The sequence below is a fragment of the Phasianus colchicus genome, chromosome 5 (genome assembly GCF_987193195.1).
Source record: "Phasianus colchicus chromosome 5, bPhaCol1.hap1.1, whole genome shotgun sequence".
Classification (NCBI taxonomy): Eukaryota; Metazoa; Chordata; class Aves; order Galliformes; family Phasianidae; genus Phasianus; species Phasianus colchicus.
This window is the reverse complement of record NC_143440.1, coordinates 47,559,818-47,825,636: the sequence shown is the minus strand read 5'-3', so window position 1 is coordinate 47,825,636 and position 265,819 is coordinate 47,559,818. Positions and strand designations below refer to the sequence as shown.

The following is a 265,819-nucleotide window of genomic DNA, read 5'->3' as shown; positions in this document are numbered from 1 at the left end:
GAAGGAGGAGGACAGCTCTTGCCTATCCTGACACAGTTACTTCCAAGCTCTGGAGGCAGAAGTCACTGGGCAGCCCCAGAACAAATCCCAGGAACAAAAATTCTTTCTCAGCTTTATGCTGGCTCACAAAGGTGTCCTGGTGGTGGTGAAATCTGGCTTTCTTGAGCAGGAGGAGATATCCAAGTTCAGACAATGTAATCTGAATGTTTTAAAAAGAAGCAATAGAACACTGAAAAGGGAGCAGCCGGAGAGCTCCGTTGATAAAAAGGAGTTTAGCAAAGTTAACACTAAACTGATTAAAACAAGAGAGTGATTGCAAGTGGAATTTAGCAGATGCTATTTAAATAAATTTTTAAAAGGTTGCAAACAGGCAGCAAAAACAGGTCTTGTAGGGATTAAGAGGAGCTGAATAGTTACGCATCTCCAGTTAATTTATTTGATTATTTTGCCTCTTTTGTTGTACACAGATTGTCAAACGACAAACTCCGAGTTCTGTTTTGATTGATATTTAAAGTGATATGATGATTAATTTGCACGTACACATTTTAGCTCTTGACTTGCTTGCAAACTAGCTATTGCAATTGCTGGTGTGATTATGTGAGAGCTGTGCTTCCCAAAGAACCCGAACCCGGGCCCTGCAGACAATGCCTGCCCAGGAGCCCATGTAGGCCATTTACTGCCAGGGCTGCCCCTCAGCTGGAGACATCAAACGGCCACTAAGACCTCCAGAAACAGCCACTCAACGAGCTGGGCACCTCGACTTGCTGGAGCTGAATTTCCATGTGTGTATCTCTGGAGACAGTACAATATATTCTTTTTTTTGTTGTTTTTGTTTTTTCCAAGGAAAATGCTTGGGAGAAAATGCTTGTAAAAAATGTATGGAGGAGGGCGAAAATGTGAATGATCACAGCAGCGTGGCTCTTCTTCAAACAAATGTTTGTGAATATTTTTGTGAGACAGTGCATTTTGTTTGCAGTATGCTGTGTGACATTAGAAAGAGAATATTTAAAAATACAGGCTCACATCTGCAGAAAGAGCAGCGTTAATTATAAGAAAACAGAGAAAATGGACGTAAAATGCAGTAATATATGCAGAGGGTTTTTTAAGTCCTCTAAAAGTAAAAGGAATGAAAACCTGGTAAAAGGGGAATAAAGCAAGCATTAAATATAAACATGCGTGACTATCTATCTAGAGTATCTTATTTAGATTTTTCAGCTATTTATTTTCTGTTAATTTCCTGTGTTTCTGTTTTTCTATTGAAGCATCAAACACCAAAGCACAAACCTTCCAGTGGCTCTGCATATTTAATACATACACACACATGCACACTTTCTATATACTTACGCAGCGAGCAGGATGCTAAGCGTACGTGCTTGTATGCCTTGGAATAACTACATTTTGCACAGAACTAGCAGAAATCAATCGTCCTTTTAATTCGTCTCATGTAAAAGACAAACTTTTCCTAACGTGATTCCTTCTCAGCCTTTTGTAATGAACTTCTGTAGAAAGCTGTAGGTAGCAAGTTTCATCTGTATATCTAAAGCTCAATATGATTTTTTGTATTAAAAATAAAGGGGAAAACCAGGGGAAATATTTTGAAAGTCAATTAAAATTTTGTGTACGTTTTCATTTTTTAATGATAAATTAAGTTACTAATTTTGTCCGTGCTCTTTGTAGACACTGCAGGTTTAATTGCTAATTGTTAACTGCGAATGAATACATTTGCATATTAATTAGCTCCCAATTTACATTTTTAATTTGCTTCCTTCAAAAGGTGCAAGATAAAAGGTCGTGTTATTTTAAATAATTTATGCTTTATTGCATGAAATACGCTAATATGAAATGTGCCTACTAATTTTAACCCCTTTTCTAAGAAGCAAAGTGAAGAACGTTAAAAAGAAAGATGAATCTGGGGGTGTTTTGAAAAACAACATTATGCCATGTTGTTCTTCAGCATTAGAACTTGCTTTTTTTCTGAAGCCTGATCTGGTTGAAAATTAATGCATTCTTTCCTTCACCATCAGTTTAAAAAGTGATAGTATATTTGAAGAACAAAACAGCTGCCAAAGGGGAATTGATTGTTTTTATTTCCTGCAGAGGATTAACAAAAAAGGTTCTGTCCCTCTCTCCCCCCCTATCCCTCACCCCAATATTTCTTCCAAGTAAAAGAAAACTGTATACAGTAAAAGGATAATTTGCCCAAAGCATCTTGCTTACAAGGAAAAGAAACACTGTTAAATGTCCATGTGTACTTACATAGCAGGCTTTTGATTTTAATAGTCAACAGGGATAACCAAAGAGGAAAAGGATGCCCCACCTTCCAGGATCACAACAAGATAAGCTTAAAGGAGGAAAGTCTGTCTGTTTGATTCATGTGACCGAGATCTTCTTGGAGGGGAGTTTCAACATGCTGTTCTATACATATCAGTACAAATATGGCTAGGCAAAAATGTTATTACAAGTGATCCTAATGTTCCATAAAAGTGTCAAATGCTAGCCTAAAAACACAGAGGCAAAGATCGGCTCATATATTAGCACTGATTGCATAAATATTTCCTTCTATTCTGATTCCCTTTTGTTTGTGACAGCAAATTCAGTCTGAAGAAGCTTGTGCTTATTAAGGCTTTTATTGTCATAATTGTTCTGCAAGTACAAAAGAATATTGCTACTTGTATGTCAGAGAAATATTACATGTGTACGTGGTATGAATCTAGCTAGAAGGAAACTGAGGTACGTATCCTGAGCACTGTAAGGTCTTCCTCACAAGGACCAATCCTGAAAAGAAGTTGCATGTGGTCCTTTCTGCTGTATCATTATTAAAAAAAGACTGATGACTGTAAGTTATGCACATATGAAAAAAAGTTGTAAAACGTAAGAATTTTTAGGAGCACGAAATTCACAGCAGAATAGAAAATGTTTCCCCCCTGTTACCTAGCCTGAATCCCTATTTGTTTCTAGCTTTAAAAGTGTTCTAACCACATTTACTAAAGTAGCTTTGATATGATTTCCAGTAGCATTAGAGAATTCTTAACAGAGACTGTAGTTTTTGTTGCTTGGATAAAAAAAGGATAAAAAAGCCTCCTTAGTTCTACAACACAAAAACACTGGAAGAAATAACAGCAATGAAGTATTATTCCCTCTAGATGTGTCAGCTGCATAATCAGATCTTCAACTGTATTAGTACAGTTCTTGAAATTGTGGATCTCAGTTTTTGTACATCTCCACTGGAATAAGAAAAGCACTGCCAATTTGTCCATTTAGAGTTATCAAGATAACGAGAAAGCAATCTCAATATTTCTTATTTCAAACTAGACTGACACTGCATGAAAACAACCAAGACCATTGAGAGCCGTCAGCTCCTAGCAATCACAATCTTCTGAAGAAGGAAAGAGGCTAATATCAAATTAAAGATGATTGGAAAGAAATTGCCTTTGACGAGCAGGGTGGGAAAGAAGGAAAAAAAAGGAAGAAAAAAAAGACAAAAGTTGGGTTAACACACATCAGTTACTTGGATACAGCTGATACTGACTTTCTGTAATGTATGTGAGGTATGCAGTGAAGTTATGAGCACTGATTTAAGAAAACTTCTGAGAACATTGTCCTTTTATATGTCTTATTCTAATCATATTGGCATGATTAATGCTTCACTGCATTGTACATAACACAATGCTTCTGAAAATCAAGAATTAACTGTACTTCTTTTGGATTTGTTGGGGTTTCTTTGTTTTTTTGTTTGTTTTTTGTTTGTTTTTGTTATATTTGAGCATAACTACAAAAAAAAAAATCCTAAAATGCACATAAAAATGCAAAGATACAACTGCAGAAAAATAGCAAAGTGCTCTTTACCACTATTTACTTGTTAAGTTTTCCTAAACAAGCACTGAAATTAGCCAGTCAATTTTTGTTAATAAAGCTACCCAAGAACAGCATAAATCACATAACTAAAGATTTGTGCAGGAAGGATAATCTGTGACATCTATCCTGCTTTTGCTTAGAATAATAGTCAAAACATTTTTGCTTCTTGCAGGTCATGTTTATCTGTAGCAAAATTTGAATTCTCAAGCTGTTATCCATACCCTGTTCCCAACAACTTTCCAAAAATAGAAGAGAATCCCTACTTTAATTAAAATAAGAAGTTATGGCACACATGTTGCTGAGTTCTGACATGCAATCAGGGTAAGTCTGGAGCTTGGGGGTCAGATCCTCAGCTGCATCAAACTCCTGCAGCTCAGTTACTCTTGATAGGGATATCCCAATGGAGGATATAGTTCTTTCATATTTCTAGCATACATCAAGTACTGCCAACTGTTTTCAAATATACCTGAAGTGCTGGAATGTCATTATTACTAATTGATGTCTACATAACACCTTTAATGCAGTATAACGTGTTTTACAGATTCTAGCGCCAGAGTCCACCTACAGGAGCACTAGGCTAAATCAGGAGGAATACTTCAGAAAAGAAAGAGAAAGAGAAAAAGAGAGAAGGAATAGCACATCTTGAACCAGAAAGTGCATCTGGCCCTTAGCTGAGTAATTGTTTGCACATTACTGGATTGCAAATGCAGCCAGTTTTGGTAGGACAAGGCAGCAGTTCTCCAGTACCAATGTACAATTAAACACGGTTTCAGGTAATAATTCCTTGATGTTAGTTATGACAAGCAGTAATTAGTTCATGGCTGTGTAAATATATTTGTATCTAGGTAACATTTTTCGTTGCTTGTATCACAGACAGGAGCTCCAAGAAACTTGCACAATTAAAGGAAAGTTTATAGATGATGATAAAGAGCTTCTGAGGTATACTGTGTAACAGATAACAAGATCGAGTTTCTCTCAGGTTCCAGCTATGCAACTGATCTGTGACAAAGGTACATTGCAACATGGATCTGGAACCTAAGCTGGTGCCAGCCGTGCCCTCAGAAGGAGTGGTGACATACAGCACTGCTACCTGCTTTGGCTGTACTGGGGAAGAGCTGACCACTCTGTTCTGCAGAGCCATCATCTATGGCGCTATTTGATTTAGTACAGTGATTCACAGAAATTCAATTGAGATGTGATGAATTTCAGTGGCTGTATCATCCATGATGGAAAAAGTGCATTTTGGGTATACCTGTACAGCACATGTGCTAGAATTAAAAAAAAAAACAAAACCTTGGGTATCAGCAGCAGCACAGTTCAGCACATGAGATACTAACCCCTCACAGTATTTAAGAAACTATTAAACATGGTACTGGGGAATACATGATAGAACTTGGTAAGTGAATTCAGTCATTGGATTTAATAATCTTGAACCTCTTTTCCAACCTAGATCATTCCATGAATCTATGTTTAAAAAAAAAAAGTCCAGGAACAGCTGCACCCTGTCATCCCCAAAGTCCATAGGAGTATGTGGCCTTCATGGTCCTGGCTCCCTCTGAGAGGGATTTGCTAACCCTCGCTCTCTCCCGCCTTAGCTTGCTGTGTAACCAGGTCAGCAGCACTTGGTGGCTGGCTTAACAGAAGATGCAGAGAATATTGTAGGGACTAAGATGTGACATTTGTACTATGTCTGGAATACAGATATAAAGATTGAGAAGTGGGAAACATGCAGCAGACAAGAAAAACTTGGTATGGGAACAGAGAGCAAGCTGCAAGAAACAGACTGAAAGTTATTTCAAAGATGATTATTTCTATTGCTATTTTATTTTTGTAAGATGCTCAACGAAATGGAGCCTGACATTTTAGAATATGTTCCTCATGCTGTGACACTAATGATTGGCAGGGTATTCAGCTGACTACTTTCAGTCTATTAGACCTTAGAAGCATCTGAGACTATTTTAAGAGGCTCGCTGTAGCATGTAAATGTGAAACCCTACATGTGATGATGAGCTTCACTTATGAAATGGTGAACTAGCCCGAAGAAATTATTTGATTACTGTGGCTTTTGCCAAATAATAATTGATCAGTGAAAGATTGTTCTCACTGATGAACTATCGCTTGCTCCAGCATGCTTCTGTAGCATATGTATTTCCTTATGAAATAGTTGTCTTTCAAATACTTCCAGGACTCGTAAATAGCACTGCTTCAAATAAAATACTCAGTGCTATCTAAAGTGGGAAACTTAATCCTCCTTATGCTGAGTTGAGCTTGAGGACCAAAGCAACAACACAAAACAATTTGCCTGGTTTGTAAACTGAGAACAGTTTCCATGTGACTTGCTTGAACAGGAAGCACATGTTGAGAGCCCCCAAGTCCCATTTCCGCAGAAGGATTCTGTTCACTGAAAAGAGACCTTTAAAAATATCCAAGATGTGAAAATATATTTGAGAAATTTTCATGAAGAATTTTTAGTACCCTCTGCTGTAATAAGCAGAAGGTGTTTAATAAACATGATATGCAGCAGTTGCTAAGCAGAATCTGATTTATGTACGGTAGCAGTTAGAAGCAACTACACATCAGGGTTGTACACTTTATCTGACTGTGAATTCTGATTTTCTGACGGAAGCAATTGTGCTGAACTTTATTTATAATCAGCTTACAACATGGGTTGCAGTATTATAGATGCTTCTCAAGTTACACAGCAAATCTTATTGTTTTCTTGGGGGAATAAGAAACCTACGTTGTGAGCTTTAATTGCAATATGGGTAATTGTTAAGGGTAATAAAGACTTTCCAAATCCATCTGAGCTCATACAGAATTTTTGAAAAGGGTACGCAGTAGCTCAGTATGCTTGAAATGGTATTGCATCCACCCAGTACATACATTCAAAAATAAATTGTTATTGAATTTTTTTTCCATTAGTTATTAAAACACAACAGATTCCTGTATGGATTATATCAGTGTTTGTGTAAGTGAAGAAAAGGAGACAGAATTTCTAGTGTTTGCTGTATCAGTGTGAAAAGAGCTTAATTCCATGGAAGTTAACAAACTCCTTAACTTCATTTCAGGATGAGATCAGAACCTGACCCAGAAGCAGGGCAAGGGAGAGAAGTATTATTACATTTAGTGGTGTTTAGGAATCAAACACACATTCTGTAAGTATACAGAACAGAAGTGAGGATGTAAACTGTGCTACTGGGCTTCACAGGGCATTAATCGATTACAGCGCTCTATCCTTATCTCATTATAAGTCAGTAAAATCAATGAAATGATGTTTACTCACATCAGATGAAGGTCTTGCCAAAGAGAAAGTACACCAAGAAGTATCCAAGTCTGCCTTCCCCTTTATCTTACTTTTTCCCTTCCCTGCATTAGTAATTAGAAATTTTAAAACAAAAGATTAGGAGATTTAATAGATTCCCCTTCTGCTCTCCCTCTCTATGGTTTTGTAGTGCTAGCAAGTGGTTAATGACATTCATATCACTCTAGTCAAGTAGACAAAGAGATGCTGCTTCAGAATGGCCTCTTGATCTGGTGAAAACACATTTCTGGGCAGGCATCTGTATGTCACATTGGGAAAAAAGCAGAAACACAACTGTGTCAAGGAATAAGCTTCATTTTTGTCTGAATTAAACTGATGTTGTCAAATAGGTATCATAGTATATTTATATACACATACTCTTTTTTTACCCATTGAGACAGACCTATACTTTAATTTGTTCCCCAGTATTTTTTACGAATCCCCAAAGTTTTCACAATAGATTGATTCTGTAAGCTATCTGACACACAGATCCTAACAAAGCAAACTCTCCCACTGACAGGCTTTTTAAAGACCAAGTTCTCATCAACAGAGCACAGGTACACTATTATTTCTTGTGGTTACTAAAGGATATGCACAGAAACGTTAATGTAGAGGCTTTGGCAGACAGAACAAGAGTGAGAGTAAAAGGACTGTTAATTTGAAGAAGGTAGGGCTGGCTTTTAGGTCCCTGACAAAGCATTCTGTCCTCCATCATCCCAAACTCATAGCTTCCCCTTGTTTGCATGGTGCTGTTCAGGAGCCAGGGAAATCTCTCATAACTCAGTGAAATACAATTGAACACACCCACAGCAATGGGAGAACAGGATGCTAGTCCATCCAGACCAGCATGGCGCATAAAAGTTGCCACAACAGCCCTCGTTGCCTCCAGGATACCTGAACTATATCCGTGCTGCTACACTCCACAGGAGTAAGAGTTTTGCAGTTTATTTTTACTGGGTCAGATTATTCCTACAGTAAATTTATCCCCCTATTAAAATCTGCAGGGTGACTGTGGATGGATGAAGATACCTCCTCCATACATGATGGACTGCTGTTCCACCTGCAGAAAATGTACTTCTCCTTGTTGTCATCCCACACGAAGGCAGACCCTGCAGTGGAGGACATAGTGATCACATATAATAACCTTCAAAGCCCACTTTGTTGACAACATTAATGTGTTATATCGAGCTAAGTTCTCACCCTTTTTCCAGCTGGCCTGGCCTGCAAGGTTTGTGTTTCCCTCTCTCAATCAATAACTGCTTAAGTGGCAAATACAGCTCCCATCCTCCAGCACTAATAGACCCTCATGTAGTCAGGAAGCATCAAGATGAACCCTCAGTTACCACTGTGCACCCTGTTTAATGTATGCAATTTTATGGTCTCTGATGTATATGGTTCCATTACTGTCTATGAATATGAAGTACTTGAGCTAGTTAATGTATTATTTATTTTATTACCCCTTTGTATAAGCTGGTATTTGTAATTTGGAATGTTATATACTTTGGTTCTGTAATGGTTTCATAATGTGTACACAGCTCAATAATTAAAAAAATACATCTTACCACTTCACCACCAGAGCCAAGCTTGTTTACACTGCTAACTGCACTCCCTGTTCTGGCTCATCCCATCCCCAGCCATCTACCAGCCCTAATACTGCCAACCCCAAAACATGGCTGTCTCCAGTGTCCAGAAATGGCCTTGAGAAACACAGTACAAAGAAGACCTGCTTCAAGAGGCTTCCAACAGACTTTGTTATGCTTTCACCTCTGATGCTCCCCTCTTCCTCAGCAAGGTCCTGAACTCACTCATAGTAAAGCAAGGACATTTACATCTAGCATGAGGTCAGCTGGGGTACCTTCTTTGATTCTGAGGATAGAGGGCCCCACACAGGGTTTCACATGTTTAGTAACAGATATTTTTCCTCTCAGAGACAAGTAAACTTCTGTCAAGAAGCACGTTTGATAGCATGGAGAGTAGAAAGGAAAAGACAGTTTCTGTTGGCACAAGACCTTGACAGGTGAGCAGTGTGTCCTATACTCAACTTGGTCAAGACCAGGCACCCTGCAGCACCACTAGGCCTCCTGCCAGATCCTCCCAGCTACTGGAAATGCACCAGCCGAAGTTCATAGCTGTATCCTTCCAGGTACATGCCCTCCAATTTGATTTAGTACTTTTTATCCAATTTCATCAGTCACACCAGAACTATGACCTTCAAGGAGTCCAAAAACACAAGAAAGTATAATATATTCTTCTCTTACTCCTCATGTATGTCAGTCTAACCACATGGCATCTCCACAGGAAGACCTTTGGTTTAATTCCCAAGTCTGCAAAATGTCACTGTGCCATGACATAGACTCTCTACCAGCTCTTCGGCTGAAGGAGACTCTACCATTAAACCAGATAGTCCACTGGCCAGGAAGATAGCATTGAAACAGTTATCTCACTTGTTTTACTGTGGTTCTCCACAAAGCACAAGCACTTGGTTTTGGCTGAAACAGCACTAGTAATTTAAGGTCCACAGAGGATTGTGTCTAACATGAAGGCATCAGCTACCAGACTTCCCAGCTCTGTGGCTGGAAGCAGAGCCAGGAGAGTGCACAGGTGAGGAGAAGGGTGCACAGGGATGAAGATACTGAAGAATACTCAGTTTATGTCAGTGAAGAGGGAAAAGTCAGCATAATGAGACAGAAGCTTGTTCTGCTTTTTTTCACCCAACACAATCCAAAACAATACGATGTAATGCTCAAGCACCAAACTTGCACAGAAAGTAATGATGAACAGACTCACTTGCAGCATCAGAACGTGGTAGTCTGAGAAGTTCCTTACAGACAGCCAAGTCAAGGCCACCTGGCCCCAGCAAAGGCATCTAACACAGGTTCTGCTTGCAGGCACGGTGACTTGAGAAGGGATGGGATGTGCACAGAGCACAGTGCAAGACAAAGGAAGAAACGTGGGCAAGTGATTTGAGCTGGGGAAGACTGAAATACAGAAGAAATATTTGTGTTCAGTACGCAAGAGCATAAAACGGATTATTCTCAAAAACTTGGCTAGTTTTGCCCAACTAACAAAATTGGTTCCCGAAAAAAACCACACTCAACTATGCAGATCTCTGGGACAATGTAGATGGAGTGAGGTTATGTGACACCGTATCATCAAATGATAAATGAATCCAGGCCTCCAAATGCACTAACAAGGACTGCTAACACAGAAGAGAAGCCCAGATATCCTAAAAGCTAGCACTCTGCCTTGACTGTCAGTATTGGTGTCATCAGAGCATCGCTGAGCTGAAAAGAGAACTGGAGGACTTTGTGGTGAAAGCAGATTCTGTTTCTGCCTTTCCTTACAATTTTCCCAAGCTGCCCTTGCCAAGTTAGTTTTCTGTCTCGCCATTCCACTTATTCAGATGTCAAGTACCACATAGCAGAGATGGTTCTGTTGTACGTGTTTGCAATATAAACTGGGAGAGCAGACTCCACCATCAGGTGGGGCCAGTAGGTACAAGAAATAAAGAACAACCACCAGTAATAAATAGTATTTAACCAGTTTCTACCTTACTACAACTGCATTGGTATAAATAATCAGTGCTGGTAACAGGTGATATGAAGCCACAGATTGTTTGAAAGAGAGAGCAGCTTTATCTGCTTAAATTAACCAAGTACACACAGACACACACACAGACACACGACAGTTTTTCAAAAATGAGGATGCAGATGAGAGATTCAAGGACAGTTCTAACTTGCCCTCTGTCAATTTACAAGAGAATTTATTCCAGACTATTCATACATGAATATTTAGCATGGCAACAATTACATCCAATGACACCCATGAGATACATAGTACTGAAGACCCTCTCTAAGGAACATGCACATTCCTTGATGTCAGTTTTTTAACTGGACTGAACACTTGAAATGTGAGCATTACATTTCCTTATATCTTGAAGTAATATTGCCTTTAATTGTTATATTAATTTCTTATATATTGCTGCCATGTTTTATAAATGAGAGGTGTGATTGATTCACATGAGCAGAAATGGATACGTGACAGGAAGTAAAGGGGAGAGACAGTGGCTGCTGAGGCATGTTAAAATAGCCTGTGGTCAATCTTATTCTTAATGCAAAGACCTTGTTTTTATTGTACAAAGGAAGAAAGAGGGGGAAGGGAAAGAGATTGTTAGAGGGAATCACTCAGGGCTTAAATAACACAGACTTAAGAACATATAAAAAGAAGGTTCCTTCAAGTTCTCAAATAAGATTTAACCCCAGAACCACAAAGTAGCATACATAAATTCTATATATAGCTATGTAGAATGCTTTTCTGTGTGGATGATTTATTTTCGATATGATAACAAAAAAAAAAATCACGTCCTATTTATAAGCTCTTGCTGCAGAGCGCATTAGACTGTTGTTTGTTTATCTTTAAAAAGGCAATTAATATTCGTACTAAACATTTCAGACACAAATCTGACAAGGCCAACAAAATGGGAACCAGGAAATACAGAGGTCACAGCCCATGCAGCTACAGTTATGATGACTCACCTTGTGCCTGCTTACTTCAGGATTTACATTGGGCTGGACATCATTCCAAAGAGTATGTCTACTCAGATCTGGGAAAATAAAAGGATGCCTTTTTTTTTTTTTTTTTTACCATGGGATGTCCTTTCTGGAGAGGGAGTAGGATATGTTCACATCGATGTTTGTGTTCGCTTCACTGCAGAATTGAATGCTGCAGATGAGAGTTCTCACATAATACATGGAATTATCTCTCAGTTCGAAGCAGTACATGCCTCACCTCCAAAAGCTTTCTAGTAACAACTAAAAGTGCCTCTCAGAGTTTCCATGACCACTTAATTTGTCTACATTATGTCAAGCCAAATTTTTTTTTTTTTTTGCCAGGATGGATTTTAGCAGCTATACTGAGACTGCTGACAGTGAAAGATAGAGCTTGGCAAGTTGGTCTTCTACTGGCACGTTATCAGTAAAAGACACTTATGATAGTTCACTGAATGCTTCCCACAAACACAGAAATCCTTATAATCCTTGTCTTAGGACAATTAAGTTTAATAAAACTTTCTAATTAGGTTTTACAGTCTTCTGAAAATGTTTTTGATGGAACATTGTTTTACCTAGAGAAGTTGCCCTGGAACTCTTTCACAGGGCACGGGAGCATATCTGCAACTGTGACCTAAGCAGTGCAATCCCTGAAGAAATCCACTGAAAACTCCACCTGCCAGTTGTATGGTTGTACTTGATAGTATAAGTCTCAGATACTGAAGGATTGTGTTCTAAGCAAAAAGTATTAAGTTGCAGCACATTATTCACTGGGTTAGAAAAGAACAAGCATTTAATAATTGCAAATTTGAAAGTAAAATTCTGTTGGATTGGAGTAAGGGATACATCATTAAGGGATTAGATACTACTGAACAGAGTAACGCAACGAGCTCAAGAAATGAAACTAAGACTTTGACTCATTACTAGCCCCTTAAAAAGCAATAGCACTACCTCTCTGAAATTGATTTAGTCCCTGTCCCTGCCACCTCTCAAACACTGTGGGAAATGTCAGATATTTGCATCTTTACAGTGGTTTCTAAAGCTGCCAATTTAGTAGAAACTCTTTCTCTCATTCAACTGATCACAAGATCAGGGCACCATTCACCCAATGTATTCAGTGAAAGATTCCTCATGCTTTGTTCTTGTTTTCCTGCTAAAATTGTAGATGTTGACTGCTCATTCCAAGAGCATTGTTTCTTAGCTCTCTGCAAGCAAAGGTTTCAACTGTGACAGGCATTTCAATTCGTGAATGTTTCCAGAAGAAACTTATCATTGATAGATTTTATCCTAGGTAACTTGTAAGCAAGCATGAATATCTCAGACTTCTATCCAAACTCTAGTATAGGACTTTTCTGAAGCCTTCCAGCACGTAAATCTTAAATCTATAAAGAAATATTGTATCAATAAAGTCATAACGTAAGACAAGTCATCGTACTATAAAGTCTGTATCATAAAGACATAAGTCATCGTATCTTAAAGTCATAACTTAAGACAAGGGAGTGGCTGATGTTGATATGGACCCATCATCACCACCACCTATCAGCACCATCCCAGTAAGGCTAATACTACTGTGATGATAGGGCCAGACATAGAAAAGGACTGTAGGGAATTCCAGCCTGACTAGAAATTTTACAGTTCTGATCACTATGTCTAAACTCTTGTTTAATTTGTCATTTCTTAACAGTAATTCAACATAGGTAAAACTATAAACTACAGTTGGAATGTGTAGATTTTCTTCCAGGTTGAACAAGATTCTCCCAGATAAGAGCCTATTAAGACTTGCAGCATTTTTCAAGGTGGTGTGGAGACCAACCATAAGTATTGCAACTCGTTATATGCTGAGGAAAAGTTTTCAGGGAGTAGGATAGGGTACTATGAGCCTGACTGAAGCCTTCTAACATTAACAGAGGAGCAGATGTTAAAGCTACTGTCCTTCAAGCTGCTACTCCTGGCTCTGAGCAATCAATGAAGGAGGAGAGACCATTCCAGAAGGTAATCAATCACTTGCTATTTGAACCACCCTCTAGAATTGTGTGTACGTCTCTACATGGCTGCTTCAGATGCCTTCAGTAATTAGGCTCTTAACATATGTAGCACAGAGAGGTGTAAATTTAAGGGCAAGCTCAAGACTTTGTGCCTTAGGGAGGGAATGCATGCAAATGAGATTTATTTGAACTTCCAGACCTTTTGTATTCTGTCACTGTATTGGCAGAATTTTCATCTGGGCAACCTTAAATTTAAGCGAACTAAAGTTGGACTGGGTGACTGAGTGACAATTTAAGGAATTTTACCAGCATGAAAAAAAACCATATATGTGTGTGTATATATGTGTATACTATTATTGCATACAGAAGCTGTCTGATTTTGTTGCACAACCCTGACCCCACGACACTATTTTCAGTTTTTATCTCTCCATTCAACATTTCCTTCCCTTGTGGAATGTTATCACTCTTGACTCATCACCCTCAGCAGCAGCTTACTCTGTTCAGTACAATTCCTGATCCTGTACTCTTTCCACTGCTTTTCTTTCTTACCAGAACTTCTTTTTTCCAGTCCTGAGTAAACTGACAGTAACCTGTGCTATTCTGGATAAATAATTAAGTCCATGGTCTTAAAAATCTTGTAAACGGTTCTTAATCTCTTCATGTATTACTGTAAATAAATGGAGATTATCTTACGTTAACTTTTGGAGATGGAGTCTGAAAAGAAAATGTGTTGTGCTGACAATCATCTTTCTCAATCATGCTTGAAATACTGATTTCCTTGACTAGAAGCTGTAAGGCACAGATTTCGATCCTGTTGAATTCAAGTAGAGTATAGAGATATAACTGAGGGAACCACTTGGTGCAGTGTCTTTAGATAAAAGTGACTCACCCCAGGTCACCTTCCAAGCAGCAACCCTGATCCTACAACCACTTAGGCAGGCTCCTTAATTTGCACAGAGGCTCACTGAAGACCTAATTTTGATTGAAGACTTATCCTGTGCAGTGCTTTTTGTAAGATTGGAATGACTGTGAAGCCCAGCATCTCCTATTCTCTCTCTGCTTCAAAATTTGTTGGATTTGTGTTATCAGATAGCTAACAACTTCTCAATTATAGATGTTGTATGTTGGAATTCCCACTTACACTATTCACATACTGATTTTAGATTAGGAAAATTCCTATTTTAAAATCTCCACTTTTATTCAGTACACTCAAAAAAATAATATTTTGGGGACTCAAGGAAAGACTCAGGAAGTTACACACAGTCTAGTTAAATTCTAAGGCTTACAAATGTCCCCAAGAATGAAAAAATTTACATCCAAATGTATTTTGTTTAAATCCAGTACAATTAAAAGAATAGTTACTTCAAGAAGTACATCTGCCTTTTTCTCCTTCTTTACATTCAAAAAAGGAGCATCACATAGAAGTCTTTCTTCCATGAACTAATCCAGACACATCCAAACAGCTGGAAAGAACAATCCCATTAAAAGAAGAGAATCAGAAAGGAAAGGAGGACTGTTCACCTTTGCCTCATCTCTGATTGAAGGTCCTTGCATTCACACAAAAGGCCCTTTTATCCCCCACCTCACTGGCAGATCTGCAGTCATTCCAGTCCAGCACTGGGCTGGCTTCATCCCTAGCATGAAAATCCCATCCAACTGCTAAAACTGGCCACAGTCTCCCTTATCACAGTATTTGAAAAGGTACACCCCACCCCCCAGTAAAACACACTGTGCCCTATGCTTTCAGGTGGACATGTAGAGGTTTGCTGATGAATTTTCCAGCGTTTTCCCACTGTGGAAAGAAATGCAACTGCAAGAGATCAGGAGGTATTGACCAGCTTATGCTGAAACCTGTGATTCATGCAGTTAACATTCTTCCAGAAGCCTGTGGGCTTCAAAAGCACATGTGCAGTGATTAAGTAGAGCCGTGCTGTGAGGGGCTGGCATTGTAAGTAGAGAATTTATGGCCTTTCTAGCTATGATTTTCTATCATGGCTTCAGCAATGATTTCTTTGCATCTTTAATTCCAGATTAATCTCTATAGCTGAAAAAGGCTGGTGAAAATTAAAAACTGGCACACTGCTAGACAGCCTCTTAGAAGCCCAGAAGCTGGAAAACAAGGTGTTAAGGCAGCTATGTGATAGGACCAGCTTGGGGTTGCAGGGATATGGATGAGTGTACTACTGCACACATTAGCTCTCTAAATAGGAGTCACTGCTATCAACAGAGCACTGCTGATTGTAAGGAAGCTTGGAGACCTCACCAGGCCAACTTTTTCTTTAAGTCTTTGCCTTTTTTCCTATCTCACTGTAAACAGTTCATGGCAGTTGTTAAGCTCCATGTTCTGCCACATCCCAGTCTCCTAGATCTCTGCCCAAGTCTGTTAAATTCTTTGCTCTCATTCTCAATGCTCAAAGTTTCCCTCGCTTCTTCTTTCTCCACCACCAGTTTTGCTCCCATCTCTTTGATCTGTGTAGGAAAGGGAAGGAGAGAAAGGAGGAGCTACCAAGTGCCATCACTGTAGAGAATTCAGCAGAAATTCTGTGCTTCTAGTCGCTTTTAGTCTTGGCCTTGAGATCTTCCATGGTCAAGCTCCTAGGAGGCAGGAATACTCTTTGTTCCCACCATGTCACTCTTCTGATGATCCCTCTCTGATCCTATACTTGAGTTTTCACTTCTGTAGTCAGACACCCAAATTACTCTATTTGGTTTTATACTCAGCCTTGAATAACAGGAGTCCCTGCGCATAGTGAGGCCTCAGGAAATACATTTTAGCTTCCGTGCCCATAGGCAATACCCTTACCACTGTCTTTTCATACCACCAGGGCTGCTAACAAAGTGAGCATTAGCAAACATTGCTTTCAAAACCCCACAAAGGTCTCAGCTCCTACTGGATTATCCTCAGTGGGTGTCCAGACACTGAAGATTGCAAAACACAGCTCGAATTGTTTGGAGCCTCTGCTTAGACTAGACAGATTACTGAGCTTCCAAAGATCCCAGTGATTAACACTGCAGAAATCATAGCAAAAACATGACATCAAAATGTGTACTGCACCTACTTTCGAGATATTGTCCAGCACTAGATCAATGTAAATACATTTTCTTCCTATTAAACTTACTGGGAAAAAAAAATCATCCTTTAAATGGAGCTATGATGATTTACACTAACTGATGTTCTGTCCCTTTATGTTGTTCTATTCTTATTTTCAGAACAGCAGGGAAAATTTCACTATTATAAAAAAACCACAGATGCTGTTATTAATTTCCTGTAACTTTTGGAAGCTAGCAGTTATGTTTGCTTCTCTTTCGCTCTCTCACTCTCCCCCAAGAACAATCAGAATAATAGAAAAATATACAATGTTGTTATGATTACATCTTTTTTCTTGCCTTGGTCTAATTTTTCATGCACTTTTGTTTATACCTTTCTGGAAGTAGGAATTCTTCTTTGAGCAAGAATTCTTACAAAGAGAAATTATAGTCATCTTACACCTAATGCATCACTGAAGAAGAAAGAGGATTTATTATCCTTCAAGTATCTTTTCACAAAGAATTTATCCCAGCAGGTGGACTCAATCTATGTGGGGTAGGTAAGCGTAAAATTTGATCCACAGATTTTAGAGCTACTGTAAAATAGCCATTTATGTTGGTACCTTTACTAATAAGTGTTTCGATTGGCAATGAAAGAGATTAAATTGAAGTTCCTCTACTACTTGATGAAGTATACTTCGGCAAATGAGGGTAAAAACTATTCTGTGGCTGGAAAGAAGGCTTATTTCCTTATAGAACATTGTAGTACATTTTTAAAAAATGTTCTTTTTTCTGTGTCATGCTCCATCCTTTCATCTTACTTTTCCTTCCTCTTAAATTCTGCACTCCCCTGATTTGCACACACACTCCATTAGCTTCACATTTTTTAGATTACTATGAGCAGAAACAGCTTAGATCTTTGCAATACTAGTCAAGGATAACATTCATACTCTTGACAAGAGACTCTCTCAGCTCTAATCTACTTCAATTCTAATTGCTGAATTATTAAAGCCAGAGACCCTCTTGTTCTCTGTCAGTACCTACCTTGCTGCTGAAGCATCAACACTGATGGTAGAATGGTTGCCAGCTGTGAGCTTGTGGTGTGCCTATATGGAACCACTGGAGAAGGATCAGCCTTTCCCCTTCATTCATGAGGAGATTCCTTTTAAATGTTAATTGTTTCTAGGGGAAAAAAATTGTCTTTCAAATGCTGCCTCCATTATGAATGTAGAACACTTGCAGAATATCCAGGCTGCTCTCAACTACCAACAACTCACGTGGAAAGCTAAGCTTTTCCCTCACCTGAGCTCTTAAATAGCCTCCTCACTGATCTGAGCATGCCTGACAATAAATGTGACCACCTGAGGATATCTTCAAACTTTCCCTCATCCAAGCAGTGATCAGGGTGGGGAGAGATATGCTGAATTAAAGCACAGCTGGAAAGGAAGGGAAAGGATAGAGGCGACACAACACAACACGAGTGTGTGCCACACTTGGCTATCTGGATAATGACTATTACAAGAGGTTAGGCTGTTGAGTGCTTCTTGGCTGTGTTGTCTTTAGTTTGCAACTGGCATAAACCAATAGAGATCAGGGAGCATAATTTGTTTGTGTGATGTCCAATATTCAGATCCTTCTGGACCCATTCATGGTAGTTACAACAGCAGTGAAAGTTTTGATAACTCATTAGCTGTGAGCATGGAAATGAACTTACACCATGGAGATGTGGCAGAAGTCACAAGAATATTCACTCCACTCTGCTGACTTTCTCAATGTCAACCAAAGTTACCATGATCTTAGCAAAGCCAATGTTGTGACTGCAAAGTCTGCTCTAAGCTGCTTGTTTATATACTTACTTGCTTTTGAAATAAAGAAAAAAAAAAAAAGAAAAGAAAATGTTTCAGCTGTCTTCAGCTCCAGAAAATACTTATTTTTTACAAAACCTATAATTTGAGTCTAATTTGACCTGACAGAGTCAACTGACCATGGAGTTACTTGGCACCTGCTGAATGCCTCCCCATTAAGCCAAGTCTACATTAATAAGCAGCAGTCATTACTGCTCACTGTCATAAAATTAAATCAGTTACCTGAGACGTTTCCCAGTAGAAATAAATCCTGATAAGATACATTCCAATTAAGAGCCAAATTCTTCTTTTGTATCCATTCTCACTGCTCCTGTCTTTAAGGTCCATCCATGTACCAGGCAGGTTATCCATGTGCCTGTTGCACTTTTGCACACTGCCTCTCATATTCTGGATCCTCAGGAGAAGGAAGCATCCGGCTGTTTGCTGCTAACACACACAAACAGCAAATTGCAGTGGCTGCTGGCCACCTCATCTGTGCTGCAGTGTTTACCTGGGAGCAGACCTCAGGCTTTATTTTTTCCATGCTCTCCATGTGTAGGAGTAATATGGAATCAGTTGCAAAGCTATCTGAAACATTCATTTTCTATTTAGTGTGTTTTTAATTTGTTCTCATTTGAAATGAGGTATTTTGATTATTTTTATGTTTCTAAAAATTATGATTAGAATATTGTAAGATTTCACTTTTAGATTGTTTTTGTATTACTTTCAGACATGCCAGTAGTAGAAACACATAGTGTGAATTATACACTTCAAAGCTATGTTATGCTGTATTCTGTCACGACACTGTTAAAATAGTAACATAATTTATTTTATGGTTTATAGGTTTTAGCTTATTGTAAAAATAATTAAGCTTAGCCATGACATAGTACGATTTGAAATATTGTATTTTCCAGATGAATATGTGCCTTTGTTGTGCAGTAATGAAATCTGCTTTTACTTTGTTTTGAATGTGTCTCCTGTTTGCTCTGAAACTAAACAAGTTGGCACTTTCAACAAGCAAATAAGCTAATGTCATACTTTTGTTTCAATACAAAGTAGAGACATTTTGATATAGAAAGCAAATATTTAAATATGTATTATGTAGTGTCTACCTCAATTAAAAAAATAAAAAAGAACAAACCATAACATAAAATAAAGTACTATAATATTACTGTTATCATTAAGTTAATATTATATGAGAAGCAGCAAGGAACTTAACATAGTGATGTTAGTTTGAATTTTTCACAAACATGAAGTTCTATGAGAGGAAATCATGGTTTTTCCAGGAAACCAAACAGTTCAAAATGATGTGTTAAGCCTCTTTCCCAGTGACCAAATTAGTGCACAGGACCAGGGTAATCCTACAAATAAATTGAGGCAGCACTTTTGCATACACAAGTTTTGATCCTTTCAAAATTAGCAATAATAATATCTGGCTCCCAGACAGACAGCACATTTCTTCACATCTCTGAATGCTTTACAATGGAGATCAGTATCCATCTCACAGCTTTATAGTAGGAGAAAAAGAGGCACCAGAAGGCAAGTGGACGTGCCCCAGTTCACCCTTGAGGCTGACAACAGAGGTGGGAAAAACAAATCAAGTCTCTTTGGTGCTAAATTTCCCACCTTCTCAAATAAACCTAATGACCTCATCATCATTTGTGATGAATAACCCATTTATTGTAAAAAATGCACGCAGCATCACAACAACACATATCTGTCATTTTCATCTGTAGTGGATTCCTCTTAGGCTGTCATCAAGTGTCCCTTGAAAATGTCCCTTTTTTACCCAAATGTGTACCCAGGGTTACAATTCTTTGTATGCAGATGCTTATTTTTAGATATCATCTCCATTGGTTGTTAGTGAATCCTTAACTTTCACAGAGGGTCAGAAAAGGTCATCACTATAGAAAAGCTTTGTATAAACTAACAACTCTGCTTGCGTCTCTCTTACTTAAGGGGAATAATATACTGCATGAAAAAAAATATTCTCAATGTGTTCTCCTGCAAAAAGAGATGACAAATGTATTCTTACTCAAGCCTGTAGCATGCCATACAGATTTTATTTTTTTGAATATTCTGAATGACATACACCCATAGACACATCAGATAATTTACACAGTGTGTACAGGGGGTGATAATGATCTTACATCGTCGGACAAAAAAAAAAAGAAGCTTTGTTAAAGCAAAGATAACCCATGAATAAATCACAATTAAATTTAAAAAAAAAAAAAAAAAAAAAAAAAGAAGGAAGAAAATAAAAAACAAACAACATTGGTGCGCATGGAAATTCTATGCTAATGTTGAATTCAAATTTTTAAATGATGGAGGTCAGGAAGTTCATCCTTCATATTCATATTCATATTCTGCAATCAACCACAATGGAGAGACTCTCTACCAGGGTCTGTAGTAATAGGAATAGGAGAACTGCTTTTAAACTAGATATAAATTAGGAAGAAATTCTTCACTCAGAGGGCAGAGAGGCAATGGCACAAGCCAGCCAGAGAAGCCATAGGTGTCCCATCCCTGGAGGCATTCAAGGAGAGGATGGATGGGATCCTGGGCAGCCTGATCTGGTGGGTGGTGTCTCCATGCACAGCAGGGTGGTTTGAACCAGATGGTCTTTAAAGGTCCGTTCCAACTTAAACCATTCTATTATTCCATACTTCTAAAAAAAAAAAAAGAGCATGAGAAATGTATCTGACTTAGACGAGAGCACATTTTTCAGCGTTCCCTTCAAAGGGGGAAAAACAAAGAAGAAAAGAAAAACAAACAAACCTTGTCAGTGTTGAGATTTTTAAAACACTTGGATTTAATTGGAAAAAAAAAGAAAAGGGGGGTTATTTTTAAATGTTGCCTTTTGTGAAATCTCTAGTTTTCGTTCAAGCTGCGTCAAGTGGCATAATAAAGTTGCTGCAGACATGAGAGGTTGTAGCAATTTCCCCCAGCTTTTCTTTTCCTTTGTATAGCAGCCCTGGGCGCTGTTAGTTGTGCTCATTTTGTAGCAAATCTTCTTGCAGTGGGAGGGAAATGGTGGGAGAGCACTTGTGGAACGAGAAAATTAAAATAACAATGGAGTCGTGTGGGGAGGTGCAACCTTCTGCCACTGACTCAGCACGCTTGCCTACATGTGGGTGATGGTCCATATGACTTGCATTGACCTCGTTGACTCAATCAAAGAACTTGAAATAAAACGTAAAGACCAACTTGGGGACTTCAAAGTATATTAAAAATCTCTACCAAGTTCTTGTGCACAATGAGTTGGAAAAGGAAGAAAATAAATATAGAAGTAGGATGTGAAAGAAGAGTTGGAGAGAGAATTGTGGAATAATTAAGCAATGCAATTTAGTATTTCTGATTTAATAAACAGACAGACTTGTCCCTGGCTAGAACTCATAGCTTTAGCATAGTGCAAATGTGTGAAAATTTTCACCAAGGAAGTTCCTCAATTGCCAAAGTTTAAGGCAACTGAAGAAGAAAGTATGGGGTAACATATACTTCTCCACAGCAGCTGTCAGCAGAAGGAAATCCGGAAGAGCATCAGGTATGTTTGGACAGTCAAGAAGGAACATGATATAAATAAAAGGCAATGAGAGAGCACACTAAGGAAAAAAATCCTGTGACAGTTTAAAAAATATGTTGCTGGAAAGCATCAGGAGACCAGGGCTTTTGGGGATAGCCTTTCTTATCCTGCCTCCCTTAGCATCCTGCTCTTTCCCTGGTTTTGTGCCTTTCAGTGAGTCTCACTCCTCTCTGTCTCTTCTCTTCCTCCATCAGAGAATTTAGCCAGGGTGGTGGTGGAGTCACCATCTCTGGAGGTATTCAAGACTGATGGAAATGTGGCACTGAGGGACATGGTTAGTGGGCATAGTTGGTGGTTGGATTAAATGAACTTAGAGGTCTTTTCCGCCCTTAATGATTCTATGAGTCTATAATTCAGTATGTTGGTCTGACCTTAGCACGAGGTGCAGAGAAAGGTCAGAAGGGATTTTGTTGGGCTCTATAACACCAGATATTTAGCTGCCTCCTGCAATCTAGGGAAACCTGCAGTTCAGTGCACTACAAGAAACCTGACCTGAGCTGTGAAAAAAAGATGTAAATAAAACTGCCCCAAGTGGAATGTTTGGCCAAGAACAGTGTGGGTTGATATGGCTGTGCCCAGTAGTACTGGCAGGGTGGTGCTCCCCAAGTTGTCCCTTGTGTGCATGTTTGGGGCAGGGGGGAAGAGGGGCAAAGAAAGGAGTGGGGCACAGCAATAGCCCTTATTTCAGCTCTCTTCCTAACACTTTGTAGCTTACCCGGAGAAAAATGTTTGTAGGAGCAAACACTGTAAATGCCTGCCTGACTCCTTGATCGGAGAGAAAGCGTAAAGGAGGATGTGGGATGTGTGGGAAAGGAAAGAAAAGGAAAGGAAAAGGAAAGACATCAGTATATCTATATTAGAATGAGTTTAAAGAAGCAGGTTTGTGTTAAATACAAAAGTGAGTTGGGGAGGGAAAAATGAACCTGTAATCAAATTTAGACTATTTAGCTGCACTTAGAGCTGAGGCATGGACACCTGAAAGCGCAAAGAGGTTTGTGCTGAGTTACATTCGGATGGTTTTTATTGCAGCTACCAGGATTAAATGTTACTTTTTTTTTCTTTCTTTTTCTTTTTAATAAAAAGGAAAAGAGAAACATTGTGGAAATTACTAGGCTTCTAAGGAAGTGCAGCTAGTGTAATACACTAAGTTATCAGCAGATTGCATGCTTTGATTTGGTCTGAATAAGTTAGGTGCATGAAAAAAAATCATTGCGATTTACAGATTTCTCCACAGTTTGGCTGTTTTATAAGATTGACTCATTCACAGAAGATTAGATTGGTTTGGAATAATCTCCCTCAAAAAAAAAAAAAAAAAAAAAAAAAAAAAAAGTTCCATCTTTAAATGGCTTATCTTTGAAAGCAACAGTGTATAATGCACAAGCTAGGACTAAACGAGCTGTTCATTCTGAGTATGCCTCAATTAAGTGTATCCTTCAGTTCTGTTGACAAAAGACTCAAAACAGAATATTTCTCTTCATACTACTTACTGTTAAGCTTCCCTTTTTTGCAAATGTGTTTCAGACTTGATTTTGCTTTACTGGGATGGCTGCCGTGATAGAGCTTTGATATCTAAAGCTCTAAATTGGCCTTTCAAGGGTTAGGCTATTGTTTTTGTTCTGTGAATGGAGAACACTACATTTAAATCTGACTCAATATTCTATAAAATTCATACCCTTTCTTCTTTTGCTTTCCCATAAAAATTGTTTATTACCCCATACATGTACTACAGATTTCTACAGATCCTGGTATCTGTCTACCCATTCCTTGGCTTCCATCACTTACTTTGCTCCTCACTAAGCTGGATTGCCAACCAATTGCATTTATTTCACAATTTTTCTACTGTTACAATGGCTGATTCCTGGACAAACACCCCAGAGTATCAACAGGGGGCCTGCAGGACTAAATGAACTGCTTAACATATGCCTGAGAGCTCAGATCTTGCCAATTGCCATCCCGTAAAGATCTCAAGAGGGTTTTCAAATCACCAACAAGTTCCATTCTCTCTCATCCTGCTTTTAATGTCATCCTTCTTGGAGACATCTTCATTGCCTACAAAAATACACATGTTCTATTTCTATAAAGAGGATCCTTCCACTAGGTCTCTTCTTGTCTGTATGGCACGACAGAAATGTAATGAGGCATTTGTGTTTCATTCTGAATTTGACAGAATTTTTGAAGGATGTTGTTGGGTTTTTTTTTTTTCTAATATGCTATCACAGAAATTACAATAGATTCCTTTTACTGCTGCTTACAAACAGGCTTCTGATGAAATCAAATTAAAACCCTCTAGCTGACTTAAGAAAATCAGGAGTTAGAGAAAAGTGGTTTGTATAGCAACAGTCTTGAGATAAAAAGATTCCTGCTCAGGACCTAGAACCTTTGGCAGTGTTACAATCTGGATCCAGAAACAGAACACTTGCAGTCTAAATCCTGGGACATCACAGAGCAATTGTGGCAAATTCAAATTCAAAGGACTTCTCAGAAGTCAAGGCAGGCTGACCTGGTCTGAGTAATAATTGCCTCTACCCCATAGGGACTTTTAATCTAAATATTCAAGTAGATGCATAATAATGCCAGCTTAAAAGCACCATGTCCTGATTATCTTTCAAATGAAAAAAACTTGTGAGACATTTTTCTGAGATGAGACTCACCCTTTGTGCTGGAAGGTGAGAGCTGACCTCTGGAAGCTAGAATCTTCGCTCACATAACATGCATATTGTATTTGCCCGCGAACAGTTTTTCCCTATTTGAAAAAAAAATCTTTTGTATCTCAGTATTTTCTGCATTTATAAAGTTCTTTTGTTAATGATAAAGCTGCACCAAGGGTTCACATACTCTCAGAGTAAACACTCTGTGCAAGTCAGGACCAGAGGTGTACGCTTCTATGAAGCTGCCCTCTTCAGTTTTCACTTTATCAAATAAATTAAAGGTGCTTCATCTATACTTATAAGTACATCATTACTTCTAAGTGCCATATTATTATTATCGAAGTGTTCTTACACCGTCACAGAAAGACCTTGACATGCTGTAAATAACTGCCTCTCGCTTTGATACTGCATAGACTCCCGCAATTGTGCCTATTGTCTGCAGGCATTATGGATGCCTAATATGAAAGAACTGGAGAGCTCACACTCAAAATGAATGGATATACATTCTCTTTCTATTCAGCCTAAGTCTGTACCTCAGGGAATGTCTGATACATCATCTTGGGCTTTGGGACTGAAAAGGCTGAAAGGGAAAAGAAAAAAATATACACTGACTCTTTCAGAGCTTATTTTTCTTCATCACCCTTCAGGAAATGAAGGGAAGGTGGAGTATTATGGAACCAGCAGGGGCTGAACTTCAACAGCTTCATAGGTACAGGGCAGGTGCTTAATTATTTGCTTACATGAAACTTTCTGATCGCTACCCTTGTACTAAATACTTATAAGAATCCTGACAGCTGCTATCCTGTGCTGGCCAAGGCACAGAAAAGCCTTTAAATATCACAGTAATTTAGTATTTTAATGTCCAGTACCAGGGAAATGAGCAAACAAAAATCGTAAATATAGATAAGGAAAAAATCCACTAAAATGGATGAGTCAGCAGTGGGTCAAATTGCCAAGACATATTAAAGACCAAATTTGAACCTGTGGATCGAGAACCTATAACCCTGGCAAGACAAAATCTGTGACAGTCGAAGAGAGAGTGTTCAAGTTGCAAGTATCTGGCTGGAGAACAAAATAAATAACAAACATCCATAACCTTACCACCTTATCACCTTTCAGAAAGGCTGAAAATCTTCCTTGCCCACGGAGCTTCTTCCTAGCATTGAAACATCCATTTGCTCACAAGCCTGCCGCCAGAGGCATGATAAAGCCTGCGAGGGCCTTTATTGAATTGCAAGTTGTTTGCAAATCGCTTGGAAATGGGAGAGAACAGTGACAGTGTAAAGTCCCTAGAAAGAGTTTGTGTTATTTCCAGCAACATGAAATGAGTTCAGCTGTAAATTACAGTGGAATTATTTTCCAGATATTAAAAAAATCGGACATATCTACAAAGTAATAAAAAATTCTTACAACTGTTTTGTTCACCAATATCTCTATCTACCTCTTCCTAGAAATGGATGCTTTTCTGTAACCATCCCTGTGATTGTAGCCTCCATACAAACCAACCATTAACAGAGAAAAAGGCTAAATATGTCAGCAATGATGGACATGTATAAAACAGCCCAGCTAGCTCTATATACAAAGCCAACCCTTCATAACATCAAGAAAAGTTTAGATGTACAACAGGCAACAACCGAAAGATAAATGCATGTATAGAGAATATGAAAGAAATTGAATTGTTTGGAGTGAGTTCTAGCCACCAGCTTTGGAAGAATTTTCCAGTACAAAGAATTACTGGCAAAGCTTCCTGGCAATTAGTTTCGTAATGAATCCTGATACATAGAAGAAGGGAATCATACAACTTCACTGTTTGTGAGCAGGGCCTGCTGATGACATGCAGGGAACCTTCCAGTGTTGCATCCTGATTTGCAACTAGATTTGTTTCTGCTTGGACAGCAGAGCCAACCCAAGGCTGAAAATATGGGCTGATTCAGGTCTTCTTTCTTTATCAAACAGTGATTGCAGAGTCTTTGCTGTTGCTGAGATATTAGCCAGAAAAAAAATCCCATTAAGAAGAAGAAAAACCTCACTGTGTTCACTTATCTTTTACTTTCTTTTTCTGTGGATCAAATCTACCTCCCCCATCTAAATATTTTTATTAGATCTTATAGTAGACTGAAATGAAATTAACATAAATAACATGAATTTAATTCCTGTGTACAGAGCTTTAAATGCTGTGTCCATGTATTTAGTGGTGGCTAAATACTTTGCTGAGTTACAAGCTAGAAATCACCATCAAAAACTCTGACTTTCAACCATTGCACCAAAAGAGACTGGCAGCTTGTTACGAAGACTGCCTGACTGAGGTCATTAAAATTTTGTAGTTCTCCTAGTGGTTAACATAGAAAAAAACTTTATTTTTATTTAAAGAGAAGATACATAATATAAATAGAATAGCCGGATATGGTTACACCATACAGAAAATTATCCTCCTCAAAATTATATTGATGACATTAAATAAAAATATTTAAAACATTTCCTTCTTCAGATATTAAGGTTTAATTCCATACATTAATGAGCTACAAATCCATGTTTTAATAACTTCCTGTGCAGTGCCTACTAGGGCATTTTGTTTGATTTGGTTTTGTTTTCCAGGTGAGCTACACAGCAACCCTCTGCATGGCCTACATAGGTCTTTGGAAAATAATTTAAAATTTCAATGGCAATGCACAGTATATGATCACCACCACCTAGGCAATGACATTAGTTGCCATAGTAACCTCAGGTTGCATCATTAAGAATTTTTAACTTTGACAGTTGGAAATCATATCTTAAAACACTGGAAGAAGAACTTGAGAGAGGTGTACAATGCAATGAGGAGGCTGTGCTCTCTGTTGTATCAGGTCTGGCTGGGGAAACAATAGAGGGAACTGATGGCATGAATGTAGCAAAAGGCTTCACTTCTTTCCTCCTGGATGGTTGAACCTAAAGGGAAGACTGTTCTCCTGTTTTCTTATTTCTTTCTTCCTCTGGTCCTGCATGTATTTAGTGCAATGCACCTAAGTAAGCATGATTACCAGTGATCTCCTTTTTGCTTTTTTAAACAAGTTAGAAATGCACATGGCTGGAGAATGACAACTGGTTTTTCTGAAAATGATAATGTTTTCAGGAGCTTGGTTATTCTGGGTCCTAGTTTGCTTGCACTGCAGTGCTGAGGTTGCTGTGCTGATTCTGATTACTAATATATTATGCTCACAGTTAACCAGGGCATTTACACCATGGCCTTTGTTATTCTGTAAGGTAGCCTTGTAAGTGCCAAGAATATCCCATGACTTCTGTTTATGTTATGTCAAAACCTTCTCTCTGTTAAATCCCTTTGGAGTCATTAAATTGAATAAAATACTCACGTGGGCTTTCAAAAGTACTTTCTGTCTAATTTAAAAGTGATCAAACCCAAAATTTTCCCAAGTATGAGTGATTTCTGTTTTGTAAGACATATTCCCATTTGGTCCCTCTTTCTGTAACCCTGCCTTTCTCAGTGGATTCGTGATGAAAACAGAATGATGAGATCAGAGCCAGAGGAATCTGAATGAGGAGTTTGTGTAGCAGTGTTCAGACCATGGTACCACCCAGTTCCTCTGGCTTTTTTGCCTCAAAACTCAGTAGTTGATGCTAAGACTGGATTTGGAACAGAGTGTTGGAACACGAGCATTTGCCCCAACAACTTTTCAGTAAACTCCCAAAGTCAAATGCAACAGTTCCATGTTTTCATTCTTCAGTAATTTTACAAGTGCAAATGCAATTGTATTTGAATGCTATACACATGAAGCAGAATTCAAGTTCCAAACACAATTTCTGGATGAAGTGTGAACAATCCTATAGTTCCACAAGAGATAGCATGCAGAACCTACTTTGTTTCTTCCTTTTTTTTTCTTTTTTTTTTTTTTTTATTTGTTATTATTTCCATTTTTTTTACCTTTCTTTCTATCTCTTTTCCAAATCATAGAATCTTAGAGTTGGGAGGGTCCTTTGAAGGCCAACTAGTCCAACCTCCCTGCAATGAAAAGGGACATCCACAGCTAGATCAGTTTGCTCAAAGCCTGATACAGCCTCTCTTTGACAGCTTCCAGGGACAGGGCATCAACCACATTACTGGACAACCTGTTCCAGTGCTTCACCATCCTCACTGAAAAAGACTTTTTCCTTATATCCAACCTAAATTTACCCTCTTTAAACTTGAAGCCATTTCCCCCTGTTGTATAACCACAGACCCTGCTAAAGAGTCTGTCTCCTTCTTTCCTGTAGCTCCCCTTTAGATATTGAAAGGCCACTATCAGATCTTTCAGCCTGTCTTTATAGAAAAGATGTCCCATTCCCTTGGATCATTTTTGTGTCCCTCCTCTGGATGCACTCCAACAGATCTATGTCTCCTCTACTGAAGATTCTATATCTGGATGCAGTACTCCAGGTGAGGCCTCATCAGTGCAGAGTAGAGGGGCAGGATCACCTCCCATGACTTGCTGACCACACTGCTTTTGATGCAGCTCAGGGTACGGTTGGTTTTCTGGGTTGCAAGGACACATTGCTGGCTCTTGTCCTGCTTCCCATTCACCAGTACTCCAGGTCTTTTCAGGCAGGGCTGTACTGAAGCTTTTCATCCTCCAGCTTGTATTGGTGGATAGGGTTGCCTTGATACAGTTGCAAGGTCTTGCATTTGGATTTTTTGAACTTCGTGATGTTCACCTGGGCCCATTGCTCAAGCCTTGGCTTCAATCGAACCATGTTCATGTACTTTTACCAACTCCCATAAATCCTGGACACTTTTGCTAAAGGTTTATGACAAAAGACACTGTCCTGAAGTTCCTACATATTTCCTCCAACCATTACCAGTAATGTCTGGTGCAACAAAGCTGAAGTCACACTTTATTTTGATGCTTTAGGAATATAAAATACAAGTTTTCACCCATGATTTATCACTAATTTGGGGTATAAGAATCTAAATGGGACATTAGACAAGCATATTAGTGCAAAGCCTACATGTTATGAAATGGCTATTAGAGATTACCTTTAAAAATATATTTTACAGCAGATATGCTCATCTTGTTGAATAATCATTGGCTGTACCTCTGTGTTAAATTTATTAGCATATCTACAAGATGCAAGTACATTTTCATTAAAGAAAAAAGTACTGGATGGCTATTTTCAAATTAAGAATAATCACATGGTGAGATATATTAAGCAAAATGGAATTGATAGTAGCACTGATGTGTCACATACACTGCTATTGGATTTTGCATTAGAAAGTGTATTTCTTTGCTGTTATTATTTTAAACACACTAAATTGGCTCACAAGCATACGCATTTCTATGAATCCTAACACAAGAAAAAATTTTCTGCAGTCAGAATTCTTGACGTTGGGATAGTTGCAAATAAACTATACACAGTTGAATCAGAAAATCAAGAATTTCATGCTATTCCTGCCAGACAAATATTTATTGTGACACAAGTCACAAATGTGCAAGTTCACTACAATACTTGAGGACTTGGATTAAATTGTTCAGATTAAGGGCTAAAGAATGAAACAATTCCATCAATGAACAAACTACTCTGTCGTTAGTCCTGCTAAAAGTTTGCAATGGAAGTGCAATAGATGGAATGAGGATGTGTTTCTTCTCAGGTTCTTCTTCAAAACTCTACCAGTCTGTGGAATAAAGATCATGAAGAATGGCCATGTCATTGTCTCCTGTTGCAGTCCAGCAATCCCCTAGGCACCTATGTACAGTGCCTTTCCAAGTCCCTCAGGCCTAATAAGGGGATGGCGTGACACATACAGCGCTGCCCAGCACATGGATCACAACATCATATCCAAGGACCAGTGTGAAAGTGATCCTTGAATATGGAATTCTCTACATCACCTCATGTGTAGACATCACCTCTGGATTCATGCCTTCAACAGCCTGGTCATGGGGTTTCTCTGTGTTAAAATCATCTTAGAAGCCAAGGCAAGAACATGGCCTGTCTGGTCTGTTTGAGCAACTAGCCTAGGAACATAGCATAAAAGAACTAATAGCTGCATCTTCATACAGGAGACAGGAGGTTTCCAGATGGGTTTAGTAAGCACATTCTTTTTTTATATGCCAGAATCATACCTACGATGAGGAGATGCAAGCAGCAGTGTCTGCTTTCCATCATTGCATCAGTGCTTTCTCTTCATTTTCAGCTTTCTTATAAGGCAGAAAGTCTTTGAAAAAGAGTGAGCTACACCTCAGAGTTAGCCTCCTGACAGTAACCTCTCTCTCTTGCTTTTGCCTTTGACAACAAAATACCAGCAGCAAGATAGGGGGTTGGTTTTGATGAGAGGGAGGTAGATATTATATAATGCAGATATGAGGGGTAATTCAGAAGAGTGCTAAGAACTGTCCATCAGTATTACTGCATCCCTTCCAGCACACTCTACATGTTTTCTCTTAATTCATATGAAAGAGATATTTATTTGTTGTTCGCAAAGCACTTAGCATTATGGGAGCTCACCTCATGGAATATGAACCTAGGCCTATGAACACGTAACTCAAGGAGGAATCAATCCACTGGTGCAGGCACAGCAATATCACCTGCAGCATTTCCATTACAGAAACCATGTCCAGACAGGCTGAAGGCACTTCAGCTGGAAGGACTCTACCTGTCTGCTATATAATGGCTATCATGACATTTCCTACACTGGTGTCAAGCTGATCTTCTAGATATCAGGAAAAGTCCTTGAACTGACTGAGAGTTTTCAAAGGACACCTTGAGGGAGCTGACAATGCATCTAACTTCTCATGGGCTCTGTTGCTACTGAGATAACCCTGCATACAGGAATAGCAGCTGGAAGCAAGCAATACTGGCAGTTGGCATGTGCAGCTCATCTGACACCAGAGATGTCAATGTCACTAAGAAAAAGAAGGGTATACAAGTACGCATGAGATATTGCAAAAGACAGAAGTATCACACACATCTGCCATGGTGGACGTGAATGCCAACATCATGCAGAGTGACCTTTAGAGCGAGGAGTATGAATTGTAAGGTGACCCTTGCAATTAGGCTGAGAACCACCAAGCTCTTGTAGGGGAACATCGCATGTAGCTGTGTCATCAGTGCTGTGGCACAAAGGGTATAACTGAGCATGATGTTCTGAAATTCTGAGATGATATTTGGGGTGATGTGAATGACAGAGGAGAACAATGGCTTCTCAGACCATTTTTTTCCCACTGCCAAAGTAGCAGCATGGACATTTTCCTCTTGCCAGAGGAAATCATTGGGAGTGATCTAACAAAAGAAGATCAAGTTACCAATGGCAGCTGAGTCCTCTAAATGGACATGAGGTTGAGCTTGACTTTAGAACTGGAGAAATCATTTAACGCTCTTCTGCAGAACAACAGAATAAAAAATATGGTGGTGAGAGAACAGATGACACCTGAGGTGTATGACTGACCCTACTAGATGCAGGCATTCCTGAAGCCATTTCAGGCTGTTCTGAGCAGGAGAGCTCTTGTACTTGGCTCTGCCTTGGAAAGACAGTTCAGTTCTCACACTATTTTTTTAGTCCGCTAATGAAAGTGCTTTCCTAGGGTGCAAAAAGTACAAGGCAACAGGACATAATAACATGTATTAGCAGTCTCTGATATTAATAGTACGGATTGTCACATGATATGACAGTGATTAAAGTGGGAATGGATGAAGGTCTCCCTTTCTTCTGGGAGGCACTGTTCCCCTTTGCAAACAGAAAATAAACACAGCCCTTCCAGAGCATAAATGCCAATAACTGTGAAATTTTGATTAAATAATAGATATGTGTTCAGAAGCACTTTTTATAGTATGTGATTAAGAAAGATAACTAGACATCCTTACAGCTATAATGATAATAATTACCACAACACATAAAGTGTAGAATATGACACTGGAAAGGCCACTATTAACCTTTCCAAGGGTTATTTTTTGGTGCGTTTTTGACACTATGGACAGCAGTGTTCAGAGAACTAAATAAAACCATAGATGTGACAGCTCTTTCCAGGCGTTCTCTGGTATGTAAAGAGGAGGCGCATAGAGGAATGAAATACCTTCTATTCAAAACAGATGTTTGTTTAACATCAAACATCTGGGTTGTCCTAGAAAAACTGTTCTGCTAAGATTCCTGCAAGCATTGGCAATTCAGAAAACTGACAACAGAGCTTCCCTGTTTAAAATTAGGCTATAAATATCAGCTCCATGCCCCAGACTGAAGGCTTTTTCTTACTGCTAGCAAGCAAATTTCATATCTCTAAAGTGTGATACCACATTGTCCAGCAGATCACATACATTATCAGATAACACTAATCTGTGAATTCCACATTATGACATTTCTGTGCCTTGAAGCTCTGGTGGAGAATTACAGACCATACACGATTTATCATAAAAACTCAACGGCTATTTTATCTCCTACCAGAATTACTTAATGTGGAAGGGCTGGGTAGGTAGGTAGGGAAAGGCAGAAAAGACTGGCTGTGGTGGCATGAGGTTCTTCAGTAACAAAAGAAAGAATGAGTAAATTCAAGGAGTATAAACATGATTCAAAGCAGAACACATAAATGCATGGAATAGCCAATATTGGTGCAGACTACTTTGAAGAGTACTGTGACTGGGAAAGAGAGCATCAGCTCCAAAGCTTTGTAATCCACCTGTATTATCCTGGCTTTGACCTCTGTAAATCAGTCAAGCTTGCAAACATGCCACCAATGTTCAGTTCTGCTTTTTATGTGATAAAAAACTCCCTATTAGTCAAAGTCTTCACAGCTGCAAAAATCATTTTGTATGAGGCAAGAGGACGCCATTATTTTAAATAATGGCATTGTGATGTGATAGATTGTGTGAAAGAAGGTTGTAAATTCTGGGTCAGTCCTCTCTGCTGTGTCCTGCATATAACATAAGCAATCCTATAGTCCAGGCTGATCAGGATAGTGTTTTTAAAACACATCAATTAAATCAAATTGAAGCAAATTCAGCCAAGCCAAGATTTTTTCAACAATTTATTATAGAAAACACAATTAGCTGGAGGCATTTGGAGGAGTTTTGCAAAATCAAAGGCTGCACTGTAACTGAGAGTAAGTTTTCAAGCCGTCAACTCATTAATAGCAGAAAATAGATGTGCTGCTGCAAGGCACCAAATCAGAAGTGAAAATATGGAACTTGTTACTGTGACATCAAGAACTGAGTCTAAATGATAGAATATTTTTGTGCTGGCGTCACCTGTGCTCTAACTTCATCCTTAGAGTTGAAACTCAGACCTCCTGTATCCAAAATTGTCAGCCTTTGGGGCAGATTAAGCAGCTAATGGGTAGAGTTCTGCAGTTCAAGTGTCTTTTGGCAACAGTGTTATCCTAATTTTTCAGGATCATTTTCCCAACTCTCATTCCTCACTCACTTTCGCTACCCTCTCTTAAAACACTCACTGTCTGCATTGTGCTGGAGGTATCAAAAATAGCTGTTACTAGAATAAGTGCATGTTAGCCAAAGTCAGGCTAGAAGAAAGAAACCTACTGCTCTTACCCATACCACCCTGAGAACCATGTACTCTGGCATCACGACTCCTCTGTGAAAAGAGTTGAGAGTTCAGCCTACAATAGCTGCTGAAAGGAGTAAATAGTAGAGGCAGCAAAATGTTCTTTAACCAGCAGAGCAGGGCCTGACATTCTCTGCAGGAGAGAATAGCTGTAAGGGCACAAAGGAAAAGCAACTTTGCATTACACTTCTGTGGTTAGCAGGGACTGAAACCACCATTTCCATAAGAGTGTAAGAGTGCCCCAAATATCCACAGTCCCTAAACTTCTGTCCTAACAAGAAGAAAACTGAACCACAATAGAGCCATTAGTATGCACACAGAAACATAGTAGAAATCCATCCCTGCCCACTGCAGAATTCATATTAATGGATGTCATGAGTTTCTTTGACATGTTGAAATCCACTTGAAGTGAATGCTGTCACAAATTCAAAATAGGCTTCAGCTGGATATTCAAAACACTCTTCATGGTAAAGAATCATCTTTCAACTTGTGCATATACAAGAGTCCCTGCTGATGTATGTTGTTTGTAGACTCAAGGTGAAAACACCCCTTGTGTTCCATATGCAGAACAGTTTTCTGTTACAAGTTGATTCACATGTCTGAGTCCCTAGCTCACTTCCTCAACAGTCGCAGCTCAGCCCCACATATACCCCAGTAGGACAAAATGGGGTATTTCTCCTACCAAGGGACTTGGTAGGATACTTGGTAAGGGATACCTACTTCTGCCATGTGTGCAAGGCAGAAGTATCACCAGTTTGGGCTTCTCCAGGATTCTGTCTCTAATGCAGTCTAGTTTCATGTTGCCTTATCTGATCCCATTAAAGCAGCTTCCTGTTATCACCCAGGGCATTAGATTTATACATGGAATGAGTATGAAGCAGGTAAAGATAGAAAGATCTGAAAATACACAGATGACTATAGATAGGAACAGTTATTTTGATGAGTGGATCAGTAAATCATTAAATTAATCCTATCACAATGCGGGGGAGAGAACTATATTAACCTTTAAAGGTCCCGCTGAAACAAGGGATGGTATACAATGCATGAGGGGTGAGGAAAATGATGAATTAAGTAACTTACCAAACAAACAGACCAATAATTTATTTTTTCAAATATACAGTGATAGTGATGATTGTATTTTGTACTTATGAAATGCCCCTCACCAAATCATCTGCACCTCTTTAAAGAAGTACATCACAGACAACTTTCAGAAAACACAAATTACATTCAGAAGCCATATGAAGTAAGCTTTTGATGAAGATTAATCATGGAGCTCATCTGAATTTCACTGCTCTTACACTCATGAGGTCTCTGATAAAGCATATTTTCATATTGACAAACATGCCATTTTTCACTAATACAGTGAGCACGTAGAAGCTGCTCCAATCTCCAGGAGTGAAACATTCAATACACAGTTAAGAAGCTTCTTAGAGCACATACACAAACTTTAGGGATCCCCATAGACAGCAAAGTTGGAGCAATAAAGAGTAAAAATTAGCCTGGAATTATTTCTGTGTTCTCACTGGTCTCAATTCTGGACTCCTGGAAGCTGCTAGAAATATCATCACTGCTGGTACAGAAACATGAGAAGACCTCAAGCTGCTCTTGAAATATTACCACTCATTTCCTGATGTGAACTCCCTGACTTCATGGACATGAATGGAATTCAGCTGTGTGTGCTTAAGTAGCTTTTTGAAATCTGAGATATGCTTGAAAAGCATATACATGTAGATGTATATATTAGCATGTACCTCAATTAGTATGGAAAAAACTTGCACTTTTTGGCAAAACTTCTACCTGGTGAGGTTTTTCTGACTCTTTCCTCAAATATTAAAATGGTCACATAAAATAGATCTGTATATCCAAGATACGGCGCTTTTGAGAAATTGTGTGAGTGTTCTCCCTGGGTGTAAAATAGAATGGAACAGTAACATTCCCCTCAGGTCACATTTCATCTCCTGAAAGTATGTCAGACCGACAACGTCACTGTTGGACAGACAGCTGTAACACAGGCAAACAACCAAAAAAAGAAAAAAGTCCAGAAATCCAAACAACCAGGTGGACACTGTTATGTCTGAAGTACATACCTGACATGCAGAGAATTCAGGAACTATTCTCTTGCTAGAAGAGCAAGCTGAATTTTCAAAACTCCTTCCAGCAAAACTTAACTGATGTAAAAGTATAATTGTTCATGACCAGTGAACTTTCCAACTTGAAGGCCAGAAGTAATTGATAAGACACCCAACTTATTTTTGCCCAACAAAGTCAGAATGCAACTCTTCCATTAGCCCATAGCTTGTTTTTGCACCTAGCACCCTCTGACCAGGACACCTCAACCACTCATTGAACAGCCAGATGTTGAGGTATTTGACAGGCTGCTCACCAATTCAGATATTGCTAAACAGAGTACAAGCACACTCCTTTATGCTAATGATCTGCATTTATAATTGCAGACTCTATAAGAAGAGCCTTCATTGACTGAGGTAGCTTTCTTAACAAGTGAGTGCTGAAAGCCTTCTGACCTGAATCACAGTTTTGGAGAACCCCAGAGGTTATCCTGGATTCAGACAAGCCCCCAAGGGAACTGGGCATTTGCTAAGAGCACTCCTGGATACTCGAATGTGTGAGCTTCCAAAAATACCACATGGCATCAAACTGATTTAAAATTTCTATTGGGACCTACTGCTCCCTTGTCTGAGATATTTGTAACAAAACAACAACAACAACAAAACCCTAGCTGAAAAAGTCCTGCAGGGATGACTAAGTTGCATCGGTTCTCCCAGAGGTATAATGTATACAAATCAAATCAAAATATAAATCATTCCACCCTGTTGTGGGGTTTATGCACAGTTTCTTTTAATAAAATATGCAAATATTTTGCAGTAAATTGATTTCCCAGTTTCAGTTCTCTTATCTCCATATTTATTATTCATGATTCTTCTACTCCCCCACTTGAGTAGATGAAAAAAAAAAAAAAGTGGGAAAAAGCTGTATGGAGTTCACTTGCTTTTAGGAACTAGCTTTATTATTGTTATTATTAGCACAATTTTATACTCCTAGGAGTGAAAGATAAATGTAGATATTACTTCTAATCTCAGCCAAAGCTAAGAGGTAATACAATGACACCCTCTTTAATGCAAATCACTGCAATAAATGACTACATAGCCCAAGTGCTCTACTGCATTACAAATTGTAATGAAAGTTTGAATTGCTGAGCAAAATGACTGTTGTTTAACCTGTGACCAAGCTGGATGGTATCTGTTCTGTTGTTAAAGGTGTACACACCACCACAAAATTCACAAATATTTCAGCTATCTAAAATTGTTGCTAACTAGTGTTTTGGCTTTAAAAAAAAAAAATAATAATAATTTTTTTTAAAAAAGGATCCTTTTTACCTACAAGAAAAGCAAGCAACTACAGCTGCCAGTCTGCCAGTCAGTTTCACGTAGCATTAACCAGCGTATGCAATTACTATTTCCCATCACAACATGGTTTAGCAAGTTCTGCAGAGAATCAAGATTAATCCAAGCAGTGTACTGTTCTGGTGCTGCTGGAACAGAAGAAAGATGAGGCCACTGCTGGATTCCAGGTGCAGCTCCTCACATGCCAGCAGGACCAAGACAAATGATGGAGAAGAGATTTGAAAGGAAGCAAACTAAAGATTTCATTTTTATATGGGGAAGACCCTACTACCTCGCAGGTAGCTTAAATATGATATATGACAAGCATATGCTTCAAGTAAGCTCTGTTTTTGCCAGCTTTACACGAACTGAGCTACTTTCAATTTAATTAGGCATAATAATTTCTTCCCATTAAGAACCTCAGTGGATTATAGTCTCACTTTTAAAAATGTCTCTGTGATTTAGCAGCCCAAATCTGCCTTGTGAAGGATTTTAAAGTTTTATTTTTTCACCAACAAAAAGCTAGGCCTGCAAATATTCCAACAGGAGCTACAGCTGAGTAGCAGCCTCAAGAGGCAGAGGAAAAGGAGTATTTTTTACAGATATTTTAGGTCTGTTGGAGTGGTTCAAGGAATAAGCCACATTTTCTTCTGATATTGCAGTGTCTTATAGGACTTCAAGTGACTGTAACTATGAATTTTGATCTCTGCAGAAACAACATTTTCATCTAAAAATTCCTCAGAAGCAAAATTCCAACAAGACCCTAAGGTGGGCTGTTTGTGGAGAGGGCTCTGCAAGGTTTGGCCCAAAGCGCTGAAGATCAAATTCTCTCTCAAGTCAAAGAAATCGTGTCAGCACAGAATCTGGCCTTAGGTATCAGCGGTGAAAAGAGACTGCATTGAAACAGCATTGGCATTGCAAATCAGATAGGGAAAGAAGGAAAACTTCACAAGAAGGCCTCAGATTTCTTTCTAATCATTCCACTTCTTTTCTGTCAAGAAACTGATGGTGTTTGTTTCTTCACTCCAGCATCAGCCTTCAGCTGGCGTTTGTCTCCCACTCTAAATGGAATGGCATCACTAACCTAATGTGATCACGTGGATAGTCACACCCCTACCTCCAGACTCACAGGTTTATTCAACAGTAGAGCTTGACAACAAGTTATTTACCCTAGGCAAGACTTCAGGTGTTTACTTTTGTTTAATAGGCAAGTAAGATGTTTTTTCATCAGTTAATTCAGTGCATTACCATAAAAGAATCATATAATCATTAAGGTTGGAAAGACCAATAAGATCATCTAGTCCAACCATCGACTTATGCCTGACTGCTCTAGATCATGTCCCTCAGTGCCACATCTACCCTTTTCTTGAACACTTCCAGGCATAGTAACTCCACCACCACCCCGAGCAGCCTGTGCCAATACCTCACCACTCCTTATAAGAAGTCATTTTTCTTAATACCCAATCTAAGCCTCCCTCAGACAACTTGAGGCCATTCCCTCATCCTGTTGCTGTTACCTGAGAAAAAGAGGCCAATTCCAAACGATGAGTGTCCATCCTCTTTCTCTCCAAAACCTTACTGAAAGGGCTCCTCAGGTTTTTCTCCCTCTTCTGGTCCTGCAGCAAAGGATGGGCAGTGGGGCAGGGATATCTCAGCTCACTGCATTCAGCCAGCTACGGTCAGTTATTGCTCACTGCATCTTGACGACAGCCAACACAGAACTTTTTATTATTATTATTTTATTAAGATGTAAATTAAATTTAAAAAACTCTACCAAAGAAAAGTCTGCTTAAAAAAAGTTTGTTCGCGTTGCCGAGTATTATCTGTAAGTCCTCCAGCTAGGCTAAAAGCCTATCCCACTGCTCCTTGGGATTTCTAGTGAATTAATAATGTCACTGATGAATATTCAAAAGTAGGCAGCTATTGTGCCTCCAAGCACATAATTAATTATTCATTACACATTTTTATTCACTGAATTAAAAAACACAGGGTGCTCTGGGAAATGAAGTGTACTTCACTGCAGGGGCATGAAATTCTACACTGCCCCTTTAAGGATTATTACTCTGTATTTATAGTTGCCAGGGCAACATAAATGCCGGGCAATTAGATCATGGGTTGTCCCTGAAGACTGATGGGATAATAAGCAGTAGTCAAGTATTAAGTTGACCCAGTAAATGTCCCACATGAATAAACCTGGGCTAGGACCACAGCTGGCATCTTTCAAATAAAACTTTTACATTAATATAGTTTAAAAGGTGCATTTATCCGGGAATTGTGCATGCATCCACAGTGGGAAGGCTGCGGGAAGGGCTAATGCCACTTCCCGGTGGTGGTGGTGGGCTTTGTTCCTGGGGCTGGGCTTTGTGCAAAGTTCGGAGCGTGTTGGGCCTCTGAAAGGCTGAGGAAAGTAGGGGGAGCCCCATGTTACCTTCTGAGAGCGTTCCGTGTCAGGGAAGGGAATTTTCCCTGTAATTATGCTGCAAAGCCCCATAGCAGGGAAGAAAAGCAGTTTTGTTCTGGGCTTAAAAAAATAATAATAACAACAACAAAACAGATTACAAAATTTGCAAAAAAGGATAACTATTTAACTGGTCATGCTTTCGCCTTAAAATCAGTCTCGCAGAAAACAGTGCCAAGAGAACCCCTGTAAATTATTACCTGCAAAGGAGTCCTGCTACCAAGTATATTTTTTTGCAGACAGAAAATAGCAATCCAAAAATAGTCAATGAAAAGGACCAGGGAGATTCCCCTAAACTACCTTTTTTTTTTTTTTTTTTTTTTTTTTTTTTTTTTTTTTTTTTGCCAATTTTGCTGCAAATATCAACTTCAAATTGTGTTTAGCTATTGGACATTCCTTTAATCACTGCATTAATTTCCTTTTCATGGGATTTAAGGCATTTCTCTTTCTCTCAAAACTATTTTCAAGTTAAAAGAATGTGCAGACAATCTTCCCCTGACATCATTTAATGTTTTTCCCCATTAATAACAGTTATTTTATCATTTCTTAACTAAATGCTTCCCACTGTCCCCACTGGTGACACAAGGTGATGGTTTCATTGTGCTTTTAGATCACTAATTTTTAGGAGGAAAATGGGAAATCTCAGCTTATCTCTGCCTGCAGATACATGGCTATCGTAGAGCATGAAATAGTCCTCAGTGAGAGATACATTGATGCTTTCTATACTTTTGTAATACAAGCAAAAAAATACAATTCTTAGGAAGTATTATACATTCCCCAGTGTAAGAGAAAAGACCCATCTTATCAGTGCATGTGTTTGCACATAGATTTATCCAAACACAGAGATATACATCACATTGCCCTAGATGGCTGAATGCATTTCCTCATTCATTAAAATTATGTTTACATCTAATGAAATGACTGGCTTTGTAGTGGAAACATTTGGAGGAAGAAAGCGAGTGCTCAGACACATTTTTTCTGTCATGGCATTATTTGCCAGGATGTCCCTGGCTTTCAACAGACTGCACTTTTAATTATGTGGGGCATAATTCTGAGAGTCAAACAGCTTATCAGAATGAACCCTGTGGCCTGTTTCTGGGTATTGCCTGCATCACATAGGATAGGACAGCATCTGTGTGTGCACAGAGTAGGACTGTCCTATAGTCCTATAGGCTAACACCTGAGCTGAGCTGCTGAAGGACATGCACCCTGTCAGGGCTCTCCTCCACCATGTAACGATCCATGAGGGTAGCAGACCCCAGGATATCACCTCTGCTGCTTTTATTTCTTCCTGCCGAGTCCTGGGTGTATTTCCCAATGACAAGTCAAGAGGTACGTGGGGATATTTCTAGGTACAAAATATATTCATTTTCATACTTATAAATATGGATGTGGCTATGTCTTATATATATGTATACAGACAATAAAATTGAAAATGTCTAGAGCAAATTAATTCGGTTGCATTTGTGGATTTGAAATATCAGCAAAAAATCATTTCTAGCAATTATTTTTAGCTACAGGTAAATGACAGAGGACTGGCTGCTTCAGCAGCTTATATCTGTTTATGAATTACAGGAATGCAAAGAATTGACAAAAACAATTCAAAAAAACTTCCGTGGCATAGTGAATCCCAGGACAATCTCCTGCAGAACTGGCCATTATTTCTCCACTCAGACTCCATTCACTCCAATAGACACATGACAAAAATCAGCCACAATAGATAGAGGAATCTGCAGGATTCCAGTCTGCTCGGTTCTTGCAGGAAGACACAAAATAAGAAGCTGACAGGGAATTCTCTACCCTGCCTAATGGTTATACAAATTAGGAAATGCCCCAATCTACCACACCAAGCAAGAAAAATAGCCTGATCAAATAGCGATGTTGGTTTTGCTAGAAGGAACTCACTATCTAAAGCTCAAAGTAGGTCATGTGCAGATAACCAATCACTGTGCAAATAGTAACATTGAAGAGATGGAATGTACAAGACCATCACTTCAGCCCGAGAAGTTGTATCCAGTGATTTTCCAATGGATGCATCCCAGCCTCATGATACAGCAACTTTCATTCCAAAGTCCAGGTTCCAAAAAGTTCAGCCAGAAGCAATACTTTACCAGTATTTCTAGCTCTCCTTGAAGAAAGGACAAGTTTGGTGATTATGCTATACTTCTGCAGTGCAAAGATGGGCACTAAATTCTCTTGGTAACTTTCAGCTCAAGGCAAATAAGTCTACCTGAGAAGACTTCAGGTAAATTGAGAGTATCAGAATATGGATATGCAGAGGTGCAAATACAAAATGGTCACCCAGCAAGGTCCATCATGCAATTTCCCAGAAAGTTTTTTCTAGGTTTTAAACTGGGAAGAAGGCTTACACATCCTTGACATGACTTTTATTGCAGTACAATTTTTGGTGGTCTTCTCTTTTGCGTTTTTTTTTTTCCCTTGCTTTAACCTTTAATGAATACTGAAAGTAAATATTTGTAGGAACAGGAAGATCTCCAGACTTACAGAGAAGCTGAAGTGGCTGCCTTTAGCAGGTAATTCCTGAAGCCCATACAGAAGTTTTGTCTTTGCTAGGAAAGCTACTGAAAGAAAACATGAGAGTTTTTGCTTTCATTAGAAATGTGGGACTGGTCCCCACAATAGGAAGCTCTGCTATCAGGCTCAGGAACACAGTGACAAAGCTACTTGGACAAGCACATGTTATTAAAAACTGCTTTAAAATTCATCTTACAATTGGACTGCATTCATCCCTCTGCAGAAGAGGTAAAAGTGGAAGTTGGTGGGAGGGCAAAATGTACAGACTCATCAGAAGGAAATTTTCTGCTGCGCGATTGGAGGTCATGATGTCAAATATCCATGGTTCACCTCTCTTTGACATGTAATGGCAATACTACCCACGCTATCTCCTGCATGTAGGGTCTGGCCAAGAAGTTACTTAAATATATATCAAAGAAATTATTAATATGATAAACACATTAAGAAAGCAAGGATTGTCCTGTGTTTCAAGTCCCTTGCATGCCTGGTGTCTTGTCATTAAGTGTCAAGCCATCTGTACGACACAAAATCTCCTATGAAGTGCTGGGCACTCTTGAAGAGATCCCTGTCAGAGCTAAAAGGACAGGAACATCACCATCAAATAAACACATCATTCAAATTTCTACACTCACATATTTTCCTAGCAGAGGGAAATTACACACACACACACACACACACACACATATATACACTACTGTATACATGTGTACTGAAAGTCCAAAGCCCACATGCAAAGTGGAAGTGTCTGTGTAGCAAGGCATCAGGTCTTTAATCAACAGCATTGACTGTCTTTTTAGCCACCAAACCATAAAGAATTTCCTTCAAGGAGCTCTAGAACTTAAGCACAGAGGTTAACATGGGCTGATGTGTGTTCAGATTTGTTCACTGAAGGCATTCTTGATTTACAAAGGAGGAGCTATTATTGGGAAGATCACACCCCACAGTCATTGTTATTTGAGTTGAAGTCTCAGGGAGGAGGGAAGAGGTTTTTAGGAGAGACACAATAGCCTTTTATAGCAGAAACAGTGCAGCAGCAAGGCTGAGAAGGAGGAAAGAACAAGAGGAAAAGGGTGAAATTAGAATAAAACTGTGCTCTTTTTAAATAGCATTACAAAAACTATGAGAAAGAAATGTCTATATCACAGGCAAATCAGGTCACTCGGCTTAATTCTTACTGTTGATCAGGAGCACATGATAATTTAATTTATTGAAGGAGTCTGTATTTAATCTTTCGACTACATAAATAGGGTATTTATTATGAGGTACATACGAATATGTTCATGTATCTCTATACATATATTGGGAGAACAACAGAAGACACTTTAATTGTCTGTTTCTAGCAAAGGGAGAGAGGGAAAGAATGGGAAAAGGAACTTGCCTCACGTGCAACTTTCAATCCTTAATTGTAGTACACAGATTAATAGGGAGACAGACAGACAGGTGGGCAGGAGGACACAGATAAAAGGGCATGAATGTTCAAAGGAAACATAATTACCTTCTATTCCCTTGCTCTATGGAAAATAGTTCAGAGTTTCAATACTGACAGAAGCTAAAAATTGAACCATAGAAAAATGTTCTTCACTAGAGGCTGCAAAAGAGCCTCAGCAACAGACAGAGAAAAGTTGTTCTGAATTCCTTCAGGCAGGTTGGAAGGCAGCTCTGACTTGAATAACACAAGGCCTTTGAGGCATACAGATGCCCTCCTTTCTGAAAAGTTTTTTCTTGGAAAGCAAACTTCCTCCTCCTAACTCAAGCTTGGCAGAGAGGATTGAAGTCCAGGCTTGCTGTGCAAATTATTTCATTCCAGTACTGGTGGACACAGCTCAATAAAAGTTAATAGCCTCTTTCCTGCTTATAGCTTTTTATATCTAACACAGACAATTATCCAATCTGTCCCTTTCCATAGAGTCTTCCTCATTCTCTCTTTCAATTCATCTTAGTCTCTCCCACCCATCCTAGCTGTTTTTCCCTCTCTCTTCAAACTCCACTTGGAAAAGTAGCATTTATTTCTTTCCCAATTCTGCGTCCTTATGATAGAAAAAGTTCAAGCTAACCAGGAAGTGAACAGATTACAGACTTCCATCTCTACAGAGTAACATGGGTATGATAATAATAGCCCCTGTGGAGCAGGAAATAGCTCTTTCTCCATGTTTAAACAATACCCAGCAAGATGAAATCTTGGCTAAACTATTGGACATATGTATACTTAGAAGTAAAACTAAGATAATTTTGAAAACATCCTTGATTGGGTTGGAGGATCCAAGGCTGGAAGGATGCACACTGCTGGCAGAGCCCTACTGGCCTTGTATATGTTCACTCTGCTCCTCCTTTGCTCAGCTCTGAGTTTATCCTGCTGGTTTTCTATGAACAGTGACAACTTCTTTAAGCCAGTGTTAGCTGGTCTTCTCTATCATCCTCTTCAGCCGTGTCCATATTTTCTTTAGAGCAATAATTAAAACAACATATTCACCAGCTGGGTTATTTTTTTTTCCCCTAGATTTAATCTGTTCAGGCTCTAATTTACATATTAAAAGCACTAATTAGCCCCTCAGAGTGTCTGAGCACGGATAGTGCAATAACTGGTCATGTAGTCACTAGAGACCACTCCCTAGTGCTTTTGGTAAGATCTCATCTATGCAGCCTCAGTCTCTGGACGGCAGGAATGGCCATGTGTAGAGGGTTGTCTGCTTTGTTTCTTAGCATTGAGGGACTGTAGTGCCGGATTGCTTCATTCTTGCATTTTTTCTTCTCTTTGAAGTGTCGTGTTTGATCTGTCTCCTTGTCTGTCAGGTTTTCCCCCTCCCCCATTCCCCACAGGGTCACGTGGGGGAGCCTGCAAGAGGATGGGCCGCCTTTGGCCAATGCTGCCACAGAAAATTCCAATCCAATCAAAGGTACCATGGCCTTTTCTCATAGCTTTGATGCAGCATTCAAATAAACAAGAACTGTGCACTCAAAATAAATAAATAAATAAAATCCAATAACCCTCTGAGCCATTCTTCTGGCTAAGGATATTCGAAGGAATTGCTTAATTTTCTTTGCATGTTTAGAAGTCACCTACAAAATGGCTTGTCAGTTCAGAAACAATGCTGAGTAACCCCAGGTAAGAAGCCTAAGTCTGAATCTTGATTGAGCTTCTTTCCAGAACGGCCAGGAGCTACAAATCTCCCAGACTAAAAAGAAAGGCTCTCTCTAAACCCAGCTAACTTCATGGAAACATGGAGAGCAAGACACATACTCCTTCCCAGCAGTCACTAGGAGATGAAATTCTCTCCATTTCTCCATTCATGCATCTTAAATAATCTTGCAAGAATATTCTAACTACATCATGGGATAGGCGGAGGGTTTTCTGTGTGGGAACTCATTTTGGATGTCAGTTTGAATAATCAACAATACTAGGAAAAAGATTAGTGAGGAATGTTCTAATTACTGTGTTTGCTATCTGCCCAAGAAAAACTAGATTTAATGTTGTGATTAGCCCCTAAAACAGTTAGGTCCATGACTGTACTCGTGAGCACAGTCGTAATGTAAGTGTTCAACAACAGCACTATTAGAAGCCATGGAAACATAGCACGTAGTTCATAAAACAAGTCTGAGCAGAAGAGAGCAGGAAAAATGAGAATTTTGTGAAGTTATTGTCCTGAGTGAAACTTAGTGTTGTGATTCAAATAATAATTTTTGGTGCAATTATTTTTTATTGCCTGGAGGAGCCCTAAAGCCTATGAGAAGTTGCAATACCATAGAGGAAAAAGGCAGATGGCATATACTTAAGCACTAGAGGGTTTGGCCAAAAACCAAGGGGAAATTGTCTTGGCTCTGACACCATCTTTGCTAGCTATTTTCTTCATAACAACATTATACTTTTCCAAGAGTCCCATATCAGAATAGTTTTTTTTTAAAGCTTGAACTCTAGAGTAACTAGGAGACAAAGATAGAAGACAGCTCAGGAGCCTCTAAAATTGTAGCTTCTAAAATGGTTGATTTGTATTCAAATTAAAGAGAGGTAATCATGTGGGATGTAAGATTTTGATACAACTCTCTGCATATGACCCTCTGTTCCCAACACAAGCCACTATCACTGACATGTTTAAAAACTTTATGCAAAGAGAATAAGTCTACAAAATCCATTTGATTTAAACTAAAGGCTTCCTAAGGCTATCAGAACGGGCCCTCTGCCTACCAAGGGAGCTGTTTGACTAATGCCAGTTCTTGTGAGATGCCTCTCCAACCTTTAAATGGGTTGGAAATGCTCAGCAGACATACTCTTCTGATTAGCAGCTTTATGATTACAGCAGAGGCTTGACTATGCAACTGTCCTCATCCAGAGTACATCTTACTGATTTCAGAAAGTCATATCCCACAAAGAGGAAGAGAATGACTGCATTTAAGAACCCTTCCTTCAAGATGGGAACAAATTTTGTCTTGAATATGTGAGAGCTGATAAAGAATTTCCAAGGAAAAAAAAAATCTTTGTAGAGCAAAATCTGCGAGACCTCCTCACCTAATTAAGCACTTCTCACTGAAGTTTCCTTTTAGAATATGTATCTCAGTACATGTTTTTCAACTCCTGTGACAATCTAACAGGTAATTTTCCCCAAACCTTTATAATAAATCAAGTGATATGTTTTGCTTGATACAAGTTCAACAGAACTAAAAGATTTGGCATATTGTAACGAGTATTTACCACTAACCAGAGAATAGCAAAAAGGTGGAGTTTTTAGTATGTACATTCAAATCAGTCTGCTAGAGAAGAGGTTGGAGGGCACCATATAGCCAATGTTATAAACTGGCATAAAAACTCCAGAAAATGAAATTTTTCTTCCCTGCCATATCAGCCTTAGAAGCAAACTGTCTCATGCTTCCTCCTTTTCCTCTTCCTCATGTCCTTTTCAGTTGTCATTTTCAGTTTCAGTTGTCAAATAAGATACCTCCTCCATTCCTACCCCTCTCAAATTACTTCTCCACTTCAGTACTGCTCTTTAAATTTCTATGCTGTCACTACCAAAGTCTTCTATTCTTCCATCTGACTTCCCAAATAGATCATATCTGAACTTTCTCTTGTCTGTGTATTTAAAGTCTCTGAAATCTCAGTGCCATTTCCAGTGTCCAGTTACCTTAGACAGATTCTTAAAATTTAGTGAGTATTAATGCCCATTGTTTTTTTCACGATCTTCATAAAAAACAGTATTTGGGAGATGATGAACAACAGAGAAATATATTCTTTTGCTCATTGCAAACATGTAGAGGCAAGTTCTCCTTGCATGCTGGGGCAGCAAGTCTTGATATTTGGCACAGTGTTATCTGTAAGCATGTTAGGAGGGGAGTGGATGAGGACTCAATAAAAACTTCTGTGGTGACTAATACAGAAGTAGCATTCTTCAAGTTTCACTTTATGGCCAGTTCATCACTTTCCCAAAAGTGGCAAAGCAAAACTCAGTTGCCACAGGTAAAGCCACGCAAATTCATGAAGGCTTGAAATTCTTGAGTCAGGTCCAAGAGGAACCTTTCTCTTTCAACATGATAACACAAGATCCCATATGAACTTGAAGATCTTGGAGCACAATACCAATCCTGGCTGGACCGTCCTACCATACCCATGATATAGTCTGGATTAGCACTTTGTGACTTCCTTCTATTTGGGCTGATGAAAGATGGACTGTATGGGCAACATTTTCCTAGCAATGATACCATCATAGCGGCTGTGAAACTGTGGGTCACCCCCACTGGTGCAGATTTTTCACATGTGCAACATGCAGGCTCTTGTTCATCACTAGAGAAAATGCAGAGCTAATGATGGTGACTATGCTGAAAAACAGTTTTGTAGCTGGGAATCTGCTCTATCAAACAATGTTATTGTGCTCTTTGTATCTGTTGTAGTTTCCAAGGAAATAATTAGGAGGCGTTACTTTTGGAGCCACCCGTGTAATTAGTTTTAAATAAAACTCAGGCTCAGCCACTGCCACTGCTAATTGCTAGTTAAGACAAAGCCTCTTGCAAATGATCAGTGCATGTATCCTTTCCCTCTGTGCTCTGCAGTCTCATTTGAAGGCCCTCAGTCTGGACTGTGCCCATCAGTGAGTAGCACTTACCAAGCAGGCCAAAGTCCACAGTGCCACATTTTGGTAGCAGAAAGATGTTGCTGAAAATAATTGGGTCTGGCAGCACTCGATTGGTTTCCAAAACCAGTCCATAAGTTCCAATGCTCACATAGCGTTTGGTTGCTGTGCAAAGCAGCCACATGCCTAGATACTGTGCCCAATTAATCTGGAATGAGTTTTGATTTAACAATGTATATTCGCAAAAATCTGCTTCTGTTAGAGGAAAAAGAAAAAGAAGAAAAAATTACCTTAAGGTCTTTTGTTTCATCCCAGTTACACCTTTTTACCTTTCTCTCATTGGCTGTGTGTCTGCCAGTGCCCACAGGTATTCCTGAGGGATGTGGCAGGAGACAACAGTACAACTGGCTTCCTGACAAGGGAGAGGTGGCCTGCCAACTGCTACCCATTGACTGGAGCGTGTGTTTGGCTCTGGGAGGCAAACACTGCTGCAATATGCTCTCCCTAGAGAAATCCATCCTCAGAAATCATGACTAGTGCTGAAACGTTCCCAGATCTCACTGCATTTTTGAAGTACGAAAGTTGAGTATCAGGGGAACCAGTTAAAGAATCTGCATTTAAACTGCTGGAAACGGTAACACTGTGCTTCCTCCTAGCACCATTTCTGCGGGTTTCTTTTTTCAGTTGTTTTTCTCTCATCACTCCCATCACCAGCAAAAGCATACATGAGGCAAATCCAGGCTCCAGATTCCTTCTGTCTTTTGCCCAGATTTAAGACATTCTCTCCTCAGAGGAATGAAGATTCTCCATTCATACAAGTCTGCAGACATGCAGCAATTCAACAGTTTGTTGTCATGTTGCTGGTGTCTTCTTTCCCTTAGTTTCATAGTCATCTGTAAACTAGTTCTGTTAACATTACACATTCACACAGATTCACAATGTGCAAAAAGGCACATCCTTTCTACTAGGAAAACAGAATGTACACTGTGAGAGGTGTCTGATGTAACACCAGCCTAACACCACTGAAAGCAGAGAAATCAAGCTACTCACTAATTTCAAGCATCTCTCTGAGAGCAGAGTATGGTTACAGGGATCCCTAATAGCTTCCAACATTGGAAGAGACAGAATGGACATAAATGGGGTTGGGGACCACCTGCACGCCGATTTTGAAAGCATTCTGCATCTCAAATATACAATCTTTTAGCATCAGAGATGCAAAGGTTTCTCCAAAGCTGTGACTTCAAGAATAAAATGAAAGAAACTCATCCTAAGTTCAGTTCACTTTTTCCCCAGTCTAATTCACCTTGCACAGTTACATACAAGTATTGGTCAGAAAATGCAGAAATATCACATTACTTATGTCTAAACAAATTAAATGACTTAATGTGTTATGCCTCATGGGATACCAGCAACTTTAAACCCCCCATGCAAAATATTTAGTTTGGGAGGAAGGAAACTGGATTTAAATACAGTTGCCTAAGTTCAATCAGCCTCAGCTTTTGAGCAGTGACTAACTCTTCCCATTTTACCCCAGAAGACTTTTAGATTGTCTACTTCCAAATCCTACAAACATGAACAGCCCCACAGTTTCCTTCCAGCAGATGAAGTCTGGAGCAGGAAGTTTGCTTTCATCTTTTGGCTTACACCACAGCCAAAACAGACAGTATGGAGCGCACACCACCTCCAGGCACCAGTCTCTGAAATGTGAGACTGGAGCAGAAAAGGATTGGCTTCTGCATGATTTCCAGACTGAATTTTCCTTATGAGGAAGGAGGACAACAGTGCTGGCAAAGAGTTATCCTCTTGGAGCATTTTACCCTTTCTCAAAGCCCTCCCCAAACTGTGCACGAACCAGCCCTCCAGGACAGCTCACATTTCTGACCAGATTGTGCACAAGGTTCCAGCAGCCGCCTGGAAAGTCACTCCAGCAATTAAGTGTTGGTAGATTTTTTTTTTTTAATACGAAGGATATGGCCCACTGTGCGGGGTATTGCAGCCACCCTCCCTGTCAGGCCGTTTCACAGTAGTATTGTGGCGCCATGGAGAGGAGCTAATTGGATTTGTTGTCACCTCCCGAAGCTGCCAGGAGCTCACGTCTGCTCTGGTTACAGATGAAGACATCACGGTGACAGGCTTAGAGATGGCTCAGCTGGCATCCTAGGGCCACTAATAGAGCCATGTTGATTTAATGTCCGAGTGGAGAGGTGCAGACAAGCTGTTCAAGTTTTCTATTCCAAACAAAGCAGAGATCTGTTATCAGTTGTCTGTGGATCAGTAAATAAACTTCCATGTGGCTCTCACAGCACCTAACCATTGCTACAGAAGAATGACAAAGTATTTTAACATTGAGATGGTACTTTTAAATGAGAGCACTGTCTCTATGGTTTATATTGCCCTCAGGGAAATCAGTTAATTCCTTCATACATAAATTTTACTTAACTATGTAATTATGGATGAATCCTATTAGTCTTTAAATTGCTCACTAGTTAAAAGGTGTGTGTGTGTGTTTCCTACATCTTTTTTTTTTTTTTTTTTTGGTGAAAAGTACAGATCATCTGCACTTATGAAGATTAAAAGACTATTTGGGGATTTTTGTTTGTTTCTTTTCTGTTTTTCTTTTAACTTTAAAGCACAGAAATTACTCTAAGACTAGAGCAGGATTCTGTGCCTCTTTTGCATCGTACTCTGTACTCAGAGCACAAAACTGGGCTTAGGTGGGCTTTTCTTCATTCCCAGTGCATCCTCATCAGCACTCACGTCCTACCCCCTGCCTTGCATTCATGTGGTATCACCCACCTCTGCCTCTGCCTCATACTCCACATTAAGTGATCACTCATGCCAGCATGATGAGAGTAAGAAAGATAGCTCAGACAGGACAGAGTTCTTTGATACATGTTTTCACAGCTCTGAGTCACTTTTTTAAGGTCTCAGCATTCAAAGCCACATTAGACTTACTTTCAGCAGCACTTAGGTCCCACTAGCACACTTCAGGCTTGAGTTCTTCAGAGCACCAGAAGTCCTGCTGTTACCAAAGATACATTTGCAGCCAGAGTTTCAAAGCATCTTAGCACCATCTTAGTGCAAAACTGATGATTCAATAGAAATGGAGCACTCTGCATAGACTGAATAAGCCTAGATCTACAGACATTCATGAAACGGGCATAAGGTTGTTGACATCTCTGGTACTTCTACTGGTCCTATTCTTTAGGAAATCCCAAATTTGGTCACATCCTCAATCTCTGATAGGCAAGAGCTAGTCAGGAGTGCTACCAAGCAAGCTCACTGAGGCCCTGCCACCTATTACCATCAGCACCTCCTGCCAAAGAAAGGCCACATCATTGACTCACCAGTTCTTCTGCTACCTTTGGATCAGAGGATAATTCAGGCTGTCAGAGACCTCAGGATTGCTCTAGCCCAAGCAAGGTCAGCAATGAGTCCAAACCAGCTCAGGGCTTTCTTCAGCTGGATCTTGGATAAAGCACAGCTTGCAAAGCCAGCCTGTTGCACTGCTTCACCATCTTCATGATCAAAAAGCTTTTCCTTCTGAAGGTCATCTTCGTGCCTTTCTGCTCATCATCCATTTTACCTGCACTCTATCTTGTCTCCTGCAGCCTGTATTCAAGTCTCTAGAATACATTTCTGGCAAGTTCTTGGCTCTGTCAGTTTCATGAGATGGCTGTGTTCTGTTTGTCCATCTCTAGCTCTGAGGCCAGCCTGGTGGGAGCACAGCATTGCCCCTGAATGGCTCAGGTAGGGGAATTGATTGTACATGGTTTGGGTGCAGTAGTTGGGGGAGGGGGCTACCTCCTTACTTCTTCTGTCCCACCCTGCATACCCTGCATACTTGGTGGCCTGGGCAGCTCCATGGAGAAAGGGAAAAGGGAGGAAGGACAGCATCAAAGGAAGAAAGATGCTCAGACAACAAAATGGCTTTCCTGCAGTTATCCTGCAGTTAGTCAGTTATGCCCACAGCTAACCAAGGTCGCATGGGGCCTGGACAAATTGAGGGTAGAAACGTAGAGTTGAGGGTAGACTTGTCTCAGTCCTTCATCAGCCCAGCAGTAAAGTCAGAAATTCAAGTATTGATGTGCCAAACTTCTGTCCAAATCACTGAAATCCATGTCTCAGAGCTAATTAGGTATTTATTGTCCTCATCTGAGGGGTGATCAAGCCTCTGTACTCTACACAGTTCTATTTAAGAAAAAAAAAAAAAGAAAGAAAAAAAAAGCCTCAAATAAAATAATAATAATTAAAAAAAACAGAAAAATGAGACGCAGTGAATATGCCCTCTTCTCTCCCTCTGGGGGCTCTGCTGGGCCTCTCTGCTATGTCCATGGAGGCAGGGCTCATCGAGAATCAGAAGTCTCAGGGCTTCATCACTGATGGCTCTCAGCGGCAGTGATGTCCAGACACACATTGCCATCCAGAGGAAAGCCAAAGTGTTTATCAGTTAATGAGGTTCCGTGTTAATCTTGACCGATTTGGCTCCACTGCACAGCAGCACCGCATGTAGTTAGTTACTACACCACCAAGTGTACCCCCCCTTCCCTGTCCCAGCGCTGGTAGCCCCGAGATCTTGGGCCTCCTCACTCTTGTAAAGTGAGGGTGGGAGCTCAGACAGCTGGGCAATTACTTCTCTGATAGACACAAGGAGATCATGGAGGAAGAAGCCGACCTGGTTCTAAAATTTTACAGCTTGCCCTAAAAACACGGTGGTGCCCTGCCCATAGTACTCCAAGATGCAGGTAGAGTCTCTGTGCTCCACACCGCACTGCGTAAACAAAATCTTTGATGAGCTGCCTGAGACATCAAGATGGGAGCCATTTTGAGAATGCCCAGGGGCATGAGCAGCCATGGATTTTGATGGTTTCCAGCACTTTTCTCAGGAATGTAAATCAGGATTTTCTGTGGTACGAACCAGGTGGACACTAGAAGTTGGAAGGTGAGGTGAGACAAGCTCAGACCGAATTCTTCAGACCCAGCAGTGGAACTGCTGCCTGAAAAACTATGAGGAATCATCCTCTCCTACAAACTGAGCACCACTAGTCTGCCTTTTTCAGATGCATTATAGGCATCTTTTTCTTGCTAGGCAATAGTTTTTCATCCTTTTTTTTTCTGGTGGAGCAGAAACTGTACTTGGAGAAAGGGTCAAAAAAAAAAAAAAAAAAAATTCCCAGTGCATTTTTTTCTAACGGGAAACCTCCACTCTGGTTACCATGGTCTATAATCTCCTCTGAAGGTTACAGTCTGGACAACCTGGACAGATTTTCCTTTTCTCTATGCTCCATTTCTAGCTCTTTTTGTAATCTTCCCAAAGCTGTTAGGGCAAACGATTCCAAATGATTCCAGATTTATCTACATTCCCTCATATTAAATGAGCTAATTTGTGTGTTGTGGAGTCACTGAGTGGATTAAATAAAGCCACCCAGCTGGAAATACAGTGCAGTTCTCCAGATTTTTCAGGCTGTTTCTTCTGAAAAAGAATTCAGAAGGATTTGGACTGAGATTTGGATTAACAGAATTAAGATAATTCTGGCTCCCAAGGACTGGCTAGGATGTGCTACCTTCTCTTCAAGTATAAATTAATAGATTGTTAGGAGGAAAACAAGAATACTATGAATCTAAATGTAGTATGAAGGGGGAAGGGACAGCAGATAAGACTGGTTAAATGGTTGTTTTATCTTCTAACTCCTGGTCTCTACATCTCTAGACTGAACTGAGAAAACATTTAGCAGTATAAACTCTAAGATTGTTTTTGACTCCACAATAGTCAATAAGCAGCAGACTTACCATGTCCGTCCAATCCACAGTCCCTCACTACAGAGCACACTTTTCTCTCCCCTTGCATGGGCAGGGATACATCCTACTAGATCAGACTGCAGTGAGTTGAGGTCTGATCCCAGCAATAGGCAGGTATATTTTATATCTTTCCTCCTGAATGTTTACTCTACAGCCAGAAGCAATAATGAAACTGCTTCTCATAAATAAAAATGAGTTTCACTTTCTCCACCCCCAAACGCTTTTTCCTCAGATTTAGCAATTAATCCAACGTTCCCTTGGATAAGTTCCCAGTCGGTCCAGTAGACACTGGCTTATCCCTATCAGCCGCCTCTCCAGACAAGGTGCAGCTATGTGCTGACGTAAATGTAATAACCTAAAGTTTGCTAGAGTGATCAGTGATCACTGTGTGCACAAAGCAGGCTAGTGCAGCTGATTAAAATGCATTGCTCAGCATAAGTGATCATTTCCTAAAGTCTTGAATTACAACAACTTGTAATATGAGAAACGTGGAAAGGAATCCAAGCAAGGTCTAAAAAAGCAGTGGCAGAACACGGTATTATCTGCTCCAATGCATTGCCCAGCTATTGGTGGATGAGTTTTTTTTCTGTTTTTCTATTGGTGATTTTTTTTTCCCCAAACTGTGTTCAGATAACTGACTTTTAATTTTAAATACATATAATTCTCTGTCTGAGAAATGAAGTCACTAATGCCAATGAAGACCTGCAACACTCAGACAAGGAAGATTAGCATGATATGGCAACACAGTGTAGATGGAACACCATATGCAATGAGGAGAAAGTTACTGGTATGATGAACTTAATTAGCTAGCCTGTCGGTTAGTAGGAGAACACAGCAAAAAACCCTGTTCTTATAAGTACTCCCATCAGATGTCTGTGCTAAAGACAACATCTGGGCATCACACAGAAGCCAGCCACAGAATTCTTCTTGTGATGGGTGAGAATTAGCAGCTCCTGGATGGGAAGGATGCCCTTGCTAAACACCAAGCACTGTACATTTCTCCAGCATTCTCCTCCTGCCTGCTGCAGAGATGTGACTGGGTCACAGCCTGAGGGAGTGTCATGGCACCAGCCAATTTGAGCTCAGATTCTCTGTTGACAGTAGTAATCTTTAGATCATCAAGAAACTAGGCTCACATTCTTCATCTTTGACAGCATTAAATCTGAGAGAAGCTATCGGCTCTTCAGAACCAGCAACCCTGAAGAGTCACCTATGCTATTCTTATTACAGACCACTTTCCAGCAAAGTTCATTCACAACATTTCATGGTCAAGATCTTTATGCCAGCAGTTGTGTTCTCAGCTCCCAACCAAAGGGTCCTAGGTACAATCTCTTCAGACATCACCCTCACACCCAATTCGATGCAGCAGTGTTAGAGAAGCATTGTACTCACCTGCACAAGGACAGCCTAAAGCACATTAAACCTCTCAAAGTAAGAAATATTAGCCATTTCACTCCAGAAAATGATAGCTATCTCCAACATCTGCTGCTCTGCAGGCACTTCACCAGTTGGGTAGAAGGACACAGTGAGGGTCTCCGTAGATAGGAGACACTCATCTACAAGCAGCTCCAGCTGATTTAAATTTCCTTCATTTCTCACTGCTAACTTAATGGATGAAGAGGAAGCTGAAAAAAGGCAGGGTTAAGCCTCGCTTTCTCTCCCTACTGACCAAGAGCTCACAGCAGGAACAGTGCTTGAAGCCTAAGGTTGATATCAAGGTTTGTTAAGGAAGCCCAAAGGAACTGCTTAAATCAGTGCTGAAATCCCCAGCCAGTCTGTGAGGCTGACCTTGATGTGCAGGGTTTAAGCTAAAACCTTTTTACTCAGTACACAGCCTTCATCTCCACTTCAACGCAACTATGACAGTGTGTTATCAGTCATATGTACTATGATTCTCTTCATAGTTGTTCTGATTATATGGTTATATGTGTACGGATATGCATGTATACATGTAATAGCTCCATCTTATCCCAGTGTATTTCTGAAATGCAAAATGCCATGGCTATGTGAAGCACAAAAAGATCAGAATTCACACACACACAAAGAATTAATATGCTAACATTTGTATCTGTAACTACAGCCATTTAGTAGTAGAAACCCACACAGATGTCCCCAGCATCACACAATTTTATAAGATCTAACACCAGCCACATCAGTAAAGACCCCCAGTAACCTCATTTATATCAACTTTTCTTTTAGTATCTCTCTCAAACCTCCCTTGCATCCTCAAATTACCTTGCATCATGCTATTTGGATGCTTTTGGTTGCCCTCTGTAATGCTGTAATGTCTAGAGCAATCTCTAAAAGCCTTTGTTTGCACAACAACTTAAAAAGTCTTTTGCATAAGGCGTTCTCATGTCTTTCCTGTTCAGTGGGCTTCCCTCAGCTCAAGGAAGTAGGCTTGCTTTCAGTAGTACGTACATTCCTGGCAAAGCTCTGTTTTCTGTGCTTTGCTGAACTCCTGAACACAGATGTCCCATTTGTGTTTCATTAGTACATCAGGCTCTCTGAGGCTTTCGACCTCTGCACTAAGCAATAATTACCTGGCGCAGCCCCATTCCCTCGCCAGCTGGCCTGGGAGCTGCTCTGCTCAGACCAGGGCTCTCTCTGCTGTCAGCCCTTTCCAGTCAACTGGACAGCTCAATCAGCAGAAAATATCAAATATGGTTGGTGCCTGAGCTCAGCCAGCATTATTTCTGCTTGATCTGCCAACACCTCTCTAAAGAAAGATTATGCTTCCCAGAGTCCAGACAGAAGAGTTAAGATGTCTTGTAGGGTTAGTTGAATTTTGCAGGCTGTTTGGACTGATCGCGTCCCTCCTTGACTCCAAGCAATGTTGTAGACACTTTGCTCTCTCAGACCCAGTGACTACTTAATTATTTGTACAAAGTGGAACAGCTCCAATGAGAATGAGAGCGAGTGGCTGAGGCTGACAGCAGTCCTGGGCTGAAAGTGAATGCCTGGGATGTAAGCAGGCAGTTTGCCCCTGATTGTTCCATATTTATCTCTCCTCCCACATGTGCATACAGGGTAGTGGGAACGAATTTGCTTTTACAGATTTCAAGAAAGGTGCAGATTTGTCTCAATGCAGAAATTAAACCCATGGAGCAGCTCCCAGGCAAGCATTGCTTGCTGCACCAGAAACCACACATTGCAGCGCAGGGAAGCCTTATACCCAAGCCAGAGCACCTCCAGCCTCTCTGGCACGGTTACAACACCACGGTGGCACTTGCTTTAGGAATTCTGCCACCTATAGTAATAGAAAATACTGTTAACAATCATTTTTTAAACAACAGTCATCATGTTTCTCAAACAAGATGATGCAGATTAGCTAGAGACAGAGCAGATGAAATGATGGAGTGATATCCCGGGCAAATCTACATTCATTCCCAAGATATCTTTTCAGCATGTGTTAGAATCATAGTATCATTAAGGTTGGAAAAGACATCTAAGATCATATAGTCCAACTCCAACCCATCCCCACTATGACCTCTAAACCATATCCCGTGGTGCCACATCTACATTCTCTCTGAACACCTCCAGGGATGGTGACTCCACCACCTCCCTGGGCAGTCTTTGCCAATACCTCACCACTCTTATGGAGAATATGTATTTTCTAATATCCAACCTGAACCTCCCCTGATTTGGAGAATATGAGACTGAGCAGCATCCAAAGACAGAAGAGAAAACATGGGTGAAACAGAAAAAGGTAAGCAAACCCAAAATGTAGTAATGCTGACTGACAATTGATCTGCAGAGAGGACAATCAAGAACATCTCCCATTCACCTAAAGGAATAATGGTGCATCCTAACATCCACAACAGCAGCACTGCAAAAAAGATTTCTGGGAAGCTGAAGAGTAAAGGGGAATTCCTGTGTGTTTCACTCAGCAGATCCACTGCACTCTGTAGGAGCAAAGGGAGATTCCATTGGCTTAAAGATAAGCCTGTTAGTTGCTAAAAGAAGGCAAAAGCCATAGCACAGGATGATAATCCAACAAGAGAGACATAACGGAGACAAGTTGGTTTCTTGAACTCCTACAGCCCTTCTGCAGAGTTTTGAAGAAGTAATGCAACAGACTTCGAAGGAGATTTTACTTCAGATAAAGAAATAGAAACTTTCATTTTGCTCAGAGTCCCCTAGGGTATTAAAAAAAGAGTTCTCCAGTATTAAAAAAAGATGGGGACATTCTGAAACAAAAGATATATCCTTTCTTTTCAGGAATACATGATCGCTACATGTCTATTCTCAAAAGAGGAAAGAGAAATAAACCAGAGGAACAAGAAGGTAGTGTGAGTAATGGATAATTTAATCTAGTGGGCATAATTGCAAAATGTTAGGGTGAGATTTATAATTGAAATACTGATATTGATGAGTTCAATCTGTACAGAATAAGAACAACAATAATATTTAGCAATGATGCAGCACTTTTTGTCTTTAGAGCTCATTAACTAATTAATCTTCACAACACCCCTGAGAGGCAGGTAAGTATTATTATTATTAGCCCTTCAGAAAGATAATCCAGGATAGAAGCATGGAAAGGTGGAATTCAGAGCCAGAAGTGACTTTGTAATAGGGAGGAAGGGGGAAAAATAACTCCGTTGTTCAGGCACAGCAAGGGGTAATTCTATTACCAGAGGAAGACAGCCTAGCACAAAAAAATGTTCATATAGGAGACCTGTCCTTTCTTTCATACCAGAGTAAAAGGCAGAAAAAGAGAGACAGAAACTCAAACAGTGGAGTAAAAATTTTAAAGAAAAATAAAGCTAATCAAAAAGCAGCAGAATGAGTTAATGCAAGCCAAGAATGGCAAAAGGCAACAAGATGGAACCCAGGGCCAAAGCAATGCTCTTTCATACTAGTAAAGTGAACTACTGGGCTGGCTTTGAATAGAAAAAATAATAAAAATCACTGTGTTTGTAGACGGTGAAGAATTAGCAAAGGTCTTGTTGATAAAGCTAGTGATAAAACACAGGAACTTGGCTGTGCTCAATGGAAGTCTAGCAGCAGGCTCAGATCACAGAAATCCCACATACTGAAATGAGATAATTCTTGACATTTAATTCTCTTCTCTCCTCTTAAGTGTGAGAGAAAACAGAAATATTGAAGGGAGAAAATAGGAAGCAGGCATAACAGTCATCTTCCAAAGCTAATGTGGGCAAGGCTGGGAAGAAGAGCCATGGATCAAACTATTTAAGAGTTGCCTTGTTTTCTTATGTCTTGCACTTTTGCCTTAGATTTTGGAAGTTAAGAAAAATAGTCATGTTAGTCTGAAGAGGTTAACCAGGTTCTCTGCACATCCCTGTAGGTAAGCTGGGACTAGTTCCAGGCTCAATATGAAATGTAACTTATGCAAAATACTTTAAGTGCAACTACAGTGCTTCTGTATGCCCATAAATTCCATTATTGTTTTTTAAACACAAAGATTCTCAGACATACAAATCAATATTTAAGACCAGCATCACCGTTAAGAATAACAAACTGGCAGGGAGCGAGACTGAGAGATGACCATAAGGATAAGAGGAAATCTGAAGAGATAACAACTTATTTCTACAAAGCTTACCAGTGTTTAGACTGGAAATCACAACAAACTGTGTTATTGCTAATGTTTTTCTACCAAAAGAGGAAACAAGGCTGGCCACGCAGAGGGAGGCAGTGGGACAGTGATCCGCAGAGGTGGTTAAGGGAAGAGAGACCTGGGAGGATGCAGGTCCTCCTCTACATAGACATCAGAACTAGATTTTTCCGCATTTTTATTTTGATACACATTTCCAATTGTAACTCAGCTAAATCCTTACCATTTCTTTTGGAGAAAGTTATTTAGAAACAACAGCAACAACGTGCTTTGCTTTTTTTTTTTCTCTGCATATTTAACCAACTTACAAATATTCTTTCTCACTACTATTCCTCCTATTTGCAGGACTGGCCTAAATAATTTGGGAGAAAGCCAGGATTTCTCTGGGACACATCCCAGAGAAAGAGGCCCGTTTTGGAGCAAAGGCACACACAGTCTCTAGAAGCCTGCTGACAAAGGGAAGCCCAGTAATTTTTTTCCTTTAGATCTTAGAATTTAGCTCTTGCACTCTTTTAGCTTTCACAGATTTTTTCAAGAAAAAAGGAAGAAAGAGAGTGTTTCATTATTAAATGTCAGATGAGGAGTTTTCCTTCCTGCATCCCTGTAGATGAGAACCAAAACTAGGGCTATAATTAGAGGTTCAAATAAAAGCTGAAGCTTTTTTACATCCTAAATGCAAAGCACCAAAACATACAGAGTGTTTTCTTTTTTCCTGTCCCTCACGGTCATATCAGAGACACTACAAACTTCTGTATGTGTCTTGTGCAGCAATACCACAGCTTCCCCTGGATTGGGTCATAGTTCTGATCTTGTTTCTCTAGAGAAAAAGAAATGTTTAAAAAACTTTTTGTACTGTTCCTTGAGATGGAGAAGCAGAGCTCAGAAAATCCATCACGAGGATCCTCGCTGATAGGGCTGATCTCAGGAGTGTGCATCTCTTTGGTTGGGTGCTGTACTTTGGGTTACTTGCTGGCACCCAAATGGCATCTTGAAAAGGTTAATGAGAGCCATGCTATAGTTGCACACGCAGAATGGGTAATTTCCACAAAGCACACTACTAAAGGGGAGAAAAAAGGCAAAATACACTATCCTGTGTCCATCAGGTATAACCCTCAGTCGGACGTGGTTTGTTTATTCCTGCACTAAAAAGAGGAAAGAAATTATTCAGCCTTTTTACAGAACATACATGCTTCTTATTATGAGAAAGACTTTTGATTTAATAAGCTGTTTCCCTTCTGCAAAAGAAATCACTTTTTCTCCTGAAGGGGGTAGGAGGGGGCTAGGCATTTTCTGTGCTTTTTATTGAGTAAGCCACATTCAGATCTTCCTACATGATCTTTGGGAAAGAAAAAAAAAAAAAGAAAAGAAAAAAACAGGACATGAATTTCAGAGCATGTGCTTTTGTGTTATTCAATATGACTGATAGGAAAGGATAAGGTTGAAGTTCAAGGTAAGTATGGAAGTGTAATTTCTCTCTACACAGTCACAAATAAAATGAGTCTCAGCTCTACAGGATTAAATTAATTAAAGATGGATCTTGTGCTTGATGTTTGATAGAACCAGAGTTTGTAGTGGTTGTATCATGAACATAAGTGGATATCTCTAGTGGCTAGCTAGTATTTTCTTTATACTCATGAGTGTTTACTGTGGCACACAAATGCTAACCGGTTTTATCACACAGTCATTATCATATCTTCTTCCCTTTCTCTCTACTACTCAGGTGTTGCTGCTGCAAAATGATTTCATATCAATTAGGAATTCCATTTCCTTCAAGGGTCCACTGAAGGAACAGCCACCTGTAATGCTTGCTGTTAAACTTCAGCTGCTCTATATCTTCACAAGATGATCTTTTTTTTTTTTTTTAATTCCAAGTCCAAAATTGCAATCTTTTCTGATTAAAATAAAATAAAAAAAAAATCTAGAAATGTACACTGGATATGGATATGTTTTTGGAAAATTCAGCTTCTGTGACACTCAATAAAAGTTGCAAGAAAAATCTTCTCGAGATGACTTTAAAGATGAAAAGAGAAGTTGAAAATATATCAGATTTTTCATCCAGTGTAAAAATCAAACAATAGCAAACAAGTATTACAAAGTTTCTGTGTTGCTGTGAAAGCAAAGGCATTTCATTAAGCATGCTCTAAAGGTGACAGCTTCTTATCTAAGGGATGGAGATAAGAAACTCAACCAAAACAAGCAACTTTTATCCTTACAGGGGGAAAAGCTGTAGATTCTACATAATTCTATGGAAAGAAATTTTTTTTTTTTTTTTTGCTCATGTATATAAAATAATCCGTTTGTGAACAATAGTTCCAACTGTACCTTCACATCACTTCCTAAGTAACATTAAGGGGATCTGGCATTTGGAAGGTTAATTTTCTTATCAAAACTATACAAAATCCTAATTTTGCAGAGTAGCAATTTGGAAAAAAATCAGCAATGGGAAAATGTTGGTTATGCAGCACTAGACATTCAGTACTCAGGGGATCAATTATAAAAACACTCATTCAGCTATTTCTATTCAAATGAACACCTGAAGAGGAGGTCTCAATGGTTTTAAAAGTGTGTGGATATTACTGGATAAATGTTAGTCCAATAAAAGAGATCATCATCTGCTATTTGTGTGCATTTAAGTTGACACTAAAAAGATCTTTGTGGAATATTGCTGCTTCTTTTTCTTTTTGTGTGTGTGCATCTTTTATCTCATATTCCCTTAACACTTTGTGAACTGAAGAAAATAGACCAAATGAGCTGTTCTTTAAGATTAAAGGGGCAGCATTTAGTTGAACACACCTGAATGTGGAAGGAGTCTATTTTCCTCACACTTATGAATATGTAATGATGTGCTTGGAGGCATAGTCACGAACCCCTAATAAGAATTCACGAGTCTGTGTTTGAAAACAGACATTTGCATTTGCCCTCCGGTCACAGTACATGGGTCATTCTTATTCAAAAATTTATTTGCTTTATTTTTCTATTCCCCCTCCCGTTCCTTCCCACCTCAAAATATTTTCTCATTTCTAGGTTTTGTTTTGAGGAAAAAATTAAAAAGGGATGGATAAATCCCTCCAGAACATTCAGAAATCAATTAGGGTGAGCATATTCAGAGACGTATACAATTATTTGTGCGAGTGAAAAACTCCATTGTCTGATTTGAAGGAAGATAATTTTTCAGTCTCACAAACATATATTGTTTGCATTTCACAGGATTTCAAAAGAAACAACAACAAACCCTATGTAGGTGCAAACTGTAACATTTTAAAAAGTGAAAATTAGGACCAGTGTAATAGAAAAAAAAAAAAAAGAAGAAGAAGAAGAAAGCAACCTAGATTACGGATATTTTTCATAAAATTGTAGAAATACTTAAGAAACTTCCAACAAGAGAAAACCCACAAAGCATCATAAATGTTAATACAGTGAGCTAATCAGTGTCACATACAGAACTGCCAGCTTTGAAGGCACAGTATCCAGGTGGGGAGGAACAGGCTGTGTGGACGGGTACTTAATGAGAATATTGCCTTTCTCTTAAAATTTCTTCTGTATAAAGCCGTTGAGGAGCTTCTCCAAAACACGCTTAGAATCATTTTTTTCATTTGCTAAACAGTGTGTTATAGTTTCAAATTAAGCACAAGGAAAATTTTTTTCTGAGATGTTTTAAATCCCATTTTCAGTTCTTTCTCATGCCCACTACCTTTCTTTCAAATCTCTTTCAAAGAAAGTAAGAAAAAGATAAAAAGAAGGAAAAAAATAAAGCAAAGAGAGAGAGAGGAAACCTTCAGCACTCCACTCATCTGAATAACTACAGTGGAAAAATCAAAGCTGTTCGCCTGCGTGAAAATCAAGAGACTATTTAAAAACAAACAACCAAAAAAACCCAGCAAAACAAAACAAAAAAACAAGCAAAGTCATTTACAGAGAGGGGAATGGAATTACTGCACTAATGCAAATCGTTGGAAACAATCTCAGATACTCGCTATCAAATCCTCCTGTTAATGCCTGTGCTTTCTACAGCTGTATTAAAGATTGCATCACGACTTTGCTAAGGGTCAGTGGAAGTTAAATACCCATCCCATAGCAAGGGAGGATTCCAAAACGTTTAGAGTAAAAGTTGTAAGCCTAATCTGTGGAGGTGTTCGAGTTTGTTGCGAAGCTGCTAGGTTGGTTCTTGGTGGGGGAGATGCATGCACAGGTACACACATACATGCGCCTTCAGCACACACAGATGCACACGCATAGCTGGAGCTGATTATGGCTTACTATACATTTTCTAAATTTCACATTACTTTCACAAGTGTGGCGTTCCTAGAAAATAGGAGCCTATTGTGATAGCAGTAGTTGAAAAGCAAACTGCTATTTTAGATGTAACAGTGACACCTGCAGTCGGGTCCTACACACTAACATGCAAACATCTCATTTAGAAAAATTCATCCCTATTTTTGAATCGTGTTGTTACAGCCATACATATCTCCTGCTTAATTATCCTCGTGTACCCAGAATTTGCCTCTCCCCTTGGCAGCACAATCAGCTTCCACACCAGCATGAATCAGCTTTTTCTCGTATAAAGCAAACAGCCTGCCATAAAATACATAAATAGCCCTGAAAATCTTCCCTGAGCTGCTCGGCAGGAGTTTCGCTGCCCATGCATTCACATACACACAGATCTCTCCTCCACAAGCAGGCATTGCAGAAGAACCACCTGCCTGTCTGAAAAGCTCATCTCCACGTTTCAAAGATTTAATCACTTTTCCGTTAATCTCGATGACTCCCCTTTACTTTCACCACTCCCTCCTTGGTTTGGCTACCAGCTGGTGAGGGTCAGTAACGTGAGCACTGCTCCTCTTCTCGCCCAGGCAGCCCAGAAATTATTCTTTTTTACTCATTATTTAAGCCCATAGTTTTTCAGTTTGTTTTTTTTTTTAGGGAAAAAAAAAAAAAAAAGAAATGGTATTCTGTTCGGATTAGCAACCTGAGGGCTACTTTTAGAAGCCTGACTCTCCAGTTAAAATAATGTATGAAAATCTGTACTTTAGGTTTTCGTGTTTCTCACAACATGCTCTTTATTCAGCTTCTTTCCATATGCTAGAAGACAAGCTCCTTTCCTTTTCTCTTTCAAAAGTGGAAAACACAACTTAGAGGTAAATCTGTTACTTTCCTGTAAAATACTTTTTTTCTTTTATCATCACTTCTTTCAACCCACTTCCAAAACAGATTCTAACTGAAACCCGTATTCATATTTCACCGAAGCATAGCATGAATCTGGATCTTCTTTATGGCTCTCAGGCTACTTCATCGGTCAGGTAAGCACCTAGAACCTTGCATATAGACATGTGTTCAAGTGAACAAAAAGATTTCTTTATAACTTTTGTCAATATTCTGCTGATTGCTAGTTGAGTAGCAGATGTGCTATGCTTAATGGTGCATAGACAAGAAGCATTCCCTAATCCCTAAATGAACTTCTTATCTCTAAATATACACAGGATAAGCTATCTAAACTCAATTTAGCAACTATGCTATTAAATCTACCAGAACCAAACAGCAAAGGAATATTGCTAAAGCCAAGCACCTGTTAGCAAAAGAAAACAAGAGGCAAACAAAGAATCCCGGCAAAATAAAACATTGTTCACTCTAGATCAAACTAAATCAGATACAGTTCTACTTGGGTTAAAATCTATTGTCACTGCAACCTTAATCCCCACACCTTCCTTCCACAGGTGCATGTGGTTTTTAAATCCTCTGTTGCATCAGTGCCACAGGCTGTCACTTACAATTTGCTGCAGAAAAGTGAGTCGTCACTAGATCAGACTTTTTAACTGCGTGCAGATGCAGATGGATCCATTATGGGACTTCAGAGAAGCACAAAAAAGAAGGTAGTGTCATCTACTGGTTAGATTACAAAATTGAGAAGGATAGCAGAGGTTCCTTCTGCAATTCTCTTTGTGACCCTGATGCATATGTAGTCTCACACTGCTGAATATCTTCACATGGGAGCTGAGAGTGTTTGTTCTCATTCAGAGGCAGGCTCTGAGGGCTGGTCTGGCCCATCATCTCAGCTCTTCAGCAACAACCCCGTACACCTGTGTTCTGTGTAGAGGAGAAAGCAGGGTACAGGCAGGGAGAGACGGATGATTTCATCTCTTGGCTGATCTTAGCTCAGGTCCCTGAGAGAAACCTTCAAGTCACAGCCTCCCCCCAGTATCCTTAGAGCCACCTGTAGCTCACTGTAACCCCTACCCCCAGAGGGGGCTGGGCAGCAGACACCCAGCCTCTACACAAAAGACCTCTTCCAGTTCCCTGGGCCAAACAAACAAACAAAGGAAAACTCTTTAATATTTCCACAAAAGTATCTTCTTCAAGTGGTTTACTACCTGCATAGAGGGATCAAGGAGGAGCAAGCTAGGCCCAGGCACAAAGAAGATCCCCAATGTTACGGGCTTGGTGGCTGCTATTGCAGAAGTAGGGAACCCTGCCATTGACCTGAAGATTCTTTTCTGCTGCACCAATACCCACATTCTATCTTTTTTCTCAAATCCACCTTAATTTAGACCTGTGCTATTGAAAAAGAGAACTGAAAAACATTTAGCTTTGGTCTAAGGTGTACCAAAATTCCAAATAAAATTACTGACAACCTTCTCCATCAGAGAAGAAGAGAGATGTTTGTTAGATGTTAGGAAGACATTTTTCACTCAGCGGGTGGTGAGGTATAGCAGAGAAGCTGTGGGTGCCCCATCCTTGGAGACACTCAAGGCCAGGTTAGATGGGGCTCTGAGCAGCCTGATCTGGTGAGGGGCAGCTTAGAGGTCCCCTCCAACCCAAGTCATTCAATGATCCGTCTGCACATAGAAAAGAATCTCAGCTCAAAGCAAGAGCAAGTGTCCAGGCTGGGACCAGAAAAGAAGATTAAAACCTGCTGCAGAGGTACATTTTTAAGATGTGTTTTGCAGCATCTGCCTGTGTTTTCCTCAGCTTGTGCTTGTGGTATTGTCTTATTACCTTAGGAAAAGTGTCATAAAATCAACACATTAAAAAAAAAAAAAAGGTAAAATATAATTTTAAAAGAAAAGGCTATGCATATGCAAAGTTGATTCAAATGCTTTCAGATTGCGCCATAGAAAAGCTGTGGCCTAGTTTTTGAAATACATATTTCACTTTATTTTGCACACAGCTGGGTTTATATTGGCACTCACACTAATATGCAAAATGCAGTATCTTGTATTCATGAATGACTCTTTATAAAATGCCAGGAGGGCACCTGCTTTCCTTTCTTTAAGTCTATACCATGACAAAGAAGAAGCCTGTATTAATGGCCAGCTTCCAGCTCTGACCACAGCCTTGAGGGATTTATGCCAGCTGTACACAGGTTTGGAAGTAAACAACATGCCCCGGTCAAAAGGAGTTCCTTACACTCCACAGAAAGAGACTGCTAATGAGATGCAACATGCTGAAGGAGGGAGTATGCATCCCGTCCATGCTAGCTGTGAATGGAGCTCTTACAAAGAAGGACACATATACTCAAACGCATCAAACACATCTTGGTCCTATCCCCAGAATTAGACCCAATCCAGTGTATTACATACATCATCCAGTCCACATAGCTCTGTTGCAGATCTAACTAGCAGAAATTCTACCCATTCCCAGTGTTTCAATTTTGGGCTTGGTGCAGCTGTCAGAATGCTAGGCCTAGTAATTAACAGTACCCTGGCAAGTTTTAAGTGGTGGAATTTCGTTAGAAGGTGCACCCTCTCTCTGTGGTCTAGGTAGGAGGCTGGCTGTTTAAGCCATTTTTTTTTATCTTAAGAAGTTGCTTTATCTACCATCCAAGACTGATGGAACTTCAGAACATGATGCAAAACTCATCTCTTTTATGGGATGACATATAGTGCTGACTAAACGCATACTTGTAATATTAAAAATTCTAAATGAGGTATACATTTCACAAACATTTGTGCGGTTACTTACAACATCAAACAGGAATTTTTAAAATTAGATTGACATGTAGACTTATTTTTACATGGTTTAAAAAAATGAAGAATTAGAAATTCAGCAATTAACGGAAGTTGATGAAAAATGTGTTACGGTCTTCCTGCATTCAACTTAACTGTGTTCTGAAAGACTGTTCTGGTACATGCTTTCTGGTTCTGATTCAGATTAACTATTTTTCACAACTGAACTGGGGCACCACAACCTCAGTATGCACTTCTGAGGAAAGCAAGGTATAGTAAGGTCAAGTCAGACTGCATTTAATCAGGATTCTCCTACTTTCTAGGTATTTCTAGCTACAAACTAGGATTTCTACCTACAGTTGTGATGGTTTCCTATCATTACTGTTCTGAGTTTCACATTCCATCTAATCATCAGGCTGCTTTCAAAGTTCTATTGGCAAGATTATTATAGTTGGAAATCCCTTCTCCAGAGCAGTTGTATACAGTATAGAAAAATTTCCAGTGGCAGTCAGCAGCATATACATCAGGTTTGTGTTAACATTCTTCAATCAATGGGCACTAGGAAGCATCTTCTGTTGTCTGTTCTACAAGAAAGAGCTCAAATTTACTGTCTGCCAAGCACATAACCATTGCCTAAATAAATAAGCTTTCTACTCCATCGCTATCCTAATGCTATAGCATTGAGGTCACAGCTCTTCACTAAAGAATCAGGAATAACTCTAGAATCTACAGTAAAGTATTCCCTGGTTGATGGGATACCTATCTCATTTTCTTCCCAATCTGGTGATGAGCAGCCTTGGCTTACAGAAGCAACCTAAAGATACCACAGCACAACTTTGCTTTTCAAGTGCTGTCCTACCTGAGACAGGACCCAATCAGCTGAAGATGGGTTTGCTCGGTACCATATAATATCCACTCCCACCCCTGCCAAAAGCCTACCACACCTTTTGCATTCACTATTTTTAATTACAACCGGCCTCTCAGAAACTAGTTTTAAGCATGCTGATGTGGGAAGGGAAAATGCTGAATGTGCTGATCCTGTCCAACAGAAATACAGCTAAACCAGAAGAGATGAGGCAAAGACTTAGGTACTTTGAGAAGCCTTTGAGAGGCCTGGATAAGAGATGTAGATAACACATTGTGGATAATCACAGCATTACTGGCAAGCATTCAGCATCGCAGACATTACCATAACATTGTCCCACTTAGGTTTTACCTTTGCTTCCTCAGTTCAGTACACCACGTGAGAAGAAAGTAGGTAGAACTATCTTAAAATAACAGGATTATTTAGGAAGCTGTTGAGAAGACTTGATGGGAATGGGAAGATGTTAGGACACATTCTATTCCCTAGTACAAGTATAGACACTTCTGCATTAAGTAAATCAATCTAGTAGTGGTTTTCATGATTAGTTACCAAGGTCTGTACTTCCTCCAGGTTTTATTCCACTGTGTTGCACAGGCTAGCCTTTAAAAGGAGGTGAATTTGAGATTCTGCTGTGCTTAGATTATCTTCTATAAATCAAGGTAGCACTTCAGTGCAATGCTATATGCATGGAAGGAACAGTGCACTGCCTTCTGCTACTCTGTACGACTAACATGCTTCTCTTTCATCTAAAGTTGTCAGATATACCACACAAAAAGGATTATTAATTTTTTTTACATCAACAGGAAACAAGAAGAAGGTTCTTTTTCTCATTTAATATGCAAACTGAGCTTTAAAAGTATTTTTTCATTAAAAATTAAAATCCTTCAACCTTACTGTTGTGAAGAACCCGAACACAAGTCATGCAACAGCCTCACTCATGCAAACAGTGTCTTCCCCAGTTTTCTGGGGTGCTTCTGACAGTGTTCCATATGAAAACAATTGGAGCTTGGACAACTAGAAAAAGCTGGAAGTTGTAAAGAACAAGGAAACCTATCTTCCAAAAACATCACTGCATTCCCTCTTTTTCTTTACAGGCTGGACATACTTGCTGGACATATTTGCATTGTTCGTTTGCAGTGCCAGAAGCTGAGAAGTAGTACACTCTAAATTTATTTTCAAATATGCTATACCTGAAATGCCACACACACACACACAATAAAATAAAATAAAATAAAATAAAATAAAATAAAATAAAATAAAATAAAATAAAATAAAATAAAATAAAATAAAATAAAAGGTTTACAGCTTTTAGGATCTAAACTTCTGTATTTCTCCTTGGGGATAACCACCATGTACATAAATTTTGAAAAGACAAAATTGTATGTAGAATGCCTTTAATAGAAACAGTACCAAATTGCCCATAGTTATTGTTTTCCTCTATTGGAAGACTGTTCTAACAGCACATATAGGTAACTACTTCTTTCATATGATCCTTATAATTAACTTACAACAGGATATAAAGATAATGCAAAGATAATACATCTGATACAAAACCAAGATGGGAAAGCTAGCATATGAGTTTCAAGAGATGCGTGATTCATGCTTAACGTAAAATCCAGTGGAATTATTTTAATGCATCAGAATTCCAAAACATTCTCAAAGTCTCAAATGTTAACAACCCGTATTCATGAAACATCTGATAATCACTAATCTCATTTTGTACGTACGGTTGAAACAAAGAGTCAATACAGCCCAGACAAGGTTGCGTAGCTACATACAATTCAAGATTAGAATTCAGACATGACTTTGCTGTGAGCCAGTCTTTCCAACAAACTGCTCCATATCATAGCACCAACCAGTGGAGTTGGGTGCGGTTTTTTTTTGTGTTACACATTTTTTTTCTTATATGTTCACATTATAGCAACTTTGAAACGACTGTCTCTTTAATTCTGAGCACTAAATGACTATGACTATTTTATAAAAACAGGAAGCATCCTATAACACCAAAATAAGCTGTTACAGCTGAAGGCTGATGTCTTGACTCTCAAAAATGTTTGAAATTTTTTTGTCTTCATTAAGACTAGTGACGCTGGATTCAGTTTTACACTGAAGCTGCAAGTAAAAAATGACACATGTAAGGTAATCTAAAAATTTATTAGAACATCAAATAGTAACAAAAGGTAAGTTATCCCTATTATAAATAAAATATATAAATAAATGCCTATAATGGACTTTCATATTAGCTCTGAAAAATTAATGGCCAGAAAGGAAAAACAACTATTTTTGGTGATTGTAACAAATGCCAAGTAAATCAAATGTAAAAGTATCCTTAATGTTTAAAAAAAAAAAAAAAAAAAAAAAAAAATCCTAATAGTACAAGCTTGCTGGTTTGACTTTATCTGCAAAGACAGAACATCTGGTGCGCTTCTGGCTAGACAGGTCTTATTCAGAACAATACTACAGAGACTAAAAACCAATTCCTACACCTTTAGAACAAACAAATGCAAGTCTGGTTATATCACTGCGTTAAAAAAAAATTGACAGAGTGGAGACTCCCCAGAATTAAACCACATTTTCATACAACAAACTCAAAATTTGTGATTTAAAAAGAGAGAGAGAGAGAGAGAGAGAGAGAGAAATAAAAGCCTGTCAAGATGCAAAACTTGAAGAAATTCACTGTGTTTATATCAACAACTGAAAATACATTAACTACATCAATTCAACATTTGGTTATTCACCAAATTACTCCGAAGTTCTACCATGTGCAATTCAAAAGCTCGCAGAAAAGGAAACCTTTGTTGTTGTATTTTTTTTTTTTTTAATTAAGAATGACAAAGAATCTATATAAAGCATTAACTTGTGGATTCATTGGTGAACTACTACATATTTAAAAACAAATTAATTAACAGATTGTCCTAAGAGAATAGCCCTGGTAAAATTCAATGATAGCATTTGTACAATTTGTCCATAGAAAATGATCTACCAGCACTTAAAATGTGGTCAGATGGAAAAAATTAATCTTCCTCCTGTACATACATTCAAAAGCACAACATGAAAGCAGGCTACTGAAACTGCTTCTAAGTAACTGCTTTTGTTTAGGGTTGTAAGAATATCTTTTTCACTACTTACAGAGAGAAAAAAGTACCCCTAGATGAGATACTGCCTTTAGTGGTCAGAGGGATCATTAGCATATAGAAAATCCACAACACACTGTTCTGGATGAAGATAAGAAACAGTAGGAATAATCACTAATAACTCTAATATCCTGCATGAGCAGATGGCCCAAAGTATCAAATGTTTTATCGGTCTTTCTGTTTCTTACGTGGTGACGGATAAAAATTATACATGATAAACTGTCGCTGAGACAATGAATGCTTCCATCCATCATACCGATCTTCTCTTATTCCAATCATGTGATTGAGTTGAATCAAGTTTATGACATCTTGGCAGGGACATTCCTACAGAAGCTAATATCTAGACTGAATACATGAATAATGCATTTATTCCCATTTAAAAAAAATGGTTGATTTTAAGAACAAAACATCTCCATTTCACTTTATTAACCCAGTCCACTGTGAAATATTTCAAAAGCACTACCAAATCATTCAGAAAAATTTCAAAACGTATTTGCATTATCTTTTATATCACTGTTTAAAACAGTATTTGTTCTCAAGACAAAAAATATATATATATTTTTAAGTGTGATTATTCTAAATAAAGAAAGTCTTACTTTAAGAGTGCACGCTAAAAATCTAATAGAAATTCTTCATAGAAGCTGCAGACTCCTCTCTCCCCATGCACTGAACAGTCTTGGCACAGCGTCCAGGCATGGCCAGCTCTCTGCTGGGGGCAACGTTCTTGGCTGTGAAGGCAGAGCATGCCCTCTGTCACTCATGGCGAGTAGTCCTGTCCAACTGTCTCTTTTCGACAACTTTATCATCAATCTCTTTATTAACAGCTCCACTGCAGACTGAGAACACAAACAAGGACAATGCGCATGCCAGATTTCTGGAAGGCACACAGCACCAGACACTATGCAGGGCAAGGTTTCAGTAAATCCAAACCAGAAGCTGCAACTCAAAATTCTCACATGCTGTTTTGAGAAGCATCATGTATTTAATTCAGAAAAGGAGAACTGAACAAATCCAAGTTTCTCTGTTGGGAAAGGTAGGGAGGATGGAAAAGACAAAAAGTTGTTTTTCAAACATCAACACCCCCCAAACCAGTGTTAACACCGTATGAAACGTACTATCAATTAAATGTACACAACCAAACATTCTGTTCAACTTTAATAATTGTATCTGCCTTAGGTTAGTGTATTATCTTTAAGTGAAGCAAACATCATAGAAATAATCTCAGATTAATAGAAAACTTTGAAGTGCTGACTTTTAAGCATGCAAAACATTTACTTAAGTAGCCTTAATGAAGAAATTTACTTTTCAAAAGATGAATGTAAAATGCATTCATAAAATAGATGTGCTAGATTGCAAGCAAGACAGAAAAAAAGACATTTGCACTTGCAAGCTGTCCGATATCTGTGTGGGCCATAGTTATTGGGCAGTTTAAATGCATTGGCTATTTTCTCAAGTTAAATAAATAAATGCAGCTTTACTTAGCCAGCAGGTTGAAGTTTTTATAACCATACATCAAAAGTAAATCTCCTCTTTATCCTCTCCTATTACTTATCTGGATTCAAGTTCTTATTTAAAGATGGAAATTTATTGCAAAACCAAACATGATAATATGTGTATATAACAGGTATGGGTTTTTTGTTTGTTTTTGAACTATTAGGAAGCTATTACATTTAACTTTTGTAATTCAATACCTTGCAAGCTTATAAGGTAAAGATTTCATAATGCATGTCATATTCTTACTGTATTCAAACATTCCACTAGAAAACAAGAGTCAGAGAATTAAAGTCATTAAAAAAAAAAAAAAAAAAATTTAAAAGATATGCCAAAAAATTAACCAGATCACAGTTACTGTGTAGAAGGAGGGGGGGAAAGGAAGAGGAATCAACCACCAAAACAGAAAAAAACACTGTTTTTTTTCTCAAAGCTAAAGATAGCACCCCTGAATTTAGTCAGAGCACTACAAATTAGCTATGCCTAAACTTTAATAGAAAACCAAGAAAGCTTAAAGGTCCAAAAACAAAACAACAACTACAACAACAAAAAACCAGGTGGGACATTCAGCAGCGGTTTATTGTATTATTTTTTTCATAATAAAATGTGCCCTCTGCAGTTTGATATCAAAGTTCACATTCCTTTGGTGATGACAGCAGCAGATGTTTGATGTTTGTAGATATTTCAAATTATTAGTTTGAACTTTGTAGGCGTATCAAACTGCATCTGCTTCTATCAACAAACCCAAGATGTTTTATTTCTATTAAACAGATCCTTAACTCTACTAACTTGATTAAAGTAAATTAAAACATGGTTTTTACTGATGTACTTGCAATATGAGCATTTGTATCTTTAAAAAGTGAACCTATCAAGTACAAAGCTAATGTATTGTGTACAAATAAATATGAGTGTACTATCAAGATGTACTTCTACAAGTGATAAAAATTTGGTATTTTTCAGCAACATTGTCAGAAAGAGATTAATCTACTTGTCTAGTGTATTTATAAATTCACGTAAGACATGCCAGAATCACTTTAACATGTGAAATGCCTTTTGTAACAACATAAGCAATAAGAACATTCTGTATACTGTCAATGGTTTCTCTAGCATTTTTTCCAGCACTTAAGAGTAGTTTCTGGCTTCAATAATATCTAGCATACTCTTGCTATACAGTCTTTTTTTCATTATTCTAGGAGTTGAAGTACTCACTTTTTACTGTTTGTTAAAATTCATTCTCTTATTATGATACACATACTATCATTTGATATTCTCTACTGCTCAGTTACTACACACGTGACTACCAGTGTCTGTCAACATACTGTAGCTAAAAAAACACCAAAACATGGTTTGCATACTACAGTAAAGAAGCACAATTTTAGCTAAAACCTATCAATTCAGAAGTCTGATTCAAATCAGCATGTCTAAAGTGATCTGTTAGAAACACAGCTTATGAATGTTTATTATTCTGGCTATTTTTAATGTCATCTTTGCAGATCCTCATGAATTCATGAACTTACGGAACTCAGAACAAACCTATTGAAGCCCACTGTCGGTAGGATGAGAAACACTGAACAGAAATCTGTACATCTACTTGCAGATTTTTATTGGTTGGGAAGAATAGAAAGGAATTAAAGCCATAAATAACATCAGTTGTGATGAAGGGGAAAAGGCACGGGCAAGATATAAAGATGATGAATCTGTTCTAAACAAGACAAGCAATTGCATGCTGTGAAAAATATATACAACACAAAGGTCCATTGTTTTAGGCACGGTAATTATAATATGAAGACCATAATCATCAGTGGTTTTAGCAGTTAAAGAAATTTTAGTCAAAGGGGGGCTACTTAAAGTTACTCACATCAAGCATTTGGAGGATTGGGCTCATGCTGATACAAAGATCAATCAAGCTGCAGTTATCTGTAATTTTTACTTTTATTTCAGGGCAAGCTTATACTGTTTGACAAGAAACAGTGCCATCTGCTGACAAAAGAAATAATAGCAGGAAAAGCAAGTATAAGACAGCAAGACTGTTAATGATTTTCTTAATAAAATTAGTTTGAACTTCTAAAGAAAGTAGTGAATCCCCAGATTATTTACACACATTTCTTCTAGTATTGTCTAATAATTTAAAGTTGAGATGGAATCCTAATCAGATTTCTTTAAGTGTTTTGGTAAGCCCCATCTCCATCCTCAAGCCCACTGCACAATCCACAGCAGTGGACTTCCCTTTCACAGCCTAAAACTCAATATTCTGTTAAGTGTTACTTTCTACATACAACATGCCTACTTACAGAATGTTGATTTATGCTGCTTTTCTTTTCAACTTTGTTGAAATTTGTATTAGCAGAAAGATCAGGAGAAAAGTATGAATTCAGAGTAAAAACACTTTCATACATTCAGAAAAATGAGGCAACTATGGGATTGTGCTGTTTTTTATTGTGTTTTCAATGGAGAAATACATCATCTGTTTACAAAATAGCTCTTGAAAAATACAAGGAGTACAGATACTATAAAACAAAGCAAACTCCAGTCATGAGACACTACGTACATCATGCGAAAGCAACAGTCTGATCTTCAGGTTATGAAAACTAGAATTAAAAAGTCACTATACAGAAAAGTTCCAAGTTCCCAGCTTGGTAAAACTTGGGTGCAGTTACATGAAACGTTTAATAAAATGAAAAAGATTTTTTGATGTGTAAACAAAATGACAAGACTAAAATTGTGCCTGGCAATTTCGATCTAAACTCCATAGCTACACAAAATACACAGACACCTTGTACACTTCAACTGTTAATATAACCTTCTTTGGGAGGTGGACAACAGCAGGCTGCACAGGGCAAGGAAAAGTGAAGATTTGTATACTAGACTTCTTAGACAAATGGCAAAAAAAAAAAAAAAAAAACCTTTCAGTTACTGCACAGCCTAAGTAAAAGATAAGCTACACTCTGACTTTGGAGAATTAATTTAAAAGGATAAGGGGAAGAGTGTAAGTAATTTAATTTTAACATGAAAGATGCACGTGTAAAGAGGATGGAGCACAATGGGGGAAGAGAGTTCATAAAACATGCTAATCAAAGTATGGGAATATGATTTGATATCCCACATATCAAATAAGTAACAGTAACATGAAGTTTGTTATCTACATTTGTTATTACTGCTGATATCCCTCATATTTCTCAATACTGCTCTTCTTTGCCATGAGAGATTCAGTTCTTTCAAAAGAAATAGTTGTTACTTATCTTTTTTTTATAGGACTACAGAACAAAAAATAGAAGTAAGAGAGTTTAGTAGATGTCAAGTGCTTACTAGAAATAATATTTTTAAAAAATTCAATGTTGTTCAGTATGTAAAACTATTTTTGATGAGCCATCTAAAAACAAAAAGTTTAAAATTCTTGGGGAAAAATCTTTTTTCCTTTATTTAAAATTTCAACCTTTCAAATGCATACAGAACTTTTATGGAGTGTACAAAAATCATCTCATATTTAGTGATTCAAAGGCCATCAAGACAGGTGTTATATTTCACAGGCACACAGATTTACTTAAACACTTCAATGATGGGACAAACTTTAGAATTTGTGCCTACAGGCCACAAGGTATTATGATTATGTAAGGGGAAACAAAAAACAAAAAACAATATTATGGTCTGGCTTGTTTTTATTTTGTATAACTATTGTCCTATATGGTGCATACAAGCTGCAATAAAAACCCCAACACTAAATGCAAAAGCTTTTCCCAAGAAATACAATAAAGAGCTCAAAAAGGAAATAAGTTTGATTAGTTCAAAGGAAAGTTTATTCGCTGTTCGACTGCTGATCTGTATGCACCTTAAAACAATCCTATAAATAAAAGTAGACAACATCTTAATCAAGTCCCACCAATACCAAAAACTTCCCAATTACTTCCTCAACATATGTCTCATTACCCCAGGATTGGACATTCCACTTGAAAGGCTTACTGCTGCTTGATGGCAGTTGAACTAGATATACCATACACTTTGTCTTCAATGTATAGCATATCATAGATCATCATCCCATTTGCAGATTACTACTGAAGAGATTCATCAATAAAATGAAAATGCATCAGCTGAAGATCTAAGATTACTCATACTCCAATAAAAAAAAGTACATAAAAGTGCATTTAAGGGATTTTTATGCCAGTTTTATCTCAATTTTGAAACAATGCATCAAACAAATTCAATCAGTATGTCAAATATGGATACAAATAGTGTTCATGTTTTTAAAGGCAGTAATCCTTTGAAATACTTAATGCAACTGTTGCTAACACATTAATAGTACTCCTGGCTTCACATACTAACCTGGACTTCCAATCAAGTGGTGATTTTAGCCCAGAAAGGGAAGTGCACAAAATATACCTAAATCCATTTCCGATCATGTTCTAGTCTTGCACTCTCTGTTCTCCTTTTTTTTTTTTCTAGCATTAGAAGACAACAGGTTGAGTTGGCAGATATTGTTTATGGACCCCTGAGGTTGTTTTTACCGGTTCAATCTCAATTTTATTGAATTCTTGATAACAGGAATAGGATTTGCAGGGAGAGCAGGGATATCGGAAAGATCTGTACTGGGTGTTTTCTGAAAAGAAAAGAAGAAGTTTGGTTGTATTTTAACTGTAAATTACAGGAATATTGTAGAAATTGGCACCAGTGTTCAACAACAAATCAAATCTTGAAGAGTAGTTCAAAATATACCAAGATAAAGACAATTACAAACTATAAAGACAGAAGAAGATATTCTTTTTGCCTACATAGTCATTTTTAACAACAGAAAAGTGCAGCTATTTCTTTCAAAGTGTGCATTTCCTTTTTCCACAACTGCAAGAAATCAGGAAGTGCTGCAGAGAAAGCTGAGCCTACTAAGAGTCTGTACCATAATAAAGATATAATATCCACCTAATAAGGTTGACATCTACTATCAGATGAAGATGTTTAATATTTCAAGATTGCTATGAATAACTCAGTAACACTCTTACGGATTGAAGATGAGATGGCTGACCCTATGCAATTTGTGTCTTTTACATTTATACTTCAGACTGTTTAAGAATACATATTGATCAAATTTCCAGAACGAATTAAAATAGATTAACATGGAAATAGTATGACAAAATACTGCTATATGACTGGGAAAAGAGTTCCGCATTGAAAATATTCTGAACACTTCTGTCTCCCTTAAAATAATTAAATCTTGTTTGCCTAAGTTATTTCAAAAACCAAGAAAACACTCAATATTCAATACAATAAATTAATTTCTCACATGCTTAAGAAGCCTCTATTTCTAAGCTGCTACCCCTTCATTTGCCTTCCACTTCTGCATATTATTTGACATCACAATCATCCAGTTATTATTTATTACTTCACACAATTTAACAGAAAATGTTTTCTTATGTTATAAACACTCAAAATTAGTATAAAGTACATTTCACATGTAGGAAAAACTGCATTAAAATGACTACTCTGAACAGTTGCTTCATTAAAACGAATCAGCAGAGTACACTGACTGACATGATAGCAAAACACAATGCAACGAAGATTCACAGCAAAACAGCTTTGATATCCCTCCTTCCCCACCAACCTGCACCCAGTAGCCCACTGCCTGGTTCATGCTGACCTGCATTGTTTTCATGTCCTGCAACATAAGCAATGTTCTAGAAGCCAATGAAAATATTGAAAAAGTGACAGAAGAAGCCCAACATAATTTTATAGTTTCCAGATTACCTTTGCTACAGTAACAACTACTGAATTTGTAAAAACTAGAACACTTTATATAATAATCTCATAATAGATGAAATAAATTTGGTATACTATGTGATCTTTAAAGAAACTAATTTCCTTGAAGTAGTTTGAAGTGCCCACATAACATCTACAATTTCTGCTAATTTTGGTACCTTTATTAAATATTGCTCATGTGGTCTGCTCATGTAGTTCAAAAAGCCTGTTAACAAATACTATTGCAATACATCCCCATTTTCAATCAATACATTTACTACACATCTAAAGCGTAGAGTGAGCATAAAAAAATTTGCAATTGTGAGCTTTTAATCAGTAGAGCAACAGTTAAGGCTTAAAAATGCCAGTAAAGATGTTCTCCAGAAGTGATTATAATATTAGGAATGAAAGCTTCAGAGACTATCACAAAATGCTACTGACAATCCTTCACCAGCAGTGAAGTGGGATAGTTGGCTAATAAACTATCAGATCAGAACTCTCTCCCCCCTCACCAAATACCAGAATCTGGAGCCAAATTTCTCAAATTTTCAAACTCTACCAGGACATCTTTGAGCAGCAGCTACTTAAAGCATTTTTTTCCTTGTTAGAAAGGATTATTCTGTGATGTGCAAAGCACAAAGGAATAAACTGAGCCCCTTACTTTGAAGGCACAATTCAGAAGAGCGAATCCAGCTTCGGTCAGTTTGTATGGCAAGCCATACATGTTTAGCTACAATGCATATTCAATAAGATCAATGACCATCTAAAACACAAAAATTGTGACAGTAACAACAAGCAACTTTATTTTCATTTCAATATTTTCAGCACAGACCAACATATAGAAACAGAAATCCACTGTTTTCAAAGCCAGTACCTGAGGAGCTTGCAAAGTTGTCTGAAGATGTTCCATTTGGGAATTAACACTCACTTCCGTCTCCAATAGCTCCTAAAAATAAACAGATAAGGAACCACATTAAGGCCTTACTGAAGTCCAGATAGACAATATCAGTGCCTCTTCCCTTGTCCACTAACAGAGTTACACCATCACATAAATCAACAAGGTTGGTTCCAGCAGGGCCTTGGCCTTCTTGACCTCAGCTATCTGGCACCATCCCTATATACTCCTCCCAGATTACTTGTCCATGCTTCCACTGCCTGTGAATTTTCTTCTTGCTCTCCATTTTGACCAGCACACTAAAGAATGTTTTGCCCACTAGGAATTTGACAGCAACACAAGCCACCTCACTTCTCATTTGTTGATTGGTACACCACCCATACCTTTTAAGCAGAACCCTACAGGAAAAAGTTGCATGTCATTCAGTTTATTAAAGAAAAAGGGTAGTATTAAGGAAGATTACATGACAGATTAACACACTTCTTGCAAATTTGACTGCTTTACCACTATTATGAATTGGGTAAATTCCTTTAATGCTATAGGACTAAGCTGAAGTCACTGAACTCAGTTCGTAAACAGCTGAAGATCAGGACTAAACTCCTACATTATCACAATACAGAAACTGTTTCAAGAACTGAACATTAATTTCATTGCTCAATATTTTATTTTTTTTTTTAGCAGCCCCCCTACACTTATCACTACAGACCAAGTTATCCTCAATCTCTACACATAACCTCATCTTCCTGCCCCAGTAGTTTTCAAAACTAGAAGAACTTAAAATACTTTAAGCGTTGTTTGTGGAAAAGGAAGACAGAAGAAAGGTTAATTACTTAAGCCCACTTTTACAAAGATTGCAAATAAATACTGTTTTTAAGTTCACATTTACATAAATTTGTTACTGAGCAAACTGATAATAAGGTTAAATTCATTCTGCCAGAATAGTATTCCTGGTACTTTAGTAAATTAAATCAGTTTTTTCTATGACCGGATGAACATCAGTGGGGCATTCAGTGGGACTGAATGACTAAAACAGGACAGTGGGTCATTCTCCCTTTTAATGAAAGCCTGTTATTTAAAACTGTACCAAGCAATAAGCCACACCCTATTAAGAGGTATGCATTTCAAAGCAGAAAAAAAACAAGTCCATGTTAGTTAAGAAGTGTATTTCCTCATGTCCTACCATACAAATTATGGACATAAGATTTAGAGAAGACTACAATAGAGCCTAACAAGATTACCTACAACTTTTATAATTATCTGTATCCAAAGGATCTAACTTCGACATTAGGATTAAATGCTTACAACCATTTCAACCTTCACCTGTCTTAAGTTCAAAGCAATTTCAAGGTGACTAAACAAGATTTTTCATTGAAGGGTGTGGAAGTTAAACGCAAGTATTAAAGCATACTAGTTATTTTATTTATTTATTATTTATTTACTAGTTATTTTAATTAATATTTTCCACTGTATTCCAAGAGTACCAAGACATGCCCTATAAAAACAGTGTAATTGGGTATCATAAAGCTAAGGACAGACCATCACCCTTTCCACTAACAATAAGCAAAAATATTGCCTGGCAATTTACAAGATACTGTAGGAGCATGCCTGGAGCTCTGCAAGTCCCCAGAGGCTTTGCTACAACTGCATAAAATATCCATCAGAAAAGACTTTATATAGTACCATTCATTTCCCCACAATCTAAAACTTGGTAAGTTAGCACAAGCTTTTTTTTTGTGCTATGCATAACACAGTGGGAATGACCAGCAAAAAAAATCACTATGTGTCAATGGACGTGGGGAGAAGGTAGCCTAGTATCAGCTAACATACTGCAATTTGTTAACATATCCTTTGAAGAAGAACATATGAATGTGATGTCTTTAATGGAGAGTCTATACTATATCTACAAGTACTACCAGTCATTTCTAGGGTAAAAAAAAAACCACAGTGATTTTCCAAAGTAATAGCTGCAATGAATGCAGACAAAATTATATAGACCAGTGATAGATACCTTCGTTTCCATTCTTTCATGCTCGTTCACATCTATACAGCTAGTAGCTTCACTTATTTCATCCTGCTGAAATGCACACAAAACAAGAAAACTATTACCAATAATGAAACCATTAGTTAAAAAACACAAGAAAATACATGGAGAAAGAATTAACTGCAATGCATAACATATTATACTCAAAAATTGCTTTTAAGAATTTAGAATCAAAGTATTTGTGCTGATGCATTTATATGTGTCACATGATGAGTATCAGCATAATATAGAACAGTAACACCTTAGTAAGCTGAACATATAAAGAAGATGCAATCACAGTAAGAAATACACAAAACTAACAAAGTATTTGAAATCTGGAACATGAGAATCAGTACTCAGAAGGAGAAATTAATATTCAAAGTTTTGGATTGTAGCATTGGAGAATGCTACAATCTCAAAATCTCAAATACCTCTTCAATTTTCATTTTCTTGGGAGAATCTTCTTTATGGGGAGAAGATGTCCTTTTCACTGCTGTGACAGGGCTAGGCGTTTTTGTTACGACATTTCCTGAAATTCTGGGTGATGGATTTAATAGATGTGTTGAGGAAGCAATTCTAGAGATGGTAGGCTTTGGTGGTGGAGAAATGGCTGGTTGTGTGGCAGTTTGAGGAATGCTTTCATTTGAAGAACCTACAGGTAAATAATTTTAAAAGCTTCAGCAAGATTAGTTCAGACAAACATTTCAGTTTCCAGTTACTAGTCAAGGCCATCACTAATCAAATAGCCTTCAAGAAAGTGGAAAAGTCAGTGGTAAAAGCATTCCATCTGGAACAGCAAATGTTTAGTTTCAAGCTCTTTCTGAAGGGAGAACTCACATACCAGACACAAGGTAGTGACAGCAGTGATACTCTGTTAGGCCTAATTAGCCCTGCTAAACAGCAGATTATACTAGCCAGGTGAAGCTCTGTGCTCATATACCTACTGTGTTCTTGGTACTCAAAGAAATTTTACTGCTTCTGTACTCAGCCATATATACATTGCCTAAGAGTGCCTTAAATCAAATCCAAGGCAAATCTGATACTCCCTTTTCCTTAGAAGCCCTGAGTTTATCATTGCTAAGGCTCAGAGTACATGAAGTGAGAGCATGACATAAACATCAGACATTCTCTACATCCTTTTGAAAAATGTTCCACTTAAAGCTCTACCTCAACAGTTGCCTATCTCAAACCAATAAGCATATGTAGGATGTTTTTCCTCTGTCCTACATACCTACTCATATTAATGCCGTTGTGACATGATAAAAGAAATTAGAATCGTAAGACTCCACCATGCTAAACTTCTGAGACTGATGAGCTTTCATCTTGAAAGGATAACCAGTTGCAATCCCTTTTGCATCTGCCTTGGCTCGTGTATACAGCTGAAGTACCAGCAAGCCAACTACTCCTTTCTTAAGTGAACATTTTCACCAGATTCCTTTGTTACTTCACTAAAACATCAATTCTTTTCAGAAGTATGTTTACATTTTTTTGTAGAAAATATAGAAGATAAAGCAGCGCACACAGTTGGATATGCTTAAAAAGACATCACTAGAGAGCATATGTTTGCTGAGGCTTTTTCATTCCTAGAATCCATTTCATGAAGCAGGAGAAGGAACATGGAAGCAGTTTACAGGCAGTAAAGAACCATCCCTTGGATTGAAATGGATTAAAAAGAAATAAAAAAAAATTATCTTCCAGATTTGGACATTTTTCCTCTTTAAACCAGTCAATCTGCAAACATCATCTACACTGGAAAACTTTATTAGTGTGAGTGGCAAACAAAAGAATAAATAAACACTGCTGCAGAAAATACGCTGCCGTGATTTCCGAAGTCTAAAAATATTAGTTTATCTGCTTATCAAGCAGAATATGTTACAGCACATATTTAATGAAGACCTCAATAGAAGAAATACTGCTTTACAAAAATCAATAGAAGCAATGTACTACGTAATTTTCCTTACCCCCTGAGCTTTCACTGGAATTTGTTTGTGGCACAGTGACTTCAGAAGCCTGTATGTTGGTCACAGATGCTGCTGTTACAGCTGGCGCAGGACTGCTTCTGCTAGAAGAAAAAAATGGAAAAATGCTTAATATGAGTAAAGCATGCCTATCCACTTTTCATCACCACATTGTATATGTGGCCACTACAGCTGAAACAACCTATATTACAGAGCACATCACACAGTTTTATGCCATAGTGTGAAGACAGAATTTAGCATAGTCATCTATGAAACTTGACAGAACAAGGATGATATACAAGGACCAGAACTGGAAGCCTGTTTTCAATCTACATGCACCACTACAACTCTAAGTTCTGTCTGGATCTTTACAGCAAAACCTGGAATTTCACATGACAAAATTTTCTTCCCTCTCTTTTCCACGATCTACAGAAACAGCGTATGTTTAAAAATAAGACAGGTTAAGTTATACTTCAATTGTGACATGCTAGATACCATACTTGCCAAAAAACTCCATATTCTCACACTTCAACTCCCTGTTTACAGCCTCTCACAGCCCTTTTACTATTATGACTAAGTTTTTATTTCACCTTTCTACGCTCTCGTATCCAATCTCATAACTCCTCATCTTAAGTCCAATGTTGTGCTGCTCTCCATCCCACAAACATAGCTCTGCTCTAGTGTTCAAACTGGAACCATAGAAGTCTTCAAGTTCCAGTCTGAAATATTTACACCCTGACATAACAGTACTATCTTGTGAATGCAGTACTTGCCATACTTCAACACAATTCAGGAACAGAAAGTAGCCTCAAGACTGAAAGTCTTCATTACCCCTGAGAACTTCCAGAACTGTTCAATGGACTCGTCTTCATAGCACTAGTAGGCGAAGGCACAGACGTGCTGTTATCACTGTCCATAGACAAGTCTAGGCTGCTGTCATTCAGAGCTGTCAGTCTGACTCCTTCTGTTGAATGCTACCACCCACAATACAAAAGAGAGTTATTAGTCTTAGTAAAGGGCTTACACAAACAAACAAAAAAACTGAGATTCAAAAGACACGGAATTTTAGTTATGCAAACTATCAGCCATTACATGTGTGAAAAAAAGAAATGAGGAGTAATTTAATAGTGATAAGCTTTCACTGAGCTAAGCACATACATGTGCCTTAAATATAGTTATTTTAAGAAAAAAATCTGAAAAGAGAATTGATGTAAAATAAAAAATACAAATGGACAATTTTCCAATCTTTATATATGTAAATAAACCACTATCATGTCACTATAAGTATTTATGTTTCCCATACTTAAAAATCAAGCATAGATTCAATGATGTCTAAAAACAGAAGATGAACTGTTACTGTAATTAGTGACTGTCATTTTGGTTTTATTTAAAGTTTCTTTATTCTTCAGAGCTTATAGATACTGCTTTTACATTAGCTTCAAAATTAAGTGACATACACCGAAATTTACATTTTTAGGATACAAAAATGAATACAAAAACTTAAGAGACCAACTGGAAAGATCTCTGCTGACTATCAGTGGAGGACAAAAACCCTACTATGACATACAACTACTTAAAAAAATGCATTACTTAATATCTGCATTGTTCCTGAAATGAACTGAAATCAAGCATAAGTCTGTTTGTAATAAAAAATGTTCTATAGTTTTAAAAAGTTCTTAATATAAAGCACCTACAGTAAAAACAGTTTACCTTTTTCTTTTTCTGAAGTACATGATTAGGTAGCAGTTGGTGAAGTTGCTTACGTTTCACATGCCTTGCAGCAATCTTCATATCCATCTCAAACATCTTGCTGTTTATTGCTTGCCTATAAACTACACAATCAGAATAACATAAGTATGTATCAAAGTATATTGCAAAGTCCACTTATTTGCCCACGAAGAAATGATTTGTATTACAGAATATCTGTCACCCTCAAGAGAAAAAAGTGAACTGTCTACTCCGCCAACACTGACAGCACAAATATCACAAAATTCACTAATTTTACTGTTGAAACTATACAAAAATTCAGATTAATCTGAATTTATAGCCAGTAGAAGTTACCCTAAGTGAAGGGACATAAAAACCTCACACTAAGAAACTTCTAAAGAGGACTGCATAGACTCTTAACTGGCTATTTCCATCAATTGCTAGAAAGCACCAGGAAGTATATGAGTTTACTTTAAGAAAATGCCTTGGAAAGTGCATTCTACATTGTGTGAATCTTAGAATCCAGATAACATGTCACAAACAAAGCAAATGCTCAACTACCAGTTTCCTGTTTTAGAAAGAGCTGGATGCACGTATCAACAATTAAGCATTAACAGAAATAACAAGAAGCTGATTTAAGTATTTGTAAGGCACAGACAAGGAATCTTTCCTTTAGTTCAACAGAAGGAAAGACAAACAAAATAAAACAAAGTATTCATAAGTTATAAAGTTAACTTTAGATTCGAAAACAAACCTTTGAAAATATAACCTAGATAAACAACTAGTCAGTCAGTGCACACAGAAGTAAAAAGATCCACAAAAGCACGTTTCTAAGTTCTGTAGCTGGAAAGCATCTGTTTTCTCATGTTCGTGAATAGCATTTAAATTTCTGCTCTTCCAAAGGCAAAAAGAACGAAAGAAAAAGAAAGCAGGCACGGTTTCTAGCATCCACCAATTTTTTTTTTCTCTGAGATCCATTCACACTTTGTTGAAGCCTGAAGACGTAAGGACTTTAACAGTGAGTACAGCTCACTAACAGCTCATGGCTTTTGGATACTGTTTTGATAAACAGACCAGCTATTACACCATTCCTGAATCCTCAGAAAGTCTCGAGTTTCATCTTTACCCACTTACAATCTAAAGGGTGATTCCAACTCATTTAAGAAAATAATAATCCCCTTGACTGACAAAGGCTCATCTAAATATAACCACATATACATACACACAGACAACAGAAGATACACATAATAAATAAAGAACTTTCAATCCTAAACATAATCACACTCTTCCCATGTTATCAAATCATTCCTTATGAATTTCTTACATTCTAGAAGTTTTTCACGAATGAGGGAATAAGCACTAGGAAAAAAGTTTCTCGCATTTATGGATGGACATGAAACCAAAATTAAATAGATAGCATGAATTGCCATGCATTAAGAGGCTTTGCTCAAGAGTCTATTAGATACCAGTTATAACCCACTGATAAAATCTCTTTCACAAAGTATGAAAGAATAAGCTATACACATTGTAAAAAGGTTTAGTTAGGTGAGCCTGATTACATATTATAATCATGTCTGCTTAACAAACATCCAAATATAATTTAGTATTTTAATGAGATCCAAAAGATTTGTATTCACCATTTTAATCAATAATAATCAATGCAGCTATTAATAAGGAGCTTCTAGAAGCATTACAAATCACTATAACTGTTTTTCACAAAATAACACTAACTCCTTACCTGAATCCTTCTATTTCTAGGTACAGTTCCACTACAGAACAAATAGATTATGAAAAAAATAGACAAGTAGCATGATGTAACAAGTTTCATATCTGAATATCTATAATACAAAACTCACCTGTATCTGTAAAAGACTGGATGTCGTAAGTAAGATCCACACTTAAATTTTCAGAATTTTCAGTTTTCTTGAACACCAACCCAATCACCCACATTGTACGGTATTCTTCCCTGCAAAATTTTATATAGTCGTTTTTTTTTTCTTACAATACCCACCAACAGGGATAACAAGTTACTTGCTGACATTGCATTGCATTCATTTCCAATGCGAAGAAGTCACAAAACAGACCATCTCCAGCAAATTTAAACTGAGATTATCAGTAAATAACATCATCTAACTAACTGTGCTTCTGCAAAGATTCTCCGATTTATGTAAGAGTTAACACTAGCCATTGCAACCATATAGGAAACAGGAGACAGCAGCTTTTCAGCACGTGACTTCAAAGTCAAAATATTAACATATTCCCTAACTAAACAATTTCAATTTTGCCATCTATATTTGTTTTCAACTTTCAAATTTCTTAGCTCTAACTGACAGCAAAGTGCAGTTTTCAGGTAAGAAACTCTTCACGTTGACAGTTTACTCTCAGTTATTGTACATTGAAAATGAACTATCACATCCTATTATAGAATATATCAGAACACCTCAAGGCACCTGAGGTTTTAATTCCACATATTTTCCTTGTAAGACTGTTTCAGAACAATTCCACCTTCCAATCAATTACTGAACAAATTTAGAAAGGCAGGTGAAGAATCACACTTCACTGACATTAGAAAAAGAGTTTTTACTAACAGCTTAGCCATATTAAGTCTTTTGAAATAAGAGCTAATCAGTGCATGATCATCTATGCTGTTCTACCTGTATTTACCTGAAGTTTTAGTGCCTTGTTTTATTCATTTTTCACTTGGAACAAATTAATTTCTGTATTTAACTTTTTAAGGTTAACAGCATACTGTCATTTCAAGCAGCTGATGTCTGGGAAAAGACTGCATGAAAAGTGTTTTTCACATATTCCCTACTTCTCCATTCTCCTAGTTCACATAAAATTATAATTCTTTCTAAAGATAATTACAACACTATCTAGACAGAAGCTAAAGTCTTTAAAAGAGAATTTTTAACCCTCAGCTCCAATCACTGTTCTGAGAGGTAGAGAACGGGAGTGACAGAGGGTGAAAGAAGTTAAAAAAACCCCACACAGTACTAAACAGCATTAAGTGCTTGATATTTCCTTCAATGTTTTCAAATCTTCAAGAATTCTAGCACCAGCTTTTATCAAGCTTAAATGATATGCTTCTCAACTGCTAAATCTTATCTCGTCTACTTAAGTTATTTAAAATTAACTTCTATCATGTTTTATTTTCTACTCAATTCTCAGTACTGCCTTGTAATTAAAACTGTCATGCCAACTAATACCAGGATAGTCAATCAACAGCAGCAAAATAACAGTAGATAATATGGAGTTACTATTATTTGCAATCATGCAATTACTACAATTATTAGCGAAACACATATTCCTTCCTTAAGATTGTTTTCTGCCTTAGACACATTCTTACACAGAACAAAGAGCATCTGATTTTAAAAACTTCTGAACGGCTGAAAATTAGGGCCTTTAGGGACCATCATGAAAAACTAACCTAAGATTCAAAAAAAATCTTAGTTTATTATCATATTTTTGCTTACTTGTCAGGATTCTCCTTGGGTGCTGGGAATGACTGTGGATTCACGTGAGCCAGTGTAATGAACTCGTTTTTCTCCAGGTTTCCAACTAGAATACGGATTTTTGATTCCACCAAACCCACCCTGCATAAATGTCATTCATTAGTAAGTTCTCATTAATATGAAATAGAAGTATCAAACATTACATATCAGGCAGAAGCCGTTAACATTTTGCTTACACAATTTTTTGAGACTACTAATGAACTAATGCACTATATATGACAAATTCAAATCAATAAGCCGAGTAAGCGTGTTACAAAAACTTACACAAAGCAAGCTCTGAAATGAAGAATGCCCTGAAGCTTTATGATCTGCTTTTATAAGTGGATTTAAATAGCAAACAATTAAACATAAGTAATAAGCAAGCACAAAAAAACTCCCAAGTATTTCTGCCATTTTCTTTTAATATCCAATGTAGAATTTTAAAAGATGTGGAAATTTCCAAAACTTGACAGTCTTAGATCTTTAATAGAAAAAGAATATAGAAGTGGGGGAGAGGCATTTTTAGTTTGATAAAAATATTTCTAGAGATTGAACACAGACCTACTAACAACTGCTTCTTAAAGCGCATAAAGCTTAAGAAAATAAGATTTGTGAACTGAACCTGGTAATGTTGAAAAGAAACATAATTAAGCCAATAGTCCTCCTGTCCTAATCCTTCAATTTTATTGTTTTTCAGAAACATATCATCAACTTTGTTAAATTTTGGAACAAAAAAATTACATTTTGAAAGTTTCACATTGCTTCATTAAAAATACACTGTTCAATCTCCTTGAATTCAAGGTTGACAGGTTTTAATCTGCCTTTTTTTTTTTTTTTGTAATAATAGTAAGCATTGTACTTACCATTCTAGTCGTTGTTTTTCTGTCGGTGCACTTGCTAGAAGCACAATATAATGCCTTTGGAGATAAAGACAATATGCTATTCTATTTATGCTTCTAAAACTAGACATTCAAAGTTTAATATTAACATTAGTAAGGTCTACATTGCAAACTACAGATTATTAGCTTAGTTTTATTACAGGGTATTTTAAATGGACAGAGGGCTATGTTCCCCAAGCACGTGAATAAGAGATTTCTCAAAGCATTTCAAGTTTTAGGAATACTTGCAACAACATTTGAATGCCAATAACCTTAATAAAAAGCTAGAACATAGCACCAATTGAAAAACAGCACAGAAGCTTCCAAACATAATGAGTGGGAATTCAGCTACTAGCAAGTCCTTGCAAGTAAAAACAATTGTTCAACCATCTCTACATACACTAGTTGCCCTTTAACATTAGATCTGAGTATTTAGATGAACGGTTACCATACACTCATTCTAAGTTAGAAGTAACGCTGAATTATGGCTTACAAAAGTTTCATGTCTGTATTTTAGAACTACCTAAAGATGCTTATCTGAAATTTTACAAGCAAATAAATGTTTCCTCTGGTGACAAATTCTTAAGTTCCCAATTATATTCCAGGATAACCAATGTTCACCTGCTGTAAGCAAGTTTCAAAGATACAAAATACAAAATAAAAATGGTAGTTTAATCAAAGCAACCTAGGATGGTAAAAAGGAATATGATTATCATGATCTTCAATAGTAACAATACAAAAAACCCTTTCTTTTAACCTGAGTTGATAATTGTGGGGTGGCTGACAACCTCACACGTCTACAGTCAGGCTTTTCTGAAGCTTACGACGTTGAAGCAGACTCTCCTAGCTAAATTAAACTGTCTTTATTTACTATACTGATATGGTCTACTTAGGTATTCTCCGAGCAGTATTTAAACATCACTACTAACATGAGGGTTTATACACTTGTACCTTTACATCACAGAAAGAAAAGCAAAGTCAATGCTGTTGGAAAAACTACGGTGCAAAGAGTACTCTGATACTACAGACCTTCAAACTGTAACAGTAGATCAAAATCAACAGACCAAACTGGTAACTATACAATTTTGTATTTATCCATATAGGTGAGACACAACAGAGAGGGGAACGGAGTCCCTGGTGAATGCTATAGTCCTTTTAAATTCAGTCAGCAAACGTCACTGAACTACATGGATTCAAAATGAGACTCAAAAAACCTGCCTCTCTTTTTAAGTAGCATGTTTTATAAACTTATTTTTACATTTTGGTGGTATTGAGCTCCTTATACAGAAAGCATTAAGGAGTTTTGCATACTGTTTTACTGAAAACATCCTCCTTTCATTTCCTTCTTAGAATATCAGAGCTCTTATCACTTTTATTCCTAAAATCTCAATTACTGCTTTCCACAAAAAAAAAAAAAAAAAAAAAAAAAAAAAGACGTTTTTCCAAAATGTTAAATCTAAGTACACACACTGCCACCTGAACTGGATGTTGAGTCATGGTGAAGGAACCCCAAAAAAACAAGCATTTAAAAAAATGTTCAAACCCCACAGAAGAGAATAAGGGTCCATTTCTCAAATTCCATATAAATCACTCATTTCTAATACAGATTTCTTCTAAGGAGCACTAGACATACTACTATCATACATAAGATTCATACATTGTTACCTATCACATACACTAATGGATTTTATTTAATGGAAAAGACAACTTAATCTTTTTGACATTTCCCATCATGTACGACTGAATCAGAGACGAAGCTGCAAGTATTTGAGAAAACTCATTTTTCCAGGTAATTAGTACAAAAACAGACTTACTAAAAAACTTCAGGAAAAAAAAAAAAACAAAAATGGATTTCACACTTGTGAACCTCAACTAAGCTGATAAACACGGGGAAAAACAAAAGCTTTCTTTATGAGAATAAGATTGATAATTAGACATTTTTGCTAGGTATGACATTTAATTGAAAAATAAGAAAACATGAAAATTCTCCCCTCTACTTCAGAAAATACATGCGTTATTTGTGCTGAGATTTAATTAATGACTGTAAAACCTCTGTAGCCATTTTCACTAAGACTTAGCTTTAAAACAGCTTTTACTACTGAAAATATACTTTGCTTTAGGGTTCAAGGTCTCACTGCTATATTTTAGAAAATCACTAATAGTTATTAGTTCTTCATTTCTCATTTCATAAAAAAAAAAGAATGTCAAACTCAGGAGTATCCATTACTTCACAATAAGAGATTAAAAAAAAAAAAAAAAGTTAATACCTCCTGATGGTGTTCACCTAAAATGCACATAATATTAGTCAGAAGTACTTCTGAAAATAAATTTGTGCTTATTCTTTCCCACTGTCTAAGTTTTCCTATGAGCAACTGTATGCAGACATTATGAAACTGACTTGAATACATACATAAAAGTAAAGTATTTTTAAGAGACAAAAGACTTCCTGAAAAACTCAAGAGCACATGATCTTGTTCGTTCATCTTTATCTCTACTAAGCTTTCCAGGATTTACACTTACAATATGCCCACTGCTTTAAAGTGCTATCAAGGCTACAAACCTTTTTAAAATTATGCTCATGTTTATCTATTTAGCAGGATATATCTTGGTAATAAAGGAAAAACATAAGAGCTCTTCAAATGTATTTCTCTCATCACCACACTAGCCCCTTGGTTTTCAGTTGTAATTATTTCATTCTCGTGAAACAGTTCAAAGTGATGTTATGTCCACCTGAAATCATCCCTGTCATTTCCCTGCAAATTATTATAGCCAGCAAGTATAATTCATTACTGTTTTCCCACCATCTCAGAATTTAGAATCTCACAGAGGAGAAAGTTCCCTCACTCCAAGTAATTGTTGATGTAAAAAAAAAAAAAAAAATCAAAATAACACAGATTTCCATATTTTCCCAATCTCTAATCTACTCTTGGCCATGCAGGTATGCAGTAGCCTCCAGATTTCTTTAGTCACACATCCTTAAAGTTTTAAACAAAGCTAATAAAGCAAAAGTGATTATGATCAAAATTAATGTTTAGCGATTAATTTCTACTGGAGAGTGACAGACTACTAAAGCTATCCTTTAAGGGAAGAAGTGCTTCTAAAAGCATTTAAAAACCTGTCTTACAGAAAGAATCAGATTTACCCTTATCCAGAAGAACACTAAACATAGCTTTGAGCTTCAGCAGGAACAAGTGAATAACAGACACAATTTAAACAGGAAAAGAGGATGAAGGGGGGCAGAAAAATATACACCTAGCTTTCAGGTGGAGATTTGACCAACGAAAGCATATTTATTACACACTTATGACTGCATATAATTATTTTCTAACATTTACTAACCAAAGTTTTAAATAAACTTATTATGATGTAACAGAAGGTATCTTGGGCAATTTAAATATGCTCTGTAATACCATACATGGTTAAAAAGAGGAAAAAAAGCAAAGATTTTGTGCAAAACATACAAAATCTGGATCTTCAGTGCTGGCAAAAGCAATTTTTGTGGCACTGATAAAATTCTACAGCTGATACTCACAAGGAAAAAAACCTGATGAAATTGGGATTATTTCAAGTACAATTTAATGTTTCTTTCAAAAATAGGAAAAATATTACAATAAAGATATTAGAAGGAGCACAACCTAATTTATCTGCCACCCATTTTTAACTTCAAAAAAATAACAACTTTGCAGTGCCCCTTTGAGCGTTTTCAAATTTTACCTCTAAGTTACAACATAAAAGCCATCCAATGTTTTAAAGCTTTTATCATGCAAAAGGTATAGAAACAAAACACAGACACATTATGAAGGTCATCAGTCTCTTTTAATGGGGGAACTGTATATTTCAATCTTGTTTAGATTAGTACATAACCAACCAACCACCCAGCACAGAAACAGCTGTAAAATATATATATGATTTCGATTCAAGAAAAATGGGTCTCCAATTTCAATTGAGGGCAAAGAAGATGTAGTCCATATTTAATAATTCATATTTATTATAAAAATACAACTTTCATCAATATACATTTAACAAGCTTCTGCCCCACAAGTATATTACTAGAAACCCTAAAAACGTTATGTCAACTTCAATTTTCCTCTTATTGTAGAAACATTACAAAATTAGCAAAGCTAGATGTGAAAATGTATTAATAAAGAGCCAAAAGCCTTAAGCTTTAATGAAAAAAGTCCAGTAGTAGCTAGTACATCTGGTAGTTAGTCAACACAAATGCAAAAATGCTTTATTATCAGAGTGAACTGTTGTCTGCAATGACAAAAGAAAACACACAGTATCAAGTATGTATTCATCTTGAACATTGACCTCCATAATTAGTTATTTTAACATCTTGATTCTCCTGAGAGACAAGACCCATATCTAGAATGCTTACTGAAACCAACAGATAACTTTTACACCAGTCAAACCAGCTGATTTATCTTCAATTTTATTGGCAACATACCAATTCTATATTTAAATAGTGAAATTCTAAACACTGGGTCACAAACTAACAGGCTTCTGAATTACACCCTAAAGACACAAAGGGTATCTGATTATATGGCTCATTTTCTAAGAGAAAGGGTAATAGTGCATTTTCTCCTATATAGAAATATCCTAACAAAACACTTATTAGATGTCAAATATATTTAAGATCCTGCACTAGAGCATCATTAAGTATTTTAACTGATAAAACTTAAATATTCTGCCATGCCATAAAATACATACTTGTACTTTTGAAAGAAGTTTGGAGCTTCAAAAAGTTTGGACCACTCTGCCTTACTCAGCAAAATTTCATCTGTGATAGCAAGACCTAAATTATAGAAAAACATTTAAGCTTTTTTTTTTTTTTTTTTTAAATACAATCTTATATCCACAGAAAAACAGCTTATTTATTAACTTAGCAGATGTTATTGTAGGTAATTTTCCCCCTTCAAATTCAAAAGGAATCTACCAATGAGCTTTACATTCAATTCAGACCTTAAGTAATTATTTACACAGATAATTTTTCAAAAAACAAACTCAAAATTAATTCTGACTGATGATTACATCTTTGTTTTCTTTGTAGTGTACACAGCAAAATTTAAATTTTCATGTTCACCAGAGTTCACTCCATGTTCACTCCAAAGACAGATGTCTTTCACTGCTTCAATCATCTATACAAGCTTTGTTTCAGTCATCTGTGCAACGGTTTTTTTTGTTTGTTTTTTATGATGACAGGGGCAAAGAAACAATAAGAAAATGAGCTACTGCCCAATGAGAACTACCAGTGGATGCCCCTCTGTACCAAGCCTACTTCTTGCTTTGATTACATTATCTTTTAGCTACTGTAGTTATTGAAGTAGATAACTAGAATAAACTAGTAAATTCAGAGAAAGCCTTATATACATTGCCTTATATTAAGGTCAGCAATCCCACCTGATGGCAGTTACTAATCTATGTGGCAGGACACAAGCCATAAACAAACCTAAAAATCGAAGATGCGATTTTCAGAGCACTAGGCACTAATTAATCACCCTCGGTTTCTAAAAGTTAAGAAGAATTCTTGACTGAACCACAGAATTCCTTGCTGAATTTAGAACTTCAAGCCACCCAGGTGTAACAGACTAGCTTCATCTCTCTCAAAATAGATTCTCACATTACAAAGTTACTTAATATCCCCCCACCCCAAAGTATACCCAAAATTGAACTATTTAAAATCTTTTTGAATACATTTATATAGAGAGCATAAGATAAATACTTACCTTGTTTAAATTCCTCAACCATGACCATCCGTGTGGAAACGGACACATTGTAGGTAGAGTTCTGCTGTGGGTATGCTGGTGTAATTATAGGCATAAGATGGTACCTATCACTGGGGTTTACCTATACATAACAACAGCCAATCAGTTTATCTTCAAGCATACAGATAAGTTAACAAATTTGGATTTCTCCCTTTGCTAAAATTGAATCAAGTTCTAAGAGACCTCAGTCTGTCGACCAAGTAAATTTACAAATAGTTCAGAAAAATTTTAGAATACAAGGATAATGCTTTGACAAAGGACACTATTCTGAACCAGTGATGTGGGAGGACCATAACCAGTCAGCACATAAGATGCAGAAATCCAGAAATACCAACTGAAAAGAACCATTTCATTCCCTTTAATAGAAACTAGCTTGGTATTACATCAAAACAAGGATACTTCATCACCACATGAGCATCTTCACAGGAATGACTGTTTTCAGACATTGTGAAAAATATTTATACTTTATTTCTTGGATTATGGAAAATAAAGAGCCAGCCTAAAAATTGAGGCTCTAGGTATCCTGAGTGAAGCAACGCTTGCGTTAATATATCTTTTATTGAACAGTACACAGGGAAACAAAAAAGGAGGGACAACACACACACACGCACACACAAAATACATTTAAAATGGCATTAGGGTAGCAATCTTGTAGGTAGTAAAGATAAAGCCCTATCATAACTTGTCCCACTATGTCTAGCTGCACAGACAATTCTGTAGTATCACATACTGATCTCAAATCCACTGTCCCAGTAATAACAGTTGATAACAGTAAATATTCTTTGTCTCACACTGCTTACATGTGGACATCTGTCAATCAAAAAAACATTTTTTATTTAAAATACTAATGGTCTCAAAACTCAATCTCTGGTGCTTACACTATTGCCCCGAAATGATAAGTTGAACATTAAGTAATTTAAAACTGGTAAAACAACACTAAATACATCCACACTATCCTATACTGAAATCTTTGAATATGACTATGTGTCTGTGGCAAGCTGTTTCTTTGACTATCTGAAGGATATTCATGTCCAAAGCCTTTGATATGGGTGCTACAAAGATTGTAAACAGCATAACCAAAAACTTAAGACATCGAGATATGATCTTCTTTGGTTCAAGATGAAGAGACGTTTACATATACAGTTACGTATAACAGAACCCACCCAACTGTGATGGTTGTATTGAAGTGAATTCACTATAATTGCAAAAATTAACAGACCTTAAGTCTGACAGAAAAGTTTTAAGATAAGTAATTTTTCAAAAATGCACTGTTGCAAGGCATATCTAGTTATAATGGATACTTAAGAACACCTGTTACAAAAGCTGTAGTAAAAAATACATTGTTCAGCAAGTGTCCTTCAAGCAGTAAGTTTACAAAATTAAGCTTTGCTGCATATTCAGGAAAATCACAGACTACTATGAAGAAGACATACCCAGATATTAATTTTATTAAATCTACAATGAAGTTCACCTACTATTCTTTAAGCAACTGAATTTATTGTACAGTGTGACTTATAGGGGAAAAAATAATACACTAACCCTTGGGTCCCATACAGGCAAATTAAGATTGCATTCTTCTGGTTGTTTCAATAGCACTGGATTTGGCCATTCCCTGTTCAAAAAGATTGTAGCACTGAATAAGACTATTGGATACAACCATGTATGTTCAACAAACAATACTTCTGAATGTGACTCTTCTTAACTCTTCTCAAGCATCATTTTCTCAAGACAAAGCTGGACTAAATGTAGTTCTTCCCATAACTTCTAGTGTTGAACTACATCATAGCTTTAATTGGCTTCTCCAGAACATCAGAACAATTAATTTCTAACGTTTTGGAACTTTTAAACAAGTACTTTAGGTAACTGAAGTAAACTACTATAAATTCTCCTCAGTGAAAACTGATACTGAATCCATCTTCATGCTAGCCCTTCCATAGACAAAATACAAAAGCAGCTAGCATGATAATTGCTCTGTAGCAACATTAAAAAAAATACATTCTTAAAAGGAAAGAATTTTCCAATCCAAATTGCAAAAAGAAACCATACTGAAAGAAACACTAAAACACAGAAACACCACTTATGCTCTAGATGTCTCTACCATCACAAACACAGCTAATCTTCCTTATAAAGAGCAGAGAGCAGGTAATTGGTATTCATAAATTAATGCTCCTATGGAATGCATAGATAAAATGTACAGCAGTGTAAGGCACAAATAGAGCCTAAAACCAATTTTTCTGTATCAGACTCAATATGCTCTATCCTCAGAGGTTATAAAACCTATGAATTCAGAACAGCAAAACTACAGAACTAAGAAAAAGCTCCTATGCTTGAAATAAAGGTACATTTTGCTGCAATGATTCTAAACATATGTCCATGTCTCATGAACAATACGGTCTCCAGAGATGTTCCTTCAGGAGAAGCAGTGTTCATAACCTGCAAAGTATACTTCTATCCAGTTCATTTTAAATTTAATTGGAACTTCCCCATTGTTCCCCTCAGTTATACAAACCAGCTTTCTAAGGTAACTATCTCAGTAATACGAAACCAAACACCTTCATTCCACATTCACAAAATTTAAAAAATAAAAAATCAACAACAAAAAAACTTGCCACTGGTTCTCTTGAACTGTATTTAAGTTATATGCCTATACCAGTTACTGATATACCTTCTTTCACCATCATCTCAGTATCTGAATGTCAAAAGACTTCAGATTTCTGATGCCTGTTCTTATTTAGCCTTATATAAGGATGAAGGGTAATTCTGATTTATAACAAATACTTAAAAAAAAAATCATTAAAAAACTAAATATTTTTGTTTCAGTTACTTTAAGAAAAAGACTTGTTGGATGACTTTTATTGAAAAACCCAAGCTAACTACTTTCTGGCAGCAAGAATAATGCTCATCTCTATTAACTTAATCTGGTAGTAGCTGAAAAAGATACCATAAAAACAGGACTAAAATTTAGTGTCTACAAAACAATTTTATTTTAGCGTAAACTAAATTTTAAAAAAACATACCATTTAGAAAACACCAAGAAAAATTTATGTACAAGAGTTGATGCTATTGCATTTGGATAAAGCTGGCAAGTTCTTGCTACTAGCATAGCCCAGGAAACACCGCCAAGGAAACCTAGTATATTGGAATAGATGTTGTGGCCTGTAAATTGAGAAGGAAAGAGACAAAAAAGAGAGAGTTATCAGCAACCTTAAGAGTTAATGAAAACTTCACAAGTTTTGGAATAAAACTGCTTACGTTTTGCCCACAGTTTGATAGCTCTCAGTGTTAACCTGAAGTTGTCAATGTTTGGTACTAGATGCAGAATTTCATCGGTTACCCGGCAACCTGCCAATACAAGAAAACCTATTACATTTGCTGCCTCAAGTTTTTTTGCTCTCTTCTTCTCTCACACCTTAAAATTTAAAATTTTTAGATCAGCATGCTAGAAGCTTATTTGGTACTTCAAAGCTGTTGTTTTGAATCTGAAAACTTGATTATTTTGTCACTTGTTTTCATCTTGTTTTTAAAGCAGCACAGAAAGCCTGGAAGCCTCATGACAAAGCTTGCAGGAATTTACCACAAGAACAAGCTAAAGAGAACAGGGTTTCAACATATACAATGTATCATTACTAGATATCTTCAGGCTTAAAGAATAACATTGTATGCAATTATATTACTTGCCTTATTTAAAAGAATAATAATAATAGTTAATACAAGCTGAAGAGAGCTGGTTGAAAAAAAAAAAAAAAAAAAAAGTTTTATATATTCTCCTAAAGAATTGGAGGAAAATGTTAAAAGGCAAACATGAATTCTAGAAACCGCACAAGGACGAATTTTACAAAACAATGGGAATTGGGATAAGCCTAGCACCCCATTGCCAAAAATGTACAATTTTCACTTGATATTATCAAATGTTCAGACTGTACAGAAACCAGTGATACATGTGCTCCTCTCCCTCGTGTGCCAAGTTGCATATTGGCTGTAGGGTCGATCCTCCCCTCCATAAATAGGTATTTTTTAAGCTGTAGTATTACAGAAATGTAAGAGTTATTCAAGCTGGTAAACTACTACAAGCTGGGAGTATTTTGAGATCCCCAACAGATATCCTTTAAGTAATTCTGTATAAGTTTATGCATACTAAAGCATACAGAACTTTTAAAATATGCAGACGTCTTTATTTATATAGAAATAGGTAGTGCTATACATTAAAAGTCTTGCAGTCTTACTAGTTTCTACAAGGCATCATTTATACAACTGAAAGGAAAAGCTTCATAAAAATCTGGCCAACAAAAAAACAACTCTGATATGGAGTTCCTGCATTTTTAGCTAAGTCTGTAACTCATCAAACAATCTACGATACTTATCAAAAGATTTGACAAAGTCTGTATAAAATTTGCATATACATACCATTAAGACTTCTTATGCATCTAATGTCTAAATTTTTAAGTAGGCTATCATCTCGGAGGTCTAAGTCCTCAGGAATAGTTTGCAGTGCTAATCTTGCAAACAAAATATCAATCTTTAAACAAAGAAAAAAATAGAAAAACATTAGATAGCTCTTTTTCTCTTCTGTAATCCATTTTCATAAAGTTGACTAGCACTAAGTACAGCACTCTTTCTAGTATAACTAATCTATTTAAACAACACACAGTAACACCCCCCACAATCATTAAATGAACCATTTTTAGGTGTTCTGTCCATTTTATGACCCCTTTTCCAAGAGGGTAAAATATATATTAAGACCAGTGCATAAAAATTATACCCACTGTTAATATAAAAATCCTCTAGAGATAAATACCACTTCTAGGTCCAGAATACTGGCACAGTAGAATTTTGTGAATTATGAAAATGTAAGCCAGAATGAACTGAAATAGTTGACACTGTCACCAAATTACAGAAAAAGCAGAAGTTTCTTTTTGAGCTAGAAATACTATGTCAGTTGCTCCAAAAGTAATGCCTTCTATTTAGTTCCAGAGAACTACAACAGATACGAAGAGCAGAATAATATTATTTGACAGAAAAGACTCTCAGTTAAAAAACACTTTTCAACACAGTCACTACACAACTACACATTTTCATCAATGATGAACAAGAGTCTGCATGCCACACTCGTAAAAATCTGCATGGTTATCCAGAATGCAGCTTCACATTTTTTCCCCACATGGAAGAATTCAATCTCACACCTTTGCTTCTAAAGCACTAACACATCAGAAGCCATTTTGTCAGACTGTTCCTCTATTGCCATCTGTCACATGGCAACAAAATATAACTGAATATTCTCCAGAGAGTTCCACCTCTACTGCCAGACCACCAACATATGTGCCTGATGTCCATGAGCCAAGATAATAAAATAGAAGGCATTAATTTCTGAGCAACTATCACTCTACACTTCTCACTGAAGTAAATTCAAAATGAACTGCTATGACCATTAGAAAGCCTAGCAGCTCAAAAGTTCTTCAATAATAAAGATATTCCAAATCAGGAAACAAACTACCTACTCTGTAACATTTTGTGGCCAGAACAAAACAAATTATTTATCTACAGGAAGAAGCAAAAATCAAGAATATTCCTTCTTATTTTAAGCAATATATACTACCAATATAAAACACAACTAACAGAAAATTTTGAAATCTAACTGACAAGATCACTACATAACTGAGGCCCACTAACTGATAACTGAGGCCTTTTCCTCAGATCTAAATGTTTTCTTCACAGAAGAGAAAGTAACTCCTGGCATCTTCTGCCTTTATTATTAAAGAAAAACTAAAGAAAAATCTTCCAATCCTAGTGTACTTGACACAAACAAAACCATCAGAAACAACACCTGCACATAAGACAACTTCTTACCATGAGTTTGTTCAAGACAAGAGATCTATTTACTATACCGTCAGAAATATGGGTTAAGTCTCCATTCATAAATCTAAGCCACCATATTCCATCATTTACAGATAAGTGAAGCAGAGCTAAATAATATTACACTTTATAGTAGATAGTCCTTTTAGTTCCCGTTTTCACTTTTCAATATTACAGAGAGAGTAAATATTGGTTAGAACGTGAGTGAAAAAAAGAATACAAACAACCAACAATACCTATGACAAGTTTCAATATTTAGTATATCTGAGCTAAGTAAACAGAAAATGTTATCCAGAAGAATGTTCCTAGTGTCCAACTGTACAGACAATAATAAATTGTCTGAAATAAATGAAAAATCATATTCTAGCTTACCATATAGTATCACATACCTCTGCATACCATCTCTCTAATTTGGAATAAGTACTTCTCTCCAGCTAAGCATCAACTTACATAAATGTCAAAAAATACAAAAAAGTAAAGCTGGAATTGTGAGATGATTCATCATCTTCTTGAGACTCGGAAACTGCCAGTACCCTGAGGACGGTTATAATTGCAAGGAAGAGATCCAAATGACACTGGGAGAGAATGAGCTCTCACGTCTTACACACAGTGCTACACCCAACTACGACTACTCTTCAAACTGTGTAACATGTCAGATAATTAGCAGAGGTATTTTTTCCTCACTGTGAACTATCCTTCTTACACCCACCAGTTAGAGTTTTATTCAGGTAGAACTCTGAGAAATTGTATATGAACATGTATATTTTTATCATATATTTTTGTCTTGTCATCAGGAAAGTGACAGGTTGTCTGTAAGATAGTCTGAAAAAAGATTTATAGTATTTTCTTCTAAGAAAACAGAAACGTTTTCTTCAGCATGTCCCAAAATAGTAAAAATCAGGTTAAGCAAGTTTATCACTCCACAAGAACTGTTCTGTGAGGCTACAGACAAAATGGACAGAAACAATAATTCTGGTCACCTTAGCAAAAGCATGAAGAGATAGGGGTGAAGGGGCTAGCTAACTCCCTTCAGCAACACGTTTTTAAGTTTTTCCTTTAAGTATAAGCTATTAAAGCACATCTGAATTTGAGATTTGAGCAGTTAATAACTAAGAGTAAAAAACCTACTGAAGAAATTTATAAACTAAATTATTTTCAACGTTAATTCTTTAATAATGCTAATACTGGTACCCTATAGGTCAGTAAATAATCAATATAAGTGAGTAAGAGTAAAACAAACAAATAAAAGAACAAGGAGATCTTCACACAACTTCTTTAACAGGTTAAGAAAGGCCAGTTTTAAAGGTGCGCTTTGAAGTTTCACAACCAAGGACTGTTGTCAATTACGTGAATATGAATTTAGTACAGTCACTTTAATAGAATTTGTATTCATCAATATTATTTAAGGAAATGCTGAAATCTTTGTTTTAACCATGTTCTACCAAAATAAAATGTAAAATCTTTACCTCTATTCCATCAAAACATAGTTTAATAACTGGGACAAAAGCTTCTTCAACAGCCTAGGGGAAAAAAAAAAGTTGTATTTTACTTTCACTATAAAGAAAAACAAGCAATGCCAGTAGATCTGAACAATCATAAGGAAATACCACATATATACATGCTTTCCTCTGCTTCCAGTTTTATTGCTTAGCTACATGTTTTTCCACCAATGAGGAATTAAACACTGATCTGTTATGTACTACAGATGCCTTGATTTAACTTACAACCCAAATTCACACCAGCCAGCTCAGATGATGTTACCTCTAGGTCCAACATTTTTTTCCCCTCACTACACTGTACGTCACAGTCAAGCTTCTTTTTCTCTCATTTTCCTCTAAATATTCTAAGACAACCTATGGAGATTTTTATTTTAACAAAAGTATCTTATTTTCTATTGTTTCTGCAATCAATATTATATGAGAAATGACAAAAAGACAATTTCATTCACATAAAAAAAAAAATAAATTATCTTTTCTAAATGGGTCATTAATGAGATATCAAACAAATAGCATCTTTGACAAAAGTAAGAAATATCATATCTACTCTGCAATCTGCTAGAATACCACCTTCCTGAACTGAACTTCAGACTACATGCAAATATGCAGAGAACTGTTTTTTAAAAGCTTGAATCACAGCTAAAGAAATTTATAGTAAACTTTGAAATTAAAAACAGCTCAGACAACAAAGCATTAAAACAGTAGTTTCAGTGCACGCAGCATTACCACCAGATGTTTGCACTACACTGATGCAGTTACTAACTATGAGATGCACGGAGCAAGAGAACACTGCAGAGACAGACAAGTTTATTTTAGGACAGAGTTGAACTAAACCAAAGAACATTTAACATTTGCCAGCAATTATCTTCAGCTAAGGAGAAAGAACTGAAGCTGAGAAATTCCACTCTAACCTCACACTATGAAAAATGAAAACTCTCAGTAGCTGACCTAGGACAGTTTGTCATTCAGGTATAATAGAGAACAAAATTTTTTTTTTGCTACTGTCTTTTTCTTTCCTAGGAGGGAAATCTTCATCTTTACGCAATGGCAATCTTGCACAAGCATCTAAAAATGCATCCTCGATTTTCAGAGTCACAGCTGACAGACAACATAAAATATCTAGTAAATATCAATCACTGCAATGGCTTACATATGCACAACATTAAAAAGTATACTGTTGTGCTACTGTTTTTAAAACTTTCATCAAAAACAAATTACCCTGAAAGAGATCAGGACAGAATACTTTTACATTTGCCTCTGCCACAGAAATCAAGCAAAAATTTTACAACACAAGGCCAGGAGTTTCTTCTGTCATCCAGACTTTGAAACTATTGTATCCAGCAAATGAAGCAAACAAACAAACAAAAAAATTGCAAGAATCTCTAAATATTTCACATATGTTGATACATTTTGCAACAATTCAACTAAAAATCCACTGCAAACCTTGACAGTAAATTTGCAATTACTTATTTAAGGAACCATCTTGCACTTTTCAACATTATCACTTCAGCCAGCTCTATTAAGTAGATCACATACCCTCAAATCTTTTACTTCTTCTTGCTGTTTCAGTTTTTCATAAAATGATGTGAAAAAATCACTTCTTTCAACATGTCTTGGTGCAACACATAGGGCATCAATATCAGCACCTGTAAATGTTCATTGATGCAAGTAGGTTACTCACACTTTACACACATGAAATGCCAACAGTAGTCAGATTTTTCTTCTAGAATAAAACAAAATTTAGTTTTTCTTTCTATAGCTGCTCCCAGAGTTGACTGGGAATGACTTTAAAATGTTCATGCCACAACACACACAATACATATATCCTTTTATTTTACCATATTTGCAATAATTTTCAAAATGAAGAAGCCATGAGAAGCCAAGTATGCAACCTTCTTGGGTTTTTTTGGTTTTTTTAAGCCATTTCCAATGTTCCCCCCCTCCCTGATTTTTCCAACCCACAGGAACATGGATAGATCCATGTTTTAACTTACAACAAAGACTAAAATTGGCTGACAAAAATCTCACGACATTTAGAGATTTGTCATATCTCAAACACAAAACAGTTTTTATAATAAATGCAAATTTTACCTTTCGTATGGACCCCTAATCTATAGGATCCAAATGTAAAAATTTTTCCTCCAACATTTTCTATTACAGACTGTGGAAGATTCTAAACAGAGCAAATAAAATTGGTTATTTTTACTTTAGCAAATTATAATGACACATGTATTATAAAAGGAAAAATATCCATAAAATTCATGTTATTACAAATTAACATCTTTCTGAATAGCAGTTCATTCCTTATATAGATGCCATTTTGAATTTTAAAAAAAAGTATGTTTTGCATTTGTGAAACTTATTTGTAACATCACAACTACACTAAACATTACTGCTTCAGTCTTGGTAATCATTTCAGCAGTTCTATACCTCAGGAGCTTCAAAATATTACAGATGCTCAACTCACCTTTCTTAATGTTCAAGCACTTTAAGCTGACTTCAAAATTATGACATCTTAATTTAAAGCAACAGAAAAATATCATTTACAATATCAATGTTTATTAAATTACTTTCATTTAGAGACATCAAGATTACATTCTTTAAGGTAAGTTTGTGAGAAAAGTTATTTTGCAATAAAATTGTTTAGTTACATTTACTATCATAAAGATACTACAGTTCCTAGGTTTGTATGTTTAAAGAACTTTTAAAGCCACAGCTTCACACTGGCCAGATAGTTATCATTTCAGAACAGGATGCATTATGTTTAAAATTCACGGGTAGTCACACAGCAAAAGACATGAAGAAATTGAAAACAAACTATAAAATAATATATGTTGGATGAACTTCAAGTAGTTTCTGATCTTACACCAGTCAAGATCCAGTCTTTATTTTGTTTCCAAGGAGCAACTTGTACATAATGTGCTTTGTTCTTTCATAATGTCTTCTCTTCTTATTCTTTTCTTTTTTTTTAAATAACCTTGTACTTGTCTAAATGCTCATTTCAGAAGAGAAGCACAAAGAATGAATACAACTCTAAACATGCTCAAAAAAAAAAAAAAAACAGCTAAAAAAAAAACAACTAGAGTTTTCTTCTATGATGCATCATTTTAAAATTGGTAATATATATTGAAAATATATATACAGCAGTCTTAGACCGAATTATTTCAAGTAAAAGATATCCATACCTTGCTTTCACTGATTTCTCGTATCCATTCCTTTACCAGGTTGTTTAGTTTTCCCAAAATTAAAATCCTATTGATAAAACAGCAGAATCACAGACCACGAACATAAGAGTACAGTAATACTTTTAAGACCTTGATTATCATCATATGATGAATCGACTAGAGTAACATTGTAGATCTAATTATAGATCTTATCTCTAAAATACAGTGAAACAAAATCACTCTTAAAATAGTCACACCACTTTTTCTTCCTTAAAAGATATTTCAGAAATTTAAGTTTTGAAGCAATGCAAGCGTGCAAGGTCTACGCACATTTTAGATAAATGGATTCTACTCACTTTCAAAAAATAAAAACTGATTAAACCACATGAATCTTAAAGAACAGTGAAAAAAAAAAAAATTCTAACAAGCTTATTAACACAGAAAAAAAAAAAAAAAGATGAGCAACCAGAACAAAACAGTTACGGGAAAAAAATGCAAGCCAATCTTCTATATTTAAAGGCTATTTTAATCTCTACGTTCTAACACACTCCTCTTGAGGGTACAAAATAAATTCAGTATTTCAGGAAGCTTTTAAAAAAGCATCTGAAAGAATGCAAACATGCTTGGGGTTCAGTTGTTAACCATGTGAATGTTGAGATAAGAGAAAACTGGTGCAATTGTGTTTACTCACCTGCGTTGCAGTTCTTCTTCCTCTTCAAATACACCGTAGGGTTTAAGGGTTTCAATCAATTTCTGGGTAAGCATGCAGTCAATCTCCTTGGGGGCAGCTAAACTGATAGGTGAGGTAATGCCATAATGCTTCTGCAGTTGCTGTGTTTGTGATCCCTGGGTTGTAACAGGACTAATAAAGACAATTGGATAACGTTACTGACAGAAACAACATATATATTTCATTCTTATCCGAGTAGCAAACACAATACACGCCAAAATTAAGCCTACTTGTAGTCACATCCCAGACCAACTTGTATTAATTCTGAGTTATTACAGATAGTGGTACAATTACTTTTCTCTTGCACTGTTGCAAATATCTATGAGGCATCATCTTCTGTATCAGCTGACTTTACACAAAACACTCTCCTAAGTAAGAAAGCTTTACCACATTCTGAGCTCAACAGCATCACATAATTACCTTTAAGATGACTTCTCTTCTGGCTAGCAATACAGGATGGTTTAGAGGAACGACAGCTCAATTTTTGTTCGCAAAAGTACCACAATTGTGTGAATCAAGGCTATATGTATGTTTTAGGTTGAAAGGAACCTTTCAGGATCATCTTTTCAAACTAAACAGTTATCACTCAAACTATAAACACAAGGACAGTACTCAAGTCAATTCCCCATATTTCAAGGTTTTGAAAGGACAGACAAGCAAGCAAGCGAGTTTCATGAGAAACACAGAGGTGAAGGTATCATAATATTATGAAATCAGTAACTGCCTTCTTAGATTAGCATCTGGAGTACATGAACAGCCAGGCAGTTTTTGATGATCAGTATGTATTTCTGACACTCATGTTCAAGCATAGCCTTATTTTCAGAGCAGTAATTCTGAGTATTTCAAAACTAAATGCTCTCCTATGAAACATAGAAGTGTTTAGACTCCATGACTGCTGCATGCTATACTCATATAGGTAAAGCTTATTTGAACTAACAAAAACAGATAAAAACCCTTAAACTTGCTCCAGATCACAGAAATGACATATTCCTAACACATACAATAACCAAATTTTAACTGTTAAGAACTTAGTTTCCTTGCTGCTTATATACTTCAGAGATGTAAAAATTACCCTATTTTAATCTGTATTAAAGTAGCTCTGAATGTTACTTGCAGCATTAAAAAGCATTTATATGGACATATTGACAAGTTTCCTCTAAGTTATGTATATTATTGTTTTTATATCTGAAAGTGACAAATCACAAAGTATACCAAAAAGAATGTTTCCAGTAAAATATGAAACAAACCTGTTAATCAGCTCTTACAATACCAGCATTATAATCCCTCATCAAAACACATCTCAAGGAAAGTTGTCATTAAATAAATAGCTACTTCAAAAAGCTTTTCCAACATCTAAAGCATTATCTGAACATGAAAGCAATATTTGTATAAAGATGTTTAATATTCAGTGTTACACTCCTGCTACACAACCTTACTCCTTCAATACTATAATGCAATGTTTGCATTTAACACCAGATGTACATAACATATTCCTAGTTTTGGCTCAGATTAGACATTAATACTTCTTTTTCATGAATTCAGCTATTCATTCTACAAGGGAAAAGGCTCTATTATCAATTTGGTCTCCTTCAGCTTTCATAACATCTAAAAAGCAATTTGTCTCTGTAAGATATTCAGACTGACCACGTCTATGAAAGTCTCACTCTTGGCAAATGTAACACTCCCCTGTGTATCACTGTATTGTCACTCCTCTATGTTTACACGCATCACTGCATTGCCAAAAATAAAATAAAATTAAACAAAATGTAATAACATTTTCACCTAACTACTGCACTACTAAGACAAGCTACTGCACAACTTTATTTTCACTTCCATAATCTGGTCATCATCTGCTCAGGACTTAATTCCTCATTTTTATGAAGACTGAATATTAATAAAAGCATATCAACTTAAACTGACCAAAACCAACAAAAACAAGTATAACTTTCCACAAGTTAAAGTGATTGAATTCAAGTGATTTTGAGCCCTATAATTTGTTCTATTGCATGCTAAGCTTTTCCACTTAGCAAGTCCTCGCATAATTGTCCTGGTACAACTGCCTATTAGAAAAAGGAAAAAAGGAAGCAAAGCAGGAAGAAAAAAATACCAAAAATAGTATATAAAAATCAACCCTAAGTAATCTCTGAGATCATTATTTAACACATCTGCCTCCAACTAAGGTTTTAATTGCCAAGCGAATAATTTGGTAGCATCTGAAACATTCATATACACCTTAGGACTTTTTGTGAATGAAACCACTGATGTTCAGATGAATTATAGAAAGCAGTAATTCAAGTTAAGGATAAAGTAAGTTACTAAACAATTTCTTGTTTTAAAGAGAATCTTCTTAGAGATGTCAACAGAAACAGTACTTTCAGCCACTTGAAAGAATCATACAGTGACCCAAGTTGGAAACGACTCATAAGGCTAATCAAGTCCAACTCCTGGCTCCACACAGGACCACCCAAAAATTAGACCATATGTCTGAGAGCATTGTCCAGACTCTTCATGAACTCCAGCAAGCTCGGTGCCATGGCCACTGCCCTGGAGAGGCTGTTCCAGTGCCTGACCACTTGGTCACAAAATATAAGCTCTCAATACATAAACACCCCTTGCATGTTATGCATATTTTTAGTTATATCACAAAGCAGATAGGTAAATTTGAACTGCAATTTCTCTTTTCCTTTGCCAACTTTTTTTTTTTTTTCTAATTAACATTCTTTTGAAATGTTACAGTTTATTTTTACAAGTTTTTAAACTATTAAGTTAAAACAATGATTTAGTTTTACTTGCATATTTTTCCCCCATAAACTTGCTAAGCTTTGCTCATCCATAACTACAATTCAACAGCTACTACACTTCACAGACAAGTCTGACCAAACCCAGATTGGCAGAAACCATTTCTGTATTAAAAAAGACTTTACTCTGACACAGAAACAATAAAGGAGACTCCTGAAGTCAAGTCAGTAATGGTGACCGAGTTCTCTATTGACATGTACTGAAGTTAAGGCCATTCCACAAACTCCTTCACATACATGTAATAATTGTTTAAGATATTGCAGAGGTGTAAGAGCAGAGTGTAACAGGTGTGCCATTAAATGGAAGTTGGAGAGAAATGGAGTGTCTGTGGCCAAGTTCTGTGATCTCCAATAATTCCCTAGGCAACCTTAGGGATCAACAACAAAGGAGATCCTGATGTACAGACTCTAAGAACAACACTGGGATGGGGACTTGGTGGCGTCAAACTGCTTACCTGCCATCTGGCCAAAAGTCTGTCATCTTTTTGACAAAATGCCATCCTTTGGTGAACTCTGCTCATTATAATACCAAAACAAACCTCCATCCCAAAAGCTACCATCTCAAAGGCACAACCACTGAGCATGCACTCTGAACTTTTTTATCCCATACCTTTAAAAGCAAGGCATGAGAATTTTACACCAATCAGAATAAACATAATGACTAGTGTGACTCAAGCTTCCTCCTCTATGCTGACACCTACTGGAAAAGGCTCATGCAGCCCACTATGCTGATAGAGAAACTCAGTAATCTCTGCAGAGCTTGTTTTATAACCTAGCACACTTGGGACTAGGCTGTATTACTTAGTTCTTTGCATGCACTTTGCATTATTCTTGGTTAACCTCACATACTCTGCAGATAGTGAATTATCAGCAGCAATCTAAAAGAATCCGTAATCTGTTGCTAATTAATTGCATCATTCACTGTCAGTCATGTGACTTCTGCATGGGCATGGCCAAAATTCTTTCAGAAATCGAGCCATGTGAGTTTTGATTGAATACCGCTAGACTAATAAGGGAGATGTGAGTTAGCTCACCAAATATTGCTACACAAATCAGGCAGCACACTATTAGTGAATCGGTAATCATGATAGTTCCATTTATCAAGCTGGACTTATGGTGCCAAATCAAGCATTACACAGAAGACTGCCCTCAGTACAACAGCATATCAAAAGGTATCAGCAAAGTACAGAAGAAATGGTATTCAGCATGGAAAGTTTGTGTAAAACTCATTTTGGGATGCAAAAAAATCAATCAAGTTCTACATAACTCACGTTCATCTATTTAAGTGACAGCAAATCTTCGAAATCATAATATAACAATTAGAAGTATGTGTTTCTTCCTCTACCTCTGATGAAAAAACAAATTTCAAATAAAGCATTTGCTCACAGCTTTATAAATGGAAAATAAATTATAACTGAAAAATAGAATTTAACCTTGTGCTTATTTTTAATGTTATATTCACCTTACATTTTAGCCAGAAAATAATTAACAATCCTAGACCTGCAGCAAATTTACACAGAAGGAAAGGCCAGGCAAGTATCAACACTAACCTTCTAGTTGAGAGGATTAGGGAAGGCAAGTCCCTAGGATTGGGAGTGGGAAAGGTAGTCAAGTCAGCTTGTCACTGAAGTTAAGCATTAACAAAAAACAAGGAGTATTAAACTAAAACAGAAAATCCCAACCCAACTATTCAATCTTAACAAAAGGGGTAAATTTGGTAGGCCCTATCAGAGTCCAGCAGACAACTCAAACCACACTTATTTACTTATTCATTTTAATGAGACTAAACTTTTAAGATCATGAAGATTATGATACTGTTTGAGGCTGATGTTGTTTATTTCCTGTCAACCATATACACACACACAGATCTGGCTCTTGCACTACTGTGAATACAAAATACTTGCCAATAACATAATACAGAAAGTTGCAGAAAAATAAATGTAGACTTAAATTTAAAGACACTGTGGCTCTCGCTTTATTTTGTTCTGAACATTTAAGGAGCATAGGCTCTTCAAGCAGTTTACACCATCAGCAAACTCGACCATAGCTATGGTGGTTTAATTTCAAAGCATGCAATAACTCATATTCAAACAATGATCTCAAACTCTCAGAAAAAAACAGCTGTAATGTAGTTTTCTCCCTATCAGCCCCCTCACACACACAAAGTTCCAGTCTATACTAAGCTTACAGAAACGTAGCTAAGATACCTTTTTTTCTCCTTCAGAAACCAGTACAGGTCATATCTTACAGTTATCAATAAATACTGAATCAAGAAGAATAAATCCAGGTAATACAGCCACAACTGAAACCATTTTACAACAGTGCAGAAAAAAATAAGTTATCACGTCATTATTGTGTCCAGATACATACAGCCAACACTGATGAAACGAGAAAATCATGGGCTGTCCTGAAATAGTACCAGCAACCCACAGAAAGTTAACTTTAAATGTTTAACTTCAGTCAGGAATTCTGGCTCAGTCTTGCCTCCAGATATGAATATCCATCTTAAGCACTCTCAGTAACTATCCTCTCTATTTGCCCCTGCTGACTACATCAGTAAAATTCAGTCTGTCTTAAATATTGATGAGCCACCTAAGTTAGATTCCTGAAACAATGCTGGTCATTACAACATCTGATCAATCAATTGGGACTAAATTAACAAAGCTCAAGTTCCAGCATGTTAGATTTCAAAGAATGTCTTAGCAATTTTTGTTTATTTTGAAGACTTCTCCATTAAGGATTGACCACATCAATTTCAGATTAAAGTTTTTGTTTAATGCTAATGTATTAACCACTACACACAACATCTCAATGAAGTCTGCACAAACCCATCACTGGGAAACATGCATTTCACCTTAAGACAATCCAGCTACCCTTTCTGAGCAAAAGGTTTTAAAATTCAACAAAAAATGAAGTGTGTAAATTGCCAGTATGGTACATTCAAGGCACCTAAACCATTGCAATAACAAACAACAAAAGTATGGAAGAAGAGATTCAGCTATGGCAATCGTCCCCTCTGGCTCATCTGTCTGGGACAGTCTTTGTACAGAACAGCAAAAACAGCACGTCCAGACACACACCCATCCATGACATTCTTAGTAACAACAGTTTTCTGATGTTCTTCTGGTTTAAACTGCTGAAACTTTTACTGGATGGCGCAGGCAGCAACTGAAGGGAAAAAAGAAAAAAAGAAAAAAAAAGCCACCCAAGATTTATTGCTATTCTTAAGACAAAACACTCAAGGTAGTAGTTTCTCAGTATAGAAATTCTGTAAGGCTGAATATCGGGAAGCAACAAAGGCAGGAATCAGATGAAATGTTTCAATATTAAGAGATTAACTTGCCTCCAAGGTGAAATTCACCCAGCCTAAAACAACTGCATTCCCAAGTACTGTGTTGTATCTCTATCTTCACAGGTATCAAACTTTTTTTTTTTTCTTTTTTTCCTGGAGTCACAGTAGAAGACTGAAAACTACCACAAAAGCACCCTTTTGCCTTATGGTTCCTACTGTACAACATCCAACAAATTCATCTTCGGCTGAATTTTTTAGATGAGTTTCCCTTGACTATCAAAGCTTTAAGGCAGATTTCTTCTGGAGTGTGTCTGGTGCTTTCTGGAATTAGTAAGCATTTAATTCCTTCCAAAATTCAGTCTATAAAAGCCTGAGCTCTGTTCAGAAACACAACAGTTACCTAGTCCCACTCATGAAGTAACACTTGTTATAAACTTGACTTTCTACTCTAAAAAAAAAAAACAAACCACTACCCATGCCCCAAAACTCGAAGACCAGTTAACGGAACCAACAACTTTCACAGCACTTCTGACACTTAAGTGTTCAGAATGCTGATTCTGTGCTTTTTCCACTTATGGTTAAAAAAAAGTTTTTTTACAAACATTTTTACAAAGACTTCAGCAGATGCGTAAGTTCAGCAGAGAAGCTTTAGATGCGATATCAGTAGTTTAACAAGAGACAGATTTCATACCGCTATTTCTGTTTGGAGACTGAAAGGCCCAGGTTACATGAAGAGGCTGCATCATCAGTTTACAGAAACACAGCAACCACTTCATTGATTCCAAAACTTTTCTCCATAAAACGTCACCCTTTCTGTAATATATGAAGCTCAGTGAGCTTCATTTCTCCCTGCCATTCTATGCTGTAGACAATGCTCACCAACAACTACTGTTTATCTAAGTTTGCTAGAACGTATCTTTATAACATGAGAAATATTCACTTTTTACTTTTGTTTCCATTAAGGCCCTTAAAAAACAAACAAAAAACCCCTACAAAATTAGCTGCTTAAAGGAAATCTCTTCTTTTACATAAGGAATTAATGAGAATCATGGTAAACACACATAAGTCCCCAGGATAAATTTAACGCTTTTATTAACCACGAAAAAGCTTTTTCAAAAATATAAGCTATTGGCATCAATAGAAACCGAGTCTGCTCTCCTACAACTGAAGTACCTTGTATGTTGCACACTTGCTGAGAACTTCAAACTAACGCTTTAGACATAAAGACTTATGAAAGCTGCTGGTTATGTGAGAGATCAGCTCTGACTTGGCATGTCAATAGTAGACAGCATCCTCAAATGTGAAGTTTAAAGGGGGGTCTTGAAAGATCAGGAAGTGATCTGCAGCTCAAACTATAGAATGTTACTTAAGAATGTGTAGTTAAGGTATCAAACTTCGACTTCAAGAAAAATGAGCAAGGAATTCTACACCTTTCAAAGTAGAAATCATTAGCGTTACAGTTCATTCATTAGAAGTAGCACAAAACTTTAAATGTTGTTATGAAACACAGCCACAGCAAAATAAACTACAAACAAAAGCAAAGAAAGTATCTGACTTTCCTGTTTTCCTTAAGAAACAAAGGAAAAAAAAAACAACCAATGAATTTTAAAAAAAGCCAAAATGGCACACTTCAAACTTCCTGGCAATTTTTCATTCCCATAATGAACATGTGCACTTATCTATGAACACACTGCATTCTCATTACACATCGCTCAGAAATTCCTTGCGATGACCATTTTCCCTTCTACCTTCACCCACCGTGGCGATCCTGCCACAAATTTTTGTTTCAAATTATGTGCACCGTGATGAATACAGCAGTATTTTAGATTCAATAAAACCAGTACAATAAGCAAACTGGGCTATTCTGTACGTGAACTCTACACACAAACAACAACAGTAATTGCAGTAATTCCAAATTACTCGGAATTCAACATCCCACCCTCTCTCAGGTGTACACATACCTTATTCCTACAAGTCACCTGACTCCCAACCCATCACTGACTTATTCAGGATAAACAATCTATTAACATTCGCACTATGGAACAAAAGAGTTTTCTTATCTCAACCATGTGCCGTCAAAACGGCAGTAAATGAAAAAAAAAAAGAAAAAAAAAGGAAAAAAAAAAGAGGAAGGGGCGGAATAAACGGAAGCGGAGAGGAAACAAGGCCAGAGCCGCGTCTCCCTCCGGCCCCGCAGGCCCTCGGCGGGGTGCCGGCGCGGCGGGCCCCAGGCACGAGGCTGCGTGCAGGAGAGCCCCGGCCCCGCGTGGCGGCTGGAGGGGCGGCAGGGGGCGCTGTGACCCGCAGCGCCGCGCCGGAGTCACCGCGGGCCGGGGGAGTTCCGCAAGGACAGGGGCCGGGTTGGGACCGCGTGAGAACCGCCGCCCGGGTCTCCTCCGCTCGCGCGATGAGGGAAAATCGCTCGCTCGGGGGCCGCGGGTGAGACTTCACCGGCACTCCTGAAGGAAAGGGAAGCTCCGCGTTTGGCGGCGGGACGTAAACACGCGCAGCGCTGCCGCTTGATGCCGCCTGAGCCGGCGTTCTGCGAGAGCGTCCCATCACCCTCCGGCCGCTAAAAGACCACCGATAAAGTAAAGGCCGCGCCGGCGTCTCCCCCGGTGCGGGGAGAAGGCAGGAGCGGGCCGGGCCGGGCCCGCTGCCCCTCACACTGCGGCACCGGAAGGGCACGCGGCCGGCGGGGACCGGGAGCGAGGAAGGGCGAGAGGCAGAGAGCGCCGAGCGCGGGCCCGTAAGTTGCTCTGCGAGGGTTCCAACTTACAACGGCATCGTCTCTCCGGCTCCTCCTCCTCCTCCTCCGCCGCCGCCACCACCACCGTCGCCGCCGCGTCTTCCCCTTCTCCCTCCTCCTCTTGTTCTTCGTCCTCCCCCACCGCTGCCGCCTCCGGACCGGTCACTCGCCCCGCCGGGAAGCGGGAGCCGTGACCATGGTAGGGGCCGGGGCGGGGGTGAGGGCTCGGAGGGAGGAGAAAGCCCTTCGTCGGGCCCGGCCGCCGCCGCTTCACTTTCCTCTTCCCCTCCGGCCTTCTAACATGGCGCCCGGGCGCTACCACAGCAACGTTCTAGAACGGGGGGGGCCCTACGCAGCGGCGCGGCCACCCCCGCACGGCGCGCACGCTAGCCGGTCCGCGCACGCTCAGTTGGCCGCGCGGCCGGGAGGCATCCTGGGAGCTGTAGTTCTGGCGGGAGGTGCGCCGGGGTTTGAAAACAAAGCTCTAACGGCCGGGAGGCGGCGCGTGCGCACGGCGCGGCGGGGCAGCCTGTGAGATCGGCGCCGCCAGGCTGACGGCGGGTGACCCCGCTGAAGGGGCGAAGCTCTGGCGGAAGGTTGGCGCCGGCCGGCCTGGCAGCCTCTAACTGCCATGGAAACTAATGCGGCGTGGCTGCGGGCAGTTCGGCTCCCGCACCCATGCCCGGCGCCAGGGCCCTCGGGGCTTGAGAAGGGGCCGCCGCCCGCGGAAGGTCCCTCCACCTCGTTTCGTTGAATAACAGAGGGAATTCTGATCAGGTGTGGGCTTGGCTTTCGTACCTACTCACCTACATCAGACCTATTTTCTTTTTTAAATCCCACACAGAGCAGAGAGACTGTTTTCTAATAATAAGTTAGGAAAGCCCTCTTTGTAGTAGACTACATTTATCTCAAACACTAAGCATCATAGACTAACCCGTGGTGGAAGTGATCCACAAGGATCAAGTCCTGAACTTCTAACAGAAAAAAAGTTATGCTTTGCACAAGCTGCTCAAAAATTTATTCTTAGGAAAGTATGTGTACATATAGCAATTCCACACAGAAAGCATTTTTGAGTGTGTCAATGTCTTATTTTTACCCTTGCTTTAAAAGAAAATACAGTCTCAAACTACATATTTTTGTAAAATAACCAATTATTTCATCTTTAGTTGCTTCAGGTAGTAATTTGGACTGGCAATGTCTAGCAACTTAAACATACAAACAAAAAAGTCTAAAGAAGAGAACACTTTCCTCAGGCACCCTGCTTGCTTCTTTTATGGATCATAGCAGGAATACACTGTTTAAATACAATATGTAACTGAAAAAATCCAGGAGAAAAGAACAGATTCTTAAGGTTCACAGTTGGAAGATGATGCATGAAGTACAGACACTTTGTGTATTAATCAATGTGTAGTACCTAAGTAGAAGGACTACTAAAAATCTCAATGCTACATACTAGAACAGTGTAAAAGAAGTGGACATTTTAAAAATAGTGTTTGAACAAAACTAAGCCTAAGCATTTTTACTGTAAATAACGTTGGGAGCATTCTCCCTTTCTGTTTAGCAGTTTCTACAGCTGTTAGGATTTAATGCTATTTCATTTGACATCAGGATTGTTCTTGAAGAGATATTCTGCCTGCAAACAGAAGATTTTCAAAGTCATTTTCAAGTCTTCAGTTTAAAATGTACAAGATAATAACAATATAGTGGGAAAAAAAATGCAGAAAGTATCAAATACATCTAAAATGTCATCTCTGTTGGATACCTATAAGAAGCTTCTCACAAATATACCCACCTCATTTTGCCGCATTTTTGGTAGCATTGACCCCATCTGTATGACAGAATTTATTACTCCACAAAAAATTCTAGGAAGTACCTTAGGGCCTGATTTCTAAACTCAAAAGATTGTAAGAACTGTATTATTTATAATACAAAGTTATGCAGTAAGTACGAATGATCTCTTACTCTTACAGCCAATATTCAATCTAAGCTTTTCATGAGTTGATAGTTTCTCTTCATTAAAAATAATGATTGCTTGTCAATAACTTCCTAGGGAATAGGGCAAGGACAGCCATACAGTGACAGATTTACAGCATCTGAATCCTTTTGGGAATACAGCGCTGACCCTACTTTCAGCAGAAAGCTGAACTAAGTAACTTCTTGAGGTCCCTTGCAACTGGAATTGTTTTGTGACAGTCTTACTAGATTCACTCATTCATTCGTGTATTGTAAAGAGATTATTGAAGACTATTGTTCAAATAGTATTGCTGTATCTAGAAAGGTGTAAGCAGAGTAGGAAGAGAGGCATCCCTCTCTACATGTCTTAGCCTTACAGCAGAATTGGCAGGGTACCGTAAGAAAAGCAGAAGAGCCCAAGCACCATAGCAAAACTGAGTAACTTCTCCAGTTACTCTGTAACAAAATGGGATTGATACAGTGTCAAATGATCCCATAGAGTTATGGGGTACATTAATTTTCACGATAATCACTGCTCATCTGTATTGCAGATAATTAATGATTTTCATTATAACAAGTTGAAAATAGTTAAGTGCTTATATTAACAGTCTTTGATCTATTAATATTTTCACTGGGTTTTTTCTAACATACAATAATAAAGTAATCACCTTACCAGAAAATCAACTGGATCATCTGGTCTGATCTTACAGCATTCATTTAACCCTTGCATAAGCGTTGGCATGACATGCCTCATTAAATAGTTTCGTAGTGGAGTGGACTGGGCTTCCAATAATTCTTGTTCTTGTTTTTTAACTTCCTCAAGATGTTTATTCTACAAATAATTTGTAAAGCAACAAAAAATAACATTAATACTAAGTTACTAAATAGTTATTGACTAAATAATGATGGCCACCTACACAAAAAAAAAAAAAGTAGTGTTAAAGCCATGGGTAGAACTTTAAAATTCAGTTACCAGAAAAAATATAGACTGCTAAATTTAGAGAATGTGGCACACTGAGGACAGCAAAGAGAGCATGACAAAAACCTCCCCAGCAAAATCATTTTATTTCTGTCATCTTAATGCCTAAAAGGACATCTATTCTAAAGTTTTCGGGTTCTCCTATTTCAATAAGATATTCGGGAAATAGGCTAGAAAATACTGCAGTAGTTTTAGCTAAAAGATTACTCAAAAACATGTTTATTTTCCACTCTTCTCATTTTATTCATTAGTAGCCTTAGTCATATATAGATACAGCAAGCAGAAGAGACTTTGAAGACTGCTTTTGCATACCCAAGGCATAGCACAAAAGCAACCATTCATATAAAACTGATAAATTATTTGAAAAATAAGTTTTCCTGTTTAAGTGAGTCCAGAAATGCTACAGAATAAACTCTGCAAGTCACTTTCCTCAAATTGCAGCTGAAGTACAATCTTAAGGACAAATGAGTAATAGCACAAACTTCTTGAGCACCTGCCTATTTAAAAAGGATGAAGTATAGATATTATTTTAATACCTACTTTGGCTCTGCATAATGCAGTTCACTTTCTTGAAAGTTAGAATGTTTAAGATGTGTTTACTACCTTTACTAATCTCTTAGGCAAGTTTATGGAGAATACAGAACAGTATTTATTCTTGAATGAAACTGTACAGAAGAAAACTCTTACAAGCCAACATCAGAGCAATATTAAATGCACCTATAAAGGTGAGCAATTTCAGGCTATAGTTCTTCCACAAATATGTACAGGCATCCTAATGTAAGAAAATTATTCTTCTATAGAATGTCAGTTTCCTCCTAAATAGCTATAACTGGAGACTGTCGTAGAACAGCATTCTGGCAGAAATGGAATGGAAAAAGAACAAACCAACATGGATTCAGCTGTGATTCAGGTGTCAATAAGAAATTTCTTATAATATGCATTTCACATTATTTGCCTAAAACATCTTTTAGGAGTGGCAAAGTAAAAAAAAAAAAAAAAAAAAAAAAAAGGATGTGCACATCCTGTGAAGCTGAAGCATTCTTCAGCCTACCTCAGGCAGTCCTTTTCAACAATGCCTGGAATACTGAACTGGTCAATCCTAGCCAGATCTAGAGTATGATATAAGGAATTAGAGAATTTATGTCACCCTTTCCATGTATTCTTACACAACACTGCTGGGAGCCCTATTGCTTCTACTTTCTAAAACACAAATAATGTCTTCCCAAAAAATATTTATTGACTTACCCACTCTTCCCAATTTGCTATCCTTTCAGCCCTTTCCTCAGCTTCTCTATGCTCCCTTTCAGCTGCTTCTTTAGCTTCTCTGGCAAGACATTCCTCAGCTGCTTTACGTTCCAAACTCTCCTTTTCTTCATCTGTCAAGCCATAATTTCGTGGTTCCCCAATTTCTTTGATGATCTCTTTTACTATAAATCTGTTCTCAGAATCTTCATATTTGGCCACATCTTAAAACAATACAAAAGAAACCCTTTCAATGGTATTCTCAATTATCAAGCCAGTAATAACTGCAGTACCTAAGTATATACAGTGTTAATGTTGTTTGAATTTTCAATTATTATATGTTGCTTTGTGTTGCTTATTAATGGATGATTTATTTTTTTTTTTCCCAAAGCAAAATGAAATTTTCTACATATGATTTTCTTTATTAATTTAGACTAAAATAGTGTGTCTTTCTCAGATGATTATATTAGGGAGAAATGTATTAGAATTATTTTTACAACTATTCTGTTTAACACTTGCAGGCTTTTTAAGTTTTGAAATTTGCAAATAAAGTTATTCTAGTATCAGATATGTTCCTTTGGCCACTCTTAAATATCACCTTATCTACAGGTACAAAACCATCAGCTTCCGAACCTGTTTCTCCACGTGGATTACATAATCTGTTACTAGCATTTGGCAACAAACTCCAGTATTTTCACTCTTGCTTCTCATTTCTTTCACTGGTTCAGACAGAAGATACTAAATCATTGCTAATACAATTATTCTAAGCATAAAGTCTGTACTCTGGTGATTAATCAAGGTAAAAATCTAACATGATTCTACATAATGAAATTTCTTTTAGACTTCTTCATTCTCAGTATATTGAGAATTACATTCCTGAAGTATTCCAAGCTGAAATATTTTTTTATGCCATCAGTACATAAATTCCACAATTTTAGCTGCAGCTGGATATAAAAATTACAGTGCTTGACAACTTTTTAGTCATTTAAAATATTGCTAAGAACATTCTTGGCATTGAATTTGAGGACTTAAAGAATAACAGCCTTTTCTCAGATGACCAAGCAAGACTGCAATACAAATATTTCAGCTATCATAATTAAATACATACCTACTAAAAAGATATTTTAAATTAAAAAAAAAATAAAAACAGTTATCTGTTTAAATCTGATGACATTAATTCAGCACTTCTGATAAACCAACTGCAACATCAGCCACAATGGAAAGGTACTCACAGAGTTGAAGATTTCTCAAAGAAGTTATCTTTGTGGTCAGTATATAAAGCTATATGCTAATATACTTCAGTGGACAGCAATATACTAATATGCCAGTCCAGAAAGATGGCAAGAGCAGAGGTCCATAAATTATGTCATATAACTAGTTTGTCAACTGGACTGCAAAACTGAATGATTAAAACAAAACCTTATCTACAAAGCCTTATCTACAAAAATCTATTACCTATAGATTCTAATGGGATCAATTCTGAATCCCTATGAACATACAGATATTTTTGCAGGTATTTAATTAAATACTTGTTGTATTATGATATGTTAATGAAAATTTTATATATCTAATATACTTTTTCAAATTTAAATGTTGTGACAATAAGAATTTTTATTCATACTTCAGCTAGGAATTTTATTATTTCATACCAATAAACTGAGGATGTATTTCAAGTTCATCAAAATAGTTGAGAACAGTTTCATCTTCTGCATTTATCTCCCTGAAGTTATTCAAAGATTGCAGAAACCGGTCCTGAGTATAATGAGTTCCAGCAACAACACTTTCTGGCAGATTTATTATTCTGTTTTTAAGAAATTCATCCGATGCAGTCAAAGATATAACAAATTCTGTGAAGAAGAACACATTATCCTTGACTTTTTCTCTTTTACACTTATCTTTTTTCAATGATAAATATAAAGTCACAAATGAACACACAGACATAATGTAAATATAAACCAACAGTTGATGGCATTTTCACAAAAATAAAGGAATAAGAAAAACACACAAAGCAACTCAAAACCCTCATCTTGATTAATTGCTCACTTTCAAATATTACGACAGCCATGTGTCATGAATTAGACATTTTGTTTATCTAAAATGTAACATGAAAAGTTGGAGTGACATTTTGGACTCCTTGTTGGTGGCAGCAATATTTGAAAGTTTTTTGTTTATTTGTTTGTTTTTAAGTCAAACTTACCAGGTATGATTATTTCATCATATTTAGGTATTTTGCTTGTAATTTCTTCTTCTTCCACTAAAACAAAAGCAATATGTAATTGAGATTATCATTTGAAGTAACAATACTTTTGTATTTATAAATAACTTCTCCTACACAAATACTTCTTAAAAAAAATAATTCCCAACAATAATGATAACTTGAAGTTAGACAGTACAGTACAGTAGTCTAGAGAGAGTTGTTGTTAAGGAATCCATGCTTTCAGCCACCACACATTTATCATGGGACACTAATAGCTGTTTAGCTACTCAGCAAAGCATTCTTTTGCATACAAAATGTGTCCATACTACTTTTCTGTCCCTGGCTTCTCCTGCTGCTTTATATTTTCCTCCGCCAAAGAGACACAGCTTGGAACAGCATGTAGAAATGGCTTGGAACAGTGTGGTTAAAACTGTTTATGATGTTGTCTGCTCTTCTCCACCAGTTGACTCAACTGCTTGATGAGTATCAGCTAAGCAAGGTGGTTTATAACCAAACACATTAAGATGAACAAGACTAGGTTTTGTTTTTCTTGAAATCCTATCCTTTAATTTATGGAGTTGATTCTTGCTTTTCATACATAGACAGTGCTGGCTAACAATTTGAAATGTATATTGTGGAATTCCACTTAAGTTGCATCTATTGAAGCTCATCTAATACACCCACTCTAACTCACAGAACATGAATTGGCTGAACCCCCTCACTAAGTAGCTCTTGTATATTATGAAGAAAATCTGCCTTAGAGTTTTCTTGTGTAGATTAGTTCAACATCGAAAGTATCATTCTTATTTGTATATTTGTTTAGTATGTTGCCAGCCAAGATCATTTCAGAAACTTCTTGCTTAATATGTTTAACAATCCATTACAATCCTTCTTAAAATTTTAAAGCATCAAATGAAAGCAACTGTGTTCTGCTCTGCAGTCAAAGCAGTGTTGATACACTTAAACTAATAAGATACTGAGAAAAATAGAAGTTATGACAGTATTAGCAGGAATAAAAACAAAAGCAGCAGTACTTACAGTTAAAAAGATCTCTTGCCTGGTCATAGGTCTTTGGAAACCCATCCAAAACATACCCTTGATTTCTACAAGGCATAGATTTGAGCTTATCTTTAATGAGTTTAATAACATATTGATCATCTAGACGACCTAAAACAAAAAGAAGGTTATTAAGTACCTAGTTTATAAAAAAAAGAATATCTGAAATTATGCTATAACAGTTCTAGTCATTTATAGGAAACAATTTTTAGAGTACAAAAAAAATATGTATTTTAAATCTCCATGTGCTGTTAAAAGTTTATAGAATATAAAGCTATATATGGATAGCTTTTGTATTTAGAGAATATAAAGCTATATACGTACCTATAAAATAAAATTACAATTGTAAGTGTTACAATCATACAAACATTGGAGCTTTAAGGATACAAAACAGATATTTTAGAATAATTCAGTCAGATTTTTGTATAAAAAGTAAAGAAACAGAAAAGAGCATGTGACAAACCAGACGTTCTATTTTTACAATTAACAATAAGAATTAAATCAAGACGAAATAATATCTAATAGGTTTCGTAAGTTCTATTTACAGATAAATAGACTGAGAGATAAAGTAACTTATCAACTTAAACTACATTATTGAGAAAATATACCATAGTAAAAGTTTGGTTTTACCTAATTTTTATCCTCTTGCAACCATTGCCTCCAGTTTCCTATGTTGTTTTGCTTCAGCTATTAGCAGTCATAAATATTATCAACTAATGTTATCTTTAAAATATGTTACATCTTAAAAGGCATTATCATTTTTAACAACAAAATAGGGCATGCAGACTAAATACTGCCAATACTCTTCTTACTGGAATACTTTACTTCAAAAATTTGACATTGACATACTTCAGCTTTCACTTTGTATTATTTAAATTATGCACTCTGTCCTGAGAAAAAAAACACATGATGAAAAAAAAAAATCTGGTTAAGGATCTAAAGATACTGAATGTCGAGTGGTTACATGTATATACATATATATAAATACTATTGAGTGAAAAATAATTATATAAAAATATATAAAGTAGTAGAAAGATAATCCCCCACTTTAGAACTTATTACTTCCTACCTGCATTCTGCTCCATGCTTTCTTTAATTCCAGCTAACAACTCATATGCTTCTTCTATATTTTCACCCTCTTCTTCATCCTCTTCTCCCTCTTGTCTCACACTGCCAGAGTCCACTTCTTCAGGAGCCACAATTTTCTCCTGAAGGTGAGATGAGAAACATGAATTGGCTCAAATTCCATGGCCAAATTTTCTTACATCCATGAATGTAATAAATAAAACAAACAAAAAACCCACGTATACTCCTGGACAGTGAGATACTGAGTAATCTGCAGTCTTTTAAAAGGATTTTTAAGTCTAACAGTTCCCTGCATCCCCAAAGATCATAAGCATGTCAAAAATATTTCTATTCTAAAGTCTGAAATTGTTTTGTTAATGTATTTTTCAGGTCAGAAAAGGAGACAAGAAAGTGAATAATGCCAACAGTCATCAGTATATTGTCATTTCTCAAAACATTTTGTTGGAATATGATTATTGCCTTTGGTCATTCTTAAATAGTTAAATTATGGAGTTTATGTTCATTTTAAATGATGCCAAGCATCTTAAAGTCACACACCAGTTTTGCTATTGATTCGGAAATCACATCTTTAATCTTAATATGATGTAGCTTGTAGTATTTGCAGATCTCTTCAGCAATGGTAGATTTGCCAACCCCTGGAGGACCATGAATGTAAATTTTGAGAGGCTGAGAAAAAAAAAGATGAAGTTGTAACATCATTCAAATAATATAGATTTTTCCCTATAGCTAATAGGAAATTAATAATTAAAACTAAAAATATGTTTTAGATTAATTTACAGTATGTATCTTCTTCATGAGTATCATCTATATCATCCACTGTCTTTGAGTAACAGTTAATTTAATAGTACAATGCCAGCAACTGCAAAAAAGGCACAGTTCTATTTAATAGACTCATAGACCAACTTATAGTGGCACTACTAGAAGTTAAACAGTCAAAAGAGACAAAACACAACCCCTTGGACAGAATGCAATGAATTCTAGAATTAGGTGGCAGATATTCTATTATATAAACACAACTATTTCTGATCTCTGATAGACTTGTTGTCTCCACTGTAGTTATTTTGACCTCAAATATTTCAGATCCAACAACAATTTGTTGTTGTAGCCTGTCTTACCCATGGTTGAATAATTACAGTTAAGAGTTCAGAATAACAATAAATATAATTCAAAATCATACATCCTTAATTTTGCATCCTAATTCAGAAGATCTGGTGGTTTACAGTATTTAAACCTTTGAATAACTACTTCCTGATACTTGAATGCAGAAGCTCAAAGTATTTAGCTAACATAGGAAACAGAAAAATTGTTCATTATATTATACAATGGAGCAGGGTAAAAGGAAAGCTACATGGCAGTTAATATCCTGGCTCACTAAATATAATGAAGGACACAAAATGGTCATCTAATTATTGACTCTAAAATTAAAAAAAACACAGTTAGTGCTTTCTTGAAGCCGATATATCTAAAACAATGTATATTGCAAACTACTTTCAAAGAAGTAGTTTTCTATCAGAAAGTTTATTTTCATCTACAAGCTTTAAACTTTAGATGTAATAGGAAATATTAGATGATCATTTTAATCAGCATTCAATTCAATTTTCAATTATGCTCACTTATTTTATGTCACTGTTAGTCTTTTATGTATTCTTACTAAAAGAAATGAAAGCTTCTGTCTGTATAACCATTTCTATTTGAAAAAAAAAAAGAAAACGAGCACTTGAGAATAGCATATACCAAACCATTACCAGAAGTCCTCGACTTTGCTTGTATTCTTCAACAATCTGTTCAATATTTTCCACCAGTCCTGTTTGAGCAACCCACTTTATGTTGAAAGTCTCTTTCAAAAACATAGCTTCCATTCGCAGGTTCACAAGCAACATATCCACATTTGGTTGCTGAAGGAGCAAAACAACATTTAACACACATTAGCACTGCGTGTTAAAACAACACTGCTGGCTTCCACTAGAAACTAGAATGGAGGGTAGAGAACAGAAAGAATTCAAGCACAGGGAAAGCAGGTTTGTGTGCAAACATTAAGGTTTTTTTTTTTTTAGTATACATATTTTCCATATATATTTAAGTAATGTCAAAACACATACCACTGAGCAATTGTTCAATATTACTCAGAGGTCTCATACTATCCACAGGAAAAACATTATTTCAGAAATTCATTAAGGACCATCTTAAAAACGGCAGGGTTCTAATGTATTTATTTCACATATGAACAGTTTATTCCAAATAAGCAGATGAAGACATCTTAATTTACATATACTGTGTTCCTCATGTTCATAATAATTCATTTTATTTACTATTTTATTATTATTTTCTCTAGGTTTCATCAGCATGCTCTAGTATGCTTAGTACACCATCAACATCATTGCTTCACTGCTTTTCTAGATCAACCTATAATCTCTCAAAAAACATGTATGTTTGAAAATTAGATTTTAATTTGCCTATTTTCTATGCTTATTTCTTGCCATATTTTAGAGTTATATTTTTTGACTGAAATAATATATATATTTCACAATATGATACACCCAAGTTTACATTCTTCCATTATGTAGAAAAAGGTAAAAAAAAACCAAAACAAAACAAAAAAACCCACTAACTGTTAACTCTTTACTCAAGAATGCATTTTCTTGTGGAATCTTCTCAATTTTTCCAGGTCCAACATTTTTACTGATACACTGTAAAGAAAATAAAATAGTAATACATAAATTCAGTCAGATTCTTAGGGGAAAAAACAACAAACAAACAGAATTTCTAGAGATAAAAAGTATCCTTCCTATTTTATGTCACACTATATCTGAAAAATTAGTATACTGATACAATTTATTGAGAAAAGAACATCCTACTGACTTTAAGTTTTGTGTTAGCATTACACGTTTCACAATATATTGTCTCTTCTTCAGCGCTCACAACAAACAAATCCAAAACCAGACAAGTGTTCCAAAGCTCTTAAATCTATGTAACTTCTTATTGCTTAAGATCAATTAGGAGGCCTATTTTATTTCTCAGCATTTTCACTTCAGATTCTTTAAGTAAGTGTTTAATTCTGTTAACAGTTGTGAAATGTTTTCAGATCAATAGAACACCACCATTAACTCTCCATGCTACTATCTCCAGTTTATCATTAAATAGATATTAGTTGCTCCTATAGTCTAAAACAGGTGTAAAAATAGGTTTCAAATAAACACTAGATACCATAAAATCACACTATCAAGTTTACACGTTCTAGTATTCTGCCTCAAAGAGTTTTAATTAATAGACGCCTAAATGAAAGTAAGAAAAACATATGCGATATCTTTTTTAAGTGTCTCTTAACCTTCAGCTATTTTCAGTTCAAAGACTCCCTAAATTAGAAATACCTATCATACGTTTAAGTAACTCTCAAAGTACTTCTCACTTAAGTACCTTTCCAGCCTTCCTCTGAGCTGATACAGTTCCCTCACAAAATAGCTCTTTGCAGTACTAGCAACTTCTTACCATCACAAAAACTGTAAATCTACAACTGTTCAGTTTGCTATTCTGTAAACAACCACAATAGCCATGAAAGGACCCTCCTGACTTTCATGGGGAAACCTATATCAATTCATTCCTATAGCTACTTCAGCTTTATAAAGATCCCCTGACAAGTCATACACAGATGTCTTGAAGCATTAAGATGCTTCACAGCTTAAACAGGTGATTGAGCACAAGGTGAAAGGGTGTGTCTTCCTAGGGAGCACAGGCAAATTGTTTGCACCTGTGTTCCTCCATGTGACCAGAAGGGGTGGACCCAGAGTGGAGCCCCACTGGGCTCATATAAGGGTCAGCCACTGAAGATAGAATGCCTTCTGGATTTAGGCTGCTTCCTCAGAAGAAGTACTGCAGGGTCAGAGAGTTCCTTTGCTAGTTGAGTGAGTTCAGTGCTTTTTTTCTGTGTGTGATTATTGATCTACCTGCAAATGCTGTGCCTAGTGTCAGAAGTAATTTTGCTTCTTTGTGAGCAGAACAACTATCAAAGTTAATTCTGTAGTATTCACCCCAAGCAATATGTTTTGTTTAAAGAACAGAACCCTTAGAAGACTTCAAAATTATTTTTTTTATTACACAAGATAATTTAGGGAAGCTTAGAGACTTCAACTTAAGTAAAAATATCTAGTTTTAGTAATCTTGTAGGTACCTGAAAAACAAAAATTCCTTACCTTTATTAATTCCTGAAAAGTGTGCATAGACTCATCTACTGCAAGTATGTAGTAAAACCTTGGCCTGTGGTCTGCTATGTTTTGTAGCACCCTGGAATGTAGGAAGTACAGTTAAGGCTAGTATTTCGAGAAGCATATTGGCCTTTCCTTGTGAGATGTGTTTCAGAAGCAGTCCTAATGCAAAGTTGTTTTCATGTATATTTTCCTCAATAAAGAAACACAGGTATTTTTTTGTAAGGAAGATCAAAGGATAAAAAAGCAACACCTGTACAAAATAGTAATTTAAGCTGTAGAGTCCATGATCCATTTTCAGTTCTGTTCCAGTTAACTGATACTATGCTTTATGTGCAGTACAGCAGGTAATTTCTTAACTGCGTAGCATCTGTGCAACAGATATGTTAGGTTTCCAGAAGGCATATCTAGGATTGAAGAAACTGAACTCTCTGTGTGCTTCAAAAAGAGGAGACAAATAGCATTCTTAAGTCTACTCTATACTAATTTAAAAGTTGTGGTACTCTTCTAATAGGTTTGAAATTGTTACCTAGTTTGTTATCAATGACTGTGCAAGTGAAATGTTATTTACTTACCCCGCTAAATCACGAATGTGAATGGTTGGAATATAATTGTTTCCATTTCCAAAAACGGGTATTGCATTAGACTCACTAAGCCAACCTATCTGAAAATAAAAGTGGATAATGAAATTAGAAGGAAAAGGTGTATTTGTGTACTGGCAAACTTACGTATTCAAGATTTTAAAATTCAATTTATTGAACCATTACTGGAACCACAGTAAACAATTATGAGAAATAGTAGCAGCCTACAAAAAAAATAATTTTTTTTAAAGAAAACTCTTTGGTCCTGCCATGTGTTATTTTTAATACTTTGTAATGAAAATAAGAACAATGTAATGTTGAAAAGACTTTATTTCTCATTGCATTGATGAGATGGGTATGTTCTGATTGCAGAGTGCAAATGGAGATACTGTTAAAAAGATGGAGAAGCTAAAAAACATACACAACCAAAAGAGTGGAAATCACTTCAATTATAGCTAAAACTCATATCAAAGGGATCAACTAATAAATTCAGTTCACAAGAATATTAAGCCTATTATATCAAAACTATTACGCATATATTTAATTCCAATGCGATTTGTCCTTAAATATTAGACAAACCTTCAAACATACTTGGATATCTACCTTAAAAAAGTAGTGTAAGACTCCTTCCCCAGCTCCATACTGAATTCCTGAAGCAACAACATAAGTTGAAAATGCTTGTTTGTTCTGTGAAGTAAAATTAACAAGAGTTTTTATAACAATATGGTATTGCTAATGGAATATTAGCTCGTACTGAAACTTAAGAACATGTATTACAAATGTAAGAAGTATTTAAATTATCTCTCTTAAAATTTGGAACTAGATCAATCATTGCATAACTACTAGTTTTGTTAGTCTTATTGGCAATATTTCCTTAAAAAAGAAACAAACAAAAAAGCTCAGTATTGGTATATCTGCATTTGAGCTGAAATTCTAAAAAATTCTTAAAAGTTAAGAAATTGGAAGCTAGGTATATCAGTGAAGCGATCAGAGTAAAATACGCTTCAATTTTCTTTTTCCAAGAGAAACTAACTAATATTTGTGGAAGCTTTCTTTCCCAATTGTATTGTTTGTATTTGATTGCCTACAGAACTGGAAAATGAGACTCCAGTACTTTTATAATTGTTTTGCTTTAATTGTGATATAAAATCTTAAAATCAGTAGATATAAAGTGTTTTCCTAACCGTACATCATGGTCAACCCTTGCATTTTTTTTTTGCTGACCATTATACCAACCCGGTCATAAATTTGCCTGTTCTGGTTGACTGTTTATGTAAAATGATACTGCTTTGATCACTAGTGAGAATGGTTACATACACAAAAGAAACAATATTTAAATCACCTTAAGGAGAGAAATTTCTATCAAGTCTTTTAATGGAGAACGACTTAGATATTTTTAAGTTGAAACAAGATTGTTAAATAATTCTCAAACTTGCACTTACTAACAGAGAAAATAAACATCTAGATTTTTGCTTAAAAAAAAAAAACAAAAAACATATTTTGCTACACTCTTCATACTATTTCAGAAATATAAAACAATGAAGTCTGTTAGCCAGTATTTGATTGTATAATCAAAGCATCATCTACAGTGATGCCAAGTATATATCACTATATTGTGTTTGTGTAATGCAATTGTATCTTTCTGCTACAAAATAAATCTTTGTAATAGAAACTATTTCAACTTAATTGAATATAGGAACTTTTTATTAATCACATGTAATATTACAATCAGAAGATATTATAGATATCACAAGTTCTCCTCCACTAACTTTTCTTGAGTAGATAGAAACTATGTATGACCTAAGAACAGCAGCTCCCAGGTTTGTTCTGGACAGATTGCACATGTGCTCCAGGAGAAGGTATACTAATTTCTGTCTCCCAGCAGGAAAAATCTGACACTTGTGAAAGCACAGGAAGGGCCATTTCTCATCTACCCTAAAGAGCAGGTAGGTAGTAGGACATTTTATCATTTACTTCACAGTAGGTTCTGTGCCACTTATAGAACGCAAACCACAGTTCATCACCCAGAGAAACACCAGTAAAATAGATCCATTTCCTTACAAAAAAAAATAAAAGTAAAAAATCTGTAGTGTCACGAGTCACACATGTGAATTTACTACTTGAGACAAGTTGGATATATGTCATGAGTAAAATGAGACAATGATTTGGTAAGCTCCAGTTACAGCATATTTAGTCACCGTTAAGGATGTTCGAGTTACCATGTAATTTTCATTAAAACCACTAGATGTCACATTTCAGCTATTATAATCAGTCTTGGGCTTGGCTGTTCTGTTTGATGGTTAGTTTCATTCTAATAAAAAGTTTTAAGTAGGAATAGTTTTAAATCGATGGATTCAGGATCTGGGCTGCCATTGAGAATAGAGCTGGGAGATGAGCTATCAGTGGTAGCAGGTGTTTTTTTGGGATTCTGAACTCATCAGTACCTCTGAGTCAGCAGCTTCTCTCAGAAAAGCTGCATGCCCTTATTTTTTGCTACAAAGATAAAGGTAAAAATCTTTTTTACCCTTGAGATTTCCCCACGCAAGCTCCAGTTTTAATTCTCTTTTGTACAACCAACATAATAACGTTGTTGTTTCTTTTTTTTTTAAATGAGATAAGCATGATTTACTCAGTAGACATTGAAAAATAAAATTGGGATCTGTATTATGAATTATGTAATTTAAATATAACTGTTATATATTAATTCTAAAACATGGCCTTCTTTATGCTTAGCATTTTATTAATAAGGGATAATGTTCACATTTATCAGAGATATAATGCATTATAAATTTAATCAAATAGTTGGTAACTTTCGTTATTAAGATAATACATTAGGATGACCTAAGTATGTTTTTGTTTTTCAGTTTTTGTAAAAAAAGCTTATTAAAAAAAAAAAAAAGAAAAGGTCTTAACATACATTTTTTCCAAGTTTGAGAACAAGTTTTTCAGCATTTATGTGATCCATAAAGTTAGGATGAGGTTTTCTTCTACGATAATCTTCCTCAGTAAAAGGAATCTCAGAATCCTCCTAGGAAGAAAAAAAGTGCAACTGTTATACATGTTGTACAACTGAATATTTTTTAAAGGCCTATATGTTTAAAAAAAAAGTTGTTAAAATATTTTTTTTAATCTCTTTTTCTTTCATTTGAAATTCTTCGAACTTCTAAAGCTGATACTTGAGAGAGTATGTCCAAGCAATCCTAATGTCTGCCCATCATAGTATCTCATTGCCTACACTTGTCTGTTTGGTGGAATAGATTTAACAAGTAGAGCCCCCACTTACCAGTGGGGGTTGAAGTAAAAGGGCCACAAAGAAAAAATATACTTCATATAGCAGCAGATGAAGTTAGTGTTATTGAAGTACACACTGCAATACTTTAAATAAAATTAACAAATAAATCAAATGGAAATATTTATTTATTTATTTTCCATTAAGTGGAAATGGTAAGAGAGGAGTGTTCTCTCATATTACTTACTGGGTCGGGGGGGTTGCTTTTTGCCCAGCTCATTACTGTTGAAATCAGGATGAACGTTTTTGGTGTAGCAAAATGCTCTATTTCCATATGTAGGGCTGTTAAATGAAAGCAAAGGATTTAATCTATTTAAACTATATTACACAAATTTTATATTTTCTTTTGGCCCTGTGTATATACATTTATGCTATAATGCTGTGTGTTCAGTGTTTTGAAGTAAATACCCTTTATTTTTCTTGGTGTAAAATAGAAATGAATCAATGATAAAAAGAAAACAAATAAAAAATAATGTGTAACCACACGGTCAGTAATTAACACAATCTATACAGAGCTGCATATCACAGAAAAAAAAAAAAACAACAAAGAAACAATGTATACTAGAAAATGCTTCGTCTTTATTGACTGCTGAGATACTGACATAAGTACGCTTGTTGCAACTGAAACAGCTTGTCTACAAAATTGAAGGAAGTTTCTTTAATTTAGAGCAAAATTATCAAGCAGTAAACAGGAAAGAATAGTTTAGTTTAACTGAACTTAATATGAAGAACAATATTGCACTGTCACCATAAAATGATTCCCGACACCATTAGAATTTGGTTATGACCATCAGGAAAAAGCTGTAGGAAAACTGTTAATGATATTTAAAATAACAGATTTAAGTAAAAATATACTTAAGATCACAGAATCATAGAATGATTTAGGTTGGAAGAGATCCCAAGGATCATCCAGTTCCAACCCCCCTGCCACGGGCCTCCAGATCTGGTACTAGGCCAGGTTGCTCAGGGCCCCATCCAACCTGATCTTGAACACCTCCAGGGACAGAGCATCTACAGTCTCTCTGGGCAGCATGTTCCAGCACCTCACCACTCTCTCTGTGAAAAACTTCCCCCTGATATCCAATCTAAACCTTCACTCATTGACTTGGAAACCATTTCCCCTTGTTCTATCCCTATCTACCCAAGTAAAAAGTTGATTCCCCTCCTATTTTATAATCCCCATTTAAATACTGGAAGGCTGCAATAAAGTGTCCTTGCAGTCTTCTGTTCTCCAGGCTGAACAAGCCTAGCTCCCTGAGCCTGTCTTTGTAGGTGAGGTGCTCCAGACCTCTGATGATCTTCGTGGCCCTCCTCTGGACCCTCTTCAACAATTAAGATAATTATATAAAACATAGAAACATTGAAGGTGGGTAAAAATTTGCTCCTGTGAGCAAATACAAATAGATAAGATGGCAGTGGATATTTTTTAATGGAAATAGCTGTCTATGCAGCTATGTTACTTCTAGTGTTGGACCATCCTATGATCAAGGAGCAATGGGCTGTGGAATGCATTCAAATTAATTGAACAATTCATGCAGCATTTCCCCATCAAGGAACCCAGTTTTATATTACAGTGAACGATAAATCCCAGGTTAATTTGTTAGACATCTATAGTAAACTTCAGTAACTGTATAGCAAACAGCTTTCTGTTCAGTTGGTAGCTGTACTAACCAGAAGCAGCCCATGTTGCTTCCTCAATTTGGTTTGCATCCTCAGTGATATTATATAAAATAATGTCACATTCAAGCAAATAGCTTAAGAGCTCTTTCTGAGAAGAGACCTAGGGGAAAAGAATAATTAAAAATTGTTGATTAAAAAAAAAAAAAAAAAAGGAAAAAAAGAAGAAGAAAACCCAATATCCAACATTCCTTTTCAAATTTAACTTACTGGTAGAATGTAGTTTTCTTGCACACATATTTTGGAAAAGGATAATTAAATAACTTACAAGACTCATGTCAAACTATTTGTCAGTGAAAAGTAAAGCAATGGAATGCAAATTAATTGCTGAAACTTCTGATTTACAATGCACATTTATATAGTTCAAAAGGACATACAATTTTAAGTGATTTTGGAATTTCTATTTTTTTTAGAATTTGTAATTTATTTTTTATTAAAAGGCTCATCTGTATAGAATTTCAGATCAAAACATTCACATTTTTGAAGAGATTCTGGATAATCAAGTTGATGGTTACAAACAATTTTGGTTTCAGAAAATTAATAACCAAGCCTCCTTCAGTAAACTGAACTTTGGATGTACATGTAAAAAGTGTGTATTTGGAACAGTTAGCTGCTAGTGACAGCTGTTATGTCAGTGAAGTGTTAAGGAGGGAAGATGCTTTGTTCACAGTACTACTACGCTAAGAAGATATGAGAGATACAACAGTGTGTTTTGAGGGAAAAAGAAAACAGATCTGTGGGTGATCAGGATAGACAACATGTCCAGAACTACTGTTTTATTTAAAACAGAATCTTTTTTAAGACTGGATTCCTTTGTTTTAACATTTGTTATATCTGAACGAGGGAGGAGATGACAGGGTGCAGAGAAATAAATGTGTGTGAAACTTCCTGCAACAACAGAACACTTGATTAATGAGGATCATTTACGTGCCTTGCAATATGTGTAATGCTGTCTAGCAATGACCTGAAATGAGGTTATGACTTACTGCATATGCTTCCTCTGCAAAGCATGGTTTAGTACTTTCTGGCTTAGAGAGAGTCCCCACTATTTGGTACAGTCCCTCCTTTGGCTTCCTGGAAACTTCAGCCTCCGACTGATTCTCACTTTCCTCCTCCTCTCCTTCCACGCTTTCTAGCGACGCTCCGACAACACAGCTGGATAAATACTGCAACATACAAGACGCACGTTTGTCTCCCCCTCCCCCGGCCCGGGTCCCCGCCGCACTGCCCGCCGCGGGCCGGTTCCCGAACCTCCCCGATGCTGCGGCCGCAGTAGGAATCGAGGTGGTTGAGGAAGATCCGTCGGCTCCGCGCAGCGCCCGCCGCCATGGCCGCAACCGCGACGCGGCCCGTTGCTAAGGGCGGGGAGCGCTGGGCGGGGGCTGCGCGGCCGCGGCCGTGCCATCAGCTCCTGCTGCGGGGCCCTTTGCGGGGGGACGTTATTCCCCACTTCCTGACAGCGGGCAGGGCAAGATTTAGTACTGCTGAGAGAAAAAAAAACGTTGTAAGGCTCTGTTATGTGACATCTGTTCCAACAGCAAGGAGGCTTTGAGGTGGTCTGGCACCGGCAACTTGTACTAAGCAATACTACGTTTTGATCACAGAATCACAAAATTGTAGTGGTTAGAAGGGACCTCTAGAGATTGAGTCCAACCCCCTCCCCCGTGGTGATGATTCTTCTAGTAATACATTGTCATGGTTTTGTGATTTTTGGTTTTCGGTATTCCACATCATAACATCATGTGGGGCAGTGGGAGTTTAACTGTTGGTGCTCAAGCTCTGGGTACCTGCCTGGAAGAGAAGAACTACATTCCCCAGGGGACTTTGCGGTCACAGAGAGTCTCGAGATACAACTCCTGGCAAGGTCACCTGATGCGCTCTTCTTAGCCTGCTCTTTGTCGGCTCTCCTCCCTTTTTTCTCCCTGCTGCTCAACTGGACTGCGCATCTCACCTCAGCTCTCCGCGTTGTGGTGAGGCCTATCCACCTTTCGGACATTCTCTCTCTCATTATATTTGATTTATTAGCTTCAAATTTAATTATATTGTATTATAGTGTGTTATCTTGCATTCCGATACTATATTTAGTAAATTAGTTTGTTTCTCCTCAGATCGTTGCCGCTGTTTTTAATTATTTTGGGGTCCCGTTCCCTTTTTCCGGAGGCACGGATCTGCGGATCCCTCCGCCCCGCTAGTCACGGAACTGGGCAGAACCAGCCCGTAAACCGTTGACATACATCATGTTAAATCTTCCAGAAAAGTGCAGTTCACAGTTTTACAGCTGCATGAGGCCAAGCAGCGTTCATTTGGCTTCAGAAAATACAAATTGGTCTAAGGAGAGCGACTGAAATAATGTACCATCAGCGCTTCAAAGCGGCTCCATGTCGGTGCCAGTTCCGAATGTAAAGAATGGAGAGCATTTCCTCCATAAGCCCACAACCAAACACGGTGGAATGACGTCACTAATTTTTAATACTCCACTACCTTCTAAGAAACAGCAGAGAGTTCTTCCAGAAACATCTACAAACTGGATGTTATATAAGTTCTCAGCTTAGCTTTATAATAAGCACTTGTAATGACAAAGCATTTTAAAGTTGTCTAAGGAAAAAAAAAAACCTGGCAGCGCAACATTAATTTTGGCATTTTTTCCACTTGTCATTCTCATGCTTCCTTTCCAAGATCCTCTTTACAGTTGTCTGCTCTGTCCTTCCAGAACAGTTTCAGTGGATATGAGTTTACAGCCAAAGGCAGTTTTGAAATACTTGTTAATCATCTGGTATTTAAGATGTGTTTATGGAAATAATCATTTTGGTTGTTCACTCCCCTCTCTTCCCTCCCTGTAAAAATCACTAACACGCTGGTGCATTTATTTAATGCTTTAGTCATTTAAATTGAACAAGGAAATTAACTGCAAGGGAAAATATTCAAATATAAATTTGGTAAAGTACATTCTCCTCACAGAGGACTAACTACATGCCACAGACCTGTGTGCAAAACAGAGCCTATGAACAAATTTTAGAGCATAGGTCCTCACCCAGGATCAAAAGATTAACATTGGGAGTATCAACCTAACAAAATAATGAAACAAACATCAAATTAAGCTGTAGAAAATGGAAAAAATGACTGTGGTTATCTCACCCGTCACAGTTATAACACCATTACCCCAAAACTATTCTAAAAAATCCAATGTTTGCCTTCTCCAATTAATATTGCTACTCCTCAACAGGTTTAAGTCAATACAGCTCTACTGAAGTCAATAGAATTTGTGAGTTCACAAGGACTGATATGTTCCTAAGCATGGCTCCAATAAAGATACAGATATACTTAGCACAACAGCATGACAGCATAAATAAAGATGCACAAATATTGAATAATACAAGAATACAAAAAGTATCATGGTCATAGAATGCTAGTTCAGAAGTTCCAGTATTTCTAAGTAACAGTATTTTTTTAAAAAAAGTCTACCACTCAATACATACTTGAAAAGTTAAAGCAATATGTTATAAAGAGATTTGTACCAGTTTTTAAGTAGAAAATACAAGTTATGTCTTCCAGCTTGTGTTAGTCCAAATAAATTTCCTACCTTTGGTTTCAAACCAATACAATGCAATCAGTATTACAATGCATACTTGTATTCATTAGGAGAGGATACTGTAAAATTGAGGAAGAAAAGCTGAAAAACAGGAGTACCAAATTACCGTGTTGTAGAAAGTAAAGGCTGAAGCAGAAATAGTCTGGGTAGATATATCCTGCACATTATGTAAACACATTCAGAATAGTAAACAAGCTAAAATGTCTTCCAAACCTCCCAAAAAGTTACAGTATAGCATACATATATCATCCTTAAGGAATGTAGCCTGTTACATCCTAACTTACTTCTGTGCTTAGTTCATTTGCAATTCAGACAATACATTCATATAGTAACGGTAGATCATTTACTCTTTGGAGTTTGTTGCTCATTGTAGACAAGGACGGATCAAGTAATAATTAAGTTTCCTTTCAGCTCAGGTACTGTCATTATATAAGCAACACTCAGCTGCTCAAGAGCTTTCTTGTTATCAAAACTCAGAACTTTCAGATTTATGCACAGCAAATTGGTGTGAAAGTATTTCTCAGTTTGAAGTAGAAGTTAACTGCTTGTTTTGTTCTATTAATTTCAATTAACAGACAGTAATTAGATGGTTAACTTCCATGTTAAAAATCAGATATGGCAATAACCAGTAAGCCAAAAAATGATTATTATTTGCCTATATAACATTCATTCTCTACATTTTTTCAAGAGCTTTCAATAGTAACACTTTGAAAAGAGACCAAATAGTTTTGAACATTTTTGAAAGAATTTATAAGCTCACCTACAACAAAAAGAAAACATTGATTAGTTTTACAGTCTATCCAAGTGGATAGCACTGTGATATGCATAAATCTTCTGCAGCAATATGTTATAGAACAATTCTAGTATGTATTAGATATCAATGCAAGAAATGAATCTTAGATGTTTGCAGCTGCATTTGTAACAAAGATCTCAGTGCCTCATACAAAGAATTCCTTCTAGTCTTAAATCTTCCTTCCTTCAGGGAACATCATGATTGACTATCTCTCTTCAAAGCTTCCAGTCTTTGTAGTAATGCATTTCCAAACACCTCCCGATATGCAGGGCTGAGTGTGTCCAATAAGGAGTAGACAGTTTCATGGTATGGGTTTTGCAAACTGTCATCAGTCTGATCAAAATCATAAGCTACTACCTGCAACAAAGAAATCACTGGTTATTTTTTTGTGATTAGGATCATGTTGCAATGAGAAACAGGTATCACAAAGTTTAGCTTTGCCAGTTGTACAGTAGTATATAAAAAAAAAAAAAACGATTTAAATTTCAGTCTATGCTTTCTACTGGGGGTCTTACTGGTAACACAGTATTTAGACTGTTTCAAATGCTTTTTTCCCAAACTTATAATAGTAGTAAAATCTATCACTGTCACCTCTGAAAGAAGTCTTACTTCTACACATTTGCACAAATAATATGAATGGTGCAGAATGGATTTCTATACACAGTGTTACTACTTTTTCTAGGCACCTGAGAAGACTGATGTGCTTATAATAAATTTGTCCATTAACTGCTTCAGCCCTCGTTATTTTGCAGGTGTCTCTATTTTCCAACCAACTTCCCTTCTTCCTTTGTTTTGGATTAATAAAAGTGCCACTTTGTAGGGGAACACACAGAACTGGGTTTCATAAAAGTACAAAAGGATATGTATGCAGTTTTGGTATCACTGAAGTTGCTTTCTAGGTACCTTCTGAACGGGAACATCATTCAAAATGAAGACAGTTAAGAAATTATAAACAAGGTAGTTTACCCTCAGTCCCGAGTCAGTGAGCTCCACACAGTATCTGCCCCTTTCCCTGGTTTCCACGTTGATATATGCCACATCCTCGGCACATGGAAGGGTTTTTGAAACAAACATGTTGCTGACAGCAAACAGAACATCATTCACTACAGCTTCGGCTTCTAGTCTCATATCTTTTACATCTGCTTCTTCGAAGTCTCTATAATCAGAATCCTCTTCAGACTCTGCGTTATTGGTCAACTCCATAGGACTGCAGTCAGTTTCCATTCTGCATGTGGAAGCATTTGTTTTAGATCCATCATCCCGCTACAGTCAATATTGAACATTTACACCACAATGCTAGAGCTACAACTTAAGTAAATGTATTTACCATTGGAAAATAAAATAAAATAAAATATGAAAGTGAACGAATCCTGCAGCAATCCAGAAAAGTCAAAACAAAGCTCCTGGAAAACTTCAGGTTACAGCAGCACACGGAAGCGCTACTGAAGGAGTTGCTGCCTCCTATGCAAGCAGCTCACACTGCGTTGTATAAGTCTCCAATATGATTCAGCAGTAACTAATTCAGCACTTTGCTGATCCCGAATACACCGAGAAAACCAAATCAGGTATGAAAAAGCCATAAGCAATGGCTGTTGAAAATAATAACCCATCACCCGTGAATTTAAGAAAGACTTACGAGGGCCTGTGAACTAAACGGGTTACCAGCGATTACGAGGGCAGAACAAGAACAGCAGCTCTCTGTTCAGCCTCGCTAAAGAACGACTCCCTCGCTCGGTTTATCACGCACAACTACCGGCACAGCCCAGGAACGCCAGACGAGGGCAGGCTTCGCGGCCAACCCCCAGCAGCGGGAGAGCCGGTCGTAGAGCCGCTCCTCGGAGAACTGCTGCGATTTAACGGCGCTCACAACGCGCACAGATCACGGCAGCGCAGCGGGACCGGAAGCCTCCCTCCCACCTCACCCCGAGGCAGCCCACCTACCAGCCCCGGCGCCCAGCCCCAAACCGCTGCGGCGCCAGCCGTCCCGCCGAAGCGCGGCCGCCCCGCTCGCCCCGGACCGCTTCCTCCCAGCTGCTGCCGCCGCCACCGCCCCCCTCCGCGCCTCCCGCGGCCGCTTCCGCCCCCGCCTCCTCCGCTCGGAGACGCCACTTCCGCCCTGCGTCACGGTGCCGGTGACGGCGCTCGGCGCGGTGGGGGAGGCGCGCGGAGGAAGGCAAGGCGGCGAGCGGTTCGCGTCGCTCCGACCCGGCCGTGCCAGCGGCGGGAGCTGGCGCGGCGAACGCCCCCGGCCGCTTCCCAGTCCCTTCCCGCCGCCACAGCCCTCGTGCCGTGCGGCGCCGCCGTGCCCTCCGCGCTCGCGGGGCGCCGGGAAGATGGCGGCGGCGGCGGCCGAGTGAGGATGGAGCTACCTGCGGGCGCCTGAGGGCAGGCGGTGCCGCCCCATCGGCCGTGCGAGGGGCGCCGGGGGAGCCCGGCTGCGGGTAATCCGCGCTGAGGGGCGGGCCTGGGCCCGGCCGCTTCCGCGCACCCCATCTCCGAGCGGCCGCCCCGGCCCCATCCCCGTTCCGATCCCGGCTCCCAGCGCGCAGCCACCATGCCGTGGCCGTTCTCGGAGTCCATCAAGAAGAGGGCCTGCAGGTATCTGCTGCAGAGGTACCTGGGCCACTTCCTGCAGGAGAAGCTCAGCCTGGAACAGCTCAGCCTGGATCTCTACCAGGGCACCGGCTCTCTGACGCAGGTCCCTCTGGACAAGTGGGTAAGAGACGCCTCTGTGCCCGAGGGACCCGCCGCTCGCTGCCCTCGTCTGCACCGCCCGGTGCTCTGTCCCCGTGACGCGGTTTTGTTGTTATCGTTGGTGATAGGAAAGGGGGAAAAGCGTTGGCAGTGTAACTAAAGGAAGGCGAGAGTTGGTGGCAGGGAGGAGGAGGAGCTAATATTAGCCAGGCTACCAGCAATTGCTCCTGTGACTGCCGAGGATCTGGCGTACTGGCTACTAGCAGAGATGACATAAACACAGCGATCCCTGCTCTGATTGCCGTCTGTCTTCAGCTTGGAGGCAGCTTAGCTCTTACAGTGTTGTGCTGAACTCGGGCCTGTTTTTAGACCTCTGCATAGCCTGGTCTTGAAATGCTGGAGGTCTGTGTTGACAGGAAATGTGTAGCTGCTTTCAGCTGCGCGTGCTCAGCAGGTGGGCTGCCATGCTTAGAGTCAGCAGAAGCTTTATTCAGTCCTGGTGTGTATATTTATAAACGTATATGTGTATGTATACACCTGTACATACACACACGTGTACTTCCAGCCTGCTGTAGTAATACAAAGTTCTGTGTCCCTCTTTGTAGTATTTCGTCAAGTTTCTGGGGTTAATTACCAATGTTACTTGGTTGTACCTGTGAGTCCAGTGGCTGTTGTGAAGAGCCTTAAGCACTTGTGTGCGTCACTCATTGACTTTCAAGGCAGCGTATATGATTAAGTGCACAGGCTTACTGCTTTACACACTGCTTTCAAAACTTGTTTTTAGTATACTGCATTATTTTAAAATGCTTGTAAATGCCTGAGGTTTTCACATAGTTCTTTTTCAGTTTTTATATGAAGTATGTTTGAAAGTGGCAGATTTTTTGCTGAAATGCTCAGCATGACCAGCACTTTAGTGTAGGTTTTGTTGTTGGTGGTGTTTTTTTCCGTTTGTTTGCTTTCCTGTTTTGTGTGAGGCTTTAATTGAAATGTTATGCCCTCTAGTGGGTGTCACAGCAGTCTTCATTATTTAAAATATAAATATTTTGAAACTGTAGCAGTTACAGACAGTACTAATGAATAGTTAATTATGCATTTAGAGTGATTAAATGTATATATGCTGATGTTCAGATTATCTTTCCCATTTGTAGATTAGTATTTGTCTTTCTGACTTGTAAACAATGAATGACACGTTTAAGGTTCTCTGCACGTGACTCTCATGTATGACAGGTTGCAAAACAGATGTTGTGGAAGCTCTGTTTACCTCTAGTCATCATAAACTGGTTCTTGATGAATCACCAGAATTAAGTGTGGCTTGCTCGTTGTCTTATCCATTTTTGTGGATACTTTTACTCATCTTAATATCGGTCTTTTAGCCAATATTCTACACGTTTATAGCTTATAGAGATAGTAGGAATGTGTGGGGCTGTTGCTGTAATTTCTTTGTTTCCTAGGCTGTTTAGAAAAGTTGGAATAAAACCCATGTTATTTGTGGTTGAATTTTAACATACACTGAATAATCCTTTAGTTGGTGGTATGTCTGCAATTCCAGCTCTGTGTGTTCAGTCCCATATGGGAGCAAGTCCTGATGACTGTGCTTCACTTCTAAAATTTCTCTTAGAATGATCTAATTCCTTCTTTATGGGAACAATTGATATAAAAATGCTTTATATTTATAGTTATATATATATATATATATATATATATATATATATATATATATATTTTCCCCTTTACAATAGTAAATTTCTGTTTAATAAAGAACATACTTCAATATTTTTGTTGCAATGTAGCAAAAAGATTTCAGAGATCAGATTTATTCAAAATTGGTTTCAATAGTTCACTTCCTTCTATAGCAAATTTATCTATAAAGATCTGAGTAATTTAAATTATTTGGTGGTTATTTCAAATAAGGTTTTCATGCTAAATAATTTTTTTTTTATCTTCAGTTATTATTTATAATCAATACATTTAATTCAAAATAAGATCTTAATGTCACTGAATCTTTACTAGTAGTTTGATTTTTAACTTCCTAACAGAACTGTTTCAAGCCCTGTTTTTTAGATGTGGATGTCTTTTTCTACTTCTTGAGTAGACTTTGGAACAGAAACTGGAAAAGTAAACAAATTCTAAAAGCAAAGTTACTAAGAATGTAAATAGAGCAGCAAATTAATGTGACAAATAGAACTGAAGACTCAATAGTGAAAGATCTTGTTTTCTAAAGTTTTTCAGTTTATTTTTAAATGATCCTATTAAGCATTTTAAAAGTGGAAAACATCTTTTAAATCCTTCTCTGTGTGTTAATCATAAATTCACACTTCTTGAGATAAAAATCAGTGTTTTTTTTTTCAAGACAGGAAGGTCAAAACCACATGGCTTTTTCTGTTGAATACTATGTCTAAATGATACTGCAACCACATCTTTTGTAGGATCTTGTGTAGGAAGTTACACTTACCAATTTGGTATGTGACTTAGATTTTGTTTATATTATTAGCCTTGATGGTGCTTATTTAATTAAAATGGAAACTGTTAAACTTCTGAATCAGAGCACAAACAAGGTGGTTCCTTTTATGTATGTGTATATTGATAGGAATATACTGGGTTTTATAGTTGGCTCTTTGGACTCCATGGTTGCAGTGAAAGATCTATCATGCAAAAAAATATTCTTTTCTGAGGATTTGGGACAGCATCAAAGTCCTGAATTACATCTTCAGAGCTGCTTCCTTTTTTGTAATCAGTTTCATTCATCGGTGATACTCTTGGTGTTACTTAGGACAATGTGATTTTAGGTTTGTTTATAATATCACTATAACAGATCTGATTAATGGTAATGGAGCAGTTTCTGTAGAATATTAGTCTGTCAACCGAGTTTTGATTGTCAAAATTTTAAACTAGTGCTGAACATAACTTTGAATGAGTTAAAATGTGATTTAGAAATGGCAAGAGTAGTATGCAGCAAGGAATGATTATTTGGGTACAGTGTCCAGTTATCACAGAGAAAACTAAAACAAGCAACACATTGGAATTAAGGTCTTATGAAATAGTCTTGTCACAGAAGCCAGATACTTGTGGTAATTTTACTCTTAGCCTGTTTTTCACTGTCTGAAAGTATTGCCAGAAAATGAATAGATTGTACCAAAGTTATAACAGAATTTATTGATGTATTGTAAAAGCACAGATTATACAGCTACTCAGAGGTAAAACTCTATTATGCTGAAAGCTGAGAACTAAGTGGAAAACAAATTGCAATGGAATCAAAATGATTGAAAATAACCAGTTTATTGTCTCTCTGAGTAGAATTCCTTTTCTTATAGCTTGATTTGTTTTATTTGTTAATATATTTAGTGTATGTTTTGTATGCACATGTGTATAATACGTATGCATTATATTTTGTTGTTAATATGCTGATATCTTCTTTTGATTTTTTTTTTTTAATTTATTATTATTTTTTTTTCCTTCTAGTGTCTGAATGAGATCCTGGAGTCTGCAGATGCACCTTTGGAAGTCACAGATGGTTTTATCCAGTCAATTTCTTTATCTGTTCCATGGGGGTCATTGCTACAGGACAACTGTGCATTAGAATTAAAAGGATTAGAGATGGTCTTCAGGCCAAGACCAAGGCTTGGTAGGCTTATTATTTATTTATTCATTCCCTTATTTTGCAAGGTATTTCAAGTAACTTATTCATGCTCCACATCTCATTCTTGTTTGTTTAACTGGAACTGAATTTTGTGCAGTCTTATGTTCTGATGTGAAATTACTGCTTTGAAAGAATGGTAATATTAGAAGAAAGCTTTATTTATTCACTTGCATTTGTTTAGTTATAATTGATGCAGAGTACATTATAACAGTAGAAAAAATATGTCATGCAAATTTTACCCTCAATTCTAAGCTGGAATGTTTTGTCTATTTACTGTGATTACATTTGTGCTCAGCACTAGCTGATAGGAGTTTCAATTAATTTGATTTGATTGCTAAAAAATTTTGTTCAGCTTAGTACACGCTTTGCTTTTGGATTGCTGTTTTATTATTTTGTGGTTATTAGTTCAGGTCTGTGTTGGATGTTTAAAGCATTTATTAGTTAATATGTTACGATAACATTTTAAACTTTACTTATTCCTTCCTCAACTAGAGTATGTTTTAAATATAATAGGAAACTGTAAAATAATTTGTGAAGAGAATAATTTCTTTTTATTTCATTTTGCTGATTATGCTTGCGAAGTCATACCAATACAGTAATATTCAAGTGAAGTATTCACTTAAACCAGTGTTGAATATTGGTTACTCTTAACTCTGGTTTTATCTCATTTACATTGGATTTTCAACTACCAGAATCATACCAGTACAATCTAAATGGATTTTGAAGTAGTATATCGCATAAAGACAGATCATAATGTCTTAATAAGCTGATGAAACTTTTGTTGTTGTTGTGCCAAATTTATTTTGTTGTTTTCATTGTTTCAAAATTTTTACAGCCAAATTTATTAATATTTCTCTTACTCTGCAGCATCTGGCTCTGAACCTATGTATTGGTCAAGTTTTATGACCAGTAGTATGCAACTTGCAAAAGAGTGTCTTAGCCAAAAATTGACAGATGAACAAGGAGAAGGGTCCCAGCCTTTTGAAGGACTTGAAAAATTTGCTGAAACTATTGAAACAGGTATGAATTCATTATTGAGGTCTGAATGAATGTCACAGACTATCAATTTATATTATGACTTGATTTTACAAAATGACATTTCGTTCTCTATGACTTGTCTTGTATGTCTTCACTTGTTTACTGTAAAGTTTAAGTAGGAAAGCAGGAGGGGAAAAAGAAACCAACAGATATATTTACAGAAATGTGTGCATCCCTTCAGTGTACAGAGTGAGCCCTTCTTCAGGGCCAAATTGGCTTTTGTTTATACCAGAGCACATCCACGTAAATCTCTGCTTCAGCGAATGATTGATGAGGTCCCTTGTTGTTAGTGGTGATGCTTTTAAAGAAAAAACAATAGTTTTTCAACCATTTTTTACAGAAAACTGACCTGTTACGATATACTTCTCAATCTCTAATCATGCTATGCTGCTAGATGTTCTTTAGAAACTGCATGTTTTTAAATGGAAGAAAATAAGGACTGATGGCCACATAATGCAGTGGAGAGCCTAGTGCTAGAATGTCTGAGCTAAGGGAAATCTTTAAAATTGGTTCTAGAAATAGAAGTAGCAAAGTAAAACAACACGTGGCAGTGTTTAAGTGTTTAGACAAGGTGGATAATGGAGCAGGTGATTTAAGGATCATCCGTGCTGAGGTGTAGAACAACTTGGTTTGAATTGTCACTTGCCTAGGTATTCATGCATTGGAGGTTGGTTGCATGATGTAAATGTGTGTATTAGACATTTAATGGTAGTTTACATTGCCACTTGAATTTTGCAATTTATTTTCATTGAGAACTTCCCTAATTTCAAGTGTTCATTTGGTTTATAGAAGTCATTATTGAGTAAAGTGACTTTGCTGTTTTAACTTTCTCATTTAAGTACTACGAAGAGTGAAAGTTACCTTCTTAGATACTGTTCTGCGAATCGAACACGTGCCGGAGAATTCTAAAAGTGGAACTGCACTTGAAATTCGAATTGAAAGGTAAAAATTTTAATCTGTTGGTTTTTCTTGTTTGCTTGTTTGTTTAAAGGACACTTTGTTGCCACTTTCTGTACGCATGTGCACAGTTTTTATATACATTTAGACAGTAGTTCTTCACCAACCATGTTAAGAGTACCTCTTTTATGAAGTCAGTAAAGAGTTTCTCCACTGAACTTCTGTTTAACATGTTTTAGCTAAAATATTTAATCATCAAATCAGAAGAGATCTAGATTTCTTTTCTAAAGACAAGATAATGACCACTTCTGCAGTTTATGAACACCATTTCTCAGAAGTTCAAATGTCAGTGAATAGTACTAGCAAATGAGGCAACCTCTCACTAGAAAAAAATAAGTAGCATGCTGTTTCGATGTTTGATACATTTTATTTATGGAATAGCAGATGTGTTTTTCCACTGCAAGTGCTGTTTTGTGGAGACTTTTCAAGAGTTTGCTGTTTATGCTACATCTCAGTATTATAATGTAAGAAATGTAATTGCACAGACAATTTACGGAATTGGAATACATTTTCTCTATTTCTAACTTCCAGATTATTTCTTTCAGGCAGTGTTTATAGACAACACAAACGCGTTATATGGTAGATTTTCCAAAAGTTAGGGTTCTGAAACAAGCATTATGTACGTCCCAATGGAAACATTTGTATGTTTTTGCACAGACTCTTTATCATCAAATTAGACAAAGTACTAGGGCAATACACTAGGATATATTACACTGAAAGCATGCTGCATTTGTCATGTAGAAAATTCAAGATTTCCACCCATTCCCAGAGAGTGGTGGTTTCTCCTTTCAGGACAGTCAACGGCATTGTAAATAGTCTGAAGAGAGAGAGAGTATATACAAACTTAGAGGCTATATGGCACAATAAAGGTAAAAATTTGCATGCTCCTACCATCTTTATTTCCTTGCTTTTGTCTCCCAGAACTATGTACTGTGATGAAACTGCTGATGAGTGCTCTGGAATTAATGTACATCAGCCCACAGCTTTTGCTCACAAGTTACTTCAGCTCTCAGGTGTCTCTTTCTTCTGGGATGAGTTTCCCGCATCAACAAAGTCCTCCCCAGTCTGTTCAGCTACACAGCTGGTAAAATTAAATGCAATATGTAAAATGTCACGTGATGAAGGATAAAATGTAATGTTATGCTTATATATTAGATTCATTCTAGAGGATATAGAAATTAAACTACTTGAATCTGTGCTTAGTGACTTTCATAATCTCTTCTGTTAGTTTTGGCAAGGGGGAAGAAAATAGAGACTTTAGGACTGAGTAAAATTTAAAATGGTGTACTGGAATCTGGATGCTAGTTCTAATATGTGGAAATACTCTCTAAGTTAATATTCTGTGGAAACTTGCTCCAGTTTTTGTCAAGGCCTGATATTTCAGATTTTACTTGTTTCTTAACAGTTATTAATAAGTATGTTTTAATAGCACAGTCAAATTTATATTTGTTTATAACTATTACTTGTGTGATAAGCTTATGCATGTTTACGTCTTTTTTGATAAGAAATGACATACATTCTAATTCCTCTCTGTGTAACATTTCAAGGCAACTGAACCAAAGCTTTCACCCAGCTGGAACCCAAAAATCAATTATGAGCCTCATCCACAATTAACAAGAAACTTGCCAGAAATTACTCCCTCTGACCCTGTACAGATCAGTAAGCTGATTGGTAGAATTGAATTGAGCCTAACATTAAAGCAAAATGAAGTACTTCCTGGAGCTAAGGTTAGTCATGCTTTCCTGATGCTTAAATTAATAGTCACATAAGACTTTTTTGTTATGCAGTAGGAGAAAAAAAAAAGGCAAAGTAACAATACTTTTTGTTTTAGGTTCTTTCATTGAGAATCAGTACATATCTCTAATAAGACAGCTTTACAGTGGCCAGCTGGTATGCTCTCAGGATTTGTAATAAAAGGCAGGAAAAATATACAAATGTTTTCTGTTAACAAGTACATAACTGTTAGAGGATTTTTCTACTTATATGAATAAGTACATAAGTTCAGTTTGGGTTTGTGAGTCTATTTTTTATTTATCAAGTGGAGAGGTGCAATATCTACTTCGGTATTCTCCTGCTACTTCAATTCAGAGTGAATTCAAATATTTCAAGGTACAAGAAATGCACTGTCATCTCTTAAAGGAGAATTCCTATGTTGTGGAGACAAACTGAATTTACATACTGCAGTGACTCTTGAGAAAATAGTTTTGTTTTCATGATACTCCCACTGCTCTGTTGATCCATTTTCTTTTTCCTTGTAGCACTATGACTGACTTAGCTTATGTACCTGTGGAATGTTTAAATGACTGATTAAAAACACTTAAGTTTTAAAAGGATATAATTACAACATTGCTTATTGAGGCTACAGCACTGCAGCATTATAAAGCTCTTGTTAACATTTCCACTTCTGAATTTTTACATTACTATTTATAGGAATCAAATAGTAATGCCAAATTTAAGTGCCACTATTTATAATAATGTTTTATTTGACTTAGAAAGATAGAAGAAACAAAGCAGTTGAAAATAGGAGTGTGTTTAAAAAAAAAAAAAAGTGTGAGTATATAAGTAAACTTGTATGCCCATTGTCTCTGATATTAACATAATGTCTTAACAATTGTAGTATTGCAAGGAGAAACTGCTTTACCATGTTATCTTCCATGAGCTGCAGGGGGCACCCCTGCTTCAGTGTTTGGAGCGCCTTCTCCACTCCTTCTTTGACCTTGGGTTTTGCACAATTTTTTCTCACAAATTTCTTTTCTTTCTCAGACTGTGTAGCATTTTGCCTTTTCTTAAGTGTGTTTTCACAAAAGTGAAAATCTTTGTTGATGGGCTCAGCTGTGTCCCGAGGGGAGTCTGATACAGGAGCCAGCCCTGTGCGGCACCCGGCCTCTTCTCACAGAGGACACCCCTGCAGCATACCCTGCTACCAGCTCTTTGTCACTGACACACAATAAAATGAGTAATAATCATGAGTGGACCAATGTCTAGGAGTGTAGGAATCTAGAACTGACAAATCTGTACAAGTTGTTAAGATAAACTTACCTTACCTACAGTGTCAAAACAGTGAGACATTTAAAAACACCCCCACTCTGTCGCAAGGAAGTATTTAAATCTATTAATCTCTACAATGAAGAGTAATTCTGAGGAGAACTTTCACAGCTTTTAAAATCTAACTTCAGAAGATGTTGATTTCAGTATTTTGTAGTATGTGCATAATACTACCTTTACACTGTTGGTTGCTTTTAGAAATGTTGAGCAAGTGCAACTACTGGCATTCTTGAATTTCCCTATTACGTGATCTGTATTTAAGCAAATAAATTGTGGGTGGCAAATCTGTGTTCATCTTGCCAAGCTACAGATTGGTAGCAATACATAATTAAAAGTTCTGGGTGTTTAGAAGATAAAAAATTTACTGAAATGGCTGTATTCTGTACAGCATGAAAATCTAGTATCAAAATCATTGAGACTTTAGAAGGAAAACTGTGTTCATGATTTTGTGTTTTTCCTTTCTTTAGTTGGATGTGGATGGACAGATAGACTCTATACATCTATTTTTGTCACCCAGGCAAGTGCATCTTCTATTGGACATGGTAGCAGCTATTGCTGGACCAGGCAAGTGAACGTCCTGTGCATATTAAATGTGGGTTTATGTGGACAAAAATGAAGATTTACAAGATAAACAAGTTTCTTTACTTGAAAAAAGTGTTTGTGGTGATTGTTCTTTTCTGTTTGGTTTTAGCAAAAAGCTCTATTCTGTGCTGTTCTGTGTAGTACTGTGATACAGTTTGTATTCAGTTGCAGATTGTTGGTTATGAAAATGTAGACAATAAAATAAATTGGAAGAGTAGAATAGAACAGTTGGGGAAATGACAGTTGGAAATGGTCAGGAAGCCAGAACAGTTTTAGTTCTTATAGCTTCTATCTGACCAGATGAGCTTAGCAATCCAGTTTTTACTGTGCTTTGGAAACAGGCACTGAAAACATTTAGTATATGATGCTTGAGGAAAAATTTGTCTGTATTTGCTAAGTAATCAACAGGCAGCATTTAGATCATTGCAATAACAAGATAAGAATGTTTTTTGTTGTTGTTGCTTTTTGTTTTCCCTGTGCGTTCCTGATGTAACAATACTTACTATTTGGATGGGCAGTTAGTTGTCTTGAGATTTGTCATGTCTTTGGTGCATGCTTAATAGTCTTTTGATGATGCTAATATTTTTCTTTTACTGGAGTTGTTAATTGGTTTTGGCTAACTGAAAAAGCATTCTCATTTGTATCATCTTAAAACCTGATATTTTTGTAATTCCTTAGTAGTAAAATCTGCATATATGACCATAAAATATTCCAGAGTTGCAAGTAATGCACGCATACCCCAGCACCAACAGCTAGTTAATTTTCAGATTTGGTTCTGATTTTTTTTTATAGATATTGTTAAGAAAATAACAGTGCATTTTGAATTTTTTAATTTTCTTCTTAAATTCAGAAAGCCTAAGCAGGATAGAGTTGTCTAATAAAGATAGGAAGAACCGGCCAATGCAACAGGAAGATGAGTATCGAATTCAGATGGAATTGAAACGTTATTTAAGAAAAGAGTCTTTATCTGCAGGAGCCTCATCTGAACAAAGCTTCTATGAGACAGAAACTGCCAGAACGCCTTCTAGTCGCGGCAAGTATAAATGTGATACAGCATAGCAGAAAGCCCATCGTTAGATTATATAGAGAGATTATATAAAGGATTATATAGAACAGCTGTTGAGCTTTTATTATTGGTAGATTAAGGATCAAAGTAACTTTGACGTAGAATTATTCTAAGCCATTAGTTACACTGTTGAATAAAAATGAATATCAGGCTCCGTGAGGTTAGGCTAGGCTTCATCTAAAAGAGTTCAGTAATCTGTGTGCGCATTTAATATGTGCAACATGGTAAATGCATGTGTACTGTAACATCTTTTCAACACATTGAGGAAATGAAATATAGAATGAAAAACGGTTCAATTTTTCTTGTATTTACATTTTTATTTGCATTATTATTTTTACTGGTTTTTATTTGAGATTTAATATATTCATTTGTCAAAAGAGTGTATGAGCTTAAAGAAATAATGTCAACTTGAATATGAAATCCAAATGTTCCGTTTTCTAATATTTTTAAGGTTATTAACTTGGAACTCCTAGAAATAATATATTTGTTGACTGTTCTTTCCAGCTGTCGGATTTCTGAACTTAGAAATGCATTTCTTTTAAAAATAATCATTTTTCATTAGAAAATAATTCTTTAATATGTGTGATTCTCATTAGAGGAAGAAGTTTTCTTCTCAATGGCTGAAATGGACATGTCTCACAGCCTTTCTTCCCTTCCACCTCTTGGAGACCCTCCAACTATGGATCTAGACTTGTCTTTAACTAGTACATATACAAACACACCAGCAGGATCTCCACTGAGCACAACAGTGGTATGTATAATATTAGCTATATTTAAAATCCTCTTGAAATCAGCCTTTTTTTCCTCTTTTATTTCTTTGTATTGTATAAATATTCTTTACGATATGAAGAGCTGTAGCAAAACTAGGATAATTGAACGTGTTAACTAGTATGAGGATAGGTCAGACAAGAACTTCACCGAGGCAGTGAAGGTGTTTAGATCTGATAGTTTTTCCTCGAAGGCTATAGAAACTGCATTGGAAAGATTCTCATCTGTTTGGCTACTGAGACAGGAAATGGAATGTATTTGTTTTCGATTCCTTTGAAACTTATGTAGAAAACTTATGAGAGATTCTTTTGTTTTTGTAACTGAATATTGGGTTTTCTTTTATTATGGACTACATAGGTGATGGCAATAAAAAGCAGAAAATCACTGTATTAATTCCTAATATGAGAAAAATATATACTGTTGATATCTCTATCTTTTCAAAATTTATTAGGTGCCTAATGTTTAGTTAAAAGAATGGAAAACATGCTTTTTAGGGAGAAACAGGAGAATATACATTGAGTGAGAGAGCAAGTATATCCAGGTTTACAAACGTGATAAAGACTATCATAAAATTTAAAAGTATAACCTAAAGTAAAGCATATGTACATAATTCATTTGAGTTTTGACAGGCCATGAAATGGTATGCTATTGATTGTTTATGTACAGATGTCTGTGTTACTTTGCCTGTTATTTGCTAGATCTAATACACATATGCACACATACATGTGGATTGCTCTGAAAGTAATGCCTCCTATTTATTACCATGAAAACTACAACATACACAAAAAGCACAATAACACTCTGGAGACTGTTCTCCTCTAACAAACACTGTCTTTCCATGTAATCACCATCATTGGCTGTGCCTTTTCACCAGCCATGAATAAAAACCTGCATGCTGCATTTGTAAGAATGGGCACCAGTGGAGGTGACCTACTCTTTCACAGCTGCTGTGGCAGTGTCATTGCTAGGAAAATGTTGTCCCTGCAGTGCATCTTTCATCAGTCTACACAGATGGAAGTCAGAAGGTGCCTAATGGATGTTGTAGGACAGTTCAGCCATGACTGGCAGTGTGCTCCACAGTCTTCAAACTGATATGAGGCATGGTGTTATTGTGTTGCAAGAGAAAGGTTGTCTTTTTCTCTGGCCTGACTCTGGAAGTTGATCCTTCAGTTTAGTCAGCATTGTGATGTAGCAGTCAGAGTTGATTTCGTTTTCTTTTTTTTTTGTCTGGGTTCCAGGAAATCCAGAATGATCACCCCTTTCCTGCCCCGAAAGACCATGCACATCACTTTACCCGCTGTGTCTTGCACTTTTTCTTTGATGGGGACTTCATGTCACCACTGCATGGACTGCCGTTTTGACTCTCTTGTAGAGTTGACACTGCATCTCGTACCAGTAATCCTGTGATCCAGGAAACCTTCAACCTCATGTTGGCTCAGTGAGTCCTGACAAACTTGCATACGGTGTTTTCTCTGTTCCAGAATAAGCATTTGTGGGACCCAAATATTAGTAACTTCACGATATTCCAGCGTTGCCACCATCATTTCCAATGGACTGAAGCTGATGTTAAGCTCTGTACACATTCCCTGTTCATAATCTGCTGATTTGTGTGGATGAGCTGGTCGAGATGCTCTTCATAGTGTGACTGTGCATGGCTATATGAAACATGGCTTGTCATTAATGTTGCTGTCAACTACTGCAGAAACACAGCACCCACCTTCTTGCTGTGCTCACATCCACTCTTTGGTCTCCATAAGCGTTCAGCAAGCATTGATGAACGTCAGTGGGTGCAATTTTTTCTTCATGGAGGAATTCAGTTTCACACCTTTGCTTCTTGTCAGATGCCTTTTTCTTAGATTACCCCTCTCCTGCCATCTGTTGCTCAATAACAATGGAATATTGATGGAAAGGTTCAGCCTCTGTTGCTTTACTTCCAAAATTCACCTCTGACATTGCAGGCTAATGTAATAACATAGGAGGCGTTACTTTTGGAACAGCCACCTTTTCATGCATATATATACATACACATCTATTTAGCAAACTTAAGATCATACATATTTTTGTTTTAGCTTCAACCAACCTGGGGTGATTTTCTTGATCGTAACAAACAAGAACTACAGCCTCCAAGAAGTTCTTCACTTGCAGCCAATGTGGTTCACCAGGCTTCCTTAAGGAAAGCGTGTAAGTAAAAATGCTGTTTTGCATTCTGCTTCCTAGATGATACTGGAAATAAACTTTGAGCAACTTAGTAAAATAAATAAATAAATAAATAAAAAGTAAGATGATGTTATGAATTTGTTGTTTACACAAACTTAATTTTATATTTCAGCTATTCCATCCAGATCTGTTTCTGTGGATGAATCCAGACCGGAGCTTCTTTTTAGACTCACAGTGGGAACTTTCTCAGTGTCTGTACTTCATATTGACCCTTTACCTCCACCTGAAAGTTCACTGAACCATAACCCTTTGACACCAATGGCTCGAGATTTCTTTGCCCGAATAGAAAAGATTGAGCCAGTTAAGTTTGCAACTGAAGATTTTCTGTCCTTCCGAGAAGTATTTTCAGAAGCTTGTTCTCATGATCACCTTAGGTATAACTTCGCTTATTTATAAACCAATTAAGTATGTGTATATATATATATATATATATATATATATATATGTATATCTGTTAAGTAAGCTTGAATAAACAATGAAGTTTATATCCACTGGGCTTACTACTTAACTGAATGTTAGACTGTTCATTTCAAAATAGCCTTATGTTTTGACATCTTTTGTCTAAGACTACTGCTATTTTTATTTAAAAAAAAAAACCAAACAATAAGAGAAGTGCATTAACAATGAAGTGAGCCAAGCTCCCTTCTATTACAGATTGATTAAACTAGGTATAATTTCTTGTCCAGAAAGCCATGGAATTGGGATCATTACGTAAATGATTTCTTTAGAATATATTTCTTTAAAATATATTTTTAGGACCATCTTTATTGCAAAAGAAGAATTCTGTTTTGAGAAACTTAGGTTTTTAGTTATTGCAAAATACAAATTCAGTACAGTTAAGAAGATCCTACTTCAGAAACAATTGTTTTTTGTCCAGAAGTTTTAATTTTCCCAGCGCAGTCTAAGATGCAGAAATTTAGGAGAGAAAATATATTTTTTTACTTTATGGCTCTAATCTAAACTTTATTAGGCATCAGACTTTGTCTAAATAAGGATGTTAGATGTCCAGCTTTTCCTGAATTACATGTGAAGTTAGATGTCTGAAGTGGTTGTCATGAATTTCTGTACATTAATCTTTGTTGAACATGTGATGTGAAATCCTTTCATTATGTTGCTGAAGTAATAACTAGAAAAATCATATTAAGTTACAAATTTCAACAGTTTTAATGATGCTTAAAAGGTTTGAAGTGATACTTTTTTCCCATGCTGAAAGCTTGACTTTTCTTAATTTTATTGTTTCATGCTAATTTCGGTAATTCATAATTTTTATTATTCAGATTTATAGGTACTGGCATCAGAGTGTCCTATGAACAAAGACAAAGGTCTGCTTCTCGAAGTTTTAGTACGGATTTATCCATTGGGAATATGGAGTTTCTAGAATGTCTCTTTTCTACTGACTCTCATTCCATTCAGCCTCACTATACAGAGGTAAAAAAAAAAAAAAAAAATTGGGCATCTCCCCAGAAAATATAAATTGTGTAATTGAAAATACTAGATTTTAAAATAGTTACAGTATTTATGTAAGAAGTTGATACATGCTGTGGTTTTAAGGTATATCTTATTTTAAGATCAAATGTTGAACTGGACTGCTGTCATACCTGTCAAAAGAGCTATTAGTTAGTCAAACTTCACTAGTTTGCTTCTCTTTCAAATATGCTTAACTCAGTTTGGGAATTAGAGTAAGCATTTTCCTTAACTCACGGAGTTAAGGAGTGGGGAAGTTCCTTTAGGTGATGATTATTGTTCCAGCTCTTTTAATGAAGAGAAGCATCTAATAAACTGAGCAAAGGGACTAAGTAAGTGGTTGGGCCAAGGCTCTATTCATTGACTTGAATCCAGGATTACATGCTATCTTTTCTAGTAAAAATATCATAAATGTCTTCACCCGTGGCAACTCTTACTCTTTTTCATTAATTGTTTTAACTATTATTTTAAAGCTGCTGACATTTCGTTCTGAAGAAGAAAATGATTCTCATGCTCTGCCATGCCTTCAGCTTCACTATAAGCATTCAGACAATAGAGGACCTCAGGTAAGGAAGGATATTAAAAACACCACCTTTCTACATAATAACCTTTGTCTAGTTCTGTTCATTTTTACAAGAAGGTATCTTGTACAACTGAGAGTATTTAACATATAATTATTTGCTTCATTGTATTGTTTTTAAAGATTTTAGTACTTTTTCTCTTTCTTTTCAGGGTAGTCAAGGCAGACTTAGTTCTATTCCACAGAAAGCAGAGTTACAAATAAAGTTAAGTCCAGTGTTTTGTGAGCTGGATATTAGTATTGTGGACAGATTAAATTCCTTGCTTCAACCACAGAAACTAACTACAGTGGAAATGATGGCATCTCACATGTATACTTCATACAACAAACACCTAAATCTGGTAAGTTAAAAATGGAATTTATTAAGAAACATGCAAGAAACATTTATTAAGAATCTTTGCAACAGGAATTAGGGTCAGTTTTCTAACCTTTGGGATTTTTTTTGTTGGTTTATAAGTCTGATAAAGAACAGAAGCTGTCTGATTTGGATACTCATTTTAGATTCAGTGATTGCATGTATTAAGAGACCTAAAGACTATGGTCGCTTCTTCATAAACTGTAAGTGCACAGCTTCTTGAGACAGAGCCGGAGAAAAGGGGGAAATCTTGAATGATTTCTAATTTCGAATCTGTCCTGTTGTGCCCTTAGTAGCAGTAAATGTTGCTTACAGTTTTACATATTTATTGAAATTTTATGTTGTCAGTCAGTCAGCCCAATTTTCTGTACTGCGCCATATCCACTTTTGATGCAGGTAATAGACGGGATGGGCAACAGATGCATTGCATTGTAGTGATTGAGGGCAAACAGAAGCTGCAGCTTGTTAATCTTGGTTCAAGGTGTCAGTAGAATTAATATTAGTATACTTAGCATGAGAATATTTAACTTGAAGGCTCTTTTTCAAATTACATAATAGAGGATTAATGCAACTGATTTTTCATGTGAAAAAATACTGTCAAAGAATTTTATTGCTCCACTGATTGCAGAACAATTAGTTTTCAGAACTTAATTAAGAGAGTCCAGGTATCAGTGAATGAAATCTTGCTAATTGTATAGAAAATGTATAAGATATTAACAATTTTTATTGATAAGTCATGTTCTGAAAATTTGAGTCTTTTCATTGATGGTCAACAGGAAGCCATCCACAGGAAGGTCTTGACTGACACATGTCAGTGACAGGAGCTGGAACCCAGTGCGTACTGAAAGGCACAACCTTTCAGGGTAGTTCTTGGCTTCTCAACAGTAGCATTTTGTTTATTAAATCTCTGAATAATGGTTTTGTCAAGGTCACTTGGTTTGTTCAGCCTAAAGAAGAGAAGACTGAGGGACAGGTGCTGATCTCTAGTGACAGCAGCAGGACTCAAGAAAATGGCATGGAGCTGTGTCAGGGGAGGGTCAGATTGAGATTCTTCACCAGAGGGTAGTGAGCATGGAACAGGCTCCTCAGGACAGCGGTCGCAGCACTGAACTGCTGTGAGTTGAATAAATGTTTGGATAGCACTCTCAGTACATAGGATTTGAATTTTGGGTTTTTGTATGGAGACAGGAGTTGGACTCAGTGGTCCTTGTGGCTCTCTTCCAACTTGGGATGTTCTGTGCTTTTGTAGTATCTCCTAACTGCTGCTGAGTATAGTTTGGTACTCTTACTCTAATTTGAAGGGGAAAACTAGCCATTTATCAAAGATTGCTACTGAAGCCTTCCGCTTCATCCAGGTGTTCGCAATCGTTAGGGACTCAACGGTCTGTCCATCTACCCCAGGTGCACACCAATGTGGTGGGTGGTAAAATGGCGTTTATTAACTCGTGGCAGTAGCTTATACAGCCTTGTACAACTTCGTCTACGCCCCTCTTATCTTGCGTAAGCACTTGCGTCACTACTTCCTTATCTGGTTACTACTAGCAACTACTCGAAGGTTCTATGCTCGCTGTCTACATCTCCCCCTCCCTATGCACAAGCGTAATTACCCCATTCTGAGAGGACCCTAACCGCGTACAACCGAAGCCCCGCTTTGCGCCTATACATGCCATTGTCCTCTCAGTTAAGCCTTGCCCCGTTACATCCCGAATCGCAAAGTAATCCCGCGCTACCCTTATACCGCCGCGTTTCCTGACTGCCTACAAGCCTTTTGCATTTTACTATATTCTACGCGATAGTTAACTGTGCGGTCAATCATCCTTTGAATACAACCTAGCATAATTTGTAGAAAGCACGGTACACATACTACCAAAAGTAGGATAACTACAAGCCCTAAAAGCAGTCCCTTCAATAAGTGCACACCCCATTCTCCTATGCCTCCGAACACACTTCTCAGCCAGTCCCCGATGGGGTCTGTTTCCACGCCGATCTTGTTGACATGTTCCTTCAGATACTGGAGCTTCTTGTGCATGGATTCACTGTGATCGCTAAGATTGAAGCAACACATCCCTTCTAGGTCTTCACATCCACGCCCCTGTTAGAAACGCGTTTTCTCGTTGGCAGCAACGGTTGAGTTTCCTCCACGCTTCTCCCGGCCTTCTTTCGGGGTTCCTGGGCTGTCTCCTTCTTCGGCGTTCACAGGAGCCATACCTGTTGATTACGATAATCTCAACCATCTGGGCGGACCTCCGGGTGGGCGTTGTTCCTCCCACTCCCGCTATCATCTGTGCCGCCCCTGTAGGCCATGTAGAGGGCCAATCGGATTCCGCAATAACCCGATGTGATAGAGAAAGCGCCCGTGTTTGTAGGGCTAACTATAAACGCGGCTGGATTCGCTAGGCCCTTTTCTTTCGCTTTCTCTTTAACTTTAGCCCAGTCAGTAACCAGGCCCCCCCCCCCGGCGCGGGCTCCCCCGCGGCCGCGGGCTCCCCCGCCCCGCTCCGCCCCCCACCCTATCGCGTTCTTCAAGGGGCGGTTCTGGCTGAGACGTTTTGTCCAAAGAAGGGCATAAAGACGGAGCAGGGTAAGGCGGGGGCGGAGCTGTCGGCTCACATGACTGACTCGGCGACTCCTTCTTCTCCGTCTCTCCGCCTCCGCTCTCTGCCGTCGCCGCCATCTTGGCCTCGCCGGATCTATGAGAAAGTAAAGACCCGCTCCCGGCAACCCCGTCACGCTCCGCTCCTCCCCGAACCCTCCTTCCACCTTTGCCGCTTTGAGAACCCCAAGAATCAAGCCCCACGTTTTAAGCTCTGAGGCTTTTTGGTCGGACATGGCGCGCTGGCACAGCGCCGAAGTAAGTGAATCCCACCGATTTGAATCGAGCACCTGTTGAGGGGAGTCCAGCTCACCCTCCTTTTCTAACCGCGATAACACGGCCGCGATCTCCTTCTTAGAAGGAAAGGTTTTCCCCATAGGGGTTTTCCCGCAGTATGTCTTACACGCGGACGAAATCACCTTTATGACGGCTTCCATGTTCACTCCGCCGGGCGCGATCTCCCCGCGGATCAAGCAACCACCGGGCTCCTCTTCCGATGGTTTCCTGGGTCCTCGGCAGGCCTTATAGGCTATCGGCCGTACCTCCGACGCTACCCAGCTTCCACTCTCCTAAGCCGCAGCCCCCTCTTCTAGGGTCATCGCCTCCTTCCCCAAGGGAGACGGATGAGAGCAGGATCGCCACGCCGCCTGTGGCCGACCACTATTCCCTAACGATCACGTCGGGGTCACCATATGAAGCCTTCCGCTTCATCCAGGTGTTCGCAATCGTTAGGGACTCAACGGTCTGTCCATCTACCCCAGGTGCACACCAATGTGGTGGGTGGTAAAATGGCGTTTATTAACTCGTGGCAGTAGCTTATACAGCCTTGTACAACTTCGTCTACGCCCCTCTTATCTTGCGTAAGCACTTGTGTCACTACTTCCTTATCTGGTTACTACTAGCAACTACTCGAAGGTTCTATGCTCGCTGTCTACAGCTACCTCTGTTGTAAGTACTTGACTTAAAATTAAGAAGTTTTTAACAGTATCAGTAATAGAAGAATAACCTAAAAAGTAATAATGATTGGTCCTTTATCTATTTTGTGTGATGTATGAAACTCGTATGAAATATATGAGTACTTTTTTAAGGGTATTACAGGAAAAGCTTTCTCTGTAGTTATTTTTAGCATTATTTTCTCTAATACAAATTTTTTTTATTTTTAACTTTTTCTGTTTATTTGTTTTAGCACAAAGCATTCACTGAAGTTTTTCTGGATGATTCGCATACTCCTGCAAACTGTAGAGTTTCAGTTCAGGTCACTGCCCCTGCATTGAATTTGTCTGTTCGCTTCCCAATACCTGACCTGCGGTCAGATCAGGAAAGAGGACCATGGTTTAAGAAGTCACTTCAGAAAGAGATTCTTCATCTTGAATTTACAGATATAGAATTTAAAACAGAGTTTGTAGGAGGCTCAACTCCAGAACAAGTTAAATTAGAACTGACTTTTAAAGAGCTTACTGGTAAGTGTGTTCACATTATGTTTGAATATTCTTTTTTTATTATAATTTTACCAGAAATTATGCAGTTGACACAAAGGTCTTCCATTAAGGATTAGTAATTACTTCTCTCCTCTTGATGGAATACCTTTCCATCTCCATTTTGGAGCAGATATCTCTCCTGCAGTGTAATGTTCTGTGCTAGATACTAGCATAGGTCAATTAATACAAATAGGAGATGAGGATACATGGGTGCAGTGCTTGAGAACTGAGCTAATATTTCTGTTATTTTATGTCATGTTGTCTTATGTCTATTTTCAGTTTAGCGTTTTCCTGGGATCTCTCATTGTTTTAGGCTAAATTTTGTAGATACTGTGGGAGCAAAATGAGAAATCTCAGTTCTAGTTTAAAAATATAGTGAATTATATGTCCTAAATAATTGCCATTGATAAAATGGTAATACTCTTATAACTGAAGTATCGTAAAAAGTAAGAAGATAGAAACCAAACTGCTTTCAAATTGTAAAAGTTTACATTTATTTTTTTGTGGAAAAGAAGAGAAAATGCACAAAGGTGTCTTGTGCAGCTTGGATAGGTTTGCCTATTAGACTCCAAGCTGAGAAGCAGGTGACCTGAAGTTAGCAGCTGTCATTATTTTCATGAATTTTTTTGTTGTCTTTCTCGGTTCAGATTATTACCTGCATCCTATAGTTAGCAGATGTAATTCCTGAGTCAACTTTTTTTCTACTATATTTTTCTGTTTAGGTTCATTTGAAGAAGATAAAGCACAAGCGCCAGTAAAATTTTTTCAAGTGTCTGGCGGTGTTGATGGAGATATAACATCATCAGACAACTTTGATTGGCCTCGGTAAAATAATGTTTTATTCTTCAGTGTAGATAGTTAGTATTTTTGAAGTACTGCTGTTGTTGAAATTTTAACGCTGACTACTTGTGTGGCGAGTGCTTTAAAATGAATTGCGAAGAACGTGAAAAGAACCCAAGAACTTAGGAAAATTCTGTGTTTATCATCAACATGGTTCTAATGGATAATGTTTTCTGGATAGGTTTGAGTAAATTTCACTTCAAGGTGAGCTTGAAGGAGACTTGAAACTTTGTCCAATCCAATTTGTCACTTTACATTTTCTCTTTTACATTAAAAACTGAATACAGAACAACAACAACAAAAAAAACCCATGGATTTTTGTCTCAAAATACTAATAAACTGGTACAAAGCTGTAACAACAGTAAGAATATTTATTTTTTGAGTATTATTATAACTTGTAAGGCAACACAATGCCTCAGTTACCAAACAGAATCACCTAATGCTGTTTGAAAATGTGATTTTAGAATTTGCTACGTATACTTTTTGCCACAATTTTCAATGGCTTTTTGACAGTATTTCTGCATGGAAATTTTTTTCAGGTTTTTTTTTTGTATGATGATAGAAATATGAACAGTTTGTACTCATAATGTACAGAGAATATGCAGAACGTTAGTTAGTTAGTTTGTTTCTAATAGCTGCTGGTGTCAAGATGATAAAAAACGTTATTTTGAGAAAGCATTTTCTTTGATCACCTAATGGTTGCTTGATAGTATTGAAAATAACAGATACTAAACTTTTGGCCTGGTGATTCTTTTTGTATTCTTTTGTGCCTTTAAGTTTGGTGTTTTTTCTCAGCGTGTCATTCCCTCTAAAATGTTTCTGCTGATAAAAGAGTCCTGATTGTTGACTTGCTAAGTCCGCTTGCGCTTACTGGTTTAATAGTAGTAGTGGTTAAATGTGTCTGTGCAGTAAAATAAAAATTCTTGGCGTCTCTAATGGCTTGTTCTGCACAACATCTCCAACATCAGGATTGTATTGAAAATAAACCCTCTGGCTGTGCACTCCATTCTGGAAAGGATAGCAGCTGAGGAGGAGGAAGGAGATGGTAACTTTCAGGAAGAAGAAGAAGGAGGGCCTCATTCTTTGAAAGATGTCTGTGATATTAGAAGACCAGAGCCTTCTCCTTTTTCTTCTCGTAGAGTCATGTTTGAAAATGAAGAGGTACTTTGAAATTTTATTATTGTTTTGTGCAAACAGTAGATAAAATTAATGTATTCTCACACTTGGGTCTTCTCACTTACATGCATCTTCTGACTCTCAGTTGTTTGTTTTTATTTTCACCTTGGGGTTTGTTTTGTTTTTCTTTCAGATGGTGATGCCAGGAGATGTAGTTGAAATGACTGAGTTTCAGGATAAAACAATTAACAATTCTCATTATGTACTGGAGCTCATGTTGCCAAACATCCACTTGACATTACCAAACAAAGGCTTTTATGAAAAACTTTACAACAGGCAAGTATGATAATTGTTTTACTTAGTTATCGTTGCCTATACTTCTAGTTCTATATTAATTGTTGATGAAAGCATTTAAATTAGTAATTATAGCTGGAATCCATTTGAATGGTTTACTGAGAATATTAAGTACTTTGTAAAATACGTTTCACTTGTGAGTTAGCTTCAGGGACACTATCATATGTCTGAATGTTACTGTAGGACTCAGTTGCTGAAAAAGTATGTGGCAGATTTTGTGAATGAGAGATACACTTTTGCTTTCAGTGAAAAACTTATTCAGATCTTTGTTCGCAGTGCTTAGTTCTGCCCTAGTATTTTGGATTCTCCTTTATAAATAATCATTATACTTCAAAAACATTGAATACATTTTTCTGTTTTAATTCAGTGACTTTTCTCTTAAAAATTAAAAGTTCATAAGACAGGGGTAAAACTCTTTTTATTTTTGTTATTTTAAATCTTACCAAGGCTAATGAGGGGAACTTGAACTTGACTTAAATCCTGATTCCTGTCACTGTTTCTGCTAATTGTTCCTAATCTGCGGGGGGAGGGGAGGGTAAAAAGCAACTCAACTAGATTATATCAATTGAAAAATAACTCTTATGCTACATGTCACCTACATGAAGAAAGATAATTATTTATGCTATCCTGTATTGGCCATTATTTCTCTTCCAAGGTTGCAGTACTTAGACTTTCATTGAATGGTGAGGTTATTGAATGTACAAGTTGTGTCCCACTGATAGACACAGACTCATGTAAAATCAGAGTAAATAATGTTTCTTGCAACTTCATTTTGAAATTGATGTGATCAAAATAGTATTTTTCCTCCCCAACATATTTATCCAACGTACAATTAGTAGAGATTTTTGTGTCGCTATTAATGCTATAATATGCCATATGCATACTATAATTATGGAGGAAAAAACATTCTCATTATTTATGGCTTTTATTTCTGGAAATATTATTCTTTCTTGTTCTCCTGAACTTTCTCCTCTTTGTTTATGAAATCCGATATATTAAATCTGTGAAGGAGGTAGTGCTTTATTCATCTTATACTTATTGGGAATTTAGTTTTTTAGATAATAATGTATTTCTTTCTAGAATCAGCAATGATTTGCTGCTGTGGGAACCAACCGCTCCATCTCCCGTAGAAACATTTGAAAACCTTTCTTATGGTGTTGGACTATCTGTGGCCAGTCAACTCATCAATACTTTCAGTAAAGACAGCTTCAGTCAATTCAAATCTGCAGTTAATTATGGTAATGCACTTAATAGATCCTCTTGAACTACTGTGGTACAAAGGCTGAAGTGGTTGAAGTGATTATGATGATACCGGAAAGAACTTGCAAATTTGTAAGAAAAAATTTTTAAACTGAGTGGAAAAATTGTAGATTGTTTTTCAGTCAAGTAAAAATAAGTGAAATTAAATTGCACCACCTAGATAAAATGAGTTACTGGCGTAATGTGTTAACTAGAAAGTTAGTCTTTTGCTATTTTATCTCTTAGATGATGAGAGTGGATCTGAAGAGGAAACACTACAATATTATTCCACTGTTGATCCAAATTATCGCTCACGCAGAAGGAAAAAGCTTGATTCTCAGAATAAACATTCACAAAGCTTTCTGTCTGTTCTGCTAAATGTCACACATGGATTAGTGTCGATATTCACAGATGTAAAGGTAAGATGCTGAGGCTGGACAATTACACAAAATCAAACATAGAAAGTTTTTTGGTCTTGGCTATTGGACCCTTTCATGCAAAATGTCCCATCTTCTTGAAGGAACAAGTGTATATAACAGTAACTCTGTAATCTTCTTACATTCTACGTACTATAATGTAACTAGATTGTAAAGTGACATAATGTTTTAGCAATTCTTTTAAACTTATTTCAACATAAGAATAACAAAATGCAAGCAAAAAGATGATGCTATTGGCAAGTGTTGGGTTAGTCTGAGCTATCTAACTCAGCATATTGTTTCTGCTCTTCCTTCAGCAGGATGATGGAAAAACACTAGAAGGAAAATATGGAGAATTCTGGTTGGAATTCAACAATGGTTCACTTTTCAGTGTGACTAGATATGAAGGTTTTGAAGATAGACACTACGTTTGTCTCCATTCTAGCAGCCTCAATTTGTATCATCAAGGTAGGGTTGGGATGGAGGTGGCTGTGGGAGCTAAATTTTAAGGAGATATTCTTTCATTTCTTCAGGAGAAGGAAATGCTGCTATTCCCACCCTTCCTCCTGCCTTTTCCCCTCCAGTAGTGTATCACTTGATTGTAAACCATGGGTAATGCTCCTAAGATACTGCAGTGATGCAGCAGTTTAATTCAGGCTTTTCCTGTCAACTGCTAGCCTCCAAAGATTTTGTGGTCCTCTTATAGGTGTTAGCTGTACAATTTGTTCTTTGTTATGAATGTAGGCACTTGTACACGGTACTAGATATTTAGTTTAAAAAGATTCTAGACACAAAAGAAACAACAAAAAAGAAACAAAAAAAAATCTCACAAACTCTACTTAGATTAAAGATTTTAGCTCTAACCATGTTTTTAAATATTGCATCACCTGTAACCTTCCTTTTGTAATTTGTGGTTCTAAGTGTGTATGCCTGACTTTATTTGGTGGTAATGGAAGGACTTAAAAGATATTAAGAATAAAAAGGATTTTCCTTAACGCTTCATTAGTAGTAGCTTTGAATCACAGTATAACTCATTACACAATTTCTGCAGGTATGGTGGATGGGGCCATCCCTTCATCTGAAATACGACTGCCCAGCACAATACGTCCCCATTGGTTAGAACCTACTATTTGTTTTTCGGAAGAAGATGGTCTTAGTAGGACATCTTCAGATGGTGTGGGAGAGAACTGCCCAAATATGCTGACTGTTGCGGTCAAAATCCAATCAGATAAAATAGAGAGCAATACAAAGGTTTGTGTTTTTAAGTTTGTGCTTTTATTTATCTCAGTGTATATGAAAGCATTTAGATTACAGGTTTACAGATGTAGATACCAGGACTTATGAGCCACTTTTCCTTTAATTTTATTAAAATCAGATTTTCTTGGGTGAATTGTGAATTTTATTTATCAGCACAATGTAGTAATTCTTCCAGTGCTTTACTGTGCTGACCACATATACTTACTGTCCAGCTGATCTTTTTGTGTTTTAGCTTTGTTGAGTTAATCTGGTACCAAATCAGGCAAAGCAAATATGAAGAGTTAAAAGTTACTCTGATTAACTTACTGACAGTGTTGTCTATGGCATAGCCTTTGCTTGCCTGTTTGATGCAGCTCTCTGGTAAATGAGTTGGCTTCAGCAATAGCGTTCATTAGCATGGCTAAAAGATGATCTGTTTGCCAGCATAATGGTGACAAACAGGTTGGTAGAGTTATCTAGGGAGGGAAGGAATCTGCATAGTAGCAGAATCTCATTATGGCTCAGTTGACTCAGGTTTAAACTGTGGTAGTACTCCTTCTAATTCCTGGTGAAGCTCAGAATAAATGAATGAATAGCCTTCCTACTGCCACTAGAAAATTGATAATAATTTTCAGACTATTCCATTGCAACAAATACTAGATTATATTAAACAAGGTTTCTGTTTTAGGAAACATTTTTTTTGTTTTGTTTAATCCTGATCTAGTCCTTCCTTCCATTTTTAGAGAATTCTGCTTAGACAATTTATAGTCAATTTTGGGAGAACAAGGGTAAACACTTTATTATCTAGATCTCAATCATTTGCATGTATTTCATGTAAACTAATTTGTACAGCTTTCTTGTACAGGAATTTCTAGTTGCTGTTGGGCTAAGAGGAGCCACCCTTCAACACAGAGTGTTGCCTTCAGGTCTAAGCTGGCATGAACAGGTCAGATTTCTAGAGTTTTCTCAACTGCATTTTCAACTTCAGTCTCATTATTTTATGACAATTGCTTTAAATTTGAAACTAAACCTAAGAGTTTTTTATATTAGCTTTTGTCCTACTTTTTTTTTTTACCCTATTGAAAGATGATTTTCAGATTAAAAATCATTATAACCCATCCATGTAATCCATTAATTTCTTGCCCTTTTCATTACAGAAGTACATTAATAATCCTTGACTTAAATAAACAATGGGGGAAAAAAAAAATCCCCCCAAACAAATCCAACAAAAACCACACTAAACCATGACAGACAGATAGCTGCTTTGAATTCTCTGCATCAGCCTCTTCCACACCTTTAAGTCTACATGTTAGTTTGTTGCTTTTTTTTTTTGCCCAGTTTACATTCAGTGCTCTTCTGTGTTCACATACTGGGTAAGCACTTTCAAATATTTGAGCTTAATTCGCTACCTGTTCCTTTGAGTAATAAAATAATAAATAAAATGTTTTATTATCATACTTGTTACAGATCTTCTATTTTCTAATGCATTATTGCTTGTTAAATTAGCAAATGGTGAAAAATTATAATGATATATTTATGATTTTTAGATTTTATATTTTTTGAATATTTGTGATGAGCCTGTTTTGGGATATAATCCTCCAGCTACAGTTACAACTTTTCATGTGCATCTATGGAGTTGTGCTCTCGATTACAGGTAAATGAAATGCAAGTCTGTCATTTGGTGGCGCTGCAGCAATATATTTTTTCATTTTAAACATTCTAGTTTGCATATTGTTAATAACATTTGTTTATGCTTGTTTGGAAAAAGTTCTAAATAGAAATATGGCAAACTCTAAGCAATCTAAAGTAAAATAAGCCCTTCTCTAAGACAGGGAAGATTTAGCTGCTTCTAAATGTATAAATTTATAAAGTAGAAGTTTATCAGTGAAAAATAAAAATTGTTATTACATAATACACATTTTATATAATAAGCAACAATTTTTAATTGAAAGAAAATATTTTTCCATTTGTTGCTAGGCCCGTGTATTTGCCAGTCAGATCTCTACTTACTGTTGAAACTTTCAGCATTTCCAGCAGTGTTGCAGTCGATAAATCCTATTCTACTCTCAGGTATAATTTAAGTGCTTGTGAAACGTGGGATCTTCTGTGAAACTTGTAGTGCCTGTTTACTATTTGATCTATGAAGCATTTACATTGTGTAAATGATCACACTGGTAAACTATGTCTTTGAAATATACTCTGTTCATATGTAATCGTTCTTTTTTGTTAGGCTAAACACATTACTCTTTTTGTTGGATTGCTTTCATTAACAACCAGCAATTCTACAATTTTTAATAAGTTGGAAAGCTGGAAAAACAAAGTTGTATTTTCTTAATTACCAGCACTTCATGTTACATCAAGATTTATTATGTGTAGACAACATTGTATTAACTAACAAAATATTTAGGGATTATTGACCATATTTAGTATGTTGATAACAGTGAAATTTTTCTATGCTAAATATTGTTTCTTTTCCATGCCTGCTGAAGTTTGTAGCATTTCTTTGTTGTGTTTATTTCATCTAGTATTTTTGTTTGTTTTGGTTTACTGATGTTCTAGGGTAATTTTAGATGAAGCTGCTTTGCATCTGTCTGACAAGTGCAACACTGTTATGGTAAACCTCCATAGAGGTAAGCATTTAATCAGTTCTTGAATTTCTCATCATAGAATCACAAAGTTGGAAAGAACCTACAAGATCGTCTAGTCCAACTGTCCTCCTATCACCACTTCTACCATGAAGCTGCTAAACCATATCTCGTAGCACATGGTTAGAGCCTTATAGGAATATTCAGCATATATTAAGATTGTTGAAGCTCTAAGAAGATGAGTAGTGGCTAGTTAGATATGAAATGAGTAGTTCAGTACTGAAATATGATATTTTTAGTTTAGATTTGTAGTTGCAGAAGCATGTCAGAGAAGCTCTTTTCATGAGTTACGCATTCTCAGTAGTTGAACTTAAAAGTGGTTGTATGGCTTGGAATTCTAGGTAGTCTTATCAGAAAAATATCAGCTATTCTACTCTGTTTTATACAGTAACAACTGTTAGAATTGAGAAACTGAAGGAATATTAAAAAAAATTTACCTGAGAAATCTCTAGTGAAGGACAGCATAAAGGCATGCGTATGGTGTTTAAACAAAGAAGTGGGGAAGTAAGCTATTCTTGGTGCTGAAAGATGGGTACGGTATTAAAATGTCCTCTCTACTACTTCAACACTAAGCACCTAGAATTCCTAGGACTAGGAAACTGGCCTAGTCAGCCAGTTTCTGTGTGCCTTTGCCTCTAACTTATGTGGACAAGATAAGGTTAAAATTCTAATAGATTGCACTGCACGCAAATAGTGTTTCTAGAGGTTATGTACTGGAAAAAGTATTGGCAAAACAATCCGTTTTAATGCTTTAACAACCAAAAATTAAAAAAAGGAAGATACTTCTTCTTTTCATTTTTTTCTTTTTAAATTTTTTATGCATTGTCTTTCAGATTACGTTCGTGTTATGGATATGGGCCTGCTGGAACTAACTATTACAACAGTAAAATCTGATTCAGATGGGGAAAGAGTAAGTATTTAGCCACAAATAAAATCTAAAATAATCAGGACTGATTTGTGATTTATAAATTGCTTGATTATATTTAGAATCGAACAGGCTTCTTTTTAAGTTTGTATGTACTTCTTTTAGTTCTGTTTGACTAGTTAACTAATTTTAAACTGTGTATAGAAACTATTTTTATGGAACTTTAGATTGATTTTAAAAGTACTCTTAAGTGTGTCTTCTTGTTATCCAGACTAAACCACGTTTTGAGCTGCACTGTTCCAGTGATGTAATCCATATTCGCACCTGCTCTGATTCATGTGCTGCACTGATGAATCTTATACAATATATTGCAAGTTATGGTGATTTACATCCTCCAAGTAAAACAGAGATTAAATGCGGAGTTAACAAGCCAAAAATGAAGGTATAAAATCACAAAATAACATTGATGTAACTAGCTGTACACTTTCTGGTAATCTGTTTTAGTTTCAATGTCTACGTTCCTTCTCCAAAGAACATGAGAAATGTTGCAAAAAATTAGCTTGTATCTGTCTCAAAAATATTTGAGAGTAAAATGTTACCTTTACTTTAATTTTTGTTCTGTCTTGTTCACTACTAGATAGTTATAAATATTTTTTGCTGTTTACTTAATGTACCAAATTCATATATAGCAAAGAAAAAGAAATTCTAGGACATATCTGAGGTGTTCAAGTGCTGTAATGATGCAAGTATCCCAAATCATAGTCTTTTGTTCTGTTTTATGAATCATGTAGATCTTAGCGGCATTTCAATTGATAATTTATGAAATTGTCTGACTTTATCAAAAGTTTAACTGCTGTGTTTCAGGACATGCTAGCAAAATCTTATTTAACATGACATTGCCATTATTTTTAAATATGACTATATATGGTTTGTTGCCTATAGGTGGAGACCTTTAGTCAGCCCTCTTCACACGGGCCACTGCTCGCTGAATCAGAGCAACAGATTTTACGGGATTTGATGAGTGATGCTATGGAGGAAATTGAGACTCATCAGACTTCTGCTGTGAAGATAGAGCCTAATGGTAAGAATCTGTTGGGGCCATAAATAAACATGAAGTGCAACCTTTCTCTAAAGAAAGTCGGATCAAAAGTTTTGTGTATATTGAAACACTGCAGAAATAATTACAGCACGCTGCAGTCTGAAGTCTTCTAATGATCAGATATTAAATTCTCACTGTTAATAACAGTAATGTAAAAGTAATTCAAAATCATAATCAGATACCCATTGCTTAAATACTGGCAGCAGCAAGGAAGGCATCAGACTTTGTGTGTTTCTATCAAAGACCCCTGATTGTCAAAGTAAGTTAGCATGGGTAAGCTACGTGCATTCTGTGGTGTGGAGGAAACAAAAACCACTATTCTGTATACAGAGGTAGATCAGGAGGATGGTACACTTCCAAGTCACAAACAAAATTTGGAGTCATGAGGAAATCTTTTAATTAGCAGACATAACAAGGTAATTGATTTAAATACAGAATTATGGCTTCTGCACCTTGAGTGCAGCTAAATCCAGGTTTAATTTGGCTAAGGATTTTGTACTACAAATAGTATAATATTTATTTCCACAGTTGAAGGTAAGCTATTGGTGTGATACCGAAAGTTATTGATATTGTCATCTTGTTACTAGAATGAGATGATGTTTTGTATCTGTATGATATTTTTATGAACACTTTATCTTTAAAATCATCTCTACTAGTAATTAGTTATGAATATATTGTAATTGTTTTAATTGTATAGTGGACTAATTTTTTGAAAATGTCTTCAACTTCTATCAGCTTCTCTTGATACTGCAATTAAAGTAAGAAGTTTCACTTAAATAAGGCATTATTTTGTTGGTACTTTGTAAAGACTTTTCCAATGAAGCATGTTTTTTCTCTCCTCCCAGGAGTTTTGGATGACAGATCTCAAACTCAGGAACCATCTTGCTCAGATCTCTTCCTGTTTCCAGATGAAAGTGGAAATGTCTCTCAAGATTCGAGTCCCACTTATGCTTCATTCACTCATCATCTGATAAATGAAACCGTGGGAGATGTTCCTGCAGAAAGTGATGATTTCTGCATTCTTTTTGCACCAAAAGCTGCTGTTTCTGTAAGAAATTCTGTGAGAATTACTAAAAAAAAAAAAAAAAAAAAAAGATAAATCCATATGAGCCGTATGTAAACAGCATTAGAAGGTTTTGTGAGTGCACAAAAATTATTATTGTGAAAGACGTTCATATGTTGTTATCATTGAAAATATATGCAGCTATCTTTAGGTAGTTTTATCTCAGGAAAATGTTGTTCTGTGAGCTGAATATTATGTCAGAAGCTTATATATGTTTTATTCATGATTAATTATTGCCATTGGACTTACAATAAAAGTTTACAAAGAAGTTGTAAGAAAAATACAATACTTAAAAGATGTGCAAAGTAACTATCTACTAACATTTTATTCATTTTTCTCATGGACCAAGCTTTCAGTAGTCTTGTGAGCATAAGATCCTTACCAGACACAGAAAAGCTTGTGTGCCATGTCACTCCGCTCTCTGTCCTCCATTAAAAGATTTGGGACACAATACTCAAACTGTCTGAAAACAGTTTGTGTTCACATTCTTCGTATAATCTCTGGTTGTATTCTGCTTAATAAACAGAGCTAGTTTCGGATTCCTGATCAGTAGTATTTGCCCAGTTATCTTTGAGGTTGTCTGTTTCCAGTAGTGCCTTATATAGTAGACCTGTGTTCGTCATATACACATGGAGTATGTGGTATTCTTACCCTCAGAATGTTTTGTTTTATTTTCTCATTTATTCTTATGTGCTTTTTGGTTTTTGTTACTTTCTACATATCATTCCTAAACCAAACCTGTTGTATAACCTTCATAAAACAGTATAGAACAGTCTCTTTTCATATGAAGAAAATAAACGTCTTAGTAAGGAATATGTATTTTATCTTCTTTATGTTTTTTTATTTTAATGTACGTTTTTAGGAGAAAGAAGAAGAACCAGTAATAAAAAAACTGGTTGATGATGCAATTTTGATAAAGGAAAATCATTTCAGTCAGCCTGTGAAAAAAACAGATGCAAGCAAAGCTCCCCTTCATTTTCCTGTTCCTCTGGTACGCTACATTGTGAAGGAAATCTCTCTTATTTGGCATCTTTATGGTGGAAGAGATTTTGGGTCTGCACCACCAACATCTCCAGCTAAAAGTTTTGTGTAAGTATTTGACATAGTTCTGAACATTAGTACATTTTAAACTACTTTATTTCCCTTTGATTTGAGATTGCACAGTAAGATTAACCTTAAATTGGCCTCTCTTACTCCTTTGCTCCTTCCATGCAAGAAATGTGCTTACTCAGTCTATCTCAGTATATGTTTACAGTGTCTTAAGCTGAACACTTTGGATTTTTGTTGTGGCATTTGATTATTAATTTCTTTAGAGAGTGGAGTAATGGTTTTGCTTTTAAGTGTTACATGAAAAATAAAATTTCTTAAGCAGGTGGACCCTAAGGGGTGTAAGAGACTATTGCTGTAGTAGGTGGGATCTAATTTGAAGGAAATCTTGTAAGCGAAAGATGAATTAATGTTATCATGGACAAAATTTAGGAAAATTAATTTGCTGGGAAACATACAACTAAGCATTCCATGTCAGTGTGTTTTACTTAGTAATAGAATGGAATTTTTTGGTTAACTTCCAGTCTCTGTTCACAGTGAGATGGCTTTAAGTTAGTTGAGAAAAGTTTTTTGTTTTTCTGTTTTCCCCCACAGAAGTCCCCATAGTTCTCCTTCTCATACACCAACAAGACATGGAAGGAGTACGGCTTGTGGGGGAAGAGGAAGAAACCCAGATTTCCTCATGGAAATACAATTAAGCAAGGTGAATGACAAAAATCTTCTGCCATGGCTGTGAAAATACATTACGTGCTATACTGGTTTAATAGGAGCTTTCCGTTTGAATTGAGTAGGCTTTCTTCCAGTAGCATCTCTCTACATCTAAGCAATTACATTGGAAGTGGTAGATTTAGAATTGGTTAACAAGAAATGTATTGTTCTGACGGAGTATTGCTTATTTGGTGACTGAACGTGTTTCTAAAGATGGAAGATACTTAATATAATACACTTAAAATTTGTTTTCTCTGTGTTGTACAGCTGCTCTATTTTTCTGTCCTTGGTTTTCCTTTGAATTGGTATACCTATTATGAAATTAAATACTTAGTGAAATAATTGAGATGTAGATCCATTGGGACATCTACTGATAACTGGGCATTAAATAACATCCAGTTATATCATAATATTATTACTGTGTTTTCCATAGCATTATTTATCACCCTTCAGGAATAATTATATTGCTGTAGTTTTTAAGCTTGTAGTTAGAAACTAGATGCGTGATTCAGATGCTGTGAAGAGCACTGACAAAGAGTTAACCAAATCTCATGTTAAATGAATCAATAGCAGAAACTTTAATTAAGCTTTTCTCAAGCACTTCTATGAAGGTGAAAGGTTCTACATAAATCTGAATGCCATTTAAAATCAGTGGGTGCTTCTATGACTTAAAATTCATTATGTGGCCATTTGCCAGAAATACTTGATTCTGAATTTATCTTGTTTTTGACAGACCATTGCATTGCAATAGAAAAGAGGAAAACAGGAAGTTTAATATTCCACGTGTAGAAGTGTGTCCCTTAGTTTGCAGGTGTTTAAAGAGTAAATATTCGATATTAGTACTCAGATGTAGGGTCCTGTTTTGTTTTGTTTTATTGTTTGTACTTTTTAACTTTGTATGAGGCTGCGTAAGAACTCATAGAATCATAGAATGGCCTGGGTTAAAAAGGACCACAATGATCATCTAGTTTCAACCCCCCTGCTATGTGCAGGGTCGTCAACCACTAGACCTTCCAGTGTGGCCTTGAATGCCTCCATTCAATGGGGTATCCACAACCTAAAATGTAGAAACTACTATCAAAACCAGAAAGTTTCTTAGTAGTATTTATGACCAACTTATGTTTTCCATTTCATCTCAAGATTTATTACGTGTTTCTTGAGTACGGGGCACTTTATTCAGTATTTCTTAAAATCTCAGTACGTGGCCAGTAGAACACTGTTCAACTTGCTACGTGTGGCTTACCCCACTGCAGAAAAGGAGGGGACTTAAGACGAGTCATGATTTGTAGGTAACCACAGGTCTTTGATTGAGAATCACATCAAGAGGTGAAGAAAAAGAAATTCAGAACTGCATAGAATTTAGGAAGGGTAAGTCATTATAACTTGTCAGGACTAATGTGGACAGTGGGTGATTAAAAAGGGAACTGAGACTGGAAGAAGCTACTTGAGAAGTCTGTTTGAAAGGGAAGAAATGAAGTGTAGAATTGCTAGTTTGCACGATATGCACTTCTATACACTGAAAGAAAAGGAAGTAAAGCAACAGGGTGGAGTCCATACTGAAATGAAAAGCAAAACTTGTTCTTCATTTTATACTGCTTACTATTTGACCTGGCTTGAATCTGCATCCTAAAATACAAATATTTTACACAAATATGAATGGCAAGATTTATATTAGGTGTACAAAAATTTAAAATAGTGAACTCAGTTTTTAGGATTTCTAAAGGATGAGTTTGTATGTGGCTTTTTTTCTCTGTTCATTTGTTTTTAGTGATATTCTTTTTAAAATTTGTTTATCACTGAAATGGATTGTGCTGTATTCTTTCATGTTTTAAAAGGTGAAATTCCAGCATGAAGTATACCCACAAAGTGGTGCAGAAGGCGAATCCGGTCTGTTGGAACAACCAGTGTCACGGCAGATCTTTATTGTTCAAGACTTGGAGATCAGAGATCGCTTAGCTACATCACAAATGAATAAATTTCTCTATCTATACTGTAGTAAGGAGATGCCCAGAAAAGCACATTCAAACATGGTACTGTTATGGCATGTTTTAATTTATTTATAATTATAGAAGCTGAACTGTCTTTGTGAAAGTTATATGCAGTTATTGATCTTTGAAAAAGAGGAACGTGAGTGAGGCCATGGAGCCATGGAAGTCATTTAAATGATTATTGTTATTGACTCCTCGTGAATACTAAAACTCCCTAAAAAGTCATTGTAAATATTAGTATGTCAGATTTATTTTCCTTTTTTTTTTTTTTTTTAGAAGGTACCTGTGCAGGACTACATTAGCAGCTTTCAGATTTTTATTCTGAACAAGCATCTACTTCTTAGCGTATTCTTAGACTTCACTACACATACAGAGTTGTAGTTTTGATATATTCTAGTCTTATTGGTTTTATAATTTATAAATATTTTTCAAATTTTCTTACTATTAACATTGTTAAAAAATGAAATTGAAGTAATTGCTCAACACTAGATTTATAAGTGGCACATTAAATCAAGTTAGTATAGAGGTTAAAAGGTAAACATTTGTCCTACTTAATGTTCTGAGATTTAATAATTGTGAAGGTTACTACTTTTTATTTACCTTGTTTATTCCTCAGTTAACAGTTAAAGCGTTACATGTCCGACCAGAGTCTGGCAGATCCCCACAGGAATGTTGTTTACGTGTTTCATTAATGCCACTTCGCCTCAATATTGACCAGGTTGGTTGTGCTCGTGCAAAAATATTGATTTTTTTTTTATTTTTTTTAACTAGTGACACTTACACGTGATTTTATAGGGTTGCTACCTCACATTTGGTAACTTTTAATTATAGCTGTTCACGTCTGGGTCTCAGTTTCTGTTTATGTCCATGTTGGAAGTTGTCTAGTGCTATAGCTAGTACAGTGACTAGCCTTTTTCTTTTTTTTTTTTTTTTTTAATTTAGAAACTAACTATGTAGCTGGCTTCTCAAGACTACCAGTTTATCTTCTGCAGTTTCTGATGATTTTTACATGTTTTGAAGCGGGGATATCTAAAAAGCATAGTGCTTATGCAGTCTTGCTTTGTTTGCTAGTGAAATAGTTTTGGTGGTTTTACTGGGAGAATGTTAATCATTAAACCAGAAGCTATTCACAGCATTTTAGTCAAGAGCACTTGACACTTGAGAACTGCTGATATACTGTGAATCCTTTAGTCTCATTATCAACAGCAGTGGTGTGAGGAACAGAATGAGGAGAAATTGTTCTATATTTATTGGCAAGCCTTCGTACAGAGTATTTTTCATATGCTACAGAAACAGTAGGGGAAGATCTGTGTCTCTGTGCATACAAATTTCAAGTGTAGGCATTACTTTTTGTAGAGGAATTTCTTGCTTAATTGAATATCTATGAAGAGATGTTTTTCGAAGGGCACAGTTAGGAATTCCCCACCTACCTTTGCTCAAGTTTAAGCGAGAGCAGATTTTTCTTTTATTCGTAGAAAAAATTCTAGTCTGTGTCATAGAATCATTAAGGTTGGAGAAACCTGTAACTGTATAGTTTGTAATAATTTTGTATAGATAAATGGGGTTTTTGCCATCCAGTGATGAAATATGTTTTATCTTAAATAGCTTTAATGCTTATCTTTGACAACATAACCAGATTTACCTTTATGACTTCTGTAAAATAAAAGACAACTTTCCTGGAAGTAGAGAGTTGCATGCAATCAAAACAAAACAAAACCCAAACAAAAAAAAACAAAAGAAAAGAAGGCCCAGATGTCTTGTTCATCCTGTAATAAGCTACAAGTGTGATGCATCTTTCAAAAAAGCAAGCAATGTAATAATATGAGAACATTAACAAGACATAAAGCAACAGTAGAGTTATAAATGCCTTTTACTGAAACGTTGGTGAGAGATGATCAAGAATGATGGGTCTGTCATTAGTAGAAATGAATATAAAGTAAATTTGAATGCACTTTTAATGGAAATCAGAGTAAAGTGTATAGCCATTAAAACACTTGGATTCTGGAATAGGCTTCAAAATGAAGGAGGTTTGTTTCATGTTTATAGAGAGAAAAAAGACCTGTGATTGTAGGATTGTGGTGGTGGTTGTTGTTTAAGAGAATTTAAAGGTTTTTCTTTGGTTTTAAATCCGTTTTTATTTTTTTGTTGACACCAGGATGCCTTGTTTTTCCTGAAGGACTTTTTCACTAGCCTCTCTGCAGAAGTGGAACTCTTAGTTACTCCAGATCCTGAAGGTAGACTTCAAAATATCTAACATAAATGTGTTCTTTCTGTTTTAATGTGTGTACGTATCTATAAATAGACACACGAGTCTCATGTATAAAATAAGTTACGATATTGACCAAAAATCAATATCAATGCTTAACTTTTAAGAAAAAAATAAACTTCTGTATTTTTGGTTTTGTGTTTTGTAAACACCAACGAGGATTTTCAGCATTTGTGAACTCTGCTGTGTAAAATGTTTCACCAAAATTAGAGCATGTTTAATAAGAACTTCTGAAAAAATTGAGTAACGTATATATAACAATTGAGAGTTACTGTTAGATAAAACAAAAACATTATTTCATACTATTTGTGTAAATTAATATGTCTGTCTAACAGTTTGGAGTTGTAGAACTCCTGGGGAAGAAACAGGTCAGTTTTATAACTAAGCAGGACAAAATATATATGTACACTTCAACTAAACATCTGATGCAAAAAAAAAAAAGCCTTACATGTTGAAATGCACATTTTCTCCATTAACTATATCTGTGAGTTTGTTCACAGCTATGATTTACTTATTTCAGTTAAGACATCGTATTGAAATGCCTTATAATGAAGTACCATCCTATGTGCTTATTCAGATGGATTATTTTTGCTGATGCATAAACCTCAACTTAAGCTTCTTATAATGATTCCTAATGATAAAGTTATTATCCAAGAGAATCTGTTATCTTGCTAGTAATGTTTGTAAGTACTGGTGCAATGTAATTAGTAGTAATTACTAATTAATGTAATTATGTTATATTAGTATTTACAAAGGTTAAGGTATAAATGAGTTAAGGTATAAAGTGACTGTATAAAATGGAAAAATATGAGTCTATTTACTATGCATAATCTTTTTATCATTTTAGTTAAAAAGTCTCCTGGTGCTGAAGTTACTTGTAGTTTGCCAAGGTATGCCAGTAGCCTTAAGGACCCAAGTCCAGTCATTTCTTTCTCATCACACAAGCAAACAAGTGAAAATGGTAGCATTGATTCTATGGATGTCATTAATGGGGATGATCATCGTTTCTCACAAGAAGTGACATCATACAGTGATCAGCCAGTATTTTTCAGGTAAATTTTAGTTAAAAATTTCAAGAGACCCACAACTATTTCACTGATTGTTTTAAGGAAGTATGGTGATAAACTTATGTATCTTAAGCGCAGTTGTGGTGGTGGTTTATTCACTAATAAGAGAAATGAAATGTATTTATTTCCATAATTGGAAAGTAAATAATATTTTTTTAATGAACTTTAGCAAACTACTGTGCACAGGACAAGAAAATAAATCAAAGCTGTGCCATGTACAAAACCAGTAATATATTTTGCAGATATATAAAAAGAGCAGTCTTTGTACTCTGACAATGTAAATTAGATCTAACATAAATAGAGATGAGAGTACTTGAAACAAAGTACATAAAATAAAATAAATCACAAAAGAAGGATGAGATTGAAATACCACAAGAGAAACTGTGAATGTGTTCCTGAGTGAGAATTGATTACAGAATTTGCAGCTTGTTATGCAGAAGCTTTTTCTTCATTATGTATTCAGATTGTAAGTGAAGATGTTTGTTTTGGTAAGTAGGGCAGAGCCAAATTATGAGAGAATGGCTGTGGTTCTGTTTTTATCACATATATCACCAAAATAATTTTTAATTAACTTTCATCATTTGCAGTATATTTTCCCTCTCTGCAAAATTCATGCTGTGAAAATTGAGGGAAGTTTTTCATGTTTAGACTTAGTTGCACTTCTGCAGTATTGTTAAAATTACTGTAAATATTAACTTTGTCAAGATGGTAATAAATCAAGAAAAGCTGAATTTGCAGTTTGTACACTTATTCCACAATACTTCAGCACTAGTATGATGTCTAGAGGATTTGAGGTTTACAGTGAGAGGTGTGGCATCCTATTCTGGGAGAATGGGAAACCATGGGGTTTTTTTTGTTTTTTTTTTTGAAAGGATTATCTTATTTCTTATTGCTGTTCCTAACTCTAAAATTTCCTCTGTATATCTTAGAGAGTTTCGTTTTACATCAGAAGTTCCGATACGGCTTGATTACCATGGCAAACATGTATCAATGGATCAGGTTTGTGTATAATGCTTATTCTGTAGAACAAGAAGTTCTGTTTTTCTCTCATAAGATTTGGCTATATATATTTATTTTTGTTCCCCACTCATTATTGATGCAATCCTGAGAATCATAGAGCTCTTTTTCTCTTGCAGTTTCAATAAAGCTTAAACTTGATTTTATTTCACTCTTAATCTGAATACTGAGAAGTAGCTCTTCCAGGTATGATTAATGCAGTGAGACTTGAAAGTCATATTATAAGCTCAGTGGGCTAGAAGTCTTTTACAGAATTGTGGTGGCCCTCAAAAAATACCAGAATTGCACAATGCGTTGTTTTTCTCCTTAATGCCAGAATATTTTTCTTTTGGTTCCTATCCTTTGCAATGTGTGGGTTTCATTTGTAATGTCAGAATGTGGTACAGATTTAAAATTGCTCATATTTCTTTCTAAAATATTTATTAGTTATCAGATTGTTTTTATTAATTATCATATTGGATTTTATCAAGCAGACCTCAGAAAATCCTGTTTGCAAAGCTGGATTTTTGTTCTGTGATGGCAAATCAGTAAGAGAACAAACAAACAAAAGCAGCAATATTTTGAACAAGTAGTACTTCCAAAAATACTATAACTTGAAATAGCAGCTTTATGATACCTGAAACATGGTAATGCCACAGCTGTGTTTCCATTATTTGTTCTACCTTAGTATTTATGAAGGTGCCCTCTTCATGTTTTCCTTAGAGTAGCTGATTACACCAGATTTTAACTTTTTGCAAGTTTTCATATAACTTGAAGATCAACTGGACGTGGTATTCATAGTGCTGTGACTAGTGGCATTTGGGTTTTGGTGGGACAATCAATTTAGGCAGAAATGCCTTCAGAAAGAGTTAAGATATTGAAATTATCTCTCACAGGTAGTGCTGATGGGTGAATTTTTATGTTAACAAAATGTTTCACTTACAGGGGACACTAGCTGGGATTCTTATTGGGCTTGCACAGTTAAACTGCTCAGAATTAAAGCTGAAGAGACTTTGTTATAGGCACGGGTAAGTTAATTAAATTTTAGCTAACATCAGAATTCCAAATTGGATATGTTTACAGTGAATAACTGAGTATAGCAAGCAAAAAGTAAATTCTCTGATAACATGAATTTCTCAAATTCAGTATTTATAGTGAGTATTTAATTTTGAGTAGGCCTAAAATAATTTCTGGTCAATTGCTTTTTGAATTATACAGAAACTATAATTGAGAAATATTTATAAATTGACAGTTAAAAGAAGAACATCTATTTTCAGGAAACTACTTAATATATGTGCTACACTGTATAATTTTATTTGTGTTTGTTTCCTGTTGAACTGGATGTAGTATACAGTTTTGATCTTTGCTATTGTGAGGCACATGAAACATTTTTGTTAGCCAAAGGCTAACACAGGATGACGCTTGAAATTGGCTTCCCTCTTGTTTGAATGACATCTTTGCTATTTCAATGAATAATACATTTATTTTATCAGGAATTCTTTGTGTTTTTTTTTTTTAAATAATAATTATTTTTATTTATTTCAGTTTATTAGGTGTTGATAAATTGTTTTCCTATGCCATCAGTGAATGGCTTAATGATATAAAGAAAAACCAGCTGCCAGGAATTTTGGGAGGAGTAGGACCTATGCACTCACTAGTGCAGTTAGGTAAGCTAATTTTAATTTCTGTTCAGGCACATAGTGACTTTGTTTGTTTGTTTTATTCTTCTTTTCATTATTTTGTTTTGTTTTCCTAAAACAACAACAACAACAAAACACTGGTAACTTTTGTTTCTACTTTCTCTCAGGGCATACTGAGTACTTACTGACTCTGATGTTCTTTCTTCATTTCAGTTCAAGGTCTGAAAGACTTGGTGTGGTTACCAATCGAGCAGTACCGAAAGGACGGCCGTATTGTAAGAGGCTTTCAAAGAGGAGCAGCATCTTTTGGTACTTCAACTGCAATGGCAGCCCTGGAGCTAACAAACAGAATGGTTCAGACAATACAGGTATAGTGTATTGCATGTAAAGTTTAGGCATAAGTGAGAAGTGTTGCTAGTAAGTGCTTTATGTTAAGCTAATATCTTAATGCTATGCTTAAGCTTGGGAGAACATGTACGAATAAATAAGTGCTGTACAAATAGGAAAACAGATGAGATTAGGCGAGGGTTGTGGCAGTTTGAATGGTTTCATCAAATGCAACATCTGTTTTGTAGATTGTATTTTCCAGCACCCAGACTATTACCTGTTTCTTAGAATACCTTGTATATATTACATTGGAGAGACTAACCAGCAAAATACTTAGCAGCACTAAAAACATTTCTGATATTAAGAAAGGTCTTGCACATGTTTTCTCCAGTAATAGATCCTGAAAACTTTTTGAAAACATTTTCTGTACTTATTCATTGAAGAGGAAGAAAAAGTAATAGACAGTAACTCTACTCATGGTTTAAAGTGGTAAAAAATTTTGTTCCTTAATGTTAAATACCTAATGATAATATATTTTTACCCACTAATTTTGCAAAGACTGTATATGTGCCCATGTGTGAACTTTCCTAGCCAAAAACTGATATTTTTCATGAACGGAAATGTGTCTGATTTTGTGCATGCAAGAAAACATATCTTTGTTCAAATGTTTCAGATTTGTTTCATTTTGAATGTTTTCTACAGGTTAGAAGATGCTTTTGAAGCAACAACAGTTGGGGGGAGTAAGGAGGGAACTAAAAAACATTCAGTATTTGTTGCTTCATTTTTGAACTTAATATATAGTTAAAACCGCACCCATTTTAGAAGTTATTGTAGTACAGAACTTCAATCTGATATAAATGACTATTATTTATAGTACTAGAATAATTTTGTTTCAATTATGTTTCCCTAGAAGTAGTTTAAATGTGGGATGAGATGCTGAAATAAGACTTTCTTATTTTACTTCTGTTCCTGATCATCAGGTGGCTGCAGAAACAGCGTATGACATGGTATCACCAGGGCCAACTTTTATTGAAACAAAAAAGATTAAACGATTCCCTCGCCATCGTTTGGCACATCAGCCAGTAGATCTACGAGAAGGTGTTGCCAAAGCATACAGTGTTGTAAAAGAGGTGAGTGCAAATGTAACTGTCCTTAGCAAAATTTAAGAAATATCAGAAAATACCAAGCAAATAAAATGTGAGATGCTAGTTTAAGCCAACCAACTGACAACGTTTTGAACAAGACTATCTTCATCAGTAGTTTCAAACCAATAGAAACCTTGCATGGAATAAATGAAAACTAATTAAGATGTTAGAGAAGCATGAGTAGGTTTTCAGTTCTGAGATTTTACCATTGTTTAGAAGCATATAAGGCTTATTTTTTTTTAAATGCCATTAATTTTGAAGTTGTTAGTGTAATGCTATGTGCAGACAAGTAAAAGTTCTGAAGTTCTGTCTCCTTACCTTGACAATGTATTAAAAGTTAAAATGCTGATGTTTTGTTGTTTTTGTTTGTTTTGTCTTTTTTGTTGAGCTTCTTGTATTTTAGTTCTAGTTGTGCCTGATATCGTGCCTAGCAAATTAAGTCTCAGCTGGGGAATTTTCAGTTAATGCTGTCATTTTGAATAGCAAAGAGTAGCCCAGAAATTCTTTCTTTATTTACAAGAATGCCACCAGAAGTTGCAAAGTCATTTTCATCTGTAAGATTGTGATAGTGTTATTTTAAGCCTCATTAGAAGAGTTAAATCAGATTTGTCTAAATGTAGTTGTATCACAATTACAATACAAAAAAAAAAACAAAAAACCTCAGCAGTTTAAGTTGCCCTTTAAATTAGGAGAATTTGCTTTGTTGTCTTTGGCGTAACTAATTTCTGTTAATTTTTCAAAGGGAATTACGGACACAGCCCAAACCATCTATGAGACTGCTGCTCGTGAGCATGAAAACAGAGGGGTAACTGGAGCAGTAGGAGGAGTCCTCCGCCAAATTCCACCAACTGTGGTGAAACCTTTCATTGTTGCAACAGAGGCAACCTCAAATGTTCTAGGTGGAATGAGAAACCAGATCAGGCCAGATGTGCGTCAAGAAGAGTCTCAGAAATGGCGCCTTGGGGAAGACTGAATTTATAAATGAGGCTCAGCAGCCAGCTAGCAAGGCTAGAAATGCAGAAGATGTTCCCATTGGCAGCCTTAGATGAAGCTGAATTTGTTTTGCTCATCTCAGGAACAAGCAAGGTTTTTGCCTATTGTTAGCAAAACATCCAACCAAAAATATTTACAAAGTGGAAAGCAAATTGGTACTTGCTTATGCTGTGTGTTACCAGTACATTTGGTAGATAGTGCCAAACATAGCATGCGCTGCCAACTCAAGAGACATGCTCGCTCTATTCTGTTTACCATATTTTTCTTGGTAGATAAAACATCTAAAGCAGCAGCCTATATGATGAAACTAAGTATACTTCAGAAATGGTTTTTGAACAAAGTCAAGAAACTGTCTTCAATAAAGGGCTCTGAAGATGCTCTTCACTGACTAAAAGATAACAGCTTTCATTTTGGATTTGAGATACGGAGGCATGTAATATGGAAGCAGATATGATAATATCATTTAGTGATCGTAAGCATTGCTTTTAGTGTGGCACTTAAGGAGCAATCTTGATAACCATTCAGAATTTAAATTCAGTGTTGATACACCTGTGAACAGGATTTGTTTCTCAATATTAAATACCTACTTCTGTGGGTCTTTGAAGAAACTGAATGTTGCAGAAATGTTCTCTTGTGTTGCACTTTAAAGAATATGGCCTGTATATTGTGCTTTTTTATAGTGTGAATAAAATGTAATGTGCATTATCCTTTATGTGGTTAAAAGCTTAAATAAGTAATTGATAAAAAGCATCATTTGATGATGATTCTACAGAAAGTGTCTTAAATTTATTTAAACTGCTTGTTATATGTAAAAACACTCTTCTGTTACACTAATTACAAAGCTAAAAATAACTGTTCTTCAAAAAAACAGCAGTTAAATATTCTAACGAAAAGTTCTTTGTAAGAATGAGAAATTCTAAGTAAACCCAAATTATTTTATAACATCATGGTTAAAATTCTCTACAAAATTAATTATCTTCTTTTATTTAAGGTTACAAAGTTGCTGCTCTTAACAAGACTTTTTTTTGTAATTTAAATCATGCATCATCAGTTATTTGGCAGTGAGCATTTGGAGCCATTTAATTTGAACTGGGAATAGTTGAGGATTTGAAAAACAAAAACCTTCAAAAATCAAAGTTGATTCTGACACTCTTTACTGTTTAATAGGGAAACAGGGTCTCTGCAGAGCTTTAGTAAGCCACTGATAGTGCACCGTTTCTGGGAAATTAAAAAGCTAGACACTAGCTGTGCAGGAATAAACCTTTATTCCTTGTACTTGCAAAGACTGGAGGATAACAAGTAAAAACTTCTTTGAATAGAAAACTACTTATTTTGAATTTCAGCAATTAATAGTTTGGGTGACCAATTGGAACATTAGTTTTTGTCAGTCCTGTTGTTGTCCTGCAGATACGCCATGGACAAATCTCGGCTGAAAGGTGCTTTTTGTTTGACTTGAATCTCTAAGGATGATCAGAAGGTAGTCTCCTTCTTTCTCTTTTTCTTTTTTTTTTTTTTTTTAAATAATCTGCCATTAGCAGAAACTTTGCTGATATACTGTATTGCAGAACAAAAGTAGCATATGAAGGAAAACAATATAATATTAAGATGAATAGGCATTAACTAGTTGCTCCTGGACACCAAAGAGTTTGTGTGGAGGGTAAATGATTTGTAAGAGAGATCCCCTCTGCTGGAATGACTATTGCAGACTGCTTTTATTATTTTTAATAAAAGACATTTATTTGCAAGCAAGTTCTTACGTGGGTGGAAGGTGCTATTACAAAGTTGGCTTTCATTCACTGGACTCTTCATAGTTGTATGTTTTGAAGACCTGATAATTTCATTTAAGCAACATGATGTAAGCAGAAGGAAATCCTTCTGAGAGGACAAATACCTAAGTATGTGCAATAACTCCATATATGAAATACTTTATGATGTAAAAATACTTGTTGCAGTTCATACTTTTCTTCAGTAATGTTATTAAATGCTTCAGTAAGAGCTAAAAGCTGAGCATTTTGCACAGGAATGAGTTCCATGCTTGCTATTCCACACCTCCTGAATGCCTTCTGAAGAAGTGGTAATGAATCAGTGCAAGTAAGTAGCAATTAATCATTTTCAATTACAGTTTCTATACTACATCCTTTCTTCTGGTCTAGTTCATCTAGTTAATGGAAGTACACTGTAACAGTGTAAATCTGCATGTTTTCTTCCTTTTTGACATTGCTTAAAAGAAGCATTGGCATTTCAATGTTCATTTTCCATTCTGTCATCATCTGATTGTACAGGAGTGCAGTTTGAACATATTTTTATACGAGGGCATGCTCTCAAGGTAAAACATTTTATAGAGTGTCTGTTGACAATACAGATTGTACAAATTATTAAACTTTAAACGTTTCACTATTTAAACCCTTGCGTTTATTTCTTGTACTATATTGAGCCTTTTCTGGGAAACTTAAGATTTTTTTTCCTTAACTTTATTTTTGTGACCAGTTTCTTAATTTTTGAATGTATATTCTGTATTGTGTTTTGTTTCAGTAACATCATGTAGCACTGGATATTTTAAAAAACAAAAACTTAAACATTCCTCAGACTGTGTGTTGTGTTTTGGAGCGGCTTGTTTTAAATCAAGATATATGTTGCCTATCAGAGTTTCTGCTCAACGCTTAAGACTTTTGGAGCTTTTAATTCACCAAATAACAGTTAGACTGAATGGATTTCCTGGAAATTAAGGCTATAAGAAAAGAGGGCTGCTCCGAAAGTAGTGTCTCCTATTCTGTTGGCCCATGACATTGAGGCAGATGGTGATGGTATGGCAGTAGAGGTTGAACCTTCCTGCCAGTATCCCACTTGCTACGTGACAGATGGCAGCAGAGGGGCAGTCAGATACAAAATGGTCTCTGACATCGAAGGAAAAGTGTGTCATTGAATGTGGAAAAAATTGCATCTATTGACATTCACTGACACTTGCTAAACATTTATGGAGACCAACAGTTAGCACAGTGAGGAGGCAGGTGGTGCATTTCAGCAGTGGCAAAAGAAATTTGAAAGACAAACCATGATTTTGACTGCCACGTACAGAATAGTGTACAAGCACAAGCTGTTGGATTATATCCGGGGAGAAATGTGTGGATCTGAACATCTGCTTTAGTGTGTTGGTGGCAATGTTGGATTATCTCAAAGTTTATGTCAGATGAGTCCCATTCAGGAACAGAAAGAATACCGGACGCGAGTTTGTCAGGACTCACTGAACCAGTATGAGGCTGCGGCTGACAGTTTCCTGGATGGTGTCACCAGTGGTGATGAGATGTGGTATCACTACTATGAGGCAAAGTCAAAATGGCAGTCGAGGGAGAGGTGACATGAAATCTCCATCAAAGAAAAAGTGCAAGATGCAGCCCACAATGGGTGAAGTGATAGAAGGGACAGGAAAGGGGTGATACTTCTGGATTCCTTGGAACACAGACAAACCATCAACTCTGACCGCTTCATCACAATGCTTCCTAAGCTGAAGGCTCAAACTTCCAGAGTCAGGACAGAGAAAAAGACAACCTTTCTCTTGCAACACAATAATGCCATACCAGTTTGGAGCATATTGCCAGTCCTGGCTGGACTGTACTACCACATCCACTGTATGGTCCTGATTTTATGCTTTCTGACTTCTATCCAGCAATGAAAGGTGGACTCATGGGCAGTGATGCCATCAGAGCAGCTGGGAAACAGTGGGTCACTGCTGCTGGTGCAGATTTTTATGAGTGCAGCACACAGGCTTCTGTTCATCACTGGCAAAAATACATAGCCAATGTTGGTGACTACACTGAAAATTAGTGTTTTATCGCTGAGAGCTCCATCAAATAATGTTATTGTGCTCTTTTATTATCTGTTGTCATTTCTGTGGAAACAAATAGAAGACATTACTTCTGGAGTAACCTGTGCACGCTGCCATAGTTTTGTTAGCATGGTTCTACAAAAATGTACTTGTGTTTTCTGCTGAAATCAATTTGTATAGATACTAACGAACATTTCTCATTGTTTCAGTGTGTGAACAGGCATAGACCGTTTTCTCTAACACAAATTCTGTAACACTGAACTAATACTGCTACTCCTGTTACTTAGCCAGATGCTCAGGCTCAGAAGTGTCTACTGGGATTTTCTTAGACATCCAATCTAGGAACCTGTGGGTGCCTAGGAACTACTTGAAAGACAGCTATCCTTTGAAACAACAACAAAAAAACACCTTTGCTCCATAAGAATCTTAACAGTGACTGTGAGCAACAAATACTTCCATGCAAAGGCAGCTTCTGTTTACTTCCAGGTATCAATTGACAGTTCCTAAATACCAGCTTTTTAGCAATGCAATATACTCTGCTTGTGTAGCGATAAGCATTTGGTCACTCGCTAGTGAATTTATGTGTGCTTAATGAGTGCACCTGTTTTTATGTTTTCATTAAGTTGTTAATCGTGGTCATACCTTACTCAGTTCCATTTACAGTTATCCGAGTTGTCAAGAAAGGTTTTTTTAATAAACCAAAAAGCTCTTAAGTGATTATGAAAGAGACACTTTTTCTGAACATTTTCCATACCTTTGCAAATGTGGTACTGATTTTACTTTAAATTTTGGAACATAAGCATTTCTAAAGCAGTGAAATCCAAGAATTTGTTTAGAATGGTTAAATATTTCCAAATACCCTGCATTTCACTGTAGTACAAGCATTCTCAGACAAGATGTGGCTTTTGAAGTCATGTTTGGATCCATACTGTGCATAGCTCTCTCAGTCTCTGGACCTTATGTTTTAAGTTTCTGACAACTGCTCTAAGTTGCAGTATGTGCTGAATCTTGTTTACAATTAATAAAATTAAATACTGTATTAAGTACATGAATACATATCATGCCTTTATACTGAATTAATAGTAAATTAACTCAGAAACACAGGTGCTTGTGTAAATGTTTGTGTATATTTTTTACATCTTTGCATTTATAGTGGTTTTGTGGTATTGTATATAGTTTGCAAGAGTAAAGGGTGTAATCTAGTGAGCTAGAAACCACTGTTGAAGGAATTTACACTTTCAACTTGAATTATTTTGCTTAAGGTTCTTGTCCTCTCAATCTGTGTGATAAATATTTTTAGACTATGATTTATCTGGCACTAAATATGTATATTTTCACTTATTAAAATATTGAAAGGCCTGAATGCAAATAGGTGGTCCTGGTAAATATGCTTAGTGGAAAAAAAAAAACAAAAAAGAAAAGAAAACAAAAGAAAAAAACCAACCCCACACAGATTTGTAACAGTACCTAAATAAATACATTAAGTTGTTCCTTGAGTTGGTTTTCTCTACCTATGAATGAAAATAATACAGCAAAAATTATCCCCAGATATCAAAGGTTAATGCCAAAGCTTTTTAACTTACCTGGCTACACAGCTGTGTAATTAATAATTCCTTCAGGCTCTTGGTATGATGCCCTCTTCAAATGCTTAGTTACAGCTACTGGAAAAGACTCTTGAAAGGCTGAGTACTCAAATCCTGGTGGCAGTGCAGTGTTCCTACTGTATTTTGTAATGTTTTTATAGCTTAAAAACTAAAACAATAAAAATTTAAGAAGCCTGGATGGCTATTTGGTCGAAGAGTAACTTACATTTAAGTAGAAAATTGACTCCTACTCAATGCAGACCTCCTTTTGTCCATTTCTCATCTCCCTTTTAAGCAAGACTTCATGTGAATTCCAATTCTATTATATTGACATAAAACTCTCAATTTTTTTCTTTATGGAATTTGTAGAAGAGAAGAGAGGAATTTTGTTGTTTGCAAGCGAGGTGGACAAGAATCACAGAATGAATCACAGAATGGCCAGGGTTGGAAGGAACCTCAAGAATCTCCAACCCCCCTGCCACATGTATTACTCTACTTTTCTAAACGTTGCTCATGAAAGTGATCAAGGCTATTTTAACAAATGCTTTGCTGAGGAGGAATAGGGAAAAATTTGAGATGAGTCATTACTCATCATGAGAAGGTATGAAAACTGAGAGGAGTTTCTCTTTTCACTTGTGCCCAGTGCTTCCTTTCATACATCAAAAGAGATGAAGTTATGAAAACTCCTCATTCACAGCCAGTGCTCTCCAAGATCTTGGGGTCTCATCTGATACTTGTAAGAAAACAATTATGTAAAATCATCTACTAATGAATTTAAGGCTGCTGTAGTTTAAGTTTGTACCTGTAAAGCTTGTATCCACCTTGTCAGAACATAAGGCTTCATTTTGCTTGAATGAGCTCTGGGGAGATCACCCAGAATGGCACAAGATGGAAATGCAACTCAAGGAGAATATCAAAGAAGATCTATTTCTCTTCATGATAGCAATGTAGTCTCCTAATGTCTCAGAGTTTGTCCCAGGAGCAGAAACTAAGGCTCCACAGCCTATGGCACGTCAGCTAGCTGAGAATTTATGGGAAGCCAACCGTGTGCCACCAACCAGGAGCAGTGTGAGCTGGAGTCCTTGAATTGCATTGCTAATTTGCTGATTGATTATGAGCCAGACTGAAGTGTTAGTTATTTACTTTCCTCATAGTGTTTTTTTTGTTTTGTTTTGTTTTTAAACTTTCAAATGTGCTATTAAATGATGTTTTTTTCCTAGTGTAGCAGAAATGCTGAGTCACAGCCTGAACCACTGATTGAGCACCTGGTGGGAAGGCAGGGCCAATCCACGGGAGCACAGGTGCATGCAGTGCAGCTGAGTGACCGGAAGAGGTGAAGCCAGGATTGACCCCAGACCTCATTTAAGGGATGATAGTGGAGGCCAAGGATATCTTGCTGGAGATCCTTGTGTACCTGAGGCCTTCTGGTAAGCAGCAGCTTTCCTTTGTTTCTGTGCCCTTGGCTGTTGCATTTGAGCAAATTCTCACTTGTTGCAGCCTAGGACTTTGCTACCCCCCTATTATTGCTGTGCTTTCCATCACGTTATGGGCTTCACATTGTTAATTCGTATCTCTAGCAAAAAGAGTTTAAAACCATCTGGTATTATAATAGACTATTATAAACTGCATAAAGCTGCTTTTTTTTGTGGTAGTTCTCATTTCAGAACTATTTTCTTCTAGAGCAGAGTGATTAGATGAACACAGAATTTACTGAGGGTCAGCAGTGAAATATTTATTGTCTAACAGGCAAGAAAACAGTTCAAGTTTAAGTTTCTTAGATGCTTGTAGTTAGAATTTCTGAGATAGTTAAATGCAGTGTAATTCTGTTCCTTAACTCAGTTACGTATCTAATTTGCCTTGCTGTTGATTTTATTCTTTACTAGATGTTTGAGTGCTGAATTTGACTTTTTTACAGGCCAGGTATAGAAGGCTTCAGGAAAGAAGAAAATGACTTTGGTTTTAGGGATGTGGACTTCCCTGGGTCCTTCATGACAGCACTCAATAGAATGAGGGCTTGGTTCAGTATCATACACGTGCACAAAGGTAAAACGTGCACCAGTAGTCAGCAGGTCTCAGCTGTATCAATAAGAAAGCTTTAATTTCAACGCTTGGCAGTTCTTTGATATTAAAAACTTGCAGCTGGTTCTATCAACTCCATTGATCTCACAACACTTTTTTCCTCTTCTGTTTACTCATTTGGAAATGCTTCTTACTGTTCATACAACAAAGTCTGAGATTTGTGGTTGTTTGTAAGCAAAAGGAGTTGTAAGCATGAGGCATTTTGTCAGTACCATGCTATTTATTCTAACAATTGCACTCTGTGTGCAAATGGCAGGTCAAGGGAATTGAAAGGTATGGGAATGGTGGGCTGCAGTGGATGCTGGACAATGAAAGGAAAAATTGGTGACAGCAGGGTGCGCCATAGGAGTGTTTGCAAGATGATGGCCTGCGTATTGCTAAGTTTATCTTTTGATACGAACAGTAATTCACAGATCTGGATCCATCACTGCTGATGGAAAGCCAAACAGCACGTGGACCTGGCAATGGCAGATAAGTGTGAATATGTGACAGATATTTGTACAAACGCTTGGTGCTGTGGGCAGAAGGCTAATAGAAAATTGAAACAGCAGTACGGGAGGATGGAAAAAGTAGTGCTCAGTTGTATAAACAGGTTACTTACACAGATCCCACTTATTAGGAAATACAGTTCCTGGTACCATTTATCTCTTTAGCAATGTTTAACAGATCTGAAATGTTTCCTGGAATTACTCAATAAAATGAAATGCTTTACAGTTTTTATGGCATGTCTCTGTGTACTTGGTGCCAGAAGGATCTTCAAGAGCACTAAAGGTATTTATTTTAAGTATTAAGACCTTCAGTGACGCTCCTGAATTCCATTTTCTCATTGCTTATTAGAGCTATTTAGTAATTTCTTGTAGTGACAAATACTATTTTTGTTCTTTTCCATGTCACTTCTGCTTCTGAGTGCTTCCTTTCCTGGAACAGTCAGCATGCCAAATTCAGCAGATATAAGTGAGGGAGGAGTAATTATACCAAGTTCACTGAAGCGACTCCTCCCACTTCATGGCAAGTTTCATTCAAACCAGTCAAAAATACCATTTCAGGACACTGCTTTGTATTTTTACTGTTTTCTAAGAGCAACAATTTAGTACCACGTAGCAACTTTTTTCTTTTTTTCTTCATAGACCAGTGTTGATGCCCCCTGCCTAAATTCTTGACTAACACAATGTAGTTTGACAATTCATGGAAAAAAAAATGACCTCCAAGTTTGAGAAGATCTGTTGATGTGGAATTATAAACTGGGTTCTGTCTCTTTGAAATATCCCAGGGACAGTGCAGAAATAACAGGAGGCAATTACGAAGGAGCGCGTCCCACTACATTAACCATTAATGCCTCTACGTTTTTGCCTGGAGCCTCTCGTATCATTTAATGCGAAGATCCACACTGACACTGAGAGAGAAGGTTTTCAAATGTGATTTTCATCATAACCATCTTTCTTTGTTGTCCTCGGCCTGATTTTTTTTTCTGATGCTGCTTCCTATTAAATGTGAAGCCCTAAGAACAGGTTTAAACAGAGGTTTGGGATGATACAGGAAAGGCCAGTAAGGACGATGAATAAAGCTGAGCAGTATTTTTATTTCTGCCTCCCTGAGATTTGCTGATAAGTGCTCTTTTGTCTGAATTTCTTGATCAATAGAGCAGCTAACCACAGGGCATTTGCTTGATTTTAAACTTGCCATGCAAATGAAAGAAAGGAAAAGCAGATTTCTGAGATTAATTTTGGAGACTTGGAAAATGGTTTATTTATTTTCCTATGCAATTTAGGAGCAGATATTCAAAAAGCCCTGCTGGTGTTGCTGAATATCAGTCCTTCATACCTGTTGCTTGCACAAAACTCATTTATGCAGCAAAATCATATTGGATAGGTAAAGGATAATAAACCCAGTTTATCTGTCCAAACAAAGCTCCTGAGCTGAGGAGGAAAGCTGTGGATGTATGCGTCCTTCCCTCCTGGGATATCAGGCCAGGGCCTCCAGTGAGAGGGATTCCAGAGGAATGCAATTCTGTCACTGTGTCGCAGTGGATCTGTAGCTGCAGCCAGCCTGGTGATGGCCCTGCTGGGCAGTGTGTGCTGAGGTTTGGCCTAAGAGCAGAAGTTGTGACTTTAGAACCACACATCTGTACAGTGCTTGTAGGGAGGTGGCAGGACAGCCAGCAGACGCCCCTTCCTGCTTGTATCTTCTGTGTTCTCGGCAAGAATGAAAAAAGAAAAAAAAAAACTGTTCACTATTTATAACAAGGGTAAAGTAAGAGTTTGAGGAGAACTGCAAGAGAAGACTCCTTCAAATTCTTTAGTGCTGGAAAGTTGAAGAGCCTACTTAGTGTAAAACAATGAACTGGGAGCGTTTGACAGACTGTGACCAGTCCGCAGGGGAACTTCCACATGGCTGAACCTGTTTGTTTTGCTGAAAGCTGTTTCATTCTTCAGATTGCTTTTCTATTTAAGATCAAGTGCTAGACTTCAAGCAGCAATAAATCACGTTCAAGACGAGGTTCCAAATCTTGAATTTCATTGCAGTGTTTTTAGAAATGTCAGCTACCACTGTAATGCAAAAAAAGAAAAAAAAAAAATTGAAATGTGTTCTCAGAACAGATCATTTACATCAAAATGAGCAGTGCTGTTGTCTTCTATGGATAAAACTTCAACCCAGGCAACAACTTTGTATAGGAAATGCATGCACAGAGGATAGTGCAAAAGCTCTACAGCTCTACCAGCCCGGAAGAGAAGGTGCTGGACAGTGGCTGTCAAGACCTGTACCTGATTCTGAATGCAATCTTGGGTGCTGTCACGTGCACCTACTGCAAGGCAAGTTTAAGTCACTTCAAGTAACAGTCACAGCAAGTTACGTTGTATATGAAAGACTGACAGGTGCTGTGCTTTCTGCAGTGATTATAGAAAACACTTCCTGAAGGTTAGCAATAATTTCCCCAAGTTTTCTCATCTTCAAAAGGGAAGATTTTCAGCTCTTCATAATGAAATGCTGGAGTTGAGTCTTCAGAACAAATTGGCCGTACTGGTAGGAAATACTGCAAATGAAGAAGTGCTGTTGGGAGAGAATAACCTGTTATGGTATTACCTGCAGTCATTCACAGAGCCCATGGAATGTCACAGAGAATTAAGCAGTGCTGTTTTCCAAGTCACCTACAGCTGAAGTGATGCATTTTTATATGACAAACACTACATTAACTACCAACAATACATTAGGTCCTTTTTCAATAGAGAAAGCAATTAAAGGCTCATTTAGAAAGGGTATGCACATCTTTGTGGACTCTCAAAGAATAATGATGATTGATTTGTGTTGCAATGTTAAAAATACTTACGTGCATTGTTTATGGTAAAGCAGATCTATAAGAAAAAAACTGAAGATATTTAGTCCAATACCTTGAATGGTGACAATGCAGTGTCACCTTAACTTTAGGGGACCTGTCTGTTAGGGGGATGTATTGGTGTGATATGTTACAGTTGCATGACTACCTCTCAAATGGTGTGATGATGCTAAAAAGCATTTGTGCCCTTTGGAGAGGACAGGATGTGGTTTCCAGTAAACTCAGTTCCTTGAAGTGGACACTCAGAGAGGATGGTGGTAATAGATTGAGGAAAGATGACTCTAATTTAGCAGCTTTCAATTGAGCCAGACAGAGACTCTTAAATACGTAAATGCAAAACTCTAGACCCTGCAAGATGAGTTACGTTAGCATCTTTTTACATTCTCTAGGAGGAATTTCAGAGAATTCACATTCCTATAAGCACTGTTTATGAGCACTTGTAACTGTTATCTGTCTTGCTTATCAACTTGCTGCTCAGCCTCTGGAAGCAATGCTTTCTATTTTGTTTGCATTTCCACTTATGCTGAGATAACTGAAACTGTGCTGTGTTGGTGAGATGATGTGGGGTAGCGCTGATATCACTTGTAACAGTAGTTTCAGTGGTCCAATTGACAGATTTTACCAGCAATAGAAAGGACAGGCAAGCAAAGCTTTGATAACACTAAAAGATGTACAGAGTTTTGTTTCACCTGCAGTAGATTTTACTTAGTGCATTTTATCTGCTGTAGCCATTCTACAGAGTTACAAAATAAAGCTTTTAGGTGTCTGCAAGGCTTGACAGTGAGTAATCCCCCATCACAATTAGATCTAGCAGAACAGTGAGACAAAGCTGAGCTGAAGTTAGTCATACATGTATTTCAGCTATTTCTATAATAATGGGGAAAATGTGTAAGTGCTTGCTTGAAAAGACATTTCAAATCTTATACAAATAGCAGATTCACAGCAATGTGTGAAGTATAACATATGGACAGCTTAAAGAAACAGTGATTCATGCTCTCAGATACAAGATTTTGTAAAAAGAAACTGTTAGATTATAACTGTCATTCATCTTAATGTTTGACTGTATTTATAAACCCACTGTGTTTTTCCCTGGCAGCAAAGTGAGGGAGATGAAAAACACTGTTGCAGTGAGTTCAGCAGGAACCAAACCCCAAATCTTTCTTCTGGAAAAGCAGTAATTCAGTTCTACCAGGAGAGGCTGCTCAGCAGCTGCTGAGGAAAGGAAAACCTCACTGGGCTGTGGCTTGCATGTTCGCTTGTGCCCTCTGATTTTAGACAGCTTGACTGAAAGGTTCCTGCCCCTTTGTGTCTGTGTGTGTCTGTGTGTGTGCTCTCCCCGTGCCCCAGGTGAGGCTCTGGAGCATCACCAGCCATAAGGCAGTGTTTCAGTGGTGGCAATGGGCCACCCCTCTTAAAATATCATATCTGTCTGTTTGTTTCTATTTTTTTCCCACTTCTTTATTTGTGACCTAGTGCACGGATAGAAGTTGCTTCGCTTGGCCTAAGAATTTAAACAATATGTCTCTCTTTTCAGCACTGGTGCAGCATGGTGGAGTGCTGTGTCCAGTTCTAGGCTCCCCAGTACAGGAAATGATGGATTTAAAAGAATGAGTCCAGCACAGGTGTGCTAAAATGATTAATAGAATGGAGCATTTCTCATATGAGGGAAAAGTGATGAAGGTGAAGCTGTCTAGCATGGAGTAGAGACAGCCTGGAGGGATGCAATCATTGTGTACAAATATCAGATGGGAAGGAACGAAGATGAGCCAGGTTCCTCTCAGTAGTGCCCAATGGCAGAACAGGAGGAAATGGATAAAAATTATAATCCTTGAAATTCCGTCTGAATGTAAGAAAACACTTTTTTATTTAGATTTTTATTTTTATATTTATGTATTTATTTATTACTGTGAGAGTGGTCAGCCACTGGAACAGGCTGCCTAGAGTGGTTCTGGAATCACTATCCTTGGAGATGCTCAAAACCTCACAGGACATGGTCCTGGGCAGCCTGCTGCAGCTGACTCTGCTTGAGCTGAGGTGTTTGGAATTGGGTGATCTCAGGACATTTCTCTCAAATAAATGATTCTCCATCTCTGAGCTCTACTTTAAAGTACACACTGTTTGGAAACAGTCTCCATTCAGTTACAATATTTTCATAAAACAGGATGTCGAAGTCTTGGAAAATTATTAACATTGCATTTAAGTGTGTTTTCTTCATCTTTATTGGTGAACGGAGGAAGTGCTTTTGAAATATTGAGACTAAACAGTTGGATGTATTTACTTCATATAAAATATACATTTAGCAATGGTCATGCAAAACAGTTTAGGATACCACAAAATTCTGTGCAAACATCCTTAGGAGCCTGTTCAGCTGTTGACAGACCTTTTTACCTCTTTCTTTTGGCAACAGTATTTCTGAATGTTCATCTGTAGAAAGGAAGGACATGGATTGTTTCTTGTTAATGTGTCATCTAGCATGTATCCCTATTAGTTCTCAGTCCCTTTGACTCTTCTCTCATGCACTTTTCCTGATTCTCTGTCTCATCTCTTCAGATCTCAGACTCACATATGTTTTAAAAGACACTGTTCCACCATGGTTCAGTTGTGATATGCTGATGTCCCTGAAGCATCTCACGTGTTGGCTATGAATGGTACGTACTCCTTCTTTTCCGAGGAGTTGTCAACATTGTCACTTCACTCCTGGGAAGGCAACAATATCTTCAGCTACTTGGAATTCATTCAACTCACTTTGCACCAGTTGGTTAGTTTTCAGCTTTATGTCAAAACAACACCTTGTTTACACAGAGGAGTATTATGAGAGCTGCTCCAAAAGTAATGCTTCCTATTTTATTATGTTGGCCCACAACATACATCAAAGGCAGATGTTGGTGGTATGGCAGTAGAGGCTGAACCTTCCCACCAGTATTCGATTATGTTTTGTTATTGTGTGAGGTAGCAGTAGAGGGGCTGTCTGACATGGAAGTACAGATGAAGCAAAGGTGTGTCACTGAACTCCTCCATGCAGAAAAAATGCATCCATTGACATTTATAAATGCTTGCTGAATGTTTCTGGAGACCAAACAGTGGATGTGAGGTGGTGAATGGTGTGTTTCAGCGCTGGTGATGGCAGATTACCTGCACTGGTGCAGGCTGTTACAAGCACGGCATGCAGGCTTTTGTTCATGGCAGGTGAAAATGTACAGCTAATGGCGTGACTACGCTGAGAAATAGCGTTTTGTCACAGAGAATTTGCTCTATGAAGCAATGTTATTTTGCTCATTGTGTCTGTTGTAGTTTTCATGGAAATAAATAGGAAGCAGTACTTTCAAAGTGACCTTACATGCACTGACTTCTGCATCTGCGGAAGGAAATAGTCGTGCTGAGGTTCTTTGGATATCCGCAAGTCTTAGCTGAGTGTGTTTTCTGGGCAGTATGTGAGAAAGTCCTGACATGTCATTCACAGAATTGAGAAGTATCAGGCTGGTAAGAAACTACCTGTGGTGCACCTTGCTTTGAATCACATACTTCTGTTTTGAATTTTAATTTCTGAGTTTTGACAGAGCTCTGCTCTCCGTTCATGGGCAAAAAATTTCTCAGGAAGCAGAAAGAAAGAGGCCAGTGCACATGTTATAGGAAGGCAGAGTTGGAGTGCAGATGTTTATGTCTGGTCTACTAGGTCAAGTCCTCCAGAACAATTAAAACAACCAAAATAGATTGAAACAGGAAAGGAGTTGCAATAGCCAGAGAAAAGGAGCGCTAATATCTTTTGTCTACTTTAAAAAAAAAATAATGTGTTTCCGTAGTATGCTTCTGCACATATGATGTTTTACTTTAACAAATGACATTTTACTTTAACCCCTACCTTTCAGGAAAACCTTGTCTTGCTTTTCAATCCTTCCTCAGATGAATTGAGAGATGGGCATGCAAGCAGCTTTGCTGACCTCTCTGACAAGGGCTGTTTAACTGTGTGGGTAATGTTAGGAGCTGTGTGATGTTTCAGTGTTCTTCTCTAGTACAGGTAATCAAGGAGAATGAAGTGCTTTAATGTTTGGAACGTGTTGGGGAGTCTCAGCTTTATCTGCCCATTACAGAATCCTGCTTCTGGTCCCTTCATTTTGCTGTTGAAGTACAATTTCCTTTCATTTTTCTTTCAAGTTCATTAACTCTAATGGCATCTTCCATGTGCAATATGTTGGTGGGTTTACAGCAGAGATATGCTGGCGATGGTGTTCATTTGTAGATATGGAGCTGGGGACCTGGCCTTCCCTGTGGCATTATCATGCATCGTGTGATTAGCATCTAATCTAAAATGGCAGAGTTGCTGCCATGACAACCTGTGTGCTTTGCCTTGTATAAAGGTATGCAAGGAACTGGGATTGGATGAGGAAGCTATGTCAACATTACTGCACACTTCAATTCAGTGAGTACTTGTACTGTACAATGCTGACACTAGAGAGGTCTGGGCGATGGGAGAGGCACGTCACAGCTCCCACAGCTTTTCCAGTAAGAGCTTGCATGCAGTGGCTGTGCACACATTATGTCTCTAGCTTGTCAGTTCACATAGGTCAAAACTGATGCAAATCAATGCTCCTTACAGAGCTTGGCAGCAATGGTTCAGGCTCCAAGAGACCTGCTGTGATATATTTTGAAATTCTTTTATATGTTATAAATGACAGTTATATAATGATAGTTACATAAAATACTGTAATAATGGTGGGGAGAAATTAAGTATTTATGAAGCCCATATTCCTTCATCAGTCATTTTTGCTAGTAGATATTTTCCTCGTCTGCTCAAAGAAGGCCATCTAATGGGGTGATCTGAATTCTAGATATTCGTATGAAAATGTTGTGTCCAAATATGTAAGAAGCTCTGTAATCTTCATTCGTCTTTCTGAGAGATGTTTGGCAAGGAGCACAGCGTGCTGCACACAACAGCAAGCAGAGTATGAGACAGCCTCTCCTTGAGGCTGAAGATTCGTTTCAAAAGCCCCTCATCAACATTAATATTGTAATAGCTCAGGGTAACAGCTGCTGGTGGAACCCCGCTGAGGGTGCTGCGAATTGCAGTGCAGCACTGCATGTACAACTGCCACTTTCTTTATTAGTCTGTTGGGAAGGTCTCCTCTGGGTTGGTTTGTGCTTCTATAAAAATAGCCTTAAACTCTGAATTAATCTGCATATCTCTAGGCACAAGGGGGATAAGGAGGTCCCTTCAGTGCAGCTAAGCAGATGAAGGGTTGCCACATTCTAGCAGGAGGGTCCAACTGAACCGCAGAGGTAGAGCATCTTCAGGGAGAGCTACATAGCCTGGACCTCAGTGGAGCAAAGCAGACATCTTTTTTTTTTTTTTTTTGTGTATTCCTACCATCCCCTGAGATCTCAGGCAACAAATCTTTTTCTGTAATGTGATTTGAGGGAAGTGATCTCATTGCTTTTGTGCAAGACTGCACGTGAAAGGGTCTGAAAGTGTCCCAGGTCACAGAGGACAGATGAAAGTAGGTGCCATGGGCAACTGGCCTTGAAAAATCAACAGCTGAAACAGCTGGCAATAAGATTCAAGGATTAATCATTTACTATACTGCAATATATACAATTTTCTGGATAATTTTAATCAATGAACATTTGGAAGTATTCTATAGATATCTGGTGAGTTAAAAAGTGGCTTTATTTCTCAAATAAAATGCCTGAGAAAACATTCAGTTAAACCCTACTGAAACAATTCAGTCTTGCTATAACTCAGTACTAGACAGCAATTGCACTGAGTAATGTTAGACGTTACTGCAAGCAAATTTCCTGAAAGAGAAATTTAGTGTACTTAATGTATGTGTGGAGGGAGGAAGAGTTAATGTGCTAACAGTAATGTGATGTTCTTGAAACCACATGAGTTAGAAAATATTTGACTTAAATAGCACAGTATCTTCCCCCTGATTTCTTTTATAAGAATAAAAGAATTCTTAAAAAGAATAAAATAAAATTCACATAGTTTTAGTTCCATGTGAATACATACATATACATATATACAGAAGCTATTCTTAGAAAAATAATACAACTAACACAAAATCCAATGGCAAGAGAAACAAATGCAACAAACTACTGTTTGACTTCACCTTCATTCTTACTCCTTTGTGGGAAAAAAACCCGTTTGAGTTTGTGGTGTGAGGGTCATTTTTGATTACAACCATCCCTTTCATGATGCATGTCGTTTGCCAAGTGTTGAACATTTTTTCTGCCCTTCATCTATGCTGCAATTAACAAATCTGCCCCAAATGCTTTATTTAGAGGATCATGTGTTGGTGGCATATAATAGATAATTTTATTAACATGTTCAGAATCTTGATTTCTGTTTTACATCCACAGGTACGTACAAAACTAATTTTCTTTGTATGTCAAAAGAGGTTTTTTAATGCCATAGCTGGCTAATTCACGTACAGTAATAGAGAAGTGAATTTGAGTAAGCTGCGTACTAAAATGCATCTCTAAAAAAGGCCTTTCATACTAATGATACTTACAATTTTACAAATAAGATAATTAGTCTGGGAAAAGGGAAGCCATTTTATTACTTGACTCATTGTAGTGCTCATTACTAAGGGATAACATGCAACTCAGAAACACCTTGCAATTAAACACTAAGAAATCATTCCCTTGTCTGTTAATATTTTTAATGATCTTTTTCTAAGATCTGATGGGATTTTTTTGTTTGTTTGTTTTCACTCACAGCTTCTGAAAACACACTCATATTTCTCAGAATAGCTGCTATGTTATTTCTCTGTAATACATTGTTATGGAATGAGCTTATTGCTATTTCTCAGTAAGTGTTGTTAACCTTACTAAGAGGGATTAACAGTATCAGAGCTGCTCAGTCTTTCTCCTCACACTATATAGAGCTCAGAGAACTGATTGCATCATGCTGTCCTCTTTGTTCCTGAAAGATGTACAGAAGTGTCTCTTCATATAGTAATAGCCGTGGGCAAACAAAGGTATATCTCAACTATTTTGTGTGACGTGAGCACACAAAAACCATCTTAAATGTCTAGGGAGATGTGTTTGGTGAGGTATTGGATCAGGCTCCTAAAGGAGCTTGTGGGGTCTCCATCCTGGAGGGTTCCAAAGAAAATATGGACGACACATTGAGTGACGTGGTCTAGAGCAGTCACACTCATGGATTGATGTTTGGTCTAGATTAGTTTAGTTGTCTTCCCAACCTTAATGATTCTATGATTCAAAAAGAAAGGTGTCTTTTCTATTCCATGGCATTTTTCTTGTCCATTTGACTCCTGTCCCATGGCTCTCTGCAGCCTAGGTATGTCACTGCAGAGCTGCATTGCCGCAGCTGCTCAGCTTGTTCCCACCACAGCTGGCTGTTCCTGGGCCTCCAACTGCAGGGTAGGAAAGAGGTTTTGGATCTGGACTGATGGGCATTGCTGAACGGCATCATCTGCTACTGCAGGCTGCCTCCCACGGTGACCAGGGACAGCAGGCTTATTTCCTGCAGCGTGGCTGGATACAGTATTGTCCAGCACACCGGAGAAGAATATACTGAAGTGGAAAAGGAAATGTTTCACTGAAATTAGAGCAGAGAGTCATTCTGCTAATATTAGCCTTGAATGGTTAGAACTTGAAAAAAGATCAAAGAATCCAGTGCATGAAGGGAGCGGTGTTTCACATTGGTATCCCTAAATTCTGGAATGTTATCCCAAAATAACTCATCCAGACCCTTTGCACCTCATCAGAATAAACAGGATGGGCTGTGCAAAATGCCTGGAAATGAAGTGGAGCTCAGGGGAGCAAAATCGGGCCAGAAGAGTAGTGGAGGTGCAGAATCATGTCTAATTTTATTCCAGTGAAACCAGGGCGTTGGCTTACATGCTTGTTCCACAGTTTGCCCTTCAAATGTGATCGGTGGTACTTCTGTGCAGTTCCTCAGGAAATCGTGTGCAGTTTTGAGCACTTGTTATTATTTTGATAATGTATGGTGTGCTTGAAGGGTATTTGATTTTTTGCTGTAGTGTGAGAGATGAGATTATTTTGGTTTCAAGATGTTAAAAATAACAGCAAAAAAAAAAAAAAAAACAGCTGTTTTAACTGTAAAATATAGAAATGCTCCTTTCATTTGTCTAATATTTTACTAATGAATATAAACCTATATATGCTGTGTGTGCAGCACATGAGGATGACAGGAACTGCAGTGCCACTACCTCTGGGGAGACAGCTGTGTGTGGGGAGGCTTCCACCAAGAACTCTGTGTTTGATGTAAGTGCTATATGCCCTTAGACAGCAGTTTGTGTTTTGGCTTCCATAGTCTATATGAAGTGCCTGATAACCTGTTATTTCTGCATCTGAATACCTTATGCCTGCTTTATTTCTAGGCATCATAACACACCCGTGAAATTTTTGAAACTCATTTTATTGATTATGACTTCAAACTTAACAGTGACAGCAGTGACACTGCTCTGTACAGTGTTTGGTCAAGGGTCACCTACAGTGCAAATCCAGGCTGCATGTAAAGCTCACAGAAAGGCTATCATTAGATTACTATTATCAGCATACTACATCTGACCTCACTGTGAGAGCTTGGCTCTCTGTTCTACCTGCTGCTATTTCTTTTAGACTTATAGAATCATAGAACATCTGAGCTGGAAGGGACCCATAAGGATCAAGTCCAGGATCTACACAGGGCCACCTAAAAATAGAACCATATGTCTGAGCATTGTCCAGAAGCTTCTTGAACTTCTGCAAGTTCTATGCCATCACCAGTGCTGCAGTGAGCCTGTTCCATGCCTGACCATCCTCTGATGACTCTGATGAAGATGATAAAGGGCTTCTTGGAGGTTTTCCAATAACAATGATCCTCATGGCAAAAGGGGTTTCTAAGCAGCATAAATGTAGCAGGTAAGGTGAACCATTTCCACCTGAAAGGTACTGGTTCCTGAAAAGCTTCTGGAAACCAAGGTGCTCAGATGTCCGTTTTAAAAAGGCTATCTTAGAAATAATTACAGAAACTAAGGATTTCTCCTAGATGAAATTAAGTATCTGTAGCCGAGGTGAAATTTGAAATTGTTTACTGTGAAGGCTTTTTCTCAGTAATAAGGTTGTGGTCAAAGATATTCATGTTTCTAAGGCATAAGCATGGAGCTGTTTGAGAGACACAGTGGCACTAATGCGGCTGTTGCAGAAAGCTAAGAGGCTGGCTGCGTATGGCTGGGATCTGCAAGTGTGTTCTGTGGGAAGCTGAGATGCTGATTGTGCAATTGGTAGTTAGACCACTAGCATCTTCCCTTGGGCTACTAAGGCGAGTGTACTGGATAGGCTTGAGAACTGATACTAAGCCATGGTGTGAACAAGGTCATGTGTACAAGGAGAGTGTATGTCTTTAATGCATCAGTGAGCACCTGAATGTTGCTCTTGATCTGCAGTGACAACTTAGCCAAGAATCGCCTTGAGCTTTAGGATGTGTAAAGCTTCAGTTCCAGTGTGCACATCTAAAAGTCATTTGATAAAAGAAAAACTTTTTCTTCTCTGGAACTTGCTTCTGGTAGGTATTTTCCCATTAGCTTGAATTTATTTCTCTCTTTTTTATTACCAAGACACAAAGAGCACCCCTAGGACTGGCTGTAGGTATTTTGCTACTGGTGATAAATGGCACACTACATACGTTCCAATGTATCTTCTATTCAGTTTATCACATTAATTTTCTTCTTTGGTTACTTCCTCCTGCTAATATGGTAAGGATAACCTCTTCCATGATAGATGGCTGCCGGTGGCTGTGTTATTACTTAAAAGCTGTAAAGTGGCTGCCAAAAAAAGCAGGATATTCCTTTTCCTTTAAAACACTGGCAAGAAGAAAGTTTGCCTGGTTATGTATTTTATGGCATTATACAAAGCAGTTTTTCTGCCCCTGCAAATGTCTGTATTTAGCCAAACCAGTGTTGCTTTGCAGCTCTTCTGAGGTGAAAAAGAAAGAGACAAAACTGTGCTAAATATGATAGCATCCTCTCACAAATAAATTGAGTTCTTCCAGTAGAGTAGATATTTGTAGGGCATTAATTCCCATCAGACGCATTGTCACCCATTGTCTGATTTGCCACGTCAGTCAGATTTTATGTTCTTGCTGTGTGTGAGTTACTGGCAACCATGCCAGGGAGCTGGCGTGCAACCAGCAGATAAGAGCTGAGCAGTATTGTCAAGAGGCCACACTCAGAGGCTCAGAGTTTCTTGTGAAGATGGACTGAAGTTTTCATAAACTAGGCAACCTGATATTTACTTTTTTTAAAGAAAAACTTTTAAAAGTTTTCTTGCTTTTCCTCTTTAAAAAAAAAAAAATCTCCGTTGCCTATTTGTTGAATTTAATATTGAATTGTGACTTTCTTTTGCATGTCACTTTTGTAAAAACTGATCTTAATGGGAACATTACTTTATCATTGTCGTGCAAAAGAGCATATTGCTAATCTGCATCACTTCCACAGCATGTGCACACCAGCAGTTTTGTCATGTGAGAGATCTTTGTCAGAAGCTTAATAGCTGAAAAGCATTAGAGGGAAAAAAAAAAAAAGCAGGAAGATCTCTCACCTATTACGTTGCCTTTTTACTAATAGAAAAATGATTGTAATTTTAAAATTGTGTAATGATATAGAGACTCAATCACTGTCTCTGTTCAGGGCTAATCCTTCACCTGGTACAATTAAGTGCATCTGCATCAAATCTGATTTACTATGATGTACATTAGGTGAGGTTTCAGCCTCTACCCTCATAGAAAAATCCTCTTGCTTGAATGAGGAGTGTTTGAACAAATCAGCTAAAACACCAGAATGACTAGGATGACCTACCATGCTCCTCAGGTGATCCTCTTTTACCTTCAAGCTTCAAATTCCCTTAGAGTAAAATGAACTGCAGTTGTGTAGTTCAGCCTAGGGGCCTGTGTTTACAACTCTTCTCTACATGCCCTGAATTGATAGAGTAGGATTTTTTTTGTTATTTCCAATTCTTCTGCCCACCTTGTGGATCCAAAGCCCTGTCTTACTCTTCTGTGATGAAGTTGTTTTGACTCCTCTTTGCCAGTGACCAAGAGCGGTTTCTACTGTTGTCAGGCATCTTATTGTGCTGCAAAGAAGGATGTTCTATCCTACATTGACACTGATTCTTCCTAATTCCAATTAGTTTAGAATTTCTTCTAATGCTTTCAGTTCTGATTATTAGACCCATTTATCTCTGTACAATCTCACTGTGACAATTCAATTTAATTATATGTTTCTTCAAAGATTTATTTTTGTAAAATTCATGACAAAATATGTGTTACCAATCCCCTAGGTGGTATTTAGTATACAAGACATGATAGTTTTTTTGAGGGTACTGTTTAATTTATTTTTTTTTGTGTTTCTTTTTTCCTCTCCCACAGAAGGCATAGTGAGACAGAGCTAAATCAGAAGTGGCAAAGTGGCGATGTTGGAAAGTCAAGGCTTAGTCACATAGGACTACTATAACTCATACTCTGAAAGAAGCCACACTGAGATTCCAGGGACAGTCTTAGGTTAAACACTTCCTGGCTCTTGTTCTGCTGACTGACACAGATTTTGTCTCTTGGTCCTGTTGCTGGGAGGGCACAGAAAACCACTCTAGGACTGTAAGCAAGCAGCATCCTTGACATCTACTGTCTGCAGCCCAAAGTTACACACAGACAGGGAAAGTGGATCCACTTTGACCAGTTCACTTGTGCAACACTGTCAGAGGGCAAGTGTGGTCTGCACATGTCCATGAGGATGAGATCATGAGACGGCTGCGACCTTCAGCATGACTGTATTGCAAACAGTTTTTTTCCAACTAAATTCCCATAATTTTGACTTGATTTGGAATAGTCTTCAGAGGGATGACAAATGCTCTCTTCCAAGGAAAATGCCTCTTGACATACAAATCTTTGAAAATGCTTCTGCCTTTATTTCTAGCATTCAATATCTTCTACCTTCAGTTTTAGAAATGGATCAGATGGTTTTGGTGTGGGTCTGTGTTTACAGTTTAAATTTTTAAAGATGAAATAATAACTCGTCAAAACATTTTGATACTGCAAATGCAAGCCCAGACTATTCTATTCCTTAATGTGGGTTTCAGTAAGTTCTAGCTGCCACTTTATTACTCCAGTGCTAGCAGATCCATCTTTTAAAGTAAGAATAATCAAGATCTGAACAGATAATAGAAGATAGGTTTTGCGCTAGAGGAATTATGATTAAAACATAACTCAGTGTAGGTGGATGAGAAGAAGAAGTTAAAGATTGCAAGCTCTCAGAAGGCTGAGATCTTGCCTACAAAAGATGGATATTGTTTTAATGATAAATGCATGACAGTATTTATTGAGTGTGTGAGGAGTAACGTGAAAGATGACAAAAAAAAAAAAGGTGCTTATTTGAAGAGGATAATACATGGGCAATGGAGTCTGGCAGTAGTTATTGACTGACCATAAGGTCTGATATTTCAGTAATGAATGGAAGGTGATATATGAAGAATCCTGAGAATACAAACAAGGAACCTTTTATTTATTGACCACAAGTGAAAGAGTTGATAGAGGGATCTGTGTCATTAAAAATCCCCCACAAGCTGAGACAGAGCCAAATAGACTGATACAATACCTACAGTGCCTTTCTAAGGTGGTCTCAGAGGGTTTCATTGTTGAGGTCCTACCTTATCTCCAAGGTGACTCGTCACCAGGAGAAGATTTTTATTAATACTCAAACTCCTTGCTACAGTTTAAGCCCATTGATTGTTGTCATGTATACCTCCAACACAGAAACAACATGGCTCTCCTGGGTCATGTTAAACTTCCAATCTGGCAATTCTTTTCAGCTCAACTGCTGTTAGTCTCCCAGTCTGCAGCCTATTTCTGTGTATTGGATTATTTCTGACTGAATATAGAATTTTGTATTTGCTGTGCAGTAAACTGTGATCACTGGTCATATTTTGCTATATTAAATGTAGCTCACACATTTGGTAATAAGAGAAGCTGAATGAAAAATATTTTTGTTATTCTCTTGTTGTAGAGTAAACCCATTGATTTGTGAGACCCTGTTAAATATCTGTTACTTCAGTGTCTAACATTCAGGCACTTTCTAATGGTTGTGCACATGTAAAAGGAAGCAGCACTTTCACAAAAGTCCTTGGAATAGATTGGAAGCTTTCCATTGATTTAGAATTTCAGTCTGATTTTTCACTTATGCACTAAATGAAATGCTTCTTCAGTACTGTGTTGTTTCCTTTATTTTTCTTCAATACTTAACAAGGACAAGAGTTAGAGATGATATTTTTCCTTTTAAGGTTTCCCGTTCATGTTGGGAAAATGGCACTTCTGTTTATACACTTTTTTTGTTATTTCAGCTTTTAAAAAAACAGCTGAATCTCTTTTTGGAGTTTATTTGAGCTTAAGGCTTCAGATGGAGATACGTGAAATAAATGGTGTGCAATATTTTAAAATAGACTGACCTCGCCACCCTGATGTCATCTCATCTTGGAAGCTATGCGGGGTCAAACTAGGTTAGTACTTCATCTCCATCAAAAGAGGGGTGGCAGGAGGGTGGGGGTGGGACTTGTCTCCCTCTGCTCTGCCCTTGTGAGACCTCCAGTGGAGGAAGGATGCAGAGCTGTTGGAGTGCGTCCAGAAGAAGGCTACAAAGAGGATCAGAGGGCTGGAACACCTCTGCTATGAAGAAATGCTGAAGGAGTAGGGCTTGTTTAGCTTGGAAAAGGGCTTTGTGGAGACCTCATTGTGGCTTTCCAGTACAGGGGGAAGGGAGCTTATAAGCAGGAAGAGGAGCAACTTTTTACATGGTCTGTTAGTGTTAGGATAAGGGCAAATGGCTTTAAGATAAAAGAGGGGAGATTGAAGTTAGATGTTAGGAAGAAAATTAGACGGAGCCCTGGGCAGCCTGATCTAGTGGGTGGCAGCCCTGCCCACGGAGGTTGGAACTGGATGGTTCCTTCCAACCCAAGCCATTCTGTGATCTATGATTATATGGAATTAAGTTCAGATGACACTAAGCTGAGTGACACAGTCGATACATTGGAAAGAAGGGAAGCCATCCAGAGGGACTTGGACAGGCTGGAGAAGTGGGCCCATGAAAACCCGATGAGGCTCAATAAAGCCAAGTGCAGGGTTGCTGCACTTGGGTTGGGACGTGGTATTTATACAAACGGGGAAAGATCTCCTTGAGAGCAGCCCTGTAGAGAAGGATTTGGGGGTCCCGGTAGACAAGAAGCTGGACATGAGCCAGCAGTGCGCACTTGCAGCCCGTAAGGCCAACTGTGTTCTGGGCTGCATTAAAAAAGGGGCAGCCAGCAGGGAGAGGGAGGTGATTGTCCCCCTCTACTCGGCTCTTGTGAGGCCCCATCTGCAGCACTGCATCCAGGCCTGGGGCCCCCAGTACAGGAAGGATGTGGAGCTCTTGGAGAGGGTCCAGAGGATGGCACTAAGATGATCAGAGGGCTGGAGCACCTCTCCTGTGAGGAAAGGTTGAGGGAACTGGGCTTGTCTAGCTTGGAGAAGGCTCATAGTGGCCTTCCAGTACTTGAAGTATACATAGGAGGAGGGAAACGGCTGTTTACTGAGACAGGGGAGGTTTAGATTAGATATTAGAGGGAAGTTTTTCACACAGAGGGTGGTGACACACCGAAACAGGTTGCCCAAGGAGGTTGTGGATGCCCCATCCCTGGAGGCATTCAAGGCCAGGCTGGATGTGGCTCTGGGCAGCCTGGTCTGCTGGTTGGCAACCCTGCACATAGCAGGGAGGTTGAAACTAGATGATCATTGTGGTCCTTTTCAACCCAGGCCATTCTATGATCCTGTGACTCACCAGACTTCACATACTGTTGTTATTACTAATATCTAACTGAAATTTATTTGAAAAAAAGCCTGTCACAGAAGGAGAAAAGTGACTGGAGCAATGAATAATTCTTCCTCCCTGATCGCCTAATCCACCCTTGGCTCTTAACTCATCGTTGCAGGAAGACAAACTTTTAACTCACCAAAAAAGCTTTCAACATTCAAACTGAAAAAGTTTGAAGAACTCATTAAAAATATGCACTAATCTTTTTGGAATGTTGAATGGGTAGATTTCTATAATAAGAGATTAATTCCACATTCAAAGCAGAAACACTATTACAGCAAGTAAGAGGCTAAACAGAACTTACACTAAGTAAAATATTAGACATAGTGCTTATGTGCCCCTTTCTGCACTCGGTGTCCTTCTAGCTGAACTACTGAGTTTCTAACTAACTCTGAACTAACTTCCCTACTGAAATATCCCCTTTCTTTCTCTTCCAATGTCTGCACATGCAAATACTTCTACAGTTATGGTAACAGGTATCTTAGTTGCATCAACTTGTTTTACTGTTGTGCCTGTGATGGAAAAGTTTCCTTCTCTATCTCCTGCTGGGTATGTTATTGTTATATCATTATTATTACTGCTACAAATAGAGTTAACATTATAGTAGTAAAAGGATTTTTAATCGTGGAAATATATATTTCCTCCTGTCCAAAGGAATAAGGAAAGAGACAAGAGATAAAAGAATGCAAAAATGAACAAGATTATGGTGAAGTGGAATATTGCAGTTCTTGTTTTTGATTCATAAAAATATAAGCATGAACATAAGGATTTGCCTTAGATGGAAAAATATTTCAAAATCATAGTGTCAGTGGTCATCGCTGATATCATATATGGAAAAGAAAAAAATCCTTGCCTACTTGAAGAATGGTTGTGTAACATTTTACTGAATCAATTAAAAAAAGTCCAATTTTGAGGATGATACTGGATTTTTATTACAATTCATGTACATTTCCTTGTGGTACATTTTATATACAATATTTATGCAAAATATATTTTAAACAAACAGTTCTTCAAATTTTCTATATGCTACACTGAAAATACAGCCCATTTAAAATACTGATAAAAATAACTGAATCTGTTCTGTAATTACTCAAATGCAGCTATCAGCTGAAAGTTAAGCTCATAATTGCTCTGTAATATCTTATAATTCTTTGCATAGTGTTACTGGTTATATAATATCTGTTACCATAGATACAGTATAATAAATTGTTCAATCAGTTTATAGCATTCTTTAAAGAAACCAGACTTCTGATATTTTGTCAAAGAATTTTTCTCTCCAGTCACTGATAATTGATGAGACAAGTTAGATCATTTGGTATAAAATTCTGGTGTTGTATGTTATACGTTTGGATGGTAACACGGAAACAGAAAAGCAAACCCAGGGACAAATAAGCAGCGAAGTGATTTAATAATTATATTAATAATTAATACATAATTAACTTAGTCTGAGAATGCTATAACAATGTAATTCCTGCTCATTTTTAATGCAATTAAAAATAAATTGTAATATAAAAATTAAGATGGAAGCGAGAATCGTGAAGTTGAACTAGTCTTGACTGGAAACAACTTGAAATATGAAGACTTTTCTTGGAATGAAACCTGGCTCAAAAAATACCCACAGCAGAAAAACTGTGAAAAAACTTTTAAGGCTTTTTGCCTGAAATATTTCCCAGCAAACACATAAATTATTGGGTTAATACAGCTGTTTGTGAGAGCTAGAGTAGAACTAAACTGCTCACCAAAGTTGAGAAAATCCTCCCAGAAACAGCCTTGTATCACTTCCATCTGGAATAATATATCAAAGAATATAACAAGATGGTAAGGAGTCCAGCACAAAAGAAACATCAGTACCACTAAGAAGATCAACTTTGTAGCCTTTGTGTCTCTGTGGTCCTTGCAACTCTTTGTCCCGAATGCTGTTAGTTCTCTTTTGTGTTCTTGTAGGGAGCGAATGGTACGGAAATTGAGGAAGACCATTGCTGTTGATGGCAATGCAAACCCCGCGATGCTGAATACCAAACGATTAGCTTTTCCCCATGATGGGGTGGGGAAGTCTAAAATACATGCAGAGATATTCCACTCAGGTAAGTGTTTCACAGTCCGAAATGTAAAGGTTGGGATACTGAGAAGGACCCCAAAGATCCAGGTGAGCAAGCAGATCCCTTTGGCTATAGTTTTGCTACGTATACTTTTGTGTGTCAAGGTATGAACAAAAGTCAAATAGCGATCCAAACTGACTGCTACTAGCAAGTAAATGCTAGTGTACATGTTTAGATGGATGGATGCACTGGCACTACGACAAAGAAAATTTCCAAATGGCCAATTATACTTATTCCGTATATTCTCTGCCCAGAAAGGGAGACATATGAGGAAAATAAGATCAGCAACAGCTAGGTTCACAAGGTAGATTTCAGATATCTTCAGAGGGCCCTTGTACAGTGAGTAAACGAAGAGGACAAATAAATTTCCAAGCATTCCAATAACACAGATGGTGTCGATACACTTGGGTACTAAGTAGTACACGATTTCCCACCAGTTTTCCAAGTCTGGGCAAACAGTTGAGTTGCTCTTGTTTTCACTCTGGTTTGAGAAGGGAATGCTCAGTAGAGGACTTTCAGTCATTCTTTTAGGATTCTGTAATTAACAGGAGACATTTCTGAAGTAAGAAAAAAGAACTGCAAAATGGATGTATAAAGTTCTAAATATTGTCTCTTATCAGTGGTGTAAAAAACATCTTTTTTCAAATTTCTTCAGCACTGACTTGTATGAACTTAGAACTTCAGAATCCTTGTTGATAGAAAATGCAATTCATTCGCAGTTGCTTAATTTATTTCTCTTTCAAAGGCAATTTTCTTCTGTAAGTACTGTGAAGTATTTAGTGCTAATGGACAATTAGCCAAAATAATGATTTTCAGTTTATGTCCTTAATACATTTCAAGTATTCCAGCTTTCACAAAAATGACATTTTTTTTCTCTGCATTGAACTTATTTCTGATTATTTTCTGTGTCCATTGACTCTGTAGTCAGTATACAGAAGATCAGATTTCTGGAAACACTAAATAAATCTTCTGGATTTTCTAAAACACTAAATAAATACAGCTTGAGTTTTGGAAACAATTTAAAAAAATATTATTTTTAAAGAGAAAATTCTGCAATCAGATGAGTCTATTCAGCTATATGGAAAACTCATAAAATGAATCACTGTATTTTTACAGATTAGAAGTCTTAATCCTGACTTTTAGAGTTAGCTGTGCAGTGAAAGAGAACATCTTACTAATGTGCACACATTGGAACTGAGTGCACAAGATACTTGTTTTATATAAAAGCATCTGAAATACTTTTAATATACTTAAGACACTGAAAACAGACGTACCTTGTTCTCTTTCTTCCTGGCAGTTGAGGTGAAGTTTCAAATCCAGGAAGAACTGAAAAACAGCAGTACAACAGTGCTTACAGAGAGAATTCAAAGACACTTCAGTGAGTGCGACTGAGTGCTCTCTGAGTCTTTTGCTAGCCATGCGCATTATGTATGATGTTGTGATTTGGAAGAAAGCCATTACATTTTTATTTAAGCTTTCCAAACGTCAGCTGTGGTAATTTTCAAGGCATATGAGATATTTCATTCTCGTTGTGAAATTCTTGAAAAAGTCAAGCTATTTGCCTTGACTTTTGCTCCTACGTGAACATAAATAAAGGTCTTAAGTACAGGTCAATGGCAATTAATAGTTCTTTTGTATGAATAACAATGTTTGCAACAATGGCAATTTTATCAACAGCTCCAAACCTCTGTCTGTGTCAACACAATCAAAGCCAAACTTTCTATGAGGTTTTTGCTTTGAAAACTCTTTCCTGTCCAGCTGGTGTAGGGAAGGTGATACTGCATACGTGGTGGGCCATGCCAAGGAGTTGGGATTAGAGCAGAAGAGGTGTTTGGGAAGGGTAGCTGAAACCTGGAATCACTAAACCTTTCCACCATTTTTGAAAACTGATGTCATTTGCACACCACTATAGCTATCTAGTGCATGAATCTCTGTGAATGTTACTACTCAGGATTGTGTGATCATGTCTGTATTTTATCAGGCATGCAAAATGCAATCTGCATTTTGTTTCATTACATGAGATTTCGTTGACTAATTGTCTATAAACTTATTTTTTTCATTTTAATTGCCCTCTGATCTGAGGAACATTAAAAAATCATATTTGATATATATATATATATATATATATATCTCAGATTTTTAAATACAAATCTCTCAATTACATGTGTAAACAATAGGTATCTTCAACTTCTTAAAGAGCAGTGAAAAGGAACTGGAATGCTATTCACTTACAGACTAAAAGAAGGGGGATCTATATTAGATGTTAGGGGGAAATTTTTTACTCCAAGGGTGGTGAAGCAGTGGTACAGGCTCCTGAAATTGTTCAAGGCCATGTTGGATGGTGCCTTGAGCAGCCTGAGCTGGTGGGGGACAGCCAGCCCACAGCAGGGGGTGGGAACTGGATGAACTTTAAGGTTCCTTCCAACCCAACCATTCTATGATAGAATTCTGTTTGAAAACATTAATCTTGTTGGCTGTCTGCCCAACAAATTCACCATCTCTCCAAATTCTTACTCCATTTCACTCTCGTTTGATTAATTAGTTAAAATAAAAGATCATGCAAGACTACACTCTGATATCACATGACAGACTTCCTTATCATCATGATGAGTAGTTTTATTCTAACTTTCATTTTATTGATTAAAAATATGCTATATTACGGTACAATTTACAGAAACTTGAAAAATTGTTCTGATTGAATGCAATCACACTGAAGAAAATTCTAAAAAATTCCGGTATTTGATTTGAAGACTTAAAGCATTCAAATACTTCCATTTAAGCAGTAACTTATTTCAACATTTGTTTATTTTACTAACCAAATGAAGCAGAATTAATAATATCTCAAATGATGCCATCTGCTTCACTTCTGTCAATTTTTTTTTTTACATATCAATCAAAATTTTTGTTTTGGTGAAGAATTTTTTTGAACACACAACGTAAGGAATCCTAATAACCTACAGGAGGTCAATATTGAAACATCTCATCCCACACTGAGTCACTAAGGTAAGTTAAATGGAAGAGTAGATCTTCGTCATAAACTTTCCATAACTTCCTCTTTGCTTACGCTAGTGGATTTGTGTTGGTTATTTTTTCATAAAGAACATTTGAGCAATAACAAGAAGTTTGGAATTCAGCCTTGCTTGGACATAAATTTTCTAAGAGCAGCCAACATCCGTGTTTTCTCAGAGACATCAAATAGCAGATGGAAGCTACATCTAAAACGTAAATGATAAAAAATGCAGACTTACTAAAATCATTTCAAAATAGAGCAAAGCATCACTTTTCAAGCCCAACTCCTCTTTGTTAATCTAGCTTCTGGTTTTCTACTGTTTTTTTATTTTCAAGTTTAAAACTTGTTTTCAGCAATGAAGAATCAAAATTGCAATTCTATGCAGTTCCTGGAAATTGTGAAATGAATAGGATCTAATATATGTGCTAAACAGGTGCTTAAACATCTTAGAATCTTAGTCTGAGTTCCTAACTTCTCCACAGAGTGCCTGCACGAACAGCAACATCCTCCTATCCACAACAAGCATCAGCTGCTTGGACTAACTCCTTGTAAGACTGTTAACTTTGTTTTCCAGGTGGAGTCAATAATCCACTTGAAAAAACAGGCAGTAAAAAGTTCATAACTATTCCTGCCCATACCTACGCAGAGCAATGCCAGACACTGGCTGGAAGAGGAGTGGCTGGAGAGCAGCTCTGCAGGAGGGGACCCAGGGTGCTCTGACAGCAGCTCGGCATAGACCAGCAGTGTGCCCTTGCAGGCAAGAGGCCAAACTGCACTGTGGGATGCATTATGCACAGCAAAGTGGTCAAAAGAGGTGGTTGTCAGCCATATTTAGTATTAGTGTAGCCTCACGTTGAGTATGGTGTTGCAGACCTAGACTCCACACACTAAAAAAGGTTGTTAAACTCCTTGGAATCGTCCAGTGGAGGGCAGAAAAGCTGTGACAGTAAAAGGCATGCCCTGTCAGGAGAGGCTGAGGGCACTGGGCTATCTACTGGAGAAGAGGAAGCTGAGTGGCAACCTCCTTGCTCCCTGAGGATGGGAAGCAGGAGGTGCCTGGCTTTGCTCCTGGAACTGATAGCAAGGGTGGGAGTGGCAGAGCTGCTAGGATCACACTGGACATTAGGAAAAATTTCTGTAGTGTGAACGTGGTCAAACACTGGCACAGGCTTCCTAGGGAGTGCCCCATGCCTGTCAGTTGTCAAGAGGCATTTAGACAATCTTTTAAGTTGAGGTTACCCCTGAAGCTGTCCGGTAGTTGGACTTCGTGGTTTTTGAAGGTCCCTTCCGACTGATCAATATTAAAATGTCAGCTGAGTTTTCATATAGTTGCTGTTCCTCTGGTTTTACTTTGTTACCTGCATAAGTGGTATATGCCAGTACTAGACAATATGTGATAGGTCTAGAAAGTGAATGACTTGGAAATCAGCCTATTGCATTCTACAATCCACAGAGCTTGATGTAAAGACTTTGCCTTACTGTTGGTATCTGTGCTTTCGTAGACGAGTAAAGGCTTTAGGCAGGCAGCCCATCCTGCAAACAGCTATGGAGGGCACCTACATGTTCTTGGGTACCCCAAGTCCTCAGAAAGAGAAGCATCTGCTGCTTCAAGAGAAAAAGGTACAAAGAAAAGCTACTGAAGGGATTTCAGTATCTTTATCCATCTTAATTAATCTTTTAACTTCAAAAGCAATTGATGGTGTTCAGCACCATTCTGAAATGGGCTGACCCAAAAGAAAACTAACCCAAAGCTTTTAAAGTAGCTAAAATTCTGTTCTTTCAACTTGCTTTCTCTTGGTAGAACAGGAAGTGAAAGAACAGTTGCACTTCTGACAAGTCCCTCCTAAGTAAGTGAACTCAAGCTAGAGAACAAAACACCATCACATTTCATATCTCAAGGTAGTTTATTCTCTGTTGTACATATTTACTGTATAGCAAAATAACACATCTATTTATTTACATACTTTAAATTAATGTCATATTCTTTACATGTCATAATATTTTCATATTTTACTTGTCAGTACCAAATACTCAAAATTCTCTTCAATTGTCCCCATAACCTCTGTACGGTTTCACTTAAAGGTTGTGGGAACAGCATACTCCTGATATTAGTAACACTGGAGATAACAGTAAGACTTGCAGTGTTTCATCACAGGCATCTTGGACAATATATAGAACAAACAGTAGAAATATTTATGACATAGAATTATAATGTGTGTTTAAATGAAACTTATAGAAATTGTTTATAAATTATCTGCAGCCATCTAAATCCTGTAGTTTATATAGCACATTCACAGACTTCAAGAGTGTTTAATTACTTTTTAGGTTGAATACAGATTTCCTAGCTTGAATAGACCTTTATTACTCCATTCTAGCTCTTATGAATAAAGGTCACACATTAGCACTTTGAGTTTACTGATGTCTCAAAACTCTATTTCTTCGGAGTTTTAATTTAAGTGCTTAAAGTTCCAACTTTAAGTGCTTTGAAAGGAACAGGAAGGCTCTGTCGATTTCAGAAGCTTTTATATTGTCTCCAATTTGGTTTTAGATCTAGGTTCCTAGAAGTAAAAGTGCTTACTGGCTATTAAGGATACTGAGCTTCCTCTATGTAGAATTCTTTCATCTTTAAATTGTCTAACTTATGCATTGTTATCTTGTATTTTAATCAGTTAGACTAATTGTAAATAAAATTTAGGTAGTATTAGAATTGGAAAATGCCATATTTTGAGTATTCCTAGCATTCGAGACCTCTATTAGCTTCAGTCATCTATCTAAGACAGTGAGGTGATGCTCTCCTCTATATTTTTCTTCTTGTGAGAATATGCCCATTGCGCTGAGCATTTGTTTCCATTAAATAATATTGCAAATATTAATTATGCTTTGTGAATATTCAAAAACAAAATTCTGAGCTGAAGGATAGGTATAAATGTAAGTAACATTAACTCCAAACAGCTCTCTATAGCGAATGCTTTACCTCATTGCAGTAAAGTAGTACTCATTGCAGTAAAGTACTCACTGCAGGAGTAAAGATCCTCCTGCTATAAAGAAAACGCCACTGCCTTCATGAGGTTGGCTGCAGCCTTCCTTTCTTTACTGCACTGCCTTTTCTGAACTATGTATACATACAGGCAGATGTAAATCAGCACCTAGCAGTCAGAGCACTTGCAAGAAGGCTCAGCTTGTAAATCAAGTAAATAAAATTACTTCAAAGCAGAAAAAAGAAAAGCCCAGAAGGTGACCATGTTTGAAAATCCATTTCAATAATAGTCTTGATGGATTCATTTAAACTTACATAAATACAACTCCATCCTATCAAAAAAAGTACTCTATCCAAGGGTATAGGTACCATAAGTAGTTGCATGACCCTTACAATAGCTTCCAGACTGGGACTCTATTGAGAGAACTGTATGTGCATTCTGACGCTTATATTCCACAGAAATACAATCATTTCAAATGATACATGCAAAACACTATAATTCAGCCATGAAAATGTAAATATGCTACAAAGAATGATTCCATTAAAAAAAATGACCAGTAATATTAGAAGCAATTCACTGTACTGGGTTTGATTTTAAGATCAAACCATTGCTTTCCCTCAAATGATGAATGCTGCTACGTGTTCATTCTGTTGACTCATAGCAGATGCATATTAGTGGAGACTGATATGTTAAAATTGTTGTTTCTTTGTTTTTTTCCATTATGAACAAATTGTGCTATTGTGATGATGGCAAAACAGACTTTTTCCTTAGATATTCACTTGAAATGGAAGTTCTTAAAGTGTCCAGAGAGTTTTCTGTCTTAACAGACTGTGATTTTCTGCACCTTTGTGGAATCAAGTCCTTGTAGAATTCCACTGCCTTCTTCTGGAAGTGCTTCCCAACAATAACGTACAGGACTGGGTTCAAGCAACTGTTGCTAAAGGCGCAGTACATTGCCATCTGGGTCACAATATCATTGACTTCTTCAAGGCATTTCAAATTCCCTGCTAGGTAGCAGACTGTGTCAATGAAAGTGCTGATCTGGAATGGAAGCCAGCAAATGACAAACAGCGAGAGCACAGCAAGGACCAGCAAGGTGGCTTTCCTCTCTGTCTGGATTAACTTCAGTTTTTGTAACTCATTACTTCGTAAGGCCTTGGTGATCTGAGTAGTGCAATAGGTAATTACACAGAGTGGAATCATGAAGCCCACAGTATTCAGCAGGCAATTGTTTGCAGGGTGCCAGTAGGGACTTGGATAATCAAGAGAGCAGGCTGTGATGTTGTAATCTTTGAAATACTGTAAGTTTCGGAACACCATTGTAGGTGAGCATATGAACAATGCACACATCCAGATTATAAAGCTGTTCCACTTGGCACAGGCTGTTCGCCGCATCCGTCCCAGAGACATGGTTTTTACCAAGGCCAGATAACGGTCGATGCTCACTAATGTCAGAAAATAAACGCTAGCATAAGAGTTCATGTAGCTGATTGTGTTGACAGCTTTACAGAGGAACAGGCCAAAAGGCCACTGAAATTTATTAGAAATATTAATGGCCCAGAAAGGTAAAGCACAGACAAACATTAGATCAGCAAGTGCCATGTTTGCTAGGTAAATTTCAGCCACGGAGCAGCGACTCTTGTGGAAGCACAGGACGATAAGGACAAAGGCATTTTCTATTGTTCCCAGAATAAATATAATCCAAAGGAATCCAGGCTGATAAGTCTGTAACCATTGCCATGTATCTGGATTAATACATTCATATTTATTCATCTGATGCACATTTGAATTATTGTAGAAATCTGCTGGTCTGATTGTAAACTCCTGTGTGGCCACAACATTGTAAAGTTGCGTAACGTTTTCAGGTGTGATGGTAACCATTTCTGTGCAGAGAAAGAGAAAAAAAAAAGGTAAAATGAGACTGCTAGCTCATTGCTGCGGAAGACAAGAAGAAAAGCTGGCTCTGGTTTTCCCACTGTCTTAAACAAAGATGGCATCAAACATTCTTAGGATTCCCTGGGATGCTTTTCTTTCACCCTGCTTTCTTGCAGAGGGATTCACAGATCAAACTGCCATCGACTGCATGTGTGAAACAAGGTTAAGGGTGCAAAGCAAAAGTCATCACTGTAATAAGCAGGTTAACTGAAGCTGGCAAAGAACATTTGCCGGCCTTTATTCACTAGTAAGTGAATAAAAGAAAACAGTAAGCTTACTTATTTTGTTTTCCTTTTCTTTCTTTTTTTTTCTTTTTCTTTCTAATTCTTTGATGAGGGTGATGATTACTTCCTTTTCTTATCTTTGTGTATCAATATTCATAGTCTCCCAAAGGAAGATGCATCACTGTGAGACTTATGCTTTCATCTGAAAAGATCACAGGCTTGTGGCATGTCTCTCAACATTTTCTTCCTTCTCCTGTAAAATTAGAACTGATGGAATTCAATCGTGTTTCCTCTCCACACAGCTCCTTATTTTTATCAAAATCTCCTCTCACAGCAATTTAGTTTGCAGGTCTAGTTTGCACTGAGAATGCTGCAGGAATGAGGATTAGTATTTGGAAGCAGTGTGGCTTTGTCAACTCACTGGAATCACCTGCATGTTTCTGCACTTGTGTTACCATCTCTTTCTGCAGGCAAGTCACAGAAGAGATGAATGGTACAACCTTTGGAATGGAATCTAGGCTTAATTGATCCATAGCAGGTGGGTTGGCAGATTGGCAAAGACAGTGGCCATCATGTAAGCAAAGACCTTAGGAGTTGGACTTGCTCCTTATGGATCCCTTCTAACTTGAGATATTCTGATTCTATTACCTGTCTGCAGTGAAGCTCCAGTGAGTTAATTTGCACAATGTGCTGTGCACCAGGTGCTGTACTGTAAACATTCAGAACAGCATAGGGTCTTACAGGGAATTATTTAAGGACATAAATCTCAGATACGTATTTAAATGTCACTAGAATCAAACAGTTGAATGTCCGTATTCCACTTGGCGCTGTAAAAACGTTAGCTGTGGTAATTATTCCTATGTTTCTGAGACACTGAGTGCCCAAATATAAGAATCCAGGGCTGTATGCATAGTTATCTGGACTAGGTGACAGCAATAGTGTTTGTTTTATTCCAGGTCTTTAAAATACCTCTTATAATATTGTGGTTTTATTGGAAGCTTTTCAGATGTATTTTTAACTAAAACATTTTTCTGACTCATCTGGTAACTTGGCAGTAAAAACGTCTGTAATTCCTGGAAGGATGAAGTTCTCATCCATGTTCTGGTTACTGCACTAGCTGCTTGGTAAAAGTCAATGCTAAGTATGCACATTGACATTTGGCTGTTAGATGAAGAACTGATGAAAAATGATGACCGTATTTTGCGTACTTATTTTAATTGAGTACTGTAGTGCTTGGGAACCGAATGCAAAGATCAAGACTGCATTTCATTAAGTATAACAAAAACTCTCTGCCATAAGATTCGCAACACAAGTGCCAGGCAGTACAGGTCAACTGGATAAAACAAGTGAGACTGAGAACATTTAGCGATGAAACAACACTCCCAGCTGCCCCTCCCCTGCCACAGCTCCATGCCGTTCCCTCCGGCCCTGTCGCCGTCACATAGAGCACAGCACAGCACAGAGCTTTGCCAATCCCTGTGAGGAACTGCAGGCTGCCATAAGCCTCCTCACAGCCCCCTCTGGGTTGAACAAGCCAAGGGGTCGCAGCCGCTTCTCATGCATCTTGCCCTCTAGACCCCTCACTGTCTTTGTAGCCCTTTTTCCTGGCACTTCATGCTCTAACAGTGTTTAGGAAGTGAAATGCTAATGGACCAACAGAAGGTCATCTGAGAACAGAAGTTCTGTTGGGCGATGCTGCAAGCAGAAGCTGTTGTTTCTGCCAGGAGCAGGCAGCAGCAAGAATTAAGTGCACCATGAAATTCTTTCAGGTTGAGAATCTGCAGATACTTAATAAGGCATTCATTAGTAATTCAAAGTCATAAAGGCTATGATACTGTTGGCAATTTCTATTCCTCTTTCTCATAATTATGACTAATAGGAAAGCAAGAACCAGGAATTAATCTTACAGCAAACAGAAGCACAAAAACTGTCCATTGATTGATGATATTTTTCCTTTAATTCACCTTTTAAACAATTGTGCTTTAGAAAGACCAAGAATTGTTTAAAATAAGTTACTTCTGTGACATTACTGTGGTCTAGGAACAGACTTCAGGACCCAGTTAGAATGTGACCAAGGTTCATACTGTGCAGCTCCTGGCTTATCTGTCTCCTTGGTCCTTAGCTCAGGCCCTTGTGTAAAACATTGTTAGAAATGAGGGTGTGAGCGGTGTAAAATGTGCTAATCATCATTACATGTCGTATTTAAACAATTGCCTGGGGCTATTCTCTGCAGCACGGGAAAGTCATTTAAACCATGTGCTTACTGAATATATTATGATTTACACAACCACAATTTAGAAAAGAGATTGATTTGCTATTGTCTTATCTCAGGCCAGTGAAAATAAGTGTAATCCCCTCACAAAGACACTGTGTGTGCAATGCAAAGCAGTTTTAATGTCTCATCTTGGACTGATTTTATCTGATGATTTTGACATAAACTGCCTAGCTGAAGCAATTTACTATTACTGATTATGAAGAACTGCTGTAATGGGTTGAATTTGTTCCTGCTGAACTTCACTCTTATTACTGGATACTTCATCCTTTACAGTCAGATAAAAACATTGTCACACGTTGTTTTTTGTTGTTCCAGCATTATTTTTTGCTAGTAGAATTGGGCATAAATGGCAAGGTTTTGGCAGTCGGAGGCTGCAGCATGGCTTGTGTGGCAGATAGCTATGCCTTGCCTGTGCTGATGGCACCCAGCCCTCTACTGTTTTCAAACACTGTCCTGAGCAGTGGAGCAGGGCTATAGGTTGGCTATTGCAGTCATATGTTGAGCAATTGCATGATCCAGCCAATGCTGCAAATAAGGTACACAGAGATTGGGAAGAAGAGGGTAATATACTGTAATTGCTGTGGTCCTGGATTGTTTACAGAGAAGGGGAGAGGGACTCCAAAAGGTGGCAGTCACAAATGTCATGACCTGAAAGCTCTGAGAGCTGTGAAGAGTCATTGACGCCTCTTGTCTTTGCCTGTAAACCTGGTGGATTCTTCTACTAATCAAGGATAGACTTGTATGTACCATCATGGGGGGAGCATGCCAGAAGAGAGGTGAAAGAGGAGCAGAAAGTCAAAGATAGTGCACAGAGTCCAGGAATCCTTGAGATAAATATTAGGTGAGGATGTAAGGTCTCCACGCTACTGCTGTACATGTTAGAACCTGTGGATGGTCTGAAGGAGGAGATGCAGAATATGATGAAGCACGATTATAAGCCCTCTAAAGATCAAGAGCTGCAAAATAATGAATGCAAGTGCAGGGGAAAAAATCTCAGAGCTCAGTTAATAGTGCTAATGGATATGAATGAGTTCCAGGAAAGCTGAGACGTTTTCTTCTCCAAACAGGAATGTCCATGCTGCATCGAGTGAACATTTTTCACAATCAGATTTGGCTACCTCTGACAGTGGAGTTAAACTTTTATTGTACTATGCTAAGTACTTGCTCACGTGCTGAGATACAGTGAGAAATAATCTGCAAGAACACAGGACGAAGCAGAAGATAGAAACTGTTGCCATATGACCTCAACACTGGCTGCTTGTTACTTGAGGATTGGGAAAGCTAAGTGTAAACTATTATGTAAGTAAAGGTGACCAAAAAGGGGGGAAGAGGACTATCGGTCTTAAGCTTAGGCAGAATACTCACTGTTTGATAGTTTATGAACATTTCCTTCTTGGTATCCAAATTAATGATGAGATGTTTAAATTACACTGACAAAAAAAATAGCATAAACACTCCTTGAGGCAAGATGTTTAGCCCATGGCAATATTTCCGATTACAAAAGTACTGGAATTACAAGCATGATGTAATATTTCAGGTTCTGGAAGTTTACGCTTTCTCTTATTTGTAAATTATAGCCACATCCTGGCATGATCAAACTGTCCATAAATGACATCACCTAGGATCTTAGGTCTGAAATGAGTCACTGCAGACCTCTACACTTCCATTTCTAATTTATGGTCTCCCACAATAAACAGCTCTTCTTTTGCCCATAAGCAATTGTAGATACAGCTTAAAACTAAACAAGGACCTGAGCATCCTTGCAGTTATATTTCTACCAAATGTCTTCACCCTGAGTGCTTGCTGTTGTCCTATTGCTGTTGTCCTGGGTTTGCAGCTTGTCAGCTTTTCACAGACATGAAAAATTTCTCCTTTCCTTTCCTTTTTGGGATCAGGGTCAGCTAACCATTGTCGTGTCACTTTGGAATAAGTGCAAGGAAGCACTACGCCACTCTCCCACTGTGTCACACTGTGCCCATGCTCTGCCTCTTAAGACATGCCTACTTCTCTGAGCAGTATAAGGCTTCTAATCCACCAGAAAATTTGCCAGGATGAAGGGAGGTTTGATTCAATTTTATTCAAAGCAAACTTTGAACATTCCCTTCCCCTAGACAATAGAATAAACTCTCTAGTCACCACAATCTGTGCTGCCCAGCTCAAGAACTTTTTTGTTCAGTGTTGATATATATCCAGGCACTTGGATTGAGGTCTTAGTTATTCTTGGTCTTATTTATTAGCTTCAACATAAGTGGTAGTGATACCAGACATTTTTAAAACTGGAAAAGGCTGAAATATAAATATTATTATTGTATGTTTTGTTTGCTTAGAGAAACAACATTAAGTCATCTTATACACAAATTACTGCTTCTTATCTTTGTATTACATAAAGAAGGATATAAGTCTACACAAAAGCTTTAAAAAACTAAAAAAGAAAAAGAAAATCAGTGGTAAGAAGTTGAAACTCGCTTATTGATTTATTCCTTCTGTCTGTTTAAAATGCAAATACAGCAGAAGAGTTTTGTTGCCAGCATCTTCACAGAATCACAGAATTGTAGTGTTTGGAACTCTGATCACAGCCTTCTGAGCTATGCCAGCCAGCCAGTTCTCAGTCCACTGTCCAGTCATCTATCCCACGTTTCCTGAGCTTACCCATGAGGATGTATGGAGACAGTATCAAAAGTCTTGCTGACATCAAGGTACGCAACATCCACTGCTCTTCCCCCATCTACCCAGCGGTCATGATGTCATAGAAAGCTACCAGATTGGTCAAGCATGATTTCCCCTTGGTGAATCCATGCTGACTACTCCTGATAACCTTCTTCTCTTCCACTTGCTTGGTGATGACATCCAGAATAAGCTGCTCCATCACCTTCCCAAGGATGGAGCTGAGGCTGGCTAGCCTGTAGTTTCCCAGCTCATCCTTCTTGCCCTTTTTGAAGACTGGAGTGACTTTGGCTTTCCTCTGATCCTCAGGCACCTCTCCTGTTCTCTGTGACCTTTCAAAACCGATAGAGTGGTTCAGGCAAACAGGATGGGCAAACAGGACAGGCAAACAGGGTGTGGTGTGTCAGGAAGGGCATGGTACAGGAGTTCGTGCCGGCAGGACATGCAGGGAAGATGACAGGCATCCTGGAATCACTACACCGAAACCATAACATTGCAAGCCTTTTTTTTTTTTTTTTTTTTTTTTAGAAGCATATGGCTGATACTCATTTTTCTTCCTGTATTAAGTTAATGGAGTACATGCACTGAACTTAGAGTATTCAATTTAAATGAAACAGCATGTTTCATTTTGTGGACAAATGCTATTGCAGAAGTCTATTCATGCCTCCAGATTGTGTTCCCTGAAATAAAGTGGTATAATACTGATTATTACTCAACTTCAGAACTCTTATAAGCTGTTTCAGGTAAAGTTTTACTACTTATTTTTGTGAGATTACACAGAATCAATTTATGCCTCTCCTATTCCCTGAAATGACTATCTGTTGCTGTCACAGTTATGGAAGCGATTGTATCAGACCTATTTGGTGGTAATACCTGGCAGTTAGGTATCCAGACCCGAAATTCATTTCAGCAGTACAGATTCAGAACAAAGGCCTTGTGAAGGCTGGATAGAACACCCAGCTGAAATCCATACTGAAGCATGTGTGGAATCATCCATAACAGTATTTTGGGTTTATCTGATTTAGGTACTGCCAGTAGCTGGCTTGTCATACGTACATGTAGCTTTATACACAACTAGGTGATGATGGTACAGAAGAGCAGAAAATATGGGAGGAAAAAAATAGTTTTGAGTGGCTGCAAATTGAGAGGGGCGTTTGCTCACTTCTGAAATATGAAACTTTTGTGATGCACTTTTTTAGAAGAAAGATGAGCTGCAGAAAGAAACAGCAAATCACCCAAGGCCTGCCATAGTCCCCAGTCTAAATCTCTGATCCACTGCAGACCTGAGGCTGTTCCAATCTTATTTATTTTTGTGAGGATTTGTCCTCCTAAATATCCCTGAAGACAGTTAGGGAAGCCAACTGTCCCTTGGTGGTGCCCAGTAATCTAGCAGCCATGCTTCTTCGTGCTGCTATAAAAACTACAATAAATGCAACAGAGGAGCTGCCAGAGCCATAAGAAGAAAAAAAGGCACCTGCTTGACAGATCTACTGTTACTGAAATGAGAAATAATGGGAGTTTAAGAGATGCAGTAGGTAAGGGTGGTTTTCTGCAGCATGGTGCTTACTAAAAAGTCTGTTTTCTGCTGAGTTAAAGTATTACTTCTGCTTTCTCAAAGGCCTATAATGTTAAAATTTATTGACTTAAGAAAATAAGATGTGACAGAACTCCCTCTAACTGCCTCATCTGAGACCATCTGACAGGTCATAAAAGGATATGTAGGTTTCATTTTAACACATTTAGAGGGTTTCATTCCTGGACAATTTTTGCAGGAAAGAGATTTTTATTGTTTCTCAATTAATTATGAGGTTATGACATAACAACTTCAATGCACATCCTTTATCTTCACACCTGCAGGTCCAGTATGCCTCAAGTCAGTTGATGGGATAGCCTAAACAGAAGCTTTTTGGCAAGAACTGAAAGACATGTCACAAGATCAAGGCCATCTTCTGTGATGTGTCTTATTTTTGGAATTTGTTGTTAACAAAAACACAGGAAAGACATTTTCTTTATGATTTCTGTTCTTTCTCTTTTAGGCTTATTTTCAAAGCTGCTCATTCAACTTTTTTCTCAACTTTTACTGTTTCAAAAATCATCTTTGTCATCCGTCCCCAGTATATTAACTCTCGTTTCCATCCAGCAATGAGCAATGGAACTGGTTGTTTTCTTCTCTTAGGCCTTAGCAAGCATTTGAGTTGTGTCTTTGTCCAAATATAAAAACTGTATAATTATGTGGCCGTTGTGAAATGTACTCTGAAAGTTACTCAGAATATCCTTTTAACTCTACTTTACTAAGAATGTACTCATTATTTTGGAGAGGCAGAAGAAGTGCCTGAATAATTCTTAAAATGTTTCTTACCTTCAGTTGCACAATGAAAAGATTTATTCACTGCTTTTACTGTCTCAATGACTCATTTCTAATTTCCACCCTTTGTATAAGTAATCTTTACTTGGCTTTAGCTCACATGATATTGGATCAGCAGATACTTCCTGTGGCAATGCTGGCACAGCAGTTCCTGTTCTTCATTCTCCTCCGCTGTTCCTTTCCACCCTATGGCTACTCTCACAATTACTATTCAGTTTTATGAGCCTTCTGTTGAACCAGATTGAGGAACTTGATTGGGACAAAAGTAACCTTGTAGAAGGAAAGGCTTTTTAATGAGAATCAAGTCCCCTGTTTGTCAGAAAATTAAGGCAATGAACAAAAAATTTTTTACTTCTAAAAAGAGGAGTTTAGAAACTCTCCGGTGTGTAAACTTGAAGCACACCATGAAATAACAGCCATTACACTGCAGTTACCATTAAAGGTCAATTATGTTAGGTAAAAAAGGAAAAATATGTATTCTGTTAAATTATCTGCAATTATCTCAATAGCAATGGGTCTAGAGGGAATAGGCTATTATTCTTTCCTATGGGTAGGATGAGAAGACACACACTTTCAATACTCACTGTTGTAATCAACTAAAGAAAGATGTGGTAAGGACAGAAGCCCAATCCAGTGTGATAAAGCACTTTACATAATAATAATAAATTATATAAACTATATATTATTTTATAATAATATTATTATTTTAAAATAAATGATATATTATTAAATATAATATATATATATGTATAATATGTAATGTATTATTAAAATAAATAATATCTTATTTTATTATTATTTTTATTATTATGCTTTTCCTGAAAAATCCCATACTTTCATCTCCAAATAACTTGGGATGTTATTTTTCAATGCTTTATATATATATATACTATTCAATAAGTCCAATAATTCTGATCTGGTATCGGTGTGTAAAATAACTACAACTGAGATAGTGAACAACAGAACAAAATGGCTGGACCCCTGTAAGAGCTGGTAGGAAGAGGAAAATCTGAACTGAATCAGTGGGAAGAGTAACTGTATGGAAAAGGACCAATCTCACTATGAAACATAGATAGATTTGGTCTAGAAATAATGGTGGTGTTCATCCCTTGATTTGTTACTACCTATTTTAGAAACGGTTCTACTAAAAGTAGAATGTGCTCCAAATGATCAAATGGCACCTAAGTTTGAAGTTGCTGCCATTCTGAAAGTACTTTTTTGTTACTATAGTTTATTTCATCTGAAATGAGAAATTGTCATTTTTAACATTACAGTCTGGCCTAAGATGAAAAGAACAAGATCTTCAAGATTCTCCAGCCATTATATCATTCAGTTTTGACTTTATCATCCTCAGAAGTTTTAAAAATACAAAAGGATGAAACTTTGAGTAACATGATCTTACCACACCACTGGCCCAGACTATGGCAAGAAGTTAGACTTCCTTGATGCCTTCCAACTTGGATTATCGTAAGGTTCTTAATTTGTGCTTCTTGTACTAATAATTGAAACTTCCACTTGAGTTTAGCCCAAAAAACAGAAGCAGAATGTCAAAAAAGTAAAGCTCACTAAGCATCCTTAGGAAGCTGTGGACATTTTGTTGAAAGTAACATGTGAACTGGCTTTTACTAAAGGAGGTTTTTGCTATTATCAGGACAGAGCTATGGCTCTTCAAGGTCAGAAAAGTAAGTAGAGATAAGCTGACTTTAACTGACTGGGTTTACAGTGAGGACAGAAGGGAGCCTGGATGCATAGGTTGAGGAGTGATGCTGTGGGCTGATGTGTGCTCACTCACATCTGTTTATGGGCTGATTTGTGATGCAGTGGACTGTTAGAGTCCTGCTTCAGATGTGTGTTATCTGTGTAGTACTAAAGTATGTACTGTTAAATTCCCCTTTCAGATATTTATATTCCTTCACTTATCTCTTTAGGTGATCGAAGGGAGAAGTGTGGAGAAGGGAAATTTGGAAGACTTTAGGAAAGACATTAAGTCAATATAGCATGGGAGATGCATAAGGGAAAAAAAAATTGTTATTTTGAAGAACAGCAGCAGCCAAGTGTTTGGGAGGCCATTCAGGTGCTTGAGTACGGGTATTTTGGAATGAGTATGAGATAGGGCCCCTGAGAAGTGTGTGCTTCTGGAGCCTTGCAAGATACCTTGGAGTTCTTGAAATAACTCTGGTGACCCTTTGCCATATGATATTACTACAAACTGGCAAATTTTGAGGCTTAGCAGAGCGTTATAGGGACTATAAAATAGAGCATTCTGGCTATAAAATGCAAAATTACAAAAAAAAGAAGAGAAGGAAAAGAGTCTCCTGGGAATTAGTCTGTTAAAACAGTCTAGGTTTTAAGAGCTGGAAAAGAGAAGCTGCTGATTTGTTGTGGAAAAAAATGATTGAAACATAAAATTATGCTTAACAACAAAATATACTTAAAATCTGAAAAATAGTTAATTTTCTGTATTTGAAATGAGTAAGCTTGATGTCGTGCCCAGTGTATTGGACTTTGGATTAGTCTTGTTTTTAAAGAAAATTCCTGCTTCTTGTCTTTTGGGACACTAGGAATGCTATATAAAGCTCTGCGGTACCTTGGCAACAGCTAAAGCAGATGAACTAGAGGCAAAGGTTTTTGTTTTTACTTTTATGTGTTTTCTCTGGAAAAAAAGGCACATATGGGCAAAAAAAAAAAAAAAAAAAAAAAAAAAAAAAAACAGAGGAAAAACCTGCTTTCATGCACTTATTTTTACTTGGCTGAAAAATAGAAAGCTCTGATGAAGTATACCAAGTTGCATAAATTTCTTGGTATCTTCTCTACCATGTACAGTGGGAATATCCTGCAGAAAGCACTGGACATTATGAATGCAGCAACAGAGGTGGAATAATAAGAGGAAAAAACTGTAAATTCTGAAGTATTTTTGTTTCCAGGAAGATGAATTCTCCTGGAGCTGATTCTCCTTCACTTGCTTTGCTGTAGTGGAGGCACAGAAGAGTTGCTCAGCAGCTTAGGAAACACCACTTAAGGCTCCCTCATTGATGAGCACGTGAATGTCCTCTTCAGGTCTACATTACTGCTACCAGACTTCTTTGGCCCTGCTTAGCCATTCCTTTCTCCAAACAGCATTTTTCCTTGGTATCAGCTCTAAGTTCTCGTGACTAGGTAAAATGTGAAGGTCTAATGGCCAAATAATGTTTATTCATGCTGCTTCCTTTGTACGGTATTTAATGTTGAGATTTGCTTTTCAAATGAATGGCTCTGTGCCCTGAAAGTACTTTGCTTCTAGCTTCTAGAGAACATTTTAACAGCCATTTAGGCAAAAAAGGAGATTTGCCTCCAGTGCCTCCAATTACAATCATGTTTATACAGTTATTAATGGCATTTGCAATAATGCAGCATTTTCTGCACGTTTTCACAAATGACTCTCAAAACTATGACTTTTGAGAAAAGGCTAAGTATCTCCAGTAGATTTTACTCTTGAGTTGATCAGGCTCTACTACATTTTTACAACAAACTTTGTGCTGCTGCAAGTAAGATTTCATCTTCAGATACAGATACAGTTATCCTTCCAGCATGCTGTGGGGTCTGTGCATGCAGATATCTGAAGGTACTGCACTCAGCATTTGTCTTTTCTAGAAGCTAGTAATAACAGAATGCCTTTGGTTCACTTAATGCCTGCCAAAAAAGCTTACAAAAATGGACATCTTCATCCAATAAATGTGCAGTTTCCAAACATCAAATTGGGCTCAGATTACAGAATAGGCTGGAAAGTATGATTAACTATATAATGGTTGATTTTCTTTTCCATTTCGTACTCTCTGAAGAACCAAGCACCAGACAGTTCCCTTGTCAAGGAGAAAGAAGTCTGTAAGTTTTTTCAATTCAGTGATAAACTTCAGAAAGTCATTTTGTCTTGCCCTTCCTGGGTCAAACTTGTCCACTTCTGCTGTTACCTGAGCAGCTGTGGCAGTCATTTCATATTATTTTTGTGTCTCTGTTCCTGCCTTAGCCAATGTATGAAGCATTTGCAATTGGAAAAGGTAGGTTTTCAGATAAAAGGATGTAAATTACCACATTGAGTACATTGCAGGGGAAAGCTCAAAACCACATATATATACTTAAAATATGTGTGTATGTGAGAGAGAAAGAATAACTATAGTGAACCTCACACTGCATTGCAGTTATTTTGAAAAGCAGCACTGATAAAATTGGATATACACCCAAACATAGACTGTTTTCCTGCTGAAAACATAGCAGAACACCAATGACAATTTTTACGTGGAAGTGCACCGTATTTCTATGGCAATGCAGAATGAAGCATTCAAATAAATGTTGATAAGTATTTGGTGATTAACTAGATTGTATAAGTAGTCATGCATTTTTCAACTCTGTGAGGTCTGGAAGGCTCAGGATACTTCTTCAGCTAAGAACTGGTGTGATGTGCAACACCAATTTACAACGAGTGTTTGGATTATGATCTTATTTTTGCCTTTTCATCCTTTGCCAGTGTTCTGAAATTAAACTGAGTGCTAATTTATTGCCCTCTGTTGTTAGCAGTAGGAGATGTCAGAGACTTTCTGGAATCTGATAGAGATTTGAGCACAGGTGATTGCCAAGATTTATCTATGTGCTCTTTTGAGATTATGAGTGCCAACACAAAAACATGGTGAGGATTTTGTTTGAAAGGTTCTTTTTTGAATACATGCCACAGCCCCTTTAGATAATTCTTGTACCCACAGCTAGAAAAGCAGCGATCCTTCTAAGCTTCTGCAGTCAGATGGTGTTGGGTTGTCACTGGGCAGCTATGTAGTATGACATGAGATCAGAGCTACTGCTCTGTCTGTACAGTGGTAACAATTCATGGATCACATCTTTCCATACCTCATCCTTTACTGCAGCTCTGTATGAAACGTTCTACTGTGTCAGAGGAGGCAAATTTCCTTTTTCTATTAAAAGGACAACCAAAACAGAAAATTTCTTGAGAAAAAATATTTAAAATCTTTCTTTTTCTTTTCTTTTTCTTTTTCCCACAAATGAGTTGGGAAAAATAACAGGAAAGATTTTGGAGATGTAGTTTCTGATTCTGAACAATGAAGGAGATACACAGACAAGTAGCTCATGGCTCAGCATAAGGCCTGAGCTCTGTGGTCATCCAAATTATTATCTTTACAAAGTGAAGCAGCTCCAAAAAAACACTGAGAATGAAAGTGGCCAACTCACTACAGTATCCACCAGGAGCTTGCTTTAGAAGGAAGATGCCTCATTCAAAATTCTTAATTTTGTGGTGCCCATTCCCAGGCAGATTTCCCCTGAACAAGTGCACATGCTTTGGTTTCTTGCTGCTACAAAAAAATTCAAGATTCTTTCATTCCAGATGGAATTTCTTCCTTTTGCCCCTACCAACTTTTATGTGAAACAGAATTTCTACCTTCTGACCAGCTTAGTTAATTTTGAAAAATATTCTAATGTAAGTTAATCACATCCCATTTGAACTCAGGTACCTCCAATTTTGCAGGCACTGTAGCATATAAAGCTCTCTGTGGCATGCAGCAGTTCTCTGCAGCAGGCAGAAAAGTCTTGTGGCAGGCCAGGAACAGGTGGAGAGGAAATGAGGGGATGTGAGTTCTGGAAGAGAAGATAACACTGTTAAAGAAAACACTGGAGAAAAATTACTAACTGGAAGGAAGGAAGGAACGCTGGAAAGAAGGCAAGAAGGGAAATAGGGTTTAATCTCCCAAGAGAGAAAAGGTCTTGAAAGCAAAAAAATGAATGAATAAGAATTTCTGTTTGAGTCAAATATACACCAAATTAATAAGAGTTTTTACCTGGGATTTCCATTCAAAATGTTATAAAACCTGGATTTTTTCACAAGTGCAGAAGACTGAAATTCCCAATGTCTTGCACAACACCATATTCACAGTTTGGATGCCAACTGGTAGACCAAGTCTATTATGGAAGGAAACAAATTGCTTTCTTGCATTTCTGAAAAAGACATTTCCAAAATATTGCAGGAAATGCATTCCCAAAACTGACTCCACTTTGTTACTTCTCCTTCCTTTTAGTTCTGGGAAATAGTCCTCTTGCTAAGCCAGCTGGCTGGAATTTCTTGGCTATGAGAAGACTTTTGAATGAAAAAAAAGTGAGAGAGAAATGATGTACGTAGAATGTGAAATCACGCAATCCATATCTCATGCAACATGTCTCTACCTGTGTTTTTACAAGCACGTTTCATATCCCCTCCATTCACAATTTACCTACTTCTCAGATTTGTTACGTAAGCTTAGCCAGGCTGGAATAGCATCACTTTGAAAATGAACTTGCAGCTCACCAAGAAAACAAACAAATAAAAGTAGAACCATCAAATTTTAAGTCAGCACCCTTCTTCTGTAAACTGCCAGTAAGTTTTTTTTCACTATGTGATTCTTTTACTTGCTGTAAATCTCTATAAAGAATGGTTTCTAAAAAGATAAGAGTTTTTATTAATTAATCTGCTCGTGAGGGCTACTCACAGATGCTCATTACTTGGATATTTCAGCATGAAATATAATAAATAAAATATAATACTTCCCAGGCAAAGGAGAAGAAGTAAACAAACATATAAGTGTTAATCATAATAGATGAACACATCACAAATGATTAACCACATATATATAATTTTTTGTAGGAATTTAAAAAGTGGGGACCAGGAACTAAGGGTTGGAGTCAGAAAGTCTGAGATGGATTGCCCCATAACAGAGGATGGCATAGAAATGTGTACAATAGAGCTGGGTGGGGTATAGTGATTACATAGAGGAGCATGTGTTTTACTTCTCTGACAAGATGCTAATAACCTCTATGCATGTGTTTCTCTATATTTCTGATTGCATAGAGAGAAAAGAGAACATTTTTATAAAACAAAAATTTAATGGTCACTCTTAGTTCCACAAACCATTTGCCTGCTGCTTTGCTGTTTACTTTGGGAAAAATGGTTTGTGATTTTCAGTGCCCAGTGCTGGAAGTAGCGGGCAGATCAAAACCTGTAGAATGATGCTATTATCGTCCTGTCTGTGTTAAACTGGGACCTGGTGCTTCAGTGATAATCAATGTGCAAGAGCCCTGCAAGGATACAGGCAGGTTTTGCCTCAAAGAGCCTATAGTCTAAGCAGAAACCAAATGTAATGGAAAGAGTGAAGAATATAGCCCATTTTAGAGAAAGAGTGCTGAAAAATATGAGAGCCAAACCTACTGACAATGTTTTCAATATTTTCATCCTCCCGCATGGAGCCAGGAATTGGATTCAATGATCCTTATGGGTCCCTTCCAACTTGGGATATTCTGTGGTTCTGTATTTAAGGATCAGGTCCCACCTTTGAATTATGAAAGCCTCACAGCTGCTTGCAGCAAAGCTCAGCTGCTCCCAGCTTACTGGCCTGCCTGATGTCTGCAAGCAGTTAACTGCCCATCCTTTGTGCCCTGTGACCCCAGAGCAGCAGTCTTTTGGGTAGTCAACTGGCAGATCATACAGCTGCAAGGAAGGGAAAAAGCCCTTCCAGGGTTATGGGGATGCAGCTCCCAAATAACTTGCAGGAACATTGCAGGAGGAAAACCTGCTATAGCCAGTATGCCTCTGTGCATACATATGTAGATCCTGTTAATATCAAAATGACCTTGAGCTCTAACCACAGCTTGCTCTCCTTATTGCTGAGTTTATTGCAGATAATGAGTGAGAAATGGATTTCTGCATTTAGGAAGCTCCACTCTCTGGTAATTCATGAGCTTGAAGCCTGGCTTTGTTTGCAGCACCCTCATCATGCTGGCATACCTGAGCGTGCAAGGCTTAGCACTGGAGGGTCTGTAAATCTGAAAGTTCCTCATTATTTGCAGGGATCACAAAGACAAGCCCAGAGCTGCTGAATCAATCTGAAGAGTTGATATACAGGGAAGGTAAATATAGCACAGCAGCAAAAAGAAGTAAAATCCACCACTTCAGCATATTTGCAGAGTCCTGAAGCAGTTTGTAATGGATCAGATTTTCCATGATGTCTGAATACTCTGGGCTGCTTATCATCAGAATGGAGACAGCTTGCTTTCAGCAGGCAACTTTGTTCCTTGTGTTATTTTTCCTTTTCTTTATCATCTGTGTTCCCTTTGTGTCTGTTCTCTACTGTCTGGGGCTTGCAGTGAGGTGCTGGACCATGGTCAGTGTTCTTCAGCCTCACTATGCTAGCATTGCTTCTAAGTGAATGTTGTATCACCCCTGTGGTGATATCTAGCAGGTGTAACTTTGTGGGAGGACAGCAGCCTGCAGTGTCTGTATTTAGTGTTCTTGTTGCATTGCTTATCCTGTGTTTTCTTGCTGCAGTAGTCCCCACCACCTCCAGGCTGTCACACCATAGGGATGCCCCCTCTTCCTTCCAATACTAGTTTGGAGTTCTCACTGTTTCCCTTATAGGAGCCTGAATTCATGGGGAGCTGGATCAGGGGGCTCCAGTTTAAACAGGGTTTGATGTGAAACTGTACCCTGAGCCTGTATCATATCATAGAATCAGCGAATGGAATAGATTGGAAGGGACATCAAAGACAATTCAGTTCCACCCCTTGCTGTGGGCTTGCTGCCCTCCACCAGATCAGGGCCCAAGGCTCATCCAACCTGGTCCTGAACACCTCCTGAACACAGCCTCTCTGGTCAGCCTGTGCCACTGCCTCAATCCTCTGTGTAAAAATTGTATTTATTATAAATTTACTATTTCTAACAACTAACCTAAATCTCCCCACTTTCAGTTTAAAACCATTCCTCCTGCCCTTGTAAAAAGTCATCCTCTCTCCTAATTATAAGCTCTCTTCAAGTACTGGAAGGCTGCAATGAGGTCTCCTTGGAGCCTTTTCTTCTCCAAGCTAAATAAGTCCAACTTTGTCAAAATTTCTTCACAAGAGAGGTTATCCAGCCCTTTGATCATCCTTCTGGCTATCCTCTGGACCTACTCCAAGAACTCCATGTTTTCCTTGTGCTGGGGGCCCCAGGCCTGGATAAAGTACTCCAGATGGGGCTTCACATGGGCAGAGCAGGTGAAGATCCCCTCCCTTGCCTTTCTACCATCCCTGTTTTTGATACAGCCCAGGATACGGTTGGCCTTCAAGGCTGCAAGCACATACTGCTGGCTCATACTTTTCTATTTGATCATTGTGATTTCAGACCAGTCTCTATTGGACAAACCAAACCCCTTCTCTATACAATGCTCACTAAGGGATGTCCTCTTCCTTATCTGTGCTAGGAGAAGGGCTCATCCAGCTGTCTGGTCTCAAAAGGTGAAGATACACATGGCAATGTCATTTTAAAGCATTACTGCCTCACCTCTCCCTAGTCTGCCCCACTGCATGTTACCAATTTAGTGTTGTAGAGTGTGACTTTTTTGCAGATGTCACAAGAACTCAAATGGTATCACCAGCTCAGGAAATAGATTCACTTCAAGAAAAGTCACTTTCCCTGATCAGAAATGCCATACAACAGCACAAGGAGAAGAAACAGAAAAGCAACTGCACCGCAGATCCACTGTGCAAGGAGAAGCTGGAGGCTTCAGGCATCTGCACCCATAGCCACACCAGCTGTGGAGGATCAGCTGAGGATGGCTTCTGCCTCCACTTTGAGGCCCTGTTTGTTGGCAGTCACACACCTGCTGAGCAGGAGCACACGTTTCATGTGTGTGTGTGTAAAATTTCAAGTATGCAAGAAGGAAGAGAGACCAATGTTTAGATAAGGCAGGGGAAATCCAAAAGTTAAGAGTGGAGGGAGGGTTCTAAAAACCACTGGTGACAAAAGAACAAGCCTGGCTTTTAAAGAAAAAAAACAGGTTTTAAATGGCATTTTGACAGAAAATATTTATTCTCTCTCTTTTAAATTTCATATTGATTAACATTGCTAATGAGCTCAGGTGTACATTTATTGCTGACTTGGTTACTGGGAGGGAATGTGTTTGTTTTGAAAGCAAAGCTCTATTCATTATTCCTGGATTTGCAGTAAGATTTTTTTTTCCTACTCTCACTCTGAAAACAGTGGGGTTTGGGTTTCTAACAGCTTTTTGCCTCCTTCTTTCCAGGAAGAAATACATTATCTAAAACTGACTGTTCCTAAGCACAGAAATTTAGCTTCTTGATAACTAAAATTCTTCCCAATTCCTCTTGTTTTCTATCTGGGAAAGGACTTTAAACATGGTAACACTTGCTCTGAGAATACAGCTTTGAGGATTTTGTTTTTCCTAGTGTAGATATGATATCCTTAATTTGGGAAGCTCTAACTCAAGAGGAAAGGCTGGGCTTTTCTGTTGGGTTGGCAGAACAAAATGTTCAGGTAACTCTGACTTACTCACTTAATCTTGTTCTAGCACGTACAGAGCTCAGTGGAAAACCTGACAGAAATGTTCTGGAGATGTCTCTGCTCTGGCTATCCCATCATCTTTATTAACTTAGGTACACTTATCTCTTCTCTTTATGTTTGTCCTTTTCAGACTGAAAAGACAGATATATTTTAGAAGTTTCTGAATAATTCTGAAGTGTAAAGATGATTCTCTTCAATTTTTCCTTAGTGAATTTCCAGAAAAAAAAAAAAAAGCAGCAAAGATTGTAACCATATGACAGACATTACACAATATCCTGATAATTCAGATTTAGAGATTCTGCTATAAAAAGAAATATATTATTTTCTAGCTCTGTTCAAGCTTCTCTAAGAAAATATGTACAACTGCTAAAGATAAAAACACATTCTAATCTTAGGTGATGGCATCTGTATGATTATATACAACGTATAAAACCAAGGATTCTAATGACAAACTTTGAACTATTTTGGCTGCACAACTATTTTGTTATTACCGTTACTATACACAGCTTACTGCTTACAATACTGAGTAATGGAAAATGAGTAGCATATATTTCAACATTTGGTCTTTTTGTTATACCATTCTAATTACAATTCCAGTTCTAAGCTTTTTTTTTTTTTATAAGCATCTTATAAATCTTGCTTTCACTGTATTTTTTCATTTTAATATAAATATCAGAAGGAAACCAATACAGTTGTTCAAAGGTGAACTGAAACCTTTCTTTGTTACACAAGAAACAACTCAGAAGGTTTAGTCTTTGCCATTCAGTCAGTACAGATGAGACAGGTCAGCAGCATGAGGTACAAACAAATCCACACTGTGACACAAAGTTGACAATCAGAACAATAAAAAGTGAGAAAACACTGATGGCGCACAGAAAGAATTGTCACTGCCTTTTCCCTGGTTCTTGTTAGAAAAGTTCTCAGCTGAAAATGAAGTTAGCTGCTTGCACTTTCTGTTCTTTCATAGCTAAAACAAATGGAACACACTGACTGCCCTCCAGACAGATCATTTTCCTCATGTAGCCCATACCCGACAGTCCCCGTGTCTTTGGCATTCTAAGCACACTGAAATAAAGCATTTTTTTTTCTGTAAATGTTTCACCTCTGCAAAATCTGCCAAGCTAGCACGCCGCATCAGTGATAATTATTTTCTTCTCTGTTCCTGGAATGTTAATGATGCCAGTTCTTTTCTAATGAACTAGAAACATATTAAGAATTCAAGAAGCGGCTTCGAAAAAGTAACAAACTACTGAATTTAAATAATGACAACTTTTCATATGAAAAAGAAGTGAAAGCACGTACCTTGACTGCAAATTTGCTACCGAGGAAGTACAAACAAGTGAGTGCAACACTTCTCAGTGAGCAGCCACGCTCCTTCTGTTGTATGAATGAGTGTAACTTCTGGTTTTCTGCCCCTCCCTGAACAGAGCAGACTCATCCCTCTGTTAATGACATCATATTCCTGGACTTTCTGCTGTACTGTATTTCACTTCAGGAGTGCAGCTTGTTTACTGTAACCAGCACGAGACCACTTGTATTTGACTAGGGGTGGTAAACAGTACAAATCAAGTTGAAATAATGACATCCCACAGAGTGTGCATGAAACAGCCATGCATGTCTACAAAGAGCCTCAAACATGTATATGTGTGAGCATACACACATACAACCTCAATCCTGATTTCAGGTGATGGTGTATTTTACTTTTAACTGCTGTTAGACATAACTGAGAGCTAAACAAGCTAGATTCTTGCAAGATTCAAATCTTTAAAACTGAAAATAAGAAATAGCTCATTTATGATCTTACATTGTTCTCTTTCATGGGAAGAAATTTAGTGTTTATATTTCTCAAAAACAAAGCGCATTGCTCTTCCTCAGCAGAAATCTCTGTGTGTACAGAAATCTCAGTCAGCTGAGAACAGAAATTCCAAATACCATTTAAAGTTTTAAGCATTACCAGAATTTCTCCTGGACTTTGGAAGAAACGTCAGTAGGAAACAGAGTTATACACAGAGAGAAGAGTCTTTTTCCTTTGACAGTGATTTTATTCCGAATTTGAGATCACAGCAGAGCTGATTTTTCCATGTCTGTTAGAGGCATAGCTGTTTTTCTTCTATTTATACAATTAAACTGAAGTCTGAAATGGCAGCTATGGTTGCAGAATTCCACACAAAGAATACATCTTCATTCAGAGGAAAAATTAACAAAGAACAGCCTGCTCTCTCCATTTCACACACATTACTAATTCTGAAAGTAAACGATTCAAGAAAAAAACTCAGAGCTAACTATAGTCTGTGTGCTCTATTTTGTGACCAATTTTATCTACCAAAGCATTTGATCCCTACTTTCCACTCCCTCATTTACTGTTTTAGAATAATGCCCATATTTCTCCCAGCAGAAATAAATACTTAGATTTCCAATCATTTCCCTTTTCTTTTTTCTGAAGCTGTTCTAATACAAATAATACATTTTCTTTCTTTACTGCTGAAAGTTGAGTCATGCTTTCTTATTAACCATGTCTTCTGCTCCATCCCTGTTTCCCTTGCAATAGTTTTAGCTTGATCACAAAATCCCCAAACTCAAATCTTCCAAGGTCTCAAGGTCTTCATCCTGAATTCCTCATCAAGTTTTAACTTCTAAGTCTTAAATAAAAATTTTAGAACCATATTTAAGAGTTTCTTCCTTATTTCTTTCCTTGAACGTAGCTTTAACTTAATCTTGCAACTATAGTACTGCAAACTCCTGCTTTGTTTTTAAAATATCTTTTATTTGCTCAAAAGAAGGATTTGGCAAGCTCATTTGTAACAGTATAATGAACCCCAGCTGCAGAGAGATCTACTCTGCTAAATCTGGAGAGTGCAGGTGGCCTTTTGAGGAGCAGGTGTGGGGAATTCTACCCTTTCCATGAGGTGCTGCCAGTAGCTAGTTGGCTACAAATGCTTACTTCTGAAAGGGGGAAGGTTGAACGGCTGCAACAGGCCACAGCTGAGAGTCATAACTTGTAATTGTGGAAGCTTTAATCAGCTTGAATGTGGTTACCTGTGAGCATTATTGCTTGGTTAGCATTTTGCTAGAAAATTGGAAGAGAGGATTGCTGAGTATTTCCCTCCACTAACTTAAAGAACAAATGGTGAGTAAATGAATATGATGAGAAAATTAGTTAATTTGTTATTCAGGCCTGTTATAAGTGCTTTCTTCTGGGAGGAAATCTTGCTTAGTGATTTTACTGTTTGTTTGTTGCCCTTTTTCTAAGAGTGTTTTTCTCTCTCTCTGGCTATACTGCTAGCAGTCTTTGTATACCAGGGTTTGGAAGAGATACCAGGGTTTGGAAGAGGGCGGTAGTTCTCTGTTTCTGGTAGGGAATTACAGCTTTAGTTACTGGTAGTTGATCAGGAATCCCTTAACAAATAGAAGACTTGTGTCCTTCTTCCCGTAGGTGGGAGAAGCTGTGCTCAGATCTTCTATTGCTTTCAGGGGATATTAAATGTTTTGTGTGTACGTAGGTCAGGATCTTAGAACAAATTTTTTCTTACAGCTATGTGTGTGTATTTGCTTCCTGTAAAAACTCCCTGTCTTACCCAAGACTTAACGATTAAAATAATGACTGGAGAGACTTAGCTATCTTCTTCGTAGTATCTTGTTATGTCTTATTTCCTTACCCTTGTCTAAATCTGGTGCTCTAAGATAAATCGTATCTGGACTGTTCTTCATCATCAGTGAGACTTTTGTATAATCACTGAGCAGTAGTTGTTTTGCTTGTATTTTAGTGGAAGTATTCACCCCTTTTGGTCAGCTGCATTTTTCTGGAAAAATAACTTTTTTTCTTTTGGTCTCCTCTGTATTTCTCACCTTTCAAAGAAAATGTGTTTATTTTAAAACTTTATTTTTCTTGTTCATGTAGAAATGCTTTTTCCCTACAGCAAAGAGTTCTTTTTTCTTTTTTGTATCATAAGGGATGTTGATTTGTCAGCAGCTGGAAGCTGTGTGAGGCTACTGAATGGTTGTAAGGGAGTTAGGTTTGAGAATCTTCTAACAAGGTGAAGATTGGCTACAGATAAAATATTGACAGAGAAGCAATATTAGTTGTGGAAATAAGGGAAAAACACACACAATCTTTTGTTTGAAAACTGGATTTGCTGTGTGTGGTATCATAAAGCATACAGTCAGAACCATACCTCTTCAGCTCTGTGAGAAGGCATTCATCTTTAGAATTAGTAGAACTGATCTCAGCCTACCTCTACAGAAAACCATAGAAGGACTTGAATGCTGGGGTGTTATCTTAGCAGTAAAACTACTCTCAGCTGGATAGCCTGGGTTTGTATCTGCATTGTATGATACCAAACAAATGATATTAAAGTAAATGAAGGAAGCAATGGACCCTGCTTTTCTTTCCATGTGGGCTGTGGCAGGTAGTACTATTGGGATGAGAATGTCCATCTGTATAAAGCAGAGGCAATTCTTTGTTTTTTTTTCTTTTAAACTTGTGTGTGTGACATAACTATGAGAGGAAACATCATTGTAAATGAAACTCTTGGTCCTGCTTCTTCTCTGACGTGGACTGTAACTTGGCACTAATAAAGACAATGTTATTGCCTTCAGAAGGAGCTAGAAGTCAAATGTCTTATTTTGCAACTCAGTTAAGTGGTCATTATGTAGATCCATTCCTACAATGACACCTGACATTTCTCTTTCACTGAGTATTGACTTAATAGCTTTTTGTTCTTGAAGCCTGCCTTCCCTAAAGAAGTTGATGGGTAGAAGAGAGTCTATTTCCTATGAGCTTAAACTGCTTATATTTTAAGAGCTAATGGGTTTTCAGTCAAAAGTAGCCATATACCTCAGGGAACAAGATATTCTGCTTACGTTCTTCTTCTGTGATCTATATGAAGACTATACTGACCTCCCTGATTTGGTGAACGACAGCTCTAGTGAAATAATATGGATCCCCACAACAGTCCTTATAGCTGTTCAGATCCATGCATGCTAATGTACATGAAAGGAAAGTTTAGTTGATGCATTGGTAGTACACACAATAAATTATTGGGCAGTTTGTTTTTGTAAAGCTTTCTATGTGCCTTTATGTTGGTTCTTGTTTTCTTTCATCGTTAGGTTGGTACATTGTTATGTATGTCTTCCTCTAGCATCACTTTGCCAGACTCCTGGTAACAGATTTTCCACCAGCAGAAGTTGTTATGAATACATAGGATTAAATATGACCCCGAGAGCTGTGAAATACAATAGTGTTTGCTCAGAAGTAGAGGAAATGCTGATTGGCAGGAAAGTATTTTCCCCTTTCCTGAGACTTAAATGTCATGCTGAAAGTTGACAAATGGATAGCTTAATCCCATCTTGTCTCTTGATCAGACCAAACTTCTGAACTTCATTGCCACGCGTTAATCTGTGAGATGGTTTCACCTGCTCCAATGGATCTTTGTCTGTCAGTCCCAGAGATGAGTGCAATGTTTCAGGTGGGTTTCATGAGAGCACAGCAGAGAGGGGATAATCACCTCCTTCACCCTGCTGGCCATGTTTCTTTTGATGTAGCCCAGGATACCATTGGCAATGTGCATTTGCAACCCACAAAGCCTCTTAAACAGATGTAGTTGCCATCATTCAGTAAAACCCAAGCTAAAGATATGGATAGCAAAGACTTGATGATCACAGTAACTAAATCCAAGAGTAATAGCTCCAGATAGCATTGGAGTTTTAACTATTGTCACCTTATAATAGTGACAAATGGCTGGCTGTGACTAATTCCTACCACAGCGAGCAATAAGTGAGACTCCATCTGCTTTTTCTGACTGCTTCACAATTAGAAACAATCAGCAGTAATCCCTGCAATAACATGTTTGGCTTCCTTCATTGTAGGGATTTATTGCCTTCTGGGTGAAGTGCAGAAAAGGACAGAAAACCATTGAGTTGTAACAAAACTCTGTGTGAGATTGTAAAGGAAGAGAAGATCATTCTTTTTACTGGGTTAGTTAACACCATACTTTCATATTTGTGAAAACCCAGGTGTGTATGCCCAAGTAGTCTGACTGGGATTGTGTGTCATATGGGATGTGGAACTCTGGCTACTGAGCCTCTGCTGTATCTTCCAATTTCCTTCAGACTGATCATGATAATCTAGTTTTTGAACATGCATTTATGTAGCCATGGTGACCAGTTGTTACTGTGGAATGATCTTTCATCTTAGAGTTCTGTTTATTTTACCCTTCAGAAGTCAATGTGATCTCTGCCTGATTTCTTCTGTCTTCTCATTTTTTTTTAATATCTTTTTGAGATCTCCTAGAGAAGGTCCAGCAGAGGACCGTAAAGATGATGAGGGGCCTGGAGCACGTCCCTTGTGAGGAAAGGCTGAGAGACCTAGGTCTGATCAGCCTGGAGAAGGCTGGGAGGGGATCTTGTCACTATTTATAAATGTCTAAAGTGCAGGAGTCAAATGAATGGGGCCAGGTACTTTTCAGTGGTGTGAGCAGCAACACACAGCATGAGGGGCAACAGGGGCAGACTGGAATACAGGAAGTTGCATACTGACAGGAGGAGGAACTTCTTCACTTTAAGGGTTACAGAGCACCGGAACAAGCTGTCCAGGGGGATTGTGGAGTCTCCTTTTTCTGGAGATATTCAAATCCACTTGGACATTCTCTGGTGCTGCCTACTGTAGGGAACGTGCTTTAGCAGAGATGTTGGGCTAAGTAATCCCCAGAGGTTCCTTCCAACCCCTACAATTCTGTGATTCTGGCTGCAGTCTGTATTCTGGTTTGAATACCAAGAAGAGAAATGGCACCAATACCAGGCTATTTACTTGTCATAGCTCTGTTACTAGAACATAAGCCTTCAGCTAATGAGTCATCTCTGCCATGAACTTGGTATGAGCTGTGCATTCCTCACTGCTTAGTAGTTTTATGATTATTAATTTTGCCCTGTCTATTGTTGGACAAGACTTTAACTGTTGCTCTGTTGATTCTTGTAATGTCTTTACGTACTGCAGCCATTCCTTAATATTTCTGTTACAAATCTCTACATGACTGAGCTGGTTTAAGAGTAAGACTGATGTAAAAGTTAGGACATCAAAGACGCATTGTTTGCATGGGACTAAACCAAGTTGGTATATTTTTTGATTGTTCCCCATAGAAATCTGTACTCAGTTCATGGAAAAGTAATTTGCCAAATATTCTTTAACTCTTGTAGATGAAACGTGTGTCTCTTGCCCTTCCACCAATGGATTATTTATAATGCTGTGGGGTTTTTACTTGTCAATTAATTCCCAAAAATAAAGTACAACTACTAGTTGCTTTTGCATACTTTCCACACCTAGTAGTAGGGAGAAAACAGAAACACAAACTTCAAGCTGTTTAGCTTCATGTTAGTCTTGCAAATGCTATTGAAGACGACCTTATAGAAGCTCATGAAACACAAAGAGATGTTTGGGAAGCATCAGTGTTGATGTACTAAAAGCAAGTAATTTCTGATCATCTGGATTGCCTACTCTTATGAAATAGCAACCGGTTGAGTGGATAAGGAAAAGTAGTGGATCTTGTTTACCATGACTTAGCAAGGCTTTTGATACGATCTTCTAGTTCTTGAAAGTAAACTGGGGAGATATGGCTAAGAACTGTGGGCTACATGCTGTGCGAAACATTGGATGGATCCTTGGGTTCAGAATGGAGCAGCAGTACTTAAAACAACAACAACAAAAACTTGGCAATCAGTTATGAGTAGTACTACTTCTCTGTTTAATGTCTTCAGCAGCAAGCTGTATGATGGGAAAGAATGCATGGCAAGTTTGGGGATAACGCTAAACTGGATGGAACAGCTCATGGCTAAACTTCAGGGCTGCCATTCAGAGAGAACGTAGCAGGCTGGAGGAGTTGTCTGAGAAACTTACTTTCAACAAAGTGTGGAGTACTGCATCTGTTGTTGAACAACTCCTTGCCTCACTACAGCAGACAGTCTGGGCAAGAAAAGATCTTGATGGCTCTAGTGAGTATTAGGTTGAACATGAATCAGTGTTGTGTCCATTCAAGTATGAGATCTTGCAGCATATTGGGTAGTTAGTATGAGCGTAGCTGGCAGATTAAGGAATGCAGTTGTTCTCTACCCAGCGTTTTTGAGGCTTCTTCTAGGGTAAAGTTTCTATTTCAATCCACATCTACCCTCTCAGACAAGAGAGACTTACAGGTTGAAAGGACTCCAAAGTGGGGTCACTGAAATTATCAGAGAGCTGAAGTAAGTTACTTACATGCAGAGGCTGGGAGAGGTGGATTTTTTTTCAGCTTGGAAAAAGTTGAAGGGAAATACTTGCAATATTGAACTGCGTGGCAGGTGGTAGAAAATAAGCTGAAACTCTTCACGACAATAAACAGCAAAGATAAGAAACAAAAGATATAAAATACAATAAGGAAAGTTCCAATCTGTTGTTGGGAGGGCTGCATCTTTGGAAATATTTAAAACACAGCCTGACAGGGCCCTGAGCAATCTCATTGAGCTTTGATGTTGGGCCAGCTGACCTTCAGACTATTTTTAACAGACTTCTGTCATTTTGTGAAATTCTGACAATTTGCGAAATGACAGTGTTTACTAGAATCTTTGGGAAGTTTTTCTGATGCCTGACCACTTACCTTCTTTATTATTTATTCATAGTACTTGTGTATTCCAAGCACTGGAATTTGTTTGCTACATTGGAGAAACCTTCACTGAAGTTTTGTTCTCTGCGTAGGTACCTTTATTCTGTAGTACAGTTATTTCTGGATCTTCCATTTGAAAAGGTATAAAGCCAGACCTTTATGTCAGGTTTTCCAAGGAAAAGGGAGTTTGGCTGAATTTGTTTGTTACAACTTAATCTTACAGTCCCTCCCAAGTCTTTTGCCATTATGTAGGCAGAAGTTTCTTCCTTTTTTTTTTTTTTTTAACATGTGACCACTGTAAGCAAATAACTTATTCTGGCTCAGTTTGTAAGAAAAATTTATTAAAAACAAACAAAAAAAACCAAAAAACCCCACACAACAGTCTAGATATCCCTTTTCATACCTTTCCACAAATATATCAGCAAGAGGGTTTTTTCTTTTCTCAGTGACCTGCAAGTATATGAGAAACATCAGTAGAAGTATAAATGCCCAATGGAGATTTATCATTAGCAATAATACTGGAGTTCTGCCAGCCAGCTTTAAGCAACTGTGTGACATATTGTTCCTTTTTGGTGTCATTTGAGTCTGTTAATAATGATGTTGCATAAGATTATGTTAAATAGCTTTTGGAATTCTTGCAGAAATTATGCTAACAACTTCCTCTGCCATCAAACCTCTCAGTTTAGAAAGATCAGTTTTCTGTTATCTTATGCTGATGAACATTATTAATAAAAACAAGCTGTTCCATTATTATTTTCTTATTCAGCTTTTTTCCATGCTGATGAGCTGAAAAATCTGATGAGGATAAAAGCTATCATTTTTCTACTCAGAAATGGAATGGTATATACTTTTTCAAGGGTGTTAGTTTAAGTCAGGTTTCCAAGGTTCAGAAAAGTAACTACAACCTCTTTGTCTGTCCTGTCTTAACAGATTTCTCTTTCTTGACTTAGCATTCTTTACAATCAGGAATAAATGTTTGGAAGGCTGTGATGATAATTCTTATGTGTGTGGGAAATGCAGTATTCAGTAGTGGTGTATAAACTGAAAGGACACACTGTTTCTGCCAAATTAGTTTTTGAAACAGAAATGAATTTGAAGAAGGAATACAAGCCCCTATTTGGAAGATGTGCGCTTAGATTAAAAATCAAGCCCTCCTTTTATGTTCCATTCTATTTGAGCATCTAAGTGAAAAATTGGGCCTTAAGTGAAAAAAGTGACCTTTATCTTTACTTAAAAAAAAAAAACAAACAAAAAAAACAAACAAACAAAAAAAAAAAACAACCATCTGAAACTTTCCTGCATTTCACCTACTTCTTTCTGGTCTTTCCCTTCTCATTTAATGAAGTTAGGAAGACTTATTACCTTGGTGGTCAGTTGCAATAAGGAAAAAAACATGTAGACTTAAATATGTGTAAGATAACTGACTGAACTGTAAAAAGATCTGGAGACTGCAAAACTGATTTTGCTGATAGTTCAAGGAATAAGGATGGGAAGAATAGTTTATTTCTTTGTTTTTGCCTTTACAAGATTCACTGTTGTAATGTCTTGCATGGGAGGTTTTCCCTATTTCAGGATATCGATAAATCACAAATGTAAATTGCAGTGAGGGAGATCTAGGCTGAATGTCAAAAAAAAGCAAGTGAAGCACTGGCACCCTCATTTTGTGGAAGCATTCATTGCTATAGGGGCAGGTGTATCTCACTGTTTGTGGGGAAAAAAGAGGATTGTCTAGGTGATCTCTGGACTTCCCCTCCAGTCTTATGGATATGACCCTCCAACGGCGTCTAGTTTTACTTGAGCTTTGTGAAACAGTAGAGAACTTAGACTACTTGTCCTAAAAGCAGAATCATCCTTTACCTGCTTTGAGCTGAGTGCCTAGGGATGGTACCTTTGCTAGCTTAAAAAATGCTGGAATTAAGAGTAGTAGTAGTAATGAAGTAGTAATGAAGTTTTATTGTCTGAAGTGTCAAATATTTCAATCTTGACTTAAAGCTAAATAAATAAATAATCAGCACTGCTGTTATACAGACTAAAAGGCACTGTAAGTGAATTCCTCCGTATCCTTCTTCAAGAAGATAACTTCATTCTGAGATATTGTATTTCCCACTTCAGCTGCTGTCTGTTCTAGCAGAGTTGTAGCTGTGACTGAGAGATGTGGTCTGACAACAGCTAGGGCTGCAATATACTCTTTTTTTCAAGGATCTTTCAGTATTGTTAAAATATGATCATTTCCCCTAAGTATACAAATCTTGTCATCTGGTGTGATGACTTCTCTGTAAGGCAAAAATAAAGTACAGCTTGTTGTACCAGCTGTTGCAAGAAACAGGCATTTAGATACAAAGTATGTATGGGGGGCAGGGGGAAGAGGGGGCATCTGGAAGTGTTCTATTTTTTTAAGCTATGTAAGGGACCTGAATGGTAGTTGTTAACCAAACTGTCAGCATTTTGGTAGGAGTAAGGGCCACGAAGATGATCAGGGGGCTGGAGCACCTCCCCTATGAGGACAGGCTGAGGGAGTTGGGTTTGTTCAGCCTGGAGAAGAGAAGGTTGCGGGGCGACCTCATTGCAGCCTTTCAATATCTGAAGGGAACTTACTCCCAGGAGGGGAGTAAACTCTTCATAAGGGCTGATAATAGCAGGACACGGGGAAATGGTTTTAAGTTAAAAGAGGGAAGATTTAGGTTGGATGTTAGGGGGAAGTTTTTTACTAGGAGGGTGGTTAGGTCCTGGAACAGGCTGCCCAGGGATGTTGTGGATGCCCCGTCCTTGGAGGTGTTCAAGACCAGGTTGGACGAGGCTCTGGGCAACCTGATCTAGTAAAGGTGTATGTTTGGTGGCCCTGCTAGGCAGGGGGGTTGGAACTACATGATCCTTGAGGTCCCCTCCAACCCAGGTCATTCTGTGATTCTGTGATTCTGTGAAATCTTTTCAAGTGACAACATTTTAAAATGTTGACACTCCTTCCTGGAAGGTATCACTTTCCCAGGCACGTTCTCTTAATTAAAATCAGTTTGGTGTGTGTGCTGCGTGTGTTTTTCTTTCTTTGCAACCAAAATTGGAGGTCTGACCTCTTTTCCCAGTCATCATACATATTCTGTGAGGATGTGGAAGAATAAACTACCAAATCAAGTAAAAGCCTAGTATGGGGAGGTGCTCTTCCAATAGCAAGTTCAGTGCAGCAGGTCTGATCCTATGCTATTCCTCCTATGTGAGAGGAAATTAGTTTTTATGATTGGGAATAGCAGGAGGTTGTAGTGACGTGGGGGTTAGGCTATTTTTCCCAAGTAACTAGCAGTAAGTTAAGAGGTAAGAGCCTTAATCTGTGCCAGGAGAAGTTCAGGTTGGATATTAAGAAAAAAATTGTTTTCTGAGTGCTGAGCTATTATCATAGGCTGCCCAGGAAGGTGGTAGAGTCACTGTCCCTGATGGTGTTCAAGAACTGTGTGGATGTGGCACTGAGGGACATGGTTAATGGGGATGGTTTGGGGTTAGGCTAGATAATCTAAGGGGTCTTTTCAAACCTTAATGATTCTATGACTTATTCAGGTTACCCTCAACTCTGTGTGCTATCTGTGACCATTAGCCACACAGTGGTTATTGCCATAGTGCTTAACTTTTAATATGGAATTTCGTGGTACATTTCTGATAACTTCTGCTTTATGTGAAAGGCAGAAATGAATAGAAAAGGAGACTGGTCTGAAAAATGAAGCGCACAGTTGTTTTCCTAGATGATATCTGTCTAAACACCATTATGATTTTCTTTCTGCTTTCACCTGAACTTTGCAACACCAGAGTCACTTTGGCGGCCATGACAAACTTAAAAAAAAAAAAAAAAAAAAATCTACTCCATGACAGACTGCAGATTCCTTCCAAGTGTGGAAGACCTGTGTCATTTGCTATCTCTCAACAAGGGTGAGGATATCTGGCAGGTATCAGCTGGTTCTGAGGTATGTGGAGCTCTCACTAATGTGGAGAAAAATGCTCTTGCTCCTCCTCTTTGTACTGATGGCATATTCTAGATGACACTGGTGTTGATTTAAAAAATAAGATCTTGTAGATTTAATGCTGATTTAAAAAACGTAAACCCGAACCTCTTATTTAGAGATACCCCCTAAACACGTCAACAGCTATGACAGAACCTGCAGACTTGGCCTTGCTTACAAAATGAACGGCTTTGGCAAGAGAAAATTTCAATATGCATTAGCAATTGGTAATCTGTACAGTCATCTTCAGAATGTGATACATAAGGAACAGAAGGACAATTTACAACTGTGCATTGGCTGTAGGCTGCATTCAACAATGGATGTGAAGCACACACATTTCTACAAGACATCTGCAATGACTGAGATGTTAAAAAGGTGGCTGCTTTCAAATGAAGGGTTTCTAGCACTAACTTCAGTTTGGGCACAGTTCAATTATCCTTCTGCTTTTGGGTGCTAACTAGTGGGTGACAAATAATGCCTAAAAAATAACATTGCTTTAATGAATAAAAGGCAGGTCAATATCAGTGTATTCCAGAAGGATGCTTCTTGCCCCTCTATCAGTCTGATGTATGAAGGAAAGCACTACTATAATGAATCAATAGCTGAACATAGATGTGGCCATGTAATTGCAGATGTGTGTGTATATGTCAAATCCTTTGCATGTTCTGAAAAGCTATTTGAAAGGAAGCGAGTCTGGAGGAAAAGAAAGCAGCTTCTGACCTTCATTTGAACTCAGCAGAAATGTGCATGATGGCTACTTTCTCTGAACATTTCTTGAGCTATTGCTCTTCCACTGAAGCATATTTACTAGATCAGCTTTAATAGTTTCTGCTGGTGGCACTTCAGTCTCCCTGGGCAGTTCACTTCAGTGATGCTCTCTGTGGGGGTCTGCATATCTGAGATGATTGTGTCGTCTTTCTTGAAACTGAGTGACTGAATTAATTTACCCAATTAGTTTTCTTAGTTTATTTTCTCTTCCAGTTAGCTTGCATTGAATCAGTTATCTCTGTTCTTCCAGTCTTAGCAATGATTTGTTCACATCTCTATCATTAATACCGTGGTGAAGTTGAGTGATAGACAGTAAGCTCTTCTTATAAGCAAGAATACTTGTATTATTCAATTCTGGGCCACTGAACCACTCCTACAAGAATGTAGAGTACCAGTAGGGTGCCTGAAATCCTTCCTGGAGGGGAAAAAATTCTCTTGGTTTCAGTAAGGTTTCAGGATATTAAACTGGATCCATTTAAGGCTGAATGGTTTGTAGTGATGACAATCCAGTGCTGAAGGCAGAGATATGCAATATAGCAATTCCAATCTAAACTGAAGATAGAGCCTCCTCTTATGTCTTCTAATAAAGCAAATACTTTCTTTGTTGTCTTAAATAATACGGAATAAGTTACTAAAGTAAAACAAGATTGGCTTTTATTTTTCTTGTAGCCAAGTATGCAAACTTGTCTCCTTTTTGTTGACAAATGCTTAGAGGCTGCTCAGTAAAATAAGGATGGAAAGGTGACAGGTCAAGTGAATGGTGTTTGGAGGTGGATTTAATTATCTTGTGTATGATAACTTCCTTTAAATGATGTCCATTTTGTTGATTTAAGGAATACAAGAGACCTAAAGTGCCTTGCTCTGTACTGTCATAATTTTAGCCATGAACCAATGGAGGTAATGAAATCTTGGATTTTCCACATTAGTGCTTAATGCCCGAGTCCCTGCATGTCATGAGAACAAAAAATAGTACATGCCTAGGGGTGCTGTTTTAAAGCAAAATCCCTTACCAGGGAGAAGGCACATAGACTGAATTCTGCTCCAAATCTCGTGATGGCCAGATCTGGATTCAGATTTTCCTGTCTGGAACTGGTATACCCTGAGGCTGAGATCTGACACTTAACAACATTTCTTGTTGACTCACCCAAAACTCCTCCTGCTTGTTCTTTTCTCTGCAAGAGATGTTGCTGCCTGTAGCTGTTCAGGTACAGTTGTGTGTACAGAGTTCTGTCTGAACTGCTGTGGGAGAACAGCTCCAGTTGACTAGTCTGACAAAACATTCATGTGTTATTTTGATTTCCTGTCCGATCCATCCAAAGAGCATTTGTTGTCCCCTTGGTTGTCTCAACACTAATGTGAAGGCAGCAGGTATGGAAAAGGAGGCTGGATTCTGAGTTGGCATTGCCACCATATTCTCAGTAAAGACTGGAAGGTTGAACTTTGTAGTTGCAGGCATTGCATGAAAAACAAAGAAATGTTTTAATTGAAAAAAAACTTAAATATAAAAACTTTGACTGGAGCCTTGAAGGCAATTTATGAGTGACTCTAGCAGCATTAGGAAGAGAGGTTTTTCTGGTCTGTTCAGCTATAGAGACCCCATCCTCTATCCACTCAGCAACTGCCCTTCAAGTCACTAATTGTGACCCTTTTGGAAGGATTTAAGGGACAGATGAGTACATGTGTAGGTCTGGACCTAGAAGATCTTGAAGTAGCTTACTTCAACCAATGCAGAATATTCTGCTATTGTGTGTCTTGTTGCAAACAGATCAGAAGGAGCTCTTGAGTTTGCTTTTGTCAATAGGATCACATGAAAAAGGTAATGACAACTTGTAAATGCTGCTTTGGAACAAATCCCAACTGGATTTACTTGCGTATGAAAGTACTTGCTGTCACGCTGTAAGAAGATTGTAAAAAATATTATTCTGAAATTCTGGCAGTCAGAATCTGTGTTTTGCTGCTGAGTATGAATTATCACTGGCATATATCAAATTCATAATTTAGTGGGGATTGTAGCAAATGTACTTAAAAAAAATTGTTCATGTATGCAGAAGTGTGTGTGTATACGTGGGCAGAAATATCTCTGCAATCTGTGTGGGTAAGATACAGGATTGGGTCTTCTAGATCCAGATCTAACTTCAGACTTAAGAGTTTGAAGGGCAAGTAAGGCTTCTGCTGTCAAATTCCAGATCTTTTGGACTACTGGCAAGTCTAGAGTAAAGCTGAAGAGACCTAAGCTGAATCTGTATTTGATAACCCAATAGAGATGCTGCAGCTTCCCATCCTTACTGCATTTGTAGTGCTGGCTTGCCTGCATATGTCTTCATTAGGCTGTGTGGTTTACTAGGTTAGGACTACTTGTGGGGGGGAGCCTTGTGGTTTTCTCCATGAGTAGTCACATCTGTTGACTTGTAATACTCTTGAGAAAAGTGTCAGAGGGGGATGAAGATGACTTAAAAACAAGTTTTTGAGTGAGAAAGACCGAAAGGGCTTTCTTCTGTTTCATTTATATCACTTATGTCCATATCAATGACATAACCTTCTCTTGAAATCCAAAGAGAGCATTAGAGTAGCTTGTGTATGTGTATAAAAGATTTCAGCGCTCTTCAAACTTTAATTTGGTACTGCTGTTCTGATGTATTGGGAACAGTAGGCTTTCAGGCAATAGCAGCTGTTGTCCTTTCTCTGTAAAGCACTAGCTGTTCACCAGGAGTTCAAGTCCAAGTTCTGAATGTGGGGGAATGAATTTCTAACCTTTCAAAGCAAGAGTGAGGAGACGATCATTTTCATGTCTTGCAGAGACAGTGAATTGCAATTAGTTTCATGTTGTCCCTTGGCAGAGGCAGGCATTCAAACTTTTTCAAATGTGTTTGCGAATTCTGAGTGAAAGAAAATATTAATTACAATGCTATCACCATTCTGCACGCCAGCCCTTCATAAAGTCTGCTCCTCTTAAGCATATGCTTCAGTTCTGTATATAAAGATCTTTTGGTTTCGGTTTGAAAACTAAATAACAAGCAAGAACACAATGAACAATGAATCAAAAAAATCTCTTTACAAAGAGCTGAGAGTAAGTACAAGAAAAACCTAGTATTTCTCATTCTCGGTTTTTGACTAAAAATAGGTGGATTGGTTTGAGTTAGGGAAGATGGTGGTGAGCAATAGGTCTGTCCTGCCCATCCCGCAAGGATAACTGAGCTGCCTCTTAATCACAGCTGGAACTGCTGCAGCTCAGCTCCAGAGGTTGAGTGAAACCAAGTCAGTGATTTCTTTGACTGGAAATGTATGGCTGAGAATTTTCAGTGGTTCATTACATGATTGAGCAGTTTGTACGTCTGTACAGTGGGGATAGAAAGCTGATGCAAAAACCTTGTTAACTTTGTCCAGTCGTGAACTTCCCTGTTGACTAAAGCCACAGGCATACAAATCAAATGTGTGCATACTCTATCTAAGGAAAAGTTCATTGAGTTATTGCAAAACAGTTGAGGGAAAAGATAATCATGTGTTTGTTCAAACAAAACATTGCTATCAGTGACAGCAGATCTGGGGTGGGCACATATGAAATGAATGTGTCTCTTAAACAGCTCTTGAAACAGCTCCAAGTTTCTCTGAATTGAAATGACTGTGGAAAAAGTTGAGTAGAATATTTCACCTTTGTTCTTACTAACTTCAAATTTTAATTTAGTATTTACAACATATTTTAATGGTAAAATAGCAGCATGTTCTATTTAAGAACAAATGATTGTTACTAATTGAAGTGATAGAACTTAAGATTAAAAAAAAAATTATCTTTACATTTTATTTGTTATGCTGGCTGATTAGAAGTTAGATCAAGTCATCCTTTATTCAACACTTTACTTTTTTATTTTTTGAGGGTAGGTGTTCTCATTTACAGGAATGTAAGCAACTTCATAGGGTGCCCTAAATTAACATGTAGATCCACTGAAATTTAACTTAAGGTTCATTCTTAACTACTTGTAAAAGTGCAGATAACTGTTAATCTGTAGTTTGAGAGAACGTGGAATTAATATGATACGTTTATCTTGCACTTACACGTCCAGCCCCACTGCGTTATTTCAATAGCACAGTTAAAATGCTCATTAGATATCGACTTCCTGTGCAATAGCTGCTTTGTTTTCCTATTTCATCTCTCATTTTTATTGATATTCACTGTGCAACAAAATGGAAAAGACTAACTTATTAAAAACAGATTTTAGGCAACTGCAAGAGAGAAGTGTGTGTGAGAGGGAGGTTCTTATATCTGAATCAGTTATAATAGCAAAGCTGTGAAATGCTCATGGCTGAGCTACTGTCATCTGTGTCCAAGAAAGTAGGAGATCTGCTTAGAGGTATTAAATAAACTTTTTCAGATAATAAGTGTGCATGATCAATTAACAAGGAATTAAATATGTCATTAAAAGGAGTTTTTCCATTAATTTTGCAATACATCAATCTTCCTTACAGAGATACAAATTTACATGACGGAGGACATATTGTGAGAATTAGGATGGGTCAGGTGGTAATATTTATGTCTTCTGTCAGGCTCTCTGCTTGAAATTCTGCAAGGAATGTTAAAGTGTTTTACTTGCACTGTATCTCTGCAGGTGCTATTTCAGGATGCACTGCTTAAAGTAACTAGCTGACACTATTTTCTCTATAAATCTCTTGTGTCAATAGTTGGAGAGGGAAAGCTACTGTTAGTTCTTGGATTAGTGCTGACTACGGGGTAAATTCAGCATGGTCAGATGTTCATCTAATTGTTGTTCCTCCTTTCAAGAAGAGGCACGTAGCAGTAATCACTGCGTGACTGATGAACACACCAGAAGGAAAAGGGGTGATGACTTCTTACACAATTCTACTGTTGGTGGGATTACAAATGTTAAATGTATCTGTTATAACATTAATATAAATAGAATGATCCTCTGTGTATTGAATAGAATAAGCATGTTCCATGTGATGGGTGGATGTTTTGACAGTTTAATTTCTGTAGTATGTTCTTGGCAGAAGTACCGCTGTTTTCTCCCTAGCAGTTGAAAATCTGGATGTTAATAAGTCAATGCTGTCTGTCATGAGAGTTCTGCTAAAGAAATTTTTATGCCTATCAGTCATCTGAACAACACCTTTGTTACTCTGGTATCTCTGTCATCACAGAAGGTGGCTGATTGTGTCAAAGAATAAAGTATGGTTATCAGAAGTCTATTAAATTGTATCTTCTTGTGTTTTGGAGAATAAATTTCTCTGTGTATTTTAACCCCTGAACCTTGCTTAAAAATTTGCAGCTTAACTGATGTGGGATGGAGGTACTATGCTGAAGAGAAGAAATGAAGGATTGAGAGAAGCCAAAAGGTGATCATGTCCTTTTAGAATGAGACATATCTGACAATGGCGTGTGTAACACAAGCTGGAGTATAATTCAGTGACATGTTTGCTTTGAAGTTAATACTTACATTTTCAACAGTGCTACTCATTAACTGCCACTCATCTGCATTACAGCAGAAAGGCTTCTTGTGTTCTTCCCACACAGCTCTCCTCGAAGATGTGGGGGACTTGTCTTTCATCATTTGGCCTCTTCTCTCCGACCTCCCTGGGAGTAATTACAAACTGTAGCACGCGAAAGCCATAAATTCTGTCCCACAATAGTTTTTTATCTTAGACTAAAACTCTGAGGCACTCAATTGCACCAAAACGTTTATCTCAAAAGTCATTACTTGTGTATTACAGGATAAACACAAGGTAGACTTTTTTATAAGGGGGCATAATTAATCTCCTTCATGACTGAAACAAAATGTATGCCTGCTCAATGCTGAGTCATAGGTGGAAGTACATATTTGGTCATGCTCATGGATGTCATTGTTATTAAAAAATATTCTAAATTCCTGTCTTCAATGACATTGATATACAATGCATAATAAAGAGATGCTCCAGTGCCTGTGTGCTAATACTTCTCTTGGATATACAATGCATAGACTAGTAGTTCCTATTTAAAAAAACAAACAAACAAAAAAAACCCAACTGACTTAAAGCATTATATTAGTTATACTAAGATTAATTCATGACAAATTAGTCCTATAGTAATATTCCCATTTCACTTGGTTAGCATTACAAAACAATATACTTTGAAGGACTTTATTATAAAGTACTTGTAAATTTTGTGATTGTGTACACACAAAAAAATTACAATTCATATAAACAAAGTATCCAAAGCTCAGTATAGAAATCTTATTATTCTAATTTTTACAAGTGAAGAAAACAAAACTCCCATTAGGAAACTAGCCCAACACTGTGAAAGAAGAGTGCACCATGGCTTAGAATTGAATGTGAATATCTGGCATGTCAGTTACCTACATCAAAGAGATACAGGTAATGATAGGAATTACCCAACCTGAATAAAATGAATGTGAAGATGAAGTGGTGCAGCAGAAGCAACTTTTGTTTTGTTAGATCAGAATGGCTATGGTTAGACGACATTGCTTTCTTGGGACAGTTGTGAATGTGCTCCATCAGTGAAAGGTGGTGACAGTGCCAGCCCAAGGTGATGCTGGGACTGTGAATTTGCATTTATGGTTTGTCCTCTAACTAGCACTGGCCTTTTCCAGAGGCAAGGCGTTGAGGAAACTGCTTTGTAGGCCAAGGAGAGAAGAGGTGAGAACTGTACTTAACAAGTCCCATGTTGTCACAGTTTTAGTTGTGTAATTTTTCTCCCTGTTTACAATTGGTTTCAGTACTATGAACAGCAGGTAGCTATTAACTCATGTGATTCCACAGGAGTCTCAATATCACCTGCCTTTAAACTGATACAACTACTATTTTTGTTTGGTTTTCCCTCTCCCTTAAGGATCTCCTTGCCCTACTTTCTTGAGTACTGCTCCCACTGCTCATGCATGTAATCTTTACTGTAGATGCTGTCACTGGAGATGGTAAAACTGTGTGACTGACAAATAGTGAACCAGGTGCTGAGATACCTCTTTGTCTGGTTTAACTTTTCAGGAAAAGGATGAGATAACAGCTGAGATATATATATATATATATATAATCTCAAAAAGTAAGCAAACCATAGAATAAAATAGTTTATTTTTATAAATGTATATTTGTATTTTATTATCTGTTCTCAGCATTGATACAAGTTGCCTTCCACAAGTTTGGTTTAGCCAGGGGAAAGAAAATTCCTCCAAATTAGGAAGGGATTAAAGCAATGCTCTTGATGCCAGTAAGAATTCTACTTCTGAAATCTGAATAAAACTCTTTGAAGCTGACTCCATACTACAGGGAGTGGGACAGATCATCATCTTGACTGTTTTACAATGGTCTTGAGTTAAGCTCTCTCTCTATTCTGTATGTCTTCCTGCTCAATAGCAGCCATCAGAACATGCTAACTTAAGAAGAACATACTGATAAGTTCTAAGCTGAATTAATTAATTCATTAATTTTTATGTCTTTACTGCAGCAGCTCTTCCAAGCAATTATTGGTAAACTGAGTAAGTACAAAAGCTGCTTTATGGATCATGGAATCAGTGCAAAATGAGGCACTAAATATGCTAAGGAAACACAAAGTTAGCCTTGTATTCATAAAAACCAACAGAGAAAGCTTTAAATGGAGGGGGGGAACCCAGAACAATATCAAATATAAATCTGCTTCATGGTAAGTTGTTCAGAAGATGACTCACTGAAAGCCCTTAGGGAGGAGGAAAGAGGAAATGCTGCTCAATTTATGTTAAGGTTGTTTTTTTCTATTTTTATTTTCTCTCCCCGCCTCTGCCCCCAGATTTGCTTGTGGTCATATTGGTGAACCATACTTGTTTCCTTATTTGGGATTCTTTTCATCATTAGTTTACTGACAGTTCTTGAAGCTGCATGGAGCCTGAAATGTTTATAGTTGGGATAACTATATTTACAAATTAAAAAAAAAAAAAGAGTTGGGGGGGAGAGTGGAGGTGAAAAACAGCAGTGACAGAAAGGTGAGTGAGAGCTAGGTTGGGACTTCTTGAATTTTAGTACAACTGTGGACATGACAGAGAGAGCGTGTCACCCAGTTCCTAATGCTATCTTAAAGGAGCTTAGGTGCATCTGAGAAGTAAATGTAGGGAGTGAGCAAATTTTTTTCCAAGAGGTCAAAATATATTTCATCAACCTGAAGTTATTTCACACTGTAGCCCATTATTTCTCATTTCAGTGGTTGCATAGGCTTCAGGCTAGATGCAGAGGGCTGGGAACAGAATACCCTTAGTTTTTATATGAACGTCAAATATGCAGTCTACCAGCAAAAGCAAGCAGGGAAATCTCTTCTTTCCCTTTGCTACTCTTAGTACCATGGCATCAGGATTTGCAGAAATATTTTCTTGTTCCAAGCAAGGAACATTCCCCCCACTCCTCCCCCAGGATTAGCCCACTGTACCTCAGCGAAAGAAGAATAGTTTCACTATATTCTGGAGTCCAAAAGGGGTGACTTCATTCTTCTCAGAAGCTACTGGGTCTTAGTCCAAAATCTGAGCTAGTCTAAGATGAAAAGAAGGCAGGAGACATAGGAACTGAATCATCAACTACCTTCTGAAATTAGAGCTTAAAATTGGTATGTTTTACTCCCATTTTCATTCTGATAATTTATTTCTTTTCTCAGCCTTTCTGAACACTGTTTCAAATAACTTTGACTTATGCAACAGAAAAGTAGCTCTCAGTAATGTTCTGGTGCTGCAAGCAAGAAATGTTCCCCTAAATACAGTAAAAAGAAATGAATAAGCAGAATTTAATTCTCCCTCGCACACATAAGTACATTCTGAGCTCTGCAGGTGAGGGATGGATGGTGGAACTTGAGCTGCACTCTCAGCATTAGTAGGTGTTGTGTGACCATAGGCTAGCTGTGAAAAAGAAGGTCCAGATTAGCATGAAGTCAGTAGGAAATACTGGCTTCCAAATCCTTGCTCATCTCAGGAGAAAAGGCTTGTGTGTTTATGCTGAAATGCCTTTTTTTTTTTTAAGCTCAGAGCTCTTATGGTGCCATAACACCATATGAAAACAGTTCAGATGCAACCATTTTTCCTTTGAAAACCTGATGATAAGATGATAAACCTTAGCTGGCTAAGGCAACATGCTTAAAAATCCAAATAAATTGCTTTATCATGCTGCCTATAGTCATTGTTCCTTCTGTATTTTTACAGTTCTGCTGTTCTCTTCAGGGGGGAAAAGGGAGGCTACTTAGGGAGTGAATGTTGTCATCTTTTTTATTTGCTAAGGGAAAAGTTAAGATACCTCCATAAATGTTAGAGCTTTAGAGAATGTTGTATCTATGAACAGTGGACACAGTGTTCATTAAGTAGACGTGCCCACTCACAGCAAGAAATTAATCGTAAACCCCTTGTGTTATGATAGTGTATCTGACGATGTCTGAGATGTCTTATTCCAGCTCTTATTTATCTAACTATAGCTGGCTAGATTTTCCATTCTGCAGGACCGTTTCTTTGCTAGTCAAGAAAAAACTCCATAATACATTTGGGAGGCTTCACAAGCTAATTTCCTGTTGTTCTTGATTAAAGAAGGAAGCCTTCTGTTTCATGTTCCTGGAGGCTAGCTGAGGTGCCAAATCTAGCCCATGGGACTCATGCCGACCATCCTCAGCTGATCTAGAGTCCTTCTCACAGCCTGTAATTGAATTATCTACAGATGAGTTTGCAGAACTTCCAGTGGACAAGGGACTGAGTTACTTCCATTTAAGTTGACAGTCTCTAATGAGAGTAAAAGTGGAAATCTGGTCATGTGTCAGCTGAGGACAGTGACTTTCTATGTGAATTCATGAATTTTGTGAAGATTAGTATGACAGCTTAAAACTGTGGATCAAGCCAAATAATTTTTAAATCTTAATGAGTATTTAGTAACTATAGCAATAATATTTAATAGCATTGCTGCATCAAGATTCTATAACCTATACCTAATTGCTTTTTAGCATTAGCTGCCTAAGTCACAGTCTCTAACATGGCTGGGCCTTTAGCAGTTACCAGTGGAAGTGATATAAGGTTATTTTAACTAGAAAGGTGGCGAGTATAGCTGTTCTTGTGTGTTACTTCTTCTGAAGTGCCAAGCAGTTTTTGTGCCCAGGAAGAGCCAGCTGAAATGAGTAAATTCCTGCCTCTCTTCATTTGCCCACTTTTCCCTTTGTTGCTTAAAAAAAGGAAGATTCAAATGTCCTATTACACCACAGTGCTGCAGCTGAAAATGCTGCAGTGGAAGTCTGTGAAGAGAAATTCTCACTGAGCAGAGAGAGAAATTAATAATGAAGTTTAAGGCACAGAGCAACTGTGAAATATAATTGTAGTTGATCAGACCAAAATGAGTTTAATTACACCACCTAACTATTCAATCTTCCCTCACTGCTCATTTCAATATACAACTTACTATTGGAAGTAACAAAAAATTTTGCTTAGTAGCTTAGACATTCATTGTGTTGTTAATAGAAGAACATTGAAAACTCATGTGTAAACAGAATGAAGGCACCACCATAAACATGGTGGTCACTGAGGAAAAACTGAAAATTAGGAAATATTGCCACAGGATCTCTACAGTTTTCCTGGATATCCAGTACCTTTCCAGAAGTGTGTTCATACACTGCATCTTTCTGATATCTGATTATAACAAAGGGTCATTATTTTGTTTTGGTTTCTGACAAATTTTAAGTCATTGCTGACTTTAATCCTAGCAACTATCCACAATCTAGCTTTCTGCTTCACCTCCTGGAGGCTGATGGCTCAAGTGAGCAAGTCCTGCTCTAGAAAGTAGGTGGAAGGGTTTGATTCATTCTCTCTGTTTGTAAGTATCCACTGATGTGCTCTGAGGCTTGGAAAGATGACTCGAACTCAGTCTGTCACTTTGCATCAGTTGTATGCTTGCATCAAAGCTATCAGGAATCACTTTTATTTGTTATGAAGCTCTACAGCAAAACTTCAACTTAGTCTTCAAGCACAAGGTTTAGGAGAAAACAAAGATTCAACTCATTGAGGTCAACTGGAATGGATCTCTGATTGCCTTAAGCTCTGAACATGAAACTTGCTACAGTCTGATAGGGCAAATGTATTTTACTTCCATTAGCTTCCCTCTAAAAGCATGTATATTATGAACTCTTTTCAAGTGTATTCAAAATCTAAGCAAATGTTTATTTCTATTAGCGAAGCAACTTGTTTGCTGAAAGCAGAATGAAAATCCATTTGACACATAAATAAGAAGAAACATCACAAGCTTTTCAATTTGCCAGCACGAAAGAGAATGCATTGTCCTGATGCTTTTTGCATATGGGTTTTGGCCAAAGGGGAAATACAGCAAAAAGGCAAACTGATTTGAAAATACTCTGAGAAAAGAAAACATGACATTGTTAATGGGACTCACTCTTTCTCTCCCTCTCTCTTTTCTTCTTTGAAGGTGTTTTTTTTTTTTTTTTTTTTTTTTACTTTTTTATACAAACCACTGTAATGGAAACACTAATATCTTAAAAGAAAACACTGAGTTTTAAATCTATGACAGGAGTAAAGGCAAAAAGATGCCTAGGGTATAACACAAGTTCCTGGGTTGTTTAGAACATTTTTGCTATGGGGAGAAGTGGCTGTTCCTATGATGCTGTTAAGACAAATTATTGTGTGGTTTGTTTTGCTGACAACAATGAAAACATGACTGAACATCATGTACAGAACAGCAAATAAATGAACTTTCTTGGTGGTGTGGGGGAGGTGAGATATAGTCCCTAATCTGCAGGGAGGAAGTGAGTAAGGTAGCACTTTCCCTCCACAGCTGAACCCCACCCATAGAATACAATGGTTATGGAAAACTTTGATTTTGTTGGAAGTCCTGTTTAGAAAAGTCTACAGTAAATAAAAAAAACTACTGTATAGCAATAGACATAACTTCATTAAAACAACAAAAATAATAAGAAATCTCTTTGAATATATGCTGTAAAGTTTCTTCAAGTTAAGGAGCTGCCTTCCCTCTTGAAGACATTGGCAATAATGAGAAGAAAACAATTGTATAAAGTCTCTGTGTTTGGGAACAAGCTATGTGTGAGCTGTCTCCAGGATGAACAGCTAGGGTATTATCTCAGTCAATTGATCAATTCTCTGTAAAAAAGTAAAAAATTTTTTCTTTCCTTAGACCTGGGTGTAAACACATTCCTGCAGTCAGCATAAGAAAGATTTTGACAGTGATTCCATTGTGCATGCACTGCTTTTGAATGTATGAGGATGTTTTCTGTTTGGGTTAAGTAAAAGTTCTGTTATGTTGATTCTTAGTGACCCCTTACTTGCTACTTTTAAAATTTCATCTTATTTTAGAAAGAGCCAGCTCTGTCTGAATTATGTAAATTTCTAGACATTCCTTGCTTGCATTTGAACAACCATGAGGTAGAGAAGCACTTGCTTCTATAGTGAGCAAGATAACTAAATGCTCTGAGAAATTAATGAGATTTCAGAATGAGTGATAAATTGATGCAGTATTTCATCATCTGTTTTAGTACTGTCAGAAGAAGATATGTTAGTAAATAAGAGATGACTATACTTCAACAAATTAAGTCTGTGATCTTCTGAGTGTCACTTTATGCAACTTGGAAAGCTAACGGCTGTAGTAAAAATGATAAAGGTCTAATTCCCCAGGAAGTATTTGGAGAGCCACCTACTCCTTGTTCCTGAGCTTCACCCAGACTGTTACAGTGGAATCCAGAGGATTGTTTGTGCATCTAAATCATTGCCAGTCATTTCCCTACTTGCTGCTGTGCACATGTGAGGTTGCCTGATATGATGGGTGGTTTTCTGTTCACATTAATATATGTAGATATTAAAATACAACTATTTATTTTTTCCTAGTAGTCACATAGTGACTTTTTGTCTCCACAGAAAAATAAGCCTTCTCTGACTCATTGGTTTCTATTCTTCCTCACTCCCATCCCTTTATTTTTTACACATTGGCCTTGGCCTTCCCCAGATGATTGGAAGTGACATCTATGAGAGTAATGGAATTTGTCTCCGGTACCAACAAGCTGCAGGATGGTGGTTAGGTAAAGGCTGAAGCCTTCAAAGCATAGATCAAAGAGAAGAAAGGATTCAGACTGATGTTAAAATAAATAGCAGAATTTGACTTTAGCTCTTGTAATGAAGAGCTAAGAGAGTAAGGAGCATTACTGTAGTTATTTGTAAAGTTATTTATCACCATGGCCTTTGCCAAGATGGATCAACTACTAACCCTGCTCTGTAGCATTCAGAGGGGTAGCAGCCTGCTGAGGTTATTGTGGGTAAATCATTTTTCAGCATTTCAGATATGTTTCCATAAATGGTTGATTCTAGAAGGAGCCTGTTTGTGTCTTGAAACCGTATAATCAAAGCTGATACTGTGACTTTTCCATAGTTAGATGCTGAGAAAGAGGAATAGCCTGGTGGTCTTTTGAGTTCTCTGAAGACTGACCCAAACAACCCAGTAAGGTTCTACTTCAAGATATATTTTTGAAACTTTTGCAGTGTTTCCTCTCTGTGTGCTCCCCACTTAGTGTTTTGAATGTGGTGGTTCTTAACTTCTTGGGAGGTTATAAACTTTCTTCTAATTTCTGGGCTGTTACTGGTGGTGTGTATGCTATGCTAGCTTTCTTTCTGGGTGGCTGTGTCTGTCTAGCTGTTGATGAGAAAAAGCATCATATGATGGATCTGCTTGCAACAGCAGAAGACTGAGCAAAAGGCCTCAGGAGGTTCTTCAGTTTCTGTATTCATTTTGTTTTTCTTGTCCTTCCCTCTGTGTACTTATTTATGCAACAGTTGTGCCTGTACAGCACTCAAAGCACCATGGAAGGTCGGGAGCTGCTTTGCCATTCTGAAGGAAAGTGTAATTTCTTTAGGCACAGGATTCCTCTAGAGAAACCTGAAAGTATATTGAATGGATTTAAGTTATATTCTCTTCTGCTTTATAGGTTTTTTTTTTTTTCTGTTGCCCATTTATTTTTTCTTGAGTAAAATGAGTAATAGTAATCTGTTTGATTAACAAGAAGGTGATCTCAAGTCCATGGTCTCAATGCCCTTCCACATTAATTTCATCTGCACTGTTAACTTTGGTGCCAATCTACTTGTTTTTTTCTGATTTACAATACATACTTATAGCTTCATTTTATTTATTCTTTAGGATTCAAATCAGGTTTTTTACTTATACATTTTTTTTTTTTTACTTTTCTGTAAAACATAATATTGAGTGACCATACCAAACAACTGTGAGAGACTAGAAAGAAAGGATATGACCAAGCAGGATCAGGGTGTATGCAGCACAGTCAGCAGTTGAAGAAATCTAAGAATTGCCTTTATGCCAGTGCATACAAAGCTGCTTAGCTGGTTTGGGGGTATAGAGAATGTGATAAGAAATTAAAAAAACTAAGCTGGAGAAGGGCTTGAACATTATATTAGAATTGGATGTCTTTAGAGGTAACTTTGAATGTGATTTATTCTACAGTTTTACAATTCATGCAAGCCAGATGAACAGGAAAAGTTTTATCAGAAACTATTTGTTGTCCAAAACATTTACAGTAAATTCTGAGGTAGAAGAACTAGGTTCAAGGTTTTAATGGGTTTAAGGAAACTGGGAGAGACTAGGTACAAACCTTTAACTGTAGAAAAGCAGACTTTTGCTTGATGCA

General features: G+C 37.4%; 7 protein-coding genes and 1 long non-coding RNA gene across 17 annotated transcripts; 1 reads left to right on the top strand and 7 right to left on the bottom strand.

Annotated features, from left to right (window-relative positions):
- Positions 1 to 7,449: 7,449 nt before the first annotated feature.
- Positions 7,450 to 17,972, bottom strand: LOC149917913 (uncharacterized). Its single transcript, XR_016467340.1, has 3 exons — positions 17,760 to 17,972; positions 9,944 to 10,134; positions 7,450 to 8,265 (listed from the first exon to the last, which is right to left on the bottom strand). It is a non-coding gene; the product is annotated as an uncharacterized LOC149917913 (long non-coding RNA).
- A 57,975-nt stretch (positions 17,973 to 75,947) lies between these two features.
- Positions 75,948 to 116,480, bottom strand: PAPOLA (poly(A) polymerase alpha). 4 transcript variants are annotated; one of them, XM_031593029.2, is made up of 22 exons: positions 116,106 to 116,480; positions 107,198 to 107,368; positions 106,528 to 106,594; positions 105,434 to 105,515; positions 104,879 to 104,988; positions 103,313 to 103,366; positions 100,401 to 100,512; positions 99,249 to 99,338; positions 99,014 to 99,152; positions 97,536 to 97,608; positions 95,958 to 96,078; positions 94,942 to 95,026; positions 90,217 to 90,270; positions 89,336 to 89,455; positions 87,716 to 87,825; positions 85,863 to 85,984; positions 84,984 to 85,126; positions 84,156 to 84,253; positions 82,626 to 82,846; positions 82,183 to 82,245; positions 80,154 to 80,225; positions 75,948 to 78,149 (listed from the first exon to the last, which is right to left on the bottom strand). In XM_031593029.2, the coding sequence occupies exons 1-22, from the start codon at positions 116,111 to 116,113 to the stop codon at positions 78,054 to 78,056; spliced, it is 2,211 nt and encodes a 736-aa protein (XP_031448889.1). In that variant the 5' UTR covers positions 116,114 to 116,480; the 3' UTR covers positions 75,948 to 78,053. The 4 variants fall into 4 exon arrangements, with proteins under 4 accessions (XP_031448889.1, XP_031448888.1, XP_031448887.1 ...); XM_031593028.2 differs by having other exon boundaries at positions 75,949 to 78,149; positions 82,183 to 82,248; XM_031593027.2 differs by having other exon boundaries at positions 75,949 to 78,149; positions 84,156 to 84,256; positions 116,106 to 116,479.
- Positions 116,481 to 116,808: 328 nt separating this feature from the next.
- Positions 116,809 to 135,805, bottom strand: AK7 (adenylate kinase 7). The gene is made up of 18 exons (XM_031593030.2): positions 135,586 to 135,805; positions 135,321 to 135,500; positions 134,329 to 134,437; positions 132,845 to 132,939; positions 132,286 to 132,396; positions 129,972 to 130,055; positions 129,363 to 129,451; positions 128,776 to 128,866; positions 127,198 to 127,275; positions 126,334 to 126,483; positions 125,126 to 125,254; positions 124,572 to 124,710; positions 123,485 to 123,613; positions 122,447 to 122,503; positions 121,899 to 122,096; positions 120,253 to 120,473; positions 118,702 to 118,860; positions 116,809 to 117,708 (listed from the first exon to the last, which is right to left on the bottom strand). Exons 1-18 carry the CDS (start codon positions 135,661 to 135,663, stop codon positions 117,670 to 117,672), a joined length of 2,136 nt encoding a protein of 711 aa, XP_031448890.2. The 5' UTR covers positions 135,664 to 135,805; the 3' UTR covers positions 116,809 to 117,669.
- Positions 135,806 to 137,186: 1,381 nt separating this feature from the next.
- On the bottom strand, positions 137,187 to 141,464 carry GSKIP (GSK3B interacting protein). 3 transcript variants are annotated; one of them, XM_090141582.1, is made up of 3 exons: positions 141,334 to 141,464; positions 139,683 to 139,941; positions 137,187 to 139,073 (listed from the first exon to the last, which is right to left on the bottom strand). In XM_090141582.1, the coding sequence occupies exons 2-3, from the start codon at positions 139,938 to 139,940 to the stop codon at positions 138,912 to 138,914; spliced, it is 420 nt and encodes a 139-aa protein (XP_089997708.1). In that variant the 5' UTR covers position 139,941; positions 141,334 to 141,464; the 3' UTR covers positions 137,187 to 138,911. The 3 variants fall into 3 exon arrangements, with proteins under 3 accessions (XP_089997708.1, XP_031448892.1, XP_031448891.1); XM_031593032.2 differs by lacking the exon at positions 141,334 to 141,464 and adding an exon at positions 140,353 to 140,637 and having other exon boundaries at positions 137,188 to 139,073; XM_031593031.2 differs by lacking the exon at positions 141,334 to 141,464 and adding an exon at positions 140,658 to 140,797 and having other exon boundaries at positions 137,200 to 139,073.
- Positions 140,990 to 186,643, top strand: ATG2B (autophagy related 2B). Its single transcript, XM_031593025.2, has 42 exons — positions 140,990 to 141,432; positions 144,870 to 145,032; positions 145,915 to 146,067; positions 146,925 to 147,027; positions 147,964 to 148,126; positions 148,590 to 148,769; positions 150,555 to 150,651; positions 151,520 to 151,702; positions 152,332 to 152,486; positions 154,573 to 154,684; positions 154,833 to 155,094; positions 155,998 to 156,148; positions 156,658 to 156,750; positions 156,917 to 157,105; positions 160,899 to 161,172; positions 161,913 to 162,015; positions 162,999 to 163,191; positions 163,340 to 163,482; positions 164,581 to 164,738; positions 164,986 to 165,158; positions 165,473 to 165,623; positions 166,207 to 166,406; positions 167,257 to 167,337; positions 167,939 to 168,045; positions 168,369 to 168,461; positions 168,951 to 169,021; positions 169,870 to 169,946; positions 170,173 to 170,343; positions 170,844 to 170,982; positions 171,846 to 172,048; positions 172,926 to 173,152; positions 173,705 to 173,813; positions 175,654 to 175,848; positions 176,423 to 176,524; positions 177,962 to 178,040; positions 178,920 to 179,124; positions 180,069 to 180,138; positions 181,081 to 181,163; positions 181,681 to 181,802; positions 181,989 to 182,143; positions 183,083 to 183,232; positions 183,990 to 186,643. Exons 1-42 carry the CDS (start codon positions 141,271 to 141,273, stop codon positions 184,218 to 184,220), a joined length of 6,231 nt encoding a protein of 2,076 aa, XP_031448885.2. The 5' UTR covers positions 140,990 to 141,270; the 3' UTR covers positions 184,221 to 186,643.
- LOC116228871 (uncharacterized) lies at positions 158,534 to 160,660 on the bottom strand. Of its 3 annotated transcripts, XM_090141581.1 has the most exons (3): positions 160,132 to 160,614; positions 159,730 to 159,809; positions 158,534 to 159,327 (listed from the first exon to the last, which is right to left on the bottom strand). In XM_090141581.1, the coding sequence occupies exons 1-3, from the start codon at positions 160,147 to 160,149 to the stop codon at positions 159,198 to 159,200; spliced, it is 228 nt and encodes a 75-aa protein (XP_089997707.1). In that variant the 5' UTR covers positions 160,150 to 160,614; the 3' UTR covers positions 158,534 to 159,197. The 3 variants fall into 3 exon arrangements, 2 of the variants coding, with proteins under 2 accessions (XP_089997707.1, XP_089997706.1); XR_004166889.2 differs by lacking the exon at positions 159,730 to 159,809 and having other exon boundaries at positions 160,132 to 160,660; XM_090141580.1 differs by lacking the exon at positions 160,132 to 160,614 and having other exon boundaries at positions 159,629 to 160,109.
- A 24,188-nt stretch (positions 186,644 to 210,831) lies between the features above and the next one.
- On the bottom strand, positions 210,832 to 239,189 carry BDKRB1 (bradykinin receptor B1). Of its 2 annotated transcripts, none has more exons than XM_090141579.1 (3): positions 239,112 to 239,189; positions 213,288 to 213,339; positions 210,832 to 212,548 (listed from the first exon to the last, which is right to left on the bottom strand). In XM_090141579.1, the coding sequence occupies exon 3, from the start codon at positions 212,534 to 212,536 to the stop codon at positions 211,430 to 211,432; it is 1,107 nt and encodes a 368-aa protein (XP_089997705.1). In that variant the 5' UTR covers positions 212,537 to 212,548; positions 213,288 to 213,339; positions 239,112 to 239,189; the 3' UTR covers positions 210,832 to 211,429. The 2 variants fall into 2 exon arrangements, with proteins under 2 accessions (XP_089997705.1, XP_089997704.1); XM_090141578.1 differs by lacking the exon at positions 239,112 to 239,189 and adding an exon at positions 232,960 to 233,044.
- BDKRB2 (bradykinin receptor B2) lies at positions 216,794 to 239,183 on the bottom strand. Of its 2 annotated transcripts, none has more exons than XM_031593035.2 (2): positions 239,112 to 239,183; positions 216,794 to 219,884 (listed from the first exon to the last, which is right to left on the bottom strand). In XM_031593035.2, exon 2 carries the CDS (start codon positions 219,880 to 219,882, stop codon positions 218,737 to 218,739), a length of 1,146 nt encoding a protein of 381 aa, XP_031448895.1. In that variant the 5' UTR covers positions 219,883 to 219,884; positions 239,112 to 239,183; the 3' UTR covers positions 216,794 to 218,736. The 2 variants fall into 2 exon arrangements, with proteins under 2 accessions (XP_031448895.1, XP_089997703.1); XM_090141577.1 differs by lacking the exon at positions 239,112 to 239,183 and adding an exon at positions 232,960 to 233,043.
- Positions 239,190 to 265,819: the final 26,630 nt, after the last annotated feature.

What these genes read in the sequence shown, in the direction of transcription:
- PAPOLA (XM_031593026.2), bottom strand. An exon ending in TATCAAACTGTGGGCAAAAC is followed by an intron (nt 99,153 to 99,248) that starts GTAAGCAGTTTT and finishes CTCAATTTACAG; the next exon opens with GCCACAACATCTATTCCAAT. An exon ending in TGCCTGTATGGGACCCAAGG is followed by an intron (nt 96,079 to 97,535) that starts GTTAGTGTATTA and finishes TGTTATGTATAG; the next exon opens with GTAAACCCCAGTGATAGGTA.
- AK7 (XM_031593030.2), bottom strand. Translation starts at nt 135,663, where the DNA reads ATGGCGGCGGGCGCTGCGCGGAGCCGACGGATCTTCCTCAACCACCTC. An exon ending in TCTTGAGTAAAGAGTTAACA is followed by an intron (nt 126,484 to 127,197) that starts GTTAGTGGGTTT and finishes TTGCTCCTTCAG; the next exon opens with CAACCAAATGTGGATATGTT. An exon ending in AATACATCCTCAGTTTATTG is followed by an intron (nt 120,474 to 121,898) that starts GTATGAAATAAT and finishes TATTGTTTTAAG; the next exon opens with ATGTGGCCAAATATGAAGAT.
- GSKIP (XM_090141582.1), bottom strand. Translation starts at nt 139,940, where the DNA reads ATGGAAACTGACTGCAGTCCTATGGAGTTGACCAATAACGCAGAGTCT. An exon ending in TCACTGACTCGGGACTGAGG is followed by an intron (nt 139,074 to 139,682) that starts GTAAACTACCTT and finishes TCTTTGTTGCAG; the next exon opens with GTAGTAGCTTATGATTTTGA.
- ATG2B (XM_031593025.2), top strand. Translation starts at nt 141,271, where the DNA reads ATGCCGTGGCCGTTCTCGGAGTCCATCAAGAAGAGGGCCTGCAGGTAT. An exon ending in ACAACAAACACCTAAATCTG is followed by an intron (nt 157,106 to 160,898) that starts GTAAGTTAAAAA and finishes TATTTGTTTTAG; the next exon opens with CACAAAGCATTCACTGAAGT. An exon ending in AGACTTTGTTATAGGCACGG is followed by an intron (nt 181,164 to 181,680) that starts GTAAGTTAATTA and finishes TATTTATTTCAG; the next exon opens with TTTATTAGGTGTTGATAAAT.
- LOC116228871 (XM_090141580.1), bottom strand. Translation starts at nt 160,089, where the DNA reads ATGGGGAAAACCTTTCCTTCTAAGAAGGAGATCGCGGCCGTGTTATCG. An exon ending in CCCTTGAAGAACGCGATAGG is followed by an intron (nt 159,328 to 159,628) that starts GTGGGGGGCGGA and finishes CGTAATCAACAG; the next exon opens with GTATGGCTCCTGTGAACGCC.
- BDKRB1 (XM_090141579.1), bottom strand. Translation starts at nt 212,536, where the DNA reads ATGACTGAAAGTCCTCTACTGAGCATTCCCTTCTCAAACCAGAGTGAA.
- BDKRB2 (XM_031593035.2), bottom strand. Translation starts at nt 219,882, where the DNA reads ATGGTTACCATCACACCTGAAAACGTTACGCAACTTTACAATGTTGTG.